The sequence below is a fragment of the Thermobia domestica genome, chromosome 11 (assembly GCF_964235325.1).
Source record: "Thermobia domestica chromosome 11, izTheDome1.hap1.1, whole genome shotgun sequence".
Classification (NCBI taxonomy): domain Eukaryota; kingdom Metazoa; phylum Arthropoda; class Insecta; order Zygentoma; family Lepismatidae; genus Thermobia; species Thermobia domestica.
The window spans coordinates 118,965,404-119,253,761 of record NC_137464.1 but is presented as its reverse complement, the minus strand read 5'-3'; the positions used below and the strand labels follow the sequence as shown (position 1 = coordinate 119,253,761).

The 288,358-nt window shown below is 36.1% G+C and overlaps 2 protein-coding genes across 5 annotated transcripts; one reads left to right on the top strand and one right to left on the bottom strand.

The window, feature by feature from the left end:
* Positions 1-103,720: 103,720 nt before the first annotated feature.
* flfl (serine/threonine-protein phosphatase 4 regulatory subunit 3 flfl) lies at positions 103,721-210,240 on the bottom strand. 4 transcript variants are annotated; one of them, XM_081731072.1, is made up of 17 exons: positions 209,599-210,240; positions 198,298-198,499; positions 191,345-191,400; positions 189,876-189,974; positions 184,649-184,792; positions 179,323-179,527; positions 173,113-173,206; positions 172,436-172,616; positions 168,510-168,659; positions 164,191-164,352; positions 163,222-163,414; positions 161,657-161,857; positions 147,009-147,178; positions 131,934-132,085; positions 129,252-129,436; positions 118,370-118,530; positions 103,721-105,071 (listed from the first exon to the last, which is right to left on the bottom strand). In XM_081731072.1, exons 2-17 carry the CDS (start codon positions 198,437-198,439, stop codon positions 104,976-104,978), a joined length of 2,391 nt encoding a protein of 796 aa, XP_081587198.1. In that variant the 5' UTR covers positions 198,440-198,499; positions 209,599-210,240; the 3' UTR covers positions 103,721-104,975. The 4 variants fall into 4 exon arrangements, with proteins under 4 accessions (XP_081587198.1, XP_081587199.1, XP_081587200.1 ...); XM_081731073.1 differs by having other exon boundaries at positions 209,697-210,240; XM_081731074.1 differs by having other exon boundaries at positions 209,993-210,240.
* A 15,296-nt stretch (positions 210,241-225,536) lies between these two features.
* Positions 225,537-238,702, top strand: LOC145665251 (protein GVQW3-like). Its single transcript, XM_081732543.1, has 2 exons — positions 225,537-225,875; positions 238,682-238,702. Exons 1-2 carry the CDS (start codon positions 225,537-225,539, stop codon positions 238,700-238,702), a joined length of 360 nt encoding a protein of 119 aa, XP_081588669.1.
* Positions 238,703-288,358: the final 49,656 nt, after the last annotated feature.

Genomic DNA, 288,358 nt, shown 5'->3' with positions numbered 1-288,358 from the left:
TTATCACTATATTATTATTATGTTGTGAATATAGCTAGTTTTGGAACCAAGATGTCTAATTGCATATTCCTTATATGTTCTTTCAGTAATGGTCTATTAAAACTGGAATTCGCTGCAATTCCTTTGCTGTATTATCCTAAATGTGCTCAATAGTGTCAAATAGTTTCCTTTTAAATGCAATTCAGAGTAGTGAAACGTAACCTAAATGGTATGCTATAGATGTATAGCTAAAGCTATTATACATAAAATCAGCATGCCATAAAACATAATTAATTAAAAGACTTAACAGGCATGACAGTTGTATGCCAAAAGGAAACATCACGTACTCTACTAGGGTATGTGATTTGATGTTATAGAATTTTAAATAAAACATGAGCACATTAACTTTTTGAAAAGGTACTGCAGACTAAAGGTTAAGGTATACAGATGTAAATTACTTTGGGAATGAACTTCGGCGTAAGAGTTCCCAAATCTCAGTTTGGCACATCACCTTGCTTTGCATGTGAAGATCCATTGTCTCGCTGGTCGATGAACTGATGTGAATCCATCGAAATCTGATTCTCCAATCCCCTTTCCCTTTCTCTGGTTAATAGTTTTGTTCTTGGTTCATCTTCCGGGTCTCACCTTCGGTCTCTTCCAATTTCAAATATGGAAACTGGTACTTGGTGTATCACCTCCCACAATTATGACGAAGATAGACGTCATCTCGGGTGAACTCAGTTGAATCTCAGTTACATGCGTCGTCTTGAAACCACACTTGATGCCATCGCACCCTATGGAATCTTAATGTTGCTAAAGGCGGAATGAAACTCCTGACAGTGATCAAAAATACAGAAGATTTTTTTTTCAATCTCCTCCATCAGTAATTCCATCGTATTTCTCACAAGCTAACACATGGGGAAGCAAAATACAGGCAAAGGGGTGCAATAACAGGAGAGAATAAGGAAAAGCTGTAAAAGACAAGAGTAGCGGAAGTAGGCTAAGAAGAAAGTCTGCATAATGTACCTGAGTTTATTGTGCAGAGAAAATCACAAAAAAAAAAAAAAGTTACAGAAAGCGGTCAGAGAGCTTGAGACTACATCAATAATGTGTTTATAAAAATAATAAATGAATAAAATTAACCATGATCCATTGAATTGACATCAACGAGGATCGAACCCATAGATCCTTCGAACACAATCCCCAACAGCAGGGAACAGAAAAGAAGTCACATGGAATTAGATCCGATAATTAGGAGCAATGGTGTTCGATGACGATGTTGTCTTTGAGCAAGAAGTCGAACACATTCCTTAAGCGTGACACAGAGCATTATCATAATGCAATTGCCGCAATCCAAATGCCCATTTGTTTGGCCGTTTACGTTGAACGGAAATACTTATTCGTCGTAACACAGCTGCGTAGGTTTCGTTTTTGAAAGTGGGGGCCGAGGTGGCTCAGTGGTAGAGGTTCACCTCTGGTGCATGGAGTCCTTGGTTCAATCCCAGCTCACGCCAAGTGAAGTTTGTGGTGGACAAACACCGTGTGCGTGGGTTTCCTCGGGGTTCTCCCGTTTCCTCCCATTTTCTTCATTCCACAATTTCATCCATTTTTCATCATCACTGTCTCCTTTAGCCTAGCCGGCATAAGCGTGGGACGTAAAACTCAAAGATTTCATTTCATTTTTTCCTTTTTGAAAGTTTGGCCCCAAAGGAAAGTTCGCCCCCGTACAAATTTCCAAAGTACGATCTCGAACATGTCAACAAAATACGACACAGTAGCACTTTAAGCAGGATTGGCCTTGTCTGGCCTTTTTGGATCTTGGGGACCCATGTAATTTTAATGAGATGATATTTGTTCTGTTTTCTGTATTTATAAACCTATGATTCATTCTGTGGCGATACTGCCCAGAATTTTCGGATCATTGGCAGCTGTTTTCTTCAATTTCCTGCTGATGGTGCCACGAGCGTCCTTCTGGAACTATATAAGAATCCTCGGGAGGAATTTCGCAAATACATGCCTAGGTCTTCATGTATATTTTGATAAAATTTGGAGCCGATTGAAATATTTAACGCCCCCTAGATTCACGGACAGTCAGCCAACGATCGAATCTCTCGGACCGAAAGCGCGTACGCTAACCGTAGTCACAGAGTTCCACACTGATTCGAATCCCATCAAACTGTCAGTACATATCTCATATAGACTCAATGATGAAACGAGGCACTAAAAAATAATTCTACTGTGGATAATTATGTTAATTGAAATTTCGTATTCATATATTAGATATGCTAATGTGAACATGATGCCTAACATTTTTCTCTCTTGACATCATCACTGCTAACCTGTAAATAAAGGTCTATAGAAGAAACATACTTATTTTATTCTACTTGATAAGGAGCTTACCAAAGCTGGTTAAGCAGCGCACGTGACCCACTCGGATCAAGACAGATTCTTCCGCCAGTTGAAGGAATAACATTCCTTAAATATGTAGGGTCACACAGTGACATCATGGAAACATAGACTGGAAATAAAATAAAATAAATAATAATTGGCATGCAGTTTAAAGTAATGTATTACTGTTTTAAAAGCTCCGAATAATACAGTGTGCCCGAATTATAATTGACAGTTTTTAAATAGTTATTACACATGTCAAGAAACGAGCCTTTTGGGTAACTAAACTTTGCGAAAGTAGTAGTAAGTTTGTAAATTTGTGTATTTGATACTGGCGGTGCTAGTGTAGCTTAATTAAAAAGATTTTCATTCAAGGAAAAGTACAATGTGCGTATAGTATGAAGTGTTATGCAAATACAATGGAAATTTCGCTATGTGTTTTATAAAGATCGTTTGTTATGTACCATATTATACTGCAGTACGTTGGCTTAGATGAGAAAAAGTTCTAACTCGATTTTTTGAACGCCAAACATTTTTTTTTTTCAAACAGAAGAGTCGTCCTCTGGATGAGTTACTCAACAAACAATAAGTAGTTATGAAAGCATCTTATACAGACTTAACTAAACATATGAATGACTTTAATTTAACATTACTAGGAGAAGACCAGCTTCTGCCTGATTTATGCTCTCACATTAAGTCCCTTTGACAGAAAACGTTTTGTGTCAATCCCAATTTAAAAGAAAAAGTTTCACGCATTTTAATACATATCAAACATTCAGTCAGCTAACTAGACTTCATTTCCGGTAGATTTTGCAATTGAAGCTTTGGCTGCGTAAAAAATAAATTTTGAGTCTCGTTTTTTTTATTTATTTATTTATTTATTTTGATACAACTACAAACGACATTAAGATTTTTCAAACTCTTTTTAATGCCGGCATAGAAGCCCTTGCTCCAGAATTCAATTGGAAATGATTGATTTGCAGTGTAGCGATATTTAAAGAAAAATATATAAATTTATCATTGCTGAAATTTTCCAACAGTCTCTCACTCAGCGCCGTAACTTACATCTTTTTCTGGAGGAGCATACATTAATACGTATTAAGGCCCCCTAAAAAAGTTGTTTATCTAATTCTTGGGCCCCTTCTCTCCATCCTTCTCTTACTCTTTATGGGCGCTTCGGAGTCTGTGGGCCTTCTCGCACGATACGGTCTGCGGGGCCGTTAGTTACGCTCCTGGGCCCGTTCTATACATGACAAATTAATTAAGGGGACAATATTGACAAATCTCAAAGCCATACGAGTAAATATTATTTCTAGGGCCCCTAATAGATATTTTTTAACTGAAATGGGTCCGCGGTACTCATTTTTGTTTTATTGGCCTTTTGTGTGCTGTTTTGTTATGTAATGTAGTGAACCTGTTTAATGCTTCATTTATAATTTCATGTTCGTATCGTATATGAAGTGAGAAATTTTTTTCTTAAAATGCCCCCTTCCCCTCGAACGGCTGGGAGCTTCCCTGAGAAGGCAATTGCCTCCTGCCCCGCAGAAGTTACGGCCCTGTTCCCAGTTACACAGGTTGATCAGTTGCACAAATTTGCTCGAAGCATTCTTTCTACTTTTGGAACTGCTTATTTGTGTCCAAAAAAATCTCCAAAATGAAATATACAAAAGGGAAAAATATTTACAGATCCAAGTTAACTGATGAGCATTTGAAGTCACTGATGATAATGTCCACTAGTAAATTTGATACATAAATGGGCAATTGCCAACGGAAAGTTATATAAATCTAATTAATCATAATTGTAATGTTTAATTTCATTACGTAAATTACCTATGAATGTTATTTATTGTAAATTTAAGGATACATTTCATACCTTTAATTACAGTTACAATCAGGGGCGGATCAAGGGCCGGGAAAGCCCGGGCAACTGCCCAGGGCGCCACAGTCAGAGGGCCGCCAAAACGAGCCTCAAAAAGTAAATTTTAAAATGTGTTTTCCACTAACTGTTTCGGTTTGTATTCTTGTAAAGTAGTGTCAATTACATAATCTTTTTCCATTCCACAATGGAAGAAGAGAGTTTTGTAGAACTAGGGGGGCTGTATCGACAAATGAAGACATGACATTAGAAGAAAGAGTGGAGGGGCAGTTGGTATTGTTTATAGCGGACCATGTTCTTTATAAACTTTTCCCAGGCAATGAATGTTACTGGATTTTACATGTGTTACTCTTAAAGTGGTAGTAGAGGGGAAACAGTATATACATCACTTTTGATTTCTTAGAAAGGACATTGCCACGCCAAACTGTCTGTCTTTGTTTCAAGTAGTGTCTAGGAGATGTTATTGTTTCCCTGTGTAAGTTCTTGCTAAATCATTCAAGCAATCTGTGTAAATTATTCTAGATTTTAAGATACTGTTTTTATGGAAGAAAAAGATATCAACGTTTCCCCATAATGTTCCCTAAATTGACTTTGATATTGTTTACTTATTTATCAAACTTACGAATGTTAGAGGATTTCTAATACCGGTACTTGATAAAACCTTATATTAAACTTTGGTCTTTTAAGAGTGTTCAATTTTTGTACAAATTCAACAGATACGTTTTTGAGTGCTACAGACTTCAACTACTAGGACCTACATAAAAAGGTTGTTTATATTGATGTGCATAAAACACGTTCAACATGTGTGAAATGTATTTATTGCTATTTCACATTAATCGTTACATAGTCGGATATATGGTAGAATGACTCCGAATGTTATTGATATACGTGTAACGAAACAATGTATGATCTGTCAGGAAAGTAAATGTACACCTATTTTTCGAGTCTGGCATTCCTGCGCTCCATCCGTGGAGAGTATGAGAATTAAATCAATCAAATGTTTACTGAGGGGCAAAAAGAAAAGCTTAATCTGAATAAGACATTTCAGAGGGGCACAAGCTGTGAATACGAATAGTGCATTGCGTAAATAAAGAACGACACCGAAAGAGAAAGCCAAAAACAGCTGTTAAACTTACAAAAAAAGAGTAAAAATTGTCGAAGTGGGAACATCAAACACAAATACAACAAATACGCCGACAACTAAACGATCACCATGCCATGATCTTGGTGTAGTGGTTAAGGTGCTGGCTTACAAATGCAAAGGACGCAAGTTCGAATCCTCGGCAAGGACATTTTAAAAATTTTTGTTAATAATACATACAACTCATGAGAGATGGTAAAAGAGGTCGTATTTAGTTTTTCGTAGCAATTATTATTGGTAATGTTTAGTACTGATAACACTTTTTGTCTTTGCGTATTGCTTTTATTCTTTTCTTCATTTCCAAAGAGAAGAATATCCGAACAAATGCCACCAAAATTCCTCATATTTTGAATGTAAACGCCATTTGCAATTAGTGAAGAATAAAAATTGAACGTTCCGATGTAGCTGCAAAAAGTAAAAAGAAAAACATGGAAGTCGACCATACTCATGGTTATTAAAAATACAATTTCTACATGCCTTACACCTCCCGACCACGTTTCTACGTTAGCAAGTAAGAGGTTTGTGTTTAGGTTAGGTTGGTCAATACGTTTTGCAAAGGGGCCCGGTTTAGCTCTGACGCACCACAGGTGCGAGAAGGGAGAAAAACACTTTTTCTCTCTCCCTCTGTGTGTCTACTTATCTATCTATTTGTATATATATATAACGCTATTTGTGAATGCCATAACCACCCTAATTTTCAGCGGATTGAGACGAAACTTGGCACAAACATTAATTGTTGAAATATCTTGATGAGTTCGTTAACCAGAATAATCAGATGAAAATGTTCAAAATGGTGGCCCTTCAAACTCTTAAAAAGTTCCAAGGGAACCAAATTTCGCCCATAAATAGGTATTCAGAAAGTTTGAATAAATTTTCCTCTTTTACTGAAATATTTGTGTGCAGAAACTTATTGAAATATTGGACCCGATTAATAGCCTAAAGAAGGTTCACGCCCTTTCGCTACGGTCAGGTTTTTTTTTTTTTTTTTTGCAGGAGGGGGTTATCTTCCTATTGGAACAAGATGATTGTTACTGATGATATGAAATTACACATTGAAAGTGAAGTAACTTGTGTAACGTGTTATTTGAAAGAATAATATAATAAATGTGCATTCCTCTAACACAGAGAACTCATGTATTTCGAGTTCGGGAGCCTGAATGGCGAGGAGTGTTATTTGATTTGCTTTTTAGTAACACATTGCATTGCAAATAAAGGTAGGCAACATTAGTGGTAAATAAAATAATAATAATAATAATAATAATAATAATAATAATAATAATAATAATAATAATAATAATAATAACAACAATAACAATAATAATAATAATAATAGGTGTTGTTTGTGGCAAGGTAATATCTTAATCAATTCTTCTTCAAACGTAATGATTGTAACGCCATATCTCCCTTACAAACAAAATATTAGCAATTTATATCGAGAGAACGAGAAACTGTAGAGCGATGGGACCAACGTTGGACAGTATGCACTCATAGTACTTAGAAAAGTAAGCGATTTCAATGCAAAAGGAACGAAGAGTCATTGTCATGGGTAGTCATGGGGCCACGGCAGAGCCCTCTTTAGGAAAAGTGTCAATAACTTATATCGAGAGGTGATACTGGGATGGGACCAACTTTGGACACCGTGGACCCATAAAGCGCATCGAAAAAATAGGGGGGGGGCGCCAGCCAGCCTTACTTATTTCCACATAATAATATAAAATTATATTGTCGAAATACACACACGAGTTAGCTACTAATATTTCATATTATTATTATTATTATTATTATTATTATTATCATCGACAGCGTCTTTTCATTACGTGTTTGACATGAAGCCAAAGAGAAGATCCATCATTAATGGATAAAAAATCAAGCCGAGATTAATTCGAACTCGCATGGACGGCGCGAAAAGCAAGTGCTTTGTCCACTTTTTTTTTAACTGACTCACTGAACGTGTTTCAGTAACTTACTTATTGCTAATTTTACTTGCTTTTTCTAATAACTTATAACGACAGAGACACGAACACAGAAACATCGAGAACAGTTAAAAAATCATACATGCTCTCCATCGAGAATCGAACCCGGAACTCCATACACCAAAGGCGCACGTGCTAGCGACTAGACCAGCGGGAAGGGCACCACTTTCTCCCTGTGTCGTTAGGGATTACGACCACTGTCTTGCCAGCTATCACTTCTGTGGGTTGTATACTATGATCACATGTTTCTTCTCTGCTGCAAGAGTAAAACCTACATTATATGTAATACATGAGGTATTTAGACCTACATGCTCTTCATATAATGTAATAAAAGGGTCATGCTGGGAATAAGAAAAAGAACATTCCTTGGACAAAACGGAAACTATTGGCATCAGAAATATTTATCTACGAGGCATGCGCAGTAGTATATTTCAGAATAGTTACTGTTTTGTTCAGTAAACGAAGAAAGGGGTATAAAAAAGCACATATGTCGCGTCAACGAGATCGACCAGATTTGACAGGGGCGGAAGCAGATGTATAGTAATACAACAACTTCGCTCAGTTGATACGAGCCGAGCCGGTTGATATCACTACCCGAGTTGATCTTCTGCTTGAGCTCAAGAATTCGACCGTGCAGGTCTCAGCCTTAATTTTAAGAACTACAGTATAATTTTAAGTATTACAAGAAAAATACCTTTGACTCGACTCGGACTGAACTCGAGTCGAGTCGAATTTAGGCTCGACTCCTGCTCATCCCTATTCGTATTTGTATTTTGTTTCCACTTCAACAATTTCTACTCTTTTTTTTTCGTTTACCTATTGTTTCTGGATTTCTCTGTCGGTGTCTTCCTTTATTAACACCATGCACTATTCTTATTCCCAGCTTGTGACCCGCTTCAATGTCTTATTCAGTTTAGGCTTTTCTCCTTACATTGACTTGACATGTGATTGATTTAATTCTCACTTTCCGCGCACGACCGATGAAAATGTTTTATTATTATTATTATTATTATTATTATTATTATTATTATTATTATTATTATTATTATTATTATTATTATTATTATTATTATTATTATTATACTATTGAACTTGCACGGCGAAATTACTGTATAATACGATATCATTTCAGTAATTTTATTCCATTGTATGTTATTTAATTTATTAATGGGCACTAAATTGTCTCCAGATCAACGAATAAATTAACTACGGCATGCACTTTGGTGGAAATATCATTACATGAACATGTTTGGAACGAACCAATAATCTTATTGCAATGATATTTCCACCAAAGTGCATGCCGTAGTTAATTTATTCGTTGATCTGGAGACAATTTAGTGCCCATTAATAAACTAAATAGCATACAATGGAGCAGTGCTTAAAGTGAGCCGGTATGAGCCGGTTATGCATCCGAAAGTTAGAAAATCTGCCGGTATGGCATACCGGTAAAAATAACGTATTTAAATTGTAATTTGCATGTAGAAACAAAAAAGATTTTACACATAGTACGATGTTAGCATTGAGTCAACAAATATGTTTGTAGTATGAAAGATTTCGTTGCTGCTGCTTTGAAAAGTTAATAATAGTTCCCTATCACCCTATTCAATGGCAGAATTTGTGTTCTTGATTTTTTTAACATTTGTGAGAGCGATTCCATTCCCCCTCAAACAATTCTAACTTCCGTACTGCCCGCCTAAAATGTTTAACTTGGATCCGTCTCTGGTATTGACAGGACTTTTTTAAATTCAAAATTATTCTTTTCATTTTGTCTGGAGTTCTATGTTTACAACTACAAGGTATATAAGAAAATTAGTGTTGAAGACGAGACGAGACGAGACCAGACCAGAATAAGTTTTTGAAAATGGAAATGAAATTGGAAAGAATCATTAAATATTTGATACTAGAGACGAGACGAGATTGCCTACAAGGCCTTGAAAACGAGACGAAAAATCATATGAACATATATGTCTTTTCTTGTTTTAATCCGCTTAACGGACGCGTTGGAGCACTATGTTATTGTAAATACGATATTTAAGTAAAAGTACCATCCGTGTTCTTCCACATTTAGATCGCCGATATGGTCAAGCAAAATTTTTACGAAAGCTTACCGCCTCTGCTTCTTTCCTCACTTCGTAATCACTATTGCTCAACAATCAGTTTAGATGCAGAAGTCTAAAGGCTATTTCTTCAATAGAAAGCCTAAGCCTTGCAAACCGTTTACCTTTTACACTTTTATATTTTGATATTCAAAAGTTTTTAAGTTCATTCAGTTTAGAGAAGTGAAATTCAGTTCCTTGCCGGGACTAGAGCCTTTTTATTTCGAGTGTGCTCCTTCTGGAGCTGCTGTCAATGGTATGTGCTTTCCCGTACCTCCCTCGAAAGAGGAAAGACAACCGAGACCCTTCATTTGTTGGATGCGGACAGAATTGCTACATTTAATTATTTCACGGGCTTCGCTGTGCACCGACTGGTTAACCATTCTAGGTAATCTGCGACCTTCACTCGCCAAGAACACACGACTGAATGACAAATTGGCGACACAGTCGAAGAAATTCACTTCTTTTCCCAAACCAAAGGGAAGTTTTCCTCTATAAGAGGGATGGCGGGGATAAGATCAAAGTATGTTTCACAAATTTTCCTCTGTGTAGCACGAATCGTGTAGCTATGAGCGCATTCCCCTTCGTTCCATCTAAATCCGCAGAGTACGAACGGCCTGCCAGGTAGGACCAGTTGCCTCTAGAAAGATCGGTTTCTTGGGCATGAGCGTACAGTAAAAGAAAGTATACGAGTAATGACAGTGCATTTTGGGGTCCCTTCGTTCCGTAATGGTTTCCGTAAACGCAACTCAAATTTTGTGTGTGACAGTATTTTGCGAGAATTGGCAGAGCTTTATAATTACTTGTTTCATTATTTGCGTTACGATGCAAAGGCTCTTACAGACTGAGCCTCCTTCATTTGCTAATCGCCTCTTTCAACGTTCTTCATTGCTAGCACATCTCCCATTTACTCTGGTGAGTACTGTTACAACCTATCCAAAGCATAGGTGTAACTGGAAGGAAACTGGGCTCCCTAGCAAGTACTCATTATTCCAAAGAGGAAGAGCTATTATTATTATTATTAATGCACAGGTGTTAAGAAGGGTTAGTGGTAGCCCAAGCCAGCAAACTAGTATATACGCCATTGATGATAGTGGAAAGTGAAACATTTACATATTAGTTCTCTCTCTCTCTCTCTCTCTCTCTCTCTCTCTCTCTCTCTCTCTATATATATATATATATATATATATATATATATATATATATATATATATATATATATATATATATATATATATATATATTAGAATTAGTTGTTTGTTGTCAATTCTTGCTACAAAGGAAATGTGTACCGGTATTTTCGTGTTATTTTGACTCGGGAAAAAAATAGATGATCTTCACTGAAGTGGCTAATTTTTTTTTCGCATAATTTACGCATCTTGTTTCAAAACAACTTTTTTCGTCTAAAAAAGTGCGAAAATTACGCGAGTAAATATGGTATATATATATATGGTCAGTGGCGGATCCAGGTTAGATCAAGGGAGGGGCTAAACCATAATTTGCCGTTTTATCCAGTGTAAAGTTAAATTGAAGCTCATTTTATCCAGTGTAAACCTGAGCGTCAAGGGGGGGGGGGGTATAGCCCCTTAGCATCCTCTTGGATCCGTCCTTGTATATGGTCATATTTGTTCCATACCGCCACCTCATCTGATGTCACTTTAAGCACTGCAATGGAGTAAAATTACAGAAATGATATCGTATTATACAGTAATTTCGCCGTGCAAGTTCAATAGTATAATAATAATAATAATAATAATAATAATAATAATAATAATAATAATAATAATAATAATAATAATAATAATAATAATAATAATAATAAAACATTTTCATCGGTCGTGCGCGGAAAGTGAGAATTAAATCAATCACATGTCAAGTCAATGTAAGAAGAAAAGCCTAAACTGAATAAGACATTGAAGCGGGTCACAAGCTGGGAATAAGAATAGTGCACGGTGTAAATAAAGGACGACACCGAAAGAGAAATCCAGAAACAGCAGGTAAAAGGAGAAAAAAGAGTAGACATTGTTGAAGTGGAAACATAAAATACAAACACGAATAGGGATGAGCACAAGTCGAGCCAAAATTCAATTCAACTCGAGTACAATTTGAGTCGAGTCAAAGGTAATTTTCTTGAATTGAGTTCCGAGCCAAGTCGCTGTTTTCGAGGTCTAGTTTCGAGTTGAGTTGAGTTTGATAATGGCTCTCTCACTCGTTCAGCTCGTTTTAACTCGTTTTGAAATATTGGCCTTATCAGACTGGAAAGCAAAAGCCATGAGAAATGTAGGCAGTAATGTGGAATACTTTTAGTGTTGCTCACGACAGAGGTGCGTCTCATCTCGTAATTTTAGTGCATCTCGTGGGGCAATTTTAGTGTATCTCGTCTCGTCTAGATGACGAGAAGACAAGAGTTTATTATTATTATTATTATTATTACGAGACAGCCTCAAATGTCGTAATCACCAATATAATTATATACTGTAGTTCTTAAAATCAAGGCTGAGATCTGCACGGCCGAATTCTTGAGCCCAAGCAGAAGACCAACTCGGGTAGTGATATCAACCGGCTCGGCTCGTATCAACTGAGCGAACAGCTCGAGTCGGCTCGGTTGGGATGAGCCGATGACCCGAGCCGGCTTAGTTGGAACAAGCCATCGACTATGCTCAATTGAGCCGATGGCTCGAGCTTTCTCGGTTGGGATGGGTCACCTACTCGGCTCATGTGAACCGGTTCGAGCCAGCTAAGTTGAAACTAGTTCATCAGCACGTTTCGACTCAGCTCAACTAAGCCGATGGCCCAAATCGGCTCGGTGTGGTGAGCTGTTGGCTCGGCTCACTTCTCGATTCGGTTCGATATTGAATGAGCTGTAAGCCGAGCCGCTCGAGCCGTTGAGAAGCCCAAACCCGGTCCCAGCTGTTTTGAATATGTTTGGATGAAGCCTATAACTTTTAACAATTTTTTGCTCGAGCCCGAATACTTGCCCCTTCGGAACTCAAACCCAGAACGTGACCGATGTCCTTGCCTCCTTAAGACTTCCAGACGACCGAGATCGACAGTCAATTAGCTTTTACTATTCAGATACAAACCGTATATCTTTTAAAGATTATACATGGAGTTGATATAATAATAATAATAATAATAATAATAATAATAATAATAATAATAATAATAATAATAATAATAATAATAATAATAATAATAATAATAATAATAGTTTTAAACTTGCCCTGAAATTTGGCAAAACTTACTTAAAAGTAGAGATTTCGGGGAAAGGGTTCCGTACCTTCAAGACACACCTCTGCAACTACCAACATTTTAAACTAGAACCTTTTATTGAAGTTTCATGTAGAAAGTATGTTTTGAGGAAAATAACTGTAATAAATATAACTGAATATCACGCGACAGTAAGGCATATAATAAACTAATTTTTAGAATATGCAGAGGTAAATATAAAAGCTTTGCTACAAAAATACCTACACAGAGCATAATTCAATGAGCTCTGAAATACAATGTAACGAAATAGCCTATGAGATTCAGTCTACAGAGCAATTGTTACTTAAAGAATGGACATACACTATTTCGAGAATCGAGACAAGACGGGAAATGTTTACGATACTTTTCGTCTCGTCTCGATTCTCATCTCCAAAGAGAGACGAAAATTTTGATTTAGCCCTGACCCGTCTCGAATGTAAAATGTTAATTCTCATGTTATTTTATTTGTTTTAGAAACGAGATGACAAACTCCTCTTCTCGTGAGCAACATTAAACCAAACCGAAATATTCTTTCCAAATGTCACGTTTCTCCTTGTAACGGTATGACCTGAGCGATAATTTAGCTTCTAGATTTTAATCTTCTACGAGATAATAATAATAATAATTATTACTATTATTATTCCTGAAGATTTGATAGTTGAAGTATTGAAACATCCGAGTATTCAAACATCTGAATATAATAAAACGTATGTTATCGCTGATCAATCGCCATCAAAAATTCTAAAGTAAGAAAAAAAAATTGCAACGTGCATTCGCAGAAGCACCTTGACCACTGAACCACGATCGCTACGCGGTAAACGATCCGTCTTTAGTCTGGTTACGTTAGGTTTCTTTGTCTCCGCTTGCAAATTTGTATGTTATATTTTTCGATTCAAAATGTCTTATTTCTTTTATGAAGTCGGCAAAGTTTATATTAATAACTTGAGTTTTTCTTAAACCACTGGTTCACAAGTTCGTTCTTTCTCCACACGAAACTACAAATATGACAGATTGAATTCTCATACTCCCCATTTCTTTCAAAGCAGTCGCCATTACCTGGTCAAAGACTTATTTCCGCCACGATTCATATTAACCAAAATAAATTCATTTTTCGGAAGCGGAACTTTCACTTTCCGGATTTCGCAAAATTATGGAATTCAGTTATACTCCGGAATTCAGAAGAATTTCGGAACTCGGAAAGAATCCGGAATTTAGAAAATTCCGGAATTGTGAAAAACTCCGACTTTCCGAAAAAATCCGGATTTTCCGAATTCCGGAATGTTAACGAAATCAGAAATTTCTAAATTCCGGATTTTTCCGAATTCCGAAATTATTACAAAATTGGAATTTTCCGAATTCCGGAATTTGTCCGGCTTTACTTTCGGGAGTCCGAAAACTAATAATTCCGGAACGGGCTATCCCTAGTTTATACATAACCTTTCAGAACACTAAGCTAGTAGCTGTCTACAAACAAACAAGTAATGCAAAGCATGTTGTATACTGCAATACGTCATGTATTAAAATCCGACACCATGACCCTTTTATTACATTATATGAAGAGCATGTAGGTCTAAATACCTCATGTATTACATATAATGTAGGTTTTACTCTTCCACCAAAGAAGAAACATGTGATCATAGTATACAACCCACAGAAGTGATAGCTGGCAATACAGTGGTCGTAATCCCTAACGACAAAGGAAGTGAGCGTTGCCATCGCCGCTGGTCTAGAGGCTAGCACGTGAGCCTTGGGTGTATGGAGTCTCGGGTTCGATTCTCGGCGGGAGAGCATCTATCATTTTTAACTGTTCTCGATGTTTCAGTGTTCGTGTCCCTGTCGTTATAAGTTATTAGAAAAAGCAAGTTAAACGAGTGAAGCAAGTAAAATTAGCAATAAGTAAGTTACTGAAACGCGTTCGGTGAGTCAGTTAAAAAATAGTGGACAAAGCACTGGCTTTTCGCGCCGTTCATGCGAGTTCGAATCAATCTCGGCTTGATATTTTATCCATTTGAGAGAAAGTATTGTTTCTTTTCGCTACAGGATGGATTTTCTCTTTGGTTTCATGTCAAACATGCTCACGTAATGAAAAGACGCTGTAGATAATAATAATAATAATAATAATAATAATAATAATAATAATAATAATAATAATAATAATAATAATAATATGAAATATTAGTAGCTAACTCGTGTGTGTATTTCGACAATATAATTTTATATTATTATGTGGAAATAAGTAAGGCTGGCTGGCGCCCGCCTCCCTAATTTTTTCGATGCGCCTTATGGGTCCACGGTGTCCAACGTTGGTCCCATCCCAGTATCACCTCCTGTTTTCTCGATATAAGCTATCGACATTTTGCCTAAAGAGGGCTCTGCCGTGGCCCCATGAGTACCCATGACAATGACTCTTCGTTCATTTTGCATTGAAATCGCTTATTTTTCTGAGTACTATGGGTGCATACTGTCCAACGTTGCTCCCATCGCTCTACAGTTTCCCGTTCTCTCGATATAAATTGCTAATATTTTGTTTGTAAGGGAGATATGGCGTTACAATCATTACGTTTGAAGAAGAACTGAGGAAGATATTGCCTTGCCACAAACAACACTTATTATTATTATTATTATTATTATTATTATTATTATTATTATTATTATTATTATTATTATTATTATTATTATTATTATTGTTGTTGTTTTACTTACCACTAATGTTGCCTACCTTTATTTGCAATGCAATGTGTTACTAAAAGCAAATCAAATAACACTCCTCGCCATTCAGGCTCCCGAACTCGAAATACATGAAATACATGAGTTCTCTGTGTTAGAGGAATGCACATTTATTATATTATTCTTTCAAATAACACGTTACACAAGTTACTTCACTTTCAATGTGTAATTTCATATCATCAGTAACAATCATCTTGTTCCAATAGGAAGATAACCCCCTCCTGCAAAAAAAAAAAAAAAAAACCTGACCGTAGCGAAAGGGCGTGAACCTTCTTTAGGCTATTAATCGGGTCCAATATTTCAATAAGTTTCTGCACACAAATATTTCAGTAAAAGAGGAAAATTTATTCAAACTTTCTGAATACCTATTTATGGGCGAAATTTGGTTCCCTTGGAACTTTTTAAGAGTTTGAAGGGCCACCATTTTGAACATTTTCATCTGATTATTCTGGTTAACGAACTCATCAAGATATTTCAACAATTAATGTTTGTGCCAAGTTTCGTCTCAATCCGCTGAAAATTAGGGTGGTTATGGCATTCACAAATAGCGTTATATATATACACAAATAGATAGATAAATAGACACACAGAGGGAGAGAGAAAAAGTGTTTTTCTCCCTTCTCGCACCTGTGGTGCGTCAGAGCTAAACCGGGCCCCTTTGCAAAACGTATTGACGAGCCTAACCTAAACACAAGCCTCTTACTTGCTAACGTAGAAACGTGGTCGGGAGGTGTAAGGCATGTAGAAATTGTATTTTTAATAACCATGAGTATGGTCGACTTCCATGTTTTTCCTTTTACTTTTTGCAGCTACTTCGGAACGTTCAATTTTTATTCTCTACTAATTGCAAATGGCGTTTACATTCAAAATATGAGGAATTTTGGTGGCATTTGTTCGGATATTCTTCTCTTTCGAAATGAAGACAAGAACAAAAGCAATACGCAAAGACAAAAAGTGTTATCAGTACTAAACATTACCAATAATAATTGCTACGAAAAACTAAATACGACCTCTTTTACCATCTCTCATGAGTTGTATGTATTATTAACAAAAATTTTTAAAAATGTCCTTGCCGAGGATTCGAACTTGCGTCCTTTGCATTTGTAAGCCAGCACCTTAACCACTACACCAAGATCATGGCATGGTGATCGTTTAGTTGTCGGCGTATTTGTTGTGTTTGTGTTTGATGTTCCCACTTCGACAATTTTTACTCTTTTTTTGTAAGTTTAACAGCTGTTTTTGGCTTTCTCTTTCGGTGTCGTCCTTTATTTACACAATGCACTATTCGTATTCACAGCTTGTGCCCCTCTGCAATGTCTTATTCAGATTAAGCTTTTCTTTTTGCCCCTCAGTAAACATTTGATTGATTTAATTCTCATACTCTCCACGGATGGAGCGCAGGAATGCCAGACTCGAAAAATAGGTGTACATTTACTTTCCTGACAGATCATACAATATAGCAGTAATCATGCCACCTTAGTAGTATTCAATAAATGCTGTTCGATATTGTTTTTGCTTATAAGAGGGCTGTCAGAAAGTATCAGACGTTTTGTCCTATCGCGGCAGTGGGCGCGGCTCGAGTCGCTATCTTTGTGTCAGAATGTTGCCACACTCAGTACGCATCCAGCTGTGGTAACATGAGGACTGTGGCGCTCTTACAGTGAGGTCTATGACGAGTTACAATGTGTGCTGCCATAAAAAATCCCGCCTTTTGTGATGTGCGTTCTGTGATTAAGTTTTTGTTAGCAATACACCAAAAGCCAATTAAAATCCATCACCAACTATGTGAAGTGTATGGACATGGAATAATGAGTGAGGCAATGGTGAATGATTTTAAAATTGGCTGTTCCAAAGCTGGCTCTTGGATGGTTTTGAATGGGAGGTGTTTGATCATCCATCATGGTGCCGAGCGACTACCATCTCTTCCCAGCAATAAAGACATGGCACTCTACACAACGTTTTGATATTGATACCGAACTGCATGCCGGTGTAAGCAAGTGGTTGAAATCGCAGGCGGTAAATTTCTACTGCGACGGTATTGAAAAACCTGTGCCACGGTATGATAAGTGCCTTAATTTGCATGGCGATTATGTAATGCATATAATATAAATGGATTTGTTTATTCTGTTACTTTCTTTATTTCAAAATGTCTGTTACTTTCTGAACAGTCCTCGTACGGATCGGTACATAAATAATAATAATAATAATAATAATAATAATAATAATAATAATAATAATAATAATAATGATAATAATAATAATAATAATACAATGTAATTTATACTATATCTAGAAAATATGTTTTAAGTACTAAATATGCCTGTAATTTTTTTCTTTTTGAAAAATAGATTTAAAATATTAAATTCACTGTAATAAAATGTGAAATATAAACTAGGACTAAGGGGGGCGCCAAAAAGTTAACTTGCTCCGGGTGAAAATTTTGCCTTGGTGCGCCCCTGGTTAAAATGTTGAATTTCATTATGTATGCCAGTTAATGTGTTTCTTAAATGGTCGAATAAAATATCTGACTATTATTTTGTCTGATTTACTTAGAAATTTTACAATTTAATTAAAATAAATTGTGGCGGGCCGGATTTATGGTGCTTGCAGGCTGGTGTTGGCCCGTCGGCTGTAGTTTGGAGATCCCTGGTCTAGTGCTTTAGCTATATGAGATTGATTCTAAGTTGGACAAAAAACATTAAGAAATATAATAATAATAATAATAATAATAATAATAATAATAATAATAATAATAATAATAATAATAATAATAATAATAATAATAATAATAATAATAATACGAGAGGAAATTACTTCGTTGAATGAGTTCTATTTTATTCCTACTTTGATTTTTTATAGTTTGTTTATAACACTGAAGACTAGAACTATTCAAAGGCAGAATAGATCAGTCTTACTTGTTCCTCCTTGTGACAGTAGAAAGCAGGTAATTGGACAGTTTACTGCTGATAAAAATTGGTTATGTTCCTAGGAGAACTATATTTTTCTTAATATCTACAAAATGATTCTGCAATATACGTGGACTTTGGTGCAAGAAACACACATTTTCATTTTAAAGAGACGTTTTCAGGAGCAACATAAACGCCATTGAAATAATCTTTCCATTCCGGTATGTTCTAGCTCGGAAGTCCTTATTGTAGAGGTAGGGATCCAAAGGGACGAGAGAGGAATACGTGAAGGTCGTGAAGGGGTAATATTTCGCTGTTATGTTCGTTGATAAGTCAACAATGAAGAAATGATTTAACCGACAATGGAAATGGATAAGTTTCGTTTTGGCTCGTTTGTTATTCTTTGCAGAGTTATATACTATGTAAGTTTTACACCAGGGGTGCAAATAACCAACAAAATTTTACTCGCCCAAGAAAAAAGCTACTAGCCCACATCTCACAATAGAAATCATTTACTTACTTTCGGTATGGTATTAAATACTCGCCCGCACCGGGCGAGTGCTTATTTGTACACTTATTTGCACCTGCTTTACTCACTTACTGTATATAATAGTAAAAGAGAAGTGGTAACGATGAGAAAGTTTATTACAATTCGGAAGTCATTTCTAAGGTCTTCATGTGGAATAGTTTTAAAGATCGTTTTAAATATTTTACTTCTTTTATATACAGAAGGCGTTAGGACTTTAGACCAGAGAACAGTCTTAAAGAAGTTAGTTTCATTTCACATTGTAAAACCACTATAAACTTCCAAACTATGGTGAATCCAGTATTGAGAGCGGAAGAAGTACCACTTCTCATTCCAGTTTAAGTTAAGGACATGGGAGAGGGATAATGGGAGAGAAGAAACCTATTTTTGTGATGCTAAATTTATATCATTAACTTGTCTTAAGCTCTGAGTCACTCTGCATTACTAATTAGCAAAACATTAAATGAAATATAGGTATTTAGTTTAATATTCGAAGGATCTTATAGGAAATGGATGGCAAATGCAAGTAAAAATTGGTGGAAGAAGATGGGAAAACCCTTTGAACCTATCTTTCTTCGGCTTTTGCTAATCAGACCTTATAGCTCACTTGGCCTCTGATCGACCAAGAGACACTGCACAACAAAAGCGGCAATCTACCACTGAGCCACCATACACTCTCAATAAAAAAAAGTAATAAAATAAAATAAATTCGAGAAGACTGCTGAAACGTTAAATGCACGTAGCTACTACGTAGTTTATTTGTATGAGGTAAATTAGCTGCCTTCGTGAATTTCTTAATAGCTAAAAACTTTTTTTTATTATATATATTTTTTTATTTTGTGACATCATAACTACCTGAATAATCTCAATGAAAGGAACACATTCAAATATACTGATCACTTGGTTTCATACTATTAATTTGTGCCAAAAATAGGATAATCTGATACGCTAACTTGAAGTCATACAAAAGTAAGTAGTTTATATACATCGTTGATACACTGCATGTTGGCAACGTTGCACTTTTTTTTTTTTCGTTCTTCGGACTATGCACCGGGAAATGTATTAGTCATCTGTTATTTCCCGCCATTTTCCTACACAAATAAGCTGCCGGAGTTTAGACATTTTATTCTTCTCTTACCCCTGCAAATCCCTTGCATCTAACGTACCTGTGAAGTAGTGCGGCAAATGGTATTCTTCATGCAGGTGAACTATAATGTTATGATAATGTTAATCTATTAGGTCAATGTGTGTAAAATGCTAGGCTGTGACGTAATTTTGCTAACTTCTTGGGATGATGTGATACACAGTCTGGTTTCCATCACCATACATTTTGTGTGAGTAAAACCACTCGCTTTATTGTTAGAAGGTACCAGTTCGCCAGGGTGTTCATGGTGGCAATAACCACTTTCCGTCGCGAGAGCCACATTACATGAACATACGGAATCGGATTGCACGGATGAAACCGTTGATATGGGAAAACAACGTTCAGTACGATGCTAACGGTGCAGCGAACATGCAATAAGGATCGCAGATGGGTTAGAAACATGTAATATGATCGTGTGCCCTTGTTCGTCTTATTTCAAACCTTGGGCCGTGTTTATATCTGGTGGAAGCTCATAATTAGCAGTGTCTTTGCCCAACCTTGAAATTGCGGAGGCTCTGTGATGCTGTAGGCCATAATATCCTGGTTTCCATTGAGTCCCGTGCTGATGCTTATCAATCGCCTGACTATCGGTGATTATGTCGCTATTTTACGAGATCATGTGTATCCTATGCTTCAGAAGTTCTTATTACCAGTTACATCAAGTTTTAAAAATTGTTGATCCACGATGGCTTAGTGATAGAGCGTTCACCTCTGGTGCATGGAGTCCCTGGTTCTATCCCAGCTCGCGCCAAGTGAACTTTGTGGTGGACAAATACCGTGAGCATGAGTTTCCTCGGGGTTCTCCCGTTTCTTCCCACTTTCTTCATTCCACCATTTCATTCATTTCTCACTATCACCGTCTCCTTTAGCCTACCCAGCATAACCATGGGACGTAAAAACTCAAGATTTCATTTTATCCCTTTTGGTGAGGTAAAGCGATACCCAATGTTTTCTCCATATTACTTGCAAAATATATGTAAACATATACATTTGACCAGTTATTATAACAGCTTACTCTAAGATCAATTCAAAGTGTACAAAAATTCCAGAATATAACAGCATCACTCAACCCCCATTTACAGTATTGTCTTGCACACTCTTGACCAATGATAAAGAGCAAATGCTGAAAGCATTAGCTACCTGTCATAAGTTTTAAAGAAACAGAAAACACTTTTTTATATAATAAAATGTTTAGTGCTTATCCATCGCTCTTTATTTCAGTGCTGAGTATTGAAATAGAGGAAAGTTCTCATGGCAATTTGTTTCTTTTATGTTTCTATAGGCATCAGTAGCATCATTTCAGATTTTGTTTCTGGAGGTGCAACATCCTCCACCGAAATAATAATTTCATGTTTTATTTATTACGTAATTAGTATTCATTGACTAAAAACATGTATTTCTCAAAACTCGAAAATGACGTTCCTGATAGACTGTGCACAACGCATTCACCACTGTATGCAAAAACCGCACGCCAAAAAAGACAAGAGTTAATGGAGTTCTCCCATTAGATGTGAGTTGTGAATCTGGAAACACTAATCATAACTAAGCTATTAATATATAACATGTTTACACGCATATAAATTTTCATCAAATAGTCTAGGTCAATATATGAAAATTTTCATTCTTCCTTGGGCCTATTGTTTTATAAGATTAAATTCAAATCTCGTCGTAGATACGTAGGCTTCACATGCATTATTATTTATTAAAAAGTATTACCTATTGAAAATCCCGGATGCGTATTTTTTTCCTCCAAGAATCCAAATTCTGGATACTTTATCGTAAATTTTGCAAATGAATTGATCAAAATATATGAATAAAAAACAAAGAAATGAGAGAAATTACTATGAACTTACCTTATGTACATATTTTGGGGATAACATTATATTCTTAACATAAAAAGTCGGGTTTGCATGGTAATAGATTTTTAAATTATTACAACAAATAAAATTCAAAATTTTGTAATTTAAACGAATTTCTATTGTTTCTTTCTACTGTTGACATAATGCTCTGAGCAGCCAGTATTTTTTATATTTTTTATTTTTAATTATTTATTTTAGTTTAACGTCCAATGATTACTCACCGAGGCTAAGGGAGACGGTGATAATGAGATGGATAATGAAAATGTTGGAATAAAGGAAGTGGAAGGAAACGATAGAACCCAGAGAAGGCCCACGCACACGCACACGCACACGAGGGAACCCCATGCACCAGAGGTAAACGCTCTACAGTGTTGCCACAGTCCTAGCTCTGGAATGGGCTGAAAAATAGTACCAAATTGGAACAAAAAGGGCTGAATTCATTATTTTATACCAGTGTAATACATGAGTCTATAACACGAAACTAAAAGAGGTAAAGTTCTAGAACATTCCCTTTCCCCCCCTCTCTTTCAAGAGTACAAATCAAGAAACTACTCTTTTTAAAAATTACTTTTCAAAGACATTCAAAAAGGAGGGTCCCGAGAAACCGTGGAAGTGAATGAAACTTTTCTCACATGTAGGAAATATAATAGGTGCCGCAAATTAAAAGGGAAAACGCAGTGGCGGATCTACATAGGTAGAAGGTAAAAACGTGGGCCAGGCAGAACCCAGGCTTTGATAAGTAGTTATATCATGAGTTTACTATAAACTTTCAAAAAAATATATGTAATAGCTTAAATTATTTTTGTCTCCTAAAAAGTGGGGGGCTAAGCCCCCGGCACCAGGCTAGATCCGCCACTGAGAAAACGGTTATCAGCTTCGGTATGTATTGTAAGAAAATCAAACGCGCCTTTATTTCAAAGTGAAATAAAACAAAACGGCTTTCTGGCCATATATGAAATATATATATATATATATATATATATATATATATATATATATATATAAAACGAGGAACAAATCAATCATCTCCGAGTTCATGTGTAAACAGTACGTTAATATAAGATAATAAAATATAATTATCTACCTTATTCTCGCTTATTTCATGACCGAAGGAAGATAATAGACTGTAAGGAGAATATAAGGTAAGTAAACTGACATTTGTAGAAAATGTAAAACCGGTCCAGGGTCCTAGAACCTTCTCTGAAAGACATCACAACACATTATTAATAATTTTAAGTCACCATATGGTATGAGTAACGTGAGATGTAGGAAAAGTTTTACTGACGCTTTTGAAAATGTGACAAGTATATGTTAAATGGTGCTGAATTGAGTAGAATTGTACCAACTTTTTCACAAAAAGGGCTGAAAATGCCAGCGTGGTACCAACGGGCCGATTAATGACAAAAAGGGCTGAATTTGGTACAATTGTACCAAGTGTGGCAACACTGACATCTCTTTTCTTTGCATTATGTGTGTTTATTTATTCTTCAATTTCTTTTCAGATTTATTGTCCAATTCCAGAGATAACACAAGTACCTACAGTGTGGAAGAATGTGTTCTGGCAAGTACATAGGCTTATAAACAACCAAACCGGGAAAACCATGAAAGCTGTGCAACGGGACTTTGTAGCACCCGCCAAAGCGAAAGATACTGCTTTGGATTAGAGAGGACAGGCCGACCATCAACACGACAAGAAACATGTGCAGCAGTGGCGGATTCTGTGGTAAGATCTCCCCCTTTTAAAAAATCATTGCCAAAAGATCCTGTGAACTTGGAGTCCTAAAAACAACTATCCTGATACACATGAAAAAGATCTTGAATTAAAATCTTTTAGGCCATCATTCCTAAATGAGTTGAGTGACGAGATGAGAATATGCGACGAAGACATGAAGCTTGCTAAAAATTCACTCAACGTGTTTGTGACAATTCCTCTCACAGGGGGGCAAAGATTTCTTCTCAGACGAAAGTGCAATTTATTGACCTTGTCGGAATAGGAAAGTGCTTTTTTAGAGTAAGTAAAACGCGTATTATTGTGAAGAGTTGGAGAACAACCCACCACATGTTATGATATGGGCTGCAAGGCACCTCATAAGATAGTGTATTTTTGACGGTACAGTCAATCAACATTCTTATCTCCAAATGTTGCTGGGTTTGTTTAATCCAGGGTTCCAAAGACTGATTATTGTTGCTGATAGTTGGCTCCAACGGGATGGAAATACAGTCCACTATGCTCTCCTTGTCCAGGAATTCTTGAATGGGGTGTTACTCCAGAGGTGGGTAGGGAGAGGATCATTGAACATGCCAGCACCGATTGAGTGGCCTCCCAGAAGCCCAGACCTGAGGTTGTGCGACAATTCCCTATGGGGAGTAGTTAAGCATCATGTCTCGAAACAGAGATACCAGACAACTAAATTTTAAAGTAAGCTCTTATAGACATTCAAGGAAATCATACAGTCCATGCTGTAGAAAATTTCACACAGAAAATTGCTCCACCTCATATTGTGGCGGGACAATGATGGTGCCCATACTGATGTTCTGGATCACTAAACAAGCTACAGAGTGGCCAAGATAAAAGGGGCCCCATGCGATACTGAACTTAAAATTTGCAGGTTTCTTAGTGTTATTTCTTAGCTTTAGTGCGACGCTCGAGCGGGAGTCGAGTGGCTATTAGTGATGATAATAATTTACTATTTTGTAATCTGTATTTACAATAAACGAGTTATAAGATATGGGGCCTCTTTTATCTTGGCCACCCTGTAGAACACGAGGGGTGATAAGACTTTTGGAACTTACTGTATATTAGTACAGAACATGGGGCTTTCTTCGGTATTAAAATTGATAATGGCGTACGGAGAATTTTATTCAAGCATTCAATCCCATACACTTTCAGAAGTATGATTTTTGTATATAAACGTATCTTCATAGTAAGTGTTTATTTGTCCATAATATCTTGCTCAATCGGAGTTAAAACCCCCTTGAGTAAGGTAGTTCGTAGCTTAACTCCGAAAAAGTGCAGATAAAATTATGAAATTGTACAGTTAAAGAATATATCTCTCTATGTACAAATACAAATTTTCATATAAATAACGAAATTCTTGTTGTTTTTTTCAGGCCTCTAAAGTGATCATGTTTGTCCAATCAGTGAATTTAATGAATATCGAGATCACAGCTATCTTCAAGTTTTTTGTTCCACTAAGAAAACTCACCAAAGCAAATTCGGAAGGAAGTCAGTGGAACATTATGGGATTCTTCTCCGACATGTGAAGAACTATCTGGCACCGTTAGTCTTGGCAATTTCTCAACAGATGATGCTCCATGTGCAGAAAGACCAAAAACAGTGACTGCTTCCAAAATTGTGGATGAAATTTATGTCATTATTCTGGAAAATCACAGAATCTCAGCAATACATGTGGCAGAGATTGTGGGCATTTCTCGGAACGCATCGGTAGCATAATTCACAAGGTCCTTAGGCATGAGAAAACTCTCGACAAAATGGGTTACCAAAAATCTGTCAGCAGATCAAAAGCGTGAAAGAGCGAGGGCATCAAGGGAAGTCATCTCTCATTTTGACTGTAATATTGACGAATTTCTTTAACTATGGACGAAAAATTAGAGTACCACTACGATCCTGAAACGAAACAGCAGTCAATGGAGTGGTAGCACTCAGGTTCCCCTCGTTCCACGAAATTCAAGAGACAGAAGTCAGCTAGGAAAACATTTGCAACAGTCTTCTGGAATAAGAATGGAGTCGTACTCATAGACTACCTGCCCAATGTTCAGACATTTAATGCAGAGTATTATTCTGCATTAGTCACAAAACTAAAAGACAATGAAAGTGCAATGCTACGGAAAATTAAAAAGAAAAGAATTTCTGTTCATTTAGGGCAATGCACCTGACCATCGAATACTCAAACACAACTGACATGCATGATCTAGGATTTCAATGTCTATATCATCCTCCTTATTATCCAGATCTAACTCCGTCAGACTATTGCTTATTCCCCGAAATCAAACAACACTTGAAAGGGCTCAATTTTGGATGTGATAGGACATTATTCATGAGCGCTATGGAACAGCGCAATGGAACAGTGGTGCGAGAAACAATCTTTAGAATTTTTTAACTAGTCTGTAAAAAATGAAACATCGTGCAAAGGAAGTGTATTGAACTTCGGGAGGAGTATGTAAAATAACTGTAGAATTTCATTATTCCACATGCGCTCGTTCTCTGTTTGGCCTCGAAATTCGTATTAATTGGGAAGCTACCTTGGCCTGATAATGTTAGAAAAATGAAGTTCGAAAGAAATGCAGTGATCATGCGTTACTTGTTGAAATATGAGGCATGTGTCCGGCCAGGAGCTCTTGTAACACCAAGTCATACTGAAGTGTTTTATTTCAGTACTAGCTGAAATACCCATTCTTCGCATGAGGGTTGTATTTGGAAGTCAATGCCTGTGAGAGTATCATCATTCACCTCTCAGCGACAGCGAAAACTATGGATTTTACACTAATATCGGTCATTTTGGATTATTTTTATGTCTCGCTCCCCCCCCCCCGCACCGGTGACCCCCGGCCAGCAGCCAAATGGGGTAAATTTGGAAGTTAATGCGATCAGAGTTTCACTATTGATCTCCGCGACCGCGAGAACTATGAATTCGACACTAATATCGGTCATTTTCTACTACTTTTACATGTCCCGGTAAACGCCCCCCGAGGCCCCCAGGTTCGAAATTTAAAAAAAAAACGGTCTGAGGCCTGGGTCAAGGTACCCGTGACTCAAATTTGGTAACTCTCAGTTCAGTCGTCTAGTCCTCAGGCTGCACAAAGGCAAACAAACTCTTTATTTTATTTACATTAGATTAGATACAGAGGTAATGCGAATTGCAAGGTGGACAATAAGGAAGTTATTATTTACAGTGTTTTCAGTTACAAGGTATTAAAGTACTGATGAATTTAGCTAACAGACAGAGTACTGAACTAACCCTGACGCTACAGTCTATGAAGAACTCTGGCAAGCCAAATAACGTACGTTCACGGGATGATGCGTAATCAGCGTATTGGCTTCCAGACACTTTACTTCTGCCTTTTTGGGACGGAGGTTGCTGCCTCTTAATTCAGAAAGCTACCAGACGGCCTGATAATGCTTGGTCAACACTGGAAAATTAGCTCTTCTACCGGGAATAAAACCAGAGACTACACACATCGAAGCAGCCGTAGCCAGCCCAAATATGTAGGGGGCGGTAGAAGTTAGGGGGCTGATGGAATCATATTATATTTCGTCACCATATTATAGTACACTGAACCGCAAAAGTATCTCCCCCCCTAAGTGCTCTAATTCCATTACTTGGGGTCCAGGACATTTTCAGTTGTGGGAACGTCTAGACAGATGCAACCCAACTTAACACGAAACATTTTCTCCACACTGACAGCAGTTGGTAGCGCTGAATCAGCTGTTAATGCAGGTAAAATTGTAAAGTAGATGACTAACGAAACATTTCTCCATTCTAAGATGAATCTCCATGGTTCGGATCGTGTTTTCCAAAAAACACCATATATTAATCTCTATATTGCTGTGTATGTATTGTATTATTTCTTTATATACTGTATGTTTAGAGAAATAAAAATACTGACCAAGCGTGAATCAGGAAATGCTTGAAAGTAGCTGAAATATCAAATCTAGAACTGCTGGAAATAAGTTTGTAAATAATTGCCTCCATTCAGAGACCTTCTCCAATTCTCCTCATTCCAACATCTTTTTTCCTTTCTGGAGGGGAGAAGATCTTGCTTGTCACACTGAGTATGTATTGAAATTGAAATTGAAACATTTGAAAAAGTTTTAACCTGGTCGGGATTCGAACCCAGGTCCGCCGAATAGAAGTTCAACACGCTAACCACTTACTTCTAGTTTTTATTGTTCATGTGCTTGTCTTTACACAAATAGTGTACAAGAAACGGACTTACTCCAGGTGTAATACAATACAATAGTTATTACATACAAGAAAAGGAATAACGAAATGTACAACAATAATCACTAAAATTAAAATAAAAATGAAATGTTAAACCCGCATCAAGAGTAGTTACTCTTTTTTACGAGAAGAAAGGAGCTTACTGCAACACCATTTCTAAAAACCAACTAAAATACTGCCTGTCCAACTCAGGGGAAAGAGCTTTCGGCGAGTACGTTTTAAGAACTCCAAGTAGGTGCGAGCATCCAGCAAAGGTACATAGCGATGGATATAGACGATTGTACACGCCATTAGAAAAAGTACAGCTTGGTGTTTAGGTTTTGGAAGTAATGAAAATCCTGAAACAATAAATGTGATACTGTGAACTGGTGTGGAGGTCGTCAACAAATGCGTCCTAAGAAGGACGTGAGGCAGTTCTAGATTGCTGGAGCACCCACACAGTGATCTACCGATGGGTCAGTGTATCCTCGTTGGTGCACTGTGAACACAGTGGGTCAGGAACACGATTCAGCTCAAATAAACGAGCGCGCACAGGGACCAACTGATGAATCACTTGAAACCATTCAACCTGTATATATGAAGGTAATACCGGGGCGGAGATATTATCCCATACCTGGGACCACATAGTCTGAGGGTATCGGTGAGGAATTCAGAGTATAATCTGATCGCAAGTCAATGAGAGAAGGAAATTATACAAGGAACGCGAAGTATGTCCCGTAGGGCATAGAACTACACCGGGGTATGTCCAGTAACGTATTAATGAAGTAATCTACTCCGGGCAATACTCAGCAAAATTAATAAACGCGGGGCTCACAGAGAATTCATAACTTGGCCAGAAACATCGTATCTATTGGTGTGTAAAGGATTCATTAGTAGCAACGGCAGTATAGAAATCGAGCATAACCCAAGTTTGACATTTCAATATTTCTGGGATTGACGAGACCAAATCCTCCCTGCGAACGGGGAAGATATAGTCCTGTACATGGAATGCGAAAATAGAAGCCACGCCAAATATTCCATAAGAATAAAGAATCAAACCGTTTAGCAAACAATTCCGGTAAGGAGAAAAGCCAGCTCGGTACCACAGTTTGGGTGCAATGTAAATATTGATGAAGTGAATACGATGGATTAAATGAAGGCGACGGAATCACTGGGAAAACAAAAGCTGGCGAATCTGTAGTAAAACGGGGACCAAATTTCTTCAAAAAGGAAGTAGGTTGTGACGTAAACGGGATACGTAGAATCTTGAACGATGTGACATGAGGTATACACGGCACCCCAGGCTCGTTAACAGGTAAATGAAAACCATTGAATTGTAATAGTTTAGTTTTCTGTACATTATACTGTAACACGGAGCAAAGTGCGAAACACTGTAATACTGTAAAAATCCGCGCCATAAGCACAGGATCCACCCCGGTGATTGTGACGTCATTCACATTCCCAAATATATTTCACTCAAGAAACGAGAGGATCCAGGGGGTGCAGGGTTGCCAACGTTGTGAGTAAAGAATCTAATGCGAGTGCAAAAAGTGACATTGACAAACTACACCCTTGAAGCAATTCCCGTTTCGGTAGAATAAGAGGGGACAGATGTCCGTTAATCTGGATGCTGAAATTGGCCGTGATATATAAATTATTAATGACCGTGCGGAGGGCTATAGAAAACCGCCAGGTTTCAAGTACCTGAAAAACAACAGTGATCTAAACTATCATATGCTTTTTCTAAATCTACAGCTAATGTAGGCCTACCCGCGGGCACCTGCCGAAAATGAAAATAAGCAAATATATCGCGCAAAGAGCGAAATGTATATGAAAGGTTATGCGTAGCATGGAGTGCCGCCTGATAGGGACTTATGTAGCTACGGATGATTGGTCGAAGTCTGGCTCTAAGCACTTTGGTGAACAACGTAAGATCTACGTGCAATAAAGAAATAGGTCTATAGTCCTGAACATAATGCGCTGCGTGGGATTTCGGAATGAGGACTAAGATGGTTGTATTACAACCCACTGCTTCGCCTCGTATTAAAGCGTTGAATAAGGTTGTAAGATAGGGACTCAGATGCGACCAATACTGTTTATAAAACTGTATATTTAATCCATCTTCTCCGGGGGCACTGCGGCCATTTGTCCGCCTGAGGACCGCGAAAATTTTACCGCAGTAATAGGATTGATAAATGTCTGACACTCGTCATTCTTGAGCTGGTGAACAAACGTGGACAAACTCAGGGGCATGTGTGTAGTCTGTGGGACGCGCATGTGCAAAGTCTGTATAGTAGCACGTGAACTCTTGTAAAATCTGCGTACAATTAGTAGTGGTAGTGCCATCTCTGAGAATAAGAGAGTGAATGGCGGTGGAACGCCGTTGTCGCAAAATCAAATCAACATGATAAATAGTTACAGTCTCCACCAGAAAATGATGATAAAAGTCTTCATGATATATATATAAATGATGATATATATATTGTGTGTGTGTGTGTGTGTCTTCTAGGCTAGTAATTAGCACTACAGACAAGTGATCAAACCAAAATAAACTACACTTTCCTTCTCAAATTAGTGTTTCCGATTTTTCCTGTTGGCGTACAGTTCATGTGACTCACGCACATGATGACTCAGTGCTACGATAAAATAATGAACCATTCAAATAAGTCGACTTTGCCTCAAAATGTTTTCATTCAATCCACATCTTGTTTCGTATTAAGCAACAAAATGTCTGTGCTTTCCTCAGCCACTATCGCTTCTTCACGCTACAAAGTATTTTATAAACATTCACTTCAATCGCCAGCTTTACCCTGAACATAGTTACCTCATAGTACCTAATACGTGAAACAAAGTTATCTTCTCATTCTTCTTCTTCTTCTACTTCTTCTTCTTCTTCTTCTTCTTCTTCTTATTATTATTATTATTATTATTATTATTATTATTATTATTATTATTATTATTATTATTATTATTATTATTATTATTATTAAAGAAGGTCTCAGCCTGTCCGTAACACTTTCATGTAAATTTATATTCACGGTGTTAATTCTCGTTCCCCATGTTATTTAATCTACATTGTTGATTTACTGGCGCTCGTGGTGCAAGGATACCAAGTTCAATTCCCGGTGGGCTCATGTGAGTGAAATCCTCTGTCTTGTATATAACTTTGGTGTTGAAAAAAGACGTTAAAATTCTAAACCAGCTCTAGTCAAATACATCTATTGTGTATACGGTGTATGCTGTCAGCGTGAAAGACTCTCAGTTCGAATCCCGGTACGGTCAGGTGCCCCATGTCTCGTATCACCTCAGTGTTACAAATGATTCTAAACATCACACAATTTATACTCAAATACACCTCAAGTAAATCAATTATATGATTGGAGCTGGCTCTCGACATTGGAGTCCTGTGTTATATATTGGTTTATTAAGCCCATATCTGCAACAGCCTCGATGGAAAAGAAATCATACTAACTTCAAACTAATTACACTAGTTAACAAATTTAAACTTTTTGTTTGTTACATGAGAAAAATCACCTGATCTTAAAGGAACTTTTTGCGCTGAATTCGAATATGCACTCGGTTTCTCTCCATCACATACAGTGTTCCCGTAACAGAGGGATTTTCGGGAAATTCCCTCAAAAATTTCCCTTTTTCAGATATTTTATTCCCCTAGCTCCTGTCCCCTTACATATAGTAACATAGAAATTATACCTGAGTATACCTTGATTTATATTTAATAAACCCTAAAAGTTTCGTAAAAATCGCTTTGTTCTTTCTAGAGAAATAAATATATTTGTATGTATACTGTGTGCACTGTTTATTGCACCTGATAGTAATGCTTTCAGATCTCCTGAGTTGGGGTAAAAACGATTTGCTTTATTACTACACAGACATAAAAATGAATATTTACAATAGTCAACAACACACTTGTATTGCTCTCTGTAAATGCTTCCAACGTATATTTTTTTAAAACGTGCAGTATATGTATATCTTAATACATATATATACAATTCTCCAAGTTTTTTCGTTTTGTTCACGAAATGGTTATCAATATTTGTTATCAAATGTAACAGAATGCAAAAGAAAGAAAGAATGGAATACAGACTCATTGTTGACAACAATGAACTAATGCAGTCTGAATTTTCCACTACGGTATCGTTTCCCCCCTCCCCCCGCGCATTTCTTTCTTTCTTGTGTTCTTGACACCTGGTGAGGGAGTTTTGTACATTTTTATATTGACGTGTGGTTTAACACTACTTCACTTTCAAAGTTGTCTTTGCTGCTAAGAGTGCTTTCATGTTTGATCTTAACGGCATTATACCCAACTAAGACCAGAAGTTTAGTTTGTGATCAGTACAATGGCGTCAAGAGGACGGCGTTCCTGTGTTAACTCACCAAATAGTTTTTGTTATGTGTGTGGCCAGTTTGTAGTTAAAGGACAGTGTAGATCCATTACGCCATCGGTGAAACTAGCATATTATATATATTTCAGATGTCGTGTGGGAGATCAGGACAAAACTTGGGCACCCAACATAATTTGTGCGTCGTGCTACGTCACTTTACTTGCATGGGCCAAAGGGAAACGGAGGTTCATGAAATTTGCTGTACCAATGGTGTGGAGAGAACCCACCAACCATCTGGATGATTGTTATTTTTGTCTCACAGTAGTTAAGGAACATTCTAAAAAAAGCAAACATACAATAAGTTATCCCAACGTTAAATCCGCAATTAGACCTATTCCGCACGGGGATGAACTTCCACTTCCCGAGCCCCCTACCAACTGGGAAGAGATATGGCCAAAAGACTCTGATGATGATCATGACCTTGATGAACCATCGACATCAACATGTACATCCAAGGATCCAACGTTCATCCCTGACTGTGTTCGCGAGCCACATTTCATCCGGCAATGTGAACTTAATGACCTAGTCCGTGATTTGCACCTGACAAAACAAGAGGCGGAACTTCTGGGATCAAGGCTCCAGCAGTGGAACTTTTGGATGCAGAAACGAACATATCAGTGTACAGGAAAAGGCATGTTCAATTTTCAAGCTATTTCTCAATGCAAGATAATGTGTGCGTATGTACGGATATAAATGGGTTGATGGCGGAGCTAGGAATTCCTTACGTTCCAGAAGAATGGAGGCTATTTATCAATGCGTCAAAGGTCAGCCTTTAAGCTGTCCTTTTACATAATGGAAATAAAAAGCCTTCTATACCACTTGCGCACTCAGTGAAGATTAAGGAATCCTATGACACCATGTCAACTTTGCTAAATCTTATAAATTACAAGGACCATTGTTGGCAAATATGTTGTGATCTCAAGGTAGTTGGTATTTTATTAGGACTGCAGTGCGGTTACACGAAGTACCAATGTTTTTTATGTTTATGGGATAGCCGAGCTGATGACAAACATTATGAAGTGAAGGAATGGGAACCTAGAGTGAATTACGTACCTGGAGAATGCAACGTCAAATACGGTCCTTTGGTAGATCCTAATAAGATATTACTACCGCCACTTCATATCAAGTTAGGACTTATGATAAACTTTGTCAAAACCATGGACACATCTGGTGAAGGTTTCAAGTATTTGCGAGATAAGTTCCCTAACCTGAGTGATGCTAAGATTTCAGCGGGAGTGTTTATTGGTCCCCAAATTAGGAAATTAATGCTTGATGATAGCTTTGACAGCAAGTTAAACAGTGCTGAGCTAGCTGCCTGGACAGCATTTAAGTGTGTTGTGCGCAACTTTCTGGGCAATAACAAAGCTGAGAGTTACACAGAAATCGTACAGGACATGATACAGAAATACAAAGAGTTGGGTTGTAGGATGTCTTTAAAAATCCACTTTTTGCACTCCCACCTCAGCTTCTTTCCTGCTGGCCTAGGTACTCTCAGCGACGAACAAGGGGAAAGATTCCACCAAGATATAATGGCAATGGAGAAAAGGTACCAGGGACGATGGGATCCTTCAATGATGGGGGACTATTGTTGGGGTCTTGTTAGAGAATGCAACATTTCTTACAAAAGAAGGAAGTAGTGTACGTTTTTGTAACCCAATGGAAGTTGCATATTTTGTGATAGTTTTGATTGTCTTTTCATGACCTTTTGGTAAATTTGTATTATTGTTTATTGTAAATTGTCACACTTGTAAATTATATTGTATTATATTTTATATATGTGTTTGTGGTAATAAAGCAAAACGTTTTACCTCAACTTAAGAGATCTGAAAGCATTACTATAAGGTGCAATAAACAGTACACACAGTATACATACAAACATATTTATTTCTCTAGAAATAATAAAGCGATTATTACGAAACTTGGAGGGTTTGTTAAATATGAATCAAAGTATACTTAGGTATAATTTCTATGTTAGTATATGCAAGGGGAAAAGATCTTGGGGTGTAAAATAAACGAAAAGGGAAATTTTTGAGGGATTTTCCCGAAAATCCCTCTGTTACGGGAAAATCGTACGTGATGGAGAAAAACCAAGTGCATATTCGAATTCAGCGCAAAAAGTTCCTTTAAGAACAGGTATTTTCTTTTATGTAACAAAACCTTTGTTAACTAGTGTTATATTTCTAAAACACAGCAGTTCTTCAATAAGTATCTTTAAAGCATAATTACAAGACGCTGAACTCAAAATACAAACATCTGCATCGCTTTCCTCCATGCAAACAATATAGTTATGTACAGCTCTCCAATTCAACATGCACGAATTAGTTGTTTAGTTCATAGTAAAATCACATTCTAACTGTAAGTAGACTGGTATATATTATCATTGTTTAATCTCACAATCATGAAGGTCCATACAGAATATAATTTAATCACAGTACCCCAACCATTTATCCTCACATATAATATACAATATAAGAAGCACCTATTATATGGTGGGACGTCAAATTATCCGAAAACACAAAATATGCGAGTGATTTCTAAGTTTTGACCCACGATGTGTATAATGAATATCGAGATATCGATATGATATCGTTAATATTATTTAAGAGTACGACTCTAAAGCAAGGGAATATTATTCCAATGAGATCACCTGGGTCGTCATGATCTGAAAAGGCCAGACAAATCGATCCTAGGTGAAAAGACTACTAAATGTGTTTTCTGCGGGATTGTAAATCACGAATTTGTTCCATGTGCTAATAACTGATAATAAAAAGTCCTACATAACTTGTTACATCGGTCTCGCAACCTCATTCTCCGTGACAAGTTGATATTAACATTATGACAATGTTTCGTGTGATACTTCATGAATGATATCTGACTTCTTGGCCAAAACCAACATTCCCATCGTACATCCCACCTACTCGTCGGGTCTAGCTCCGTATTACTTTTTCTGTTCCCTACACTGAAATCCACTTTAAAAGGGAAACAATTTGACATTTGTCACGACATCCAATATAACACAACATAACACACATCCAATATAACAATATAACTCAAGAACGTCCTAGATAGGTGTGTCAGGACTTCTTGCATTCATAAATAATATCTCTGAAATCGGTGTCTAAATATAGCAAAAAAGTAGTTTCAATATTAACAAAGATGAAAAGATGGGTTAGTTAGTTGTTCCTATTATTATTATTTCTTTTTCGTTTTAGTTTAACGTCTAATGATTATACTCCAAGGAAAACGGTAACGATAATAAAGGACGGTAATGATGGAATGGAGAAAGTAAGAAGACACTGGATAATCCCAAGAAAACTCAAGCACACAGTGCTTGTCCATCACCAAGCCTATTTGGCGTTTACTGGAATCGAATCAGAAACCCAAAGACCAGAGGTGAGTGATCTAAACATGATTTTTACATTATCAGCCGGGGAATTAAACAAATAGCCCATGTATTGGCTATGTTGTGAAGCTGGTCCGTAAGAGGACTGATTAGGAGTGAATTTTTCCGTTTTGTGTCTTTGTGCATTACTCAGTTTATGACAGACAGGATCTAGTATTAACGTAGGGTTCGAACAACGACAAGAGTTTGGATACGGTTCAGTTGGTGGGTGCACAGACTATTATGCAACTTCAACCCTCACAGCACAGGCTGTTCTTCACAAATCTCGTCTTCAAAAGTGCTACATTAGAGAATCATGACACCGACCACGCTGGTAACTATTCATGCATTATGCAAAAGAAACTTCAATGTTTGTTTCTATTTCGGAGCCAGCTACCTGTTTCCATTAGTGTGGTGTAACAGATATATACAGATGGTGATCAGAAAAATGGAAACACCTGAACGATATTGCAACTTACCATATTAATATGGTGTCGAGCCACCTTTCGCCTTCAGAACAGCCTTGATGCGACGTGGGATGGAGGCATAGAGGTCGTGAATGGTAGCAAGTGGAATTTTACACCATTCCTCGTGCAGGGCATCGGCCAGCTCTGCGAGAGAGGATGGAGGTGAAAATCGTCGCCGGAGTCGTGTTTCCAAGACGGACCACAGATGTTCAATTATGTTGAGATCTGGGGATTGGGTGGGCCAGGGGAGGTGTTGAACTTCATCCCGATTTTCCTCAAACCACGCTGCAACAACGCCAGCTGTGTGAATAGGTGCATTATCATCCTGAAGATTGCGTCATTGTCCGGGAACAACATCCGGACCATAGGATGCAAGTGGTCTCCTAAAATTGCGACATAATCGTTGGCAGTGATTCATCCGCTAAGTGTGACCACAGGACCCAATGAAAACCATGATATGGCGGCCCACAGCATCACCGAGCCGCCGCCATGTTTCACAGTTGGGCGGAGACACTGCAGATCATAAGCTTCTTTGGGCGTTCTCCGCACATAAACACGGCCCGTGGTTGGGAATAGGGTGAAGGATGACTCATCCGATCATATCACACGTTTCCAGTCCTCAACGGTCCAAGTTGCATGGTCGCGGCACCATTTGCGGCGTGCGAAAGCGTTATGGTCCCTGATGAGCGGTTTGGCCCGTGCAACACGACCCCGTAAGTTCATGTCATGTAATTTGCGGCGGACTGTGATTGTCGAAACAGGGTGGGGGAGGTGCTGATTGAGTTCCTCCGTCACTTGCTCCGCAGTGGCACGACGGTTCTGCGTGACAATGCGCTTTAATACCCGACGTGACCTGTCACTCATGATTTTCTTCCGCCCACTGTTCCGCTTCCCCGATGTGGTTTTCCCGTGTGTTGTGTAGGCCGTCATCACCTTCGACACTGTCCCACGCGACACACCTAACACAGTAGCCACTGCCGTCACACTCACTCCACATAACCGCGCACCAACAATTTGCCCTCTTTGAAAATCTGAGAGGTCTCCCATTTTACACTATCTCCGTCTGCTGCAGCCACTGGACACTGCTGTTCCACTGCGTCTGACGTAGTATGGAGACCTACCTAACACACCACCACCAGCGGTCCGACGCTGCGGGCGCCACGACACCACTGCCAACCCATACATCTGACGTGTTGCCAACTACAGGTGTTTCCATTTTTCTGATCACCATCTTTATATATATACATATATAGCGTAGCGTAGGAATGGGTAAAAGTTGTTTTTATAAAAATCGGAAACCGGTTTCTAGAAAAACCTACATTTCAGTTTTCTCTAAAACCGATTCGGTTTTCACCAAAGACATAAAACTATTTCTGTGGGAACGGAATCGGTTTCCAGAGAACAACGGAACACTGTTCTGGTCGGAAATAGAACCACTTTTGGACAAACAAATCGATTTCGATGAAAAAACTGAACCGGTTTTGAAAAAATCGAAACAGGATTCGGTACAAAAACCGAACCGGTTTTTAAGAAATAAGAAACTGGTTTCGGCAAAAAACAGTTTTTTGAAAATTTTTAAAACCCAGTTTCAGTTTTCCTAAAAACCGAAAACCGGTTTCTGTGCCCACTACTAGATTAGCGTCTCTTTCTTTAGCTGGTTTTAGCATCTAGGCTATATGAGACGTGGATTCCGAAACGAGCTTCTGCAGGAAATCGAAGCCGGGTTTCCTGTGCCGTGGAGATGCATACATTAGCCTCTGCATCTTTCTGAAGCCTCTCTTCCGAACTTACGGTTAAAAAATATATAAACTACGAATGAGAGAGGATGAATTTTTAGAGAGATTAATTTTGGAAATTTATGGGAAACAAATGAAAAGATTTTGTCAATTAGAGCGCAGCATAAAATTAAAGCTTTGCTTAGCCCAATGTATCCCAGCTTCGTATTTTAAATTCAATATCTTTTATTTATTTCTTTACTTATTTTCCTTATTAATAATTATACTTAGGTATATGTTATTCTATTAGAGTTAATTAACTATCTCTATGATGATGATGCACTTTATATGATGATGCACTTTCTGTCACCTTAGCATTTCCAGTTAATCAAGAAGATAGCACATGTGCCTTTGGTGCACATTGTCCTAGATTGGGTTTCCTATGGGAGAGGATAAAAATCTGAATCCATTGCTGTGGTTTGGATTCCACCTTAAATTGTAAGTCCACGTCTTATATAGTCTCATTTCTAAAAGAGATGCTATTTTTAAAAATTTGTATCACCTTGTATCATGCATTGAATATTAAATAAACCTTTAATAATTAAAATATAATTTATATGTCTATGTATGTGTAAGTCTGTCATCAGATTTTCACATTGAAATAGGTCATCTAGAGCCTTCAAATTTTAAACACAGATAAATCTTCACCATACTTAAACGCGTACGAATCCTTTTTTTCTTTTCTTTCTTTTTTTCTTTTTTTTTACATTAATTTTTGGCTCGAGAGGGTTGCGTAGGGGGAGTAAAAATGTATACGAAAATATATGCAGATTTCTTGGTTTCTAAGAACATACCGACTTGTGAAACCGTATTACATTTTGGATGTGCAGGCTTTTATAACAGGGTATGCAGGCTTAAAATGAACAAATGTTAGGATAAATATCAGAGCATTTCTTACAAAATTAAACTGTTTTAACTTTATGACAAGGGTTCTAGCTGCCTATCTTTATTTTATTGTTATTGTGTATATTCAGTGTATTTTTATGTTATAATCTTTTACTCAAAGAACCAGTCTTTTACATTAAAATATGACAATAAGTGAAAGAGATTTTTGCATGTCAAGGTCAAATTTTAAGTAAGGTTGTTTCATTATTTTAAATGGTAGTTAAATTAGACTTTAATTTGCATAGTTCTTTTAATTGTATATTTTGAGACTGGCAGCTTTCTTTTATTTTTTGTTTTATATATCAGTGTGAACCTTATAATTTTAATATATTAATCTTCTGACAAAGGCTTTAACCTGCTCTAATAGTCATTTTACGTTATATAATTTCTGGTCTGTTTAAAATGATTATATAATGATTTTAACATAGTGCTGTATTTTTGCTTATGAGCTGTTCATAGCACTTAAAATAAAGTTATTATTATTATTATTATTATTACTATTACTATTATTATTATTATTATTATTATTATTATTATTATTATTATTATTATTATTATTATTTATTAAAGATAAAATAAACTAGAATAGAAATTTCTTACAGTCTCGTTAGAACTCATTAAATATGTTGTTTATTGGTAGTACACGTACAGCTACCGGTACCATGCGTTCCATTTTGACTAAGATAGTCCCGGTTGGAGTCTCTTGTTCCCGTATCCTGCAGGTCTTCACTTTGTCTCGGCTTCAAGCCGTGATAATGTTTTCACCTTTTTTGTGTGTCCTATCCTCATTATATACATATTACTCTAAAATATGATTTTGAATATTACAAACTTTTCTACTAACAGCTGCATATTACGCTTGAATATTGATAGTGAGTGCCACGCTACTGCATACAGTTCATATTGGATCGAACATGCATGAAATCATTATTCACCGCTCAACCGCGGGGGGAGAAAGTCCATCGGATCTGGACCTCCAAACTTTGTAACTCAACATACATTTGTACAATTTCTCATTAAAACCATACTTGTTTAAAGGAAAACGATTTATGTAGCATGAAAATTTGATCTTACACTTCATCTGTACTTTTTCTTATAAAAACGATCTAGTTCTATATTTTTTCTGAAAATATAGATGGAAGTATTTTATAATTATTTATCGTCCCTTCGGGTGCAGAATAAAAGAATACCTGTTCAATATTACATAGACATAATGGTTTGTAGTTTTAGGCCCTTCCCCGAACGATTGGACGAATTCCAACAAAAGTTTCTAGGTACGCGCATCTGTTAGTCATACAACCAACAGGAACGAAATGAGATAATTGAAATACAGTGAAATCTTTCAGTTTTACATCCCAGGATTATGCCCTGTAGTCTAAAGGAGACGGTGATGATGAGAAATGAATGAAAAATGATGGAATGAAGGAAGTGGGAGAAAATGAGAGAACCTCGTTAACCCCTCCCCCCCCCACACACACACGGTATTTATTCATCAGAAAATGAGATAAATAATAGCTGTTATGTTGGTTAAGTACTTTCTACCGATGGAGAGAGTGAGTGTAAAGTTCCCAGCAAAGTGTGCCGGTTAAAAAAAATAACTCCCATAAAACAAAGTGTCACAGTTTTGAACAGCAAAAAATATGTTAATATATAAATTTTCATAAGTTGTTGTTTATTGAAGTTGAGCGTCCTATTTCAGTATCGAAACTATATGACACGTGAACCTACAGTTGAAGGTGGAATCCGAATCACTATAATGCGTTCAATGTTTTATATTGCCCTCCCACTGGGAATTGAACCCGGGACTACGTTCACCAAAGGCGCACGCAAAATTCTTAAATGTACAAAAGTTAATAAAAATATAAATAAAAGCACTTATATGTAAACAAGGCGTATAGATAAATGAACATGATTTGCCACGTGTGAATATTATGTAACATTTTACCAGGATTGGATATTGAATGAAAACGGTTGAAAGCAAATGACTTCAAAAATTGTTAAATCAATCATTGAATCTTACCTTTCAAACAGATGTTTGTTTCCTCTTTCGTAAGGCGTTACTGTAGAAGATATAATGATGATAGAACATTGTTAATCAATTTTAGATCAGTAACCAAGAGCTACTTGCAAGAATGAATTTAAGCTTCATTATTTCAGAACAAAACGAAAATAAAATTAAAGCTTTAATATTAGAGAAATTCTGAAAAACTTTAGATTGAATGGAAGGATGGAGAGCTCATAAGAAACTCATTTGAATTACAAATAATTTAGGAAGAGGAAAGAAATTACAGGAAAGGGTGGTTGGAAGTTGGGTTGGATAAAGATGTTGTCTTAACAAAATATAATATTTTGTTAGAAGAAATTCCTTCACAGCGCTCTTTTTGCGTAGTTTGGGGAAAAAATGGCAGTATGTTACCAACTTGATAAATAATTGTGAACTACGTGGAATAAGATAAGCGTTGTATAGAAGCGGTTTATACAAGGGTGTATCCAAAAGTTCCAGGACTGAATCTGTAAAATTAAAGTTTCTTACCTTTGAAGTTAAATTTCTTCACCACCTTCAAAGTATTCCCCTTTTGCATTAATGCAGCGGTCCCAGCGTTTCTGCCATGCTTGGAAGCATTTCTTGAAGTCCTTTTTTGGAATAGTATCAAGAACCCGCTGCTATTCTTCTTAAATTTCTGGAATGGTGTCGAATCTTCGCCCCTTCATCCGAAGCTTCAGCTTTGGGAGAAGAAAAAAATCACAGAGGGCCAGGTCAGGTGAGTATGAGGATGCAGAAGCACTGTCATGTTATTCTTAGCCCAAAACTGCGCCACTTTAACAGACCAGTGTGCAGGTGCATTGTCGAGGTTACCGTTATGCCATTTCTATGGCCTTTTGCATTTTCACACAACTTTCTTACGAAGTCAGAAGTCTGCATTGACCGACTGCAGTTCAGTTTCTGGGTCGTAAGCATAAACGATGCTCTCATCGCCTGTAATGACGTTTAACCCATGCCACACATAATTTGATGCACGCCCTTTGTTCTTCAATTTCCACCATGCCGCCGAGACAAGCAAAAACCCAGACGGCTAATGCAAAACACACACGAAAACATGTACAACATTCAAACGTTTTCATTTCACTTCAAACCACGCTACTCGGCACACTGGCTCACAAGATACTACCGCAACACATCCTAGCGGGAAACTCGTGAACTGCAAGCAGTATGCATGTTATGAGCACTGTTCTAGAACTTTTGGGTACAGCCTTGTATATCAACGATAAAGTAGAAGCGAGGAAAGACGGGACAGGCGCTTCGTTAACAGTACGTTGTTTATCTATTACAGAAAAGAAGCAATAATGGGAATGGCTAACGAAGCTTTTGGAAAATAGGACAGACAGATCAAATGTTGTATGGGATATTGTATAGCCAGCCACAGAAGTAATTATAGAGTACCAGGAAAAGTATCTCCTCCCTAATTGCTTCAATTTCATTACTTGGGGTCCAGCTAATTCGCAGTTGTGTGAACGACAGGATAGATGCAACCAAACTTACATGTACCTTCTCTCGGCACTGACAGCAGTTGGTAGCACTGAGTAAGGTGTTTATGTAGGTAAAAACCTAAAGTAGGTGACTAAAGAAACAGCTCTCCATTCTAAGATGAATCTCTATAATTCGGATCGCGTTGTCCAATGAACACCACATATTATATTGTTGTGTACATAATGTATTATTTCGTTATATACTGTATGTTCAGAGAAATAAAAATACTGACCATGCATGAATCAGAAAAAGCTTGAAAGTAGACGAAAATATCAAAAAATGGAACAACTGCTGGGAATAAATTTGTAAATGATTGCCTGCATTGACATACCTTCTCCAATTCTCCTCATTCCAACATCTTTTCCTTTCTGAAGAGGAGATCTTAGTTGTCACACTGACTATTAATTAAAATTGATATTGAAACATTTGAAAAAGTTTGAACTGGCCGAGATTTTAACCCGGGTCCACCGAATAAAAGTTAAATGTGCTAAGCACTTACCTACCGCGTCACTTCATTTTCTAATTAAACTATTACCTAGTTAAAATCATTGCATGGAACACTATACATGCTCGTATAAGGAGATGTTCTTTATGTGAGTGTCACAATGACTTACTCGAGGTTTCCTTCTTTAACTCAAAAACAAGTCATATAGACCTTCGTCAATGAATAAAATAACACGAAACTTTCTTCAAGTTGAGGCTACCTCATCGTTTTTAACGATCGTCCCGATTTACATTACTACTATTCTTGCTTACCTTAACTTCTAATTTCCAAAGAAGAAAAGACGGCAGATATCATGTTCGCATTCTTTGAATTGTATCAACACGTGTAGAAATAGAAAGTTCCTTTTTTTATCTTCCGTAACTACTAGTTTCTTACCTTTCTATGAGCAATTACTGCAGAGTGATAAAACATAAAACTCGTATGACAGAAACTGGCGTTCGAATCACGTCATGGCAATTATTTTTTATTGGAAGGTATTGTTTACGTAATTGGTATTGTAAATCTGTTATTCGATTATTATTATTATTATTATTATTATTATTATTATTATTATTATTATTATTATTATTATTATTATTATTATTATTATTATTATTATTATTATTATTATTATTATTATTGAAAAGACGGGACCTGGCTACATATTTTATATTTTATGAAATTCTCATTGAATTTCAAGTGAATTTGTTGATATGAAACATCAGAAATGGTGAATTGCTATAAACATTAATATTTCTAGCAGTAGTAGGAGTAGAAGAAGTACTCGTAGTAGAAACTTATAAGCAATTGCTGGAAAACGTTTGTGTTTGATCATTCGTATGGTTGACCTATATTAACGATATGCCTTATGTATTCATCAAGTGTTCGCTAAATACGTCACATTCCCACACAGTACCAATCAAGATTGATACGGCTAACGTGATCTTTCGTAGTTCATTTTTCTATCGCGATTGCGCTGAAGAAAGTGTCTCAATACTAAGACTGAGAGAAATTGAATGTTTTCCATGTTATCTTACATTGGAAATATCAATATTACAAACGATAAAAATTTCCTTTCATTATCCAACAGGAATCGAACCCGCAAGCACCGTGTTATGAAACCAACGCTTATCCCACTACTCTAAGATATCGCTAAGGGAGAAAAAATTAGTGTGAATCGTCTTCAGCAAATTACAAACTTTTACGATTATAATATTTGTAAACTCCTGTTTCGATCATAATAAAATAGAAAGTATTATGTGGAAACAATCAGGGGTAAAAGTGGATCTGAAAAGAGTGTCACGCTGTCAGCCGTACCTATCTTCGCCTATTGTATTTTGCTAGAAGGTAGGTGTACACCAAAGATATTTTCTGGAAGTGGGGTGACGGATGTCCCCTCGTTCACCCTTACTTTTATCCCTGAAAACAATAGCCAAAAGCATTCAAATCTAAACTGTCAAAGAAAATTTGTTGAAAATTGGTGATAAAAGTAGTATTAGTGGATGCTGTATCAGCATTTAGATATGAAAAAGTTTAAAGCCTTCTTGAGCATCGAGGCTAAATTGTTATGTGAGACTACAGTTTAAATATATCTCTTTGGGTATTTTTTTTATAATTAAATTCTTTCACGAGCCATTAAAATGCATTGCAGATTGTCGAGCTCAACATCTTATCCAGTCTACTCAATATTGGAAAAATAAAAATCTCTAATCGTTGGTTCGCGGAGACGTGATGTGTGGCCCGCGCACTCAAATGTACTTTTTGTATATATTTTCTGTTGTTACGTTATTTTGTATGGAAGTTATCTATGAAAGACTTCTATCTTAGGAAATTTGGAAATTTGGAGGCTACTCTTCAGGGCCTCGTACCCAGGCATTGAGTAACTTCATACAGCTATATTCAATATTTGTAATATATATTACGTTATGTCTTTTGGGATTCATTCTTTTTTAAAATAGGCCATTAAACTTCGAATGCTAAAATGAAGTCCTGTTGTTATTTATGCACTTATAGCCATGCATTCTATAAAAGAAATTATAAATGACATGTTGCCATGGCCATACCTCTCATATATATATATATATATATATATATATATATATATATATATATATATATATATATATATATATATATATATATACAGGGTGGGCCATTTTAATTAATCCACGGAAATATCTGAAAAATGATAAAACATGGAAGAAATGTTTCAAGTACACGTTATATATTGCTAAGGGGGAAACCCAATTCCGCCAAAAGTACCCCTCCCCGCCCCCTCTAAATGGGGGTAATGGGGGGTAACTGAAATGTCAAATGGGAACATGGGTCGAGTAATACCTCGTTCGAAAGGTCTTGGAAAACTGAGTAACGCTGTACCTAAAGATGTTCCATATTTTGCACCGGTTTCAAAATGGCCGCCATAATATGGTTCGGAAACTAAAGTACCCGTAGTGTGAAAACCATGGAAGGTAAATGAATGGAACAAAATTGAAATACGTAAATATCATAGGGCATATCGAACGGTGTGGTCTCTGTGATCCCAGTGGCCTCCCTAAAGGGGTCTTGGGGGCTAACTTCAAAATTTCAAATAGTAACATGAGTCGAGTAGTACCTCGTTCGATAAATCTTGCAAAATCTAACATATTGCAGGAGAAAACGATTGATGTGAAATGGCAGTGTTCTCAAAAGGCCGCCAAAACATAGTATCCGTGTCAGAGAAAAGGTTTAGTACCCGTAGTATGAAAGCGATTGGAGATAAATCAACAAAAGAAAAACTGGAGTAGCTAACTGACGTAAGGCACATCGAGAGGTGTTGTCGGGGTGACTCCAAGGGCCAACTGAAAGGTATCCGGGGCCAACTTGAAAATTTCAAATAGCAGCTTGAAGCGAGTAACATCACGTTACATAGAAAAATTAATATCAAACAGCTTCTGTAAGAAAATTTTCGACATGAAACACCGTTTTCAAAATGATCGCAAAGACATGGTGACTGTGTCTAAGAAAACGTCTAGTGCCCATAGTATGAATACGGTTAGACATAAATGAAAATAACGAAAATTAAATAGGAAAACCACGGAGGCGTTCCAAGGCTCGAGAATAATACAACAGAGATAAAAATATTAGAGTAAAATTGCCATAATATATAGAGAGAAATCCAAGTCCTGCAAAATAATCTCTCCCTGCGCTCTGTATGTGAGTGAGGTGGAAAGTAAAGTGAAAGTTCAAACGAGGACTCTACTTTAATTCGTAAATTAAGGCTAACCTTACAAATAGGTATGGTGTGGTTGAAACATTTGTTTGTAAGGATGACGCTGTGGTGACTAAAAAAAAGAGAAACTTTTATGCAATGCGTGCTGGTTATTCAGAAAGCATTTCGGGGATGTACGTACACACCGTTTCGTCCCTCAAGCTCACAATATGACATGAATGCTAATAGTTAATCAAAATGTAACTGTGGCCATCCGCGTTAACTTAGTGCACCAATTCTCTATGCATGAAGTTTGCCTTCCAAACAGCATTGGGTAGGTCAAGCGTACGCCCGAACCGTTGTCCGGTCGGACATTGAAATTTTGAAGTTAGCCCACAAGACCCCTTCAGGGAGGCCACTGGGATCACAGGGATTACATCATTCGATATGCCCTATGATATTTACGTATTTCAATTTTGTTCCATTCATTTACCTTCCATGGTTTTCATACTACGGGTACTGGAGTTTCCGAACCATATCATGGCGGCCATTTTGAAACTGGTGCACAATATAAAATATCTTTTGGTACAGCGTTACTTAGTTTTCCAAGACCTTTCGAACGAGGTATTATTCGACCCATGTTCCCATTTGACATTTCAAAGTTACCCCCGTTACCCCCATTTAGGGGGGGCAGGGAGGGGTACTTTTGGCGGAATTGGTTTTCCCCCTTAGGAATATATAACGTGTATTTCAAAAAATTCTTCTATGTTTTATCATTTTTCAGATATTTCCGTGGATTAATTAAAATGGCCCACCCTATATATATATATATATATATATATATATATATATATATATATATATATATATATATATATATATATATATATATATATATGTATATATATATATATATATATAGTATAACCTCGTTAACACGAACTCGCTTAAGACGAACACTCGGTTAGGACGAACAAAATTTCGGTCCCGGCATCGCTGTACGTTATCTTATAGGAAGTTTTATCGGTTAACACGAATTTCGGTTAGCACGAATTACGAAATAATTTTTAGTCCCTTGAGTCAGTAAAGGTTTTCATTTAACACGAACTTTCAATCCTTTGTTTTTTTACATCATTTTTTTTTTTATTTCAGATTTTACTCCAGATCAGTTTTTGTCATACAGTATTTATACAGACGAAAATTGCCTTGTAAATAAAACAAAAAACAGAAACAGTTATCTTTCCTCTCTTATGTGGTGCTGATTCTGTCCTCCGTGAAGCGCTGAACATGCAGGAGCTTGGTAGACGAGCTACTGGAGGCAGCTCGAGACAAAACATCTTCTCTCCCCTGTAACTCCAAACTGGTGACAGCAGTCGTAAATACCTTTCCGTTACTAGCGGTACCCAACTTCCTAGCGGAGTTATCAATTTTATAACATGACCTGGATTTTCTGCGTGGAAGCTTTTTTCTTTTAATCTTCGAAGATAGGATAATAAGCTTACTGTAGTGTTTTCACTTTTCAAAGGACGGTACCGAGACCGAAGCTAGTCTCGATCTCGATCTGAACTCGAATTTGAGACCGAGCCGTGCTTTTCGAAATCGATACGAGACCGAAACTCTCAACCTCGTCTCGATACAATTCTGTGGATGGTATCAAGACGGAGAAGAGTCTTGGTCTCGTCTCGAATTTGGAGCCGAGACGAGACCGAGACTACTCAGTCTCGTCTCGATACCATCTCTAGTGTTTTCTATGACATACATAATATACTCTAGTGGCATGTATAGTCTGTATACTGTAGTGCGTATGTATGGAGAAAATGTATTTGAATAATAAAATTTGGGTCCCCGGTTAACACGAATTTTTTTAACACGAACTCCTGATTTTTCAGTCCCTTTGAATTCGTGTTAACGAGGGTTTACTGTATATATCTGTTACATAGAATTAGTACTACTTCTGTGATAGTATGTGAAAATAATAATAATAATAATAATAATAATAATAATAATAATAATAATTATTATTATTATTATTATTATTATTATTATTATTATTATTATTATTATTATTATTATTATTATTATTATTATTATTATTATTATTATTATTGACTCAACGGGCCCAAGCGGACATTCCCGCCTTCCTGCCCTGGCCAGTCCGCTCCTGGCAGCGAGAACTTCATTTTGGCCGCACTGCTTCGATTCATGGCGAAGAATCAGGATGCATGAACTACCGCCAGTCATGTGCATGCGGTTATTATTATATTATTTTTTCCAGACGAATTCCTTCTAAAGTGAGCTCCGGGGTCAAGAGTAACCCTGCCTCTACAACGTGAAGTGAAAAATCTGGAAATGAGTGTGTATAATTGTATGAATTTCGATTGCGAGTATCGCCGATCATTAGAAAGTGAATATGGGAGAACTATGACAAAGTAAATAGTTGCACACAATTTTATTATAAAATTAAGTGGGAAACCCATTTTATCTTATCCCAAGCGTTTGTCGTCGAATATACATGGTTACAGGAGCATTCTGTTGACCAAATTATACAACGATATTGTATATCTGATATCTGTGAATTACTTCCATTTTTAATTGTAGCTATTTTGGGCAACGGTGCTTAAAAGTGCACAATCTGTTGTGAAGAAGAAGAAGAAAATATGTAGAATATATGTTGAGATATATAGATATTTATATAATGATAGTTACAGTTTCGTGTTGCTATGACGACAGAAAGTTTTTCATGGAGATTTGAGAATAAAAGTAAGTTGTGCTGTATATAATATTAATGAGTGATAATAGATGGTTCTTGCAAAAAAATATATATAAACTAAATGTGCTAATGGTGGTGTGTTATTTATTTTAATCTTCAAACTGGGTAGTATAAAATATAACGAAAATCTCGTTATATAATAAATGGTGTTTTCTGCCCAGGAGATACCTTGAGATTGGTTGAAGCAAAGTAAGCAATCTCATAAATAACCGTCAACACGGAGCATACTTTATTAAGATGTAAAAGGAAAATTTATCGTAACCTTAAAATGGATATACACAGAGTTGAAAGTATTAATGATGAAGTTGGTGATGTTGAAACACCAGGATTGGATACATCAACGAATGTGGCTGGCCTTATAAAACACCTAGGTCAGCAAATGAATACTAAATTTGAGCAATTGACATAGCAAACACAGCAAATGGATACTAAATTCGAACAAAACTTAGAACAAATTACACAGCAAATGAATACTAAATTTGAGCAATTGACACAGCAAACACAGCAAATGGATACTAAATTCGAACAAAAGTTAGTACAAATTACACAGTCTATGACACAGCAAATGGATAATAAATTAAATGCTGACGTCTTTTTCATCAAATACTCTTGAATGGTCTTGAACAAGACTCTTGTTCAAGTTTTCTTGGATCGTCTACAAGCAGTATTACAGCAAGATTGTCAGTATTATTTCTTCTTGGCAAGGATTTGCCTTTGAAGTTCTTTTTACTGTTAGAAGCATAATAGTTGTTCAGAGTCGATCAATATTAAAATTGATTCTTACGTCTGAAATCAACCTTCATAAGCGGTATTAAATATTGGCGTGTGCTATGTAGTTACGCCCAGCCGGATAACGACGGGTTAGATATACATAATTTTAGTTTAAATGTCTTAACACGCGTTACAGTAACTAAAGGAAATTTTTACCATTTGCAATATTGATATTTCCAATCTGAGATAACATGGACAATATCGACAATATTCAGTGCACTTGCAATAGAAAAGTGAAATACAAAAGATGACATCAGCCATATCATCCTTGATTCGTACTGTCTGGGAATGAAACGTATTTAGCGAACAATTGATGAATATGTAAGACATATCGTTAGTATAGGTCAACCATATGAATGATCAAACACAAACGTTTCCCATCAATTGCTTATAAGTTTCTACTACGAGTACTTCTTCTACTGCTACTCCTGTCAGAAATACTAATGTTTAAAGCAATTCACCATTTCTGATACGTTTCATACCAACAAATTGACTTGAAATTCAATCAAACACTTCATAAGTCTCGACTTTCCAATAATAATAATAATAATAATAATAATAATAATAATAATAATAATAATAATAACGGAATAATAGAATTACAATACTAATTACGTAAATAATATATTGCAATAAAGTTAATTGCCAGGACAGGATTCGAACCCGGGTGTCTACCATACGAGTTTTATTCTTTACCACTCTCCTAACAATTCCTCACACAAAGATACGGAAGTAAACTAGAAGTTGCAAAAGATTAAAATAGAACGTTCTACTTCTACATGTGTTGATACAATTCAAAGAATGCGGACATAATGTCTCCTGTCTTTTCTTCTTTGGAAATTAGAAGTTACGGTGAGCAAGAATAGTAGTAATGTAAATCGGGACGATCGTTAAAAACGATGAGGTAGCCTCAACTTGAAGAAAGTTTTGTGTTATTTTATTCATTGACGAAGGCCTATATGACTTGTTTTTGAGTTAAAGGAGGAAATCTTGAGTAAGTCATTGTGACACCAGGCACGTAGCAAGGATTTCGTAATAGGGGGGTCCGTGACGAAATACTGTGGTTATCACACCAGGGGCTCGATCATTCTATACTATTTTACTGGCAACATATATTGGTGTGTTTAGCCAAGATTTCGTCATGGGGGAGGCATGACATGAAATACTTTGGTTACACACCAGTGGCTCAATCAATTTAAATATTTTACTGCCAACATACCCATATTGATTTGTTAGGACAATAAACTGGGGATGTTAGTAAGTATTTTAACAACAAACTATGAAGATATCTCGAGTAAAAGAATATGAAAAAATATTGAAAATATGTAGTCTTCAAAGGTCATTCGAACTCGGGATAGCAACGAGATCTCTTTCGGCAGTCGAGATCTAATAAAATGCATTAGTGTTGCAGCGAAATTGAAAATTTATTTAAGGAGTGTAACTAGAATCTATGTTTCCAGGCTCATATTATTAGTGATTGTGGGCATTTCTTAAGTTCTTCTGAGAGTCTATCTGATCGAATCGGTTTATCAATCATTTGTAGTCCATAGTATTAGCATGGAGCTAGATGGAACTTGGAATGCTCCGTTACAATAATATCCATTTTTAACTTGACCCCTCTCTCGTTTCCTTCACACAAAGCTCTTCAAATGATAGAATAATCAAACGCTTGCTGTAGCTTTATATTTTAAACGCTAATTATTCTTTTTCTCATTTGTTTTTGTTTTATCTTTCCTGAATATTTTCTATTTCTGGTTCCGAAGGGGGGGGGGTCCGGACCCCCCGGACCCACCCCTTGGCTACGTGCCTGGTGACACTCACATAAGGAATGTCTCAGTGACGCGATAGGTAAGTGATTAGCGCATTTAACTTCTATTCGGTGGACCCGGGATCAAATCTCGGCCAGTTCAAACTTTTTCAAATGTTTCAATATCAATTTCAATATATAGTCAGTGTGACAAGTAAGATCTTCTATTCTTCAGAAAGAAAAAAGATTTTGGAATGAGGAGAATTGGAGAAGGTATGTCAATGCAGGCAATCATTTACAAACTTATTTCCATTAGTTTTTCTAAATTTGATATTTTCGTCTACTTTCAAGCATTTTCTGATTCATGCCTGGTCAGTATTTTTATTTCTCTGAACATACAGTATATAACGAAATAATACACTATATACACAGCTATATTGAGAATAACATTGACAACAAGCTGTGAACCATAGATATTTTGGTTCAGGATGAAGGAGTGTTTCGTGGGTCATCTACTCACAATTTTCCTTGCACGAAGACCTGACTCAGTGCTACCAAGTGCTATTAGTGCTGAGAAAAGTTATGTGTAAGTTGGGTTGCATCTGTCTAGGCGTTCGCACAACTGCAAAGTATCTGGACCTCAAGTAATGGAATTAGAACACTTAGTGGGGGGGGGGAGATACGGACTGCTAACATCAAGAAATGTATCGTTAGACGTTCGAAAACGATTTATTAAGACCCTGATATGCAGCGTGGTGCTTTACGGATCAGAGATGTGGACATTGAGTAAAGCTGAAAGTACCAAGCTGGAAGCATTTGAAATGTGGTGTTGGCGCAGAATGCTGTGTATATCATGGACCGAAAGGAAAAGGATCGAAGACGCACTAAAAGAAGCTAATGGACGACAGATCATGAAGATAATAGGAAAAAGAAGAAACAGCATGCTTGGCCATCTTATTCGGCACTCTGATTGGATCGCCGTTCTGCTAGAAGGAAAGGTAGAAGGAAAACTAGGAAGAGGAAAACCAAGGATAGTATATCTAGATACAGTTATAAAGAAGGGGCCTTATCAAAATATAAAACAGCTCTCCCAAGGGAGAGAAAATTTTTAGAACTTCCACGTTGCCCACCAACCTGCGGTTGAGGTGAAAAAGAAAAAAAAAATACACTCTTTCTTGTTGTCCACAGTACATATCCGTATCAATCGTTCTGCCCAGCGGCAGCAGATCGCGATGCACTTTGCTCTTTCAATTTTATTAAACACAGTGTCATTTTTCTGGGCGTCAGTACGGGCTTTGCCACAAATTTTGGAGCTTCTCGTTACTTCGATCAGGATCTCTTTTGCATATTGTTGTCGTAGGTTATTCACTTTTCATCACCTCTGACCAACCACTTCAGAAATTACTAAGATTAGCAGATCTACTGCACTGCCATCACGCAACAAAAGATTTCACAGCAATTACTGATCTATTGTTGTCAAAGCTTCAGTTACAATTTGCTCCAAACTATAGAGGTGTACGTCCCGATCCCGAACAATGTGTGTGAAACATGTATATTTGTATATTTATTAAGGACGTAAACTGTTTCATTAAGTTTCACACAAACGCTTAATGTGAATATTCAACATTCTCGTGGTTTTGCAGTTTTTTTTACTCTGTTGTAATTCTGAATCTGATAATATGGAACCAAGAATGTACAATATTTAGTACTATAGAAAAGCATTATGTAACAACCCTCAGTGAGTAATAGAATTAGTATGAGTTAAGTTAAAACCATCGCAATAGTGAGAATCGTATCGTGTTCGTACCGAGAATTGTACCCTTCCCACGATGAGAAACATACGCCGAAGAAATGACGAGGAACACATCACGAGCAATTTAGGAAGTATTTTTCATGAGTAAATACTTGAAAAGGTTGAAGTGTTTTCTTTCTGGATCTGTAAGTGATAATAGCACTCACACATATCGAAATATATATATAGAAAATAAATAGTTCTGGTAACGCTTTAAGAAGTAATATATTTTTATATTACATACGAAAATTTTACCGCACCCAGGTGCCAAAAACCGCCTTAAGATCAAAATCTCCGATCCATAAAACAATAATTTCACATCATTTGCGTTGTACTTAAGGTCGCAGGGATTAAAGGAAGGGGTCATAATGATTATTAATCTTCGGAGATTAAAGAACTATAAGAAGCCACAGATATAGTAAATTGTTTTCGAACTAAGAATTAGTAGGTTAACCACCCCGACGTTAACCACTCACCCATGAATACTACTACTTGATGAAACATGTTCTTTTCGCATATCTCCAGAGCCCCAATATTTTCGAGTCATAAAAAATGAAAGTATACTCTTATTTCTATTAGGAATAGTTATTTATGATAAATACTCAGAATATAGCAGTGTGTCGTAAAACCAAGTTTAAATTGCGTGGTAGGCAAGCAAGCTGAGCGTCCGAAGTATTACAAGGTTTCACAACAATGGCGACACCAGCTTTAATTTCTTAAGAGCGCAAAAGCGAACAGGCATTTTTTGCAGAGGGATATTTTTGCTCACCAAAAATGATTGTTTTATAATATTTGGCTTACATTATAACACAACGCGTATTACGTTGTTGTTTTCTTATTAAATAATTATAAATTAAACTTATGTCAAGTAAAATTTACAACAAACAAATAAGGAAACGTCTGCACATGAAATATTTTTCAATGCAACTTTTGATAGCTTAAGCATAAAGTGAATGATTTTTTTGCGTCTGCTAAAAGTAACACATCGTATGCAGTACTCTGTTTTGAGATTTCGAAGCTAAAATGAAAATTGTTAATGAGATGACATTTGATTATCTAGTTGTGCAGCACAAGACAACTAGATATCTACAGCACCTTACATGTGCCTAAGAAAATAATCAAAGAATAAAAGTGCCTTTCTTAATCAAGCATGAGTTTTCCTCTTATGGTATGATCTGTCAGGAAAGTAAATGTACACCTATTTTTCGAGTCTGGCATTCCTGCGCTCCATCCGTGGAGAGTATGAGAATTAAATCAATCAAATGTTTACTGAGGGGCAAAAAGAAAAGCTTAATCTGAATAAGACATTGCAGAGGGACACAAGCTGTGAATACGAATAGTGCATTGTGTAAATAAAGGACGACACCGAAAGAGAAAGCCAGAAACAGCTGTTAAACTTACAAAAAAAGAGTAAAAATTGTCGAAGTGGGAACATAAAACACAAATACAACAAATACGCCGACAACTAAACGGTCACCATGCCATGATCTTGGTATAGTGGTTAAGGTGCTGGCTTACAAATGCAAAGGATGCAAGTTCGAATCCTCGGTAAGGACATTTTTAAAAATTTTTGTTAATAATACATACAACTCATGAGAGATGGTAAAAGAGGTCGTATTTAGTTTTTCGTAGCAATTATTATTGGTAATGTTTAGTACTGATAATGCTTTTTGTCTTTGCGTATTGCTTTTGTTCTTGTTTTCATTTCGAAACAGAAGAATATCCGAACAAATGAACATATTTTGAATGTAAACGCCATTTGCAATTAGTAAAGAATAAAAATTGAACGTTCCGAAGTAGCTGCAAAAAGTAAAAGGAAAAACATGGAAGTCGACCATACTCATGGTTACTAAAAATACAATTTCTACATGCCTTACACCTCCCGACCACGTTTCTACGTTAGCAAGTAAGAGGCTTGTGTTTAGGTTAGGCTCGTCAATACGTTTTGCAAAGGCGCCCGGTTTAGCTCTGACGCACCACAGGTGCGAAAAGGGAGAAAAACACTTTTTCTCTCTCCCTCTGTGTGTCTATTTATCTATCTATTTGTATATATATAACGCTATTTGTGAATGCCATAACCACCCTAATTTTCAGCGGATTGAGACGAAACTTGGCACAAACATTAATTGTTGAAATATCTTGATGAGTTCGTTAACCAGAATAATCAGATGAAAATGTTCAAAATGGTGGCCCTTCAAACTCTTAAAAAGTTCCAAGGGAACCAAATTTCGCCCATAAATAGGTATTCAGAAAGTTTGAATAAATTTTCCTCTTTTACTGAAATATTTGTGTGCAGAAATTTATTGAAATATTGGACCCGATTAATCGCCTAAAGAAGGTTCACGCCCTTTCGCTACGGTCAGTTTTTTTTTTTTTTTTTTGCAGGAGGGGGTTATCTTCCTATTGGAACAAGATGATTGTTACTGATGATATGAAATTACACATTGAAAGTGAAGTAACTTGTGTAACGTGTTATTTGAAAGAATAATATAATAAATGTGCATTCCTCTAACACAGAGAACTGTAAATCATGTATTTCGAGTTCGGGAGCCTGAATGGCGAGGAGTGTTATTTGATTTGCTTTTTAGTAACACATTGCATTGCAAATAAAGGTAGGCAACATTAGTGGTAAGTAAAACAACAATAATAATAATAATAATAATAATAATAGGTGTTGTTTGTGGCAAGACAATATCTTCCTCAGTTCTTCTTCAAACGTAATGATTGTAACGCCATATCTCCCTTACAAACAAAATATTAGCAATTTATATCGAGAGAACGGGAAACTGTAGAGCGATGGGACCAACGTTGGACAGTATGCACTCATAGTACTCAGAAAAGTAAGCGATTTCAATGCAAAATGAACGAAGAGTCATTGTCATGGGTACTCATGGGGCCACGGCAGAGCCCTCTTTAGGCAAAATGTCGATAGCTTATATCGAGAAAACAGGAGGTGATACTGGGATGGGACTAACGTTGGGCACCGTGGACCCATAAGGCGCATCGAAAAAATTAGGGAGGCGGGCGCCAGCCAGCCTTACTTATTTCCACATAATAATATAAAATTATATTGTCGAAATACACACACGAGTTAGCTATTAATATTTCATATTATTATTATTATTATGTTATTATTATTATTATTATTATTATTATTATTATTATTATTATTATTATTATTATTATTATTATTATTATCTACAGCGTCTTTTCATTACGTGAGCATGTTTGACATGAAACCAAAGAGAAAATCCATCCTGTAGCGAAAAGAAACAATACTTTCTCTCAAATGGATAAAATATCAAGCCGAGATTGATTCGAACTCGCATGGACGGCGCGTAAAGCCAGTGCTTTGTCCACTATTTTTTTAACTGACTCACCGAACGCGTTTCAGTAACTTACTTATTGCTAATTTTACTTGCTTCACTCGTTTAACTTGCTTTTTCTAATAACTTATAACGACAGGGACACGAACACAGAAACATCGAGAACAGTTAAAAATGATAGATGCTCTCCCGCCGATAATCGAACCCGAGACTCCATACACCCAAGGCTCACGTGCTAGCCTCTAGCCCAGCGGCGATGGCAACGCTTACTTCCTGTGTCGTTAGGGATTACGACCACTGTATTGCCAGCTATCACTTCTGTGGGTTGTATACTATGATCACATGTTTCTTCTTTGCTGGAAGAGTAAAACCTACATTATATGTAATACATGAGGTATTTAGACCTACATGCTCTTCATATAATGTAATAAAAGGATCATGGTGTCGGATTTTAATACATGACGTATTGCAGTATACAACATGCTTTGCATTACTTGTTTGTTTGTAGACAGCTACTAGCTTAGTGTTCTGAAAGGTTGTGTATAAACTAGGGATAGCCCGTTCCGGAATTATTAGTTTTCGGACTCCCGAAAGTAAAGCCGGACAAATTCCGGAATTCGGAAAATTCCAATTTTGTAATAATTTCGGAATTCGGAAAAATCCGGAATTTAGAAATTTCTGATTTCGTTAACATTCCGGAATTCGGAAAATCCGGATTTTTTCGAAAGTCGGAGTTTTTCTCAATTCCAGAATTTTCTAAATTCCGGATTCTTTCCGAGTTCCGAAATTCTTCTGAATTCCGGAGTATAACTGAATTCCATAATTTTGCGAAATCCGGAAAGTGAAAGTTCCGCTTCCGAAAAATGAATTTATTTTGGTTAATATGAATCGTGGCGGAAATAAGTCTTTGACCAGGTAATGGCGACTGCTTTGAAAGAAATGGGGAGTATGAGAATTCAATCTGTTATATTTGTAGTTTCGTGTGGAGAAAGAACGAACTTGTGAACCAGTGGTTTAAGAAAAACTCAAATTATTAATATAAACTTTGCCGACTTCATAAAAGAAATACGAAAGACATTTTGAATCGAAAAATATAACATACAAGTTTGCAAGCGGAGATTATTGGTTCGTTCCAAACATGTTCATGTAATGATATTTCCACCAAAGTGCATGCCGAAGTTTATTTATTCGTTGATCTGGAGACAATTTAGTGCCCATTAATAAATTAAATAACATACAATGGAATAAAATTACTGAAATGATATCGTATTATACAGTAATTTCGCCGTGCAAGTTCAATAGTATAATAATAATAATAATAATAATAATAATAATAATAATAATAATAATAATAATAATAATAATAATAAAACATTTTCATCGGTCGTGCGCGGAAAGTGAGAATTAAATCAATCACATGTCAAGTCAATGTAAGGAGAAAAGCCTAAACTGAATAAGACATTGAAGCGGGTCACAAGCTGGGAATAAGAATAGTGCATGGTGTTAATAAAGGACGACACCGACAGAGAAATCCAGAAACAATAGGTAAACGAAGAAAAAAAAGAGTAGAAATTGTTGAAGTGGAAACAAAATACAAATACGAATAGGGATGAGCAGGAATCGAGCCAAAATTCGACTCGACTCGAGTTCAATCCGAGTCGAGTCAAAGGTATTTTTCTTGTAGTACTTAAAATTATACTGTAGTTCTTAAAATTAAGGCTGAGACCTGCACGGTCGAATTCTTGAGCCCAAGCAGAAGACCAACTCGGGTAGTGATATCAACCGGCTCGGCTCGTATCAACTGAGCGAAGTTGTTGTATTACTATACATCTGCTTCCGCCCCTGTCAAATCTGGTCGATCTCGTTGACGCGACATATTTGCTTTTTTATACCCCTTTCTTCGTTTACTGAACAAAACAGTAACTATTCTGAAATATACTACTGCGCATGCCTCGTAGATAAATATTTCTGATGCCAATAGTTTCCGTTTTGTCCAAGGAATGTTCTTTTTCTTATTCCCAGCATGACCCTTTTATTACATTATATGAAGGGCATGTAGGTCTAAATACCTCATGTATTACATATAATGTAGATTTTACTCTTGCAGCAGAGAAGAAACATGTGATCATAGTATACAACCCACAGAAGTGATAGCTGGCAAGACAGTGGTCGTAATCCCTAACGACACAGGGAGAGAGTGGTGCCCTTCCCGCTGGTCTAGTCGCTAGCACGTGCGCCTTTGGTGTATGGAGTTCCGGGTTCGATTCCCGGCGGGAGAGCATCTATGATTTTTAACTGTTCTCGATGTTTCTGTGTTCGTGTCTCTATCTTTATAAGTTATTAGAAAAAGCAAGTTAAACGAGTGAAGCAAGTAAAATTAGCAATAAGTAAGTTACTGAAACACGTTCAGTGAGTCAGTTAAAAAAAAAAAGTGGACAAAGCACTGGCTTTTCGCGCCGTCCATGCGAGTTCGAATTAATCTCGGCTTGATTTTTTATCCATTTGAGAGAAAATATTGCTTCTTTACGCTAGTCCACTCTTTTCGTATTTTTCGCTGTCGTTCACAGTTAAAGTAACTGACTATTATTCTTTCTACGAATGATGGATCTTCTCTTTGGCTTCATGTCAAACACGCACACGTAATGAAAAGACGCTGTCGATAATAATAATAATAATAATATGAAATATTAGTAGCTAACTCGTGTGTGTATTTCGACAATATAATTTTATATTATTATGTGGAAATAAGTAAGGCTGGCTGGCGCCCCCCCCCCCTATTTTTTTCGATGCGCTTTATGGGTCCACGGTGTCCAAAGTTGGTTCCATCCCAGTATCACCTCTCGATATAAGTTATTGACACTTTGCCTAAAGAGGGCTCTGCCGTGGCCCCATGAGTACCCATGACAATGACTCTTCGTTCATTTTGCATTGAAATCGCTTACTTTTCTGAGTACTATGAGTGCATACTGTCCAACGTTGCTCCCATCGCTCTACAGTTTCTCGTTCTCTCGATATAAATTGCTAATATTTTGTTTGTAAGGGAGATATGGCGTTACAATCATTACGTTTGAAGAAGAATTGATTAAGATATTACCTTGCCACAAACAACACCTATTATTATTATTATTATTATTATTATTATTATTATTATTTTACTTACCACTAATGGTGCCTACCTTTATTTGCAATGCAATGTGTTACTAAAAAGCAAATCAAATAACACGTTACACAAGTTACTTCACTTTCAATGTGTAATTTCATATCATCACTAACAATCATCTTGTTCCGATAGGAAAATAACCCCCTCCTGCACAAAAAAAAAAAAACCTGAGCGTAGCGAAAGGGCGTGAACCTTCTTTAGGCGATTAATCGGGTCCAATATTTCAATAAATTTCTGCACACAAATATTTCAGTAAAAGAGGAAAATTTATTCAAACTTTCTGAATACCTATTTATGGGCGAAATTTGGTTCCCTTGGAACTTTTTAAGAGTTTGAAGGGCTACCATTTTGAACATTTTCATCTGATTATTCTGGTTAACGAACTCATCAAGATATTTCAACAATTAATGTTTGTGCCAAGTTTCGTCTCAATCCGCTGAAAATTAGGGTGGTTATGGCATTCACAAATAGCGTTATATATATACAAATAGATAGATAAGTAGACACACAGAGGGAGAGAGAAAAAGTGTTTTGCTCCCTTCTTGCACCTGTGGTTCGTCAGAGCTAAACCGGGCGCCTTTGCAAAACGTATTGATCACCCTAACCTAAACACAAACCTCCTACTTGCTAACGTAGAAACGTGGTCGGGAGGTGTAAGGCATGTAGAAATTGTATTTTTAGTAACCATGAGTATGGTCCACTTCCATGTTTTGCTTTTTACTTTTTGCAGCTACATCGGAACGTTCAATTTTTATTCTTCACTAATTGCAAATGGCGTTTACATTCAAAATATGAGGAATTTTGGTGGACTTTGTTCGGATATTCTTCTCTTTGGAAATGAAGAAAAGAATAAAAGCAATACGCAAAGACAAAAGTATTATCAGTACTAAACATTACCAATAATAATTGCTACGAAAAACTAAATACGACCTCTTTTACCATCTCTCATGAGTTGTATGTATTATTAACAAAAATTTTTAAAATGTCCTCGCTTAAGATTCGAACTTGCGTCCTTTGCATTTGTAAGCCAGCACCTTAACCACTACACCAAGATCATGGCATGGTGACCGTTTAGTTGTCGGCGTATTTGTTGTATTTGTGTTTTATGTTCCCACTTCGACAATTTTTACTCTTTTTTTGTAAGTTTAACAGCTGTTTCTGGCTTTCTCTTTCGGTGTCGTCCTTTATTTACACAATGCACTATTCGTATTCACAGCTTGTGCCCCTCTGCAATGTCTTATTCAAATTAAGCTTTTCTTTTTGCCCCTCAGTAAACATTTGATTGATTTAATTCTCATACTCTCCACGGATGGAGCGCAGGAATGCCAGACTCGAAAAATAGGTGTACATTTACTTTCCTGACAGATCATACACCTTGTCTCATAAAGGTTGGCCGCACTCTTTATTGCTATTTTGAAGCAAAAATTTTCGGTATCTTCGGGTATCTTCGGGAAACCGTAAACCAAGTTCGAACCTCCAAGCCAACCTCTGCAATCGGGAAAAAATTTGCAGATGTGTTTTTCTTCTTAAAATTAAATTAGATAAGACTTGTAACGAAGTGTGGGAAAAAAGCAACATTGATTGAAATACTTAATGATACAATATTTCGAAACTTTGTACTAATGTCAGCACAAGCTTGTTTGTCATTTAGCTCTCCATACGTATTAGATACATAAAGGAACCTTTCCATATGTAAAAGAATGCTCAAAGTTAAGACATAAAAGATAATTATCCCCTGAGTACTAAAATAAAAGTCAAAGTAGAACAAAAACAGAATTTGCAGTGGATATGAATGTCATAATTATCTTGAGAGCGGTTATACATCGCTAGAAGCATGTTTCGAAAAGTGCTTGTGTTAGCGAAGTAGTAAGCTGTTGGATTTCAAATCGTAAGGTTGTGAGTTCGATTCCCATCTGGACCAATGCTTTCTTATGAAATTCTATTTTCATCTGGACCAATGCTTTCTTATGAAATTCTATTTTCCGCAATGCATGAAACTTATATAAAATAATTACGTTCAAATATAGCATAATCACTGCAGAACATAGTAATTATTATTTACAAAATATAACATCTGAGATGGGTGTTCACAATACGTCGGTATTATATATGAGAATGTTAAATACAAGTTAAGAAAATCGTTTAATACCAATAAATAAATTATGTAGTGTATTTATTTGCTACTCTTTCTCATACAGATGTTAATTCTCAATATTCTCATTACGGCATGTCATTTACATTTGTGAAATACATTATATTCCTACGGATATAGAAAGTGTATAAGCAGAGTATCCAAAGTCGGATCCTGCTTGCAGACACACAACTTATTCCGATCCCCTTAACGACACGAGAAGAAACACAAATTCTCTTTAGAACAGAATGTCGTTTCATAGATTTTCATTCGAATACGTTGATATGCTTTTATATATTCATCTCTCTCTCTCTTTTTCTCTCTCTCTCTCTCTTTCGCTTTGTGTATGTGTGTGTTGCGGAATATCCCAAGTTGAATACAACATTTACAACGTATATGAACATAATTGTCATCGAACACCGGAAACTGAAAGTCGTGTCTTCATATTGTGTTTGTGTGTTAATGTTAGCTCACTGGTAGAGTACGGGCTTGCCAATGATGAGGTCTTGAGTTCAAAGCCTGCAGCGAATTATTTTTTTTGTTAGTAGAATTGCACAAAAATCGGATACAAGAAGTGGTTTGCGTCTAGAAATATTTTCAGAAACGTTTAGGTAGCCCTCTAAAGGGCTGTTTTCGGGACATCAATATTGTGTCCAAGACCCTTGCATGGAATCTATTAAATGGGTGACAAATCTATCTCCTTCCCCTACCTGCAGCCATGCCTTGGAAACATGATGCCACAGGTCATCCCAAATTCTTGGTGGATCTGCCTCAAGCCAACTGTCCCTTATAGTACGCTTCACTTCTGCCTACATATTTTCCATGGGATTGAGGTGTGCTCCACGAGGTGGTCAGTCAGTTAAATCAATTTCAGGCTGCCCCACGAGCCATTCCTGAACCACATGGGAAGTATGTATTGGCGACTGGTCTTGCTGGAACTGAATTACACCATCAGGCTGAAATGCTCGTACAGATGGCACCATGATATTACCCGTAATGTCTAAGTACTGAGCACTGTCCAGATGTCCTTCAATTATGTGAAGCTGTCCTGCTTCGCGACTGGAAATCCAACCCCAACATGAAATATATACATGGGCACTGGGATTGCAAGCAGCCACATATCCAGGTTCATATCGGATGCCTCTCGAACGATACACAAAACAGCTTCCTTCATTTGATGTTTTGAATATGGATTCATCTGATAAAACTACGTTTTCCAAGTTGCTACCCACATTCGCATGTGCAAACGCGAGACGGTAAACTTTGTGCTCGTCTGAGAGTTTTTCCTTCACGGCAGCAACACGGCCACGTAACCCAGCATGACGAAGCTTTCGCAGAGCTGTATGCTTACTACCAGGAAGGTGAGAAGCTTCCCTTTGCTGTCTAGACGTTCTTAGTGGGTCTAACCGGGCTTCGTTTACTAATCTCGCATTTTCACCTTCGGTAGACACATGAGGACGAACAAGAAAACATAAATTACCAGTAGCACCATATTTCCGAATCCATCGCCTTCCTGTAGAGGCCGGGGCACCTACTCGTCTGCTAGCTGCAATTACAGAAAAGCCTTCCAACTCCCATAAAGTAATTACTGTTGTACGTCTATCCATAGTTACCAACGCTCTGAGCTGTGAGCAGGAAGCAATATCTAAAAGCTAGTACCTGACATGTGATTGGTTACTTGCACGACACGTCCATTGTGTGGAACGACTTGGTCAACGACTTGCAAAAGAAATGTTAAAATGGTGCGTCGTAATAATAATGTTAAAAACAGTTTTCAGAAAGGAATATTAATATATATACGAAAAGCTGTTTCAAGAATGAATTGTTATACTAACTTTACACTATAAAAACGTATGCCACATTCCAAACAGATTGAGCGATATGATGATAGCTGTTTTGAGACGAACACTTTCGAAGTCCAACTTCGGGTATCTTCGAAAAACAGTAAACTAAAGCTGCTCTTTCGAACCTCCAAACAAATCTTAGCTATCGGGAAAAATTGTACAGATATGTTTTTCCTTCTGTTAAACATAATAAGACATGCTGAAATGGTATTAAGTGTAGAAAAAAAGTAACATTGATTGAAATACTTAATGATACATTTCGAAACTATGTATTCACACTCTCGTTTCGTCACTGTGATTTCCATACGGAAAAGTGCACTTACGTATGAGCTCAGTTATATTTCATTAGAAGCAGCTTCCGAAGAGCGGTCATGTTAGCTCAGTGGTACACCCCCGTGCGTTCAAATCATGAGTTTGAGTTCGATACCCGTTCAGGTGACGTTCTTTTATGATATTCTATTTTCCTCACTGCATGAAAATTATGTAAAATAATTACATTAAAATTCATCAGTTGTATATATATATTCATATAATCATTTCATGACATAAGTAAATATTATCTTTAAAATATAACATCTGAGGTATTGACAGAACGTCGGTATGTTATATTGAATATTTAATACAAATTAAGAAAATCGTGTAATAGCAATAAATAAGTTATGTACTGTATTTATTTGCAGCCATTTTTATACTCAGGTAACTTCTCAATATTCGCATTACAGCATGTGATTTAGGTAGAGCATATCCAAAATCGCATCGTGGTTCAAGACAAAAAACTAGCTAGCCCCAAACTGTCATGTAAGAAATTCATGAATCGCAAAGGTAACGTGAATAGATTGAGAGCGGTAATGCCTTAATCGCTTTCTCTTATCTGTATTTATACATATAAAACAGTATGTATTTATGTGTATGTATGTATATTCCAACATAACTCGTATATGCCTAGAGCAAGGTTTCTCAACCTGAGGGTCGCGGCCCCTAGTGAGTCGCGAGAGGGTTTAATGGGGGTCACGAAGGTAAGCGGAAGAGATAAATATAGTTAGAATCTAGTACTGGAAATTATTTTTAAATATCATTTTGAATTTTGTTCTGATAGACATACTTTTATTTTTATACATACTGTAAACAACAACAAAAAATAAGTCTACTAAACATTTTCAAAAGGTGCAGAGTTGTTTAAAAATGAATTTAAGTGAAAGAGGTATGATATGAAGCTAATGAGAAATGTATATTGAAATAGCAGAAAAATACACATGCAACAAAATCTTCATATTGAAATACAATTAAAATTGAAACCTACTCAGATAAACATGGTGTATTTCACCAGTGCAGCAATGCCCGGTTAATTCTTAATGATGAACATTATCAAACCATTTTCAAGTGATAAGCGATTTCTTGTCTTTGTTTTAATGTTTACCATGAAAAAAACTACTTTCACACAGGTACGATAAAGCAAATGGAATTATTACTTTTAAGCACCAGATACCAGACCAGGATATACTTCTCTCCTCATCAGGCAGAACTTGTCCAAGTCTTCGTTATAGAAAACCAGTTGCAAGGATTTGTTGCACGATAATTCTATAAGTTGGTCATGAAGTTGTGGGCTTAGATCAGATACGTTAATGGCCACTTCAATGAAGGAGTTTAACATCCATCTTGAACCAGCACCTTTATCGTAGCGAATATAGATACAGTAAAACCTGTCTTCAACGGACCCTTTATTAAACGGAAAACTGTCTTAAACGGAAATATTTCACGGTCCCATGAATTTTGGAGAACAAAACGTGTAAAAAGTCGCTTCATTAAGCGGAAACTGTGTTACGCGGACAACGGAAAGAAAAATAAACATTTAACGGAAAATTCTGAGTTCCGGACTACAGCGTTTAAAAGATGTTTAGACATTTTGTGAGATATATACATTACACTGTCTGCGACAAAATGTTCCTTCTTTTGTTAAATATGTCTGGAAAGTGTTGGCCTTCCCCAACCACTACTCATATTCAACCTCACAAATTGTCCTTAATCCCCGCAACTTAATTAAGAATCATATGGAATGTTGGATAGAAGAAAACGAGATAGAGGAAGAGGAAGAATACGATACCGAGTTTGGAGAAGAGTGTAGAATAAATACATATCAAGATGCTCTCAGAACTTTAAAGGAACTGCAAAAATTTGCATTACGGAAAAATGATTCTGATTCACTTAGTATAATTTCACAGTTAAAGTGTATGCGGAAAGTCAAGCATCAATGTACACAGAAAACCCTGTTTGGCTATTAGAAAAATAAAGAAAACGTGTGCATAGCAAATTTTGTATTCATTTTGTATTTTTTAAATTTTTTGTGCATTTATTCGTAGAAGAAAGAAGTACTGTAATCGGACAATGTACGTACAGCAATATAAATGGGCATACTCAGAAAATATAAGCATGTATTTAAATAAAGAAAGAAAGAAAGGAAAGGTCTACCTCCACTAAGAGGAAACCTGACTTTAACGGAAATTTTTGCAAGTCCCGCTCGATTCCGCTAAAGACAGGTTTCACTGTATTACTGTAACTGTATCCACTATCAGTGCCTGCCGCGGAGGCGAAGCGCAGGGCGCCGAAAAAAGGGGGCACAAAATTCGGAGGAAATGTGTTACTTATGTTAGGAAAATGCATGTGCACATGTATAAAATAGAAGGAAAAACGTAATAAAAGTGCTCAATATCAAGGTAAAGCAGAGATTCCTTTTGAAAATTTTGCGCTTCTTGCCAACCGTGGTGGCGATTCGTAGCTAGTGTGTCAACCTCACTCATATGTACGGGGACATCGTCGTATACTCTCGCCCCGGCCCTGATTTTCTATGGCACGGCACTGTTCACTATAAACAAGAAATGGATCCTACTATTATAGAAATAGGTATGTTTAAAATCCCACACAAGTTTATTATAAAACAAATTATAACAGGGTCGCTGGCAAGAGAATGTGATAAAAGGGGAACGTGATAGGAATTAGGTTGAGAACCTCTGGCGTAGAGTAATTTTAACCATATTTCTTATAGTCTGAAAAAGAGTGCTCTCGGGTTAGCTATGGTGAATGGGAGAGGGATACATATACAAGATTGCTAGAAAATGATCGATATTAGTGTCGAATTCCTAATTTTCGGGGTCGCATAGATAAATAGTGTGTCTTTCGATTTCGCTTAACTCGGATTAAGCTCTCATTAGTAGGGATGGGCACAAGCGACTTTTCTTTGAAGCTCGACTCGACTCGAAACAGACATCTTTGAGATCTACTTTAGGACTCGGCGCGAGAAATTTCCTCCAACTCGACTCTGATTAGGGTCGAATCGAGCAAAAACGAGCCAAATCCTGTGTAGACCTACCTAGACAATACATAGACAATATAATAATTCTATTATCAATGATACTACTACCACTACAACTTATTTTATTATTATTATTATAACAAGAGCATGTATAAACATGAACTATAGATGGTTAGTATCGGAATACTAAAAACTAGTTGACTGTCGACGTTGATAGTCATGAAGTCTACAAGGCAAAAGCATCGTTCAGTGCCCTAAGCTGTAAGCGTCGGTGGACTACAGATGGTCAACTATGGATCTCTCGCCTAAAATTGGTGGCCCCGCAGCGACGATCCGCGATGGCCTAGTTCCATTTTGAAAATTTTACCACCAGCTGCAGAGACGCGACGAAACGCCAACGAACCACAAAATCACTCTCCCAAAATATGTTACATTACCGATTTGTGATTTGTTTATATTTAGGTGAGTCAAAAAAAACAAACACTAAAACAAATACCCCGGGATGGGCGCGAACTGTCAACGTTACGAATACTAGGCACGTGTTATTCTGACTTCCATACGGAAACGATGATAAAAAGCTTGCTTGTTGAAGTATAAATCATTAAAATCTTAATTTAGCCTATTAGACAAACCCCTATATCTCGAATTGTATGAGATGGTACCGTGAACCGTTTCAGATTTATTGCTTTCTGTTGGGGTACTATCTATATGCAATATTTGAGCATAATCGCCGACGTATACCTTCGGTGCCTCTTCTCTTTAGTACAATTTTAACCAGAGATGGTGTGAGTCAATGAAAATTTGATCCACGACCCACTATTACTCACCAGCCAAATGACCCATTACCCACTCTGATCCACCACCAACTATGGACCACTCTGAACAATTGTGACCAACTCCGACCCACCAAAACCCATCGTCACCTACTTTCACCCATGATCCAGGGTGAAATTTGAAAGTCTCACATCAAGATAAAGTAGACCAATGTAAAAAAGGAAAACTAATTTTCTATATAATTAAACACAAACTAAATATAACTTTCTTACGAGGCTGTGTATAATCTTTATTATAAATTAACTAGAAATGTTACAGTTTCGGAAGTATATCACTTCCTTATTCAGACTTGTAATGTAAGAACAAATGATGTAATGCTATTTATGATTTCAGTTGGAGTTGTACGAGTCTGAAGAAGGAAGTGATATACTTCCGAAACTGTAACATTTCTTGTTAATTTATGATAAAGATTATAGACAGCCTTGTAAGAAAGTTGTATTTAGTTTGTGTTTAAGATGGACACAAGGCCTTTTTATCATAATATCCGTATATAATTAAGCATGCAGTATTAATTATGCATTAAAATGCCCATGTAATTAAGCTTGGAATAGAAATTTTATGGCCATTTTCTCACAACTTTATGGCTTAATTGCCTTATGCTCTGAACGCTCCATATATTAAACGCAAGCTTCAGCAATTATTATATTAGAAGGCAGTGGGTATAAAATGCGAAGAACTGTAGTTTTCATTTCTTAATATGTTTCTCAACTAATATCCATCGTTTTCGATTATTTTTACAAATCACTACCAATTTCCAATATATAAAAAATGCACCCACACACACATCGCTCATAAAAGAAAATTTTTAAAAATGCCAAGACATGTTCTGTTTATTTTTAATAAAGAGTTATATACTCAATTTCAGCTCTAAGTTGAGCGGCTTCTGAGATACTCAATTCTTCGCAAAAAGAATTCCCATATTCTCACCTAAGGATATGTATTATAATGAAAGTGATACGCGTATGATAACTTCCCAGTTGGGATTGGGACCTGATTATATACCAAATGTTATTTCATTTCACTTTGCAATTTGACTATGATGATCACGCAGACATAGTTACTTTCAATTTTTATATAATAATTCATATATTACAGGTGATTCAAAAATACTTTTCCAGCAGTTAGCTCCTCTAAAAGCTCACAGGCTGTATTTCAAAATCCAATTCATATTCCTATTGTCACTCTTACAATTGCAAATATCAAAATCCAAAAGTGACTGAACTTTTTTCATTAGAAACGAATGAAAAAGAATAAAATTGGAAGTCTTGAAAGTAAAACGTAAACAAGCTCACCAGTGTTCAGAAGATGCTGTCTACAATGCACTGAACAGAATGGGTCGGTGGGTCAGTGTGAGTCACAGTGAGTGGTGTTTCGCTGTAGGTCACGTCCTTTTGCCCCACGATCCACTGCCCACTCACAAATCTTGATCCATTTCACCCACTTACCAACCGACCCATTGACCCACTCCATCGGTGATTTTAACATGTCTTATTTTATTTAAAAGACGAAACATCCACACAATTTTTTCCTCGATTGCGAATGTTGGCTTGATATAATATAGTTGAAATGGTCATTTTTTCTTACGGTGAAAAATTGATATGATTAAAAAGCCCATCTTGAAGTGGGTACAGACCACCTTCCGAAGTTATTAGAAACGCATTCTTAACCCTGAAAACCATGAATTCGACAAATATGTCAGTAATTTTTTAGATTCTATTTTTAGCTCTCCCAGGTCATCATCCTGTGAAGATGGGGATGAATTTGGATGTAAACTCCATTGGGAACATCACTATCCATCTCAACGACCGAGAAAATTATGGATAAAACACTAAGATCAGTCGTTTTACATTATTTTTACATGTCACACCTCCCAACTTCCATAACTTCATACTACCACAATATTTTCTCCTTAGATTGAAATATGTCCCCCAAGTTTGGTAAAGGTTGCCCCAGACATTCCAGAGTTACGCTGGAATATACCTTTATACAGAAACATTAAAATACTTAGAGCTGTGCGAGCAATGCCTTCGATGCTGCCCCTGTAAATTCAAAATCCAGCTGACATGTTCGTTCAGAAGTATTGCTATTTATCTCAGTGATAACAGAGCTATGGACCTTACACTAATATCGGTCATTTTGAATCATTTTATATGTTACTCCCTTCGACTCCCCTTATTAGATGTCCTAGAGGATCTTACTCCTACTGGAAATTGAACTTGAATTTAAAGGTCATCAGAACTGCTCCCAATGAACTTGGGGCCCTCAAGAGAAATGGATTCGACAATAACATTGGTCATTTTCAATTACTTCTACATGTCAAAATTTCACACACCCCTTAAAGATACTAATGGGGGCTTAACTTACATGGTACCTGAAGTGCCACTCTTTATCTAAGCGACCTCCGAAATTATGGATTCGACACTAATGTCGGACTTTTTTATAATTGTGATGTCAGCCCCTTTCATTCCTTCTAGGAGAGCAAACGGATACTGCCACCGCTAGAACTAAATTTGGTCTTAAATGGCATTAAAATTTCTACCAATTAATTTAGCGACCAGTGTTGCATTTAGAAGTTTGGCGTCCATACGCACTTTTGCTCTCGGCGCCCCTAATAATTACATATTTTTCCGCCCCTTCATCCCTAACTTAAAAATAAAACTTAATTTGAATATGCTTAATTAGTGAATTTATAAGTTAAATACCACTCACTAGATGCTACAGCTACAACCACGTAACAAAAAATAACAAATGTGAAACATGTTCTGAATCATTTTTAGATTTCTTACGCTATCATTAAACATATTAGAATAGTAAAAGTGGATTGTTCATGAAATAGTGTATTTGCTCTTGATTTTTTAACTTTTTCATACGAAAAAAAATTAAAATATTATTCAATTTTCAAACTTTGCACTCTGCAAATATGTTGTACTCTAGGCAGGGGCCTAGTTGGACTAATGGGAAATGCGGTACTGTTAGCGGCGCTGAAAACTTACGACTCGATTCTAATATCGGTTGATTTCGGTACTTTTATGTCGCTACGTAACCACCCTGGGTGCTAATGGGAGCTTAATTGGACTTGAATTGAAAGTAAAACTATTTACTTAAGCGACCACGAAACTATAGATTCGATACTAATATCGATCCTTTTCTAGCATTTTTGATATGTCTCCCGACAGTACTCTTTTCCAGACTGTAAGAAATATGGTTAGAATTGCTCTAGACATATCAGAATGACGTTGAAACACACAGATACATCCACCTTTATACATATAAATACAGAATGAGCGAGCGAGAGGAAGAGAGAGAGCGACCAAGGTATCACCACTTCCACATTCCAAAACCATACATCAGGTATTGAGTTGAAAATCTATATAAAGACTTTCTGCTGTGGCATGCTTCATAAGGACAGTTTCAGTCTGCTCACGTAACCTTTGGGGTTCATGAATTTCTTCCGAGCGTTCCGACTTTGGATTCTCTGTTTATACCCTCTCTTTATGCCTCGGATAATTTTTCAAGAACTTAAATGACATGCTGTAATATGAATGTTGAGAAGTAACCTCTATATGATCAATAGCTGAAAATAAATACACTACATAATTATTTATTTATTGCTATTAAACGATTTTCTCAACTTGTATTTAACATTCTCATATATAATACCGACATACGGTGAACACCTATCTCAGATGTTATATTTTAAACATAATAATTACTATGTTCTTCAATGATTATGTTATATATAAAACTATATATAACATAATCTACTATATATAACATAAAACTATATATAATATAAAACTATATATAAAACTACATGAGCTGACATAAATTATTGAGCACTTCCTGTAGGGCTAGAATGATTAAATTTGGCATGATTGTAGCTTTCCGGAACTCACCGACAGAAAAATTGCCAAAAGTGAATAGTTTTAAATTTTAGGGGATCTAAAGAGGGGATGAATAATTTTCCCATGTTATTTAAATGAGCCTTTTTTGGACCTATAATCTCATGTGTTAGGGACTTAGAATTGGAATAAAAAGTTGAAATTCGGCATACTTGTACGTTTTCGTTAGGACTATCTAGGTAAATCAGTTAAAATAAAAAAATCCAACTTTACAGTGGTTTTATAGAGAACTGAAAAATCTTTCCCATGTTATTTATATGGGACACTTTTACAGCCCCAAATTATTGAGCACTTCCTGTAGGGCTACAATGATTAAATTTGACATGATTATAGGTTTTCGGGACAAACTCACAGGTAGAGGGTCTAAAGAGGGGATGAAGAATTTCCTCATGTTATTTAAATGGGCCTTTTTCTGGACTTATAATCTCATTTTTAAGTACTTAGAATTGGAATGAAAACTTGAAATTCGGTATGCTTGTACGTTTTCGTTAGCGTTACTTGAGTGAATAATCAGAAATAAAAATTTTCAACCATAGAGTGGTTTTATGGGGAACTGAAAAATCTTTTTCATGTTATTTATATGGGACGTCTTCTACACCCCAAAATGTTTAGGTACTTCCGGCAGGATTAGAATCATGAAATATGACGATTGTAGCCTTCTAGGACTAACCAACAGGAAAATGGCCAAAAGTGAATATTTTTAATTTTTTAGGGGTCTAAAGGGGAATGAAGAAATTCCCATGCTATTTAAATGGGCATTTTCTTGGGACACAAAATCTTATCTTTTAGATAGTTGAAATAGGAAAAGAAACGATAGAATTATGGGTTCAAGAGGCGCGAGGCCATAGGCCGATCAAAGACAGTGTGTGAGGGCGAAGCCCCCGGATGGGCAATTTCAGGAAATATGAAGAGTAAGTTCACGAAATTCACTGTTGATGCAAAGGCCGATAGATAAGAACGCAAGCCCGTAGGCCGAGCAAACTTAGGAGTCTGGTGGCGGAGCCCCCAGCTAGCCAAAGGCTAGTGTATATATATATATATATATATATATATATATATATATATATATATATATATATATATATATATATATATATATATATATATATATACATATACAACTGATGTATTTTAATGTAATTATTTTATATAATTTTTCATGCATTGCGGAAAATAGAATTTCATTTAAAAAAAAAGCACTGATCCAGATGGGAATCAAACTCACAACCTTGCGATTTGAAACATGCTTCTAGCGATGTATAACGGTCTCAAATAGTTATGACATTCATATCCACTGCAAGCGCTGTTTTTGTTCTACTTTGACTTGTATTTTAATACTCAGATGATAATTATGTTCTATGTCTTAACTTCCTTTACGTATCTAATGCATATGGAGAGCTAAATGACAAACAAGCATGTGCCGACATTAATACAAGGTTTCGAAATATTGTATCATTAAGTATTGAAATCAATGTTACTTTTTTCTACACTTGGTAACAAGTTTTATTATATTTAAAAGAAGAAAAACACACGTGCAAAATTCTTCCCGATTGCAGAGATTGGCTTGGAGGTTCGAACCTGGTTTACTTGTTTCCGAAGATGCCCGAAGTTGGACTTGCGAAGTTTGGAAGATACCCGAAACTTTTTGCCTCAAAATAGCAATAAAGAGCGCGGCCAGTCTTTATGAGACAAGGTGTACGTTGGAGAAAACGTATCTACTACTTTCGACAGCTCAGGAGGTTTGCTTTCTTTTTTTTCTATCGCTAGAACAGCCAAATGTGTTAAAATGATATTCAGCATACTATTGCGAGCAAGTGTCTTAATTTGCCTGAAAAGAAAACGTTCATTCATATGCAGTGCTGGAGACTGGGATTGTCAGAGAAATGCTTGTCAGTTTGTGTACTTCACGAAATGCCAATCTATATTTTGTCTAGCGGGTGAGATCCAATAAATGGACCACTTTGGTATCATCTTCATCGCATCGTTTTAAAGTTTTAGATAATATTTGCATTTCAGCTTTCGATGATTTGAGGTCACATGAATATAATTTAGCGAATGGATGAGCTACATCATAATTCAGAAAAGTGTCTGATTGTGGCAAAAATGCGCACACAGTAAGATCAGAATACACATTTCCTTTTTCACCAAAGGTTGTAATTTAAAGACACCACCATGTAAAAGTAGTCTTCATTATAGCACATACCAAAAATTTCACGAAAAGATTTCTTCGTTACAGAGATACAACGAGATAACGCCTCAAACAATGCAAAAATGAGCTGCTTACTTCATGACATCAAAACTCAGAGTTTTGACGTGACATCATCTCTCGGTATCCATCTCTGAGCAGTATTGAAAGCTTCAGGGAATCTTTTCATATTGTAATTTCTTACTGTAAAGTACAAATAAGTTTAGGACTTAAAAGCATCCCAAGATACGTAAACAATTTTTAATAGCCCCTATCAGTACCAAGACCTCAAGGATCTCTCCAGCGTTTGTGGACATATTTCGTCATAACTACTGACTACCAAGTTGTCTAAATCAGCATTTTATCCTAGCTTGCGAGCTTCTTCGTGGCTAAGCGGTTAGCGTACGCGTCTTTGGCGTGGGAGACCCGGGTTCGATTCCCGGCGGGAGCTCATGTTGTTCGGATTCCACGTTAATCAGTATGCCTTGTCTCATATAGCCTCGCTCCTGAAAGGGACGTTAAACTCAAAATCAACTTTTCTGGATAGTGGTTTCTGACCTCTTGATGTCGATAATGCAATTATCTTTATTCTTGTCTTGTTGTCCTTTGCTATAACCTATTCCTACAATGTTATTTATATTACACTTGAATATAACATATTCTTGCACTCTGTATTTCATATGTGAAATAAGTTTGTTAAGATCTACCATCACTCAAAATTTGGTCAAGATCTGTTAAATTCCTTTGTGATTGAGTTTCCTTTATTCTTTTATCTTGAAATATTAGCAGGACGAAAATAGAACTAAATGACAGAATTAGTTCTCTTCCTGTATAAATTATGTTATTTTTCAGTAAAAATAATTTCAATTAATGTAAGACATCGTAAGATTTTTATTCTAAATTTGTATGAAGAATTTGCGCATAAATACATTTTTTGTTCACAGACGTATAATTTTAAAACAACATTTAAAATCACACACGATAGAAGAATGTATCAAAATATTAGAGAAAATTTGAAGAAACGTATGACACACACACACAAGAAAAATTTTGTGATATGTACTGCAAGTGTCAAGTCAGGAATTTAATTTATAATTATTGATTTTTGTTCTTGTTAAAACTTATTATCAGGTTCTTCAGCATCTGTATCATCATCATCATCATCATCATCGTCGTCGTCGTCGTCATCATCATCATCATCATCATCATCGTCGTCGTCGTCGTCATCATCATCATCATCAAATTGGTGTTGATCTTGGGCTGGCTCGTCTTCGTTATCACTAGTGTCATCATTATCATCGTCATCATCATTATAGTTAACATTGCTGTTGGCTGCATGGATGTTATTCGATGTATTAAAACGCTGGCTTCCTTGTATTTTACTTCGCTTAGTTGGCGGTTTCTGGCATCTTGATACCGATAATGCAAGTCGTGGATTGTTTTCTTTTTCGTTTGACCTTTCACGCTTGACACCTTTTCCCTGAGATGTACTTGGAGCACCATCAAGAAATCTTTGTTCAATTCCTGTCGGACTAAAACCACCATGTTCTGCACATGCAGCAGACAAGGATGGAAATTTTGAGTCTGTATCTTCAGGCTGTTCGTTGTTAGAATTGGGAAGTAAAGATAATCCTTCTTCAGTATCTGCTAATACAACAGCCAACTTCTTTCCTTCGATGAGAAGACCATTAAATCCCACAGCAATCAATGCGTGTGGTTTGTGCAAAAATGTTACATCGGCCTTTCCTAATGATTTTCCCTCATCATCGTGGTGAATAGTGACTGATGACACTGGACCCAGTAATCCACATATTAAATTAAGTTGTTCTGATGTTACGCTCGAAGTGAAATTCGACATCACAACTTTCGTTGGGCAATCTTCCCCATGTGCCATTTTGTTTGCAAAACTTAATACTTCATCAAGAGATACTCCCGAAATGCTATTGCCGTTATTATAACCATAATTATCAAGGAATGCAGGATAGGTTCCATTATCACCATCTTCTCTTTCACTTTCACTTTCAGTTTCATCGTGAACATCAGAATAATCATCACCATCATCACCATGGAATGCAGGTTGTTTGAGCTTTAGTAAATTTAGTGAAGGTGGATTTGTGTCACGTTTATCCTCGCGTGTTCTAGCGACTCCATTATTCAGCAATACTTTATTATTGGCACCTCGTCCTATATGCACACTTTCTGAAGGGAAAGGAGCAGCAGATACGTTCTGGTAGTCGATGTTCAAACTCTGGTGGGCAATTTTCAAGAGCCTCTGGCGAATGGTAGAAGCCTCGTCACCGTTAGAGCTATGAGCACTCCCTTGAATTCTCTGTAAACCATTTGGAAATTCCTTATCTCTTTCGTTATGTTGTGCTTGATCTTTTGAGGCATTCATTGGTCTAGTTTTATGTTTTACTTCACCGCGACCTGATCCTTTTCCTCTGGATAAACCTCTACCTGCGCGGTGTCCTCCAAAACCACGACGCTCCATATTTTTTCTTTTCTTCCTAGCTGGATTTCAAGAGACGTACGTAACAACGGTAGTTGAATGAATGTTATAACAGCTGCAATTCACCACAGCTTCCAATCGACCTATTTTAATTAAATGAAACGATAGTCACGAATTGTAAGTCGTTTCTAGGATAATTTCAACAGAAACTAACAATTGTTATCTATATTGATACTACTTTTTTTTATTGTCAAATGAAAATGAGTGAAATTCGTAAAATTAATGCAAATACGCCCATCAATAATCTTATTAATTAATTATTATTTTGTTCTTTAATTATGCGTACTTAGGGGTGGACTGGCTCTTGGATAACCAAGAAAATGCCCGGTACGCTTTCTCCTTTATGTGGCCCCTTAATCTATTCAATAGCCAAGATAAAGTTAATATTTTTTTGTGAAATATTTACATTTCTGGAATAATGCACAAACTAGTTGTGAATCTTTGATTTGGAAATGATTTGTCAAGCCGCGGATAACATTAGCCATCCTGAAGTTGAAGCGAAATTACCGATACTGTCCGTCTTCTATAATCAAACATCAAACTAAAACAGTACTTTTGTTTGAACTAGATTTACTTCAAAATTACACACACACACACACACATAAAAATGTATGTCTTATAGCTAAAATCATACTTGGTTATAATCAAAGTATGAGATATCTATAGCTAAAGACATCTATAAACGACGATATATTCTTCAAGTAATTGGCATGACGCCTCTCAGGATTTCTACCACTGCCCTTTCCTTGGAGTCAGTTCATCCTCTGCGTATTGCTGTCTTTCTTCGAGTTTTCTATATAGTCTGATCTTCATCAACTGTTACAGTCTTAGTGCTTCATGGTACAGTAGACCTACTTTTAACAGACATTTCTCCATAACCGACAACATAATATGGACATTTCATGTCTCAGCAAAAAATAATGTATTATTACATGACAGAAGCTTCTTTTCTACAAACACTCTTAGATACGAATACTCGTACAGTCAGGTGTTCTTTTCGTCCTAATGTTGCAGTAGCCTCTTCAAAACAGGAATTATTCTTGGTTCATATGTATTTAGCACAGGAAATATGTAATGCAATTTGAAAATAAATATGAAAAAAAAAATGTTTTTGTCATAAGTTAATGACCTAGTGAATCACCACACAGAACAATAAATGCTGAACTAGAATTTTTTCGTTTCTCTGTCTACGCCTTATGATGAGCTACTTCTAAAATGCAGTCCATATGCAAATTAAGTGCTTTTACAAGACGACGCCATGTAATTGAGAAAAAAAGTATCAAGCATGCAGTATATTTTGCAGTATACGTCCGTATAAATGGGTCTCTCAGTCATACTTAAATGTTTTTTTTTTTTTTTATAGAGGAGAATTTCGGGTTAAGTTTCAAAGTTGGTCGTCCGTTTCTACCAAAGTTTGCAAATTTACCGGGAAGGAATGGATAATTTGCTGGTTTGTGTGCTTGCTAATATGTAAGGAGAGCGAAAGTTGTTTACTTTTCTTTATAAACAGTTATAAACATGAATCATTTGGCAAACGGAGGGAACTGTTTCGCGCAAGGTTACCGCATGGTTGGATTACGGGAAAGTTAACGAGTATTTGTATTCTGAACATGGCTGCAAGTGTACACTGACGCTCCAGTTGGTATCCTTACGCAGAGACAAGAAATTAAACTCTATTAATTTTTTAAAAAATAGGTCTGAACTTCCCAAACCCTAAGCTAGTCCGATCCTCCACTACCTTACTTAGCCTTACCTTACTGTACTCTATTACATCCCTTTTAAGCGGTCCTACAAATTGATGATTTTAAAAATTTCTTAGCTGTTATTATGCTTTTTGTCGAAAACCAGGCAGCTGACCAACTTCGGAATAAATGCCAGGATTTCTCCTGAAGTCTCGGTAAATCCATATCAAATCAACCAATGGTGATTGCAGACAAAATTTGTTACTTTTTAATTTTTGTACACAGAGTTCTACTTTATATAGAGTTAAAACGAAGCATTCATTCATTTCTTTAAATGTTCATTTTCCTTTAGAGCGGCAATTTTGTAAAGGCATGTAAGCCTATTTTGTACTTTACGTAGGTTTGTAGTAAACGCTATATTTTATTTTCTAAATATTGTATAGGTTTTGTAGTAGGCTTACTACTTTCTTTTAAAAAAATAATACCTTGGAGTCTCTTCTTTTCTTGTTATGGGTTTTCGAAAATGGATTATGTCCAACAGGGCCGTAACTTGTGGGGCCCAAGGGGCAATTGACCCCCCAGGGAAGCTTTCCGCTGTTCGTGTGGGCCCCATTTTAAGACAAAATTTTCTTACTCCATATACGATACAAACATGAAATTATAAATGAAGCATCAAACAGGTTCACTACATTAGGCTACATAAACTAACAGCACACAATAGGTCAATAAAACACATATGAGTCGTGAGCCCACTTCAGAAAAAAAATGTCTACTATTAGGGGCCCTAGAAATACTCGTAATATTTATTCGTATGGCTTTGAGATTTGTCAATGTTGTCCTTTAATTAATTTGTCACGTATGGAACGGGCCCAGGGGCGTAACTAACGGCCCCGCAGACCTTGCCGTGCGGGAAGACCCACAGGCTCCAGGACACATAAAGGGTAAGAGAGATGGAAAGAAGGGGCCTAAAAATTAGAAAAACAACTTTTCTAGGGCCCTAATACCGTATTCATGCTTGCTTCCCGAAAAAATCCAAGTTACGGCGCTGGTGTCCAACTTGAATATCTTAAAAGGAAAACACTTGAAAATTTTAATTTTCACAAAACAATCATTATTCACTTACAAAGATAAGTGGTTCAAATTTGATCACTAACACTTCACTTGTTTCTCATTGCGATTTTGTTTTATGTGGCGAAATTCGGTTTATTAGCAACGAAAGTGATACTTCGCTCTACAGCTAAACTATTTATGGTAGGTATTAAAACATGTAACTCAGTTTCATTGTGACGTATTTCACTAGGACAAACTAATAGTTAATCACGCTTTGAAGAAAATAATTATAAAAATATAAACGTTATTTTGTCTTACGTAGTTTTTGAGCTTACGCAATTCATATAGAAGTTGAGGCCACTTAATTACTAGAATGTCCTATTTAGTGTACTGTTTAAGCAAAATACAAAAGATTACAAACAAACATCTTTAAAGTAGCTGCAGCCAACTGTCCACAACCAACTGCTTTTGCATTGAGCCTAACTAGGTACAACTGTGAGCAAAATAAATGACGCGTCTCTTTATTTTGAAGTTTTTTGAAAATATCTCCGTTTTCTTTATATGTTCGAAATTTCGGAAGGTTTCCTCAGCAGGAAGCGTTAATAACAAACCCGTTTTTAATATTTGTGTTAGGTATTAGCTTAAAATAAATAAATTAGAAGCAAAAAACATTAAATCGACCGAAATTACGAGAATTACCAACTCTGCTAAAGTGGGAAATTTTCAAGAACGCGAGGGAATTCTGCAGTTCAACACGAAGCAGCGACATCTATGTCATTGAGAGAAATGTGGATTAAATCTACAAACGAAAATTTTAACGAAACATTTCTAATATGTCTTATTACATGCATTATCTGCGAACTCCAAATATATGAATCTATACTAAGTATCAAAGTATAGATAGAGCAAAAAGTGGAAATTACCGATGGAAAAGGACGAATTGGCAGCACGATCGTAATGAAAAATCGTCTTTACCGTAGAACAGGTTTAGTTGACGTAAGAAAGCAAATAGCTCAGTTAGTTAAAACATCAAATCTGTATGTTGGAGTTAGATGGTTCGAATCCCATAGAAGTGCAATTGTCATTTTTTACTATGGTTATTTTTTTTTATGTGGGAAAGAATCAAATTGTAACATATGTGTAAAACTCATGACGATACCAAAAAAAGAAAAAGTGTCGTTGTCGCACTTGCATTAGTGTCCCTAATTTTTGTTTGCAAACAATTACGTAATTATTTCCCCTGTGCTCACTGGTGCATAACGAATATTTTCCAGTAAATGTTAATTCTAATTTGGAGAATTTTATAAAGTTTCACAATGTTTATTACTAGATAGTCTTCTATCTACTTTTTTGGACACTTTGATAACAGATTTCCCTATTAAATGTTTAATTTTCCTTATATATATTTAATTACGGAAAAGTTTTACAATGTATTTGTTTTAAATTGAAATTGTTTTGAATTTACCACATGAGGTAAGTAGCCCGAACGAGGAGAACTGAAGTAGCTGATATTCTACGTAAAAGCAACCAATTATAGATTGATGATGCTTCTTACCTTTAGCACATAATTTTTACGTTAGAGAGTCAGACAGAATAGTCCTGGTTTTTCCACTCATCTTAAAGCTCTACATGTAATGATTCGTGTCACATAATTTTGGCTCTCCAAAGACATTCATATTTAATAATAATAATAATAATAATAATAATAATAATAATAATAATAATAATTATTATTATTATTATTATTATTATTATTATTATTATTATTATTATTATTATTATTATTATTCCTGAATATGGCACCCTTACATAATGTAGTAACCTTAGACATCTTAAAGTGCTTTCTTTAGAATAATTTCAGCAACCACGTAACAAAATTTAAAATGTAGGAGGGGCACGACGTTTTATTTTGCCCCTCTATTTACAGCACCCTCCCAAAAGAAAGTATTTAATTTCTGACAAGCAGGGCAGACAAAATGAATAAGAAATATATTTAGAGAATCCTTTCCTCCGTGAGTGGAATATCACGTAGCATTTTTTATTCTACCGAAGATGACTCTAGACGGTTATGGTTAGGTAACAAAAGAAATACGTAATATATTTATAGCGCCCCTTGGCTGTAATATTACCGCTTCTTTATTTGTTCGAGAGCGCCCTACACAACCAAGGGTGACAAAAAGAATATTAAAAGTGTCTAAAGATTACAAAACACTTTATATTTTGTCAAAACCATGGCAGTGTATACACAGCATTGCTTTCGCTAACAAGTGTTTCACCCTTGAGTCGCTTATAAAATTAGCCAGAATAAACTTTTGCCGATCGTTGCTCTAGAGGGATTTGTCCAGGATGGATTGGTGTCGGGCTAATAACGATGAGTATCTTTATTTACATCACCGTTAAAGAAATAGCAAACTTTCTGAAAGGAACTTTAGGAAACATCAGATCCTCCTTATACTTAGCCAGAGCCCATTCTGAAATAATACATCTGGTGTTCTGGGTAAAGTTCTGTGGGACTATTAGAAAAATATATATTCCAGTTTCCACGCTGATGGTAGAATTTCTGAAACAGTTATTGAATTATGTTCGAAGCATTGGCGTAAATAGCGCCCCCACAACCCTGTGGCGTGGGGACCGCACAAGCTGCAAAGTCAAAAAATATATAGAAAGTACGCAGGGGCGGACCAGGCCAAATTTTCACCTGGGCAAAGTGACTTTTTGGCTCCCTCCCCCTAGTACTAGCCTATATTTTACATTTTATCCTAGTGTTTTTAATAGTTTAAACCCACTTTTCAAAAAGACAAAGGAAAACTTCACAAAGAATATGGCCTGCTATAAACAATACGAACACCGCCCCCTTCCCCAGTTTAGTCTAGTGGCTAGCACGCCTGCCTTCTGTGGTCCCGGGTCCAATTCCCGGTGGGTTACTGTTGAACGATAAACGTGGTTCGGATTTCACTATAATCAGTATCCACATCTCCTTTGGCTATTAAGACATAACCGTGGAACGCTAAACTCAAGCAAACAAACAATACTTATTCCCCCTCCACTCTTTATTCTACATGCCATCTCTCCATTTGTCGATACAGTCCCCTTAGTGCTATGAAACTCTCTTCTTCAATGGTGAAATGGAAAAAGATTATGTAATTGCCGCTACTTTACAAGAATATAAACCAAAAAAGTCAGTAGGAAACACATTATAAAATTTACTTTTTGAGGCTCGTTTTGGCGCCCCTCTGACTCTGGCGACTGCCCGGGTTGCCCGGCCTTTGGTCCGCCCCTGAAAGTATAGACGCATAACTAAGGGCTGCGGACGTGAGGTTAACCTTCATGTTATGCCACTGGTTTGACGTGTTTGAAATGTTCAGTAACTAATCGGTTAGTGAAATAATTTCGACGGTTACTGATATTTAAAGCTTAGCTAAGACAAAGTTACCTAACCAAATACATTTGATATCGCGATGTCACAATTTGATTTTTCCTCACATAAAAAAAGAGAAAAACAATAGTAATAAAAACCCTTACTCGTATTAGGCTCGAACTAACAACCTAATTCGTACAGACTAGTTGCTCTGACCAACTGAGTTTCGATTTCTTACGCGAAAGAAGTCTGTTATATTACGAGGCATGCTTTTCATTATGATGGTGCTGTTAATTTATTCTTTCGATAGGTAATTTCCACTGTTTGCTTTATCTATATAAATAATGTATAGATTCATATATTAAGAGTCTTTGGGTAATGTGTATAATAATTTCGCGACAAATATACTTGCTTAAATGTATTGTATGCTATGATTTGCCCTGGTTGTCTGTTCATGTGGTGGTTGGAAAACACACGTCAAAACTGTTCGAAGTAATACGAACATGGCTTAAGAACAGAGACTGAACTGAGTTATCACTCGGTTGACCTTGAGGGCAAATCACCAAAGGGTAGCTATAAACAAAAGTTCAGCATGCATTTCTGTGGAGCTCTGTTCAATATCACGGTTCTCTGGCAAACACGTTTGTTCTTAGGAGTATATTTTACAAACCTAACCTTTCGATAGAGAGCAATGGCAGAGAACCAAACGGAAGGAATTCTTGCTCTTGTTAAGGTGGGGTACCACCATGTGCAATAAAAATGTCGCGTCTCCTTCAAGTGATACTTTATCGAAAATAACTTATTTTCCTTTATATATTCGAAGTTTCTGACGGTTTCAAAATGAGAAAACATTACTGACAAACAAGGACGCATTTAGGGGTGGGTTCAGGGGGTCCGGACCCCCTCTGAAATCCGAACTTTTCTGTAAATTTAACCTAATTTTGGGGGTTATTTTTTAAAATTTTATTATAATTTATCCTAATATTGAAGTCGGAACCCCAGATAGCTTTGGACCCCTCCCTAAATACGTGCATACGTGCCTGCTGACAAATATATTTTCAATATTTTCGTTAAATAATAAAGTAAAAAAACTAAATTAGGAGCAAATAGCTTCAACACGGTCTAACTTTTGTCCACTGCCAATATTGTTAGAAGGGATATTAATAGCAAAAACTCCTAGTCAATGCTGAACCTTGGAACTTCATCCCGAACACAAGCATATTTTCGAAACACACTAAGGCCTAGCCAGAAGGCATTGTAAGCGAGTTACGTTTGGCAACATCGCATGGAAACAAATGAATGCTGATTTGCATTCTAACCCGTTACTACTACTATTACTACTACTACTACTACTTTTACTACTAACTTTTGCTATGGATCTGTATAGTACAAGGGCAAACTTATTTTAATGAAAATTTTAAAAAATAATCGTTAAATCACTTTTTGAATGTTATTTTTAATCTTTTTTAACGAAAGAAGTGTTATAAACTTTTCTAAAAATAGCTCTCCTTAGGCAGGGTTTGAACCCGCACCGAAACTAACCTTCCTTACTAGAATGCTGCGCTAGCTCACTCAGCTACGAGAGCCGACAGCATTTGGCGTTTACTTTGTGCTATATTTACGTCATGACTCGTGATGTCACCAACAGGATCACGATATAGATGTCATTATTTTTCCTACATTGCAGAGTCCCCCGAGATTTGATCATTGTCTACTTGGACTGGAATTGTTTGGAACAAACACTTTAATATGAAGCCAAAAATTCCTTTAAAATAGACGAAAACTTCGAAAGTTTTAAGAATTTTAATAGTTTTCCCTTTTTCCATTAGGGGGTCATAGCCTGTACACCGAAGAGCCCCCCTTAACCACTCGGACTGAAATTCTCATTTGGAACCAAAATTTTAATATGAAGTAAAAAATTCAACTTTTACATCAATTTGAACTGACTGGGTTCTGGTTAACCACACTATTATGTTTAGTTTAGTTAAGTGGCAATTTGTGACAGCTTCACATCCTCAAAAGAATCCTTCACTTCACCGCCCCCCCCCCCAGGAGTCCGTGCTGGATCAGCCACTAGAATCAATAGACACTTTTCCTATTCTTTTTGTCACCCTTGGTTGTGTAGGAGCTCCTTCGAACAAATAAAGAAGCGGTAATATTACAATCAAGGGGCGCTATGTATTAGGTATCTCTTTAATTACCTACCCCTAAACGCACAGGGCCATCTTCGGTAGAATAAAAAATGTTACGTGATATTCCAATCATGAAGGGAGAGGATGCTATAAATATATTTCTTATTCATTTTGTCTGCCCTGCTTATCAGAAATTACGTAACGTTGTCCCTGTTTGTCAGTAACGTTGTCCTTGTCTGTTAGGAGGGTACTGAAATGAGAGGCTCAAAAAAACGTCGTGCCGCTTCCCACATGGTTGCTCAAGTTATTACTAAAGAAAGCACTTTAAATTAAGATGTCTCAGGTTACTACATTAGGTAACGATGGCATATTCATTATTATTATTATTATTATTATTATTATTATTATTATTATTATTATTATTATTATATGAATGCCTTTGGAGCACCGAAATCGTGTAAGACGAACCATTGTATGTAGAGGTTTAAGATGGGTGATCATAGGAAAGGAAAAACCAGGATTTTTCTCCATCTGACTCTCTAACGTAAAGACTATGTGCTAAAGGTAAGAAGCATCATCATTCTACAATAGGTTGCTTTTACGTAGAATATCAGCTACTTCAGTTCTCCTCCTTCGGGCTACTTACCTCATGTGGTAAATTCAAAACAATTTCAATTTAAAACAAATACATTGTAAAACTTTTCCGTAATTAAATATATATAAGGAAAATTAAACATTTAATAGGGAAATCTGTTATCAAAATGTCCAAACAAGTAGATAGAAGACTATTTAATTATAAACATTATGAAACTTTATAAAATTCTCCAAATTAGAATTAACGTTTACTGGAAAACATTCGTTATACACCAGCGAGCATATTGTGAGCAGTGAGCACAGGAAAAATAATTACGCAACTGTTTGCAAACAAAAATTAGGGACACTAATGCAAGTGCGACAACGACACTTTTTTTCTTTTTTGGTATTGTCATGAGTTTTACACATATGTTACAATTTGATTCTTTCCCACATAAAAAAATAAATAAAATAACCATAGTAACAAAAATGACAATTGCACTTCTATGGGGGTTCGAATCAGCTACCTGAGGTTTACAGGCTTGTTACTTTAACTAACTGAGCTATATGTTTTCTTGCATTAACTAAACCTGTTCTACGGTAAAGATGATTTTTCATTACGATCGTGCTACCAATTCGTCCTTTTCCATAGGTAGTTTCAACTATTTGCTCCATCTATACGTTAATACTTGGCATAGATTCATATATTTGGAGTTTGCAGATAATGCACGTAATAAGACATATTAGAAATGTTTCGTTAAAAGTTTCGTTTGTAGATTTAATCCACATTTCTCTCAATGATATAGATGTCGTTGCTTCGTGTTGAACTGCAGAATTCCCTCGCGTTCTTGAAAATTTCCCACTTTAGCAGAGTTGGTAATTCTCGTAATTTCGGTCGATTTAATGTTTTTTGCTTCTAATTTATTTATTTTAAGCTAATACCTAACACAAATATTAAAAACGGGTTTGTTATTAACGTTTCCTGCTGGGGAAACCTTCCGAAATTTCGAACATATAAAGAAAACGGAAATATTTTCAAAAAACTTCAAAATAAAGAGACGCGTCATTTATTTTGCTCATAGTAGTATATTCGCAAAGTGTCCCCTCGAGATTCGTGTAAAATTGATTCAATTGCAAAGTTCTGCGCGGCCCAATGTGTATTATACTAATTTTAGCGGCCCATATGGGTAATTTGTATATTTATGGGCCCTCATATAACCGAAATGCAATTATACACTACTCTAACGCTCGGACACAAAATTGTTTTTTTTTTTTTTTTTTTTTTTTTTTAGATTGACTGGACACGAATATGGGCATATGTAAAACAAATTGGATTAAGTACTGCTTCTCTCGCGGCAATAGTAGAGCGAATACGGCAATAGTGACTGAAATTCAGTCACCACCTAGAACACATTGCAACAGTCTGACGCAATTTACGTACCTGAATACTGTAGTCGGGTTGAAATTAGCAAGCCTCTGATTATTACTATCAACAACGCTTTAACACAAAAATAGTGTCGAGAACATGCAAAGTGAATGCCGATGGTTGGAAATAAATGATATAGTCCGATGATACCTCTTTCACCTTGTTTCCTACGACAGGTTGTGTTTACGTATGGTGCCGGCCCAGTGATAACTGTTTACAGCCAAATCTTAGTATCCTGCGGACCCCGTGATTAATAATGCTTAAAGGCACCTTAGTGCCAGTGATTATGTAGACATTTAGGTGACCGTGTGCACAATTTGGTCCAGATGTCCTTTCCAGCCAGTGACATATTCTTAAAGATGACAATGCTCCAATTCACACAACTATGTCTGTTAAGGAGTGGTTTAATGAATATCGGCATAAACAAAACACCTTCCCAGACCCGACGAATTCTCAGGTCTCAACATTTTGAACACCTATGGTTAGTTCTGGAGCTCTAACTCCAGGACGGATATCCTGCTCCATTCTTGCTATCTGAACAGTTCTACATTGTGTGAGGAATGATATAACATTCCTATAGAAATCATTTATGATTTAGTACATACCTCCATTCCTCGACGAATCATAGCTGTTCTGCAAGCTAACATTGGTCCACACTATATTAATCAGGCATTTTACTCATTACTTTGATAACCATCTGCATAACCTCGGTGCGAAAGACACTTAGACCAAAGTCAACCAACCAACCAGATAGGAATTGGATGGGGAATCGAACCCAGTTACAACACTTATCCTTCTAATATACCACGCATTACTCAACTTACGGCACCCATTTACCATTCGCTAATAAGAAGTGCAATATATCCACATAAATAGCATCTAAAACAATACTCACTTTCCTTGTTTAACTTAGAAATAAATTAGAGTCATTGGGGGTGAACTGGGTTATGCTAAGGTTACGAAGATGTGACAACATCGTAATGACATGAAAGAAGGAACCAGGTACTGTCAGCGCTGCAGTCATTCAAGAAGTACCTACTGCACGAGTGAATCACGAAAACAACGCGCTAGAGATGTGTCAGAAGGCACGTATTTGTTTCAAGGTAACTAAAACACACACAGATTTTTCGTTCTTATAAATTTTAAGCATGAGAACTTAAGCTGTATATCATGTTAACCACGCATCTTTGGATTGCACCTTATCGTACCGTAAGGTTTCATTGTGCATATGAAAAACATATTGATGTGGATCCTGTATAGGATAGTAAGAAAGTGGTAACGACACAAAAAAGCGTAAAATGGGGTGTAGTGGGTACGTTCAACAGTGATGTGCAATTTATCATTAGTATATAACACGATTTATAGAGTGTTGAATTGGACTGGATTTATTTACGCCTTTAATCTAAGGCTCAGGCAGGGATAGGGGAGGAGTAAGGATGTGAGAACGTGACGCTGATTGCTTGCTGGAATGCTGTGGACATGTACCTTTCCCCCTTTGTTACATTCAAAGGTTTACCATCAGATTCGCACTATGACTGATTCCGATTACGTTAATGAGGCTACATTATTAATTGGCTGACACTTCGCTCAACTAAAGCCACAGGGATCTTGCATACTTGTCATGAATGGCCCTCCAGCTCATTTGAAGTCATTGGAAGTGCTTAAATACTGCATTCAACAAGAAATGTCACATGACTCACGCATTGCAGTCTTTGGACAAGGTTTTCTTCCGACCTCTGACTGTATTCTTTAAACACGTATGCAACCAGTGGCTTTTCTCACATCCAGATAGTTATTAGCTAAAGTTCAGTTTGGTCACCTACTAAATGAAGCATGGGGAAAGGCTGCGACAGCTGCTTACGACGTTGGAGGCTTTACAACAACTGCCATATTTCCACTAAACAGACTGGCTATATCCGATGATAAACTTGTTACAATTCAGTCAACGGATGCGCCTGATCAAGAAGCGGTAAGTGCTGTTCAGGAGCTCGACATACAAGAATCACCACCAACAGAAGCACGAGATTTTATCTTCACCTCGCAAGGGGCCGTCAGTGAAGAGGAGGAAGAGAGCAAGGCAAGTATCTAAGATTTTGACGTCTCCAGACCATATTGCAAAACTGAAAGGGACTTCAGTCTGAACGTCCACACAATAGCATTATGAAATTGAGTACGAAAAATTAGAGGAAGTCTCTTCACTATGAATCCTCGCGTACAGAAAATACTTTTATAGAAGACACAGGGTTCTGCGGAAAATCTTTCACCAGTGCGACGTCTAAGAAATTTCTCGATTGAATGCACTGCCATAAATGTGGTGTTTGGTATCATGAATATTATGTTGGTGCTTCTAATAAGTTGCAGTTTGTGTGTGGCAAATGACTGTTGTTTTATTCCGTACTAACCCCTTGTCTCAACAAACAATACTTTAAGGTTTGTTTTGCTTCCACTTTAGCGATGCAAAACGCTACGCTACCCAAAAATACATGGCTTCGTTTCAAGCTCAACTTGAAGGGACGTCATCACCTTATATTTTGGAACGCAAAGAGCGGAAAAGTAACGTCATACCATCTGCACATACAATAAAAGTATCATTTTGAAGCAAACCAACATGTTGTAGAGGGTAATTGATTGTGTGTGTGCGTGACACAGCGTTTGTGCCAAAAGGGTTAACAAAGTAGTTTTCTTTCACCTCTGGTCCCTGACTTGAGATACTATCCCAGTATATGCCTGACCTGTTTTGAGGGAAGTTAAAGAAATCTTCAGTCTCTGAATCGACTAATAGGGGAATTCATTCCTATTCAATTTTATATAGAATTACCCACCCCTTTTGATACTCTACAGAATTGTCTACTTTCTTCTTTCCAGAAATCGAAATATACATGAGTGCCAAATGCAAAGTGTTCCACGAAACGTGGATGGGGTTTCGACAAAGGAATTCCATATTTCATTCCAAATACGTTACGATTTTAAATGTACGCACAAATTTAACAAGACCCAATTTTGCCAAATAAAACTCAATTTTACCAATTAAAACTCATTTTTTAAACTGGGTTTCCACAACCCTGATAATCTTACATAAAGCAATCCCGTATGCTGTGTTCCAGATGGCATCCTTCAGCGTGTCGATGTACGTCGCACAGTGGGGCGAAAACGCAAAAAGCTGGCCAAAAGTACAAAAAAACGAAAGTTAGTAATATAGGAATTTTTTTTTTATGTAGTTGGCTAGAGTGATGTTAGAAGGGCTCAAATCCATAAATAGAATAGGGTTTTTACTTTACTCCGACTACCTGAGCCATTCTTAAATAGACCCTTCAGCAGGTCAAATGCGTAGAGAACAATAGAAGAATTGTGACGCGTCCGTTTAAACGGTTGTAACTTTCGAACGCGTTCATAGTTTTTAAATCTGTAAAGTTTTCCTATATCGTACTGGTAAGTAGAATAAGTGTATGAGGTGAAAAATTAATAATAATGATGTAATAATTTATAATTTGAATAGCAAGTCAGGCAAAATTTTCACATTGTTTATATTGAATAGCAAGTCAGGCAAAATTTTCACATTGTTTATATATTTTATTAACTTCAAGCGTTGAAAACATTATGTGCACCCTCGTGCACCACGTTCATATTTTGTAGAATGGTAGTCTGAAAATTAATTAATGCTGTCGACAAAAACGTAAATTAGCTGCCAAAACGTGCCAATTACGAAGCGTGTTGATGTTAATTATTGTTCATTTAACCCTCCAGTAGTCGCGCCGCGGTCAAAAGCACCGCAGGGAAATTATTTTCGATCGTGTGTCCATTCTGTTCGTCCAACAGACTTCTCCGTCTAGCTAATCTTCCCCCTCACCTTCCCGAACTTTCCTGCTCAATCACTCCGTTATCCGTTGTTTAGTTTAACAACTAGTGATTGTTTAGTGATTATGCGGTCCTTTCCACCGCGCGCGACTAACCGTGTAATGTTTTTTCTCAGTGTTTCGCTCTGCACGTGACCTTTGCTTTGGAGATGTTTTAAGCTTTATAAACATAAATATTATTTTAATGGACGGAAGAGAGGTCGACAGAGTTAACAAACTGATACCAAGTATGGAAAAAGAGAAAATTAGAAATGAACAGCTTAGAATACGGAGGGAAATGTTAGGAATAGACTATTTGGATAAATTAGCCGAGACGATCTCGTGGAAGCTTTGCCTGAGGAAGATCATAACAAATATATATATATATATATATATATATATATATATATATATGAGTGAACACGAAAGCTGAAGTGAGGAGTCTGCGAGCGAATCTGAAGATCTTACATCCAGAAATGACCAGCGATTCCCCGAATGTAGTCAGAGCAGGAGAGAACGAAATAAGCGACGACGAAGTGTAGAACAGTGTAAATTTGAAGATAACCTAAAATAATTCAATGTACTGCTGTATAGGTGAACTTTCAAAACAACCGTAAAATAATTCAATGTAAATTTGATTTGATTTCAATTTAGCGCCCTTTTCAGCATCAAGGTTATGTAAGACGTGGACCTACTGCTTAACGAAGGATCCAAACCACATGAGGTCCCAGCGGGAATCGAAGCCGGAAATCCCACGCCAAAGGCGTGTATTTTAACCGCTTAGCTACGAGTGAGCTTGAATTCAATATAAAATGCGCTGTGAAGCTTTGTTTTAGTGTTATGTTTATATAGTGTATTTTTAACTAATTTACTATTGCATTTCTAATTTTAGACGAACCAGAATGAACAAAAACAAAAGATCGTCATCAGATTTAGAATTTTCAATAAAACCAGTGCGTAGCTATTGTAACTATCTGTCTAAAGAAAATTGTAACGAAAAAAAACGTTTTATTCCAAATGAGAAATAAAAAAGGGCATGTCTAATTGTAGGTTTCTCTAATAGCTATTAGCGTAAAACTTATTATAATAATAAAAATGTTATTCCGTCTTAATCAGAAAATATACAAAATTACGTTTCTAATACAAGAAAAATATTTAAAACGATATTTGCAACACATTACGTTCGTGCGGTCTTTTTGACCGCGCGCGACTACTCGCGTTACTTTTTCAGCGCGACTTCTCGAGGGTTAATGTTATAGTGAAAAGCCGTTGCAGTTATCATAACCGAATCAAATACCAATAATTTGTGTCATTTAAGTAATAATACATTTCTAATTAACAAGAACGTTAAGTAACAAGTAATTGTTCATCAAAATATGTGAAAAAAAGGTGAATGTTGTTAAAGATACATTGTGAAAATTACGAAGTATGTTGACATTCTTCTTATTCCGCCATTTTTTTTTCCACCTTTAGTTGCAGAATCGTAATCAGCAACCTCGATAATCCCTTTATCGCCACTTTTGAGAACATTTCTACGACTTTTTCGACTTTTGCAAATTTTATTCCGCCATTTTGTTTTTTTCAACGTTAGTTGCAGAATCGTAATCAGCAAACTCAATAACCACTTAATACTAAATTTCATTCAATTTGAATATAGTTATCATATTTTGGCCAGCATTTTGCGTTTTCGCCCCACTGTGCGTCGGGTAGGCTTAGAAGATCCCATTTTTCATGCGATCACACGTGTTCAAATTGAGGGATTTTGAAGGCTTATTTAATGTCTCCGCAATGTTAGATCTCTCTTTTTTCGGAACATACTGCGAAGTAGTCATGGACTGAATAGACGTATGGGCCGTAGCACCAATTTAAGATACCAAAGTATCTGAGGATCATAACCACATCGACGCAACTTAGGTTTGAAGAAAGTGCTTAACATGTTACTCTATCGCTCTGAATTTACTATCAGGGGGTTACCCTAATAATTTGACGAAGTACAGACCAATAATACCAAACACAGAAACATCACACAACACAATAACCTTTGGACTGTGCAGAAGTCTTCATGTAACTGGCGAGATTTTCTTGGGCACACTACCGGCAGTTTTATATACAGAAGGCTGTTTCAGTCTTATGGTAGTGAAGTACAGACTCGTGCCCTAAGGCGTAAAACCCCGTTTCCACCAGCGATCATGTTCGATGTGAGCCCCCCGTTGGTGAACGATTACACGACATCGTAGTTTCCACTGAAGGAGAGCTCTATTGAGCACTGCCAGATCCAATTTCGCCCACTTCTCCTTGCACACTTTCCAAAGGCCACCAAGTGTGGTCGGACGACTCTTATTGATGTTCCGTTTGAGAAGGCCGAAAGCACAGAAGTCAATAGGGGATGCATCTGGTGACTTGACGGGGATGTCTCGAAGTGGGATAGCCTTTACACCTGTATCCTGTTCCATACGTGTCATGTAGGCCACCGTTCGTTTGGCAGTATGGCTGCTGGCCTTGTCCTGGTGGATGAACACACTGTCAGTCTCATTGCCATACGAAGCCGGGGCATGTTGGCGATAGATGGGTTCCAATACATGCTCGATATAATACACTGCATTCACCTTGACATTTGATGACACCCGGTGTATCGGAAGCTTTCCTTTTGTACAGAAACCCGTCACTACCATAAATCCCTTTGGGAAACTCTCCTTGCAGGAGCGAACCCATTTTGCATGATCGGTTCCATCACTGCGGCGGTAGTAAATTGCATGCATCTGCTGGGATCCTGTCAAATAGACCCATGCTTCATCTGAGGTGATTTGCCACCTGCCAGGTAACCTTCATACAGTCATTTCCATGCCACCCGCCGATCTGCGATGTGCGTTGGGTTCAGAACATGGACCTGCCGCTTGTGTGCACTTCTGAGTCCCAAATTGTCGCGTATGATTCGGTGTACAGTTGCAGTTGACCGTCCAACACGCCGCGCTATGTCACGTTGGGTGGTGGATTCTCCTGGGTCACAAACCGGCGGACCTTGGCAATGACGTCTTGACTGCGTTGTGGAGCCGGTTGCTTCTTTTGCCCCTTTTAACGACGCATGGCAATGGCTTGCTCTGGGTTTGCATTGCGATGGAAGGCTGCACTAATTCCCTTATCAGACACTGTGAAACCTTTCTTCTTGCACTGTGTTCTTATTCGGCTCTAGCTGTAGCCTATATCAGAGAGCTACGATGTAGCCCTCCCAAAAAGGGTCGATTTTCGGCGGCATTCTGCTTACACACGTCTCTCCTCTGCACGGTTTGTACACAAGTGTCTGGCTACTTCGTACTGCGAGCGTCACGTTGCTGACGCGAAACTAGCGCCTCTGGCGGCGATTGCAAATTGCTACCATAAGGATGAAGCATCACCATGCAGAAAAAAATGCTTCTCTGTCACAAGGGGGGAAAAGTTCATACGGAGAGATAAAGAAAAAAAGAAAGTATGATGTTCCCCCCTTTTTTGTCGGTTATAATTTTTTCATTTTCTCGGGGTTCTCCCGTTTCTTCCCACTTTCAAAAAAAGAGGAAATACAACTTCTTTGTTTTCTTTCCTATTGAAAATAAGTATTTCTTTAAAAAAATAATTTTCAAACCCTTCCCACCTCCACCTCCGCTTCCCAAAAGATGACTTAAGACATCATGTATCACAACTGTCACTAAGCGTAAACAATGCTTTCTCCAGCACAGGAAGGTGGAACGGCAAATCCATATCCAATATTCGATGACACGAACTACCTGTCAACTGCGGGTCTATAGCATGTTTCCCTGCAGATTGTCAAGGACTCCTCATAACAGACTAACGAACTCGTTTAGTCTTCTCCAAAAGTCTAAACCGTACACTGTTCACCTGTGGTGCTTTGATAATGAATCCCATCCCACAAAAATTATTGACTCACAGCGAAATGACATTTCGTGCAGAACGCGTCAATTAAGGTAAATATGAAAGTGTTACCGAAAAGCACACTGTATAGCAATCACAGATCCTTAACTTTTGAAAAGTGCCTCTATTACAAAACCACGGTGTTCTCCCGATAATTGGCGGGTGCGTGTGTAAAGTGTGTCAAGTCAAAAAACTAGTGTTTTAGAGAAATCGCATTTGAAAGTTCAGACATAAATCCAAATTCCGGTTTTGAGAAAATGATTAGCTGTTGTAGCTCTTCATGTTAGTAAGACTGTTTTTTGGACTAAAGTCTGAAATCCAAAACCGGATTTTTGGATTTATATCTGAACTTTCACACGCGATTTCTCTAAAACACTAACTTTTGACTTAACACACTTTACACACCCATCCGCCACTTGTTCCATGTTGCCTGAAATGCCTTCGTCAGAGATGTATCCTTACTAATAACATTAACCTTACTATTAAGTTGCTTATTTTTCACTTAGTTTTGCCAGTATCTGCAATGAAAAAGTCAAGATTTCCTTGCAATGCTCTGTATATCATTGTATTTATATGCACCTCTACGTAGGTATTTATCTAGAAACCTTGCAAAGTGTTGCTATATATCAACTGAAAGAAGAAAATTTTATCAGAATACACAGTTATCAGAATTATCTTACACAGTTACGTTTATCTATAACAATGGAAAATATTGAACAAACTGTGTAAAACTAAACGAAAATTATCCTACGATAATGTATTTTACGGCAAATCTAGAAAAGACTTCTCAGGTCTGGGCTGAACTAAGCAAACATGACCAATTTGCCCTCTATTCTCGTCGTGCACATCTTCGTGCTCATGCATTTGGAGTGCTGAAAGGCATAAATACTCATTCAAAAATTGCAACAGATGTAAAGTTCAGGTAAAAATCCATAAAAACCAATTTAAAGGCGCATTTCGTGAGATACTGTTTGTTCTTGTGAAGCATAAACATAGGAAAAATATGAGAACGCCAAGGGAAAGTCGGTAAAACTGCAACATTGAATGAGTGGCAATCCAATGCTTAAATCGCTGGGGTTGTTGGTGTGCATTGAAATACATTTTGGTAGACAAGTTGGCTAGAATTCGTAAAGTGGAGTGCATACTACATAGATGAGTTGGTAGTAATCTAGACCAGTGGTTCTCAAACTTTCCGATACCGTGGAACCCCTATTCATTCGGAAAGTAATCTGAGGAGCCCTTTGCAATGCTATCTGAAATTTCACATGGTATTAAAAATATACTAATTAGAATTACCATTGACAAGAAAAAGATCAAGAAAAGTAATACAATAAATAATAAATTCTAAAGATACATGATAGTCTCCTAGTGAACGAAATTTCAATTGAAAATACAGTAACTTTCAAGGCTGGAAATCTATGTCCTTTTCTAAAGGAAATCCACTTGATAAACAATGTTCTCAAATATGGGGTCACTAATGTGAGGAATGAAATTCTTTGTGTTTTTCCATAATTGCACTGAAATCCGGAATAAGTTTTGTTACCATCAATCTTACAGTTAGATCCGATTCCACATTAAGGCGATTTCACTTTAAGGTTTTAATAGTGCAAAGAGCAGAAAGGTCTGCTCACATAAGTAAGTGGTAGAGAAAGGCATCAAATGTTGCAATGTCTTTTTAGACAACTTTTCATACCCACAGCGTGCACACAACCAAAAGCTACGAAGTTCATTTTCTTTGGAAACGTTTTTCCATGACGTATCGCAACATTGTTCCAATAGCTGTTCTTGTTCTGTTTTAGAGAGATTCATACCTTGTATGTCATGGATTTCTACATTACCAGGTTGTGGGACAGGGAAATATTGAAAACTTGCAGCTAATGCTTTCAAGTGTCCTACAAGTGTTTTGTGCATTTCAGCAGAGAGTTTTTAATCTGAAGAATCAATGAAATCCTTGAGCACTGGAAATGATGAATAGTTATTGTTTTGTACTCGTACTGTCCACAGCTGCAGTTTCTTAATCTTAAAAGTACTTCTTGCGTTTTATTACATCACATTTCAAATTTTAGGCGTCGCGGAACCCCTGGGTAGGTTCCGCGGACCCCACTTTGAGAACCACTGACCTAGACTAAACGGTGCATCGTGATGGTTATGTCTAATATATCGATTTCATCATTAAGAGTTTCAAAAGTGACTAACTAACTAACTCTATGGCCTATGGAACCCGGAGGTTCAATGCCGCGTTCACAAAAACTCTCCACTGACTTCTATCCTTAGCTAACTGCATCCAGTTTCTACTTTGTATTCCAATCTCTGCGAGATCCATCTTAATATTGTCCTCCCATCTGCGCCTAGGTCTTCCTAATGGTCGTTTTCCGATTGGTCTTCCAGTCAAGACTTTGAAAGCGTTTCTACTTTCTTCCATTCTAGCTACATGACCCGCCCACCTAAGCCTTCTAGACTTGACGACTCTAACAATGTTGGGTAAACCGTATAAATTATGTAGTTCCTCGTTACGAAGTTTCCGCCATTCCCGTTTCTCTTGGGTCCGAATATTCGTCTCAGGATCTTGTTCTCAAATACTTTCAGTCTATGTTCTTCCCTCAGATACTTTCAAATACTTTCAGTAAGTGACCATGTTTCGCATCCATACAAAACAACAGGCATGATTATCGTTTTGTATATTTTAAGCTTCAAATTCCTCGACAGAATTCGCGACGACAAGAGATTTTGAACCGAATAGTAACACGAATTCCCTGCTTTTAGTCGACATTTAATTTCTTCGTGGATATGATTTTCCTCTGTTAATATTGATCCTAGATATTTGAAAGCATCCACTTTATCAAAAGTATTATTTAATATTTTAACGCATCTATAATTTGCTGTATTACGGTTCCGACGCACTTCCATGTATTTAGTTTTTTCTGCATTTACTTCTAAACCCAAGTCACTGCAAGCGTTTATTAAGATATCTGCATTCCTCTCTATTGTTCTCCTATCATCCCCTATTAAATTTACATCATCAGCATATGCCATAACCTGGTGAATACCGTTCAACTCTAGGCCCTAGTTGCTATCTTTGATTTTCCTTATAGCGTATTCCAGAACAAAGTTAAATAATAATGGCGACAACGCATCTCTTTGGTTCAGGCCATTTTCGACGTGAAAGCTCGTGGACAAAAATCTTCCTACCCGGACTTTACTTTGGGATTCATTTAAACATATCTTAATTAATCTAATTAGCTTTCTCGGTATTCCAAGTTCTGTAAGAACGTTGTATAAATTTTCTCTCCTAACCGAGTCGTACGCCTTTCTAAAATCAATAAATAGTTGATGTACCGGGGTATTGTATTCCCACTTTTTTTCGAGTATTTGGCGAATGGTAAATATTTGGTCGATAGTTGATCGATTTCGTCTAAATTCGCACTGATAATCTCCAATAATTTCATCTGCGTATGGCGTCAGTCTTGCTAATAGAATATTTGAAAGGATTTTATAGGATGTTGACAGAAGAGAAATGCCTCGATAATTATTAGTCAGTTTTGTCGCCTTTCTTGTGAATTGGAACAGTGATTGATTCTTTCCACTCTCGTGGCAATTCTTCCTTGTTCCAGATAAGGAGGATGAGTTTGTGTATCTTGTTCCACAATTTTTCGCCTCCAGCTAAAATTAACTCAGCCGGAATTTCATCTACAACCGGAGATTTGTGTTTCTTTAATTTCTTTATAGCGGTTTCTACTTCTATTCGGTTGGGTTCTGGAATATACGGTTCTGCGGTGTGTATCTCCTTTTCTCCACGTACACTAGTTTTTGGTTGAGTGTTAAGCAAGTCGTCAAAGAAATCTTTCCATCTATTTAAGATGCTATCCGTGCCAGTGAGAACTGTACCGTCAGATTTCTTTAATATATAAGCACGAGGTTGATAGCCTTTCTTAAATTCGTTGATTCCCTTATACATGATATTTTTATTTTTACTATTATCTTCAAGTTCAATAATTTTAGCTTTCAGAAAATCGCGTTTCTTTGTTCTAAAAGTTTTTGAAGTTTCCCGCCTGATATCTGCGAAATTTTGTGTAGTTATTTCATTCGGATTTTGTAGCCAGCGTAATTTTGCCTGTTTTCTCTTCTCTGGTAGTTTTATGCATTCCTGGTCGAACCATGGTTTGTTCCTACGTATTTCCGCGTGTCCCAATTTTTCTTTTGCTGAAATTTTAATGCTATCTCTAATTTCAATCCAGGTATCCTCAACACTAGTGCATTGCGAATCTTCTAAAGCCGAGAATCTATTCGAAACTTCAATCTGGTATTTCTCTCTTACCTGGCTCTCTTCTAATTTCTTTAAATTGAATCTTTCCGTTTTCGGACAATGAATATTACCTTTATTCAACGATAACCTCTCTCGTATTTGGTCTAGGAATTAATTCGTGCGGTTGGTACGCACACATTGAAACGGTAATACAAACACAAAATACATAAATACCTTAAGAAAAATATTGTCCATCGCTAGCCACCACTTTCGCCCATCTGTCAGGCAATGTACGGATTCCGTGGCGAAAGAAGTCCTCATCCTTGGAAGCGATCCAGTCAGAGACCCATGTTTCGATATCTTCTGAAGAAGTAAACCGCTGTCCAATCAAATCGTTGTTCATGCAATCGAACAAGTAGTAGTCCGAAGGAGCAACGTCTGGTGAATACGGCGGGTGGGGTAAAACTTCCCATCCGACATTTTCTAAATAGGTTTTGACCGGTTTTGCGACATGTGGGCGAGCGTTATCATGTTGAACAATAAGTTTATCATGTCTGTTCTCCCATTCTGGTCGTGTTCTGGCCAGAGCTTGCTTCAAACGCATTAATTGTCGTCGATAACGTTCTCCATTCATAGTTTCACCCGGTTGCAGCAGCTCATAGTACACCACACCTTTCATATCCCACCATATGCACAGCATAACCTTTGCACAGTGAATATCTCGTTTTGGTTGTGATGGACCTGGTTCACCTGGTTTCACCCAGGCCTTTTTTCGTTTAGGGTTCTCGTAATGGATCCACTTCTCATCACCCGTAATAATTCGATGCAGAAACCCCTTTCTGCTCTGTCGTTGAAGCAGCAATTCGCAAATGGTTTTTCGTCTTTCAACGTCTCTGTCTTTCAATTCATGTGGAACCCAATGTGACATCTTTTGAATCATTCGCATGGCTTTCAAGCGTTTGGAGACTGTTGTTTGATCAACGCCTAATGCTGCTGCAAGTTGTTCCTGCGTTTGACACGAATCCTGCTCGAGCAATGCTGTCAATTCTTCGTCTTGAAATTTTTTTGGCTGTCCAGCTCGCTCTTGGTCTGCCAAGCCGAAATCACCACTTCTAAACCGTGCAAACCACTTCTGACACGTTCGCTCAGCTAGAGCATGGTCACCATACACTTCCACCAAAATACGATGACTTTCAGTCGCACTTTTCTGCATGTTAAAGTAATGCAGCAGGACACCCCGCCAAAACACTTTATCAGGCACAAATTGCGCCATGTTCACTTAACTACAAACTGGTGTTGTTGACGCTTTAATCCACTGCCCTATACTACGAACGATACGCGATGACAGGGGTTTGCAACACATGTGTGGATACACGGAACTGTGGGACGCTTCGTTCGTTGCGCCATCTCTTGTCCACCCGCACGAATTAATTCCTAGACCAAATATTATCGCTGCTACCAGGTAGTGGTCAGTGTCACAATCAGCCCCTCTAAACGACCGAACATCAATTATGCTAGATTGCCTTCTTCTATCTACTAAAACATGATCAATTTGATTGTGTTTTCCCATCTGGTGATGTCCACGTGTATTTATGAATGTCGCGATGTGGGAATTTTGTACTCTTCACGACTAGGTTTTTGGATGTTGCAAAGTTCACGAGTCTAACACCGTTGTCATTACTTTCTTTATGCAGACTTTCGTTCCCTATAATCGGTTTGAAAATATCCTCTCGTCCTACCTTCGCGTTGAAATCCCCTAATAGAATTTTCATATGGTATCGCGGGAGTTGGTCAAATATCCGTTCCACTTCTTTGTAAAAACTGTCTTTTATATCGTCATCCTTATCTTCAGTTGGGGCATGTACATTTAAAACAATAATATCACACCACCGTCCCTTAAGAGTAATAAAAGAAAGTCTGTCAGTAACAAATTCAACCCGTTTAATTGGTGGTAATATACGTTTATGAACGAAAAACCCTGTTCTTAACTGGTGATTTTTATTTCCTTCCCCGTAAAAGAACGTAAAATTTCCGGAATTTGCAGATCCATTCCCATCCCACCTAACTTCCTGAACTCTTTACTACGTCCATCCTATATTTCTCTAACTCACTCGTAACGGATTTTAACGCGCCTGCCCTATAAAGACTCCTAATATTCCATGTTCCAAATCTCATGTCCATTTTCTTTTGCTGAGGTCGTGCCAAGTTATCAGTCCTTGTCCGAGGCTTTTGTGAATATTTCCTTTCAAAAGTGACAGGAAACTAATATTAACGTTTTATCACGTATAATGAGAAACAGATTGAAATCGTTGGATTTGACTTCGTACAGGGCTCTCATGTCATTTCTCCCAGCTATACAACATAGAAAAACTGTAGAATGAGCCAAAGGCAACGAAGATTGAACTGCTGATCAATACCATAAAGTATAGGACGACACTAGGATTCCCCCCTCTTTTCCCAATGTCCCAGTTTCTTTAACAAAAATTACATAAATTAACTCATAACTTGCGAAGTACTTGCATTTTTGGCATCCAGTACTGAAACAATCACCCTGGTTTATTCAGCGATGAGAAAAAAATCAACATTTATGGAAAAATTCAAGTGTGCCAGAATGTATTGCATGTCCGTAAGCACTTAGTTCTGCATGTACTGTTAAAACCTCGTAGTACCTAATAAGTGTTGTTAATGAGTGTATATAATGTTTTGCTAATGCTCAAACGTAAATCCATCTTGAAGATGAAAATACCTTCGGGAAGAGGTATATTCAACGTAGGAAAGTTAGTTTTTCAGGACGACTTTGATCCTGCCACCGACAAAATCATAAAGACGAATAAGCAAAAGTTATATTACATAAATTCCTCGGCCTGGTAATTCCTCATGTTGAAATCCAATCGCCGATTTTGAAATGTTTTGAAAAGCATGGTTCGTAAAAAAGAAAAGTACAACAAAAATAGAACTTATTGATGAAGTAACTAATGTTTGGCAACACTTAGTTCCTTATGGTTTCTGCATAACTTAGTCAAGCCCATGTAAAAGCACTGCGCTTAATGAATGAAGTCGCGTGGCCACCCAATCAAGAACTACTACTGAATATACAACGTACCTCAACTTCATTTTATTTAACAGTGCGTGACACCTTGCGTAAACTATCTTCCAGTTGTTGATATATTTAACTTCTGAAATTTGATTTGTATACTGAATAGAATTTTCTTATATATATATTAAATCATTGCACTTACTTCGACATTTCACGCGTGTAAAATTGCCAAGTATTAATTTTTCGTTCACTGCATATTTCATTTTCTTTCATAAATATGGTATAATGCCGGCCAAAAAGTCAGACATCCGAAGCTGGATGTGCAAAGAATTGAACTTCGGTTTGCTACTTCGGACGTACGCTTTACTACTGTGTTTTCTGCTACAAAATGAGTTTCTGTGCTGTATTATTTGTTCTTCAAGCCTGAACTAACAATTGGCAATTATTTTGTAGTAGCAATCCCCTATTTAGAGGATATTTTGAATGACGGAAAACGAGCAGTACGTATAAAGCAACATATATCAAGAACTTCTGTTTCTTTGAATTGTTCAACAGATTAAATCCTATGTGGAAACGAATACTTTATAGAAATCATGTAATTTAAACTTAGACTAGGACATCAGTGTTACTACTCTGATGTCATCACTTCAGTACAATCATGGCTTATTTTTATATTTTTCTATAATTTATACATGCACAAATTACAAAGTAAAATTAAAAACAGAAAACTTCTGTTAATACGCACGTAAGCCATATATCCTACAATTAAAAAATGCCGAAATACATGAAACTTCATTTATTCTGGAATATAACTTGGTTACAATGTACAATTAAAAATTCCCTCTTGATGAATCTACAAAACATGTATAATCTCTATTGTTTTTATACTTTCTTTTTCTTTTCTTTTTTTTTTTTAGCAATGGCAATAAATTGTTAGAAGATATGATGGCGACCAACGAGAGGTACGAATAACTAATTTAACTCGGATCTTGCAGCTCATATTGAGGGATCCAAGCTAAATTTGAGCCCCAAGTTACTTTTCCCTCTCATAATACTTACAGGGAGTTAAGGAAGTGTTATATACTATACATGATTTTAACAGAAAGGACACTTAAGAGAATGGCTAAAAACGGATACCGAAACAATTGCTGGAATTTATAATAGAGGACATGGCATACAAAAAGTAATTTTAGGTTGCTTATAAGACCCAATATTGCCTCACTTAAGAACAGCAAAGTTAAGACACGAGACCTTTCCGTAACTCCCTATAAAATGATGATGATGATGTGGATGATGATGATAGACTATGACAGCTAATGTTCTGTGTTTATCGCACAGATGTTTGTTAAATCAGCCCACAAAGAATAGACAGGCCAAACAAGAAGCAAGGGAAATTTATAATACACACATACACAGAGCACAATAACAAGGGGCAACATGTATTTCAATACACAATATCAGAAAGAATAGGTTATGCAAATATATCGAATAAAAGGCAATGAGGACATATTGTGTGATTCAGATTAACTCAAAGAAAATCATATATCTATACTTTATTGTATCTGCGTTTTTCCCAAAAAGGAAAGCTATTTTTGTGCAAACTGATGAGCAAGAACAGAATATCTGCTCAGCTTTGGTCAACAGCTTGTACCTGGGAGAGAACAGGGTATACAAAACTTGGCCCTCAATGTACTTAGATTAAAAACCATATAGTTCTGTTTTCAAAGAGTTCCATATCATTTTATGCCCTCATATCGTACTTTGTTTAAAATGAAAGTTTATGAACACAAGTTCTTTGCTATTTTCCTTTTTCTTTAAAAAAATGTTGTATCACAAAGAAAGAAAACTTAAAATCTCTTCTTCAAGACAGTCCACTCTGTTTTGCCCATCAGACTCCATCTGTTACACTTTCTGAACTCAACAATACTGAAACAGTAGCATAGCCAGAGGACAAGCCCTCTACCTAGCAGGACAGAAATACACAACATTAATTTAGGAACAAGTCAAAATATCCAATGGATATCTTTCCTTTTCTTCTATACATTTTTTTTTTTTTTTTAACAAAATGTTCAAGACAGCAAAAATTTCTATAACTCTACAGTACAAACCCATCGCCCTAATTACTGAGTTTACTATACAAACCTAAGTCAGGTTCCATAGGGATAACTCCCTTCTCTTACTTCTTGTCACAGTCCAACCCCTTTTTACTTTTCACAGCCCTGGCTGTAAAAGGTCTTTCTCTCCTGCTGACAACAAATTGTAGTCATACTACTAGAGCTCTGACACATTTTTTTTTTCAGTCGTTCACTAGTTTAATTTGCGAAGTCACTATGCTCCCTGATAAATCCTCCACTTCTTATTAAATAAACTGCCTATCAAGTATAGGCATTCATATATCCTACCAGTCTTCAAGGCCGATAACGCGCCCGTAAAGTTCTCCATGAAGGAAGAAACAATCACACAATAAAGGCCTTTTGATATAATATATATATATATATCTATATTTATATATTTATATTTTGTAACCGTGTCCCACATCACAACTCGAAACTACATACTTCTATTATCCGCTCTCATGTACACGCGCACACACACACAAACATACATCACACACACTCGTCCGTTTAATAATCCAATTTATTATATCTGTTCTTCTTTGCCGTCAATTGTTTGAAAAAATACACGAATTTCCACACAATAGGTATTACCAAACCTGGTAACAGATGCTCTTGTAACATGAGGAAGGACTCATGAACTACATTCGCTATGTGTTCAACTCTTCAACCCATACATACAATACTACTACTATCTTTTTTATTATTATTTTTTTTATCTTCCTGCCTGCAGGACCTTTGTTCAGCACATCCACCACCAGAAATATTTCGTTTTCTCTTTAACAACTGGCTTGTAAAAAGCGAGTGATGAAAGATGCTGTAGAACACATGATGCAGTCCAACTTCTTAGCAGACCCAGAAGACAATTCCTGTCATGTGGAAAAACTCTAATACCTCTTTCGATCAGCATAATGTACTTCCTTTCACTCACTTCCTCAACTGTTGGTGAAAATGATGAGTGATATGTGAACACCAGCGTGTGGCAGTGCTGTATTGGCAGCCTGGACTTTGGTTGACTTTTATCTCCAGACTACTGCGGAGAAAAAAAAATGGTCAGCTGGAGAGTTAACAACGCAATATTAATTTCTCCTACAACCCAATATCTTCTGCTTTGAAGCAGTTTCTTCCTCACTGTTTTCACTTATTTAATCCAGACCACCTTGCGCTTGATGTTTTTCTTTTCACTTTTAAAATAATGGTTGTTCCAAATCACACTGGCACAAAGTAGAACTTGTCACGAAAAATTACATCCTGCCATCACAAAATCACTTAATTTCAACACATACACTCATAACATTCACACAACATACACACCCAAACGTGCACCAATGACTATGTTTTCACATTATGCATCAGAAGAATTTCCACTATCCTTGGGCCTGACTGATGAGATAAAAAAATGATCATACATGCAAACTTGTTCAGGGACTATGTTAGTCTTGCTCTTTTAGGAGTTGGAGCGAGAACTTCTCCATCTTCTTCCTCTTCCTCTTCGTCTGAATCGCCTTCATAGTCCACAAGAGCCTTAAAAGAAAAAAGAAAAAATGTAAAGATTTTTTCCTACGGATCTTTTATACTACTTTACCACACTACGCAATGTGACACTTCTACAGTGCGACATCCATCAACCTAAAACATCTAATAATTTCAGTGATACTTCGAACGTAATTGTACGATTATTGTACTGTTCTTAGCCACTAAACCCTGTTTGTTACCCTACCTAACGAAATCCTGCAAAAACTAGTGTAGTCCAAATTATGTCCCACTTTATGATTCACTGTAATAATGATGTAAGATCAATTGCAACACTATTATACTATTGCCAAGACTAACCATCAGGTATTCAATGTCCTAATGTCACAGGAGAGAATACACCTGATACTACTATATTGTTTGTAGGATGTCAAGGAAATATCTCCAACATCAGCGTGAAGAATCCCAATTAAAAAAGATTTAAAAGAACAAGATACAATATTATGTAATCGCATGTGTGCCATGTGGATGGATTCGTCGATTGCCTTAAATGGGCCCCAAGAACAGAAAATTCGATTTTACGATTAGTTAAAAATTACAATCAAAACCCTCAATCAACATATGGTGATTTGCGACTATGATCATCTTGGCCTGTGCATTCTCCATGATACGATGAATGGCCAAAGGTACGTGCACTTCACACACGGCGGGACTACAGCACTTCGCACTATCGCAGTCATGGCATCACAATACTTTTCCTAGTGACTAGTGTTAAGTGACCAAAGCCCAGACTTTGACCCACTGAACTTAAAATATTTTAAGGAGAGGCATAATTAAGAAAGTGTATGTGAGAAGACCGCGTGATGTCGAAACGTGGGACTTATTTTGGCGGAACATACTACGCAGAATATCCAACTCCGTCTGAAAAATATGTTGCAATGGTCATTCTCGCACAACATTTGAAATGCGCACAGTATTCTAAAATTGTAAAGTCCACGGCATACTTTACAAATGAAATAAATAATTTAACATCATTAGTGATGGGATAATACTGTAACAAAAATGGGACACTAACTATGGGTCACAGAAGTAAGACAACGTAATAATTACAAAAACACATTTAAGTTATAAAATCTGTCTAAGTGGCTATTGATGTAGAAGTAGTGAGAACATGCGTTAGTGATGTTAAGCTTGCTATAAGTATTAAGGTCGATTCAAAAAATTAAGTTTCTGGGACGGATTTCTGACAGCAGCAAAAAATCTCCTTTTGTGCCTGGTCTCAAAAAATAAATAAATAAACAATAAAAAATAAATAAATAATAAAAAAGTAATATAGCGTGAGGCATCTAAAAGTACCATCTAAAATACCGAAAAAACGAGAAGTTAGTGATACATGGTTTGCAGTAAACAACAATATCAAATGGGGCTCGTCAAACGGAAGCATAATGTGGTAGGAAAAATATCACCAAATGGGGCATCAGGAACGAAGTGAACTTTGTGGTACTTTTAGATGCTTTACACGCTGTGTATATGTATATATACGAGGTGGTATCAAAAAGTTTCGAGACTAGTTCTGTAACACCCGAACACACGACAGCGGAAGGCTGCACACAGGCACAGGAAGCACCGACCTTCATAAGTAAGTTACCAAGACACAAAGTCCTGTGTACCTAGGGAATTGTGTAGCTGGTGCTATTCTGATCACGTGTGTTACCACATCTGCGAATTCGTCATGGACAGCAAGTTAGAACGTCGAGCGAACGTGACATTCTGTATGAAACTGGGAAAATCCGTTACCGAGATGCTTAACATGATTTCGCAAGTGTACAACGATGCTGCAATGAGTCGTTCGAGATGTTTTGAGCGGCACGGACACTTCAAGAGCCGAATAACATTACTGGAAGAAAAAATGGGATCAGAAAAAACACCCGAAAATGTTGAAACCAATCGGCAAATTGTGCATGAGGATCGTCGGAGAACAATCCACAACATTGCTGCCATTGTCGGTGTGTGAAACAGTAAAGGCAATCCTCACGTATAATTTGAACATGCACAGTATTGCTAAGTTCATCCCCAGGCTGCTGACCCAGAAGCAGAAGGAATACAAAAGTTTGAATAGAAAAGAATACGAACACACACAGGGTAGATGAGAAGATTACGAGATATTCTATAACTATGGATCCCAAAGAGCAATGCACTAAAAGATAAAGGAATGATCATAAAGTCGTGAGCATGAAATATTTCAGGGCTTTGAAATATTTCAAAATGAAACATTTGTTAGCGAATATTGTAGATCCAAGTTACAGGGGCAAGAATTTGACCACCGAAGAACAAACGGACGCTCTAGAATATCTGAGACAGATTTCAAGGCTTTATTCAGATGTTGATGAGGTAGAAGTTCTGGCCTAATTTGCACATTGTCTCCTCTAACTTGGTGGAATGGTCCCTTCTTGTGAGCTCACAAAATTTCCAAGCAAAGTCCTTGGCCTTCCTGTCACATCTGCACCTTGTAAAGGGATCTTTATCACATAGGGGAATATCCATACGAAGAAATACAACCGTTTAACAAATGAACGTGTTGCTAAACTGACTTTTGTAAAGAATAACCTTAAGTACACATCAATATTTAAAAAGACATCTGTTGGAGATGAAAAGCCATCTTCCCTTTCTACGAGGAGTCGACCGAGTCCGAGTAGTAACCAAAATGAGCCTACAGCAAGAACAAGTAGATATTTAGTGAAGAAAAGGAAGAAGCAGCTTCAAGGACGAATGGACCCAACGTGTGAAGAAGAAACATTTTTACACCTACAGAATCTGATGATGGTGACACTGATGTTAATGTGCCATATCCAGACTGGTGAAGCTGATATCACTGAGAACAGTGACAGTGTTCATTCTGATGTTTCTGACGCAGAAACATATTACCAAGTCAATTAAACATGGGAACTATCGAGTCTGTCGTATACTCGTACAACGAAAGTCTTACATACATACATCCTGTTTGGTAACTTAGCCTACTTTAATAATAATAAAAAAGGAGACTGTATTCGCTGTTAATAGCTGCGATTTTTATTTCCACAATACAAGTGACATATCTGTATTAAACAACCACAAAAACGAAAAAAATATTTTTCTGAAATTTCAATGAAATATTTCAGATGAAAAATTTAAACTAAATATTTCAATTTCAAAAATTTCATGAAATTATCCATCCTAAATGTTCATGATCGCGTCGAAGTCTGGCAAGAACTCCGTCAGCGTGTTATGGATAACCCGTCCTTTATGTCGAGGATCATTACCAGTGAAGGAATTTAGGTACGATCCTGAGACAAAGCAACAGTCTTCACAGCGGAACAGCCCATCATCTCCACGATCGAAAATAGCGAGGCAGGTCCGCAGCTCAACGAAGTGCATGTTCATCATTTTTTCTTTCTTTCTTTCGACATTCATGGCATTGTCCATCACGAATTCGTACCCAGGGGTCAGACTGTCAATAGCAAGTTCTACTGCCAGCTTTTAAGGCGTATGAGGGAATACATTCGGCGAAAGGGACCAGATCTGCAGCGCGCGAAAAAACTCACTGCTCCACGACGACAATGCATCCTGTTATCGTGCTCTTCTCACACGTGAGTTTTTACCAGAAGCAAGATGATTGCACTTGCGCACCCACCCTACTCGTCAGACGTGGTTCCTGCAGACTTCGCCATCTTTTCGAAGATTAAGATTCATCCAGCTCAAAGATTGCTGTTTGAACACCATTGCGAAGATCCAACGCGAATTGCAGAAGATACTTGGCACATTTCTGAAAAAAAGACATCCACAGTGGAAGAAACGCTGGCAGCTGTACAAGGTGACTATTTTGAAGGTGTAAGTGTAAACGTAGATAAGTAAAGTACTTCCTTGTGAAAAATCTCGAGAAATTTTTTGATACCATCTCGTATATACAAGGTATTTTCATGACCTGGAGATAAACTCAAGAGTGGTGACAGACGATGACAAAGAACGCAATTTGAGAATAGGAACAAGAACAAGTATCCGGAAGTGGGTCGTTTCGGAGATAGACGCTACAGAAAATTTGTCGAACGTAACAAAAATTGCCATAACTCGAGAACGAGATGTCGAATTAAGATCTAGTCAAAGACAACATGCATTATTCGCACCTGCGATTGCATTTTTGTTAAAATGGATTGGAAATAGGAACGGCGCAAGGATAATTCCAAAAGAAAAGTAGGATGATATGTACATCTGAAACAAGAAATGTAGATTAGGTACTACGACTCAGACATGCGACAGTCAAACATGCGGTTAGAATTACAAGGTATAAATGTTTACGAGAGCAGTAGTGCAGCATGTCAATATGTACAAACATCTCGCAGAAGAACAAAGATGATTTTGGAAACATCCTGGTTTCATACAGGAAGATGTACGTGACAAGGGAAAAAGAAAAAACTAGTCGACAAAGAAAGCTAGTTGTGTAATCCAGTGGACATCGTAAACGAATGAGAAAATATCTTCAAGAGACAGCACAGAACGTAGCTACGCACCAGCTAAACACAACGACGAGTAAACTCTTACCATGTAAACCAGTTAATACAATGGTATGATACGTAATGTACTTATAGCTTCACAGATATTCAAAATGACGTCCCGTGACGTTGATACAAGTATAACAGAGTCGTCGGAAGCTTTGTAGCACACGCTTAAATATTTCTGTCATCATTGGCAGTGAGGGTCCGTACAAGGAGTTTCTCTTCACTCTCTATGGGAGTTTCACACACTATGCTTTTGAGGTAACCCCACACGAAAAAATCAGATAGCGTGAGATCCAGTGAACAAGCTGGCCAGAAACTGGACTCCCTCGACCGATCCACCTATTTGGGGAAGTCTGATCGAGATACGCACGAGAAACAGAAGCAAAGTGGGCTGGCACTCATCATGTTGAAACCACATTTGCTGACGAACACCATCTGCTAATAATTCTGGAAGCCTATGCTGCAAAAACACAGCGTACACTGATGCAGATAAAACAGGTCCCTATAGACCAACGTTGCCTGCCCACGTTTACTGCAAATGTCTATTGATGGCTTTTGACAATTATGGCGTAAGGGTTTTCGCCGGCCCACATGTGATATTCCGACTATTAAATAAATCTGTCTCTAGTAAAACAGGCCTCATCGGTGAACACTATCGAGGCACGAAACTGACGATTGGCCGCACAGCGCTGAGTCCTGTTATTTCGTTATCCCTATAGGTCGTGAAGATGTCGCAAATGTCCCGTATCCCGCAAACAGAACAGGAGCGCAAACATGGCGCGCCTGGAATGCTTCGGATAACTCTTTTGTGAATATCACGATATAACCTAGCCTCTTCATAACAGTTTCCATTAGCCATTTCGTAAGTAAACACCATATCTGAAAGCTCGACAACCACGAACTTCATTGCACTGCTAAAGCACTTAATGTAACACAAACGAGAACACGGAGTAACTTCACTACATTTGACCATCAGCACTAATCAGACAATTGCAAACAAGCCTTCGCAACGGCATGAAACGGAACACATCACACAGTCAAGTGATAGCTGTATAGTAAGCTAGTGATTCCTATGAACTGCTCTACTGTAGCAGTGAGGGTTTTCCTATCATTAGTTTCGACTGGTACTCCGTCTACTTGCTGTTTCCTGGCACTCCGTGTGTTTGTCATGTTTCAAATAGAAAACGTGTTCACGGCTATGGAACGAAGCTGTTGTACACATCTTTGGCTTGGAACCTTATTGAGATGAGATGAAACTCTACATCTACAAAACGAGAAGAGAAAACCTTACTTTTGGTCTCATATAGAAAACTGTAACTTCTTCATGTGTATTTTCCTTGACCGGACTATGTTCCAACATTTTCTTTTCAGTTATTGTGTATTACCATCACTTTTCGGCAGGTCATACTCGGACATAAAACATTTTGGGACGCAGATTCGTTCTTTCATGACTGCCCATCATCTCTATCAATGTTTCCCACAGTCGCAGTTCCCATCCTACTCGTAGCTCATGCTTTTGCAAACACACGTTTTCTTCTCATTTGGTTCAGATACTGGACATCTTTCTACCCGAAACAACTTTATTGCGTACAACTAACGATTTCTCGTTCCACTTTATTTCAAATGTACGAATTATCTACTCTCCTTTTGTGGTTACTCTTGTGCTGCTATTGCTTCTAATTTATTCCTACAATAACGCAATCCAAGGTGTAAATAATAAATATTGCCTTTAACTGGATCTTAATCCGACATTTCGTTTTCGAGTTATGGCTCTTTTGTTCCACTGTGACACATTTTGTTCCTATTCTCAAATTATTCTATTTTCATTGTCTAATTATTCTTTTTATAAGTAGAAACCGCTGTAAAGAAATTCAAGAAACACAAATCCCCAGATGTAGACGTCATTCGGCTGACTTAATTTTAGCTGGAGGCGAGAAATTGTGGAATAAGATACACAAACTCATTCTCCTTATCTGGAACAAGGAAAAATTGCCACAAGAGTGGAAAGAATCAATCGTTCCAATTCACAAGAAAGGCGACAAAAGTGAATGTAATAATTATCGAGGCATTTCTCTTCTGTCAACATCCTATAAGATTCTTTCAAATATTCTATTAGCAAGATTGGCCCCATACGCAGATGAAATTATTGGAGATTATCAGTGCGGATTTAGACAAAATCAATCAACTGTCGACCAAATATTTACTATTCGCCATATACTCGAAAAGGAGTGGGAATACAATACCCCGGTACATCAACTATTTATTGATTTTAGAAAAGCTTACGACTCAGTTAGGAGAGAAACATTATACAACGTTCTTACAGAACTTGGAATACCGAGAAAGCTAATTAGATTAATTAAGATATGTTTAAATGAATCCCAAAGTAAAGTACGGGTAGGAAAATCTTTGTGCACGAGCTTTCACGTCGAAAATGGCCTGAAACAAGGAGATGCGTTGTCGCCATTATTATTCAATTTTGTTCTGGAATACGCTATAGGGAAAATTAAAAGATAGCAACCAGGGCCTAGAGTTGAACGGTATTCACCAGGTTATGGCATATGCTGATGATGTAAATTTAATAGGGGATGACAGAAGAACAATAGAAAGAAATGCAGAGGCCATATTAAACGCTTGCAGTGACTTGGGTTTAGAAGTAAATGCAGAGAAAACTAAATAGATGGAAATGCGTCGGGGCCGTAATACGGCAAATTATGGATGTGTTAAAATATCAAACGGTACTTTAGATAAAGTGGGTGCTTTCAAATATCTAGGATCAATATTAATAGACGAAAACCATATTCATGAAGAAATTAAATGTCGACTAAAAGCAGGGAATTTGTTATTATTATTCAGTCCAAAATCTCTTGTCGTCGCGAATTTTGTCGAGGAATTTGAAGCTTAAAATATATAAAACGATAATCTGTATGGTTGCGAAATATGGTCGCTTACTTTGAGAAGAACATAGACTGAAAGTATTTGATAACAAGATCCTGAGACGAATATTCGGACCCAAGAGGAACGGGAATGGGGAATGGCGAAAATTTCATAACGAGGAACAACATAATTTATACGATTCACCAAACATTGTTAGGGTCATCAAGTCTAGAAGGCTCAGGTGGGCAGGTCATGTAGAAATGAAAGAAAGTGGAAATGCTTTCAGTCACTGGGAGACCAATCGGAAAACGACCATTAGGAAAACCTAATGGAAATGCTTTCACTGGGAGACCAATCGGAAAACGGCCATTAGGAAAACCTCGGCGCAGATGGGAGGACAATATTAAGATGGATCTCGAAGAGATAGGACTACAAAGTAGAAACTGGATCCAATTGACTAAGGATAGAAATCAGTGGAGCTTTTGTGAACGCGGCATTGAACCTCCGGGATCCATAAGCCATAGAGTTAGTTAGTTTAATTGTTCTTCATAAAATTTTGAGAGCCGAAGGAAATAAACTTCTTATATTTACACCAAATGTCATTATTTGTAAGGCAACAATCATTCTAACGATATAATGAAGTAAATATGCAACAAGGCTCGAGTTCATGTCAGAACACTATTTCAGAGCAGCCTGTCTTAACCTTTGAATTCCAGCCCGACTGATGATAGCATCAAGTGTTATCACACCAATCACGGTAGTAAAAGAGCACACTTCGTATTAAATCACATTGAAACGGAAAAGCCATTATTCGTTTATGTTATCAATTGCCGCATTGACTCCCAATAGGAATAAAAGGAAGCCTTCCAGAAACTACAAGAAAACTTAGTGAAAGAATTATCAGACGTAAATTGTTTGACGTGGGCTTTAAATTATGCGTCCCTTCTCGGAGCAGAAACTATTACAGAAAAAGCCTCAAGTATTGTTTTGCATTTCAACATTGATATTAAAACTAAACAACACAACTGGAATTCAGTAATGCTTTCCCGTAAAAAGATGACATTTACGCAGCCCTTCCATTACATTCGACAGGAAACAAGATACATGCTTCTCGTTGTTGTCATTCCAACTGTAAGAAATGCACAAAAAGTTATGTTACGAGCATCAATTGCAGCCGAAGTGCGCGCTACACTTTTATGTCCGAGAATAGAATCATTAGTAGGTCAGCTTGAATCTTCCAGAATTCATGGAAATCTATAACTGTCCATATTTTCAACAAAAACGAGCTCCCTGCCATGGTAGTAAACCAATAGTCATGGCTTCCTTTGTGACTATCTACTGTAAACCAAACACGATAGGCCGTCACAGATTGAACATACACACTCAAAAATACTTCCTTAATTGCAGGATATATTACAGGAAGACAAATGTGGTATAAGAAAATAATTAACGACCAAAAAATCGATTTTTTTTTCTCCAAAAATCACGCCTTCAAATAAACAAAGGAAACTTTTTTGCATCTCTACAAAAATTAAATATCCCGCTATGCATGAGAAAGCAAGCTTAGAATCTCCTGAGCTAGTAAAAGCACTTTCAGAACAGGAAACCTTTTGTCTCACATCATTGCATGCATGTCAACCATCAGCTATAAAGTCCCTACAAAATTATTGTAAACCCACAATTAAGAGTCGTTTTTTTGTCCTACTACAATAGAGGAACGAAGTAGAGAAATATGACTGTTCCGAGTGCTTTTATAGTCTGGGAATCGAATACTTTGAAAAGATCATTATCTCACCAATGTGTGCAATTAAAAAGTAGTACACGTACAAACAGCAGCAGTTAGAATAAATCATTTCAAAGGAGAGACGAGAACACAGATGAACTATTCTCATGGGATAGAGCAGAACATACGTAGCACTTAAATATCCAGCATAATAATCTTAATGAATTAACATGAACTTATGGAACTAAATAACTGAAAAACAGATATATTAAAAAAAAAAAAGTTTTTCGGAAACGAGAGCACGTCGTGATTTAAATATATCAGAATTATTTAACTAAATATCCCAGGACTATTGTTGTTTCGAATGGAACGATATACACAACAATGAGTTTCACGGGCAGAAGAAGTTATTTGAAATATTTTCTTATAAATTCTGAAATAATTTAATAGAGTAAGGGAAAAGGAGAGTAGCTCAAGTGAACGGTATTTGTTCACCATATTAGGCACTAAATAAAGCTTCGACCGTCTACCACTGTTAGTCGAGTCAAATTAGACAAAAAGGCTAAACCCGGAAAAAATCAGACGTGAAATTTTGTACATACCTTTGGGAAGGTGTATATAACACCATACTAAAAATCCGGAAATATCCGGTGACGGATTCGGCCGACAAAGTGTGGTTTTACAACGTAATGACTGATTCTCAATTTAATAGCTATAATTCACTTTGTATTTCCACTATTGGTGTTATTTTTACTTCATTCGAATAACAAAGGACTTTTCTTACAGATCACGTATTACACTTACAAGTTTACTTCATATGTGGGAAGTAACGGAGAGATTTCTTTTCAAAAATCCCCAAAAATTTTCCTTCTTCCAAATAGTTTTCTTATATATTAGTCCAGAAAAGATCATAACAAGCTAAAATTTTGCACATACCTTAGAGAGCATGTATATAACCACATACTAAAAGTCCTGAAGTATCTGACGACGGGTTTGGACGCCATATTGGAAAATGGCCGCCGAATTGTGTCTTTTTAAAGGTAATAACTGTTTCTGACTTTGATAGCTATAACTCACGTAGTATTTGCATTATTGATGTTATTTTCACTTCATTCGAATAACAAAGGGCTACGCTTACAGACCACGTATTACACTTACTAGTTTACTCGACACGCAGGAAGTAACGGAGGAGTTTCTTTTTAAATGAAATGAAATTTTTGAGTTTTACGTCCCATGGTTATGCCGGTTAGGCTAAAGGAGACTGTGATGATGAGTAATGAATGAAATGGTGACGGGAAAACCCCGAGAAAACCCACGCACACGGTGTTTGTCCACCACAAAGTTCACTTGGCGGGAGCAGGGTTTGAACCCGAGACCCCTAGCACCAGAGGTGAACGCTCTACCACTGAGCCACCGCGGCCCGGTTTCTTTTTAAAAATCGCCAAAATTTCCCTTCTGAACATTAGTTTTCTTATATATTAACCCAGAAAAAAAATCATAACAAGGTGAAATTTTGCACATACCTTTGGGAATGTGTGTATAACAACATACTAAAGGTCCTGAAATATTCAGTAACGGAACTTTTCTTCTTCAGATTCCTTTTGCTTAATCAGTTAACAATCTCGTCCTCTGAGACTAGCAATTAACACCATAATACATACAATATAACATCCAAGTTTCATTCAAATCATAGTGACAGAATCGGAATGACAATAAAACTTCGTTAAGTACTTACTACACCTTGACTACTCATAGAGCGAATAAGGCATTCTATCAAGCTACATTCGACAACTGTTATGTTTACTTCTTCAACGCTACCTGTCACATCTCTAGAGAAGTTCTTTGTGAATCTGAAGAGCAAATCTCGATTTATTGGAATACTTTCTAATCATCTCACGGCTGCTAGCACCAGTGTTCTTCAAGCCTCTGGAGATGCACATACCCAGATTTTCGTACAACAATAGAATTCTCTCTCAAACAGCCACATCCAGTATCAATTATTGGGGAAGATATTGATCTGCTTGTACTTTGGCCTCATTAGCAAGTAACCAAGAAAGTTCTGTCGCTTTTTCACCCAACACCTAACATCGATATGTCACCTAAGACGTACCTGAAAGATCAAAAATAGTCCCCATCAGCATTGACGATCTTCTGCCAACGTTATGGAAGACTATGGATCCCATCGCTTGGATAGAACTTGGTGAGTCGTGAGGCAAAGTGCATTTTGCACCTCTACTTGGGATTTGAACTGGGGAACTCTAAGGTGATTGTCCAAGGAATGGAACAAGTGATAAGTGGACATTGTGATGTCCAGGGAGTAAGGCGGATGCAATATGTTTCCCATCTAAGGCGTAGAATGGTGTCCCGCGTCATCCTAGCCACGTGGGACTTAGCGTCGTCCTGTAACAGGAGGACCCCTTTGTAATTCAGAATAGCTAGCTCCAGAGTTTTGAGTTTTTTCTTGAACACGGCTCAACTGCTGACAGTATACAGCTGCATTGATACTCTGACCAGCTGGTAGTAGTTCCCGATGCACGATGCCGCGAGCAGTCCACCAAACACACAGGAGGACCTTCTTCTGATGCAGTGTTGGCTTCGGATGTTTTGGAATCAGTTCATGGGATGCTAACTGATGATGACGGCGCCGTGGAGCTTCGTATAGGACCCGCTTCTCATCACATGTCAACACCTGTCCAGAAATAGCTCCTTCTTCAGACGAGACAGCAAATAAACACAGGTGACTGCCCACGTTGCCTTCTGGCCAGAGTCAAAACATGTGGGACCCATAGACTCAACTTGTAGTGCATCCCAAGTTGATGGTTGTGCCGAATGGTTTCTCCACTCACACTGAATTGTAGTCCCAGTTCCTCACATATCTGGCCACTGTTTGCATCAATTGCTGCCTGTAGATCATTTTGTACATGTGTTGGTATTCCGGCACGTGGTGCGTCTTCGAGTGTTTCGTCACCGTCCTCAAAACTTGTTAAATCACCTCTGCACTGTTCGGGTAATCACGACACACTCATTAAAGGCCTAGCGTATCTTCCGCCCAGGTGCAGCGACATTAGACCTCAGTTTCAACTTGAACATCATACACGCCTTATGACGCTCTGTAGAGGTCTCATGTTCACTCTGTTCTTATGCAAGTTCACGGTGTAACTGAACTTCCACAATCACGTAGTACGTTGGATATACATACAACAACAACTGACCTTCGCCTTATCTCCATTCGCATTCAACTCACGGTGTGAGGGCCAATTGAACACAGACCTCCACAAACAGTGACAGAACTTCCTTGGTTACTTTTATATTTCCTCACTTGCTAATGAGGCCAAAGTACAAGCAGATCAATATCTTCCCCAATAATTGATACTGGATGTGGCTGTTTGAGAGAGAGTTCTATTGTTGTACGAAAATCTGGGTATGTGCATCTCCAGAGGCTTGAAGAACACTGGTGCCAGCAGCCGTGAAATGATTAGAAAGTATTCCAATAAATCTAGATTTGCTCTTCAGATTCACAAAGAACTTCTCTGGAGATGTAGTAACTAGCGTTAAAGAAGTAAACATAACAGTTGGTGAATGTAGCTCGACAGAATGCCTTATTCGCTCTATGCGTAGTCAAGGAGTAGTACTTAACGAAGTTTTATTTGTTATTCCGATTCTATCACTATGATTTGAATGAAACTTGGATGTTATATTGTGTGTATTATGGTGTTAATTGCTAGTCTCAGAGGACGAAATTGTTAACTAATTAAGAAAAAGGAATCTGAAGAAGAAAAGTTTAGGGATTTAAAAAAAAAAAAAATCCTCCGTAACTTCCCTCATGTGTGTAGTAGACTGGTAAGTGTCTGTAACCGTAGTCCTTTGTTATTCGAATGAACAAAAATTAACACCAATAGTGCAAATACAATGTGAGTTATAGCTATTAAAGTGAGAACCTGTTATTACCTTTAAAAAACACTATTTCCAATATAGCGACCAAACCCGTCACCGGATATTTCCGGACTTTTAGTATGTTGTCATATACACCTACCCAAAGGTATGTATAAAATTTCAGCTTATGATTTTTTTCGGGTTAATGTATATATTCACTGGACTATGTATAGTTTGAGATATTTCTTCTGTTTAATGGAATTGACTTTTAGCAGTTTAACTTTTATCGATATAGCAGATTGCTGTCCACTGTAATCAATGAAAATAATAATAAAAATTAATCTTACCTTTTTAAATAACCCTGTTGATTTAACTTCACCGGTTGTTTGATTTGGAGGAGAACCAACAGAAGCATTATTTGTAAGATTATTATTAAGGATTCCTGCCTTTGTAGTACTATTGAGCATCTTTGGACTGTTGCTTTCAGTTTTCTTATCTATGATTTTACCTGAAACAATATTACAAAATAAATATTTGATCTGAAACTAGTCCATCCACAAAATTAGCAATCGCAAGTGCTTGTACATATTCGGTCATAAATAAAAACAATATTGATCATTTTAATTGAACGTAATAACTGTATTATTTTATAGAGAGCAAGATTTTAAAAAAAATAGTCATACACATAAATAATACACAATTTATTCCAAATGTATTCATAATTTCCAACACTTGTCATTATATTATAACACCTAAAATAATGTATGCTATTTCTTATCAGTAGGTTTCGAAATCAATAGTTCTACAGTATTGATTGATTGCTGCTATAATGCATTTGAAAAGAAATAAATAATTACTTTTTTTTAATGAAAATTCAGACAAAACTACAATATGAATCTTCTAATTCGTATGTATTTGTAGACTTGTTTTTAGCTCCTATGTGGGTTTTCTGTAAACGTGATCTCTCGAAGTTTAACCAACTCCTCATTTATTATATCCAGGTCTATGAATCAGTTTCAGCAATTTTCAATAAATTTATTCAACAAAGAGTTTTTTGAGAATTTTTACATTCCAAAGATAACTGAAGTAGTTTATATAAACAAAGACACATAGGAGAAAACGTATGTTTCGAGTAAACGCAAAAAGAAAGTGGTAATACTGCATTGCTGTCAACAAAATAGTGGTTACTGAGTTGGCAACAGACTACATCCTTTGCAAAATGTAATTTCCCGATAACACTGTATTGCACTTGTATAGTAATGAGTAATACATACAAATGTGCAGTAATTTTTTTTTTTTTTTTTTTTTTTTACGCAAAAGACTTTTGTAGTACAAAACGGATAATTGAAGGTCATATTAAAGCTTCAGAAACTACCTTTATTTCTCAAAATTTATTGAAACTAAACTTACGGAAATGCTGAAATCGTATGTTCGATAAAATGAATATCGTCCTGCTGTAAAAACCGATCCAGACTTTTAACTCATTGACCTTTACCTGATTCACTTCGGGTTCTTACGTTGCAAAAATTTCCAATTTCCTGAATAGGTTGCCTACAACTGTCATACTGTTGAAAATAAATTTTAGAACACTGCAACACATCATTATGTAATGATTTGATGACAGCATATGTCATTAAAGTAAAGGGAACATTCGTTTTTGAGTTGTTTTTTTTTTAAGGCTCCCAATCACGTAAAAGCTCTGTATTCATAACAACTTCAAAAGGTGATGGGTTTTCTTTATACAACACCATTATAATTAGATAACACTCTGGATTACCAATTACTCCCTTCTGTAAAATTTTCTTTCTTATCAAACAAAGGTTTCGGTCACACTAGGAGAAACTATGCCTTCTGACCGGAAAAAGTTTAAGCACATCCTTTTTATAAACTCCTGCAAACTAAAGAGTAAGCTGTCATCAGAAAATTTCTATTCTGACAACCTGTGGGATCAGAAAGCAAAACAACTGTGGAAATATCAGGTAACTTCTAAAGTTGTTTTTGCAGAAAGTACTATAACAAACAAATAACAGAATTTGGATTTCTTTAAACCATCACATTTAGTAAACGTGTAGTAGTAACTCGAGTCGCCATACATGTATATTAATGCAATAAGGCTACAACATCCATTTATAAAATTGGTTATTCACATGTAGTTTGGGGATGGGGTAGTTTTTGAAGTAGCCAAATTCTAATTTGAGTACTTCACAGTTATGACCTTTACTTTTGGTAATATAATCGTTATGAATTCCCTTTTTTGTGCTGCCTTTCTCTCATGTAGGTCTTGCAAGGGTCATGAGTATCAGTTTTTAATTTATTTTTGCATTATTCACAAAAATCACAAACATCTGTTTTTTGGTTTTCGTATACAGTGCTGGAAATTGGTATAAAGGCAGAGGGACATTTGAAAATAGCAGGAGGTAAGAATGCCGAGGATGGATGTAAGTGATATATTTACAAAGTAATATTGTATACTGTACAAAATCAAAAGGCATATCGTTTGCTAATACGTCACTGGCACACGTAATTTACACAAAAAGAGAAATGAGACGATTGTCGGGTGGAAATTGGTATAAAGGCACCCATGGTTACTTGTCGATTGGCACCCTGTACACGTTCAGCACTACCCCTGATACGCCTTTGAGAATCAGCTGACACAGTGCGATAAGAGATGCGCGGGTGTGAACGTCTGTGAGCTTTGTGTGGGCCATGCCTCGTTTAAAATTGTTGTCGAGTGAGGAACAAGCATGTGTCTGTGCGTACAAGGACATGGGCCTGTCAAATCGGCAAATTGCAAAACGGTTAAATCGTTCAAGTTGTGTAGTTGATAATTACGTTCGGTTGGGTGCACAATATGGAAAAAAAGGGAAGTATGGTAGAACGAGAAAACTCTCGGAGTCCACGAAACGATTAATTGTGCGCAAGGCAAGGGCCGGAAATATGTCGTCTTCCCAAATTGTTGCTGCTTGCAAGTTACCTGTCACATCCAGAAGAGTGCGTCAAATTTTGAATCAAGATCCACATCTTACATTCAAGAAACGGAAGTGTAAACCACCCTTAAGTGCGACGCACAAGCAGGCGCGACTCCAGTTTGCGCAAATACATATGTCGTGGACATCCGAATGGAATCACGTTGTGTTTAATGATGAGAAGAAGTTCAATTTAGATGGTCCGGATGGTTTTCAATACTATTGGCATGACCTTAGGGAAAAAGAGCAAGTGCAAATGAGCAGAAATTTTGGTGGAGGAAGTGTTATGATTTGGGCAGCGTTTTGTGTTAAAGGTACAACCAACATTGCATGGCTCAACACCAAGATGAATTCATCGACGTACACTGAGATGTTAGAAATAGAATTGCTGCGGATGTATGAGGAGCTGGACGATCAAAACCTGATTTTCCAGCAGAACAACGCTGCTATCCACAGGGAAGCAGCAACTAACTCTACAGTGGTTTCAAGACAAAGGCATTTATGTCGTGGAGTGGCCAGCGAGAAGCCCTGATCTTAACCCGATAGAAAACCTATGGGGTATCCTTGCCCGCAATGTTTATCGCAATGGACGGCAATTTGGGTCCATTGCTGAGTTGAAAAACGCGATACGAGAAGAGTGGTCAGCGATTCCACAGCAACAACTAACAGATCTCATAAAAACAATGCCGAAGCGCATATTCCAACTCATTCAGAAGAAGGGAGGGACAATCAAGTACTGAACACTCATTTTCCATTCTGCACTTTAAATTATACTTTCATTTCTGTCAAAGACAGTGGGTGCCTTTATACTAATTTCCACCCGAAAATCGTCTAATTTATCATTTTGTGTATACTACATGTGCCAGTGACGTATTAGCAAACGACATGCCTTAGATTTTGTACAGTATACAATGTTACTTTGTAAATAGATCACCTTTATCCATCCTCGGCATTCTTGCCTTCTTCTATTTTCAAATGTCTTTCTGTCTTTATACCAATTTCCAGCACTGTATTAAGTTCATATTTTGTCTTGAAGTATTCATAGTAGGTTTTGAAAGACAATTTTAAGTTCTTGTCAGTTTTTTCTTTGTAGTACTCCTTAAACATAGAATGCAAGGTTTTAATATTCAACATGCAGTTATTAAAAATACTATAGGTTACTTCTGACTTTACAATAGTCACTTCCTTCATGTGGGACAGACAAATTATTCGCCCATTAGAATCAGTACATTTTCCGAAATATTTCTAGGTCTGTTTACATGAGATCCACGTTTCTCTTCAAGACTGATTCAAAAACAGACTACTCTGAACAAAAATACGCGATCGTTTCACTGAAATCTAAAACTAACTGAGCAGAAATTTTCTACAGACAAACTTTTAAGAGACCAATATGAATGCTGTATATTCAAACATTTTCTCTTCGCTTTTTAGGGTGAACAATTGTTTTGTTTGGATCTTCCACTTTTTCCATGCATCGTGCCACTCAGGCATCTCGGAGGCTTTTTGATTGACCGTATAAAATGTGTCAAATGCTCTAATTTGGATTTAAAATTATAACTTTATGAAGCATTTATTATGACAGCATTCAGCATTAATAGCATGTGTTTTCGCAGCAACAGTCTTACCTTTACATTACGTATAATCACGATCTAGAACACGGTTTGCCTCTGACTTCTTCATGACGTTTGTTTTTCTGTTTTGGCATTATTTTCCTAGTTCTCTTCTTTCTCACGAAGTGAATACGTCCATCACTACTATTATTACTACTTTCAGAACTATCACTCATTTTCAAGTAAATATATCACACACCCAACCTAAATAAAGAGCAAGCACTCGTAACTATTGTACTGTAGTACGAATACCAGCTGTGTGTCAGAGATGAAACAACAGATAACTTGGTATAATTCATAAGGTAACTGAATCAAAGAACAACCTCCACTCCCAGGTGTGGATTGGTCTCAATATGCGCCACCCTAAGTGCCTGTTGTCTGCTTTGGTGTGTTTTGTGCGCACTGCTCACCCAAAATTAAAGTATTGACATGTCGCTGGGCGAGTAGCTAGTGACTAAGTTTTGGTATGGTTCTCAGCGAGTTCGACCACACTGAAGAATAACGTAGTGCAAAGTCAACTGCTTCAATTTGCAGGTCAGGTTCAAGAAACACATTTCGTTATAACAGATCTCTGCATACGGCACTGTCGTCTTCAAACAGGTGTACTACCCTCATTTTTTGCGATATTGACATGAAACTGACACCACTGAACTTTTAGACATAGGCAGGCATCGGAGCATCTAATTGCATTGAAAATAGCTACTTTGTGACCACATGAACCACAAAAGGAGACTTCGTAGACTAAATAAAGCAAAAAAGGAGACTTTGAAGACCAACCCGCCTCTGATAAGGAACTTCACAAATCAACTTTCAGTCATAAGTTAGAAAATGTAACATTTTTTATAGTGATTTACCCCTACCAAGATGCCGGTTAAGACCAGAAATGAAAAATATTTATCTATTTTCCAATCTTCCCAAATGATTAAAGACCTTTTTAATTTTCGAACATACATAAAGTAAGCTGAGGGACAACTCAGCTGTAAAGTCTTCAACAGAACAAAGCTTTTATTTCTGGTCCTGGATGGGTATTGGCGTTTTTTAAAGATACAATTACATCATTCTGATTTGACATCTCGGTGTTTTTTTAAAGATACAATTACATCATTATGATTTGACATCTCAGGAACATTATATATAATGTATGTAACAGAACATACAAAATATGCCAACAAAAGGACTGTTTTAGAATCTTCCTATTTGTTAGAACTCCATTGAGGTAATATAAGAACTCACATACATCGAATAGATCCGCCATTTTAAGGGTGGCAAAAAGCTAATTGTTTCGTATAAGCCCCCTTACTAATCTTTTAGGATACACTGTTTAATTGTTTAAAAACCTGCGAAAATTATAAATTTAAAACATTCAACGGCATTTGTAACAAAATATTCTGAAAGCAAAGTGATTTCCCCAATTCTGTTACACTATAATAGTCAACAATATCATGTTGATGTCGTCGTTATTTCGTAACATTGAGGTAATATATGCATGCACAGTCACGAAAGAAAGTATTCTTCAGTTGACACAATTTCTTATCATAATAACTCAACAACAAATTAACCTATTAGAGTACCAACTTTGGTAAGTTATCAAGTTATAACCATTTTAAGGATAGCAACAAAAAGATTCAAATTAATTCATTTATTCTCAAGTTACTGGCAAAAGAAAATTTGTCAACTGTCAAATACTTTCTTTCCCGTACAAGTCAGGGACAAAAATCGAGCACTCCCCATATAACTTATACGAGGAGTGCCCAACGTTTTTGTCCCTGACTGTACTTATATTTGACACTCGTGTATCATTGTAATCACGGAGACTCAATAGATGTACTTCATTTGTTTATTCATGAAGACCGGAGATATGGGTTTTATTTGCTCGTATGCATCAGTTAATTGAAATTTACGAAATGCATAACCTTAGAGAGGAAATTCTCGAATCGAAGGCTACAATGAGACCATGTTCGAATTTACACTGCGACATAGCGAAAGGCATATCTAGTTCTTATATTACCTCAATTTACAACCAATTTAATTAGGATTCCCACTTATTTTGCAAGTACAAATTCTCTTACTTTTCCAGATCATGATTTACAAAATTTCCGGTTCTACATATAACGTAAAAAGGCATCTATATATTCCTCTTGCTACGGGCTAACTGCACGAACATTTATATAGTCGTTAAACCGTAACATTATTTTTAATGTCGGAATGTTAAACCAGGGCTATAGCGAAATAAAGGTTTAGAAACTGAATCTGAGAAGTATAAATCCATACTTAAAATTCTTTTACTTTTCCAGGTTTTTAAAGGTTTCTATGATCGAATTCTATGACTTTTGAGTTAGATGAATTCCATCACTTTCCCGGTTTACCAGGTCGATGGGAACCCTGTTAAATAAATAAAATAAAATAAAATAAAAAAGGTGGTAACCTGTTGCAAATTCCCTTGTAGTTAACAAAAAAGGAGATAAACACAGAAAGGTCTCCCTGGCAACCTCCCTCTAGGGAGACAAAAATCCCTCCAACCTCCCACACGAACACACACACACTGACTATATTTATTATCTTGTATTTGTCATTTTCTATTCATCATCATGTATTATTTTCTTTTATTTAATTACTGACATTTTCTAGTACATTGGCCACAATCCAAACAATATGACTAAGTATGTATTAAAAAAGAGAGAGAGAGAGACTTAGTAGACCAATGTTTCAAAAATAGAGACTGACAGAGACTTTGGCCAAAAAAAGATACTTTTAGATGAAAAAGAGACTCGCTCCGATGCCTGCATAGGAGACAAGAATACGCAATCTCTGTAATAATAATAATAATAATAATAATAATAATAATAATAATAATAATAATAATAATAATAATAATAAAGCACATAATGTGTCCTTTTACGTAGGTCACCTCAATTATGATCACTTACTACTATCCTATACTTTCAAGCATGCAATGTTTGTTTACACGAACGTTACTTTGTCATTAAAACAATCTAATATTTTCAGCAATCCCCACCGGTCTACCGGCTGGCTCATGTGTCTGGTACCCGTGATCCCGCGTTCGTTGCTGATGGGAGACCAAAAAAAAAAAAAAAAAAAAATTAATGTCACAATCATTCACTTTCATTAACCATCCGTCTCCTTTAGCCTAAAAGGCATAAATGTGGGATGTTAAACTAAAAATTTTTATTTCATTGTCAATCTAATACTTTTATGAAATAAGACGTATCTACCCTTCTTTGGTGCAAAAACGCAATTTTGGTAGGATATGAATCTGAAAACCAATTTACGGCGACTGTACGGAATTCATTTTGAGGATTGTGCTCTTTGGCTACGTGGCTAATGCAAGTACTTTGTGTGTGCTTTTGTGTAAACCTATCTCTTGGCTCGACTCCCGTTGGGAATGCTTGCCTGAAATAGAAGCTTGAGATCCACTTTAATTAGAAGGTATCTTCTAACAGAGCTTTGTGCTGAAAAGGGATGCTAAATTTTAAATAATAAGCGCTTGTAGAGCTCATAGTGGTCTGGTCTCCTGTAAATACTTGAAAAGTGAAAAGAAGCACACGAAAGTGACCAAAATCTCATCATGCCCCTTTTTTCCTTTGTCAATTTCTCCATCACCTCTCTCTTTGTTGTTTTGTTTCATTTTTCCTTCTTTACTTCTTCTTTTTGAGCTTCCTCCTTTCTTAGGTTTTCTAAGTATGCTCTGTAGTTACAGTAAGCAGACTCAGCAGATGTAAGAAGCTTCTGAGTAAGTTGAACCAGTTCTGGCCTATTTCCGAATTTCTTCATCCCAGACATTATATTTAACTTAGCATTGAGAGTTTTCAAAGTCATGAAATATTCAAATTCATCACCTACTCCTAAGAAGAACATACAAGAAGCATAACACAAGATGAACATGATGAACCACACAAACACACACGGAGCGTTAACTATTACGAGAGAAAACTAAAAGACTATTATGATAGACGAAAGAATAGACACAGAACGGTTCTCAACCGCACCTTGAGAGCTCAAGCATCCACCAACCATCCACTGTGCTTCAGGAAGAATAAAGCTGACTGTTTCACATGTGGCAGCTTTCAGAAGAGTAATGAGTAACAAGTTTCTGCCTTTTTCCATTTATTTTTATATTTTTCTTAGAAAACTGCCAATGCAAAGCATAAATCACACGAAAAAGTCACTTTACCTCCCAAAAAAGTAACTTCTAGTGACAAATTTGAAAAAAAGTACTTTTAGTGACCAACTTGAAAGAAAAAGTAACTTTTAGTTTAAAAAAAAAAAGTGACTCGCTATGAGCCCTGCGCTTGGGGAAGACGGGAACATTTTCCACGAAGTAATACTACAATTTTTGGGTACGAGAAAGCAATAGAAAAATATACATATAAGGATGACTTAACAGAAAATAGTGAAAGCATTATCACAAATATTGTAACCTCTTTTGATGGAGTTTTATCACACGAGGAATGTAATATGTAAAAAGATAAAAAGAAATCCCATTGCTGGCAATACTTTTATTTTTTTTTTTTTTAAAAAAAGTTTTTAAATCAAATTTTATATTTTCGAATTGTTATACTTATACTGTTCTTTCTTTTCTCTTTTTTCACATACATATACACGTATGAATTTCTCTCTTCATTTATTATTCCCACTATCATGTATCTCATCCAATATGGCACCAACCTGGACGCTACATATGTAGCTACTTATCTGTTCTTTAGTTTTGTGTTCTCCTTTCTTCCTACTTCTTTCCTTAAAAAGAAACAGCGAAAACACTTATAGTGCACCTTTCTCAAATGTCGGTTGATACTGTATTTATCACTTTCTGGTACTTGCTGCTTTCGAATATACGTAGTAGTTCCTTATATAATATCTGAAAAGTCAGTTCCCAATTTTAAATGTTAATAACCCCTCCATTTGTTAGCTGACTTGACTAAAATTGAAGCAGTACACAACATATTCCTTGAAGTTTTATTTCACATCCTTTTAAATTTCCTCGCTGTCGCTTCATTATTCTTAAACGATCTGGTACGTATGCAACTGCCGACTGCAAAATGTTGTGCGAAACGTTATTGACTTCCTTCTCCCATTTGTCTATGTATTGTAGTTTTCCGGTACCTCTACCTTTGCCCATTCTCGAAGGCAAAAGTTTTAAGAAGTCTGATGGTGACTGTAGGTAGGTTATTTGTGTGAACCATGTCTGGCAACCTATCGACTGAGGAAAACAACTACGCAAACACTTGTGAATATCATTTGAAAAATGCGAGTGCACCATCCTGCATAACCGGAAAGTTGTGGAAAGTTCCATTAAGAAATTACTGGCAATTGACGATTTTACATTTATAGATATTTTTCGGCATTCACTGTGGTTTAAAAAATCATGAGATGCAGCACTACACAATTACCTTTGATCCTACGCTAACTATACCATTGATCTAGCTCGACACCTTTCTTACCACGTTATGCTGCATGGAACATTCGTTGTAGTCTTAAAGAATTTCTCCCTTCTTCTTTTATAGAATCTTTATTAAATCATTCCTTTTAAATATATATATATATATATATATATATATTTCACCTGTAAACAAGTGATTATTCCCAATGCATTCTTTTTTTTACTCCAAAAGGAAGGGAGGAATAAGTATTTATTTTCCCTTCTTCCTCCTTTTCAACAGACTCAAAATGAGCTACAGGCGATCGAAAATATAGGGTTTTTTCTCTTTCTTTGCTTATTATACTGTTTGTCATATCTGAAGCTCTAGAGTATTAATTACTCATACCACTCCCATCTAATTTCCACATCTTTGGTATATCAGATTAAATTAGAAAACGACAAAATCTACTTCTTGACCATCAACAGGGTCTCTCGTTATTCTGACACTGACAGAGAAGATGAACCCACCAATATTCGCAAATATCAACATATTGATAACCATATCAATATGAGAGAAATGTACTGTGCAGTCTTGCTAAATCTGATACGTCTTCTTCGTTTAAAAACACTTGTGAATATCATTTGAAAAATGCGAGTGCACCATCCTGCATAACCGGAAAGTTGTGGAAAGTTCCATTAAGAAATTACTGGCAATTGACGATTTTACATTTATAGATATTTTTCGGCATTCACTGTGGTTTAAAAAATCATGAGATGCAGCACTACACAATTACCTTTGATCCTACGCTAACTATACCATTGATCTAGCTCTACACCTTTCTTACCACGTTATGCTGCATGGAACATTCGTTGTAGTCTTAAAGAATTTCTCCCTTCTTCTTTTATAGAAAATTCACCTCTAATTCTACTATTACTTGAAATTAACATGTTTCGCCAGCTTAACACATCCCCAAAGTATTAACACTGCGACATAAGATTTCAATAAAAGTAAAATTAGTGGAGACCCAATATATAATTAATTTTTACTGTTTAGCTCAGCGAAAAAACGAGAAGTGTAGGACCCCCACAAGAGAATGACAAAATGAAATAATGTATTTACCATATATATATATATATATACAGTGAAACGTTAATCGTTCCCATAATGATGAAAGCATTACACATGCGAAGAGAAGGGAGTAGGTAAAAAAAAAAAAAAAAAAAATACGGACTTCCCTCGTGGATTTTTGTTAAAATGTTGAAAGATAACACATACCAATAGAATCGAGGTCAGAATCGAGCTTCTTTCCAAGGAGATCATTAGTTGCAGGCACTACAGCTTCACCATCTTCGAAGTCGTCTTCTTCACTAAACCAAATTTCTTCTTCTTCCTCCAACTGTCTCTGGTCCCGACGATATCGACTATTCCTCAATATAGAAGGAACGCTGGAACATATTGAACTGTTGTATATTAAATATGCAAATATCAGCACGAAAAACTCCGGAAATACAATACATACACGTCAAATTGTAAAACAAAGAACCTACATGGCGAACAAGCAAGGAACACAATCAGACACAAAGAAGAACCAGATATTGTTACATAAGAGACACGATAAATAGTACCTACAGACAACCATTATTATTTCTGTCACTTTCCGCTACTTTACAATGCGTTTTCTTTCTGTTCAGTTGACTAGGTCTAGTCCATGCTAACCACTGTGATAACTTTGTTTTTTTAATTATTTTCTTAGACATTCCATATCAATATCGCAATATACTTTTTAATCAATATCAATCTTTTCAAACTGAAACAGATCAAAGCCACATATGTCTACAAATGTGAACTTTCCAATTTTCTTCAAAAATGATCTCTGTCACTTTTTTATTATTCTCAAAAAGTTGGAGAGCTCCTTCGTGGCTAAGCGGTTAGCGTACGCGCCTTTGGTGTGGGAGACCCGGCTTCGATTCCCGGAGCTCACGTGGTTCGGATTCCACAATAATCAGTAGCTCTCGTCTCATATAGCCTCGCTGCTGAAAAGGGACGTTAAACTCAAAATCAACTCAACTCAAAAAGTTGGAAAGGGACTATTTCATTCCATTTACTTATTTTAACTAGTTCATTTATTTAATTAACAATTACCTTACGCATTTCTTGTGTCAATTTTTAATTTTGAAGAATCACCTCTTACTTACTTCCTCTCTTTAGTCATTTCATATTTACTATACTACTCACGTAACGGAATAAGACATACTAGAAAAACATATTTAGTGGAACACCTTCGCATCTTATGTTAAGACTAGCGCGCAATCAGACCAGAAATGTTGAATCCTAAATCACCTATCCACAAATCAGTATCAACAGTTGATCTTATTCTGTAGACAAATTAAATACTTAGTCAAAATGTGCAACTTCCGTATGTTGTAAATGCTATGAAAAGTATTTACTTAAAATGAGACAGGAACAAATACTTATTAGATAAACCTGAACTTTGAGATTTTTCTGTCAGCACAAATAGTGATACTGTACCATACGATAAAAATTCAGTTCACTGCGAGTATCTCAGATCAACTAGAATATGACTACGCAAACAAGAACTTAGAGAAATGTTATCACCAGTGGGATATAACACAAACGGACAGCGCTCCACAATGCTTTACAAGCTAACCCATAAGAATCGATAGATACAACAAAGTGCCCATTCATATTATATATATAATTAAATGATTAAGGGACACAAGAAACACAAATTCCATTTCAAGGGTTAAAAAGCTGGTATGACACAGAATTCGCGATTTATAAGGGTCTATCTAGGACCATTATAAAAATCTTACATCAATCGTGTGAGCAATAACAGGACTATACTATACAATTATTGGATGTACTCTTTAACACGCTAAGCTTGGAAGAGTAATACTATTACTGTAGGTTCAGTAGAATTCTCGATTTCACTGTATAAAAATTATCTGCTAAGAACTATAAAAGGTACCAAAAAAAGTAAATATACGCCACCACATTGTGGCGATTTAAATGATGCCGGGCATAAAGTATTATACAACAGAAATAAGACCCAATGCGAATAATGTGCAAGTAATCACTCACGCTTAAGAAAAATAAAATCTTGCAAGATGATTAATACTGTGAACCATGACTCAGTTTTTTGCATCCCCAGCATTAGTTTTAACTCATATATTTTATGAACACATAAATCTTTGTAACAAATGACGATGAATGTATCTATAAAGATACATATATATCTTGTTAGTACTTTAAAAAAAATGCTCATACACCTTTATCTGAATAGTCCTATACATTCAACTACAACTGAAGCAATACAATCTTGTTTATTCACAATTTTAATTGGATATTTGTAAATTGATGCAGAGAGACCGGAAAAAGAAACTTATTTGAATCTACAAGCAACTATTCATGTACTACATTACCTAACTGTAATCGACAGGCGTAATTCGGTGTTTATTTTGCATTCATACGGTCCTGGATAAAGCATGCCTGTTTGTGATCAGTTTAGAAGACCGTTATATACTGTATATCAAGAAAAGATAAAACAACCGAAACCTGTTGAAGTCGATATTGCTTGATCTATATGGTCACAAAACACTTCCGTCAGTATAATTTAATATATTTCCTTAAGTTTAATTTTCATCAAATCTCAGGATCTTGAATTTTTCATATTTATGATACATATTCCAATGAGAATAGTGATTCTAATGTACTAATGTTTCACTGTAACTTTTCTAAACGAACCTCTTATTTTATTTCAATCAAGCACTTTACATAGATTATATATAATTATGACTGTATTGTTACCGAAATGAAAACATCACAAAAAATTCGTTAAAATAAGCCAACCTGTATTTGAAAACGTACATGTCACTTTACATCGTTTGGAAAAATTAGATACAAAAGTATAAGTTTAATATGTATAAGCACATTTACCTATCTAATGCTGATCGTTCCCTGTCTTTTAACTTGTCTTGATGCTGATCGTACCTTGACTTCAATGCTTTAAATGTTTGTACATATTCTACTTCATCCAGAACTTTACTGAAGTTTTCAACTACATGCGTACATAGGGATTTAATATCCTCCTGCAAAAGAAAGAAAACATTGAAATGGTTGAATATATTCGACAGATATGGTTTACGTTCTACGTTTCAAATACTCACATGGTTTTAGATGTCCAAAGTTGCATCGTCACAGAAATAGAAATCGCAAAGACATATATCTTATTTTGTACTATTGCCAGCAGAATAACATATTTGACAACCTTTTATTATTATTATTATTATTATTATTATTATTATTATTATTATTATTATTATTATTATTATTATTAAATCAATAACATCAAAACGAATGCCTAGAAATTAACCTATCTTCAGAAATAAATAACGCATAGAGAATTAACATATCTTTGTATCAAAGAAAACATACTCAAATTGGGTCTGTTCTACTGGGAAATGTACTGAGCTAGATTGTCACAACTTGTCTTCCTAAATTCCACGTTTATGTGGTTCACTGTTTATTTGTATCCGGCTTTGAACGCGGAAGAGAACTGAACGAAGAAAGAATAAAATAAATAAACCATTATATACGATAGTAGTATGAACAGATTTTTAAACTTAGTATATACTTTGCATTGTGCTATCATAGGATTATGATTCTTTTCATACAGTATTAACTTGCAAAACTGTTTATTTTTCTATCTTCTTCATTTCAAGTGTTTGCTCCGTTCTTCCATCTGTGTTTTACATAAAACAAAACGTCGAATGAACAGACAGTGCTTATAACGAACATTCTGCCTTTCAATGATACAGGTGGAATAAAGAATCTTGTTATGCAGAACGAATAAGGAACCTTGTCTAGATTGATATTTGAGTTCAGGGCGTGTGTGTGTGTGATTGTTTGCACACGTCTCTTGTTTCAGACAATACATTTGTTTGGTCGAGTGTTTGTGTATGTTGCAGAGCTGTTTAAAAAAAAAAAAAAAAAAAAAGTCGCTTCGTAATCTCAGTATAAGTAACAGTGGTCATTTGAATATTTGAGTAAATATAGTAGTAAAGTAAGAAGATTGATATCGAGGTTTTTTTAAGTATGCGTCTGAAGTAAAAAAAAAAAAAAAAAAAAAAAACTTACTTTTGTAGAACTGAGATCGAGGCATCTTCTTTAAGTGTATCAACTGTTTCACGCATATTATGTAAGGGAGTGAAAACAACAACTGAACAGAGTGGATCAAAATTGTCTCACCTAGAAACCATACGAATACACCTAAAAGAGTCACAAACCTAGACGATTTGTACAAAGGTCTTTCCACTGTACAATTTTCAATTTCTATGATAAAAGCGAATTTCCCCATAGTGAAATATATATACTGTATATGTAATATCTTACAGTGGTTCCATTTCCGTCACACGAAGATTGTTAAAAAAAAAAAAAAAAAAAAAAGTTATGTTTACGTTACAGAAAAACTCACGATGGAATGTTTCTCATGGAACTTGAAGACATCGTGGCGGCTAGGCTGCGTTTTCTGCGTAATAGACTGAAATAGTGAAGTCGTCATTTCCTCTCCGTTACCATGGTGATCGACATGTTTTCTTCTATACAAACGCGTGAAGCGAATGGCGTATTTTAAAGTCTAGTACAAACAAGGACAATGGTTATAAATTTATTTACAATTATAGAATGTTTTAACGACTAATAACGTTGGTGGGAAAGGGTACAGATTTAGAATATGGAAATGCATTTAGGAAACTACGAATAAAATCAGGAAAATTCATAGAGAAAAAGTAATATCTAAGGAACTTATTTCTAAAAGCGCCACAGCTCTAAGTGATACAATAGAAAAATCTTTGAGTTTTACGTCTTACGGATATGCAGGTTAGGCTAAAGGAGACGGTGATGATGAGTGATGAATGAAATGGTGGAATGAAGAAAGTGGGAGGAAACGGGAGAACCCCGAGGAAACCCACGCACGGTTTGTCCACCATAAAGTTCACTTGGCTGGGACTGGGATCGAACCTGGGACCCCAAACACAAGAGGTGAACGCTCTACCACCGCGGTCTCAGTTATAAAATAGAAATCAAATAATTAATGTAAACGTCAGTATCATATAATCCACCTTAACAGGCCTGCCCAGGAATTGGCTCCCGGAGCCGAAGCGTGAGCGACAACGAGTGGAGATAAGAACAGGTGAGCACAGGTGTTGGTAGCTCCGCCCCTTCCACTGCATCCGATAAGTGTTGCCAACCACACATGATGGTAAAAAACCTACGGCCAAGCCTGGTCACAAATTCGCACGATGTTGAAGCATTGAGCAGTCGCAAGCGTGAAATGTTCAGGTGTGCTCTCCCCCTCCCCATTTCGAAAGCAGTGACGCGAAAACACTGCAGGAAATAAAATTGGTACGTTTTTTGATTCAGGAAGACGCATGATAGAGGTTACAGTTAGCGTTGAAGTAACTAACAAATGAAAAAGAAAGAAAGAAACTAATATTAAACATGTCAGCTTACAGACGTAAAAACGACTGCAAAAATCGAAAACGAATTGTTTCAGGCCTTTTTTAGCTTGCTTACACAATTCGTGACATTGTATTACATTAGCACTCGGTCTGTAACTTGTCACTCGCTTCATGTTTGCTAAGTTGTGAACGCCTTTCGTTGCTAGATTGATAGCAGAACAACGGGAGGTTGAAAATAATAATAATAATAATAATAATAATAATAATAATAATAATAATAATAATAATAATAATAATAATAATAATGCGTATTATTATTATTATTATTATTAGTAGTAGTAGTAGTAGTAGTATTCGGACCAAAGGCGGATGTAAATGGGGATTGGAGGAAATTCATAACGAGGAATTGCATAGTTTATACCGCTCACTTAACATTGTTAGGGTCATTAAGTGTAGAAGGCTCAGGTGGCCATTCCGTGTAGCCAGAATGGAAGAAATTAGAAACGCTTTCATAATTTTAACTGAAAACCCAATTGGAAGAAGACCACTAGGAAGACCTAGACGTAGATGGGAAGACAATATTAAGATGGATCTTGCAGAAATAAGAGTACAGAGTAGAAACTGGATCCAGTTGGCTAAGGACAGAAGTTAGTGGAAATATGTTGTAAACGCCGCATTGAACCTTCGGGTTCCATAGGCCATAGAGTTAGTTAGATATTATTATCTAAAAGAAATGTTCAAATGTTGTTAAGAGACAATTACACAGAAGAACTGAGTTCCGACCAAACACTAATTTGCCGGAAGGAAATTCCAGTGCAGTCCAGCCCACTTTAAGCGTTATCCGTGCAATCCACGTTTCATGTTCAAGACATTGGGAATAATTGTTCGTATCATTCAGTTGGAACGTTCCCTTCCAAGTTTACGCTGTTACAGTAGGCCTACAACATCGTGACTTTCAAAACCAGTCAGTAACTATCGAAGAAAGACAAGCGTGTAGCTTCAGTCGTTGATATGATTTAACATTCTTTTTCACTTTTAACAAGCTACCGGCAAGCAACCAGCCAGGGACAATATATTTTTCCTTATTAAAAAGACACCTTTTGTTAAAAAAAAAAAAAAACTAATGGTACCCACTAATGGTCACTCTTAAAAATGGAAAATCTCTTTGGCTCTCTTAATATTTTGTTTGATTCTTTGCGATCAAAGTAACATTAAAAGTGGAAAAAATGAAATGAAATCTTTGGGTTTTACGTCCCACGGTTATACCGGTTAGGCTAAAGGAGACGGTGATGATGAGTAATGAATGAAATGATAGAACGAAGAAAGTGGGAGGAAATGGGAGAACCCCGAGAAAACCCACGCACACGGTGTTTGTCCACCGCAAAGTTCACTTGGCGGGGGCTGGGATCGAACCCGGGACCCCAAGCACCAGATGTGAACGTTCTACCACTGAGCCACCGCGGCCCCACTTTAAAAGTGGAGTAAGAAATACTATTCTTCCTATTGATAGTGGCTTCTAATCTCCACAACCAACCCCTTGCTAAGCCTATTCGTACACACATACATGCATAAGCTAATTTTCTGGAGATAATACTTAGATAATTACAAACAAGTGCTACAGTATTTTTTTTTTTCGTATCAACAGATTATCTGTTTTCCTAAAAAGCGAAACAACATACCCACACTCGGATTAATTGAGTTGATTTTAGTTTAGCGTCCCTTTCAGCAGCGAGGCTATATGAGACGTGGACCTACTGATTAACGTGGAATCCGAACCACATGAGCTCCCGCCGGGAATCGAACCCGGGTCTCCCACGCCAAAGGCGCGTAACACTCGGATTAAGAACTTGATTATATATATATATATATATATATATTGAAAACTGGTTTTCCATTGGGCAAACTGGCAAATTTTTATAAATGTAAGCGATGGTTTGGTTCCACCACATCCTTCTTTAACAAAAGGAAAGAAAAAAGAAGAAAAGGAACGTACATAGTTTATCATTTGATTGCTGTTACCAGTTTGTGTTGTCTATAGTTAACGGTTACCACATTGTAAAAAACACTATACACTAAATGGCAATCAGTTACTATACATACTTTTTTTTTTTTTATTTGGTAAGCTAGTGATTACCGCCAAGGTTGACAACACTTCCGCTCCTCTAAGGACAAAACCCGAAGATTCACGAAGCACGAACAAGGGTATTTGCTCGTAGAATGCTCGTGAGCGTTCACGAGGAGAGTTTCCACTATCTGCTCGCCGTGGCCAGGGCTGCACCTTAAGAAGAATTATGCACAATATAAACTCCCTAACGTGCAGATTGACAACTGTCGGGACAAGAAAAACTGTAAACATATTTGATTTTTAAAAAGAAAATATCTTTTAGAACAATGTTATTTCTATTGGGACATTTACTTTTCTTATATCCACTCTTGATAATGGAAGTGCACGATATTATTGTCTACAATATTACAAAAGAAAGGGGGGAAAAGCAAGCCTTCGGAAGTTTTCAATCCGAACCATCAGTGGATATAGGTAAGATCTTTTCTTATATTCCCTATCAACATTTTTTTAAAGCATCTAGAAACAGTACAATAAGAAAACATCCAATTATGAAAGGTTCAGCATATATTCTAAACAACTGTTAAACATTAATCTTGTTCACGTATGCAGTGTTGTGATACTTGTATTAACGAATCAAGAATTTTCCAGAATTATTTAAGGTTAATATCTGATTATGAACAAGATGCGTATATTTGTTTTTTCTTTTTCCATATCTCAGTTTTTTAGTTTCATTGATTAGAAATATTTAAAAAGAAACATAAATGCTTCATTCACTCTGTTTGCAATTCCGAAATATTTCATCACTGTTTTCGCTTTGCATTTAGGTCCTTTAGGTATTTAGACTACTTGTTGTTTAGAAAATAAAATGGCGATCACCATGGCAACGAAAAGGATATGACGTCACACTACTTCAGTCTATATGCCCAACACTAGAATATCAGGGAATGCTCGGCTCATACAATACAGTACGTTTGGCAGGATTCGTCTAGAAATAGAGGACTCAAATACCCACAAGAGAAAAAGGCAGACTCATTATTTGCCATACCGGGACTGTTAAAACACGTTTTATCCCATAAGTAAATGGGTATTTAGATCAAAGGTAACTGGTGACTATAACCAAGAAATGAACTCAGATTCGTTTCACGACTTGTTTATCAATAAGTTTTTGAATTATTTCAAGAGAGAAGTACAATTAATTTACATAATGTTCCGTATCATTCTATTTGCGCAAAATTAAATTCCAAATAATCTGACTACAAACCAAGGTATTATACATTGGTTAGAACTGAACGACATTACCACCAATCTGAACGAAAACTGAGCTTTTACAAAGTGCGTTACCTTATAAAACTGGCCGAAAATACACAAATTTCATTAACTTGCCGACGAAAAAGGTCATGAAATCATTAGACTTCCTCCATTCTGTCAGTATAATGTGATTGAGCTGATACGGACTTAAGTGAAACGAGACGTTGCGAATAAAAACACCACTTTTAACATTACGAACGTCGAAAAAAGACTAGTTCATGAAGAGCTAAATGCAGGACATATGCAGACTAGGACGCTTACGTGTCGGTGAAAAAAAAAAGAAGAAGAAGAAAAATAAAAACTGCAACACGACGAGAGAAATAGGGCAAGAGGAAACTTTAGAACAGATAGATTAATTTACAGGACGAAAGTGATACTGATACTAACAGTAATATCGAGGAAGACAAGGAAGAGTATGAACTAACTAACTAACTAACTAATAGTATGAATTAACTCTATGACTTATGGAACCCGGAACTATGACTCTACTGCGTTCACAAAACCTCTCCACTGACTTCGGTCCTTAGCCAACCTGGATAAAGTTTCTACTTTGTATTCCTATTTCTGCAAGATCCATCTTAATATTGTCCTCCTATCGACCCTTCCTAATGCTCATTTTCCGATTGAGGAAGAGTGTGAGGAGTCATTAAATTTGACCCTGAACTAGAGAAATTTGGCTTTGTCTCTGGGTTAGGAGAAAGTAATTTCAAAGGTATGCTCTTACTATATATATCATTATAGGGTTATAAATTTGTACGATCCAAATTATTTTCTATATCTTTGTCTCTCGCGTTAATGTGTCACGTTATGCTTGTATACGAAAGGAAACGAAGTCCAGCAACAGCGCATTTGCACGCCATTGGATTTACAGGATTCCTACTGATCTGGAGAAATGTATTTCCCTGACCTTTGGTAGGAAATTTCCTGACTTTCAAGACAGGTGTCGGGTGACGCTGAGATATAAATAAGAAATAAATAACGGCGAATATTTATGTGAGAACATTTATTCTATAGAGACAAATAATAATGAATTGCTCATACGTACATTCCACTTAACACCCATAAAAATCTGAGCAACGTTTCATACTGTGATCATTAATGGTTGGCTAAGCTGAAATTGGTATACAATTAATGTTAGAAAAAATATATTTTATAAAATTTCCCTGATTTCCAGTCTTTTCCCCTGAGTTTCCCTGACCTGCACCGTTTTCCCTGACCTCCCTGACTTCCCTAACCAGTAGGAACCCTGCTTTAGTCAGACTTCAGAGGTTTGAGATGAATGTACGCACTCGCAATGTCAAGATAGCATAATAGTACTTTTATTTAAGACATATTTGAACACATTTTATATCTACATTTATATCTATTATAACACTAATGATACGTGTTATTATCAGTATCAGTATAAAATAATGATACTACATTATTTTAGGACCAAACCTATTCTAGAATAACGATGCATTATACAGGGTGGCCCAAAAGTAGGTGTCAGTACCGTACTGATCAGCTCATTACATTTTATACCATTTCTTATTGTTATCCATCAGGTAGATTTAATTTCATTATCATTTATCCTTAATGTGTTTTTACTTATATCTTAAGCTCGAAAGAGTCGAAGCAAATAAACCCATAAACTAGAATGTTATACTAGATCAATGCAGGGGTATATACCTACTTTTGGGCCACCCTGTATAATAAATTTCCTAACAAAGTAAGAATGATAGCACACAACTGGCTTGTGATGATATATAAGATTCACGAAAGTGCATTGGCTTACATGTACTATAATGCTTCTAAGTTTCCATGAAAAAAAAAAAAAAAAATCGCTGGATGAAAGTGATGAAGGGAAAAGGACATTTTCAAAATAAATAACTCTGAGTTTTCTGAAACTTAAAAGTAACTTTTGGATTAATAACCACACACTATTTTCTTGTGGAATTTAGGTTTTATTTACTTAGACTCCCTGCCCCATAAAATTCAACTAATGGTCGGAGAATATTGGTGTTATGTTGAAACCGAATTTTTGCTCTCTTATTACCACTTTCACTTTGTGCAAAACAATACAATAGACTCTATACGATCTCCACAAAGTGCGAACACATTCTTCCTGAATTTAATGATATACCAAGAGTTAAAATATGCACGACTGGACTGAAATCGAATCTAGGTCTCCAGTTTAACCTGACGATGCGCTAGTCAGTACGCTTAATGATATACCAAGTGTTAAAATATGCACGACTGGACTGAAATCGAATCTAGGTCTCCAGTTTAACCTGACGATGCGCTAGTCAGTACGCTTAATGATATACCAAGTGTTAAAATATGCACGACTGGACTAAAATCGAATCTAGGTCTCCAGTTTAACCTGACGATGCGCTAGTCAGTACGCTTAATGATATACCAAGAGTTAAAATATGCACGACTGGACTGAAATCGAATCTAGTTCTCCAGTTTAACCTGGCGATGCGCTAGTCAGTACGCTTCCTAAGTCCACTTCCTGAGCAACAGTTGTTTAAGAAATGGACTGGGTGAAGTAGTGGGTCTGAAAAAAATATTTTTTAAAAAAAGTGGGAAAATGAGGAAGATAAAAAAAATGTTTCGTAGTAAATACACTTCACTTTAGAACTAAACTATCTAGTTCAGTTTTTGACGTGAAGTGTATATCTACTTCGAATCATTTTTTTTTCTTCTTCTTTCTTTATCCTTTTCACCTTCCCACATGCTTTTACCTCTATATCCATTTTCAGACATAAGTAAGCAGATGATGAGGGCCGTTTCTTCGCGAGTAATACTTGATTTTTGAGATTTTTGCGGTGCGTATGACATTTTCTATTTTATTTTTTGTTTACGAATGTCATTCACTCGTACAGCAATAAAACTCGGGTGAGTTAACTGGTTTAGCAAATGAATTGCTTTCTACAGTTATGCTAGAAAACACTGTAATCCCTATTTAAATACTGATAAATCATATTAAAATTTGTCTTTATTGTTCTAACATTTTGAATTGCATTCGTTTAGACGTAAACCCAAGTCATCTGAAAGATAAGGAAATATGCTACTTTTCTATCATCCACCATTCTAAAAAATTGAATCAAAATTACGATCATAAGGATTTTTCGTTACTACTGAGGTTAAGATGTATATGTTCAACATTTTCGAAGTGCACGTTTGGTTTTCACAATATACTAATTTTTCTATAATATACTGAGTCTGGTATCGTCACACTATATATACACAAGTAGAATATGTAGTCGGTGTGACTTGGCTACATTAAGCACACAACTCTTGGGCAGTGATTACGATAGGGATGAAAATAACCCCTCGCCCGGGTCGAGTGGTTCATCCGTTCGGATAACTACTTAATATCATACCGTTTACATCCCTTGATTTTATTTATATATATACGTATATAACTGAGAACAGCACAGCAAATGACCATCAACTCTGATAAAATTCCAGCAGTAAACGAGTAATTCGTTACATGAAATTTGTTAATATACGCCTAAGGATTGGCAAGTGAAACAGTGCTTACACGAGGTTAATAAATTCACACATACACAAACTTTATCCTCCCTTTTGTAAAGTTCTGTGAATCATTAAATATTCTTAATACATCAACGAGCATTAGTTATTGGAAGTAATTTTTTCTTGTATTACATACTTTAGTGCTCTGGACCTACTTATTGCACTGTATCTTTCAATTAAGTTACAAAATATAATAATAACAGTAATAAAGGGTGTTACCTATATGTGACACTGGGTATTTATTTTGAAAAAATATTATAATAATAGTAAGATAGGAGTGTCACCTGTAGACGACACTGGGCATTGTAAAAACAATTTCGAACGATATACATTTCGAAAGATATATATTTTGTATTTGGTACACTGTAGCAATGGACATTTCTTATTTGCAATACACCAATGTGTAAGTTCATAGTATTTTATGTACACATTAGAAAATCAAATCTCATTAGTGCTTACACAGGCGCTCCTAGTTTTTATACATGATACACAAACCAGTGCATTACTTGCACATTTATCTTGTACGTTTATGACAATTACCGTATCGTCGATGCTCAGAGCTCTTCCGTTTATATTTATTTCTGTCCAAGTTAGTCTTAAGTTCCTGGAAAACGCGTACTTCCATTGGACTTCCACACGCACTTCACGTACTGAAGGTTGTGGGTACATGTTACAATATGTTTGAACCACGCATCTTCGAAATTCACAGTAGGTATAAATACATTTTCTCCCTCAGTTTCCTTCATAAGCAGCCATGTATTTTGACATGTGGCATCAATCTCGAATGCAAGAAGTGGGTACCAGCATTTCTTAAGCGAACTGATATTCCCAATGAAGCAACATTTTTGTCGAACCGGTTGACATCTAGTACAAATGAGTTATACTTCAGTACAATGGAGGACAGTCCACTCTTTTTTTTTTTTTTCTTTCTTTTCTTTCCACTGATAGTGCCAATCTCTTTTCAGAAATTTTCAGTTTTCTTAAGGATATTTCTACGAACTATTTTCTTTTATTGTTCCTGTATCTCCAATGTTTTCTCACCAAGTAGTGACTGTATGACGCAAGTGATTCTGGTAAACAGTTTGCCCTTTTCAAAATTACAGATAGAGCTATCTCGATTTCACTGTACTGAGACAGTTGTGAATATTTAATACCTTGGTATGGTTCGAAAGAAATCAAATGACCAAAATAAATAGCCATTAACCACGTCTTATAATAGAATCGCAACTGTTTTCCACGGATATGCTCCGTGATGTCCATAATAAGGCACAACTAAAAACCTATGAATTTATAATCGTACAATGCCCAGGGTCACTTGTACGTGACATTCAAATTAGAAATACAGCGTGAGCACAGAAACAGTACCTGATTTTAAAGTGCCATATAATTAACATTTAATTGAATATTTACATGAAATTTTGTAGAGCTCAGTAAACTCAAAGTATTTTCCCATCTATCTTTCTAGTTCTGACCAGGGCAGCTAGAGGGCAGTAACATCGAAAATGGCGTTCACCCCACAGCAACGAAGCTGGTGCGTTTTACGATTTGCAAAAACAAGCAGTTTTGTGAGAGTGCAGCGTGATTTCAAACAACAATTTAATGCTGATCCACCAACACACAAATCCATTGTGAAGTGGTATAGAACGTTTATTGAGACGGGGTGCATTTGTGATCAAAGAAAAGGACATTCAGGGCGACGTCCAGTCTCCGAGGAAACTGTGGAGCGCGTACGAGCAGCCTTCGTACACAGTCCGCAGAAGTTTACATGTAAAGCTAGCAGAGAGTTGCAGATGTCACAAACAACAGTAAGCAAGATACGCAAGCGTTTGCGGTGTTACCCGTACCGACTGCAGTTGGTTCAGAAGTTATACCCACAAGACAAGGTAAAGCGCAGTGAGTTCTGTGAGACTATGCAAAATTTCATGGAGGACGACGAAAACTTTCTGACGAAGATCATTTTCAGCGATGAGGCAACATTTCACTTAAGTGGAAAGGTGAATAGACACAATGTAAGGATATGGGGAACCCAGAATCCTCATGCAACTGTAAATGTGGAACGTGACTCACCGAAAATCAATGTTTTTTGTGCAGTATCAGAGCGTCGGGTGCATGGTCCGTTCTTATTTCAGGAACAAACAATTACAGGTGAAAGTTACTTAGCATTGCTATGTAACTGGTTGATTCCGCAACTTAGTAATGCAGAGATAGACGACTCCGTTCTACAAGATGGAGCGCCGCCACACTGGCATCGTGCTGTACGCAGGTTTCTAAACGAGAACCTCCCAAACCGATGGATAGGGCGCTCTGGAGTCAATGATCAAGTTCTTTGCAAGTGGCCTCCAAGATCCCCTGACCCCACTGTTTGTGACTTCTTTCTGTGGGGATTTGTGAAGGACAAAGTGTATGCACCTCCACTACCCGGAACTCTGAACGATCTCCAAGAACGCATCAGTGATGCTGTCAACTCCATCACACCGGATATGCTTCACAACGTGTGGTTCGAGCTAGATTACCGCCTCGATATTTCCCGCGTTACAGGTGGCGCGCACATCGAGTGTTTGTGATTTCAATTATTGCTACAAAAACTTTTTGAGTTTATGTATCACTGTTCAAAATTTTAGCAAAATATTCCTTCGCATATTAAATTTACACTAATTTGGAACCTGGGACTGTTTCTGTGCTCACCCTGTAGTTTTTGAATCCAATATTGTAACTAATGAACAAAAATTGGATTGTAATTCATTGTGTTTCTATATTATATATACAAAATAAAGGGTATGTACATAGTTTTCACACACCATTCTAGCCTCTTACGTGCACGTAAGTGCAAACTTCTGCATCATAATCAGGTGAAGGGGGGTGCAGACTAAAATTCCCGGCGTCTACTAAACTTCCAAAATGAAATTTCGTGATCTTTTATTTACCAAACCATAAAATTTCGTAACATTCTCAAAAGGAAATTTGGGTGCGAATTAGGCCGAGTTTTAATGCATGTGATAGAAGCGTACTTTGCTAGCGATTTGGTAGCGTCTAAAGCCGACCACAGACATTTTTGGTGGTGAATTTTGATGTTTTATAGAACAAAATTTTCCAGTCTGTACTTATATTTGCTTATATTTGTACAGGAAAAAAAAAAACACTAAATTTCTTGACTTTCATGACGGTTTTCTGATTTTGTGACTTTTTTCGTGACATTCGTGACTTTCGTGACCGATAGACATCCTGATAATGCAATATAGGCGGAAACTATACTTCACCGACACTACCTGAGGGTTCTAGTTCAATACAGTAGCACCGAGTACTAACCTATGTAGGTTTTATCATTACACAGAAAAAGTTTCCACGTCACCTAGTCAAGTATTATACACACAACGAGTTACCTGTAGACCGGTAAAATGGTGTTACTTGTAGGTGACCAGGGGGTTGTCAATATAAAGTATAAATGAGAGTCGTGTAGTGTGATTTTAGACAAGTTATTTTCCACCATGTAATACATACTTTACTTTTCAAATTAATTGGGACAATGAGTTGGTATGTGATTACCAGTGATGTCCCGAACCGTCTCAAACCGGTTACATCTTCTTAGAGGTAGTGTGACTGATCGACCGTGACTATAATTTACTCGTTTTGACCTGTTTTAGTATAGTGGTAGTTTAGTTGTGAGCCTTTCAGTGTGGTAGCTGGTGGTCATAATGTTGCGTTCCGTGTAACACGTGTTAGTTTTGCTTGTTCAAAGATAGATATTATTCCGAGGAAGCGTTCGAAAATAAACGCTCTTAATAAACACATTTCTATGAATGTGAGAGAGAGAATCACGGCAGTTGGTGTGGGCAAATCAAGTGTTTCAAGAATTTTAAGAACGTTTCAAGATTCTGGATCATCGTCCCCAAAAAGAAAAAGAAAATGTGGGCGCAAAAAACGGAAAACTCCACCAAGAACTGATAAAATTCTAACAAGAAATAGCAAAATAAATCCAAGAAGGACAAGCACAGACCTTCGAAGGGATTTATTGGATTATTGTATTGAAGTGAGTACCTCAACTGTACGGAAAAGGCTTCTGGAAGTTGGCCGTAAGGCAACAAAACCGAGGGAAAAAAAAAATTCTAACTTAGACAATGATGAAAAACGTTTAGCATGGGCCAAAAAATACAGATCATGAAGACTGTTAACGACTGGCAGTGTTGAAACACATTTACTTGTACAGGAATACAAATCAAGTGTAGTTAGACGAAGTGGTGGTGAATCTCTGCGACCAGATCATATCTAACAGACTGTAAAACACCCTTCTAAACGGATGTTTTGGGATTTTTTCGCAACAAACGGCACTGGAAGCTTAGTTCCTCTTAAAGGCATGATGAATTCTGTCAAATACATAGAAATATTACGGAGTAGGATTGTTCCATTCATGGAAACATTTCAACATGACTTGGTCCCTTGTCACAACTCTAAATTGGTCCAGACTTTTATGCGGGAAAATAAAATAAAAGTGCTTGATTGGCCTCGTAATTCACCAGACCTAAATCCCATTGAGAACTATGCCATATTATCAAGAATCGTTTAGCTAAGATGAATTGCACAACAACAGAATGCATGATAAACAATGTTATACAAGTGTGGTTCCACGATGATGAAGTCAAGAACATGTGCGCTACATAGTGGAGTCAATGCCAAGACGGGTTGAGGAGGTCATTTCTGCTAAAGGAGGACATACTTAGTATTAATATAGAGATTTATCTGTGTACTTAAGGTATGTAATGATTAAAAGCTAAGGTTGTAGAGAAAATATATATATATTTTTTTTTAATTTATTTGTCCCAATTAATTCGAACACTTCAGTATATATGATAGAATTTCCCTGAAAGTTATTTCATAGTCACTGTAGGATTCACACCGTAAAAAATTGATTTATGTATGTGATTCATTTATATGAAAGAACACTTGTTGAAAAGTTGTTTTGTTCTATTCATCGTCGCTGAAACAAATCTTACGGCACTAGGTCTGAATCAATTATGTTGCTACAGAATGTTTCCAGTCTAATATTCGTCCCATCTGTATGGAGTCTAGGAGTATTAGAACTTCATAACCATCATACTGAGGTACTGCTAAGAATAAAGAATCGGTACAGATAATCTTTGAAATCATTATATTTCCGGCCAGATCTTTATTCGGGAAGCAATGAAAGTGTCAATTCCTTACGAGAGATAACGCTTATTGACAGTTTTGAATTTACTGTCATTTCCTTACTTAATTAAACTGACCATTGTCTTTAAACTAGCAATTTCAAGGTGATAAATTAGAAACTACACTACCTATAAATAACACAAACTCATCACGTAGTTGCGGAGAGAATTATGCATTTCCTGGCTTTAATTATGAAATCATTATCGGGACTATGTACACAAAAGACGAGTATGGTGTTCCTCAAGGGTATTATACATAAATCCTATACGCTTCCGTAGTTGCATGTACTGAATTTTCTCACGAACTTTTCTCACGATATATATACAACTAAAGGAATTTTCCCTTATCATGTATGTTCTTTGGGAATTTTCCCTTATCATGTATCTTCTTTAAAGCAGATTCTATAAAGGACATAATAAAGATATTTTCTTCTTAGACAGAGAGAGAGAGAGAGAGAGTAAAGGCATTACTTACCAATTTTATGAACTCGAACATCTCTAAAATAGCCGAATCTAGAAGATTATATCTTCCATTATTTCTGACAAATGCATCTATCACTGGTGCAAAGAGATTACCCTTAATGATGTACCTATTATAAAATTCATCTTTCAAGGCAATAATTTTCCTCATAAACCTCAACGCACCTGAAAAAATAAGTATGTTTTGAAAATAGTTCCTGATTATTTACATAAGTTATGTTCCACTAACATGCTAAATATGATTGTTATACAATAATTCTTTATCACTTACTCAACTGAACAAGCAGTTTTTCTTGCACAATATACATCAGTTTACGAAGATATTGAATACGATCTATTAAGGATATACTCTTACAAAACAACCAAAGAAGTTCTTGCCATTGTAGAGCAGTGATAAACAAAGTGCAATACAGTGGACAATACTACCTTTAGGTTTCGAAGTAATCTCCATCAGCAACCAACAATAAAACTCAGCGGTCGACAGAGTTTTCCCAAGTGGGCGCAGCCCGAAAAAACCCACCGGGTTTTTTCGGGTTGGACCCACCTAAAAAATAAAACTTTAACACCCACCTGGGTTTTTGAGCTCTTTGTTAGTATATTATCGGTACAACTAAGGTGATCACATTGAAAGTGACTTTTATCAGATTTTGGACTTCCCTTGGGCGTATTTGATGCTTTCATGTTAGAGTATACAACAACATTCAATGTTAGACCTATATAAAGTTCTGAATGCACTGAATGAATAAAAAAGCTTACCTTAGTTTGAGATAATTATAGAACAAATTAATGTATGGATTGTGTTTATAGCCTATTTGACGTAAAATATGCAATTTTATATTTTAGAAAACACTTTAAGTGAACAGTGTGCTTCGCGACGCCATGGGACGTCATCCCTCGTACATCTGACGAGTTTAAGGCCATAGGTGCCTGTACTACCAGTAAATATGTAAATACATTAGTAAATACTAATAGTATTATTTCACACATTAAATGGTAACACAAGTATTCTTCAGTAAAATTTGGTTTTCCAACATCAGTTTAGTTCAGTCATTAGTTGCTACTCTTCAAATAAGCATTCTGGAGAATCAACATCAGCATTAGCGTAAAAATTCTTGTCACATTTAAGAAGCTTAATACTCGGAGTTCCGAAGACTATGTAACCCTACTATTTCAGGTGCTGAATTTAAACCTCCGTACTAGTGGAAGTGTCGATGTACAGTAAAGAAAGTTGCATTTTCTGGAAAACCCCGTCATGAAAATAGTGCTCGGGAAATTACCGCAATTGAACGCACAAAGCAATGGAAGTAAATACTTCAACAATAAAACGATTTATTTTAAGCTAGAAGATATTTAATTTCATTTGAGACATTTACCTTATAAAATAGGAATTATCTCTGTTAATTGTTTTAAATTCATTTTCGGGAAAGAGCCGTCTTCCTAGTGCTAGGAAAATTCCCGTAATTGAACCCGCAAAGTATCGAAAGTTAACTTCAACACACTGGAAAATATTTGCCATATAAGATATTTTGAAACATTTATTTTATAATTCATGAATTATATCTTTGTTTTAAATTAATATATTTGGTATTTATACTGTATTTGGCGAATGTTACTGAGGCTCCTGGAACGATTCGATCTACATTTTGTTCGTTTGTCTGCCTGTACCACACACATATTACAGGGTACAACTTTCGGTCTTTTAAGTTTAAATTTTTAGGATACAAGCACGAGACACACTAAATTTCCTGCATAGATTTTAGCGACATACCAACGTAAAATTTCAAAATGGCGGTTTTTTTTTTTTTAATAGCAAGTATCCACGCTATAAAGAGCAATTTTCGGCCTTTTTTTAAAAAAAAATTCAGAGTAAAGCACGAGATACTCTAAATTAGCTGTATATGTATTTTGGCGGCGATCCAACGTAAAATTTCAAAATGGTGGCCATTTTTCAATTAGCATGTCAATTTTCGGACTTTTAAGTTGGAATTTTGAGGGTAGAAGCAAGAGACATTCTAAATTTGCTGTACAGATTTTCTCGGCGATTCAATATAAAATTTTAAAATGGCGCTCATTTTTTTCAGAACAGTAGTGAACAGAAAATTGTTGCAAGTTGCGACAATGACAATCTTGAAATATAAACCACATTTTAACACTTATACCCCAGACATTGAAATATTTCGAAAAAACCCAATAAAACCCGAAAAAACTCATATGGGCCCAGGTGGATTGGATTTTTTTTTAAAAAAAATACAATGTCTCCCAATCAAGTTGCTGAAGGGTCTTCCGGGTCCTGTGGCTTGGTACTGTCGTGCAGGAACAGTACACCCTTGCAATTCGCCAATGCCGGCTAGTTTTACCGCAATGCACGGTGTACTCTACGCAACTGCTGAGAGTAGAGGTCAGCAGTAATGATCTAATCAGGTGGAAGGAGCTCGTACTGCACCATGCTGACAATTCCACCATAGAGAGAACATAATCTTTCGTGCGTGCAGAGGTGGTCTTGAGATGTGAGAAACAATCACATGACGATAACCAATGTCTAATACGCTTTGGGGTGTCATAGAGGACACACCCTTCGTGGATAAGCGATCAAAGATGGGTATGTTCAGGTGCTGAGTGAGCAAGGACAAACAGGTTGTCACTCGTTGTTCCTTGTTGGCTGCCGACAATTTGTGGGGTACCCACTTGCTTGTGTGATTCCCTATCCCATGCAGGTGCAGTCTTTGACTGTTTAAGCGGAAACATGGAATCTTTCTGCAAGTTCATTACACGTTAAACCACTGTTCTCCTTGATGGCTGCTTTCAGGGTCTCGTCATGCAACACATGTCTCGCTCACTGCAAGGTTCATGCGAAAAGCTCACATCTCCCGAACGGAATTTCTGGAACCAATGTCTGGCGGTACGTTCGTTTATGGCATTCTCTCCAAATGCTTGGCAAATACGGCCAATTGATGCGGTAGCTGACAGGCCGATTTTAAAGTCATACAAGTAACATACACCAACAAGCTTCTTTGATACTTTCACTTTTCTTTGATACCGGAGGAGTTCTGACTGCTGTCTGCATTACTGAAGGTCGATGATCAGCCTAGCTCCCGATCGCTTGGTAGGCACGTGCAACTCATTTCCTTTCTGTGACCGCCATGATTAATGGGACGTCCAAAGCAGGAAGAACTTTTTTTTTTTTTTGTTCACCTTATACCATTGTGCTGCTTCTTTTCTAATTGATAATGACATTAAAGGTGTCAATAATAATATTCAAACTTTTATTTCAAGTGGATGTTGAAATTTAATTCTGATTCTTTTATTCAAATGTTAAAGATTTTGTATCACACGAGATCTTTGTCTTTCAATAAATAATGATTTTCTGGTGACTTCCACTGTATCAATGTTGTATTTTGTATATTTTAGGTGTTTTGAAAGACCTGACGATGGAGTGGAAAACCCGTATGGAAATCTCAGATGCTGTTTACAAGCAATAATACGTTAGTAAATAATTATTACGAGAGTAGTCAATTACCGAACAGTCCCTTTTTCTTATCTGTCCTGACAATGCTGACAGGAGTTTAAAAAAAAAAAAAAAAAATCGAACGAATACGTTAACAGAATAAAAAGCAAAGTGAGTACATTTACTGTTTATTTACAGAGTTATTAGTGACATTATAACTCGTATAGACAATAGTTTTGAGAACAAAACAAATCATAATTTTACGACGAAACATATTGGCATCATTATCATAGTTAGCTTGTAAAATTGAATTATTCTTAGCTGTTAACTTTTCTCCTATGTTTTAGACTTAATTGATACATTAGCTAATTACACAGAGATCAGCCAGAACATTATGACCATCTACCCACTATCGATATAAACCCATCCAGATGATAGCAGCGGCACCTGACGTGAAATGCCTGACACACGTAAGGTGCATGTAGTATCAGTGAGCGTGCTGGCCATGTGTAGAATGGGGAAGGCGCGCGATCTATCTGGGTTAGACCGAGAGTAGATTGTAATAGCCCGGAAGCCCGGCACGCGCATTTCGGAAACTGCACGATTTGTTGGGTGTTCGAGGAGTGCTCTCGTAAGTGTCTTCAACGTGAGGCGAAACCAAGGTGAAACGAGATGTGTAACAAGAATATAGATTGGCTATTTGTAGGAACTGAAGAAACTGTATGAACTAGCTGTCTGATTTTTTTTTTTTTTTTTTTTTTTAATATCTTATTAACAAAATTGAAACTAACGATATTTCTCACACGGTTATAATACATGTAAGATAAAAATAAGTAGTACACTAGTATATGAACACATTAAATTCATACATTAGCTAATTGTATATCAAAACATTTTTTCAAGAATTATTCTGTATTAAAATAAAGTAAAATAAATCAACATATATTGTAGCCTTTTCATGCAAGTTTTAATAGATAAGTCAAAACTTACGATGGAACATTTAACACTATACAGCATTGTCTTAATAAGTGACAAGATACTTTGCCTATGAGAGAATTGGATTGATTTGAGTTTAATGTTCCTTTTCTAAACTGAGACTATATGAGACGCGACACAGTTTAAATTAGGATCCGAAACTTAGTTGGGTTTCTATGTGAGACACGTATCCTCACCGAAGAAAGAAAGAAAGAGGAAAAAAAAAACGGAATAACGCTCAAGGATTAGGAATAACATTTACGTAGGGTAATGAAATGACAACACTAAAAGAATGCGAACAAAGCAAATTAGTTCATACTCAAAACACAGGAAAAGCTAGAAAGTCTTACAACCAGATATTCTTCTTATTTAATCTCTTTCATCAAAGGCGTAAGACGAAAGTGGAACTATCTATAAAACAGTGCAAGCTAATATAATTTACTATGTTGCTTTCCCTAATGTCTCTCTTTCTATATACATACATATATATACAGGGTGACTTGTAATTCGATGCATTCCTTGCAAGTACTTTACAACATTTTCACCTATATGAACCGGGGGACGCAAATTAATAGTTTCTGAGTAATTTGCACATGTGTGGTTTCTTTGATATTTGAGAGGTGCGTAAGAAAGTTTTACCCTGACTCACTTCTACATACTGTAGAGCGCTGAAATTTTGCATGTGTAATCCTTCATGCCTATATAAATCATTTGGTAATGTACAGCTCGTAACTCTACGCCATTGCTGTGTTATAGGTCCGAACGTGAAGTACGGTGCGGTCCAAAATCCATTACTGCACCTCAAAAAAGCATCATCACAGAATTACTTGCCCTAAGAATGACTGCAAGTTTGGAAGAGGTGGAATGAAGATGGTGTGCGGTCAAGAGAAAACGCGAACTATGACGGATTTCATACCCAGGATCATGCATCTGTCTGGCCCACATTCGAACATTCAACGGGTGTGTTGTTTTCCAAGTGGCGGACACATTTTGTCTGCATGCCACACTCTGGGGTTTCACAGAATCCCGCAACGCACGCAGCAGTGTGGCATATTATATCCTGGTAATTGTGGTACCCTTTGCCTGGAAAGCAAGTAGTAATATCCCAAATAAACGTGATCATCACTTTGGTCGCTCAGAGTTGAACACGGACTAATGTTTTCATTAGTGATCATTAAGGGGAGAAAAGAACACTTTTAAATATTGTTAAGAGGAAGAGAAACTGGTTGGGACATTGCCTACGAAGAGATTGTATCATGAGGGACGTCATAGAGGGTATGCTGGCGGGAAAGAGAGGGAGAGAGCGAAGGAGACTACAATTAATGGATGATATAAAAACAGAAAGATCATACGTGAAGACGAAGAGGTTAGCGGAGGACCGTGGAGCATGGAAGCTTCTCTCCTGCTGCAAGTGACCTGCCAGTAAGGGCAGAATACCTATGATGATGATGAGTGATCTTGTATTAGTATAAATCTTAGCCGCTAGAGTTGGTAAAGCGTGTAGCGCCAATGGTGGCGAGTTTGGAAATTATTGCGATCGTGATTTTGAAGTTCCATTATAGGCGTCAGTTGCTAACTAGTATACAATCGATCAAGAAAAACATTCTAAAGTTCCTATAATTGTTATATAATTATTGGATGCCTACAGGTTCTAGTCGAAATTATTGTAAAATATCTGGTGAGTTAAGAATTACTATATTTATTATATCGTAGAGATTAATGTTTATTATATATGAAAATTGAAATATAAGACGAGCTTAAATTTTCGGTCAAATGCTTATAGGATTGAATGTATTGTATCATTGTTGAGCCATTTATAGGGCTAATATAAATATATGTATTCAATTTTGTTTACAGATTGATTTCAGTCAATTCAATTATTGTTAAATTGTTATTATCAAGTTTGGATATTTTTATAAAGGATATTTTTGGAAGTCAGATTTTCCTTTATCCCAGATTGCCTTTATTTTGTTGCTAAACTTTTGTGTATTTAATAAATTACCATTATTATTAGGTGGGTTCAACTATCCGCATTTCAATTAACTGAATTTAAATGTGGAGAATGTTATGCATTCCTGACCGGTAACAGTGGAGTTATTCTTATTAAGGGGCAGATTCATGTTACATCACCTATATATATTATATATATATAGGGCCCCAGGAGGGACAGGCAATACTTTAGGAAATGGTAGTATGGGTGATTATAAACAAAAAGTTGATATGGACATGGGTCCTACTCTCAACGGTTTGAGAGTTACAGGTTGTGAACCATTTTTAATTCATGTTGCTTACTGCTTACCCTGTATTTATTCTACAGAGGTATGACATAGCGAATTTGAAAGGTAATGGAATGGTTTTTCCAAAGGTATGCAACATGTAGCAGTGTTATCTTTGGAAGGGAAGTTATTGAGGGGAATTTGGGAAAGTTAAGAATTAAAGAAATTGGATGGCAACACTGATTCTCAAATATCCCTGAGTAACTTATCTTCTAAAGACAACACTGCCACATATTGCATACCGTTGGAAAGGCCATTCCATCACCTTTCAAATCCGCTATGTCATACCTCTGTAGAATAAATACAGGGTACGCAATAAGCAACATAAAGTAAAAATGGTTCACAACCTGTAGATCTCAAACCGTTAAGATTAGGACCCATGTTCATATGAACTTTTTTGCTTACAATCATCCATACTACCATTTCTCAAAGTACTGCCCCGACACCCTATATATATATACTCCCTGAACGCTAGTAACAGGAACATTAGTATGATGTTTATTCGTATCAAATACTTCGAAGTTGTTGAAAATGACTATCACTGGCAGCAATATATCGAGTGCAACACTGTCAGAAAGATTGACAAATACCAAATATGGTCTCAACAGGATGGGAAGATTTGCTTTATTTTCAGTTTAACGTCCCTTTCAGCAGCGAGGCTGTATGGGACGGGACCTGCTTATTAACATGGAATAAGAACCATATGAGCTCCCGCCGGGAATCAAACCCGGGTCTCTCACGCCGAAGGCGAGTACGCTAACCACTTAACTATGAAGGAGCTCTAGGATAGGAAGAACAGGTAGTTTCAATCACATCTCATGTCACGTAGTGTCATGGCATTGTAGCATTACATACTATTCTAGAATTCCTTGACTACTCACGGGATAAATCTAACAGTGGTAAATTAAGATCTGTGTGGATATTCTTCGTGACCTACCCACCTACAAAATATTTAATCCAGGGATGTTGCACTTTCGATGGTAATTTTGTGGTGCACCATCTTGTAGAAAATTATCTTCCTCTGGGTAGAGATAGTAAGTAGTAGATACAATCCTTTCTTGCAATATGGTGATGTGCTTTTCACCTACTGCTCTTCCTTCAAAAAATGGTTTTACAAGTTCTCTGATAGACATATGTATCATACCGTAAACTCACGAAAATTAACTGCTCATTCTTACATTTGTTTCTTTACATTGTCTTCTGTTCTGAAGAATCATACGCCACAAATTATAATAGATAGTTTATTCGGTTATAGTGGTTGGGTCTGCATTGGAAATTTATATGAGATTGTCAAGAGAAAAATCAGAAAAAGTCTAATCTAAATTCCTGTAGGAATTATCGAGACAGTTGAGAAAAAGTTTATTGTAACTTCATGTTATGGTTTTATAATTTATTACCATCATAGGTTACATAAAATATTTCAAGTTTCCGCCACGGAATTTATCATTGTACAATACGGGGCATGTTCGTTAGTTCAGTACGCAGTCTCGCGAAGTTCGTTGTACGGATTTCGGGAATCTTGAGAAGTCTCCATATGCCAGTATCTTCCTGCTGCACAATATGGTATTCTTTCAGTACAGCTTTCAGTACATCATCCATTACTATCAAATTGTCCTCCATCGTCTTTGCACCTCACACATGTTCTCAGTTTTACGATCATATTTTAAAAGCCACTAACACTGGACTACTTATTTTAACATTTCGTGTGCATTAATTGCCTGCGGCCAGCAACAGAACTAAGAACAGAATGACTATATGCCCTCACACATCCAAAATCCAGCATGCGTCTATACTTCTGCACACTTTGCTCGATACTACCTTCCAGCACCACAGCACTCGTCCCCATATGGCCACGTCAACCTAAGATGCTCTATTCGGTACTTCATAACCTCTCGGAATTCTTGAAATAATCATCATTTTAACATCAGGATGGATAGATGAATTAATTTTGCGTCCCTTTCAGCAGCGACACTATATGAGAAGTGGATTTATAGTTAACGTGAAATATGAATCACGAGCTCCCGTCAGGAATCGAACGTGCATCTCCTGCGCCAAAGACGCATACGCTAACCACATAACCACGACAGAGACTTTTACATCAAAAGGCCTACAATAGATACAGTTACGATTCTTACATACTGACCTACTTCTCGGACGTTTGAAACAATACTATGTTTATCACTACTTCAGCCTTTACTCTGGCTTTAATTCAATATAGACTTACAACAAACCAGAACAGAAACAATTAATAAAGTCCATAAACAGCAAATGTTTCGTCAAATTTAACAAGTGCTTCTTCAACCATACAATCAGCTTAATTTCCTCCTTATCGCATGAAGCGTTTTAGCAAGTATGTTCCTAGTATACTTTTTCAGTGATGTGGCTGTTTTCACTATTATCTGGGGAGTAATTCATTTTCGATTTCCGAATCAGAATTCCTTAGTATGAGTCGTTTTTGTCATCACGTTCTATTGCTTACCTGTTACGCAGCGGCGAAGTAAAATAAAAATAAATCTCTGTAGAATTATAGAGAAAGGGAACAGCAATATAAAAGGAAAGAGTGAATTTCGCTTGTCAAATTCTATTTTCCTCAACTTCTTCGAAACTTTCTTATCTATTCTGAAGGACAATTTTAGACAGTTTAATTATTCGAATACAAACTTTCTCAATTAATGTGTCATAAACTAATTTAATTACACAACTACTGGATCTCTTCTACGCTAGATGTGGTTCCATGTAGCGTAGTCACTAACGCGAAGATCCTGGGCTTGATTCCCGGTGGGGACATTCGGTCGAAAAGGTGTAACAGCTCTCTTAGGTCAACCATCCTGAGTGAGAGCTTTCTGGGCTTTCCTCATTCACAACAGGAAATGCCAGGATGATACCTAACATTCAGGTCCCAGATAGTGTGCTCGCTGAGGGACGTCATACCTCATACTGACAGCCTGACGGTCACAGACGACGGCAAAATATTTCTATGCTAACTACTTGTTCAGGTAGTTTATTTATTTAACTTTCTTTTCTTCCAGTTTCTTTCATTTCTGGTATGCTCTTCTTTCCAACAACCGAAAATTTCCCGTGACCCTGTGAATTATGTCGATTAAAAAAAAAAAAAAAAAAAAGTATGTACTAAAATCCATTAATTGTTTTTATTGATAACTCTACAATGGCAAATGTAATATACAAGATAAATAATTACATTAGTTTAACCCATATTAAAACTCATATTCCCACTCTGCAGTCCAGCCTCTTAGCTAACTTTATTGTCTTAGGCATTTACTGAGATAATCCTGAGCATAGGCGTATCTACGGAGTGTGCCCAGGCACACACTAATGGGCTGCTTTATCAAAGAGAATTAAAGACAGATATTTTAATAAGATTTTTTTTAAAGGGTAAAATTATTAAAAGTACAGATTATTCGCAATATTGAACTGGCTGAGTATACTCCCGAATTCCACCACACTTCCTCAATATTGGTTTAAAACTTATCGACTAGTTTACTTTGTTGTAACGTGGTTGTATTTGTTTTCTCGTATTCTATTACAAACTCATATCTCGGAATGATTAAAGGAGTCATTATTTAATGAAAATTGCCGCTTGTTGAATGTAATATTTCGTTCGTGTAAACTTACCGTACTTTTTTCTTAAATAGTAAGTTTATGCTTTAAAAGAAAATAGACCGTTTTGTCGTGAAACTCAACAGAAAAGAAGGTTATCCCTATCGAAAGCAGACAATTGAAAGTTCAAATGCCTTTGGTAATGCCAGTTCCGACGTCTGACGCTGAACAAACACAAGGTAAACCTGTTGACATTTTAGTACGGTATATGCTTGTGACCCTGTGAATACATTACCACATAACAGAACAGAATTTGATGTAAGGGTGAAATTTGTACAGTACGAACCGAACTTAGCCGTTTTCCCTAGAAGTCGATAGGTAGGAAAGAAATGGCTTTTCAATGTAGCTGGTTTCAAAGTTACAAATGGTTGGAATATAGTATAACTGTTAATTCTGCATTTTGTTTTTACTGCAGAGTTTTTGCTTCAAACAATGCATGTGTGAGAGAACAAATTGATCAAGCATTTATTACATGAGGTTTTAGAAACAGTGGCAGCTTTAGCGGGTAGGCACTTGAAAAATATATGAACGGTAAAAGATATAATAAAGAGTAAATAATGGTAGATAATTATTTAACAAATAGCATCAACCACTACTGTAAAAATAATTTCCTTCTGTCCTTAAACAATCAAATGTATATATGTATCCATAAGCAAGGGAGAGGGCCTACCCAAAATTAAAACCCTAAAGCAGGCCCTATTTAGAAACTGGCAGAAAGCAAACAAATGCTTTCGATTTAGAAACTGGCAGAAAGAAAACAAATGCTTTCGATTTAGAAACTGGCAGAAAGCAAACAAATGCTTTTGAAGTCATGAAAAATCTAAAGGACACCAGTAAAGTTCTTCAACACACTACAATAAAAATTAACAAAATGACGCCCAATTAGATGAGTGTAAGAAGGCTTTTATTTCCAAGCAAGAACAAACAAAACTGCAAAATGGACAAATCATGGAAAGGCCATGCAAAAAAAGGCTGCCCATTGAAAGGTCATACTGAGAATAAAGAAGCATACGACAGGGGGTTATTTCTAGATGTACTTGATTTAATTTCCAAAAACGACGTTTTGAAGGAACACGTAACTAATGGGCCAAAAATTGCAGTTACTTAAGCCCACAAATTCAGAATGATATAATCCGCATTTTGATAATTGTACTTGTAAGGAAGTTGAAAATGCCATTACTTGGTGTAAAAGTGTGCATTATCGCTGGTAAAACGAGTAATTGTAGTCATCATGAACAGATGTAGTTTTTCAAGTTTTTGATACCAATAACAGGAAACAAACGTTTTCATGGTTTGTACATCACCTGTTAAGCATTTATTTGTTATTCGTAAGTTATCTTCTGTAGATGCACAAACAATTCTTAATGCGTTAGCACTAGTAGGGTCAAAGTTCGGGATTGATTGGTAAAATGTTCTTTCAGTTTGCTTCGATAGAGCGTCAATAATGTCTGGGACACTACCTTGGATGCAAATGAAGTGTAAAGAAAACAGCAGTTCTATAATGTACGTTCACTGCTATGCTCATTTTTTCAATCTTGGACTTAAGGACTCATGTACCTCGCAACCTGAAACTAGATTAGTTTCACATTTTTCCGGAACAATTCAATTCATTTACTCTTTCACTGAAGGTAATTTGTCAAGTCATGCAGTTTTTGACAAAGTGTATGCCAGGAAATAGGTCTAAGTTTGAGAACACTGAAGTTTTTGTCAACAACGAGATGGCCGTGCCGTGCAGAAGCTGCCTCTGCAATAAAAAGGAACTATAAATACTCTGCATTTATTTTGGCTTCGGAAGAAATCACTCAAAACAGTCATCAGGGTGATGTGAGAGCTAATGGAAATGAACTATAACAAGTCAGATCGTTTGAGTTCGTCTTTTGTCTCACAATGCTACATCCATTCCTACACATGATCGTGAAGGTTAGCAAGTTACTCCTAAGTCCAAATGTAAATCTACTTTCGGCTGTCTGTATCCAGTGTCAGATCACTTTGCAGTGCTGTGCAATCCATGACAAACTCATCTCCATTCATGAAATTTTACAACGAAGCTATTAAGATCTGTGATAGTGTGGAGATTTCAATTCCTCCAATGAAGAGGCGCAAAACTGCAGAGTCTTGACGAATCAGTCAGCTCGCAGTATTTGTGCAAAACAAAAGAATAGGAGACGAGCATTTCTTATTATCCTCATTTAAACTCAGTTGTTTGTGGTACTGCTGAGAGATTTTGTCAAGAAACTATTGGCACATGCGAAATCTGGTAGACTTGAATGTAAAGGATGAAGAAATAACCCTCTTAGCTAGAACGTTCAAACTGTCAAGACTACGAGTTGGCAGCAGAAGTAAGACTTCTGAAAGGAAAATCGTCAGTACCTAAGGGAAGTTTATCTGTTACGCTACAGGAGTGGTTTCAGTGGTTGGAGAAAGAAGATATTTACTGCATTCTACTCTGTAATACATCGGTTCTCTTCTATATCTGTCACAAGCTGCACGTGTGAGAGAGCTTTCTCCAGATTACTCAAAAGTAAATTAAGAGCAACTTAGAAGCAGGATAGATTAGAGTCCCTGCTGTTGTTGTTTGTGGAACAGGAAAGAGCTTCGTCTATTGACGTAGATGAAGTTATTGATGAATTTGAGAACATTGTGCCTTTTGACATATGTCTCTTGTTATAGAATATGTGCATTTTGATGTAGTTGTTTGCAACATTTATAAACATTTTGTGTCTGTGTAATTTCTATGTAATTTGATTTTTTCTACTACATAACTATATCCGAAATTTTCAACAGTCATTTAGTGAATTTATATTCCTTTAAAACATTAGTGCAGTTAAAAAACCAAGTACATAGATGCAAAGCTACATAGATACGAAAAGGCACAGGACGTAATTTGTTTCCTTTGTGCACACCCAAATATAAAGTTCTAGCTACGCCTATGATCCTGAGCCAATATTATTTTTTTCCTCACGTTCTCTATCGCTAGTCTTTAATACCCTTTTCCAGTACATTAAGTAATGATTAAGCTGTAAAGGCGAGTTGCAATATTCAACTTTATCTTAAAATATGAAACTTTACACGCTAAAAAGTATTTCTATTGTAATCAAAACTCATCCATAAATAGTAAACAAATTTTCGACGAAAACGATATTATTTCTACAAATCATAAGACACTAATATCCGGTATTACAGTCGGCGTTACAAGGCCATGCGAAGCCTAAATTAACCCTATCATCAAATATTCTTAGTAACCTTTTTGTTTGACCTTATTTTACACGTAATTTGGTGACTGTCCTCTAAGTTAGCATATTGATATTACACTAGTGATATATTTTAAAACAAATACCGGTTTCTACTTTCAGGGTTCGCATTGAGTACACTAAATGAAAATTAATTTATCGTAATAGATATTTGTAATTGTGTTTATTTAATTTTTTTAATAAAAGAGTAAGTGTTGGTTCATTTTTATATTTAGTTGTAATACTTGAATTTGACCACAATTATTTAAAACAAGCAATAACTTTGGCAATTTTCAAAATGTGTCAAATATGATTCCGAAAGCATTTTGTCTCAATATTTAATTTAGGAGGTCTTGTGAAAATTAAAAACAACATAAATATAGTTACGTGGAAGTTACGGTGTATTTCAAGGAACAAATATTAAAAATATTTCTATTTTCCTTATGCGAGAACAAGACGAGCTTGAGGAAAGTTTAGCTATTCCTCTCTCAATGTCTGTTCAAGCTATAAGTAAGTAAGTAAGTAAGTAAGTAAGTAAAAAAAAAAAAAAAACGAAATTATTGCTTTACTCAAGAACTGCGTGCAACTACTATCTGCACATCTTTGGGAACTCTTGATACCATTTTCGTCTCCCTTAGTCTACAAGGCGTAATCGCAGACATTAAACTGAAGGATTTCATTTCTTGATACCTTTTGTATGTAACCTGTGATGATGATAAATTACAAATACATAACAAGAAGTTACAGCAACGATTTCCCAACTTTTTCGGTAACTCCGATAGGAATTTATTTTACTTTCTCTGACAATTTCCAATGGAGACATAAGCAGGTTATCACCGAGTAAACTATCCATAATTTGTAGCTAATAATCTTCTGAACAAGAGACTATATACAAAAACAAAGTAAATATAACGGCACCACATAGAATTGGGTTGCAAGAAAATGAGTCCTGCATATTTTTGAAACTACAAATAACTATCCAATTCTTTAAATAAAAAAAAAATTAAAAAGTAAATGCAGTTGCTGTACGCTTATCAAATAAAACTTCAACGAGAATAACAAATTACGTGACGAGATCTGAATTAAACAAGATACTTACAAAGTACAAGGAATGTGTGTTTGGACTTCATGAGAACTAGAATCCGCCTCAGGAGATCCTTGTGAAGAATGTAATTTTTAACATGATACGTATGATGTTCCACGCAAAACGACAGAAGTTCAAGAATGAGACCAAGTAGTTGTACCGTTTGATAATCCTCTTTGGCAGGATGATCTTCCGCTGTGTTGGCCAGAAGTGGTGCTAGAAGAAAATCCAAAGTTTGAGTACTTATTACAAATAATACACAGTGGGTTAGAAGTAATTCTTAATTTTTCTAAATATGCTATATCTGGTAGGTATGTAGGGGTTATAAAAAAACTCATGTGTTTATAATATGTTTGTGTTCATTTCATTGTTTCCGAGTCCATTCCATTCCACAGATCAGAATGACGGACCTATTTCACACTAAGGAAGAGTTAAATAATGCTGCAAAATATGAAGTCTGACAGTCTATTACCCAGACGCAGCAGAGGTGGAGATGTATATAATAAAGTACGTCCAAAAATCACAAAGTACTGTTACAGAAGTTAATGACTACCGACAATGTAGTGAACAGCAACAATGCTGTTGACTTCGAATGAGTCTCTACCCGTACTGCTGTGTGTTATTCTCCAAAACTGGTCCATTAACAACAATGGAAGATTCATTATCCAATAGTTGCTTGCAAGTGATTGGTGTTTTGAATTTTGCAAAATGATGTCATATTAATGCATTTTAGAAGCAACAACGGGATGTGTTTCATAAAGAGGATTTGCTACTCACGTTATTACTCAAAAGAGTTTTCTAGGGCAATGTATAAGCCCGACGGCCAGGGAGAGCTTGTACACATTATAAACCTAAACCTGACAATCTTCTATCAATTTCCTTGGATGAGCCAGAAAGAAATGTACTAAAGTAAACATACTAAGTTGTATCTTGAGGAAGGCTAATGACAAGATGTAAACTATAAATTTAAAAAATGTTAATTAGTATATTTTAAAAATTACATATTTTGAACCTCTTTTTGCCCATCTTGTAGTACTATATTTTATAAATGCACATATGTATATAGCACATATGCCTTTATGTATATAGCACATATGCCTTTATGTATATAGCATGTATACATTTAAAAAATTCAAATGAATATTTTCTACATCAAAGCAATATTAAATCATACAGAATTCTATGTTTACACTATGTAATTTAAAGGCCTATTTGGAAACAGCACTTAAGTTAAATGTGTTCATATTTTTAAGTAAATAAATATGTCCAAATAAGAAAAATAGCTTAGAATAGTTATACGTGTGCACGACGAAAATTAGAGACTGGCATACAATGGAAAGCGTACCCTGCCAGTCCTTACAAAATGACATACATTATTTTATCAGCTCAGATGCACGGCTTGACGCATTTGTGTATCTTATCACCATTTTTATATTTCCTTTTAGTCATACTCTTGTAGTTACACTTTGTCGCGACTTCAAGTATTATGAACGCCTGATGAAGTGTCCGAATCTACGAAACAATATCAAAATATCCATTTACCTGGTAAGTGAAACAATGATTCTCTTTTGAGTACTCACCTATAAGAACATGCATACTATGTTTGTAGAAAAAATTTAAAAAATCTGTCTTTTCTGACTTGTTCACTGAGGCCAACATGTTCTCAGGATCTAACAATATCCTTAAAATGCCCATGAGCTGCACTGCACCCCCAAGTTCTGGGTCATTATCACAGATCATCTGCTCCAAAACAATATTAATTAACATTTGGTCCTGAAAAAAAAATGGCAAGGTAATCCAATTAAAATATAATCGAGAACATACAATCTACTACAGTAAACAGGTTAAGTAGTATTTGATATAAATCGTACAAATACAACTGAAGACAAACATTTTATTATCCATATTGATTATTTCCATACAATACAGTATTTGTATAACATAATGGTTACTTCTGGTTTCTTGAAAAAAAAAAAAAAAAAAAATGCGACCCTATTTAAAAGGATTTAAAAGGCAGAAATAAATGCCATTCCTAATTAATCATGACTAAAAACGAAGAAAGAAAAAGCCACATAAAATGAATACTGTACGTGCAGAACACTCATTGAATAAGTTGGCGACTGGGGAAAATTAAGTATTACTCTACCTCAATCATTACATCCTTGAGACTTCTCCAGAAGACACTACCGCAGAACCTCGAGGAAATGCTTGTCTTTGGTTGTTTAACAATCAACTCATATGAACAAAATTTTCATTTCTCTGCTCCAGAATCCTAGGACACCACACACATCATCTGGAAGAATGACCTCAATTCACCAATACAACGTTTCCCACCGTAAACATGCTAGTTATCCCGGAAGACTGACTGCAACGTTTGCAACCCAATTTGGTATGATTTTCTTCAACACTGGCTGTAAGTGGGTTAGTGATAATCTCTTAAATCCAGAATTCATTGTTATATCAGGTAACATACGTCACTCCTAAAACTCGAATCAGATACCACATTGTATTACCATGAGATATTCAAATAACACTATCGAAATACTTACTTCATCAGTATTTGTAGCTTGCTGCAACGTATAATCTCGTACCATGGACGGAGAGAACTCCACTATATACGTAAGAATGTCTATGGATGCTGTTTTGGTCTGTGGATCATCCATTGCAAGGGTTATCTCCAACGCTGGGAGAATACCAAGAGTGGAGAGTGTCTGAAAAAATTACAACACATTTAACTCAGTATACGGCACAAAAAACCTCAGAGAGTTGCATAATCAGCAGAAATTAAAACACATTCAATATAATATTTTGTAATGCATGTTAGGATATATGATTAAAAATAAATACTGATCAACTATTAATGTGATTATAATGCCTTCCGATTTAAAGAAAAAATGTTACTTCAAAGAAGTGCTATTTATTAACTAGAAACAGCACTTGAAACTGATTGAGACTGACTATTTATGTGTGACACTATGCACATATAAAACGACAATGTCGCACTGCAGAGATGACTATGAAGAGAAACCTGACGGAGTTAGCAATCGCTCCGTAACGCCACATGACAGCCGGTTATATAGGGTGGCGCACGAAAACAGGAAAATTTTAATTGACGTAAAATACACTAATCAACACAGGAAAGAATACATTTAATGATTGATCTAAGTTGCATGGAGAGAGTATGCCATCGACAATAACATTAGCTATGGCACTTACATGTCACTTTCTTTCTTAAAGACGACATTGGAAAGATGTGCCCTATCGGTATACAGATTATGATACGAGTATGTTCTGGAAATTCGCTGGAATGCTCAGTGTATTACATCTTGAGGAACGCCATGAGTCCTTTTAAACCCTCAGTAACGATGTTTGTAGAACGTGTACTACACTCTTTGCTTTCGAGATGTCCCCATAGATTCGCCACAGAGAGAAATTGCACACACTGAGTTCAGGGGATCTCAGAGGCCATAGAATGTCACTATTTTCATCAAATGCTTCCACAGCGAACAGACGTCCCGCAAAACTTCAATGTTTCATTATTACTAAATGGTAAAGTCTTCTCAATGTTGTCTTATAAATCCCAAACAAATTATGCTCATCCAGTGTTGCTAATTCTAGATTCAAAATTTCCCGTTTCCCTGCGCCACCCTACGTGGTAGTGAAGTGCATGAAGATCTTGCGAATTTTATTATTGTCACATTTTTCTTTAAAAAGCTCTTCTTTCTATATTATTTCTTACAATTCCATCTTTTTCTTCATATTCGTAATTCTATTGGAATTTTTCTTTACCGATTTTTACTTTCATTTATTTTTTACACACATGAATTCGTATCTTCATTTATAATGTTATTACGAATGATCTTCCCGAATAAAAACCTAAACAAACCTCGCTTAACATCACTCAGACACGTCCTTCGTAAACGGTTAGCGTACGCGCCTTAGGCGCGGGAGACCCGGATTCAATTCCCGGCGGGAGCTTATGTGGTTCGGATTCCACGTTAATCAGTACGCCCATGTCTCATATAGCCTCGCTGCTGAACGGGACGTTAAACTCAAAATCAACTCAACTCACTCAAGACACGTAAAAGTGCTATCAATGGAAACAGAAACTCAAAATTCTCAGCAGCTGATTAAACTGTCGTGTAGTTATTGTTTTTGCCGCTAAACGATAGGAAAGAAAATGACTGCCAATAACAACAGGAAGATGTGTGGGTTACATTTTCACGTGATTTTAGGAGGTGGTTTGATGAAGATGCACCCAAAGGCCACATTATCCGTAACTGGTATTCTGAATTTAAAGCAAATGGATGCATTTGAAAGCGAAAATAAATCGGCTGCCCACCGATAAGCGAGACAACTGCGGAACATTTCAATAGAGATTCCTATGAAGTCCACAGGAATCCACCACCGCAGCCAGCAGAGAATTAAGATGTTTTGCTTCCAACTCTGCGGAAGATTTTACGCAAACGTTTGCACTTCCACCCTTACTGTTTTTAATTTTTGCAGGTCCTGAAACCGGATAACGAAGACAAGAGACTATCTTCTGCCAGGACATGCAAATCGAAAGGGAAACTGATAATTTTACAGGAATTATTCGTGCTCAGTAATGAAGCCATCTGCCACCCATCAGGCAAAGTGCACAAACACAGTGTCAGGATCTGGAGTCGGGGACTACCCCAAGGTGAATGTTTATTGTGCTATCAGGCATAAAAAAGTGTGTGGCCCTTTCATCTTCATACCACCATATGTTACGGCCATGGCTTTTTCCATAACTTGAATAGGATAATCCCGGCTTCATTTATTGACATGATGGAGCATCACCCCGTTTTCACTCGATGTCAGACGTGAACTGAATAAGCGACTACCAAATAGATGGATTAGGTGTGCTAGTAGAGGACAATAGGTAAAGTTTGCGTTGATCTGCACATTCCGCTAACCTTATGCCCTGCGACTTCTTTTCCAGGGGTTTCATCGAACAACACGTATATTATCTACTTTTACCAACTACCATTCAGGCTCTTCATGTTTACCATTGCATTAGTGAATCGCCCTATGTTACAAAGTGCATGGCAAGAAATGTACAACAGGTTAGTGTGCCGCATGATAAGAGAACTTACCCTCCATTCCAAAAGAAACCGAACGTTTTTAAAAAACAAAAAAGCAATGTACATTTTGGAACAAATCATTTTTATTAATCAATGTATTCCCCTTCTGCATCGATACACATATTTGCACGCTCCAACAAGTTGTCAAACGACTTCTCCATGTCCTTTATTGGAATGGTCTTTAGGACGGCGGTCATCGCCTTCTCAATGGCATCAATCGATGCGTGCCACTTTCCTTTCATCGCCAAATGCAGTTTCGGGAACAGATAGAAATCGCATGGAGCGAGATCTGGTGAATAGAGCGGATGATGCAACCGAATAATGTGATTTTTGACCAAAAATTCAGTTACAAGTCGCGAACGATGTGATGTGCATTATCGTCCAAAAGAGTCCAACTGCCGATTTCGCAATATTCGGGCCGAATACGACGAATTCTTGCCAGCAAACGCTTCATGACGCCCAAGTAAAACTCTCCAGTGACTGTCTGGCCGGGCTGAACAAATTCTTTGTGGATAATTCCTTTTGAATCGTAAAAACAAATCAGCATCAGCTTAACTTTTGACTACACCAAGGGACTTTTTTTGGGTGTTCCTTCATCCGGCGCTCTCCATTCAGCACTTTGCCGCTTTGTTTCGGGCTCATATTCAAAATACCACGTCTCGTCACCAGTTACAATCGATTTCAAGAAGTTTCGATCCTGCCGAGCACTTTTAACGATGTCTTTGCAATGCGCAATTCGATCAACTTTTTGGTCTTCGGTGAGTTTGTGTGGTACAAACCGCGAATTAACCTTCTTAAGGCCCAAAACTTCGGTCAAAATGCGGTATGCGGTTGTTTGAGGAATGCCTAATTCCATTTCAATAACTTTCACCGACGATGTTTTGTTATGTTTGATGAATTCACGCACTTTTTCGATGTTTTCTTCCGATAATCCGGTTCTGGGACGGCCTGATCTTTCGTCATCATCCAGCGTCTCTCTACCCGATTTGAATCGCCTGAACCACTCGTAAACTTGCGTACGGGATAGACACTCATCACCATATGCATTTTGTAGCATTTGGTGCGTTTCACTAAAAGTTTTACCCAGTTTAACACAAAACTCAATTGCAGCTCGTTGTTTGAAACTCATTTTCCGACCGATGTACACAACACACTGACAGTTGAAACGCAATAACTTTGTTGCCGTGCATTCAAATGTCATGACATTTATACCAGTTGTCAATGAGGGACTACGCCATCTACCGGTGAAATATTACAACAGATGGCACTAGTGGTACTATTTGTTTTCAAAAGTTCGGTTTCTTTTGGAATGGAGGGTGTATATTGAGCATAATACGTTATATGACCAGAACCAAACGAAACGCTGAGTTTCCGTTTTCATTGATACCATTTCCACTTGCCTGGGTGTTGTTAGGTGAGATTTGCTTCTGGTTTGTAATCGAGATAATAACACTGTATTGGTTTCCCTCTTTCTCCACTACCATTACCGAACTACCCGCCTCATTAATTTTATCTTTTTCACTGAGAACATACACTATTTACAACCTTACAACATCTAATGGTTATATACCATGATTGCACCCATCTGGACGCTTCACAGCTTATCCTACATTGATTGTGTGTTTTCCAACTATTTCCTGCTATCAGAAATTAAATGTAATTTGTAAAAAAATTGAACATTATCTCCGAAAAATTATCATTACTTGGATTGTTACCTTCAACAATCACTAGTACGCAATATTAAAAATATATATGTAAAATACCTTATAAAAAGATTCTTTTCCTTGAGGTTGAAGATTTTGTGAAAAATTGCAAAATTCTTTGAGAAAAAGTACTAGGTCCCTACGTTTATCGTCGTCCGTTGCTTCATCCGTGAGTTGTGCAAATAACTCGTTCAAGAATTTTTCATCATCCTGCAAAAATGTCGAAAAACATTAGATTACTGAATATATACCTATACATAAAATATGGCACAATTATACTAACATGTTCATGCAATTTTGATCAGGAATATACGAGATTAAAATAAATTGTAACCTGTTATATTAAATTTTATAACTCGTTCTTTTATTAAATTTTAATCAGGAACTTCTGGAATAAACCAAGATAATGGAAATTATTAATAATAATTTCACTTACGATCTCCTCTAAATGAAAGATCACCTACAACAATTTTATGAACACTAATTATCAAACCTACAAAGAATACAACAATCACAAGCGAACATCACAAAATTAAAATAAAGCTCCTAAGAGAGTACATTATATTTTCAACACTATAATTTATATGTCTTACACTGAAACTTTTTATTATAATCATGTTCTACGTTTTTATAGGTGCTGGTCGCAAGAGAGCTGTTCGTAAAACATTTCTTAACACACGTGAATCACCATATTTGAAGCAACCTGCTTTCTAGTTCCCTCATAGATCTTGGTGGGCTACCATTTTCTAGGCAATCTTGTTAGTAATGAAGTACTTTTGCGTAGACTTGGGTTAAAACTGGAATCAATAAGTATCTAATAAAACTTACTGAAGCTCAATATACAGTAGCTCCCGAGTATCTGGCCTAATGTGGCGGAAGGGCATGCCGGATAAGCCAGAGCTCTATGAACCCATTTCCAATGAACATTAAGCACACCCCAGGAACAATTTACGAATAGAGTATTGTACGTACTGTACAGTTATAATCAGGAACAGCGGCAAGCGTACTGTATTGAGGTCCGTTACACACTGACGAAACAATGAACAAGGAGCAGAACGCTGCTCTTTTCCGGTCACAATTTATATTTTGCACACACACGTAGGAGGATCATAGCAGACGTCCGCTTCCAATGCCTAGGTAATGTTGCCAATGAAACGCCTTGCCTTCTTCATTTAATTACGATAAAAGAAAACTACGCTGGATAGTCGCGAGCCGGATACTTGGGAGTCTACTGTAGTTTTATCAAGACTCTCTGCAGCCAGTCATGTTACTATAATTTCAATCCATTGTTATTTTTATTTTCCATGCAACTAACGGATCTGTAGACTGTCTATGAATCCACATCAAGAATTACCACGTCAATTTAAATTAAACAAGTGAGTTTCGTTTGACAATGTGGAAACTATTCAAATTCAATACTGAAACTGGAAGCAGTACATCTATAACTCCTGATTACAAAAGCCGTTATTCGTCGGACGCTGAAGCCATACTCACTAACTCTGTTACTGTTGTTCGTGAAACCGGATGAGGTTTATGTCCATCACTTCCGGCTGCAATACTCGAATCAAGTCAATACTTGCGGTACTAAATCCATATCAGAAAAGTGCTTGTCGCTATCTATTCCCTTTTTCACTATAGCGATCAATGTTGAAATCCGAAAGTTGTTATTTCCATTACTTAGATAGAGTAGATACAACACTAGATAAAAATAGATAAAACTCATTCTTCAGACGCTGGTTCATGTTAAAAAGCCACTTCTTGCTATTTCTTACCATTTTTTCTCTACAGAGATCAATTATTGAAACCGAAACTTGTAGTAAATTTCTATTATCACATTTGATTTTAGTAGAGAGATGTGAATGGAGATAGTATGTATTCTTCAGATGCTGAATCGATTACGAAAAACCCGTTGTCGTTATCTATTAGCGTATTTGCTCTGTAGCAATTCACGTTGAGACTGGGAATGGTTAATTTCTGCCCTTCAGTTCTGAATACATATTTAACGGATTGAGATTAAACCTATTCTTTGCACGCTGAGTCGATACCAAATAAAGGATAGGAGGCAATGCACTATACTTTCTCACTTCAATTCATTAAACAGATCATTCCCAAAAGTAAATTACTCCGTGTAGATTCCTTTTCATAAAAAAATATTTATATGTTAGGGCTGTTAATGAATTATTTTGTATATAAAATATCAACAAAACTGCAGGAGTCGTATTTACAAATATATATATATATATATATATATATATATATTTGCGAATATTCTTATGGAAGTGGTTTACGTAATACTATAGGAATATTAATGAAATATGAACAAAATCTCCTGAGTTGCTTTTGAGAAAATCGTCCGAAAAGAGCCCACTCCCAAAAATAAACTACCCCTTGTAATTAAGAACGATTGGGTTATGCCATAATTGTCTGGTTATTAATGAAATGTTTGTGAAATACGAACAAAATCGCCTGAGTTGTTTTTGTGAAAATCGTCCGCAAGAAATCCATCCCCAAGAATAAACTATCCCCTCGTAGATTTCTTCAAGAAAATAAGTTTGCCATATTGTCAGGTTATTAATGGAATACTTATTTATGAAATATAACAAAATCTCCTGAGTCGTTTTTGAGAAAATCGTCTGAAAAATTCATTCCCACGAGTGAACTATCCCTTCTCGATTCACTACTTTTATTTTTAAAGGTAGAGAGAAAGCATAAATAACTACCCTAGAGAATCACATGAAAACCTTAAATCTACGGAGTTGAAAATCTGGCTCAGATACGTTGAATAGTACGGCCTTTCGGCGCATACATCAGGTCGAACGGACAATGTCAAAAAATCACTTTCTCGGTATCTATGAGACATGAAACGTGTAAATCCGTTGAAATCTTGTCTCTTCTTTCGTCGTTCGTAAGTAAAAACTGCTTTTCAACAGGTATCTCTTACTGTTTTTGCTCTGATACCTGTCAACAGACTGAAGGACATAGCCGTTCTGTAAGACTTCCGATACTTATGAATAGCATTGTTAGGAAGCCTTTAACGAAAATATTCCGAAACTAACTTCTAAAATCAACTTAAATTATAGGACATTGAAATAATTATCTTTAATATTTAATCTCTTTTATCTTCGTGAAGAAACACAATACCTAAATTTTAAAAAAAAAAAAAATGCTTATGGATGCAATGAGATGCTTATGAAAGCTCGTAATTTCACGATCTTTGGGACTAAATCTATCGTCAAGCAAAAGAAACAAAAATTCGTAAGACTACAGAGATATTGCCTTTCGTTTAGCTTCTTCTGCGCGATAATTGCAAACTTTCATTCGTCTGTTAGAAAATTGTTTGTATTTCTCTGCAAGTGTAACTCCTTCACAAATTTGGAGCATTCTGACAGGAACATTGTCAGTCAAAAGGGTTTAATTTATTACACACTGAATCCGTTTTGCTAAACTTTAAGATCCTGTCGAGTCATCTACTACAAATATAACATATTTATAGCAAAGACTAAATGTAAGTGTATGGGCACTTCGAGGTGTCACGCAATGTTTATCCATCGTGCATCATCATTTGTTCCAGTTTATCAATTTTGACCAGCTTGTTTGCAGTTCAAAGGAGGACCGAAGTGAAAAAATTTACACATAAACAACCGTTCAATGTTGCCCATCAACTACTATCTTGTTCGCTAACTGAAAAGTAGCTCAAGATTAACTTCGTCAATGATGTATGTTATAAATCGAAGATTTGAGCATCATATAATTTTTAAGTTACTCAAACGACACTTAGTATTAAAAAAACAAATAATAATCAGAGCTTTTTTTTTTTTTTTTTTTTTTTTTAATAAAAATGCCTTATTTTGACATACTGCTCCCAACTTCAGTCATTAAACTTCAAGCTGTTCGTTATTAATATTTATCTGTGCTTTCTACCTACAAACATACTCATAATACATATGTATCACTACACAATAGATGTTTCAATGGAAGGGACGTACCTGTATTAACGATACTATTTCCACTTTGTTAAAGAAAATAAAACTTGAAAGTGTTGAAAGCATATTATCTTCAAACACAGAAGGTGTCGGCAGTACTACATCTTGAATATACTGTACCCGGTATGTTTGATGAATTTTTGATAGAAGCTCTGCATTTGTTATGGGTATTACCTCCCTAAACCTAAAGAATGAAAAAATAAATACATAAAATACTAACATTTAAAAATATAAACCAACATGTCAATTAATAGAATAAAATCTAATGAAATATATATATATATATATATATATATATTTACCTATTAAAAATGAGCTTAATTTTCGGACAATGAACAGCAATCCTATTGGAATTGTAAAATAACTGAAAAACTTCAGTGTTATCATTTGTCCTTTTCATACTTTGTTCCCTAACCTAAAGTATTCGTCGAAGATTCCTGCAAGAACCTTAACTTAATCCATATAATGTTCGATATATGTATGATAAATTAGATGATACAGAATAATCTAAAGCTTAAAAGATAAAAACACATCTGTGGCGTAAATAATTGTTCTCAGGAAAAAAATCTAAAAAAATAATGACTAATGTATAGATAATACATACAAAATATAGAATACGGAACAAAACACAGGTAAAAAAAGAAAAATCCACGAATTGTATCATATTAAATAACACCTACCTGGCCATTTGTTTCAGGTACTGTCTATGTCGTTTTGGTGCGGGCGAGGAGGGATCGTATTCGAGGCAGCCAACAACATCAAATATAGTATCCTCTGAAACAATGAAGTGAAATTTAACAACAGGAAGTAAAAGACGAGATTTCTCTCTTCTGAATTTTAAAAAGACGAATATGACATAAGGGGCATACAACACAAAAGAAATTAAGTGACAAATAACAAACTGAGGAGACATTAATAAACCTAAATCATGTAAGAAGCTAATTTCACTTTCATCTGAGCGAGTTGTGCAAGAATGTCAGTAGTGAATCGGTATGAACGAAAGCCACACTGAAATTTACTTAAGTGCGAGTTTCACTGGAAATACTACACTACTCGCTTGTTGCCCACGCGCTCAAAGAGCTTACAAACGCAACTCGTGACAGGAATGAGTCTGTAGCTTCTGCAGTCGTTACGGATATCTGCTTAAAGATTCGAAGAACCAGACACACACGTCATCAAGACAGGAAAATCTTTTCAATTTAAATACGATTAAACAGCTGCAATAACGTGAGTTGTGTATTACGAGAAACATTGTGTAACAAATTATAAAATATAGATCAAGCCCTGGCGCGGTATTGGATGGCTCGTGGAGTGCTCTGAATGGACATTACAATTCTCGGTATTAGATCTACGAAAATTTAGCGGATTCCGCACGACACAAGTACGAAAAGTGATTAAACTTGTCAGAATAGTGTGCTGATTCAGAGATAGGAGAAAAGTGTCAGCCCAAAATATTGGCTATCTCTGTAGGGTTAAGCCTTGAGAGCCCCACCTACTTTTAGAGTAGGCACATTAGTAATAGTACTTTTTCCATTGATTGAGCGAACCCGACGCCAAACAGAAGTCAAAGGTGTCCGAGTACTCAGGGACAATATGTAGTCTTTCCAGCGTTGGCAATTCGGTCATTTAATAAAGTAACATGCACGCAAATGCGAAACTGTTAAAGAAATTCTCAGCAGTGGGGCCTGTTAAAAGAAGTACTCTGGCAGGGAGATGAGCAAGGATAGCCTAGCTGTCGTAGACCATCGCTTTCGTGTCCGCGAGTAGAATCACGCACAGAATTTATTACATTTTGTTCAAACAGATTTACACAATCAGCATCCTCGAGGGAATACTACGAGGATGAAAGTCACTCAACTTCCGAAATGTCGGTCAATCAGCACGCTTCAAACTGAAGTGTTTAATATGATTCACACTGGCAACAGGCAAATCTATAATCAATATCGGGAAATGATTACTGTCACAGGATCTGGGTGCACTTTCCAAGTTAACAAACCAGCGAATGTGACACTGCACAGAGAAAGTATGTGAAGGATGGAACGCATTAAGAATTTGTAGATTGCTGCACATTCTCTGAAGATATTCCCGAATAAATTAATGCAGTTATTTATATTGCGACATATTATATAATATAAATTTCTCCCCACGAAAAACATATAGTTTACTCGTTAACTGTCCCAATATAACTCGTTACGTAAAGGAATTTGGGCGTTTTAATCTCTGTATTAATAAATTCGGGAAGATAACAATACATTTACAGCCAACTCTGAAGAAAGAAAGAAAAAAAGTGAAACATAATGTTTTAGTATCTAAGCTCTTCAGACCTTTTCTTTTCGTATATGTTCTCATATTTACCTATATGATGCGCCAACTCCGAAGAAAGAAAGAAGAAAAGAAAGTGAAACATAATGTTTTAGTATCTAAGCTCTTCAGACCTTTTCTTTTCGTAAATGTTCTCATATTTATCTATACGATGCATTTTTTTAACAGCAGAAAGACGACTTTTTAGCCAGTAAACATAAATATTCTTCTGTTACTTCACATTCTCAGTGAGTTGTGTTAGTCTACAATCTACACACCACAGAATGTGTGGATTATCAATATTTCCAATTCTTCACTTTCCGTTATTTTTCAGTTCCCATTGCTTCTAAAGCAATGTTAAGTTTACCCATAAATAAAAGCCTCTTTTTCTTGAAGGTCACGATCTAAGGGTGACAATATTCAAGAGAAAAACAAGTCAATCATCTTGAACCACCTTACTGATAATGGAAAGTGGCTGACTCTCTGCGACAGTGGTAAACGTGTACGTGGTCCTGATGTCCTTTTCACAAGTTGTACTGCTAATAAAGAAAAGTTGGTTTGGTTTGTAATTTTACCATATTATTAATTATCGAAGTTTATTTAACACTAGAACGCCTAATATCTTTGACGCCCTAGTCCGCCCGCGAGGTCATTTTGACACCGCTTACTTTCGTATAAGGAAACAAAATTTAAAATACAGGGTGAGTCAAAAGTCCTTGGACACCTGCATAAGTTTGAAAATCGACGGGAAAAGTAAAAAGTGATGATGGGAACAGAGGTTTGATGAGAGGCCGCAACTTTTGGAGTGTATGTCATTCATGGCCGCCATCTTCAAATCCGCTATTTTGGATTCAAGTCATTCTTTTTAAATGGGATGGGGGGTGTATGACACATCAAATAACACTAGCTTGAGCTCAAGAATTTAGTGGTGTATATATATATATATATATATATATATATATATATATATTGTACAGTTTAAATGTTACTAATGTTCAAGATCGAAATCATCCTTATATCAGGGGAACGCAGCTACCGAACAATAGCAGCTGACTACAACAGACGGCACCCAGACAGAGAACCGGTATCGCACAGCACGGTGGCTCACGTGATCATCAAATTCCGGGTTCAAGATAGGGCACGTAGTAGGCAACCAAAGACTGCCACCAATGAGGAAACTGCAACAGCGGTTGTTGCGTCGTTTGGGAAAAGTCATAAACAAAGTACCCGTCGTGTGTCCCTAGCATGTGCAATAAGCCAATTCTCCGTTGTCCGAATATTGCACGCCCATCAGTAGCATTCTTACAAGCTGCACATGCAACATAAACTGAACGAGGATGACCCTGATCGCCGGTTGGAGTTCTACATGTGGGCTACTGAACAACACGAACTGGATCCTGCGTTTGCCAAGGGCATACTGTTCAGCGACGAGGCGTATTTCACTTTGAACGGGGAGGTTAATCGACATAATTGTCGATACTGGTGTGACGCAAATCCGAACTGGGTTGACCCGAGCCGAGAACATAGTCCAGCGAAGGTGATGGTGTGGTGTGGCATATGGGACACCTGCATCATTGGGCCATTTTTCATTTACAACACCTTAACTGCACCACAGTATCTGATGCTGCTGCAGGACCTTGTATTTCCTGCCACAATGAACGCTGACGGCATTTTCCCATCTTATTTTCAGCACGATGGAGCCCCTCCACACTATGGACTTGGTGTCCGTGAATGGTTGAATGAACATGAACAACTGCCAGGGAAGTGGATTGGTCGCTGTGGTCCCGTGGAGTGGCCGCCCAGATTCCCTTACTTAACGCCCCTTGAATTTTATCTATGGGGACATCTTAAGCAGATAATGTATGCTGAGACAATCCGTGATTTGACACACCTGGAGGAACGCATCCAACAAGTCTGTGACCAAATTTCAGGAGGCATTCTCCTTCATGTGCAGTCAGAGTGGTTGCGGCGACTACAGTTGTGCATTGCACGGGATGGACAACAAGTAGAACATGTGTTGTATCATTCAGTATCCAGGTAATTTCCCACCTTTGAACATTAATAACTTCTAAACTGTACAAGATAGAAAAAAAAAAAAAAAAAAACAAACAAAAAAAAATTACACCACTAAATTCCTGAGCTCAAGCTAGTGTTATTTGATGAGTGATACACATCCCATTAATTAAAAAAAAAAAGAATTCAAAATAGCGGATTTCAAGATGGCGGCCATGAATGACATACACTCCAAAAGTTGCGGCCCCTCATCAAACCTCTGTCCCCATCATCACTTTTTACTTTTCCCGTCGATTTTCAAACTTATGCAGGTGCCCAAGGACTTTTGACTCACCCTGTATTATATTGAATGGTGTTCGAATACACTCTCCTAATAAATATATTTAAAAAAACAAAAATTGATATCTCCTATTTAAAAAAACAAAAATTGATATTCAATATATATGTTGTAATAAATAAAAACAGGAAAATACTAATAGATGGAATCACTGTTTCTTCAGTATTTTATAGTAACATCTTAGTGAACAAACTAGTTTTACATATCTTTCAATATACTTTGTTACAGAGAAACGTAAATGAAAAAAAAAATGACACAAGAAAAGTTCTGCAACTTCGACTGCTCACTTTTCGTCGCAATTGATGCAAGTATAGCGAACCTGAGAAGCACAGTTCCCACACACCAGTTTCAAGCTGGTAAAGCACCTTTTGGTCGTCACATTTCCCTTGCGTTTTTTGATATGTCATTTCATCCGTTTCTTAGTATCCTCTGACGCCGAATTTGCCGCAACCACTGCAACATTCTTGGAGATAGTTAGGGCTCCATGCTTCCTCGTCTGTGCATAAGTTTATCCCAGTTCTTCAACCAAAGGCTGGATAAACTTTGTTCGGAATACTTTCTTCCCTAGTCTCCCTATGGACAATCCAAGCATTGATGTCTGAAAAGTCGATAACATTATAGAAGCTCTGAACAGGCCATCGTCGAGACAATGCCTTGACCAAATACTTCTGGACATCTGGTCAATACTATCAACTCCGTATTTAGTAATGTTGTAGAAAGAAACACTTTCTGGAGTTTTCTTGTTATTGCCGCTAATTTGGACGCCACCAAGATGAAGAGAACAGAGAAGCAGAATGTTCTTTCTTTTCTTGCAATGGTAAACTGTAAGAGTTATTCCCTCGTGATTGTAAATTTTCGAATCATACGTTGAGACGTTCTAATGGCATCACGCATTTCTCTTCTCAAATTATTCAAGGTACAAACAATACTTATTTTCTTCTCCCGGAATTCCTTTGCAAGTTTGAATGAGGTGAAAAAGTTGTCGCAGGTAACATTACGTCTTGTGTTGAAGATAGATTCTATTAATTTCATAACACCATAATCTGCAAGCAAATGATTTTATGGTCTCTGTTCATCCTTACCTAAGTATGGAGATGCGTTTACCATATACTTTGAATTCACATCCATAAGGTTCCAAAATTTCTGGCCGTATTTGGCTGGCTTTGACGCCATTGGCACAACAAAGAGACTGACGTACTTACAAAGGATTGGTCACGTGTTACAACAAAAGTCCAAAGCGATTAACACAAACACAACTTCAAACAACTTTTGTAGTGGAAACTAGCTCACAACATTAAATATGATCACAGAATACAAAGCGAAAGGTCAACGTTTCTTAATTTAAGATAGTGTCAATTTGACACTTTCGGGCGTTTTTAGCAAATCTGATCATACTTTCGTTAATACACAAATTAATTGGACACACACTCTTTCCCGTGTTCATATTAATATTTTGGAAAAAGTCAAAAAGTTTCGAACATCTAGTCTAAGCAATAAATACTTTATTCGTGGTTTTACGACGAGAAGTGTCAAAATGACACCTTACGGGCGTTCTAGTGTTAAAAACAGAATTCACGTTTCACTGTCTCTTTTCGATTTCATACAGTAATCTTTTAGAAGGCTTTTTGGCTCTCAGTACAGAATTCCTTTTAATTATTCTAATAAGATTTAAATTAAGTATTTTTTTTCTATACTGAAAGACAAAACCATGTTGTACTGAATTTGTTGTATATGCATGCTACATGTTGTAAATGTATATAACGTTTTAACTCGTATCCTCGGGCACATACACACCAAGAAAGTCCAATATCAGCATTAAAATGAAATGAAGAAACCTGTGGCACTTTTTTTCTTAACTAAATAATATAGTAACTAACACTACCATATTTCATTTAAATAATCACGCTAAAGTATATGTGCTTGAATTTCGATATGTGTGTGCCATAAGATTGTTTCTTACCCAACTTCTTATCATTTACGTAATTAAGAATTGAGAAATATTTGAATTCTGCGTATTCTGCGCACTCGGAAGCACCAAGGATGAGAACAGTAGTACCTCTCGAAACGATATAACCGGGATAAACACACTGACACTTTAAGGTTACTCATCCTTCTTTTTAGTAGCAACATTAAAATTTGGATTGAACTGATAGTTATTCTTCTTAATCATACATACACATAATAATGAAAGTCTTTATTACAATTCTGCTTCGAAAGGAAGTAATAATCATTAACTTACCTGCAAACATGACTTCAAAAAGGCCATTCTTGTTTAACAAGAAAATATTCTTAAAAATATCGTATAAATGATGTAAGCCTTCAATATTTTCTAGGTCTTCGCACATATGAAACAAATTCAAAAGCTTCTTTATGTAGCATTCACTCTCTATTGCAGCTGCCAACTTTTCTTTTCTTGCTGGTGAGGTCAAACAACTGCTCATAAGCTGAAAATTATTATTAAAAAATTAATCTTCCTCAACCATATTATCTATATATAATTAACTAAAGTTCTTCAATATTTCGACTGAAAACTTTACTTTGCTAACGAAGATTAAAACCATAATAAGTTTTACACACATACTATAAAAATAATATATGTACGATCTCTAGTAAATGAGCAGTGGTTAAATATTCAGTGTGTCTTATTTTCTGCTTATTTCTACTTTATATGTTGCAATGAAACCCAAAGTAAAGTCCAGGTAGGAAAATTTTTGTCCACAAGCTTTCACGTCGAGAATGGCCTGAAACAAGGAGATGCGTTGTCGCAATTATTATTCAACTTTGTCCTGGAATACGCTATAAGGAAAATCAAACATAGTAACCAGGGCCTAGAGTTGAACGGTGTTCACCAGGTTATAGCGTATGCTGATGATTTTAATTTAATAGGGGATGACAGAAGAACAACAGAAAGAAATGCAGAGGTCTTATTAAATGTTTGCAGGGACACGGGTTTAGAAGTAAAAGTAGAGAAAACTAAATACATGGAAGTTCGTCGAGATCGTAATACGGCAAATTATGGATGTGTTAAAATATCAAACGGTACTTTAGATAAAGTGGATACTTTCAAATATCTACGATCAATATTAATAGACGAAAACCATATTCATGAAGAAATTAAATGTCGACTAAAAGCAGGGAATTCGTGTTATTATTCAGTTCAAAATCTCTTTGTTAGGGTATCGGAGAAAGTATGGATTATGAACAATCTGACAAGGTGTTAGGAAGTTGTACTAACAAAAGAAAGGCGTTCCTATGAATATAAATAATGTGCAATTGAGTCGTAGAAAAAGAGCCTTAAGTGGCTGTAGTTGTTTATGTGTTGTAATGGAGCCATAAGTGGCTGAAGAGTTTGATAATTAGGTTGGTGAGCCAAAAGTGGCTGTTTATAATTTAAATATATGAGCCAAGTGTGGCAAGTGATATTTTAGTTACATCCAAGTGTGGCTGGTTGTAGTTGTAAGGCAATAAAGGTTGATAGTGAATAGAAAGAGTTATCTACATTCTTAAGTTGACTTGGGTACATGTGAAATCTAGTTGAAGTAATATTTAACTCACTTAAAAATATACCCTAACACTCTTGTCGTCGCGAATTCTGTCGAGGAATTTGAAGCTTAAAATATATAAGTGGTAATCATGCCTGTTATTCTGTATGCCTGAGAAACATGGTCGCTTACCCTGAAGGAAGAACATTGACTTAAAAGTATTTGAGAACAAGATCATGAGACAAATATTTGAATCCAAGAGGAACGGGAAGGGAAATGGCGGAAGCTTCATAACGAGGAACTACATAATTTATACGGTTTACCAAACATTATTAGGGTCATCAAGTCTAGGGGGTACAGGTGAACAGGTCATGTCAGTTCAAGATGGAAGAAAGTAGGAACGCTTTCAAAGTCTTAACTGGAAGACCAATCGGAAAACGACCATTCGGAAGACCTAGGCACATGGGAAGACAATTAAGATGGATCTCGCGAAAATAGGAATACAAGGTAGAAACTGGATCCAGTTGCCTAAGGATAGAAGTCAGTGGAAAGCTTTTGTGAACGTGGCATTGAACCTCCGGGTTCCATAGGCCACAGAGTTAGTTATGTTACAATTACTCCATAACGGCATATTTTCCGGAAATTCTCCATTTGCAACAATTACTCATGCAAGTGACAGGACGTTAGCAACTACAGATTTTGAAATTCTATTCAATGACACGACGATGCAACATTTGTCTGCTTGTCATACGGTAGTTCAACAAGTTTCTAACTAAACATCTTTACATCCGTCCGTCACAAATAAAAAAATTGGCATGTTCGATCTTGAGATAGATGACGATATGGTATATATCAGGATGCCTAAAAAGTACTGAGCCTTTGGAGGTCAAACTGACAATACATTTATTATGATTTACAAATAACACCACATAAGCAACATTTTTTTTTTTTTTTCATGATCTATCATTTTTCCGTGACAACATAATCCTGCCGCAATTTTTTTTAAGTGACTCATGGTCTTTAAGGTCTCTTTTGAAACTAACTTAGCATCATTCAGGGAGGTCTAAAAAAGACCGAAACAAATTATATAGTCTGACGATGCCACGTTCGGGCTACGCGGTGGATGTATTAAAATCTCTCAGTAAAAGATGTATGCGGTCTGGCGCCGTCAGTGTGATGTACGACATCATTTCTATTGACCAGTTCCGGTCGTTTCTTTTCCATTTGCGCTTATTATCAATAGTACAGGTCCGAGTCCATTGTTCTGCCCAACGGCAGCAGCTCGTAGCGCATGACGCCTTTCCAATCCCACTAAATGAACAGCATAGTCTTCCTGAGTGTCAGTGTGGGCTTAGCCACAGACTGTGGAGCTTCTCGCTTCAGCCATGATCATCTTCGCACATTGTTATCGTAGATTATCCACTTTTCGTTACCTGTGATCAACTGCTTCAAAAATATCTCGAGTTCGTTATGTTCGAGCTTCGTAACGAACTTCTTTTTATACAGGGTGTCCAATATACAGTAAAAACTGTGAACTTGGCCATCTGCTTATGTTGGCCTGGTTCGTCTTGAACCTGCATTTTCCCATAAGATATTCGTTACTTATTACTCTGTAAGTTGGACACCTATCTATCTTGTAAGTTGGCCGCATTGAAGCAACGTTTACCCTATAATGATGATAATAAATTTACCTGCGTATCTTGGCCACGCAAAATATCGTCTTGTTATTTTCATTAACTTTTTCGTATTCAGATTTGAGAGGCAGATGTTCTGTATTTGTGACTAGAGACAAGAAGCATGGATTCCCACGATTTGTTCTTGGAGGTCAATGGCCAGGACACTACCCTGATAACGGGGTGGTAAAGGAAGATGTGAGTAAGAAAAAGCACGTACAGGAATTCAGGAATGGTTGTACGTATTTGTTTACCCCTTCTGTTTTGGTATAACCATTAGCTATATCGGCTCCTGTCGGAGCTTTAGTAATTCCGGAAAATTCTCAAGGTTAAATCTAACCAAGTCAATTGTCAACTACTGTCACCTGACGGCTTGTCGAAAGGTATTGGAGGTTTTGAGATATGAATTTCCTTACTATCCTTCTCAAAACATCTTTTGCTCCGAGGGAAACACTTACAGCTCATTAAGAAAAGGTAGTTAACTACAAAATTAGAATGTGCACATGTACCAAAAAGAATAAAAGAAATACGTTTAGAATGAACCACCATGAATAAATTTGTATAATAAATGATTTGCTATTTTTTCGAAAGATATCTAAAGAAAATATTTGTCACTGTCGAAAAAACAAAAAGTAATATACACTGCATATAAATTGTTCAATTTATAATTTTGCTTTTCTTACTTTCAATCTGAACAACTCAGTGTGCTACAATATCAATTTCAATAAACTGCGTACTGTGTTAATGTGTTTTCAATACGAATAATTCAGTGTATCAGACTAGAACATATATTAAACATACTGTGGTATTTTTTTTTTTTCCTAGTACTGTATATTGTTATGATTACTCAATATACATTATTTAAAAGTAGCTGTTGTGCCATTGCTTATTAAAATTTTGCAATCAAGTATTACTAGAAATCCTATTCTAAAAATACAACAATCACACTTATTTTCTGTAAGTTGGCCACTTTTTAATGGAACCTACGGCGGCCAATATAGGCAGGTTTCACTTTACAATGCAACCCGGAATTTGGGATAGTAGAATTTTTGAACCTGAAGCGATACACACATAATGGTTATACCAAAATGAAGCTTTGTTCATGCATATATTTTTAAACTAGGAAGCAACGATTGAAGTACACTAGGAACCACACAGTGTTGCCAGATGTAACTGAAGGTTTTTTTGGGGGGTGGGGGGACATGTAAATTGACTCGTAACTCATACATATGGATGTTCTGTCGTTAACTTTCAGTTTGTTTAGTTGGAGTAGCTTGTAAACTTTGGAGCAGAAGAAAGAATTTTTCATTTCCAACGATAACTAATTGGATAAGGCCTCTGTAAGGGGGAACAAGGGAAATCGTGGTTTTCATAAATTAACACGCTGAATTCGCAGCCCTGCTGATTTTCAGTGCATCAAAAGGTGTGTTAAGGATCTGTCTACATTATGGAATTCCTGAAAACAACGAAAAAGAAACTTTGAAATTATCATGATAAAACGTTTACTTACAAGCACCCGGCAACACTGCTATTCATTTCTATGGTTCTACTTAAAGCAAGAGGTATACAAGAACAATTCTCGAACTATATAAGACCTGGAAACGAACATTCTCAGTGCCATTGAGAATATTAACACTTCTACTCTTCTTAAAGTTGCTGCCAACATGGTGAAACATGTGAACAAGTGTTTGAATCAAAACAGGGGGCACTTCCAGCGTCGCTGTAGAGCTGGCAACTCGTTTCGTGATAGTAAGTTTTCCAGATCCTTACGTGAACTCAGGCCCGGACCAGAAGGGCGGAAACATTTTGATTTTTTTTTTCGAAAAAACTCCAGGTTTTCCCTGATTTTCCCGTTTCTGGTGTATAATACGTACAAGCAAGTGGTACTGTTGGAAAGGATGCGCTATTCTGAAAAACACGAGGTATGAACCATGATCCTACGATACATAGTAAGGAACCAGTAGCTGTTCAACATGAAGTTTAAAATTTACCTTAAAAGTGTAAATCTTTAAAGGGTAAAAGTGTAAATCTTTAAAGGGTTAAGGAAGTGAAAAATGCAGTCTAACTGGCCATTTCATTCAGAAGTTGAGAAAAGAAATGTGTACAGTTACACCACCTATGGAGAGAACTATACATGAATGATGGAATAATTGATGAATGAATGAGTAGGAGAATCCTATGTTCGCTGAAAAAACTCATGGACATGTCCGCCTCCATTAACCTCATTTTAAGTAACTGCTGTTGAACGGATACACACATTGTAATAGTTTGACAATAATTTCATTATTACGTATGTATTTTCAATTGCTGCTGCAGAATAAAGCTAGTGAATGTGCATGTAACTGTCGCACATGAAATGTAATTAACTCATGATTAAATCAAATATTAACATTATCAGATTAACACATACCTCACTAATTTCTTCCAATCGACTGATTTCGCATGGTGGAAATTCGATAGGTGGGGTCACATCGGACATATCATCAAAGCGTTCATCTTCGGATTCTTCAACGATATCCTGGGTGATATCCACTGATGGGTCTTTTCCTTGTACCTATAACAGGTTTCTATCAATACTTCTTTCATATTAATTATACATATCAAAATAAATGCAGACCCTTAGGTTCTTCTGCCTTAATAGCAATTTAATAATGATTAATAATATTCTGGAAGTTTCCTAATATGTCATACGTGCACATAAGTAACAGTTTAAATATCTTGAATGTATGAACATATCTTCGCGTCGTACCTTGAATGAATACCTTCTTATCCAAGGTATCGTAAATTTACCTCTAGTAAAATTTGAACGAAGTGGAGCAAACAAACTTCTTAAACAGCCATGTCTTCTAAAATCAATTTTCCCTGACTTTTCACATGTTTCCTAAACACTTTCCTGCTGTTTTACCAAATCATAGAGCAACAAAAATTATATCAATATACATTAATTCAACCTCAACTTAAGTAGGGTCACACTACAACCCGTAATAATCAAAGGCATCTATCATGAATTTAGCGCATTACTCTTTCTTTCTTCTGAGTAGTAACATTTTTTAAAAATTTCCTTCGAAGAAATAAATTTTTTTCGTTCCACACGAAAAAATCATGAAAACTGTATTAACATCACAAATGTATACTTCGATGTCACTTTTTAACTAATTAACTAATATTTTTGAACTATTACAATTTACTCCAAAAATGAATGAATTAAAATAATAATAGGGATTAACCATTCAACTCCGAAAATAAAATATGCTTGTTATTTTATTTTTGGCATCTGTCTATGTGTATGTTATTCTAGTTCTTAACATGAAATCATAAATCATCAAACTGTGTGCAATAAAACAAAAATATGATATATATTAATATAGCTGTAAAAAATTAAATAAGTAAAACTTTACTGTATATATTTGTGTGTGGGAGTCGGAATGGAGGGTCACTATTGTTATCTATGTTTCCTTTCCAGGGACCTTTACGCGATGATTACGGGAATAATGAAAGACAGCAGAAAAAAACCTTCTAGAGCTCAAGTTTGAGACAATCAAAACTTTATTAAGAATAATACCTTATATACTTGAATTTAAAATGTAAATTTCTGTAGTAGTAACTATAATTGATGATAAATCTTATCAAAAGGGAATTTTCTGATATTAGCACACTGCTCAAGAAATTGCCTTCATATCGTCTTTGTTTCAGTAAGTATATATAATTCTTGTTTGTCACCAGGCAAACCGGCACAAAAAAATGGACATGTTTATTAATCTGCTACCGCTACACTATAGGCTTATATATATATATATATATAACTAACTAACTCTATGGCCTATGGAACCCGGAGGTTCAGTGCCGCGTTCACAAAAGCTCTCCACTGACTTCTATCCTTAGCTAATTGGATCCAGTTTCTACTTTGTATTCCAATCTCTGCGAGATCCATCTTAATATTATCCTCCCATCTGCGCCTAGGTCTTCCTAATGGTCGTTTTCCTATGGGTCTACCAGTCAAGACTTTGAAAGCGTCTCTACTTTCTTCCATTCTAGCTACATGACCTGCCCACCTAAGCCTCCTAGACTTGACGACCCTAACAATGTTGGGTAAACCGTATAAACTATGTAGTTCCTCGTTATGAAGCTTCCGCCATTCCCCATTCTCGTTCCTCTTGGGTCCGAATATTCTTCTCAGGATCCTGTTCTCAAATACTTTCAGTCTATGTTCTTCCCTCAGAGTAAGCGACCATGTTTCGCAACCATACAGAACAACAGGCATGATTATCGTTTTATATATTTTAAGCTTCAAATTCCTCGACAGAATTCGCGACGACAAGAGATTTTGAACCGAATAGTAACACGAATTCCCTGCTTTTAGTCGACATTTAATTTCTTCGTGAATATGATTTTCGTCTGTTAATATTGATCCTAAATATTTGAAAGTATCCACTTTATCAAAAGTATTATTTAATATTTTAACGCCTCCACAATTTGCCGTATTACGGTCCCGACGCACTTCCATGTATTTAGTTTTCTCTGCATTTACTTCTAAACCCATGTCCCTGCAAGCGTTTAATAATATCTCTGCATTTATTTCTACTGTTCTCCTATCATCCCCTATTAAATTTACATCATCAGCATATGCCATAACCTGGTGAATGCCGTTCAACTCTAGGCCCTGGTTGCTATCTTTGATTTTCCTTATGGCGTATTCCAGCACAAAGTTAAATAATAATGGCGACAACGCATCTCCTTGTTTCAGGCCATTTTCGACGTGGAAGCTCGTGGACAAAAATTTTCCTACCCGGACTTTACTTTGGGATTCACTTAAACATATCTTAATTAATCTAATTAGCTTTCTCGGTATTCCAAGCTCTGTAAGAACGTTGTATAATGTTTCTCTCCTAACCGAGTCGTAAGCCTTTCTAAAATCAATAAATAGTTGATGTACCGGGGTATTGTATTCCCACTTCTTTTCGAGTATTTGGCGAATGGTAAATATTTGGTCGATAGTTGATCGATTTCGTCTAAATCCGCACTGATAATCTCCAATAATTTCATCTGCGTATGGGGTCAATCTTGCTAACAGAATATTTGAAAGGATTTTATAGGATGTTGACAGAAGAGAAATGCCTCGATAATTATTACAGTCAGTTTTGTCGCCTTTCTTGTGAATTGGAACAATGATTGACTCTTTCCACTCTTGTGGCAATTCTTCCTTGTTCCAGATAAGGAGAATGAGTTTGTGTATCTTGTTCCACAATTTTTCGCCTCCAGCTAAAATTAACTCAGCCGGAATTTCATCTACACCCGGAGATTTGTGTTTCTTTAATTTCTTTATAGCGGCTTCCACTTCTATTCGATTGGGTTCTGGAATATACGGTTCTGCGGTGTGTATCTCCTTTTCTCCACACACATTAGTTTTTGGCTGCGTGTTCAGCAAATCGTCAAAGAAATCTTTCCATCTATTTAAGAGGCTATCCGTATCAGTGAGAACTGTTCCGTCCGATTTCTTTAATATATAAGCACGAGGTTGATAGCCTTTCTTAAATTCGCTGATCCCCTTATACATGTCCCGAATATTTTTATTTTTACTATTATCTTCAAGTTCCTTAATTTTAGCTTTCAAAAAATCCCGTTTCTTTGTTCTAAAAGTTTTGGAAGTTTCCCGTCTGATATCTGCGAAATTTTGTGTAGTTATTTCATTCGAATTTTGTAGCCACCGTAATTTTGCCTGTTTTCTCTTCTCTACTAGTTTAATGCATTCTTGGTCGAACCATGGTTTGTTCCTACGTATTTCCGCGTGTCCCAGTTTTTCTATTGCTGAACTTTTAATGCTATCTCTAATTTCAATCCACGTATCCTCAACACTAGTGCACTCCGAGTCTTCTAAAACCGCGAATCTATTCGAAACTTCAATCTGGTATTCCTCTCTTACCTGGCTCTCTTCTAATTTCTTTAAATTAAATCTCTCCGTTTTCGAACATTGAGTATTACCTTTATTCAACGATAATCTCTCCCGTATTATCGCTGCTACCAGGTAGTGATCAGTGTCACAATCAGCCCCTCTAAACGACCGGACGTCAATTATGCTAGATTGTCTTCTTCTATCTACTAAAACGTGATCAATTTGATTATGTGTTTTTCCGTCTGGTGATGTCCAAGTGTATTTATGAACGTCGCGATGTGGGAATTTTGTACTCTTCACGATTAGGTTTTTGGATGTTGCAAAGTTCACGAGTCTAACACCGTTGTCATTACTTTCCTTATGCAAACTTTCGTTCCCTATAATCGGTTTGAAAATATCCTCTCGTCCTACCTTCGCATTGAAATCCCCTAATAGAATCTTCATATGGTATCGCGGGAGTTGGTCAAATATCCGTTCCACTTCTTCGTAAAAACTATCTTTTATATCGTCACCCTTATCTTCAGTTGGAGCATGTACATTTAAAACAATAATATCACACCACCGTCCCTTAAGAGTAATAAAAGAAAGTCTGTCAGTAACAAATTCAACCCGTTTAATTGCTGGTAATATTCGTTTGTGAACGAAAAACCCTGTTCCTAACTGGTGATTTTTATTTCCTTCCCCGTAAAAGAACGTAAAATTTCCGGAATTCTCAGATCCATTTCCTTCCCACCTAACTTCCTGAACTCCTACTAAGTCCATCCTGTATTTCTCTAACTCCCTCGTTACAGATTTTAACGCGCCTGCCCTATAAAGACTTCTAATATTCCATGTTCCAAATCTCATGTCCATTTTCTTTTGCTGATGTCGTGCCAAGTTATCAGTCCTTGTCCGAGGCTTTTGTGAATGTTTCTGAACAAGTACCTTTTTTTACAGGATGAGGGTGTTAGCCTTACCCAAACCCCCAAGCTGGAGGACCACTCCTAGTCGTCTGTCCGCGACTGCTTATTCAGTATATTCGCAGCTAACCTCTATATCTAGAGGCCTTCTCCTCGATCCGCAACCTGAGGACGCGCCATGCCGTGGTGACAGGAACCCACGTTATATATATATATATATATATATATATATATATATATATATATATATATATATATATATATAATCATAAACATATACTCATACAAGTACTATACAGTCGTATCAGTAGATGTGTTATATAAACGAACTACATAAGACTTCATATTACAGCTGTGTTTCCATTGTTGCTGTTCATAACACGTACACTGCTAGCTGTGCGGGTTCGGTTCAAACATACTTGAAATTTTTTCTTCTAAATCTTTCAAACAGTTTCACAGAAGTAAACAATAGTAATAAAATATGATCAACCCGCAAACCGGATATATATTAGTAATATGTTATCTTTACAACGGGATTTCGACATCCTCCGAAGGTATTCGAGTAGTTCTAACTTTAGGACCAGCTTTCTCAGTGGAATATAGATACTGAGGAAGTTCATGACAAGTTCAGAGAAACGATCGTCGGTTCTAAAATTATACTTCGCCAAATTTGAGAAATCTAATTTTTGTTGACAACAATTTCAAATACAATCGTCAATTTCTTGAGAAACTCCGACCGACGGAAAATGCATAGTAAGAATGAAACTCGCACTCGTCATACGAGTTAACATAACGCAAGTTTTTATCTACGCAGAATTCGATTTATAGTTAAAGAACATCTTTCTTACCTGACAAATTTTCTCCCAGATTTCATCACAACCAGCTTTCTCTTGAAAACTAAGCGCCAAATCAAAATTGTCTCCTTCCGACCAAACTATCAAAGTGTCCTACAAAAACAAGAACATATTTTTCTGTAAGAATAAATTTCTATTGTTTTTATTTTTTTTATCGAACAAAAGATAATCCTCCTAAGGAAAATAAGCTAGTTCTCTAGCTGTGGCAAACATCAATGTAAACGTCCGAATAATGGCCCAAATTTAGATGCTCACAACACAAACTAAAATTTCACTCTTCTTAGTTTATGCTGAAATTCGTGTATATTTGCAATTACTGTTTAACTATAGTACTTATCTATATAACTTGCGTTAATGCAATGAAGATAGTGCAATGAAGATAACATCTACGGTGAAAAATATATAAAGCACAAACTTCAGCTTTTTCAATTCATGAAGATTGGCCAAGAAGGCACATATTCAGTTATTTTATTTTCAACCTGCTACTTTCCAAGTGTCTCGTTCTTTTTATTAATTTCTACACAAAATTGTATTTTATTTATTTTTTAATATTTAAATTACTGTTGTTTTGTTTGTTGAAATTTAGCGCCCCTTTTCAGCACCACGGCAATATGGGACGTGGATCTACTACTTGTGGTCGAATCCGAACCCCTGTAATGTTTGTTACTGACTTTAAGGCTTCAAATGTAGTTATGTTTTTCTCATAGATTAATTTTCAAGACTTCTAGTTTCTTAAAGTCCTTGAATAAAGAAATGGGATATTTCTCTGAAAATATTTAATTAGATCCATTAAGTTTCTAAGGCACTGTTACGATGCTACGGAATGCAAGATTTATTGTGCTGAAAATTACGATACATTCTACGTAACATGGTTAATACGTAGAATAATTTAGAACTGACGACGCAGTCCTCAACTCGATAACATCAAATCGTGCCATGTACCATGAACGCGAAAAGCCTTTCTTGTGTGTAAAATAAAATAATTATATTTTTTTTTTAAATGTCTATTTAACAAATGGGTACTTGAAAGTCACATTTCGATATTTACGTATGGAAGGAAACAAGTCATCAAAAATTGTTTTAGCAGTTAAATGTTTACAATGAAGTAATCTTTAACATATAGAAGGAACATTTTCTCATCTGTATTGAATGACTTCCCGGCCAAACCAGAAAAATAAAATGGTTATATTAAAAAGAAAATTCTAGTTATTTAAAATATCACAGCGTAAGACTGAAGATCTAAATTTACATTTTATATAGATGTTTGAAGTAAAAAATATACGATACTGAAGCAATAGGGTAGGCTCTTCTATAAACAAGGATCTACTTTTCAGTTGGTCAAGGTTAAATTTTAAGAATAATTTGTAAAGAAAATAAATGTCATACGTATTGTGATGCTAATTACTCGTAATGCTAATTATAAAATAATTTGGTCTGAAAAATCTACACAGTTAATTTCTTACCTGTTGCTTCTGATAAGCTGTGTCGGGTTGGATTTTTGACTCCAGCAAAAGAGACCCTAAAAAAACAGAAATGATACTTAAGAGTGGGAGTAAAATAATGAAATCTGCGTACAGTAGACTATCTATTTGTTTACTGTGACTATTTGTTTACTACGAGTTTAAGATCCTGCTTAACCACAATTTTACACGAAAATAACAGCTATTATACTTCCATTTATACTGAAGTGAATCCTTTCATCTATTCGAGATTAAATAGTTTAGAAGAAATCTTTGCAAAACGATGTTTTCAAATTGCATATATTCCAAAAAACGTATCAAAAGCTCTCCTATTAAGTGCGACGATTTACTACAACAGTAAAAGCAGACTTTTGAGGGATGGTTTTGCTTCAATACGTAACAGCAATCAGAGCTTAGATACTGAAGTTGATACAACCGTGACAGGAAAAAGGAAATTTCAGAAATTTTGCAATTGAACTAGTTTTATGACGAATAATTTACAATAGATTGCCTGACCTACAGAATCAACTGCATAGCCTATATATTAGCCAAATTAATAGTAATAGGAACAATTACGCATTGTTATCTTACTATAAAGTACATTAGTAATATACAACAACAATTAATTTGTATTATGCCTTAATATTTAACATGATAATATTTATTTCGATAGCTCTTACTCTCTTCATAGATCACATTTAGAAAAACAGAGCATCTAGTAGAATGAATTTTAATATACTGCAGTATTAGAAAAGGGAAAAGTGTGACCGATGGAAACAGTGAGTCTCGTCATCTTAATATTACGGAATAATACTTTCTTATGTTAACAAAATGTACCATATACTTTCTTTACTACACTAATGATATTTTGTTGGAACAACGCCTTTAAATGCTATCGAAGTTCTAGTTTCAATTAACGCAATTACCTACATAAATATTTTCCAAAGACTGCATACAACTTTAACAGTGACTTCACAATTAAACTCATTATCCGCAGAAAAACTATTGAGAATAAATATTACATATACAGTACGAGGTCATTCCACGTCAATTCAACCAAAATTTGGGGAAATTTAACCCACCTCAAATTTGGATGAAATTTGGTAGTGCTATAAAACTTTTTATGCTGATTACAATTGTGTAAATTTTATTGCAATAGCATCAGTGGTTCAGAAGTTATTGCATTTCAAAAAGTCGCCTCACGATATTTCCCCGTTTTGAAAGAACACTAAAACAATCATATTTCGGTTTCCGTTAATGCCAGAAACATGATTCTTTTTTTATTCAGATTGTCTTTAAGTTGTTTACCATTAAAAGCATGAAAACTTTCCTAAGAGCTGATAGAAAGTTCATAAAAGCATTTGGAAGGTAACATTTTGAGAAAAAACTAGAACGCCATTTTGTAAACTTCAAAAATTTATTTCTCAAAATCCCCATCATGGATTTCAATGAATTTGCTTTTGTTTGAAGGCTTATTACATCTAGTTTCACATATACAAAAATTGTGATGGACCATCCAAGCACTGAGGAGATATCCCAGTCAGTGTAGCCAACTGATTGCGAAATGAACATTTTTCAATAACTTCCATACGATTTAACATATCCACCCCAACATTGGTATAAGTACTCTTCGGTATCCTAGAAACACGTCTGTGAGCATTACCACTCCTCCCAAGCAACCCATTGTCAGGGTTGCCTGTCAGCGTTAGATGTATCTGTGCCACATTTTGCAGTAACCTTATTACATCTATTTTCACTATACAAAAATTGTGATGGGCCATCCAAGTATTGAGGAAATATCCCAGTCAGTGTTGTCAACTGATTGAGAAAAACTTTCCAATAACTTCCATACCCCCTCCCAAAAAAATGTTGGTAATAGTACTCTTCGGTATCCTGCAAATACGTCTGTAAGCATTACCACTCCTCGCAAGCAACCCAGTTATCAGGGTTGCCTCTCACAGCGTTAGACGTATCTGTGCTACATTTTGCAGTAACCTTATTACATGTATTTTCACTATACAGAAATTGTGATGGGCCATCCAAGCACGGAGGAGAAATAGAGAGTTTCGAAAATCTATAGGTAAGGGAAAAAATACAATAATCTGAACACTAAATGGGCATTAGCATTTTTAAATATTAATCAGAATAAGTACCAAAGAAGCAAATATAATAAAGCTTGATAGTATTATAGGTCTACATGTTATGGCACATAAAATAAATATTCGGTTTTGCTGTAATTAGATATTAATATCAGGTGCTTTTTGTAAACGTTTCCCCACATTGAAGCAACTACTTTTAGAGACTTTGGGGATAACTGGTATGTTCTTCCAGTAGCAGTTGTTATATCCACTTTACATAAGATGTGAGTAAACAAAACACAAAAGGAATCATTTTCAGCCCAATAAAATTAGGGACCATGGGGAAGTAGGAAATTTACTGATGCATCACCAATCACTAACTAAAATCTTTTTTTTTTTTTTTTTTTCAAAGCAATGCATTGCACATGAATAGTTTCTGCTCTCAGAAATCTTTGTTGAAGTGTGGCACCAGCAACAGCCATTTCTTCTTTATACACAAAGAAAAACATGGTGCTAATGATGTTTTCTCCACAGAAATGAAACATAAGGGCACATGTATTTATTGGATTAGACAATGGTCTCTGAAGGCTTGCTTTTGTCACAACCCGGTTAAAATCCCCACCAATTCCATCGCATGGGGACTTTCCAACGCTGGTAGCAAAAAAAGACCATTTTGCCACCATGCCATGGAAATCACTTGCGTGGATGTAAAGATTTAAGAAAGAAGCTTTGCAGTTTTTATATTGGGCTCCACACCCATCAGTGAAATATTCTACTTTTGTTACGCGAGGAAAATTTTTTTTTTAAATCATTACCAGTTTCTGTGTTTGAAAGACTGTTGGTACGTCATGTTCCATATTATCTGAAAGAATGCAGTAACTTCTGTGTTGAATAGTCATAATTAGTTGGGGAATCACATTGAGATACAGTAGTTCCCTTAATTCTAACAATAACTATACTACATTAGAACAGCAGTATAAGACATTACTTGTTATAGATAAACTAGCTGATATGCCCTCCGTTATGCGGGATAAGCAATATTTGGAAGATCTTCAAATACATTCACTAACTCTGACTTTCGGAAAGATTTAAAGCGTTGAACCATGTAGCATTTTTTTCGTGTCATGGACATTTTCAAAGAGAGAGAGAAAAAAAACGAATTTCGCTATTGTTTGGAAATGATAGCAGAGTGAATATACAAAATTGGTACGGTAGATCAGTAATTAGGGGCATTTGGTCCACACGATTCCGTATATTTGTAATGTCGCACGTAATAATGCAAAGTGTGGGCACAGATACGTCTAACGCTGTGAGAGGCAACCCTGATAACTGGGTTGCTTGCGAGGAGTGGTAATGCTTACAGACGTATTTGCAGGATACCGAAAAGTACTATTACCAACATTTTTTTGGGAGGGGGTATGGAAGTTATTGGAAAGTTTTTCTCAATCAGTTGACAACACTGACTGGGATATTTCCTCAATACTTGGATGGCCCATCACAATTTTTGTATAGTGAAAATAGATGTAATAAGGTTACTGCAAAATGTGGCACAGATACATCTAACGCTGACAGGCAACCCTGACAATGGGTTGCTTGGGAGGAGTGGTAATGCTCACAGACGTGTTTCTAGGATACCGAAGAGTACTTATACCAATTTTGGGGTGGATATGTTAAATCGTATGGAAGTTATTGGAAAATGTTCATTTCACAATCAGTTGGCTACAGTGACTGGGATATCTCCTCAGTGCTTGGATGGCCCATCACAATTTTTGTATATGTGAAACTAGATGTAATAAGCCTTCAAACAAAAGCAAATTCATTGAAATCCATGATGGGGATTTTGAGAAATAAAGGTTTGAAGTTTACAAAATGGCTTTCTATACATTGTTCGGCGTAAACTCTAAACTGCGATAAACAAAGCCACATGAAACTAAATCATGCTGATTTGCTGTCGTCCTACCGGCGCTTGTACTCTTCCGCAAAATAGTTCATGTGATTGCATTATTACTTTTACTATGAAGCTTTATATAAAACTGCTATATTATTATAAATGACAAACATATAATACGGGTTATCCAAAATTACTGCAATCGAGTGTGGTTAATGAAATAATAGAAATAAACACTAAGCATGCGCAGTAATTATGGCGCCAACTCAACTGTGGACGGGTGTTCTGCTTTTAAAGTCTGAAAGATGGCTGTAATGAATCCCGGTTCCGCGAGTGTTGTGGTGAAACACCAACAAGGCAAACCTCACTAAGCAACAATTGTTTATGAGCAAAATTCAAATACTTTTTTTTTTTTTTTTTAAATCTTTCGAGTTTCTTTTCTTTCTTTTCTGCTGCTGCTGTAAGTATCTGGACAACACGAGACAGTATTGTCAAAATGCACGTGTATAATTTGCTCCTCCCCGTGGGGAGTGGGAGTGATACATCACTAGCTAATCGTATTTGTGACAAGCGGAAGGATACAAATATTTTGTTTATCGGAATTTAGAGCTTACGCTGAACAATGTTTAGTTCTTTCTTTCTTAAAATGTTACCTTTCAAATGACTATAAATTTTCTATCAGCTCTAAGGAAAGTTTTCATGCTTTTAATGGTAAACAACTTAAAGACAATCTGAATAAAGAAAGAATATGTTTCTGGCATTAATAGAAACCGAAATATGATTGTTTTAGTGTTCTTTCAAAACGGGGAAATATCGTGTGGCGACTGTTAAAAGTGGATTTTCTTCTCATTTTTGAAATGCAATAACTACTGAACCACTAATGCTATTGCAATAAAATTTACACATTTGTAATCAGCATAAAAAGTTTTATAACACTACCAAATTTTATCTAAATCTGAGATAGTGGGTTAAAAGCCTTTGTTGAACTGACGTGGAATGGCCCTACAGTAATTAGGAAATGAGACTCATTTTTGCTGCATTATTAGTTTTGGCATAGAAGTTTTTCATAGTGATGAATCTTGAAGTGTCTCGTCTTGGTAATACATGCAGAAATTTCCAGCTAGGACGTCAAAAGTGTGGCACGTGATGTGGCTAATTACAAATTAGTGTTATGATACCTCGTCACAACTTAAATAATGAAATAAAATATAAATATCAAGTTCGCTTATGAAAACTCCAATATCTGATACATTGAAAAGGGTTTATGGGGACAATTGTCTTTCTCATTGCCTTGCCGTGTATTAAAATGGAATAAGAAGTTCAACGCTGGAAGGGTATCTGTGGAAGATGACGTTCTGATCCAAGATCTGTCAAAATAAGTGAAATGATTGAGAACATTTGAAATGATTAATAAAGTTCTGTATATCATTTTAATTAACTGAAATGCAAGTCTAACATATCAGACCTCGTGGGTATGAATAAGGAAACTGTTCACCAAATAATACGCAGGATTTTAAAAAACGGAAGCTGTGTGTACGTTTCCTGTCTCAATCTTAACAGAGGACAAGAACCTGAAAAGATTGCATCACTCCCAGAAACTGACGGCCGCTTCTGAAAGTGAGCAAAAATTTCTTCCAGAATATCACTGCAGAGAAGGAAACATGGGTTTTCCTTTTTTTTTTTTTTTTTTTTTTAAATACAGCAAAGAAACACCAGCAATTTGTATCCAGCGACCAAACCATCACTGTAGCCTTTTATGTGAAATTTCTGAAACATCTACTGTAACGAATCACACATGTGAGTCTGAATTATCGGAGTGGCCGGAAGATGCTGCATGGCTCAAAGGAGTGTGTGTAACCACATCTTACTCTCCAGAACTGTCACTCCGTGATTACTTTCTTTTCCCCAAATTAAAATTACCATTGAAAGGTATTTTTGATGACGTTTTCACCATCCAGATAACAGTAACAAGAAGACCTTGAACACCTTTGTCGTCCAAAGCTGAGTGAAGACAAAAAGAAGATTCCTATTTCAATAAACCAAAATATGTTGATTCCACTTTTTAATCATTTATTTTTAACAGACCCAGTCTAGTTTCTTAATTGCTACATCGAGTATGTTCATTAATTACCATACACTGTATATATTCGTTAATTAGGGCAAAGCTGACATTAATAAAAGAATTCTACTGATTCAGAATGCTGTGTTCCTTGAAGAAATAGCTCATTCAACCATACATACGGACAGATACAGGATACTTCATTATACTGAAAATCAAATACTTCATTATACTGAAAACCAAACTGACCGTATTTGGTAAATCTTTGTTTCATTTTACCCTACTGAAACTAATGGGTATTCGTATCAAATACAGATGACGTTACCTTTGAAATAACCGTCACATTAAATTAACTGACAAGAAAATATCGAATTTTTAAGGGAAAACTATTTTCTTTATCTCTTAGCCAATATCAGGGTTATGAAAGTGGGAGTACTATGGGAGGGCGGTCACCTACTATTTGCGAACTCCAAACTACACCACAACTTGAAATCAATGAAGCTGGCGGATACACAAGATCACCTATCACAGAACAGTCACTCCACCACAGTACGTCGCTTCCAGATCTGGCTGGATTACAGAACAATCGATCCCGTCTTGACATATTTTCTGAAAAACTACTGACAAATTTAACATACGATAGTTTACTATGCTGCAAACCAGCTTATCACACATTTTCTTCTTCCAAACTACCGGAGAAAAGAGTGAAAGAAAAAAGAAACTACAACGGATTACATCTGCAATTTACCCACTAACATACACAATACTGGCAATACCGTATGGTGTATCGGTAACTAGAATACAATAAACTTTATTTTAATCGATGGTATCATACACCTTCAATTTTCCTATTTTATGTATTTCTGAAAAGAAAACAAGTTACGACATCATCCTCAGTTCAGAACTGTCAACCATAACTTCTAAAACTTACCATCTGACTCAGCTCTAACTAGAAGAGAAATTCCTTTCAGTCTGTCAACATAGGATGATGATACGTGGCCAGTTCCTCGATCGTCCCACTGTCTGTCAGCATTCAGGGCGTATAACTTGACACGTCTTCTTGTGTCCGTCATGGCCAAAGTCAATTGTTACTTGGCACACGCTTCTTCCCTTACATCCCTGAGCAATTTTTCCTGTAGGGAAAGAAATATATAATTATTATTAATGCTTTAGCACGTCGTGTAAAAAATTCAACTGATTCCTCTATTTTTCCATGTACTTTTATGTTATTTATAATACTTTTCAACAAAGGCAAATGTACTTCAAACATTTATTCGGTCATAATACTAACGATAAAACAATGTTGTCAGGTACACAACCATACATTTATGCAGTTTTCTTTTGCTTTAAGAACAGTAATGAACGTCATTTCTTTCGTACAAATTATAGGAATAGAAATTCTAAGTACGGATCTTAAATATTTCCTCTCTAATTATATGTAAATGGTTTTCATATTAATGGAAAATGGTTGTTGGTCTAAAATAAAAATGTATTGAAAACATCAAGCAAATTTAAATAAATCTAGCAACCGCAGGCGAACACAATACTGTTACAAGGAAAAAAAAAAACTTTTCCATATTAAATGGTTCTCGTGATTCACTTGTCTGCGTAAATAACAGAATTACAATAGAAAGCATAGAAGTGAAATGCATGAAATTCACCTGTTTGATTTTTTTCTTCTGATAGACAATCTAGTCATTTACGGGAGCCTCCTGGTCAGAAGGTATAATACTATCGTCATTTTATTCTCGAAATATTCAAATGTCTCTTCGTGTTCGAATGCGTGCTTTCTGTGCATATGGTTCTGGGCTCAATTCCCAGTGGAGGTATTTGACTAGAATACCTAACTAATCGTTCCGATCCCCTATCTAACTAACCCTTCTCCTATGGCTTGGGTGCTGAAAACGGACGCTAAATTTCAATCACCCAATCGAAATATTGAATACTCAGATACGACAGTGCAATGAATAATACGTGTGTTCCACGTGTTAATTTTCACATAGATGTATTTTTAAAAAGGAGCAGACAGGACACTATTTTTTAAATGTAATATGTTTAAAAAATGCAATCATTATCTTATTTTTCAGACTGGTTAGCATAACGGTTGCCACAAAATATTGAAAACAATTTTCCTGGCATTCACTTAAAAAATAAATAAATAAATAAATTTAAAAAAATACAAAATTTACTTCAAGAAGTTTAAGAAATAAATCAAGAAATCATGGGATGAGCCCTTTTCGCCCACTTTCAAGATGTCAAGCCAAGTGTAAAACGCCTTTGCAAAAGTAAAGTAACAAGAAAAAGGGTACTATTGTAGAAATGTAAAATCTTTTGGTAAACCTAACGTTAGAGAAATTATTCATCATTTCTGGAATAATCAATTCTTTACTAAACAGTTTATGTACCATAACGGAATTTGGCTACTGATAATGCTTGAATTTTGTAAGCTCTCTCTACTATACACATACATAATTAAGCTTACTTCTTAACTTTACCTGTCAAAAGTGATTTACTGCTACCTATTCCACGGTATATCAGAATATTACTTTATAAAAAATAGTTACGGGAATTAAAATTGGTCATTACGGAAATTAAGATCATGGGATGAAGTCAACTCCCAACAAGTTCGTGCAAACTGAGACACCAAGCGAATCCCTTCACCGGTTCGGTAATCATCTATTTAAGAGTTTACAAATGAACTATTAAGTTGTCATCATTACGGAGTGAAAAAAAAAAATCACTACCCCGCATCTTTTCGAGTTCCTGAAGTGTAATTCACGTAGAAACGGATTTTTTTTTTTTTTTTTCATCACAGAGAAATTTACAAATCGCTCTAAATAAATATTAAGTAATATAATGATACTTTACAGAGTTATATTAGGTTTCAAGGTAACTAACAAAACACCAACTTAAGTTATTTATTGTACTTTAAAGTGAAACCTCACGGCAGTAGTACGTACTTCGCATCTACTGAAAAGACGCAGCAGAGTTACCACTAATGTTCTAACACAGACGTTACTTTTAAATGTACGCTGGGTACATTTTCAGGAAATCAAAAAGAAAAAACTCAATTGTGCTGTTATAGCAAATTCCATTGAAATTAAATTTCAAACTTCACACGTCCCGCGGTTAAGCCCTTTAGATAACAACAGACAGATTATTAATGAAAGTGAATGATTATGAAATAATCGGCGGAATAAGGATGTGAAAGGAAACGGAAGAACCGCGAGATAACACACGGACACAATGTCATTCACCAAAAGCTCGCGTGGCTGGAGATAGACACAGGGAACCCCCACACCAAAGGAGAGTCCTAGCAAATTCTGTTACAATACCATCTATGTAGCTGATGGGGCGGAATACACCTTATTGTTTTGTTTATGTTGATATCTATTCTAAACGTAGACACGATATAGCTACATTCGTATGACAGATCACAATATGTTTGATTGTATTGATTGTTTCTGAAAGCTAATATACGGCGGAAAATGTTGTGAATCTGATTTCCAATAGGCAGGAAATAACAGAAAACATTTACCAAGAATCAGCAGTTCTCTATAGAAGAAAGTGTAACACAAAAAGTGGTCATCAGGCTAAATTTAGTGGACCGAACTTAGTTCAAGTAACATCTATGATAAATCCATTTTAAAGATAAGAGCAAAGAAAGTTGTTACAAGTATTATTTCTAATGTTATTCTCCTATTTTGCCACAAAACTCCCTTAAAATGATAAAAGTTATCATATTGCTTGTAAATACTCGTATATAGTAAATTTTAAAAATATTTAGCGTAGTGAGTTTTTATTTATTTATTTCTTAATCAATAACCATAACTTAAAAATGTTCTGAAGTCTTCGTCGAAGCTAACTGTATCGAAAGAAAATCTGAACTGCTTATGTGGATTACGTACCTTCATGTTAACCTTAAACTACATTTTAGCGTGGATCTGAAGAAGCAAACTTAAGTCTTATAGTTTTCTTTCTACATTTGTAGGCTTTGAGAATATATGAGTAAAGACAAATAGTTGAACATATGGACCTTCTTGAATATTGGAAATAGGTGTTAGCAAGTTCATAAAATTATTTTTTTCTCAGTATAATACCTTTCGAACTCTACAGATTTAGGACACAACACAGGATAAAACGTTGCTTCGAATACTAAGGAATGTGATTCAGAGAAGCAGATCGGATTTTTCTTCTGATACAATTAGCAGTGACAAAGATCTTACTACAATATTAAACTGAAATTATTGCTTAAGGAATAAAGAGAAATGCACTAAGGTAAATAAATTTCTTTTACTATTATTATACACAAAAGTCCGTGCTATTTTTCAATTACATTTCGAGTTCCCTCATGACCCGTTAGGTTTTCAACTTTAGTCACACAAGAAACCAAGTTTCAATGGCCAATGGGAATTAACGTGTTGTGCGCGTCTCTCATTGGGCTCTATACTTACATCCTACATCAGTTCAATGCTTGAAAACAAAATTAAACTGCGTAAGAGTGAATAAGCATACTATGTAACGCGATTTTGTACCTGGATTATAAGTAAACTACGATGCACACAAACAAAAATACTTAGAACAGAGCTAGAATAATCTGAAGTCATTATTATTATTATTATTATGTAACAGTAGATCTCATTTATACGCTCTTGGATGGGTTAAAAAATTATAATGAATTCGTTATAAACTTCGAAATTCCCAATTTAACTTGAACCTCACATATATGTAATACAATTGACTCACGAGTACTATTATATCGCTTCAGACTATTCTATGCGTGCCTATGGTTTTGCTTCACAGGAAAATTTCATTACTTCCACATTGTTCAAGGAACGTGCGGCATCGAACACCCAAACAAAACATTTGAAGTAATTTCAATTGATAAATAGTTTTAGCATGGCAGTGGAAAAAACATGAAAAAAATGTTCACGTATTCAGTCGTATGTGAAGCAAGAGTGAAATGTTACAATCGAACAACGTTATTGTTTCAATTGTACTTTTTATATACTAGTGACCATAATTAAGACCGTAACACGTAGACCTGTTATTTATAAAAAAAAAAAAAAAAAAAAAATGCACCGAGACTAAGGGATGATGATGATGGAATGAAAGAAGTAGGAGGAAACGGAAACGGCAGAACCCCGATAAAAACCACATTCTGTCCACCAAAAAGCCCACTTGGCGGGAACCAGGGACTCCTCACACGCTTTAACACTGACCCTTCCGTGCCCCCATATGTCTAATTAAAATCGGTTGGGGCAAAAGAATAATTATGATTTAATAGAGGCGTCAGCAGCGGAGCCATTCGATCCCTCACGAAATCGGTTTTCAGAACCAGCGCTTAGGTTGCAAGAAAATATTTGAGCCCTGGTCTTAAATTAGCAAAATAAATTGTGCGACTGTACTGTAAATCACCCGACGGCTCCTAAATTAGTCTCTCTTGTTTCTCCACAATTATTTTCGTTACGCGCTCTTTGACAGCGGTATTCAAAGTTTCGGTATTTTGGTGAAGCTGTGCTCACCCAGTTCTTCTGAACATGCTATGCTGTTCATTAATTTATCACGATATGCGATATTATCAACCTTCAGCATTCTCCTCCAGTTTAATTTGCCATAGATCTTTACTTAAGACTAAACTAGTTCCTGACAATTTTCGGCCTTATGATTAACACTGAACCATTATATCAAAAAACTATCGTTGCTGAATACTTTTGGAGAATGGCAATGCCCCCTCTGGTCAAATCAGATGTGTTCAAGTAGATCGACAGAACTATATTTAGTAATTACTGTAACATTATACCTAAGCCAGTACGACACAGTTTCTTCTAAGCTTTCCACAAACATAAGGGAACATATGACTACTCTTCGTCTTGCTGACGTCACTGAATTCGCAAACAACGCAGAACTGTAAAATATGATGGACGAGCATAATTTGAAGTACAAGCAAGCTGGTTTGGAAATAACGGACGAGCATAATTTGAAATACAAGCAAACTGGTTTGGAAATAACACAGAATAAACGAAAAGGGTTTTCAACAACTTCGTAAGGAAGTCAAGAATACAAATTCATGGATAGTTGAATTAAAGAGAAAAAACAAAACATGATTGAACACGACAGGCACATATTCTATAATATCTGAACAGTCACCTGAAATGTGACTAGAATCCGATAATTAATTTCAATGTCTGGCTGGCACCCTGATTACACTGAAGTAGTTGTGAGTGAGGTGCCTTCTATATTCTTTGCGTTTATTGTAAAAAGTACTCCATTACGTAAAAAATATACCGCTAACAACCGTATATAATGTACAAAGGCATAAAGTATCATGTTTGTGAATTTAAGTTACTCATTTTTTCTGAATATTGAGCTATTACGTTGCGTTTCGCTAGTATAATACACTTTGCGTGAATCTTATATTGTACGAATTTCAGGAGTGAAATTTCGTGTTACCAACTGAACTATGGTAAGGTTAAATTCTTGATAATGTAAATTCCTTCTATTCGAATCACAAGTCTTCCTGCCCTTACGATGTTTTATAAGACCTTTATTTCTCCGATCATTGAATATTGTTCACCTGTATGGAATATGACAGTAACTATTAATCTATGACGCATTGATTTGGTCTCGAAATTCTTTACCGCCATAGATTTAGAATTCCTGAATTACGTGACCAGTCGAGATAAGAAATAATGTCTTTAATGAATTTATGTACTCCAAACAAACAACGCCGAGTTGCAGATCTACTTTACTTATATAAGATTATCAATGGTAAAATCGATTTTGAATTTTTACTCTATCACAGATTAACTTTCAAATTCCTTCCTGGCGAACCTGTTTTCTTAATTTGCTAACTTACGGGACACCTAGGTTATCAACTGTAAAACGCTCCTTGTTTTACAGAGTATTTCATGATTACAATACGTTGTTAACATGATATATTTTTACACCTAAACAAAACTTTAGAACGCAGCTAAAGAGAACGTTACAAATTTAGAGGCGAACCTCTTGTGTTTGTATTTATTTAATTTTATTCATTTATTTGTTTTGTTTATTATTACGTTGTTCAGTTTCTGTCTTAGTGTTGTATGAAACTCTGTGAATAAATAAATAAATCTTTTAAATTATATTTTTCCTCCTCCTCCTTGCTATTTTAACTAAGAGAAATGTTTCAACGAGTTACCGACGATATAAATCGAAGTTAAAAAAACGATGCTTGAGATAATTGTCTCATGCACTGTTTTCACCATTAATGCAAAACTCGTTTCGCCACATATATATCAATTAACATTACTTGCGAAATGACGCAACAACATGTAAGGTTACACAGAAATTAACTATTCTATCAGACCTTGTTTCTATTTTGTACTAAAACACAATAATACACTGAGCAAGGCTATGTGATAATATGTAATAAAACACACAATCACGTAACAGTTTCGACACAATAACTGTGTCTCAGAAGCCAGAGATTATAAAGACAGGAAACAAGGAGGATTCTCGATAAATAAAGAGTGGGATAAGATTGTGCTTAAAGAAAAAAAAAAAACGAAAAGGAAGAAGAAAGAGAACAAACTAAAAAGAAAAAGAAAAATAATTAAAGGCAGAATGCATCCAGAGAGAAAATGAAAGTAAACTTTTAACTGGACACGTGTGCAGCTAAAAAGTGAACATTAAAACCACACAAGTGTTACTCTTAATGAAGGGGTGGAGCCTAATTAAAAGTTGATCTCCGGAGAGTATATTAAGAGGTGACCAACTCCCAAGCAGCCAGAAGGAGTGGAAGTCTGATGAAGACACAGTTATTGTGTCGAAACTGTTACGTGATTGTGTATTTTGTTACATATTGATCACATAGCCTTGCTCAGAAATTAACTCTAGATGTAACACACACTACATCATATTTTCGGAACGACTACCTCCCCAACGACGTTGAATCGACTGCTACGTGTTTTCAGAATATCGTATTGTCTGATACTTATATAAACTTGCTATTACTCACAAAACCAAACATTGTATTTAGATCAACTTAATGTTTGTATAGTCGTTTACACCGACTTGGCTATGCATAAGGTTAATACCTGAACAAAAATTCACACGGCATTCATTTTGAATAGGTCTGCATGATCAATTTTCGAAAGAAATGTTTTAAAATATTACAATAACTTATCTCGGTGTATGGTAAATAAAACAGTAAAGTGACGAATTTTACTACTTTCAGCAAAACTTGCCTAGGCTGATCCTTCAAAAACTATAGGCCTATTTGGCAAGGTTCTAGAACACAGGTCCCCCTTCCCACTTAGCTGTAATAAAGACTGAAAACAACGTGCCCTGCAGGGCTCTAACCCGCCTTCACTCGCTAACGCTCGCTCGGCAATACTATTTGAATTAAATAATAAACTTTGGTACAGAAAAGAACCAACCTAGCTACTAACCTGTGTTCTAGAACCTTCCCGGCCTATTTGGATTGGATTGAGTTTAGCGCCTCGTTCAGCAGTGAAATTATATGAGACGTGGACCTACAGCTTAACGTGGGATCCGAACCACGATGATTGGCAAAAATCTTGGTTTTCATTGAAAAAAAAAAAAAACGTTTTTTTTGGTTTAAACTTTTTTTTTTTTTTTTTTTTTTTTATTTGCTCTATGTATTTAAATTACATATGATCAGAAGTAAGTTTGTTTCGTCTTGGTGTTATTATGCAACAACAGGGTTATGCTGGAAGGGGTCACATAAGCTTAAAGCGGAATTCAAACCGCTTGTCGGCTTACATCCCAGAGAAATTGTCATCCATTTGGACTCGAAACCGGGACTAATTGGCCACAAATATGATGAGTCTGCCGACTAACTCACGAAGCACTCCTGATAAAAATACGTTGTACTGATCTTTACATACTTGTTAACAAGGTGGTTTAAACCAGCTGGTTTAAAAAAAAAACGGTTTAAACCAAAAAAAAAAGAACGAACAATGCTTTAAATCATGTGAACTTCATAGTGACGTCTCCACATATGAAACCATCTGCGTTACGTTTATCTACTTTTCACCTTTTAATCAAGGGGCCCCGTGTTCAATTCTCGGACGAACCACAATCCATCTTTCAAGTGTAAACCAAGTAGCGATTCGAGGTGTCCCTTTAAGCGAATGTCTTCTCCGTGATAACCTTGGTATTTCATAAGGATGTTAAGGCTAAACATACGAAACGAAACCAAATTATATATTTCTACTTGCCTGAATGCCTGTTGTTTCACAAAGAAGCCAAGGTTGCTTAAATATATTGATAGACATTGGCAAAATTTATCAACTGCCTACGCAGCTTCCAACATCAGCTTGAATTTGACTCTGTTTTAATTTTATTGAATGATATCTACATACCCAATTTGTAATTTAATACCTGTTTTAGCGTAGTGATTATGATACATTGACCTTAAAATTTTATATACAAATACATTTAAAGTAATACCAGGATTTCCCCAATGGCTAAGGAGGGAGGATTAGTTTTACGTAATTGTATATTTTTACTTGTGTAACTGTTTATCTTTTTGTCCTTCTGAAATGACTCTTGACAATTATATTAACAACTAGGCCTATGTAAAGATCAGTACAACGTATTTTTATCAGGTGTCCTTCGTGAGTGTGTCGGCAATCGCATTTGTGACCAATTAGTCTCGATTTCGTGTCGAAATGGACAATTTTTCTTGGATGAAACCGAGAAGCGGTTTGAATTCCGCTTTAAGTTTATGTGATCTCTTCCAGCATAACCTTGCATAATAACACCAAGGCGAAACAAACTAATTTCTGTCCATATGTAATATAAATACATAGAGTAAATTATTTAAACCAAGAAAACTTTTCTTTTTTTTTTCAATAAGAACCATGGTTTTTGCCAACCCTGCCTGTTAATATAATTGTCAAGAGTCATTTCAGGACAAAAAGATAAAGTTGAACAAGTGAAACCATTATACAGAATTACATATAAATCGGGGAACTCCCGCCTTAGCCATTGGGAAAATCTTGTTAGTACTTTAAATGCAAAGTAAATCCCGTTATAACTTTGCATATAAAATTTTAAGGTCAACGTATTATAATCAGTAAGCTAAAACTGAGCTAACAAATTACAAATTTAATATGTAGATACCAATTCAAAAAAATGAAAGCGAAGTCCAATCCAAGCTATTGCTGGAAGCTACGTAGGCAGTCGATCAATTTTGCCAATGTCTTTCAATATATTCAAGTAACATTTGCCTCTCTATAAAACCTCTCTATAAAACAACAGGCATTCAGGCAAGCCGAAATATACAATTTGGTTTCGTTTCCTACGTTTAGGCTTAACATCCTTAAATAATACCAAGATCATCAAAGAGAATACTTTCGCCTAAAATGACATCAGAACTGCTACTTTGTTTACACTTTAAAGAAGGGTTGTGGATCGACCGAGAATTGAATATGGGACACTTTGATTAAAGGTGAAAAGGAGAGAAAACTGATGCAGATTGATTGATATATAGAAACGTCACCATGAAGTTCACACGATTTAAAGCATTTCTTTGTTCTTTTTTGGTTTAAACCAGTTTTTTTTTTTAACAGCTGCTTTAAACCAGTCAACTCTGCGAACCACTTCAGCCGTGAATCGAACTCGGGTCTGTCAAGACAAAGAAGCGTACGCTATTCACATAGCCACGAAGGAGCTATTGGAAAAGTTAAAATAAATAAGTAAATACGGAGAAATCAACAATATTTCCCCATAAAAACTATAAACGATGTGTTCAGCTACACTGTCAAAAGTAATTGGCGGACTAACTTCTTAACTCAAACCTTCTAGATCATATACTAGGAGAGAAAAAAGTTAAACGTAAAATCTGCGTTCGTTTTTCTCTAACAGTCCACCAACTTTATCTGCTTACTTATCTGGAAACTATGTAGATAAAGACAGGGCTTGAAAAATTCACTCGCCTCTCGCTAGTGGCGAGTACTTTTTTTAATCTGACGAGTGAAGTCACGCTAAATAGAGTACACTTATGTTCAAAATGATTGTCGCATATCTATAACTGTCTTCTTGTAAGAATATTATTTGATAATGATTTTGCAGGGTACTTTTAATACTGATACTAAGTGTATAATCGGGAAATGTATATTTCTGGTAAATTTCATAGGAAAAGAATTAGTTATAAATATGAAAATTAGAATCTGTAAAACAAAATGTTGTTAAATGGACACGAATGATTTATTTTCGTTTTACTGTTCTTATTTATTGATCTTTTGATATGAAATTTGCCACATAGATGTCTTTGCCGATTGTACACATACTAACATTATAAGAAATACTGGGCGATTTCGTCATCAAATTATACCCCTGCAACATATTCATAGACATGTGACAATAATTTTGAACATGAGTGTACATTTGGCGAGTATAAACACTGTGATTGCAAATGGTCTGGTTAGTACTCGCAAGCAAGATTTTTTAAGCCGTGGATATAAACATCAAAATTCCCTGCTAAATGGCAACACAGACACATTTCCAGTAAAATATTCCACGTGAACGGTGTCGCACTGAAATTACACACGCCTAATCTGGTGAAACTAAAAAAATATGCAAATAGTACGTTGTATATCCATAAGAAAAGATAAATATAAATAAGCAAAGATTCAGTATGCCATCCCATACCGTACTTTTCATATGATGAATTACAGCTTCAGCCAGAACTCAAAAAACATTGCGCAACTCTTGAATAGTATCTGCCCTTGTATAAAGTGACTACAAGAACTAACCTGATGGTCCAAAACTGTGACTACTAAACTTTCACCAAAAATACGCATACACAGATCTAAAATAAGTTCTACAATTTGTCTTAGTGAACTCAATTCTAAATATTCGTTTGTTAAGAATTTTAGTATTCAAGCCTGTAATAATCCTCAAGCCCACCAAAAATATATTAAAACCAGTCTTGTTTACATTTGTGAACTCTACTTTCTGGATTAGTTTATGTTTACTTTTCATCTCTTTCTCAAAATCCAATACTTATATAGGCCTAAAATATAATCTACTAAATATTTCATATACATTCATGGAACTCAACATCAGCAATCTGAATAACACAAATACAAAACTAAGCTTTCATATAGTCACACATCATCCACACATATACATGCATGCCTCTTAGAACAGTTATATCTACATTTGAGTAATTTTAATTACTACAGTATGAAAGCCAGATTATTTGCGAACTCCTTACATAAGTATTGTTCTGGCACTCCGTACTCAACAGCTTGGTAGGACTGCTCTTCGATACGCAGGCACACAATGCAAACAAAAATACACACAAATGTTTACCATGTTATTCGCACAATTGAATTCGCTGTTCACTACGCATTAATGGGAACACTTTTCGACTGTTCTTGATTCAATTTTAAGAGCAGTATCTTCATTAAACAAAATTAGCTGCCGTCATTCGTCAGTCATAGGCATCATTCGAACGGAAATACGAACGCTAGGTCATATTCCAGAATTATCTTCCAGTGATGAAAAAGAACTGTACCACATTATCATATATATATCATCTAAGATAATCACTGACTACATTCACTAGTCACTTATATACAATAACTTTGCACGTTTATTGTTTTTACCTAATGAACTGACGTACTCTCCCCTGTTTTAACAACATTATGCGCCATGTTGGATTCACAACAACGCTCTACGGGGTTCACAGAAGAAAAAGAACGGATTCCCGCGTAATATGAAGTCACCTAATGTAATGTAAGTCAGCTACAATAAAAATGAAATCTGGCTCAAATCAGGCTCAAGCTGCTTCAAATATGAAACTTATTGTGTATAACTATAATTTGTTACACTTGCTTAAAGATGTTTATGGAAAATAATGAATAGTTTCAGCTTTCTACGAAAATCTATGATCAATAGAAAACATTTGAGCATCACCGAGCGTAAACGGTGATGCTTAAAAGGTATGAAATGTCATGCACGTACATGAAAGTTCTTAATTAAAGTGAATTACTGTATAAATCAGACAATTCTATTTATTTATGTTTAACTAATAGACCTGAAGTAATATATGCGACGACAACTCATTACAGCATAATCCACATTTTATAGTTGATTTTTCAGTCTTTAGTTGTGGAACGGTCATAAGACTTTTTTTTTTTTTAATGTAGCTTTATCTTAAGAATGTGCATCTTCAATTCAAGATGTAGTTAAAATTAGGATATTAGATTGACACAAATGGTTAGGGGCACATCCGCGGAGGGATCTACCGTGTCTGGACCCCTCAAAACTTCTGAACTCTTTTGAATACTTGTGTTTGGTCTGTACCAGATGTGCACTTACGGAGGATCTATTCAATCCGACCCCGCAACCCGGACCCTATCCAACATAAGTAACCCGAAAGACATTTGCATACTTTCCTAATAAAATTATACTTGCTTTAACAGGTAAATGATTGATTTGGCCTAAATATTTTATTGTACACTACATCTGCATTCTTTCTTACACAAATAATTTAGTTACATCACTTTTTCTCCCTTTGAATATAATTTTAAGTACTTGCAAATTACTTATCGTTTTTTCGGATGTAGAATTACATCGGTTCAATACTACATAGACGTAGTGTCCTGTAGTATTGTAACCCCCTCCCAACTTACGACCTTCTCTAATAAAAATTTCTAGGTGCGCGCCTGCATGTGATTGATAGGTTATATTGTTGTTCATTGGCGTCTCTGGCATGTAAAATTTGGGGGGGACATCAAAGGAAATGATCTAACTGCTAGTGAGTATCTAAATAAATTAAATTAAAATAAAATATTGAATATTTCGTATTTCAAAATATTGGGGGGACGCGTCCCCCTCGTCCCCCCCCCCCCGTCAGAGACGCCCATGTTGTTGTTACTCTAGTGTTCACTATAAGGGATGTTGTCGAATGCTTGTTGTAAGATTTACGAGGTTAATAGGCAGGGTGCGAAATCGCGGGGGGACGGGGGAACTTCCCCCCACCAAAAAATGTTATACTTGCACTCCCCCCCCCCCCACCAAAATCTGTAGGTGGGGGAAGGACAGATGGAAAGCAAATGTTATAAATTAATATAAATGTGGTGTACGGGGTCACGAGTTCGATTCCTGGTGGGAGCGCCTCACAAAAATTTGAACGATTACGGTGGTTCGGATTCTACCTTAAACTGTAAGTCCACATCTCATAGCCTCGCTGCTGAAGAGAAATGTTAAACTTAAATCACCAAATCAATCGTATTATTGTGCTTGTGCTTTCATTTTAAAAGTTTAGCGTCCTACAAATATCCACCAAGGCTAAGGAAGGCGGTCATGATGAGATAGATGATAATGGTGGATTAAGAAACTGGAACGAAAGGGTAGGACTCCGAGAAAAAACCCATGCACAGTGTTTATATACCACAAGCAGAATTTGCCGCGAGTTAGGATCCCATGCACCTGAGGTGAACGCTCTACCACTGAGATAACGCGGCTTTCGTTGTGCCTTCAAGTACTTGTGTTGAAATCATATGTTAGTTATAATAATACATTCTTCCTAATAATAGGTCTACGATAAGATACATAGTATTATTTACACTCTTATAGGTGGTCGGATATCTGAACGACCAAACTAAAACACTAAATACAGTGAAGAAACGTGAATTTCACAAATAATAATAAAAGCTATACTCTGACTCTTCAGTTCATAAGACTCTATGACTGGTCAGGTGGAACGCTTTACCTTCGTATGTTTAATGCTTGGTTAGCACATCGGTTCTCACGCGTTATTATTTCTGACTTCTAGATCTCACACCACTATTTTCGTGAAACTAGTCCTCCTTATGATGGTAAACACAAGGGGACTGTGCTCCCATGGGAGTCTATCCCTGGACCATACGCACCGAATTGTATATTAAATGCAGTAGCGTATTATTATTATTATTATTATTATTATTATTATTATTATTATTATTATTATTATTATTATTATTATTATTATTATTATTATTATTATTATTATTACATTAATATTTTAACTTTTTGGAGCCCCACTTCATGTGTGAAGCACAATGAGAACCGCTGAACTTCTTCCCCCGACAAGGTAACCAGACGTCCCGTATTGGCCAGGACAGTCCCTTTTTCTCAACCGCTGTCCCGTTTTTTCTGATTCTCAGAAAACGACTAAATGTCCCGTTTTTAAGCAAAAGTGACCCAGGTGTCCCTTAATTATTATTCGAAATATAAATGGTCAATGTAAATTCTACACTCTTTCGTACCAACACTCATTGGGAAGGTTCAGCTGTGTCTGGAACTTTTGAATGTTCCAAGCGTGACTACTTCATCAGCCATCAACTTTCCATTCCGCAGTAGAAAAAATACAAGGTCAACCATTTACAGTTTTTGAGGTGATTTTTGTTTTATATGATTTAAAAAATATTTAGCTTCAAAATCTCAAGATTGCTTCATTTCAGTAGCTGCGCGGAAAACTCTTGAGAATTTGGATAGGGAGAGTTTTATTTCTGAAGGAGCTAAGATTCGCCAGTATGTTCACACTTTCTATCAAACTGCAGTTGAATGTTTAGATAAGTGAATAAAAGCCCTTGAAACTTTTGAAGCAATTTAGTTAGATTACGCTTAAAGGTGTACCATGTTGGCAGGATATACAAAAACAATAGACTTTATTCAGGAAAATAGTCCTTTCGTTCAGATTGATGCTACTGCTTTTTACGACAACTGCATGTATTTAAAAGAATACTTGACACCAGAATTATTGACTAAGTGGAACTCAAATAGAGTATCTCTTGACAAGTTCTGGGTAGAAGTATTTTCCCATTTTTGTTCTAACGTACCGTACTCAAATCTTCTAAAAAATGTGGAGTTCTTTCTCTGCTTACCCGGGACTAATGATCCAACGGAACGTGTATTCTCGCACATAAATGTTTTGTGGACAAGTGAGAAAACCCAACTGTCCATAGATGCATTGAAAGCTGTGCTGATCAGTAAGATTAATTTTGATCAGTATTGTATTAATTTCTACAAACTGTTGAATGCAAACAAAGAACTGTTAAAGAGGATCCAGTCATCCCCCCCCCAAAAAAAAACACTGAAAGCTACGCTAGATGATATAGTAAAGAATAACGGATGTTCAATAATGAGGTAAGTAGTTTATTAGTAGTTAAAAGTACTGTTGGATAGTACTTAAGTTAGAAACGATACTCTTATTTGTGTATTTTATAATTGAAAACACTAGTGAGTCCCAAAATCCAACCTGGATGTCAGATATTTACCCCCCATCGCCGATTCGTATGCGTCCCGTTTCTGCAAGTAAAAATTCTGGTCACCTTGTCCCCCGACCATTTTCAAATGATTTCGCACCCTGTTAATAGGTCTATTGTATTAACAATTAATGCTCAGAAAATTTGTCAAGGGTTTGTTTAGTTACCACTGAAGCTATAGGATGAGATTCTTGCTTTGTGGTCTAGGAGGAATAACACACTTATGAATCTGATCTAATGAACTGTCTAATTCGTCAATTGCTTCATTTTGTTTCCTTATAACTTCTCCAAAAGACATACCATTCATCTAAGAACATTAATAAAAATAAAAGAGCGTTCACCTCCGGTACTTGGGGTTCCGGGTTCGATCCCAGCTCGGGGACTTTGTGGTGGACAAACACCGTGCTCGTGGGTTTTCTCGGGGTTCTCCCACTTTCTTCATTTCCCTCATTTCTCATCATCACCGTCTCCTTTAGCCTAACTGGCATAAGCGTGAGACGTAAAACTTAAAGATTTCATTTCATTTACATTTTTTGTTTGAAAATGGTAAAATAGCCATAATTAGAGTACGAATTATCGAATCGAAGTCGAGTAAAAGGTAATGTCCAGTGGCGGCAGGTGGACGTTAAAAGTGGGGGGGGGGGGTAAGACATGATCTGAACAATTGTAGTATATCAATGTTAGATTTCCTGGTTTCTAACACTGTTTGATGAAAGGTTGTATAACTAATAGGATAATATTTTTTTTCACTTAAAATACCATATATCGTATTTCTATTTTATTAAGTAAATTCATAAGAGCAATACAGCTAGGTACTAGTCCTTTATACTCTTAAACAACGAAAGTGTAAGGAGAGATTCGAGTTCTTGCTCATGAACATCTTAAAATTCTGTTTGGAAGATTGTTTGATCAGATTATTTAATAAATTTGCAAAACAAATAAATAGAAGGGATAATATTAATCATAGTAATGGATAATGTCGCTTGTTTTACAGAAGTTATATTTAAACTGGGAATTAATGAACAACTTATACATTTAATTCCACACATGCCATTAAATGAATGTTTTTACTATTAGAAAATGAAATACAGTAAGTACTGCAAGCATATGCTATGATATTTAAAGAAATATGCAATTGCAATATTAATTTCTTTGAATTGCAATTAAAACGCAATTACTGTAGCTTTCTTAACTCCACGGGAAGAAAAATAACCAATGCGTACTCACGCAACGGAAAATATCATATGGCACCATTTTTTTTTCTATGAAACAGTAATATACATACAAAATCTTTACCAAAGTGTCCACATTCTGGAAAATAAGTGAAAGTCATGGAAAGGTCAGGGAAGTAAAAATGTATCAGGAGAAGTCAGGGGAATGACAGATTGGTCAGGGAAAGTCGGGGAAAAATCGATTGAGGTCCATTGTTCACTGAATTTATGAAATAGGGTTGATTTCTTTACTGTTACTGGATGCAAAATGTGGTGTTCTCAATGATGATATTGAGAGAGTCAGTGTTCTCTGATATAGTTGTTAAAACTAATTTTCCGCGAGAAACACATCTAACTGCATCCTGGCATATTTGTTCAAAAGGGTAGACGCTCTTCTAGAAGAATTGCATGGTGCCAAGAGGATATCTGGACAAGTGACTGAGAATGCGAAGAAATAGTATCTCTAGCCCACACTGAAAAATCAGATTGAAGAATATAAGGAACACTCGAATGAATGTATTCATAGCCAATAACAGAGATGGTATTGGACTTGATGATTTTTTTACTTGCCTTAGGAAATGGGAAGAACTTTGTTGACTTATGGTCAGTTATGAAATTGTGTTATATCTTCTTTCACGGAAACGCATTTTTTGATAGTGGTTTCACAATAAATAAAATTCTCATTGTTGAGAACTTACAAGAATTTCTGGTGGCTCAACGGATCATATATGATTCTGTGATAAGAATAGGTTGGTCATCAGGATTAATAATTACAAGATGTATGATACATTTCAGTGAGAAATTCAATGATACAATATCAGGTGTATTTGGAAAAGAAAAGAGAAATAAATGCTAGAGACGAGAAGAGGAGAGAGAAACGGAAGATTCAGCAACAACTAAAGGAGCTGGAGGAAAAAGACAAGAAAATTAAACTGAGAGGACAACAAGGATATTCAGATCAATGAGAAAAAACTATGCGAGAAAATATGAAAACAAATTTCTAAATGGGTTGCTTTTAACAAGTGCACCAGCAAAAGTATGCGTTATATAATGTGTGTTTATATATATATATATATATATATATATATATATATATAATCAGTAAAATCATACATGAACTGTTTATTACTATAGGCAATATTATAATGCTGTATAATTGGTATTATAATGTATAAGAATATTATAATGTGTATTTTTTTATATATCTTAAGTACTCTGTATACTGCACACTTTCTTTTGTAATTTTACATTTTGTGTAATATGTAGGCCTAATCAATATCGGCCTAATGCACATGTTTGTAAATTTACATTCTTTTGGAAAGAAAATTGAAAAAAGAAAGAAATAGAAGCGAAAGAGAACAATGCCAACTATGGGGAGTGTGGAGGCTGGGGTTTCTTTCTTTTTTCTATATTTTTAAGTTATTCAGGTGTCAGGGAAATCTGGAACTTTCATCATGGAAAGTCATGGAAAAGTCAGAGATTTTTTCTCCAAATTGTGTGGACACCCTGTTTACATTTCCAAAGGGAAATATATAAATTAGGGCGTCATTTCAAAAAAGTGGGGTCAACTGACCCCTCTTGTCCCCCTAATCGCTGCCCATAGCAATGTCCATTATTTTCAGTCGTAAGTTCTATTAATGCACAGGCGGATGTGGTGCAGTGGCGGCACTATCAAGAGTTGAATGGGGAAAATAAAGACTACACGTCTCCAAGCACAATATTTCAACGACCAAAAATCATGACACATTGTTCAAGTTAGATAGAGTTCGAGGGAAGGAGATAATACGCATATTTGATTGATCTACTTTGTCTCAGTACGGAATGAACTCTTGGAGGAAGAACTGAAACGAAAGGCACATCTCATGGTTATGCCTTTTACTGTAATGGAAACGAATGATTAAAGCAAATTTTTCTAAAAGAATTTGTGAAATGGGAGTGTGGGAGAAAATGAAAAAACTTGAGAAAAAACTCATTGACACGGTGTTGTGCACCATAAACTTTCATCGTCTGGGATTGATGCAGGGACCCTTGGACCAGAAGTAAGTACTCTATCACTGCCCCACTTCACGGGAAGATCTATGGTTCCGATAGATGTATCGGTCGATTAAATACTGTACTATGCATAATAAACCAATGTACAAAAGAGTAAGTTACTGACTCTCAAAATGAGAATTTCGTAAGTTTTCTACGTTCAGAAACTGTCAGTACGTTTTTCTAGGTCAGTTATTCTCAACTAGTGGGTCACGACTCTCCAGTAGTCACTGACAGATTGTCTGTGGATCTCCACCAAGGTGGATTTCAATACATTTTTATTATTGTAGTTATTATTTGTAAAAAAGACGGATCTTAATGCTTAAAAGACTAAGAACAGCTAACCGTTTTAGGTTAGCTATAAGAAAATGAAAATTTCATGAATTGTGTATAAAGACACCATGTACTTAGCTTCGATTTATAAGTCTTAAGCATTATTAGTCATATCACAGATAACGAAGTGATTCACGCAATTCTCTAATGGTGGAGGGACAGGCAAATAGAATTCTACGCTTGCGAAGTAAAGAAGCTCATAGCCTGGTGGCAAAAATATGTTGCAGTGGCAGGCCTACATCGAGAAATGTCACAGGTAACTTCAATTCATACCTGATAAGGTCCTGACATTAACTTGTGAGGATACTTACTGGACACTCCTCGTATTAGTGTGTTTCACATTACAATGTACAGCATATAAGAGGCGTTTTAAGATCCATGTAGTCAATAATAGTGAACTAATTTGTATTGACTGCTTCATCGAATCACATTAACTTTTGTTAACCTATAAGCATTCAGTAAAAATATTGTAAATTCGGGAGAAATTGATGTAGGAACTTCTGAATAATTCTTTCTTTTACATAAGGGTCTAATTGAACGCATCGCAAATTTATGAAGGCATAAAAATTAGGACGCCGCAGAGGAAACGCCGCTACGAAACATAACTTTGGTGATCTTGAAGAGTAAGGAGGATAAAGACAGTCAGAAACAAATGTAATAGAGAAGACAAAAATGTCGTATAATAGAAAGTTTAATATTACATGAGTTTAGGAACATGAGCACACCAAGGATAGATTTTACAACAAAATACGAGAACAGATTAATTAATAAAAATAGTGGATTGTTCGCATAATACAAGATATTCTTAAAAATTACACGTACAAAATCTGCGAACTCTCACTTAACACTTTAACCCTTTTAGTATTTCCACTTTTTGAGGTAAATTTTAGACTTTCACTCAAACAGCTACTACTTCCTTACTATTTATCATAGAATCATGGTTCATACCTAATTATTTTTCAGGATAGATCATACTTTTCAACGATACCACTCGCTTGTCTGTATTTTACACCAGAAATGGGAAAATCGAAAAAAAAAATCTTTTGAAAAAAATCGAAATTTTTGTGCCCCTCTGGCCCGGGTCTGGGTTCACGTAGGGATCTTATTTTTTTTTTTAAAAAAAAAAAACGTTGTTATGTATAAACATAATCCATGTGCAAAATTTCATACTCGTATCTTGAAAACTGAGGTCGGGATAATTTTTTGAAAGTCTGAAGATAACCCATTTTTTCATATATATGTATAAAACTTCATATAGATAGATAGATAGATAGATAGATAGATAGATAGATAGATAGATAGATAGATAGATAGATATAAAACTTGAAAAATGCATTGCGTCATTTCTACTTGACTAAGAGCCATGGTTCAAACGCCATTTTCTTCAGTATAACGAGCCCTTTCCAACGTCATCACTCACATGTCCATATCGTACACCTAAACCGGAAAATTAGGGAATAATTCTGAAGTTTTTTTTTTTGAAAATCCCACCAAAATACTTTGCCCCTCTGGCCCAGACCTGTGTTGACATAGGGATCTGAATTTTTTTTCTAAAAATTCATTGTTATGTACATAATATGTGTGCAAAATTTCAATCTTGTATCTTAAAAACAAAGGGCGGAAAAATTGTTGAAAGTCTGAATTTAGGCTCTCTGTATATATACATACATACACACACACACACACACACACACACACACACACACATATGTCATGGTTCAAACATTATTTCCTTCTATAACAAGCCCTTTTCAACAGTACCAATCACATGTCTGTATCATATATATGAACCGAAAAATTTGGGAGAAACCGGAATGTTTTCTGAAAAAATCACCCCCTCGGAACACTTATGCCCCTCAGGCCCGGTCCCAGTTTCACGTAGCGACCACAGAAAAAATTGAGAAATATCCAAAGGTACTCACAATCCATATACAAAGTTTCAATCTGTTATCGTGAAAACTAAAGGCGTGGAAAATTTTTGAAATTTGCCTTAAGAAAAAACAAAAAGGCACGCCCCTCCGCCCCCACTTGACGCCGCCAAGTTGGCCATCCGGTTCCAAAATGCATCTGGGGTGTTCTTTGGTCTATCCTTGACTTGCCAAAAACCGGCTTAAATACCTGTTATATAACCTAAATAAGCTATCAAAGGCGATACTACGCCATGGTAACAAAAGTTACCAAAAATCCTAAAAGGGTTAAGCCACATGTGCAGTGGTATCATTCAGTTGATTAGCCCGAATCAGTTGTTAAAATTTCTCATATTATTGGGACAGGTTGCTAAAATTGTTAGAATTATAATTAAAAAGAAAAAAATCTCTAATAGACCTACTGCTAGGGATTAGGAATTGGATTTCTGGACTTTCGGCATCTATGGCCATGGTAGCCCGTCACGTATGAGGGATGACGTCCCTCGGCGATCGTACTATCCGTTAGGGAAAGGAAGGAAGCAATCTGGGACCATTATGTTAGGTACCATTCCGGCATTTGCCTGGTGTGGATGAGAAAAACACAGGAAAACCTCACTCAGGTGGTTGGCCTGAAAAGTTGTTACGCTTTTATGACCGAGTGTCCCCAATGAGAATCAAACCCGGGACCGCTCACATCAAAGATGAGAGCGTTAGCGGCTACCTACGCGGAGCCACTCTAGTACTGTTGTTGAGAATCTTATATATATGTTTTTACTTTTTAAAATTTAGAGAGACAATGGAGGTTTCAACTATGGAATATAATTCTATCGACGAGCAGACGCAGTTCGTTTCTGTTACTTTCCTATTAGAAACGCAAATTTCGCATTACTCTGACGCAAACCGATACGAAATGAAGCCCCTGATGTTTTGTTCTGTTTCTCCTCTCGCAGAGCTATCGATGCTGTTTCAATGACCAGGCCAAATATACTACATTTTCGTTGGCAAGAAAATTCGAGAATCGAGAATTTTATGCACTCATTTCCAGAATAACATTCTAGTATACATCTAACTAGTCTCATTGGAATCAATAATCCTAATTATAAAAGAGAAACATGTTAGCCTGTGGGCAGGCCCGTATTTATATATTGTAGGGATGGCCTTTTTCGAAAAATCTGTTTTTCGATTTTCGGAAATTTCACTTTTCGTTTTTTCGTTTTTCGCTTTTTCGAAAAATGTTTCGTTTTTGTTTTTCGAAATTTTTTCGTTTTTCGTTTTTTCGAAAAAAATTTTCGTTTTTCGTTTTTCGAAAAAAATCGTTTTTTCGTTTTTCGTTTTTCGTTTTCGAAAAAGTATTTTTCGAAAAAATGTGGCCATCCCTAATATATTGTGCGCTCCTGTGCTCTAAATAATTTACCACCTCCACCCAAATATGTCACAAACAAGGAAACAAGCCGTGATTTTGCAAACATACCAGCTCTTGTTGAGTAGCAATTTAGTTGTTACAAAAGTTACAACGTAATTTTAAGTGGCCTAATTCTTTCAATGATGATTATGATGTGGTGCTCTGGCCGAAGGTTCCTGGACAAGGTGAACCCATGGTAATTTGCTATTGCCTTCCAAGAGATGATGATGGCGTACTAAGGAGGGACCTACAGCTTAACTTGGAATCCGAACTACTTGTGTCTCCATCGGGAATCGAACTCTGGACCCCCTGATTACTAGGCAACAGGCTTGACCTCTCATCCATTGGGACACATTCTCTCAATACTGGTATGCAATTTATTCATGTAGGTTTTAATTTACTGTTCGGAGAAAATATATTCTATTAATTCCTAATCAACCGTTATGTCATTTTTATATTTCATAATTTCACTTGAATTATGATTAAATTTCTTAAATATTTACTATCATTGTAATATTAAAAAAAGGGAATTAAAAAAAAACTAGGCAGTGGTTTCGACATTCTTTATTTTGAACTTGTTACATAGTAATAAGTTTATAGTAAGTTTAGTAAAAAGCATTTTATAAATCTTTATATGTAAAAATTATATTAGTTTACATAATGAGTGTGGATTCATACATTTTTAAGCTACTAGTACAAATAAGAAAAAACTCTTTCCAAAGTATTTGCAAATAAACTTTCTCCTTTGTATGCATTTTCCTTTCTCGTTTCAGGTTACTTGAATAATAAAAATACTTTCCAAAATATTTGTAAGAAAAATGTTTTTTTTTTCTCTATGCGTTATCTCATGTTAAATTACCCAAATAATATTTTTTTAAAAAACGTCCCCTAAAGTATTTGTAAAGAAACTTCTTTTCCTGTATGTGCTTTCTTGTGTTTTAGGTTACTCAAATAAAAAAGCTTTTCTCAAAGTATTTGCAAAGACCTGGGTCACACCTGAGTTGAGATATGGGAGGTGCAAAGTCCCCATAAGAATAACATGGGGGCATTTTTAAAATAATCGAAAACGACCAATATTAGAGTTGAATTCATAGTTTTTGGGGTTGATAAGATGAACAGAACAGTTTTAATCCAATTTAACTTCATGGTCATACTTCACTCCCCAGGGAGGGGGCGAAATTTTAAAAGAATCGAAAATGACATACATTAGTGTTGAATTCCTAGTTTTCAAGGTCGCTGGGTTTAACGGTATCAGTTTTCATGATGTTCAAGTTCATCCTCAATACTTGGGGTGCGGGTGGGAGGGGTGACTTTTAAAAATAATCAAATAGCTAACTAATTAGTAACTACTGTAATTAGAGCGAATTAAACACATTAACACATTTTCTCGCACTTGCGCGAGACTCTGTGGATTGCTAGTTTTAAATATTACTTTATTGTGAATCTTTAAAAAATCCAAAATTTTGCCGCCCCCTAAATTTTGGCGCCGTGTACTCGAGCACTTACCTAAATACGGACCTGCCTGTGGGCCCCCGAACGTTATACATCCTTGCTTAATGTTAGCAATGTTAGTTGCAGCAAAATAAGGAGCACAATGTGAATTCTTTATTACAAATGACCAGAGATAAAACTTTTTCGCAACAATTTTGATATTTTGTAATATTAATTATCACAATTTTCGTATTTATATCACATTTATTTTTTTAAACGTAGCACAAGTCCTTTTTTTTTAAAATATGGTACTTGTAAACAGTATATTTTTGGTAGTAAGGTGTATCTAATACAAAAATCAGGATATACCTTAATTAGGTGCACATTCTAGTTAATGTATTCACTGAAATACAGAAATTAAAGGAAAATTTTAAACACTTCCTCTAAGCTCATCCTTAGTTAAGGGATAACATGCAGCAAGACATTATCAATTCTTCTTTTAAGTTTGTTCTCCTGTCAGTAAAATCATATTATACTTGGATAAGAATCTCTCGGCACCAACACTCGAGACTGGCAACCATATTAAACGTAACGAGCTGACAGCAAATGACCTGCGATTAACTTTTAAACTGTTTAACAATGATAGAATGTCAACTTCCTTATCCTCACTGTTGAGAACTTCAATAAACGTACTTTTAAATTCACCGTAAGTAGCCCACAAATCATGAACATTTTTACCACAAAATACAGTCAACGGCTTAAACAACAGTTCAGTTTTATTGATGTCTACACCTTTATAAAGTGAAACAGTTTCTGGAGCAAATAACTCGCAGAGCTTTTCGTACTCTCCACACAGAATTGTTGTCACTTGCTTGCGTGTAATTTTGCAGCTTCATCAATACTTTTGACGCGCAGTTTCCAAGTTTACTTCAACTTCAGCCTGGTGAGAAGCACTACCCTTTTTAATTAACTCTGCAATAGCAGAGCCAAATTTTCCTGCTTGAGCTAAGTCTAATTTATTTTGCAAGTTTTCGTTTTCCCGACAATATGGTGAGCGTAAGGGCCCCGACTGACTTTACTGACGCACAAAGAGGCGTTGAAAATCCCAAAAAGTGATATCACACCATGCAAGCTTACGGATTTTATGATTTAATTTAGCGTCGTGCACGGTTTTGGTAAAAATGGAACGATTTTTAAGTTAAATAATATTGGAAATGCGCTTTTTAGTTATTATTAGCAATAATTAGGAAGAATTCCATTTTTCGCTTTTATTCGCATTTATCGCAAGTAATGTCGAATTTCGCAAAAATTCGCTATAACATAAACGTGATTTCTGGCTCTGAAACGAAAAGTTTGAGGTTTCCTGATACATATATGCGTTTCTTTAGCGTTTCGTACATATCGAATTTACGAAAAAATTTCGTCTCTACAAATGACGAATGTTTTAGCTGAGCGTGAAATGCAACTTAGCAGTGAGAAGAAATGTTAGGAACCAGAGATGAATAGAATTCGACAGATAATACCTTCGCCTCGCCAAAAGATATACTAGAGGGTAAAATGAGACAATATAGACAGATATTAGAAATATTAACTTCTCTTGATCATGTTGCGAGATTGAGAACATGAAAAGACAACAATCTCTAGTTGAAATCACGTACCGAAGATACTTCAGAAATAGAAAACATGTGCGGGTTTTATAGGAGGTCATTTGCAACGCCACGACAAATTTCTCAAATGGATACAGTGCCAGAGTTGTTGCGTTTGGTATCCTGAATACTGCGTAGGTACTACAAATAACTTGCAGTTGATGCATGGAAGATATGAAGTTACCAAGAGTTACAGTTTGTGTGTGAAAGATTTTGAGTTAACCAACAGTTACATATTTGATGTGGAAAATGTTATCACGTACGAATTGAGACAACACGAATTTGTGTCTACAATTAAATGCATCTAATATAACATAATTCAAATATTGTTCATTCATCCTGTGCATAGTTGATTAAATTGGGTATTACTAGTAAACTATGTAAAATATGTGAGAAAAGAGAGTTATTTTTCGAGCAACTGTACACACCCACTTCACTCCATGTATTATTATTATTATTATTATTATTATTATTATTATTATTTAACATATCATATATGTATGAGAATATAAAGGATGGACCATCCATTTATCTTGATACGCCCTTGTAACTTTTAAACTAAGAGACAAAAAACGCTGAAATGTTGTACCACGCAAATATTGGCAGGGAGACATTGTTTGACATACTCTGATAACATAAGGTTAACAATGTTGCCAACCCAACATATTTTTTTTCAAATGGCACTACGTGATTTTATAGCAAGTTTCAAATCTACATGTAAAACGAAAACATACAATACCAGACTTGTTATGCAGTGGTGCAAACCAAGGACGCTACAGTATCACAAACATCCAAATATTGGTGGTCTTTACAGTAGTAATAACGCAAATCAGACAAATGATGCAATGCACATTCAAAGTACTTTAGAGTCTAATACCATGATCATGATATGACGGATTTCGAATCAATACGAACAAAGTTAGAAGGGATTGAAAATTTGATTTTTTCCAAAAGTTTTATTTTGAGCAACTGCTGGGAAAGTATCTCATCCAAGTGCATATATGATTTTCAATAGATGTAAAAATCACAGCGCTGTTTACAGCAACTATATATTTCAAACCGTTCTAGAGATATGGTAAAAACTGTTAAAGTTCGCAACACTGTTTAAAATTACGTAATTCTGGGAATTTATTGTAATTACAATGTCAAAAAGTATTGATTTAATATTATAGAAGCAAAATAAATCAAAAATTGTTTTAAAAGTTCTCATAAATACGTTATTTTGAGCAATACACTAATTTACATTTTTTTTAAATATCTCCCGAATGGCTTGAGGTATTGAATTGCTGCAAACGACATTATGATATTTATGATCTATTGGAAATTATGTACGTAATTCGATGTGTTACTTATCTAACACTTTTTCGAAAAAGAAAAGTCTTTTGTAAAAAGAAAATTTCCAGTTCCTTATAACTTCGTTTTTACTTATTCCAGTACCTCATATGATGACCGTAGAATTCGACATTAAGATACTTCGGAGGTGCACTACCCTGTTCATGTCACTTGTAGAACCCTTCAAAATTTTGTTGTTTCCTATGTTTATGATACTGTATTCTAGTTAGTTTGCAATACTGCGAAACAAGTGTGGTATTGTACGTTTTGTTTTATATGTAGATTGGAAATACGTAATGACTTGACATAGTTTCATTTAAAACAAAATACACTTTTATATTAGGTTGACAACATTGTTAACCTTGTGATATCAAAAGCGTGCCAAAAAAAATGCCCCCCTGGTGATATTTGCATGGTACAAAATTTGAGCGTTTTTTTCTATTAGTTTAAAAGTTACAAAGGGTGTTCAAAAAGTTTTGCACAGTGGTCTCTAATTTTCTTATTTGTTGCAGGAGGAGAATGAATTTTTTTTTGTGAACATACTTGAAACATTTAGCTATAAGTTGGTACATAAAAGTATTTTCTTTTATTTACAGGTGAGCCATAATGAACCGTGAAATAGATGTCAGGTTGCGACAACGGTCGGTGATGGAGTTCCTCTTCAAGACCGGCGATGACTGTGCCACATCGATTCACAGGAAGTTGCTCCCTGTTTATGGGGAGGACACATTGGATCGCAGCAGTATCCAGCGGTGGTTGCAGAGGTTTAAAGAAGGCGATTTCTCTCTACTGGACAATCCACGATGCGGTAGACCATCGACGGTAGTGAGTGATGTGAATAAAGAGACCATTAATCAAATCATCCAAAATGACAAATGTGTGACGATGACGACACGACAGCTTGCTGAAATGACTGGTTTGTCATTGGGTAGTGTGGTATCAGCGGTACAGTCACTAGGGTACAGAGCCGTGCCGTGGAAAATCAGCGCCCGGGGCGAGAGTATACGACGGCGCCCCCATACATATATTCCATCTTTTTTCCTTTTTTCTCCCGAATTTTTCGCCCTCTTACTTCGGAGCCCGGGGCCGTTGCCCCGCTCGCCCCCCCCCCCCCCCCCGACGGCACGGTCCTGCTAGGGTACAGAAAAATCTGTGCACGTTGGGTGCCAAGATTATTGACAAGAGAAATGAAAAAGATGAGGAAGGATGTGTGCAAGGGTCTCATGAAGTCCTTTACTGAAGAGTGGAAACAGTGCTTTGACGGCGTCATTACTAGACTTCGGATTTTTGCATATTTGCGTGTTTTTTTCCTGATGTGATATTGATATGCTCTTTAAACAGAAATTCGTTTCAGCTGTTTTGGGATAAAATAGTAGAGTTTTATAGTGCATATATTTGCATATTTCGGATGTTAGTGCATGTTTATGTCGTTATTGCATATAAATGCATATTTAAAGAAACGACAAAATTGAGAATTTTTAATGTGCAATAACTTTAGTCATAAATGGAATTCCAAGTTTCTAATATAAGTAGACTCAAGACCTTGAAATGGTTCATTGTTATCGGCTTCGAATATCTTCTAAGGTCATGTAAAAGGAGAATAAGAAAGGGGTGAGTGATTCATCCTCCCGGCAATGATGCATGATTGTTACCTTTTTTTTAAATGTAAGATTGTGTCAAATCACCTACAACAAAATCTCCACGTCACCCATCTCGGAAGTTAAAGTTGCTACTGTTGTGTGCGTGTGGATTTGAAATTGTGTGGTCTTGTGGCAGGATAAAAATACCGAAGGAAAATCTTCTAGAATTTACTTCCTGAAACAGGGCCCATTCAGTTGTAGTGCGACATCTTCAAATTGAATTTTAACTAGCTCAGAATTTTGTCCAATTTTTGTCCATTTTTGTCCAATCTAGAACAAATTTTGTACGATTCAAATTAACAAAGGGGGAACATTTCAAAATCTGGGCCACTTTGATCACCTGTAGTGCGACATCTTCAAATCTGCAATTTAACTACCTCAGAATTTTGTTAATGTTTATCAACCCAAGATTTTTTTTTTTTTTTTTTTTGAAAATCCAAGTAAACGACGGAAGGCCATTAAAAAAATATGGAAACTTTGATGAACTGTAGTGCGAGATTTTCAAATTCGAAATTTAACTACCTCACAATTTTGTCCAATTTTCGTTCATTTTTGTCCACCCAAGAAAAAATTAAAAGTTTAAATAAACGAGTGAGGGCCATTTAAAAATTTGGCCATTTTGATGACCTTTGTGCGACATCTTCAAATCTGAAATTTAACTACCTCAGAATTTTGTCCAATTTTTGTCCATTTTTGTCCACCCAGAAAACATTTTGGAAAATTCAAGTAAAAGAGGGAGGGTCATTTCAAAATGTGGCCACTTCGATCACCTCTAGTGAGAGATCTTCAAATTTGAAATTTAACTAGCTCACAATTTTGTCCAATTTTCGTCTATTTTTGTTCACCCAAGAAAAATTTATGTACCATTCAAATAAACGAGGGAGAACTACTTCAAGATTTGGCCACTTAAATCACACATGTTCAAAATCTGAATTTTAAATAGCTCATAATATTGTCCGATTTTTGTACATTTTTGTACCACCAAGAAAAATTATGTACCATTGAAAGAAACGAGGGAGGGCCATTTGAAACTTTGGCCACATCGATCAGTGTGACATGCTCAAATTTTCATTTTAACAAGCTTAGTATTTTGTCCAATCCTTGTACCACAAACAAAACATTTTGTATCATCTAAATAAACGAGGAAAGTCGTTTCAAAGTTTTACTACTTCGATCACCTGTAGTGTGACATTTGCAAATTGGAATTTTAATTAGCTCAGGATTTTGTTGATTTTTGTACATTTTTGTACCACCAAGAAAAATTTTAAACGCTCAAATTAACAAAGGAGGGACATTTTAAAATTTTGGCCACTTAGTTCACCAGTAGTGTAACATCTTTAAATTCTAATTAGCTTAGAATTTTCACTTTTTTTGTAGAGTTTTGTACCATCAAGCTAGTTAAAATTCAAATTTGAAATGTCTTACTGCAGGTGAACGAAGTGGCCAAATTTTAAATGCCCGTCCCTAGTTTATTTGAATGCTCCGAATTTATTTCCTGGTGGTAGAACATGTTCAAATATTTAACAAAATTCTGAGCTAATTAAAATTCGAGTTTGAAGATGTCTCACTACAGGAGATCGAAGTGGCCAAATTTTTAAGTGAACCTCCCTCGTTCATTTGGATGGTATATATCTTTTTGTTGGTGGTTCAAGAATATAAAAAGTTGGACAAAATTCTAAGCTTGTTAAAATTCAAATTTGAAGATGTCGCACTACAGGTGACGGATGTGGCCAAAAATTTCAAATGGCCCTCTCTCGTTTATTTCAATTGTTAAAAAAAATCTTCGCGGTTCACCAATGTACAAAAAACCGGACAAAATTCTGAGCTAGTTAAAATTCGAATTTGGAGATGTCGCACGACAGGTGATCGAAGTGGCCCAAATTTTGAAATGGCCTTCCGTCGTTTATTTAAATGGTACACAATTTTTCTTGGATGGACAAAAATGGACAAAATTATGAGCTAGTTAAAATTTAAATTTGAAGGTGTAGCACTACAATTAATGGACCCTCTGAAACAATGGATTGAAGTCGAGAGACGTTAACAATTCAAGGAGAAAACATATTTTGCAAAGTGTATGCTAAACAAGTAATATTTTCAAACTAAGTGTGCTTGTTTTCAGAAGAGGACATTTCCATTTTGTTCGACAGCAAAAGCTGATACTTCAGCAGCGCCCTATTTTTTGGCCTTCTTATATAGCAGCTTTAAGTCTGGTAAGGAGTTCTACAAGTATAAAACAACTTTTTTTTTTTTTTTTTTTTTTTGCATACTCGACAGAGATCATCCCAAAGAAACCCTTTAAAAATGTATTTCGGGAAGAAATGAACAACCTTTTGAAAATAAGCTCTACAATTAATTAAAATATTTGCTTTACAAAATCTAAAACTTGTCGCAGCAGTTACTTTTTGAGATAAGTTTTCGAATTTTCCTTTAAGGAGTTTATGAGATTATTTAAATATAAGTAGGGTGCGCACGAGACAAGATTTGTGACTATCTCGTCTCGAAAATGTGCTGTAAAAGTCATGTCTCGACTCGAAATAAGTATATTTCTCTATTGGAAGAGCCGTGTCTCGACTCGAATTTGGCAGCAAAATCCTGTCTCGACTCGACTCGTGCGCATCCCTAAATATAAGCTTGTGTTGCTTCGATATGAACCTCAGTCTCTCGAAACGTAACTTTCCTACTAAGTCTTCTGTTATGTTTTCGATAACTTTACCTTGTTCCCATTCATGCTCCATGTCTCGCTCAAATCAGTTTATTCAGTTTAAAGTATCAATATTATACATTGTAAATTCTTACTGTTTTAAACGGACATGTTACGCTAGAAGAAAATATTCTAAGATTAACACATAATTGGATACAAAAAGTAATTTAAAGTGGATTTACTTTCTTTTAAACAAGAACATAAAGTTTTTAATACAGTGAAAATTGCCTTCAATTGCCTTCTAGGTCCCTTATTAAACGGAAATATTTCACGCTCCATGAATTTAAAGGTAAAAATAAATAAATAAATAAATTGTCTCGATTAGTCGGAATCTGTGTTGCGAACAACGGATGTTAAAATATACTTTTTAACGGAAATTTTCAAGTTCCGGAATGCAGAGTTTAGAAAATTTTTAGACATTCTGTGAGAGGTTAGGTATATAAACTACGTTGTCTGTAAAGGTCTTCGTTTACTGGTTACCCTACACATTTAATATAAGTCAACCGCCATATAAGGCCCTGGATACGGTGCAACTTTTTGAAGAAAGTGCAATTTATATAATAATTTCCAAACCAGTAACCATTTCTCTAGCTGATTTAGAGACATGGAACAAGGAGCATAATATACACAATAAATCAAAGGGAGCCAAAAGTAGAGGGAGGAGCGCTGGAAAGGGCATAGCATCTACTTTTTGTCTTGGCCTTGGAAAATGTATGTAGTCTTTTTTTGTTTGTTTACTGTAAGTTTTATGTGTATGAATTTGTTGCATAACTAAATACTGTAATTTAATATAGTATGTATAGCATTTTATCTTATCTCCCTATGTCCATTATTTATTTATTTATTTATTTATGCATAGATCTATCTCCGTTAACTTTAAAAACTTTAAGGGAAATTTTTACGAGCGCTAGTCATGCTTTACTATATGCTTATGCCTGAAATGTTTATTTACTTCTCTAAGTATATTTATTCATAAATACTTGGCGCAATCTATTTTTTATTTGCAAATATATATATATGGGGGGGGGGGGTAGATGTATTTGAATTACACATACTGAGCTGTTTGACCGGAGAAACCAAATGTATTCAAGAAGCCGTGTATACTTGCGGAGCTGAAAACATTCAAAGCGAACTTGCGTTTATCAATACTCATTTCAGTTCAATTTCAAAGATCATAACGGGATTAGAAGAGCGATTATTAGGACTTTGTAGTACATTTGAGCTGTTTGATTCAATAACAAAACAGGCTCCGCCAAGACCAATAGGACAAACATCTTTTCGAAAGGCACAGTCAATAGACGCAAAAAAACCTGGAATAAAATTCTTGTCTAATGCAAATAAGGTGTTCCTGGGAACAACGACGCGCGAATTACAGATTTATCGGCAAGTAACATTGCTTCTTTGAAATACTGTCTCTTAACGATTCGTGACACGGAAGGAACATTTTCGATATACAGTAATGTTCTGTCTAACAAATGCAGGCTTTTGCCAGAAAATGCCGAAAACTACATAATTGTCTAATGTAGCATGAATGCATCATGGATGTACACCAAGTATACGTAGTTCAAGTAATAAAACTTTTTTCTCTAAAGGTAATAAAATTTCTCATTTAAATTTAGCTTTTAATTGGTGCATATTTATCCTTTTTAGTGCATATTTGCATATTTTCAGTGCATATTTTCGTGATTTTTAGCGCATATTTGCATGCATATTTTGCCGTTTTTTAGTGCATATCGATCCGAAGTCTAGTCATTACCCAGGATGAAACATGGTTGTTTTTTCCTCTTTGGTCGTCTGAAGCCCACCTGCGCAGTAACACATTTGATAGTGAGAACGACCTTATTTCCTGTGTCAAGCGATGGTGTAAAAGTCAATCCCCAGAATTTTACCAAAGTGCTATTACATCATGGAAAGAACGTTGGACCAGATGCGTCACAGCTGATGGAGGCTGTATTAAGTAGGCTCAGTTTATAGTTAATTGTTCCAAGTATGCTCACAAAAAAATCCATTCTCCTCCTGCAACAAATAAAAAAAATAGAGACCACTGTGAAAAACTTTTTGAACACCCTTTGTACAAGGGAGTGTCAAGACGAAGGCTCACCCTATATAAGTTTATTTTGTGCTCGAAGTTTCGAAGTTCACGACGTTGCCATTAAGTTTCAAAATATATACATAAATTAGAATTCAAATTCCTTGAGGCCGACCTACGTCACTCTCAATGAGTCTATGTTGCATAACGTTTCACGCGATTATGCACCAGTTTCATTTTCATTCCTTCAGACATGTTTGATTTTCAGTCTTAATTACGTAAATGGCTTGTATATTTAGTTCCAAAGGAAGAACTGACGTGAATAAGTTATGGAATAGACTTTGTAACATTTTCCACACGCAGTGGCGGCGATTGAACATTAAAAGTTGGGGGTAACAGGGTTTGAGAAAAGGTTGTATAACTAATAGGATAAAAACTAGGACTAATAGGATAGGATTCTTTTTTAGTTAAAATGCCGTATATCGTATTTCATATTTTATTAAGTAAATTGACTAGAGCAACGTAAGTAGGTACTAGCCCTTTGTACTCTTAAACAACGAAAGTGTAAGAAGAGATTCGATTCCTTGCTCATGAATATTTTAAAATTCTGTCTGGAAAATTGTGTGATCAGATTATTTAACAACAAATTTGCAAAACAAATAACTAGAAATGATAACATTAATCATAGTAATGAATAATGATGCTTGTTTTGTAAAGTTATATTAAAACTTGGGATTAATGAACAACTTATATTTTTAATTCCACACATGCCATTAAATGTATGTTATTACTCATAGAAAATGAAAGATAGTGAATACTACAAGCATATGCTACGACATTTAAAGAAATATGCAATTGCAATATTAATTTCTTTGAATTGCAATTAAAACGCAATTCCTGTGGCTTTCTTTACTCCACGAGAAGAAAAATAACCAATACGTACTTACGCAATGGCAAATATTATATGGCATCATTTTTTCTATGAACCAGTAATACATACAAAAACTTTACATTTCCAAATGAACCTATATACTTTAAAGGATCACTTCAAAAACGTGGGACAACTCCCCTACCTTGCCTCCCCTAATCGCAGTCCCTGTTCACACACATATGCAGCATAGCATCACTTGATATCTATTTCAAAACGAGAAACTTCTTCCTATTTATCTCAATAGAGTTTTATTCTCAAAGCAATATTGGGTTACTTCTCTAGTTTTTATGTAGCAGACATACTCCTCCAAACTTTCTAATCCTTATTTAAATAAACAAGCGTTCTTCTGTGGCAGAGTGTAAAACATGCATTTGTAGTATATACAATTCATGTTTAATACTTGGTGGGAGCTTGAAATCTTAGGTAGAATTTAACAGTGTTTCTCATAGATAATGTTCCTTGTGGTCTCTAGGTTACACAAAACACTACAAAGAACCTCCTTCGTGGCTAAGCGGTTAGCGTAAACGCCTTTGGCATGGGAAACCCGGGTTCTATTCCCGGAGGGCGCTCATGTGGTTTGGATTCCACGTTAATCAGTAGGTCCCGTCTCATACAGCCTCGCTGCTGAAAGTGACGTTAAACTCAAAACCAACTCAACTCAACAAAACACAACAAATAATGATCAGGTAAATAAATGAGGTATGAAGAGGAAAAGTAGGATCATGTGATGTATTCCTAAGTGTACTATAGTAACACCCGCCCTTACGATAGATTATAAAAGTTAGGTTACGTGGTTATTCTTATATATGCTATTATGAAGCCTAAAATATTGGAAGTGGCTGACTCGTCATCGCCCAGACAATACTACTACAGGTAGAAAAGTGAAATTGGTCAGAATACTCTTTATCAGGGGAGCCAACTTCGGGGTTGCACTGATGCTCGAGCACTCCTTAGAATTTTTGGGAAGTACTCAGCACCAACACAAAAGTGACTAAAGAAAAATAAGTGAGAAAAAGAAGAGACAAGAAATAATGAAAAGGAAAGAGAAACAAAAGAAAAAAGATATTCTCTCACCGTATTCTTAAATAATAGTTGGATCCGATTTTTTCATAGAGGAGAGAGAAGGGGCATAAAGTTTGGGCAGAGATTTTATCAGAGATAAAAACATAACATTTCGAAATTGTGGCCTTGAGAATCAAAAGTTGCAAAATCCTTTTCACTGTAGTCTTTTTCTTTCAAAATGTCAAATTGATTCAGCTAATATTTTCACACTTCTTAAATCACAAATAGTCGGCGTTCAGAATGGGATAACAAGTACTTAGATCAAAGGTTAAAACCTCAGAACCCTAGAACCTACTTGGGTACCCCGCCGTGTTCTCACTCAATCATATATATTTTATGGTGGACAAACACAGTGCTCGTAGGTTTTCTCGGGGTTCTCTTGTTTCCTCCCACTTTCTTCATTCGGTCATTTCATTCATTTCTCATTATCACCGTCTCCTTTAGCCTAGCCGACATTATCGTGGGACGTAAAACTGAAAGATTTCATTTCTAGAGTATATATTGTCAAATGTTTTTAAAAAAAAACATGAAGAAACTCCATTTTTGTTTAAAAATATGTAAAATCGCCTTTTCAGGGGGAATTTTTTCAAAATTTTCTGGGGTAAGGCCCTCGGACACCCAGCTAAGTCGATGGTATTACATACTCCGAAATATAATATCACTCACACTGATTTTCAAATTCAGATTTTAGTTTGAATTAAGTTGTATTATTATGCAGTTACTAATGAAACATTTTCTTGTAAAATACGAACAAACTTATAAGGTGTTATTGGAAAACTTCGCCCGAAGAAAATTCATTCAAACTAACCCTTTGTGGATTTTATCATAAGAAATAACTTATGCTATATACTCTGTATTAGGGTTATTAATGAACTAATTGTTTATAAAATAACAAAATCGTATGTACTGTATTTGAGAAAATTGAAATAAAAAATAAAGAACACTCCAAGACTAAACTGTACCTTACGAATTTTTTTCACAGAAGTGATTTACGGAACATTATATAGAGTTATTAATTAAATATTTATTTATGAAATATGAACAAAATCACAAATCTCTACTCAAAATAGGAAGTAGTTCAAATTAGTCATTTCTGGTTTAAACACTTATTGCCATAGAGGAAAAATGGCGATAGTGGCAGGTGGGTTTCTGCAATCGATTCAGGGTTTCAGTAGAACATATTGCTAAAGCCCGCAACACTTTACCGAAACCAGAAGTAGTTGAAATTGACCACTACTTCCTATTTCAATACAGATTTTCATAGAGCAAAAATGATTAGAGATATCGAGATGCGGTTTAATGCAATTGATTCAGCGTTCCAGGAATAGGTTATATCTCATTAGTTAATCCTATATTCAACCCGGAAGTGGTTCAAATTAGCGATTTCCCGTTTCAACATTTATCACCATACATCAAAATGGTAATATAGCGACAGGCGGTTTTCTGAAATCAATTCAGGGTGTCAAAAATACATACAATCACAATCCGCAACATTACTAAACCAGAAGTGGTTGAAATTTACTACTACTTTCGGTTTAAACACTCATTCCAGAAGAGTAAAGACTACAAGACACACCGAGATGCAGTTTTACTATAATCGGTTCAGCTTCCCAAGAGTAGGATTCATCTTCTCCCTTAACCATCTACTCAATTCGGAATTGGAAATTAACGATTTTGGATTTGGTGAACAAATTATTTTTTCTAATGGGTTCAAAATTTCCAGAAATTTTACACAGCACAAGGAAGATATCTTTATAATATATTTGTTTGATTTAACATATTAACTAAAATGATTCTGGCTCCGTTATTTTAACACTTAAGAATTACCTGCCATCCAGTGGGAACTTCATAAGATTGCTTAAGATAATTTAAATGCGTCTATACTAATCAAGCTACCTAGGATTATGTTTTAGTTTCTTTTGTAGACTTAACTCCATTCTATCACGGTGCTAACTTTAAAGTATTTGGATGAGTGGAGCACATATATTTGTGGACACAAAATTTCCCTATTCTAATACAAGAAATACAAGTACTCAATGATCTTAATTCTAAAGTAGTAAATATAAAACAGTTTTCATTTTGAAAGCATAATATAGTAAAATATTCGAAGATTTCAACTTTTTCCAAACTTTCCGTTATTTTCCAAGCTCGGGGAAAAAACGTATAAAACTGTTTTTTTTTTTTTTTTTACCGAAAATTTCCAAGGCCTTCACAACATAGATTAATCAAATTAATTGAGCTGAGCGAAGCGAAGCTCTTATACTCGGGTTAGCCGTTTGGTTGTCCGCGAACTCCTCCTAGACCGTTTGGCCGATCTCAACCAAACTTAGCACGCTGATAGAGTATGTCATGCTGAGTGACAACATAGGTCGAAATCAAAAATCCGATGTACCATCGAGGAATAATCACCGAAAAACGCTTCCTCCTAGACCGTTTGGCCGATCTCAACCAAACTTAGCACGCTGATAGAGTATGTCGTGCTGAGTGACAACATAGGTCGAAATCAAAAATCCGATGTACCATCGAGGAATAATCACCGAAAAACGCTTCCTCCTAGATCGTTTGGCCGATCTCAACCAAACTTAGCACGCTGATAGAGTATGTCGTGCTGAGTGAATACTATCAAAGACAAATGTTTGAAAAAGTCAGAATAAACTGATTACGTACTTTAAGCTCGACTCGGGTTAGCCGTTTGGTTGTCCGCGAACTCCTCCTAGACCGTTTGGCCGATCTCAACCAAACTTAGCACGCTGATAGAGTATGTCGTGCTGAGTGACAACATAGGTCGAAATCAAAAATCCGATGTACCATCGAGGAATAATCACCGAAAAACGCTTCCTCCTAGACCGTTTGGCCGATCTCAAACAAACTTAGCACGCTAATAGAGTATGTCGTGCTGAGTGACAACATAGGTCGAAATCAAAAATCCGATGTACCATCGAGGAATAATCACCGAAAAACGCTTCCTTCTAGACCGTTTGGCCGATCTCAACCAAACTTAGCACGCTGATAGAGTATGTCGTGCTGAGTGACAACATAGGTCGAAATCAAAAATCCGATGTACCATCGAGGAATAATCACCGAAAAACGCTTCCTGATTACGTAGTTTAAGCTCGCTCAGCTCATTTCATTGCAATCGGGTATATCCATTGCATTCCTAGTATATAGTACATTAAATATGTACTTTTTCATAATATCTTACTCAAAGGTGAGTTTAAACCGCGAAATTCCAGTGTGCACACCGCTGACCTTTAGTACATAAAATAGTATGCACTTCAAGAAATGCAGTAAATTTGTTCTTTGGCACACTTTCAATCACTGCAAATGTTTTAATGCATTGTTCTTATAGAACGTTTTGTAGTGAAAATTTCATGATTTTACCAGGATTTTGTCACTAGAATCAGTAATATACAAATTTGCTGCTATCATAATTCCATAATATGTGTTGGATAACAGAGTTAATCCTTTTTAATAAGTAAAGCTCCTACCATTCCACTCAATATGCATTTGTATGACTGCCAATCCGTTTGTCCATCTTCACGCGCAAAACTTATCCAATTCTAATAAAACATAGTATGTGCCTTCCGTCAAGTTGTAAAAGTAACTCTACTGTTTGGAGTTGTAATCCATCTAGAAAAATGAATAAATGAAGTTGAAATCTATCACTGCATTGAAGGTTTGCGCACTTAGGTGCAGAACAATTTTTCAATATAAACCACGTAAAAATTGCCTCCTCCCTTCCCGGTATTTTAAAAAATAGTTTCACGATAATTGCCGTGAAAGTCATTCGGTTTTGATACATTTTAGTAATTATATATTTTCTTTTTTGACTTTGCCATAATCTCTTGTGTTTGGAGTTAAAATTAGTCAAGAATGACAGAGTGAATTTAGTTCTCTACTGTGCGATGGATTAACCTCCCATTTGATTTAAAACATCTGATCCACAACATTTTTCATTAAAAAAATTTTAGATATTGATATTGATATTAAATATTGATTTTTTGAGGCTTCACAATTATTCCCACTACTCACAAGGAAAGTTCGGGAGAAAGCGCTCTCCTGCAAAGAAAGTAAGTATGCCATTTGAAAGACCAACTCATGCTGATTACAGCAAGCTAATAAAATTCTTGTACGGTTGAGAACTTTTCGAGAGATTCAACGTTAAATGCAGGATTGCACCTCCTAGCGACCTACCGTTATTATGCAGCCTGATGGTTTGAACTTGCTACTGCTTGATCTCTGGGCTCCATTCAAAAGCAAATTATCCATTGCAAAATGGATAACGGATGGCAAAGGCGTAGTGGTTGAGAATATACAAAAAAAAAAAAAAAAAAAAAAAAAAGCACATGATTTGTACAACCATTTGATGTGTTTGGATTCCAACCAATCAAAGATTATGGCAGGAGACTTCTACATAGTATGACACTTCTTCATCTGGACGTTGTGATGTACAGCCACCAGCAAAAGTATGAAGTGCACTAATTCCATTACTTGGGGTCCAGGTCATTTGCAGTTCTGAGAACGCCTGCAAAGATGCAACCCAACTTACACGAAACTTTTCTCGACACTGACAGCAGTTAGTAGCCCTGACCCAGCTGTTATGCAGCTAAAATTGTAAAGTGGGTGACTAACGAAACAGTTCTCCATTCTGAGATGAATCTCTATGGTTCAGAGCGTATTGTCCAATGAACACCATATATTATTCTCAATATTGCTGTGTATGTAATGTATTATTTCGTTACATACTGTATGTTCAGAGAAATAATACTGACCATGCATGAATCAAAAAATGCTTAAAAGTAGATGAAAATATCAAATCTAGAACAACTGCTGGAAATAAATTCGTAAATCACTGTTTCCATTGACATACCTTCTCAAACTCTCCTCATTACAACATCTTTTTCTTTCTGGAGAGGAGAAGACCTTACTTGTCACACTGAGTATGCATTGGAATTAAAATACTTGAAAAAGTTTCAACCGGCCGGGATTTGAACCCGGGTCCGCCGAATAAAAATTCAATGTACTAACCAGTTAACTAGTTAAAATCGTTGCATGTAAGGCTATACACAAGATACTAATGCCCGAGACGTTGCTTATGTATCATAATGACTTACTCGAGATTTTCATCTTTAACTCAAAAACAAGTTATATAGACCCTCGTCAATGAGGAAAATATCAAAAACGTTCTTCACGTTGAGGCTATCTCATTGTTTTTAACGATGGTCCAGATTTACATTACTATTCTTGCTCAACTTAACTTGTAATTTCAAAAGAAGAAAATATGGCAGACATTATTTTGTCTTCCTTGGAATTGTATCAACACGTGTAGAAATAGAAAATTCTATTTTTAACTTCCATAACTACTCATTTATTTTCTTATCTTTGTAGGAGGAATTTGTAGAAGAGTAGTAAAGTGTGGAACTCCTAAGGCAGAGACCCGAGTTCGAATCCCGTTGTGGCAATTATTTTTTCTTTATAGAAGGTATTGTTTACGTAATTGATATTGTAATTCAGTTATTTCTGTATTATTATTATTATTATTATTATTATTATTATTATTATTATTATTATTATTATTATTATTATTATTATTATTATTATTATTATTATTATTATTATTATTATTAGAAAGTCGAGACTTCCCTCCATATTTTATACTATATGAAGTTTTTGATTGAATTTTAAGTCTCTTTGTTGGTATGGAATGTATATGGAACGTATCTAAAATGCTGAATTACTTAAAACATTAACATTTCTAGCAGTAGTAGTGGAAATTTATAAGCAACTGCTGAGAAACAATAACGTTTGTGTTTAATCAGTCGTATTTTTGACACCTACTAACGATATGCTTTACATGTTCATCAATTGTTAACTAAATACGTTACGCTCCCAAACAGTTAGAATCAAGGTTAATACCGCTGACGTCATTTTATAGTTGTGTTTCGAAGTTCACTTTTCTATTGCGAGTGCACTGAAGAAAGTCTCAAGACTACGACCGAGAGAAACTGAATATTTTTCATGTCATCTTACATTGGAAGTTTCAAAACTACAAGTGATAAAAATTACCTTTAATTATCCAATGGGAATCGAACCCAGGACCTGCGGGATGTGAACCCAACGCTTATCCCACTACTCTAAGACATCGCTGTTAATTAAGGAATTTAAAACTTGGCGTGAAGTGTCTTCAGGAAGTCTTACACTTTTACAATTCCAATGTTGTAAAACTCTTATTTACGTCATAAGAAAATACAAAGTATTATGTAGAAACAATAGTCAAGAGAATTCAAATCTAAATTTTCAAACTAAATTGTTGAAAATGAATGATAAAAGTAGTATTTGTGGATGTTATTGCAGCATTTAGATATGAGGAACTTGAACGCCCTACTTAAGCATCGAAGCTAAATGTTACGTGAAACTATAGTTTAAATATATCTCTTCGGAAATGAAATGAAATTAAACCTTTAAGTTTTAGTCTCATAGTTATGCTGGGTAGGCTAAGGGAGAGGGTTATATATATATATCTTCGAGTATTTCTTTATAATTATATTCTTTCACGAGCCATTAATGTACATTGCAGATTGTCGAATTCAACATTTTATCAGTCTACTCGATATTGGGACAATCAAAATCTCTAACCTTTGTCCCGCGAAGACGTGATGTGTAGCCCGCGCACTCAAACGCAGTTTTTATACATATTTTCTGTTTATTGCGTTATTTCGTATGAACGTTTTATTACGTAAACAACCTGAAACTCAAGTTATCCCATGCCAAGAGCGTCGGTGGACCAACGATGGGCAACTAGCGAGCTCTCGGCAAAAATTGGATGCCCTGCAGCTACGATCCTCTGTGGACCCACTCAGGCCCGTATCCAGGGGGGTCTAGGGCGGGCCGGGCCCCCCTAAATTTTTGCGGGCCCCCTCTAAAATTTTCACGGTAGGCTTGCAAATGAACTATAATATAGTGAACTATAATATGGGTGGATCGCCCCCCCTAACTTCAGCCGGGCACCCCTTACATTTTTGGGCTGGCTACCGGCCTGGCCCCAATTTCCGTTTCAAAAATTATACCACCAGCGGCAGAGGTGTGACGAAACGCCAATGAATCACAAATACTCACCCAAAATATTTAAATCGCCTACATGCGTGATTCCTTTACATCAAAGTTAGTCTTTAAAAAAACACTAAAAAAGTACTTCGGAGTGGGCGCGAACCACCGCACCAACCTCGTGATCAATAGGCGGGAGTTTTTCCGACTTAACCACTAGGGTGATGAAGGAGACTTACATGTAGGGGGATAAATCGCTGAGGTATTTTTAATTTAGCCAATCAGAGTGCTCCTTAATGTAAACAGCCTGAAACTCAAGCCATTGGCTTTTACAATCCAAGGAAATCTAAAATATATTTGATATAATTTTGTATATTAATAATTATGGAAAAAAGTTAAAACAAGGATATTTTCAAATTTGACACTTTTTCATATAAATTCCAACAGAGTAAAATTTTAAATTCATATTAGCAACTTTTTAAAAATTGATACAACTACTAAACCTCAGATTTTGATATTTAACTCTTACAATAAGGTTGACACGTTTTTAAGAAAGTCATTTCTGGAAGGACACGGCTTTCATTCTTTTAATTGTTGCCCGCAACATGATACGCAATTGCTCAAGTGGACCGATGGATTCGAAATAACAATATGCAATAGAAAGACTAACTAGAGTCTATCCACTAGAAATGCTCCAAAACATTGTTTAATCGGTTACCCGGTTTGGTACGGTTTAAGTTTCAAATCGAATGTGTCAGTTTATTTCAGAAACCAAACCATAATTGGGTCTCTTCGATTTGAAACAGACACTGTATTGAACTTTTTGAGAATATCCTTATATATCTTGAAACAAAGCCCGAACTATATGAAATGATCTCTTTTTAGATTAAGAAATTGTGAATCTGCTATTTTAATTTTGAAGGAAATTGCGATTCTCCATGTCTTTCTCTTACTAAATTACATGCAACATTTCCCAAGTGTAACACTCCGATTTTGATAAAATTTGGCAGATAGATACTACATATGAAGTAAACGAATATGTGTTTCTTTTTCTGCGGGAAAACGGTTTTAGGGGCAAAATCTCCCCACACAAAATTTTGAAAGTTGATGCACGAAAGGCAAGAAGAAGTGAACCAAAGTGAATGAAATTGTGCACAGATATTGTAAACGTAAAATAAGAGAATACGTGTTTCGTATTTTCCTGGGGAAAACTTCTGGGTGGAGCACGGACCCCTCCAACCCTTTGATCACGAAATATTAAAAGTGTTACTAACAGTATCTCAGAAGTGACTCAATGACATGAAGAATTGCAACGAAATTTTGTGTATGGATAAGACGCAAAAAATAAACGAATACGTTTTTTTTATTTTCTGCGGAAAAACGGTTTTAGGGGCAAAAGCCCCCACACAATATTTTGAAAGTTGACGTACGAAAGGCAAGAAGTGAACCAAAGGGAATGAAATTGTGCACAGATATTGTAGATGTAAAAAAGAGAATACGTGTTTCATATTTTTCTGGGGAAAACGGTTGGGTGGGGCACGGACCCCTTCAAACCTTTGATCACGAAATATCAAAATTGCTAATAACAGTATTTCAGAAGTGACTAAAGGACATGGAAAATTGCAACGAAACTGTGTTTAGAGACAATACACATGAAATAAGGGAACAAGTATTTTTTTGTTTGTTTGTTTGTTTGTTTATGCGGGAAAACTTGGAACAAAGGCCCCCTCCGAAAGAATAAATATTACCGTAGAAGCACAGGAAAAATTGGACCGAAGCGAATGAAATTGTGCATAGATATATTTTATATATAAAATAGAGAATGCGTGTTTCACAAGTGCCCCCATCCCAATTTCCTTCAAATTTGACACATCAACAGTAAGCACAAAAAGTACATCATATTTTGTACTATTTCGGGAGACGCCTTTAACCTTTACAATATTTTCCCGCATAAACAAAAACACGTGTCGATTTATTTTCTTTCTTTGTTAATGTGCCAAATTTCAAGCAAATCCGATGGCGACACTTTGGAAATACGAATTGCCTTATTTTGAATATACAATATCCACACACAATTGTATTCATGCGGTCCACTGCTTCCTGCGCTACTACTAAAATATTTCCTTCTTTTTTCGGAGGAACTCTTGGCTCCAACACTGTTTTTCCGCAGAAACTAAAAACACGTGTTCGCTATTTTTTGAGTATATTCCTTAAACAGAGTTTCGTTGCAATTCTCCACATCCTTTAGGAACTTCTGAAGAATACTTATTTGCTCTTTTGATATTTCGTAATTAACGGTTTGGAAAGATCTATGCCCCACCTAACCAGATTTTTTTTGGGGGGGGGAATACGAAACATATTCCCTCATTTTACATCTACAATATCTCTGTACAATTTCATTCACTTCCGTCCACTTCTTGCCTTTCGGGCGTCAACTTTCAAATATTGGGTGTTTTTTTTTTTTTTTGCCACTAAAACCGTTTTTCCGTAGAAAATAAAAAAAATGTTCGTTTATTTTTTGTAGGCCTATATTGTTTTTACACAATGTTTCGTTGTAATTCTTCATGTGCTGTGCTTTAGGCACTTCTGACATACTGTTAGTAGCACTTTTGATATTTTATCAAAATCTGAATGTTCCACTTGGAAAATGTTACATGTTAGTTTGAAAGAACACGTTAATGGTCAATAGAAAATAGAACCATTTTTCTGTTCGGTTTGGTTTCGCTTAGCCGTTTCAAAACCGGTTTGTATTACAAACCGAAACTACGGTTTACGATACTTCTAAACGTGCAGGTTTACCAGCCTTGACAGTACCGTGGATCCACGCATATATATATATATATATATATATATATATATATATATATATATATATATATATATATATATATATATTTGTGTGTGTGTGTGTGTCGGGTGTTTCAAAACAACACCAACAACGTTTAGGAGGTGATTCCGGACATCATGATATGAAGAAAAGTATATTCATATTCATATTCATATTCATATTTATTTGCCTGTTTATAGCTTACAAATGAGGACAATCCTCAATTAAGCATTACAGTTGTCAGATATGATTTACATTCTCTATATATTATCAGTAAGATAAGTTTCCACAGAGTAATAGCTTTTTTCCAACAATAATTCTAACAGAGTATTTCTGAATATCCGTTTTTCATTAATGTTCTTATACTTTGCTGGTAATTTGTTATATAATTTTATACAATTCATATACACAGTTTTGCTAAAATTTGCATAATTCTGTTGGATAGTATACATATTACAATTCTGCCTAGTATTGTATGAGTGAATCGTATTAGCTAAAGTAAATAAATCCTTGTGCTCGATTACATACATAATTGTGCGATATATATATAAACTAGGTAATGTCAATAATTTATACTTTTTAAAAATATTTTTACATGAGGATCGTTCAGGCATACTTAACATTATTCTAATAATTTTTTTCTGTATTCGGAATGTACTAGCACTTATTCTCGAATTCCCCCAAAATATAACACCATAGTTTATTATTGAAAAAACTTTGCTATAGTATAAGGACATGACAGCTTCCTTGCACAAACTACCTTGCAACCTACGGAATGCAAAGCAGAGTGAACTGAGTTTAGTATTAATGTATTCAACATGAGTATTCCATGTTAAATCTTCATTAACATATACTCCTAGAAATTTAATAGATGGTGTTTGACATAATTCTACAGTGCCTACAGTTATTGGTACAAGTTCATTTCTTTGGCCCGGGAATCGAAATTTGACAATGTTAGTTTTTCCTAAATTCATAGTTAATTTATTTATGTTTAACCAACTAATAATTTTTGTTAGCGTCTTTGTAGTGAGCCTTTCTGCTTCATTTACTGAGTCTCCACTGACAAGAACATTTATGTCATCAGCATACAATGTTGACTTCACACAGCCTAGACTATTAACCAAATCATTAATATATACAACAAACAAAAGAGGTCCCAATATTGATCCTTGTGGTACTCCTTTTGTTACTTTCATTAAAGAGGATTTAAACATTGTTCTTCTGCCATTTACCTCTTTACAGATGCCAACAGTTTGACTACGTTCAGATAAATACGACTTTATCCAATTGTTTGCCACACCTCTGATGCCATAAGAATACAATTTTTCTAGCAAAATACCATGGTCTATAGAATCGAACGCCTTAGATAAATCAACAAAAATACCAATTACATGCTTTCCTTTATTTATATCCATTGCTACATCAGAGATGAAATTAAAGATTGCAGTGTTGGTTGACTTCTGGCTTTGAAACCCGTGTTGACTTGTGGATATTATATTATTTAAAAGGAAAAAGTTATTTAGTCGTGCTTTCATTGCTAACTCAAATATTTTAGAAAAGCACGACAAAACTGAAATAGGACGATAATTATTTAACTCCAATTTACTTCCCTTTTTATACACAGGTGTAACTCTAGCTAACTTAAGCCGCGTAGGAAAAATTCCTGTCAAAAATGAATGATTTATTATATGACAGAGTTGATGTGCAATAAGAAGAGAACTTTCCTTTACAATCATGGATGGCACTTCATCCCAACCTGGAGAGCTGGAGCTTTTTAAGCTTTTTATTATTTGTAAGATTTCCTCTGGTGTAGCTGGTTTCAGGAAAAGCGACTTAGTTATTCCGCTCTGTAGCTTAGAGTTATTTTCTTGATGAGCTATTTTGATTGGGTTAAATGTTTCTAAAGTTAAGAAATATTTATTAAAATGATTTGCAATCTTATCTGGGTTACATACTACTTGAGAGTTTACTTTTATTGCATCAATTCCTGTTGTTTTTACCTTATTCATCTTACCATTAATTAATTTCCACATAGCTTTACTTTTGTTTCTCGCTGCTAAGATGTAATTTGTACTGTGTAAAAGTTTTGCTGTTCGTATGACTCTTTTGTATGTCTTCCTATAGTATTTTACATATTCAATAAATTGAGGTGTTACATCTTTACACGTTTTTAGTTTATCTGATAACTCAAGTAGTTTGAGTTTAGAAGTCCTAATTCCTATAGTGACCCATGGTTTCCCCAACCTAACCTTACTGTAGTTCTTTCTGGGAAACGCAATATTGAAGTGAAAGAGAAATGTATCTAGAAAAAAGTTAAATTTACCATCCGTATCACCAATTTCATATATTTTGTGCCAGGTTTCTTGTGCTAGCAAGTGTAGAAAGTAATTAATATTAGTTTTTGAGAAACATCTTTTTGTTATAACTTCTGATTGAGTAGGTACGAATATTTGAGATGTGTATATTTGCCCTATTATTGCATCATGGTCAGAAAAGCCTGGCTTAAAGATATTCAAAGAGGTAACTGACTCTGTGTATTGTTTACTTATTATTATTTGATCTAACGCAGTTTTCCCTCTAGTTGGTTCTCTGATAAGAGGCTGCAACCCAAACATATCTAATATATTTTGACATTTTGTTTTTTCTCTTGATTGAACCAGCCAGTCAATGTTAGTATCACCACAAATTATTACCGTACTATATTTCTTACACAGAGACTCAAGAGCAGTTTCAAGACTCCTAAAGAATACATTAATATTTCCTGCTGATGACCTATAAATGCAAATTATACACATGTTTTCAATTGAAATAGCAACTATTTCAAAATGCAATTCAACAACGAATTGACTTACATTTATTTCCTTAAAACGTAAATGGTCACCTACAAATATACATACCCCACCATGTTGCCTACTAGCGCGTGAATAGTTTGTAGCCAACTGATAGTTATTTAAGTGTACCATATTCATCTGATTAGCAGATAACCAATGTTCACTAAAGCAAATGACATGCATACCTTTAAGATCCTCTTCAACTAATACATCAAAAAAATCAAGTTTACTAGCTAAACCTTGCACGTTCTGGTAATATACATTTATTACATTGTAGTCACTGTTACCTCTATTGGCTAAGTGCTTGGAATTTTTATAGAGCAACCTGGGTGCACAAATGCTTCCTTTCGGAGTTATAGGCTGCCGAAAACATGAAAAAATGTATTTTAGAGGTCCATAGCTCCGAAACTAGGGATGCGCACGAGACGAGTCGAGACAAGATTTTCCTGACAAAATTCGAGTCGAGACACGGCTCTTCCAATAGAGAAATATCCATTTTTTCGAGTCGAGACAAATTTTACAGCACATTTTGGAGATGAGACAACCACAAATCTTGTCTCGTGTGCATCCGTATCCGAAGCCATGGGACCTACCGTATTCGGGTTAACACTTCACTTAGGAACTAATATGTGCCCTGTCCAAAAATCCATGTTTCAGAATCCTAAGGTACTCACGCAACAATTTTTATAGAGGTAGTTGATGAGTATTTCAAATTATATGCCCGTAGCCAAACTCCCTCTATAAAGTTTATTAAATGAGTACTTTAGGATTCTGAAATATGGATTTTTGGATAGGGCACATATTAGATCCTAAGTGGAGTCTTGACCCGACTACGGTAGGTCCCATAGTTTTGAAGCTATGGACCTTTAAAATACATTTTATTTATGTTTTCGGCAGCCTATAACTCCGAAAGGAAACATTTGTGCAACCAGGTTGGTCTATACTTTTCGTCTTATCTTGGTGTCAGGAATCACCTCCTAAACGTTGTCGGTGGTGTTTTGAAACACCCTGTATATATGTAATTTGCATGATAATTTGCCCCCAGCTATGATATTTTGTTCAGTTGGATTTGATCTATCCATTCATTTAAGCTTATGTCTTATGGTTGGAGAATATTATAGTTAAACAAAAATTAAAGTTTAAGAGTATCGTATACCTTTGTGCTATATCTCATTAGCCGACGTACACTAAGTAGATTAAAAAATGTCCACATTTTTATTAGGATAAGAACTTTTATGGATATTTGTTTAGTATTAAGTCATAACTCATCTTTTTTGTCAAAAATAATACACATTTTATTTTCTGTCATTCAATACTTTAAATTTCTAGAAAAGAAAACAAAAGTTTAAAAAAATCGCGGTGGATGTAAACGCGGTGTAACGTGTTACCATAATGTGCATGAGGTTATTTCCGGTTAAAATTGAAGTTTCTGACACTAGGCGTTGCTATGGGAACAACTGACGCAAAGCGTTGTACACCCAAACGGAAAAGACCTGCGGGTTTCGAAGTGATGATATTAAAAGTCTAAACCCTATGTACACCAAGAGATTACGCGTAACACTGCACACCAGGGAGCGTTAAAAAATGTCCAGCATATAAGTCATTATTGTCTGTCCCAGAAAATGTAATATTCTTCTCGATGTTATAGCTTCAGTTCTCTTAGTTTATAGATAGTACAAAATAAAGAAGAATATTACATTCTCTGGGACAGACAATAATGATTTATATGGTGGATATTTTCACCCTCTCTTGGTGTGTGGTATTACCCGTAATCCTTTGCTATATCTACGTAGGGTTAACTATACCGTATACTGACACCTTGCTAGTAACATTATAAAAAGACTGATTAACTTTGTGTATATATTCCATGATCACTTTGTTCTTAATAGGTGGCTTCATTATCGTACACAATCGATTTTAACATTTACACACACACACACACACACACACACACATATATATATATATATATATATATATATATATATATATATATATATATATATATATATATATATATATATATATATATATATATATATAGGTCTATATAATTTCTGATACAATCACGATAGAGCTATACGTTTGTTATCGGACAAGAACAAATCAAGTGGGTCCAAGTATCGTAATCGCTCAAGAGATCCTACGTGGACAGTCGATCGAAAAAGTTGTAAAATCTTTTCAGGCCAACCATCCTGAGTGAGTTTTCACTGAGTGTTCCTCATTCACATTAGGTAAATGATGGGATGGTACCTAACATAATTGTCGTAAGCCGATTCCTTCCTTCCTCTCCACTTCCCCGGGTAGTGTGATCGCCAAGGAACATCATCCCTCATATGTAATTGGGCTAACATGGCCAGAAATGCCCATGGAACAGAAATCTAATTCCTAATCCTAGTCCTAAGAACAAAATCAATTATTAGAGGAGTCTACCCAAATATTCAAATCTAAGTTGTTTCTTTTTAATTTAATTATAACCAGAAATCTAATAGTATACTATAAGCTCTTTAGCACAAGAAATTGCAAATTACTATGCCTGGCCGGATGGAATTAAGTATGATCATGTGCGGTCAACACACCAGTTGTCATAGCTGTTATTATCTACGTTAGATTTAAGCAATTTTCAACTGCTTCAACATCCAGGATCAACAACGAAAGAAAAATTCGTTGATATTTTGGGAATTTTGTTAGAAATATTTTATTTTCATTTTCCATTGTTTAAATAATTGATTTCCTAAATAACCTATCCAATTGCAGTTTTTTTTTTTTTTTTTTTTTTAGAAAATAGTGAAAATATTTCTGTTCGAACTCATATCCCTCGCCCTATTCATAGACGCTCTAAATTAAATCGTCGTCACTAACGTTGTTTCGAGCACAGTGCCGGCTAATGTTAGTGTTGCAGCGTTGCGCAACGACCAAAGTATTTTTTAAAAAAATATTATTATCAATAGTAGTAAAGAACAGAAAAAATACTTTTTAATACTTGCATATATACACTTTAAATAACATATTTTTTTACTTCTGTAACTGTCCGTTCCGTTAATCCGTTTTAAAAAGCGAAAAATAATCCGTCACAGAGTCTTTGATTTAGTGTTGCAGAGAGCATACAACGACCAGATTCCGTCAGCGCGGCAATTGGAGCAAATGTTAAGTCTCCTTTCCCCTATATCAGAAGTTAAAGGGACTGGTCGTTGCAGTGCTTCTGCAACACAGCACGGTTTCCAGTGAACGAGAAGGTTTTTCACGCTAAATAAATTTCTGAATTTTCTTTCACTAGCAATTAACAAATGGAATTTGTTTTTATGAATTCATTATTTTAAAATTATGGGACCATACTGAAGCAAATCAATATAATGACAATTAAAAAAAGTGATTGCAGAATTACAAAATAAGAAAGAAAATATCTAGTAGAGGAGAAAACAAATGGAAGTAGGACCCGCATTTACAAGTTAATTCTTAGCTTATATTGATAATGAAGGGTTCTTCTACAGTAATTTGTGAATCAAATATTAATAAGTCAGTACGTAGAATCGCTCCCCCCCTCTGTGGATAGTATTTTAGTATAAACATATTTCTTTTATAAAATAAGTATATTTTATACTCTTGATAATTTCCACATAAAACTGTATGATGGGGAACGCCACATTAAATTTGGGACAAATTAGCAATGCTCAGTGGCGTAGCCACGAGGGGGGTCCACCGGCTCCGGACCTCCCCAAAATTTTGAAACGACTAATATTTGTAAACTTTCTTAACGAACTATACTTGTTTAACAGAGAAACGATTGATGTAGGCTAAATATTTTATTTTACGTCTCATCATGTACTCTTCTTTTCTTATAAAAATAATCGTTCTATCATTTTTTCTAAAAATATAGATTACAGTAAGTAAGAATTACTTATCGTCTTTTCGGGTGCAGTATAAGACAGGTTCCATATGATGTAGACGTATTGGACCTCCCTCAAATACTTTGGACCCCTCCCAGTTAACATTTCTGGGTGTAGAACTGGCAGTGCTGTTTGTTTTGATGTTCTTTGGTTTTTTTGGCTTCTGTTACATGCTGATCCTTCATCTGGCGGGCTTAGAGGTTTCCTTTCCAGAACATATCACATTGGTAAGCATTGTTTCGCCTCATGTGGAAGTATATTGTGTTCATCGTGCACTGCGTAACAAGCAAGACGGATGATTTGGAATGTAGTTTTTTCTTTTACGCACATGTGTGTGTGTTGATGTATGAATATGTGACATTCGGAATTAATATACCAGTACCTATTTTGTATCAGCTGTTTTGGTTTTCAACTGAGGAAAAATTTGCAATTAAGGCTTAGACAAAATAAGCAAAGAGCAATTCAGGAGAGTGTTCGAAAAAAAAATCCAGTTTAAATTTACAGGATATCTTATGGCAGTAGTGTTGTTTGCACCAAATACATTTTCTCAATTTATTTTAAATTTTCCTGGATAAACTGTGAATAAAGTATGTTCAATGTACATTTTTTTATAACACTAATCTCTGCTACGAACTCTCTTCAGTCAACGCTGAAGAGGAATTCGGATTACTGTCAGGGACTGAGTTTGCTAGAATGAATCGTTCGCAATAGTCTAGAAAAAATATTTAGTGAATCTACAAAGCTTCTGAAATTAATATTAACTGTACCTATAGCGTCAGCAAAAAACGAAAAGTTTTTTTCCACATGAGAAAGAATTGACACTTTCAAGAAATTGAATGTCTCAAGAAAGGTTATCACCATTGGTTATGCTTTCCATCGAAAAAGACCTGACAATAAGAATACCAGAGTTCAACCAGCATGTATTAGACAGATTTGCTCCAATCAAAGAGAGGAAAATGAACTTACTAATTAATTAAGGTGATTAATCGGATAAAATGTTCTGCATTTTTTTATTTTTTAAAAACATAATTTTATTTAATTTAACATGTCACATAGCATTTGCATCTAAAGTTATGCTGATTAGTCAATGAGTCAACTTTATATCTTCTGCCTCTAATCGTTCGTTCTGCAACACCCAAAACCACAATCCACCGGCCGCCACTGTTCGAGCAACGGTATGTTGCAAGTCATGAATGATTGACTTCAGTGAGTTTCAGTGATTATCTTTCTATGAGTACACTGTAAAAAAAAATCGTTGTGTTATTTCAACGACATGCGTATGTGTTAACACAATTGTATTAAATTATAACACAAACAGGTGGTTTGAACAACTCACTCTCCATTTGGAGTTGTGTGTCAAATGCTGGTAGTTGAAATGACACACAGCCTGTATGTTAAATTAACACAAGTGTAGAATCTTCGGTGTTGTTTTCTGCGTGATCGCCAAATATGTTGGCCATCTAACTATAAAGGCTTATGTACTGAAGCTACAGTCAAACACAGTAGAAAGAAATACTTAAACACAGTGTTCGAAGTGGAAAAAAAGCAGAGGCGGTATGTTTTATCACGATTTTGACTCGTCATACCGGCTATCTGAATGTTAAAATGCAGTGAGGGTATGTTGCCTAAAAGATGGCATTTCTACTTACATAATGACTGGAAACCTTGGAGAGCTTCTCTGTAGTAACGAGGGGAGGGGGATATGGAGAGACTTTGATCCTCTACCAACAACTTTCTGGAAAAAAAAATCTCCTTGTATTTTAGATAATTATACACGAAAATACTCAAAAATCTAACGAGGATATTATTTTTTTTGCGGGAAAACTCCTGGTCCCCCCCCCCACTCGACTGTTGAATATTCCAAAAAACCTGAAGGTCAGACCCATAGCAGACAACCCTAAATCCGCCCATGCTCAAAACACGTCAACAAAGAAACAATTCAATATGGGACATTAAAATATAAACTATATAAACTTCTTTGAAGACACCTCACTTTAAAAACAAAAGGTAGGAAAAAGATAACAAAAATGTCAACTTAGAAATTATTTCTACGTAAAAAATAAAATATTTTTATGTTCAAAGCCATTCGTCAATTACTGTGTATACAAATTGATTTATTAAAGGTATTTAGCGTCTACTTTCCAGTATTGGTATGTTTTAATCATTGTAAACACAGAGGTGGTATGCCTTCATCACTGAAAAACCAGAGGCGGTATGGCATACCACCGCATACCGCCTTACTTAGACCACTGCTTAAACAAATCCAGGTGTTCACAAAATTTCAACGTGCAAATCGCGCGATGTGTTCTCAATTGTTTTACATAATGTTTCTGGAAAAATATGTCAACAGCAAGAAACAACATCGTATTACCGTGTCACTTCTACACTGCACTAGAGCTCACAAGTCAACATCGGGAACCATGTTTCAAAGATGGCGGAAAACCGGTTGAAACACGATTAAGAGGCAAACATACTATAAGGATATAGGTAAGAGTTTTCTATCATTCTTGAAGAAGTTGTTGGTGAAGGTTGTGTTTCGAACCATTAAGAAATACTTCACAACATGTGTGAAGTATTTCATAAAGCTTACGAAGACAGCTTTATGAAAATTTTCTAAACGAAGTGTTCTGTAGTTTACTATTCTTATTTTAAAAGTAGAATCTTTGATAATCGTAAGCATTTCAACACCGAAATAGGTGTCGTACTAACACAGAACTCGAGTCGAACTAACACCAAAAACGGTATTAATCTGATGGTCTGACCTTGAATTTTAACACAGGGAGTGTTGAATTAACACCAAAACGGTGTTACTTATGCGGCTTTAACCTTGAATTATGACACGGATTATGTGTTGAAATAACAAGAAAATGATGTTGGAATAACACAGGGACTGTGTTATATTAATACTTCACATGGTGTAATATTAACACAAAATAATTAACAAACTACACACTGTGTTACTTTCTTCGTGTTGGTGCAACACCACTACAAGTAATACTCAATACTTTTCCCCACACTACCGACCCTGACATGGTGTCGAATCAACACCGAAAATACTAACACAGATCTGAATTTAACACCGCTCAACATCGGTTGTGTGTTAAAAACGTAACACACCGCCAATTGCTCTCAGAAAATTTCATTCCGATATTTGCATGTTGTTGCTTATATTTTTCTACCACACTCCTTTTTTTTTTACTTATGCCAGTTCCAATCAAAACAAACATGTCGGAAGTGACTCTACGTGGCCGAGCGTAGTAGTGAGTTCGGTTTCCAGTAGTGATTATTTGCCTCGGATACAATAGCCAGTAGCAATTTGAATCACACTTTAAGCAGTCGATTCCATCCGGTGCTAAAAACAGGGCACAAACTCCAATCAACCAACTTTTCAACTTATTGTCCAAATTAATTATTTACGTAAATTAATTAACTGCAGTATGCAACACATGCGAAGAGTACTGAAGAAATTACAACTACTAGCAGCCTTTCAGTTTATGTGGATGGTATTGTAATATAAGTTATGTACTGACTAAGAAGATTGTTTTAAATCAGACAGATTATTAACCAACAAGAGGTCCGGACGAAGCAACAGAGTTCCATTATTATTGCCAATTCCCTCTTTTCCTTTTTTTCATGATAATAATTTGGAATCAATTCACCCTTTCTGCCTGAAAGAAAAAAAATCTGAGAAAGGGTATGATCGATCTGTAAAGGAGTTGGCGAGAGACGTTGCTCAATGTGTGAAATCTGTTTAGGGCAAAGTTTCCATCCCTACTTTGTCGTTAGAACGTGTGGTTCAGTTTCTACTTGCTTTGCATGGAAAGTATATAAGAAGTTTTTTAATGTTAGAAGAAAACGAAAGCTTCTGCTAGCTTCCAGAAAAACTGGATAAATTTAAACAAGGTTACACGAAGTCTTTTGATATATGTTCCTGAACCTTCCATGTGCTCATGTGAATTAAGAAAGAAAATACCTAGGAAGGAGTGAACATTTCTGCAAGATCAGAGAATAACACGAGTAGCCAGAACAGAGGAAGTTGACAACGAGGAGAATTTAAAACTAATCATACTCACTAAAAGTAAATCACGAGAGACGACCTGGCAATAGTCTTCTTACACATTGCAAACGAGTACTTATAATGAACTCCAGACATCATCTTCTGATGGCGATGAGTAAGGTGTTGATGATTACTTTGCAAAACAACAGAATATTAGAGAGAAAAGAAGCAAGCAGCAACGACATGTCCTTAGACTTCTCAGTATGCTGGCAGACCGATTTCGAACATCTGATCGTGCAACTGCTTTGATAGCAACAGCTACATTGCAATCTTTTGGAATAATTGATCCACAAAATGCTGGCCAGATGACAGACTGCCTAAAAGTCTGGCGGGAAAGGGAAAATATAGGACAAAAGGAAGTGCTAATGGCCAAAGGAAAGGATCTTAGAGGCTTGTACTTTGATGGTCTTAAAGATCAAACTCTATGCAGGAAAGAGACTGGAAGTCACTGATTTTCAGTAAAGAGATACGCTACTTGTAAAGATGGAGCTAATCACGTGTGGTTAACGAGAACTTCTTCAAGGTACATACCACAAAAGGAGCGGCAATTGGTTCATGAAGTGCGTAATCCAAAATAATTGCTATTTCGCACACCCGGAGAATATATTGCCTTCTATGGTTGACGATTAAAGACTTCACGTCAGAAAAGAGGCATAGAGAAAGATAGTCAACGTAATGGGAATAGCTAGGAATGAGAAGAGTAGATATTATGACAGTAGTATCAGTATGGAGACGAAACAAGGAAGACCAGCTAAAGAAGACAATGAGTCACTTGTAAAAAAAAATGTATGCTACCAAAGCTCAATTTCAATGCAAACGATTACACAGACCTTACTAATTGGGAATCAGTTGAAGTGAGGCATCCTCCAGCGTTGTCTTGTTTTCCAACAAAGAACTTGAAATCTACAATAATAACCGTGAACATCCAGTCATAAAAAGAGCTTTAAAATATTTCTGTCACTTACGAGTACAGAACGCTGCGTGAAACCTTTAACAGAAGCATCTGCAGCAGTTTGTGGCAGAGATGGTTTTATCAGACTCAAACTAAAAATACTGATTTGTAAACACAAAAGTAGAAACAAAGGCAAACTATGCTCTGCAAATAACCAAAGATCTAAATTTGAACATACGTGTATGAATGGTAGGGTGGGCATGGGAGGGACCTGACCGGCACCCACGTCCTCGTCGTGGGTCCTCGGTCGTTTCGCTGAAACAAGCAGAGAAGTGCAGAAAAAATATGTATTTTTTATTAAGTAGATTGTTATTTTGATCAAATTGACTAGTGTGTGATCCAAAATGCGCCTAAATCATGCAGAAAACAGTTCTTAAATTTTATATATTACTTAACTTAAGAAATGTAGGTTATACTTTTGTTCATTTACCGTAGAAACGCAAAAGAGTGATGTATACGGCGGGTTTGCATACTCTATAAAGACATTTTTTTTATTTTTTTATTTTGGCGATTCGCCATCTGAAGATATTCGATTTCAGCGACGAATTTTTTACAGTATTTTATCAACATCAATTGACAACTTTTTCGCACTATTGCGTTTTCGATATATAAAAAAGTGATTTTTCGCTCCGCCCTAGTGTCTATAATTCAACTAGTGATCAGTGTATATTGTCTTCCTTTTTATAACTACAAGACTTTTAAGTTCAGCAGTTTAATAGATGCGCAAAAGAATCCAAGCACAAGCACAAGTGAAATTGTGAAAATCATGAAACAGGATATGATGGTATTTACCGTAAATAGGATACAAAACGCACCTCAAATAATTCCGGTAAGTATATTTTCCTTCATTTTTAATAGTTAATCCCTTGTTTCAATTACCATTTTTATATTTTCCTAAATTCATATTTTCAATCATTAATAGATAAAACTTTAAGGTACGTGAACTTTTGGTAACGCCAACGCGGAGAAAGTGATCGCTTATTACATAACCTAAAATATTAGAAGTATAATAAAGAAAGAATTATACATTTACGTTTATTGGCATAGGAGTCATAAGGCAAAAACTAAATGCTGGGAAAAGTTTTAAGATGGCGTACTGCTTATTTAAAATGGCGGGAAACCAACAACTAAAGTTTTCTGACTGTTTTAGTGTAATATCAATACATATAACATATTCTAACAGGTTTAATCTTTAAAAAAAATTTTAAGATTGATCGATTTTTATCGTAATTGCACTGGGCTAGGGCTATTTATTCAAAAAGGCGGAAAACCCGCAACTGGATTTTTTTTTTTTTTTTTTTTTGCAGGATAACAACATCAGTAAAACATATTTCAATAGATTTCATCTTCTTTTTGAAACGTTTATCTCAAACACTAATTTCAATGGACATATAGGCTTACATACAGAAAGATAGTGCGAAAGTCTACTTTCAGAGTTCTTGCGCACCCCCTGCCGACGCCACTGTTTACGAACTATTTATTAAACTAACCGGACTTCCAAATTTATTGATACTTACCGGAAATTGAAATGAAAAGTCATCTCAAATCACTAAATAGTCTCTCTTTTTCTTCATGTTAAATGATTCATTCATATGTTTCAACAGAAATTGTGCGTAGTTCAATGACGTTTGAAGCTTCATTGTGTATCTCTGATATTGTATATAGTGACAATATATACATTGTTTAAAACTTATGAAATTCCTAACAACTTTTATTCGAGCACTTTTTTCATATTTCTACTCTGTTAAGTTGTATGAGGCAATGAAAAGATTATGTCCCCTAATACAGATCCCAATTTTTCACTTTATCCTAAAGTTATGCAAAAATGGTTACTCGGAGAAAAGTGATATTAATTTGTTACATTGCCTATAATATTAGAAGTATAATACAGAAAGAATGATCCTTCTACGTTAATTAGTTTAGGAATTGTATGGCATAAACTAAGTGCATGTGAGAAATCCAATATTGCAGACTATTTATTCAAAATGGCGGAAAACCTGCAACTGGATTTTTTGGGATTTTCTGGAGGTTAATGAGGAAGAGATCACGAACAAATTCCAGAAGGTCCCATCTTTTTATTCTAAATGTCTACCTCAAACCTTATTTTGACTCTACTAAAAACTAATTTTCTTCTGAAGAGATGTTGAGTATAAAGTATTTTTAAAACACAATAGAGGAGTCGGAAGACTCTTTTAAATGGGGGGGGGGCACGGTGGCTCAGTGGTAGAGCGTTCACCTCTGGTGCATGGGGTCCCGGGTTCAAACCCTGCTCCCGCCAAGTGAACTTTGTGGTGGACAAACACCGTGTGCGTGGGTTTTCTCGGGGTTCTCCCGTTTCCTCCCACTTTCTTCATTCCACCACTTCATTCATTTCTCATAATCACCGTCTCCTTTAGCCTAACCGGCATAACCGTGGGACGTAAAACTCAAAGATTTCATTTCATTTCATTTTCTTTTAAATGGGTCGCACATCCCCACAAAGTGATTTGAAGAAAATAAAATATAGGATTGTGATATTTATTAAAGTATGCATACAGAATGAAAACTCTGTACTTCGAAAAGTGTTAATTTGAATTATCAAAATCTGTTAAAGTAAGTAGCTATATTCTAAGTTGAGTAATATCTTGTAAAAATTGACATTCGTGTGTTAAATTTGTAATTTTTGTTGCAAATTTCAACATTATCCTCAGATAAGCATAATGAGAAGGGGATTTCTTCAGCTAAAATGGCGAGGAGAGGAAAGGTTTAATGTTTAAAAATATAATAATAATAATAATAATAATAATAATAATAATAATAATAATAATAATAATAATAATAATAATAATAATAATAATAATAATAATAATAATAATAATGTGTTCTTCACGAGACAAGATGAGATACAATTTTCGCGTCGACATACAAAATTAGACACAACTCTTCAAATAGAAACAGATATTATTTCGAGACGAGACTGTACTTTCAGCAGACTTTCTCAAGACAAGACAGCTCCAAATTTTGTCTCGTTAGCAACATTAATAATAAAGAAGAATAAATGGATTGATTAGTTACATATAACCAAAATGACAGCACGTATACTTTTAGTCTCTCCACACTACTCAAAGCTGAACCCCTGGTGAATCCCCTGCAATATTACAGACTTCTTAATACTATAAACGAAAAAACCGTACTGTGATACTCACCCTGGAATACGTTGAAGATGTAAAACCTTCCCTGTTAATCACATTCACCCACTTCGTTTTTAGGCTTTCTTTATCAGGTAACTTAAAAATGAATGTTTGGTTCGATGTTATAATTTCCCTTACAATAAGGTTCTATGCATTGATGAAGCATATTCAGTTAATAAAATATCATTCCTCACACAAATACATAAACACTATACTTTTAAATCTTCAACATATTATACCTAGGCAGTTACAATTGATACAGACAATATTACAGCACATATTACCACATGAAGGTAAAAGAAAGTCCATATTACAAAGATCGAAAATACAAACTGATTAATAACTAAAAGAGACCTTAGACAGAAATGGAATTATCTTTGGAAAGACATACAATAAATAACTTTACAACACATCCCACAGGGTGACAGTGAAGTTAAAATTTTTGGACCAGACTATTTGTGATGACCTCAGAGGTCTTTCAGAATCCAGCACTCTGGCTTTGTCTCTAGGTGGTGTTGGTATGGTTGACTTAATCGACAGATCACTGTTGAACTCGACACAGAATTTTCTTTTACTCCTTTTAATGATCTTCCCTTCAAGCAATATTATTTTGCGATGAATACCTGCCTTTTTCATCATAGGCATTTTCGTGTCTATGTTGATGGTTGGCTTTACCTCGACTATTCTTCCTTTACAGCTGCAACTCGTGTTTCTCCTCTCTCCGTTCGAGACCAATATGCTTCGTTTACAGTTTGCTACGTAGAATACGAGACATTATTGTATGTTGCTAAGTCGAATACACTAACGCTTTTCGGCCTCTCATTTCTCATCTTAAGTTCAGTTTATTTTGACCCACTCAGTATAACTAGAACCTTTCTATTTCAAGTGTGCCCCTTCTGGCGCTGCTGTCGATGTGTATTTTCCTGTACCTTCCTCGAAAGAGGAGGGAAAAGATGCTGTTTCCGAGATCCTTTAATGGTTGGATGCGGACAGGATTGCTACATTGAATTAGTTCGCGGGCTTCGCTGTGCACTGTCTTATTATCCATTCTAAGTAGTCTACGATCTTCACTCGTCAAGACCAAACGATTGAATGGCAAATTGGCAACAGAGCAGAGGTCATTCACCTCTTTCCCCAAAGCAAAGGGATGGTTTCAACCATAAGAGGGCGGTTGGGGTGAGGCAGAAGTATATTTCACATATTTTCCGAGTTCACACTTAAAATAGAAGGCTCTACTTAGTAATAATAAATTAGTGCATTAATTTACCTTTTGCCTGCTTCAATATAACATAACTGGTTGCAACTCATTTACTTCCTGTAAATTTTTATTAAATATATATTTAGGAGGTCAGAAAATTATCTTTGTAGGAAAGTCAGCATAGTTATTGTTACACCATCGGTGAAATCTCAAAATCTCTAGTATTCTTCAAATGGCCCCCACAGACTACAGAAAACTATTCTACAGATCAAAATAAAATAAAAATATTATTCAACGTATATTGAAATACCCTTTGAGGCCTATTTCAGGTACTGGGGCCATCCAAAAATGTCACAATATGACAACTTTGTAGATGCAATTTGAACCATTGAATGAATTAGTAGCATTGTATTACGAACCCATCAAGTAATTACATCTATTCTTAGATGGCAGATGAAGTCTGTAACTTTGATACTAACCACCTAGATGGTTGAATGGCAACTGAAGAGAAATTGCAAAAATCTCAAAAAATGTATGGAGTTATACGAAATGCTAGCCATTCTAAGTAGCCTACGATCTTCAGTCGTCAAGACCAAACGATTGAATGGCAAATTGGCAATACAGCCGAGGCCATTCACCTCTTTCCCCAAAGCAGAGGGATGGTTTCAACCATAAGAGGGCGGTTGGGGTGAGGCAGAAGTATATTTCACATATTTTCCGAGTTCACACTTAAAATAGAAAAGTGCATTAGAAAAAGCAATGCTTCTAGTATATATTTGTGTATTACTTTGCCCACTGTTGTTATTAACTATTCCTACAAACGTGAAAAAGTAATGGTAAATGGTTGAGCTCAATTACACTAATGGAAGGGTAATGGCACTTAGCAACCTCCATAATAGTAAATTAATATCAATTTTTGTACCTTGCAGAAGTCATATTTTTCACTCATATTTACTAATAATCATGTATATAGATAAAAAATAGACAAACGTTTGGTCACAAATGTAAATACTGGACGCTTATTAACTGAAGCAACTTTGTATTCTTCATCTGTCCATCACAAACAATTCTTAGAGTAACGAACCTTGCAATTATTACAGATTTTATAGCGGATATATTAGATGTAGGTAACTAAGTCGATGTAATTTATATCGACTTTGAAAAGGTCTTTGATAAAGTTAATCACAACATAGCCTATTACTAGAAAAGTTAAAGTTTTTTCACTTTTTCCCGCCTTTGATTAAATTCTTCTGGTCATGCCTATCTAATTGTAGACAATCCGTTCTTTTAATGCATACAAATCTAAAGATTATATTGCTTCCTCAGGGTTCAAACCTAGGACCATTGTTATTTCTCTTTAATGACTTATCTGACTGCATTCCTGATAATAAAAAATTACTATATGCGGATGATCTGAAGATATTTGCTAACATCAATTCTCTGAACGATAACATAAAACTGCAGCAAAGTCAAGATCATATTAGTAACTGGTGTTCTTCTAATATCAACTTGGAGTCAATGCAAGCAAGTGCAAAGTGTTGTCGTTCACTAGAAGCAAATCACCTCGTAACTTTGATTATGTAATTACGATCGTAATAACTATGTATAGTAAATAGACATGATCAGTTAAGGATCTAGGTGTTAATTTTAATTTATTTATTTATTCATTTATTTATTTTGCCGGTTTTGACTTACAATATGGAGAGTATCTCCTATAAGTTCTACAGTTGTCATATGTATATAAATGCAAATTGTAATTACAACTTATTACACCATTTGTAGTACAAAATTATAAACAAACATCACATGTTAAATTTGTTACATCATTACATCATATTCATACATCATTATCATTTGTAAATTCCTGAACTGAATAATAATGTTAAGTTAATGTTTGACAGTCACATTGTAAATACTTCTGTATAACAAGTGAAGCATTCAAGCTGTTAAGATTCGTAATTAGAACAGGAAAAGAATTTAAGAGCTGTTCAGCATTAGGAAAGTTGTATATACAATGTATATGTTCGTTCAAAGTTAGAGTATGCTTCTACTATTTGGAATCCGCCTCAATTAAAAAATCGTAAGCAATTAGAAAGAACACAGAGAAATTTTTGAAACTTCTAACCTACAAAGAAACGCACATTTATCCTACTTACAACAGCTATAAAACCACCCTTTGAGAACTTTCATCTTCCAACGCTAGAACAAAGACGTCTTACGATTGATTTATTATTCATTCAGAAAATAACTCAAAATATTTTGGGCTCCCCTGACTTAGTTTCATCATTGAATTTACATGTTCCCAGGGGTGTAGCTTGTGGGGTGTAACTATCCCCAGGGAAGCTCCCCGCTGTTCGAGGGGGGCCCATTTTAAGACAAAATTTTCTTAGTCCATATACGATACGAGCACGAAATTATAAATGGAGCATCAAACAGATTCACTACATTATATAAACAAAACAGCACACGAAAGGTAAATAAAACAAAAATGAGCCGTTGGCCCATTTCAGTAAAACATGTCTAATATTAGGGACCCTAGAAACAATATTTATTCGTATGGCTCAGAGATTCGTCAATATTGTTCCCTTCATTAATATGTCATGTATGGAATGTGCCCAGGGGCGTAACTAACGGCCCCGCAGACCTTGCCGTGCGGGGGGCATAAAGAGTAAGAGAAAGATGGAAAAAGATTGCCCAAGGATTGGAAAAACAATTTTTTCTAGGGGTCCTAAATATGCGTATTAATGCTTGCCCCCCAGAAAAAAATCTAAGCTACGGCTCTGCATGTTCCTTCATTAAAAACACGTAAAAATACTTTTCTCTATTACTGTAAAAAGTCAAAAACTAATATATTGATGAAATCACCAATCTGGAGAACAACAGCTTTGTATGATGAATGTATGTAAATAACAATGAATTGGATAGCTATATGTAATATGTCTCCTAAGAAATTTAGAGATGCCGTTATCAAGAGTTCCGAATATATGATTATGTAATCTTCAACACTGTAATTGCGTTATAGCTTGTTGTGTTGAAAATAAATAAAACATCTTATTCGATGTCCTTATCTTTCTAATCAATTACAGTTTTACAGTCAGCTTCAAAAGCTTCTGTATTGTGGTAACATATCTTTGGCATTTCGCACATAATATCTTAATAATAAAGTAGCTGGGAAATACATCTCAGACTGAGTGTCGTCATATTTTGTTCTGTTTTTTCATAAACATTAAACAGTTTGCCTTGTAATAATTACGAAATAATGAGCAGATACTACCATTATATCTGTAGAAATTGCAAAACTCTAGTTGAAAGTCCACTTATCTTACAGTTTTTGATTGTGGATTAATTCGGATGTAGCTGACATTTGCATGCGAGAACAATCCACAAACATATTTAACTAATATATATATATATATATATATATATATATATATATATATATATATATATATATATATATATATATATATATATATATATATATATATATATATATATATATATATATATATATATATATATATATATATATATATATATATATATATATATATATATTAAGTTTCAGATGTATTTAATTTTGATTTTGATTGATATGATATTTTTTTCTCATTAGTCAATATGATAAAGACAAATAAACGGAGGGCAAAGTGACAAAACTGGAGAAGCAGGTAAACTTTAAACTTAGAGATTGAACCAGACTCTGTCTTACAATAGAGTACTTTTTTCGCTGTTACTGTTGCAACCCTAAAGACCCATCAAAGATTTCTTTTAGGTGTTGGCACGTGGGGATTTGCACATTCCTAATTTTTTCGAAGATGTCATACTTTTGCAGTGAAATATGATTTTCTCAAAATGATTACTTATGTTATCTCTTAATAAAGTAAGAAAATTTTATCCTGAACACTTAAGTATTTTACTTCAACCCAGTGGCGTAGGCAGAATTTCATCAAAAGGCGAGTTCAAGGACTCAATCTCATATCCTTTCAGGACAATTGTAATATTAATCTTAATATTTTTTTGCTTTCTCATAAAGTATTGTTTGTAATTTGAAATCCTTATAACAGATATCATACATGCGGCAACATATGGTGAGGTTACAACCCAACCGTTCACCTGAGCTAGGCAGCATTTAATGAGACGTAATGTGTGTAACGTGTTGTGTGATCCATGTCAAGTTGCCAAATGGGTAATCGAAAAGAACAGCGAACCTATGTTAAATTTTGTTTTAAATTTGGAAAAGCGGCTACAGAGATGTACGAAATATTGTAAGTAATACTCGATGTATCAGTGAATCACATAACGACTTTTCAGTGGTTTGGACGTTCCAAGCTGGCAGAATGTCCGTGGGTGATGATTCCAATTCTGGTCGGACGTCTATGAAACGAAATGAGGAGAAAATTGACCAAGCCAGTGTACTTGTAAGATCAGTGTCTGTGAAATTCCTGGGGAGTTAAAATATTTATATCGGCTCAAGTCACCAAATCATGTACGAGAATCAAGGATTCCTATACGTACCTGCGAAATTGTGCCGAAGTCTCTCTCACAAGACCAGAAGGAAACTTGTGTCACAATCAGCAGATGACTGGAGGAAATAGCTGCCAATGGTCCGACATTCCTGGCCATTCTCATCACAGGGGATAAACGATGGGTTTACGGGTACAACTCTGAAATCAAGTTAATGTCATTCCAATGGATTCTTCAGATCCAAAAAAGGCAGACTTTTTTTTTCATTTTCGTGATCTTGCATCACGAATTTACTCTGCATGACCAAATCGTCAATAAGAACGTCTATACAGATGTATTACAAGAGTTATGCGATTCCGCTCATTGTGAATGGCTGGACAAGTAGGCATCTGAACAGTGACGTTTGCACCATGACAATACTCCGCGTCTCACTTTAGGAATGGCGTTTGAGTTCTTGATCAAAGTCAACATCCCCGACGAACATCATTCCTCAACTCACCTGATCTACTTCCGTGTGAGATTTGCCAGTTCACTACACCGAACTCTACCTAGAAAGGGAAACAATGTGACAGTTCAGGACATCTAAGGTAGCACGACAAGAAAACTCCGACGCATTCCAGAACAGGCGTTCCAGAATTGCTTCGAGCAATGTTGACAACGTCTGAATCAGATGTAAATGCAACAGGAAACTACATTAAAGAGGACAATAGGTGGAATGTCGTCCCCATCGTCGTTTCTGGCATGTAAAATTTGGAGGAACATCAAATGAAGTTATTTAAATGCTAGTACCTCAGCGGAATTTTAGATTATGTCACGTCAATTTTTTTTATTTATTTAGTAAACAGATGTCCGTAATAGACTGAACAAAATTAAATTATCTCCCAGCTATTCATAATATATTGAACAATAAAATTTAAAATAATTCAACACGAAAAAGCAAATTCACACATACAATGACGTAAGGAATATAAAATCATCTTGATGCACTTTAGATACCTATTTTTTAATGGTGATTGGATCAAAGATCGTCGTGCGACGATCACTACTTGCAATAAATCTGTCTGCTCACTCGTCTAGGCTGAAAAGGTCAGTAAATCACGATGTAACAGATGATAACACAATTCAATCTCTCTTGTGTCATTGTGCTTCTAGTCTTCGAATGGAGCTAAAGCTCCATTCAGCTTCACATGAAGAAACTGGCACCACAATCAAAAGACGCAATAAGTTTTCAACGTTTTTAAACATAGCCTGAACTTTTGGTTCCATTTCTCGTAGTACTTTGCAAGCATGACTGACACAAGACACACCAGTCTTCTGCTAAAACATTTTCATCTAAAGAGAAAATGACGCTACATCTATTTCTGGATAATTTTCAAGTATGTCAGCTTGTTCGACCACACCTGATATCAACGAATCTTCTAGTTGCCGAACGCGCAGGAAATCCGGCTGAGTAAATCTTGATTCTAGACCTTTCACAGCTGCATCAATGATGGCATAATTTTCTTTTCTAATGATGCATTGACATCTTCAGGAACCCAATCTTCTACCGGCCCTGTGTACTTCCTTGGTACTCTCTTCATTCTTACCAATGAAATGGGATTCAAATTATTTTTTTCTACTTTCTTGATTAGCTTCTTGCATTATTTTATCAAAACATTCTTCGTTGTGGAGGTTCTGAATATTTCCTGACACGATTTCAACACCTTTAATCAAGCCTGTTACGGTTTGTTTCCGACTATGGAATGACTTATTCAGAAGTTCCAGGATGACAATTATTTTCTGTCTAAATAATAGACCCAATAGCATTATGCCAGTTTCGAAATGGGTTAGAAGACCTGGAGATCTTGTAAGCTCTATTTCGGTTTCAGAAATATCCTGCAGAGTTTTTGGTATAACATCATACTTATCTAGAATTTCTCGAATCTAGAACCTCTGCATAACCATCTTATATAAATAGGACAAAGTGGTTAGATTCAAGTACAGCAATAAAATTTCCTCGTGCTATAACTGATTGAGAAAATAAGACACCTAACTTATGAACACATTGCATTGCATTCATGAGCTACCAAATATTACCCTGAAGGACTATTACTCGACTAATGAAGGAGGATAAAACTATTAGGCCTACATTGACATTGTGTTATAATCCAATGGTACTTAACCTTCTTCTAGTCACTTTCCCCTTTGAGACTATGATTGGAGCTTTGAACCTTCTTTCAAGAAATATGGACTTAAGTATAAGTTTTCGTATACTTTATTTTACAGCAACTTGATCGTATCATACATAATAAATTACTACTCTGCTATTTAATACTAATAATACTCAAGCAGCACTGTAACCTAGTCCAACCTGTGTATTATCTTCAATTCAATTTGTTACCTTTCATCTTATCTTCATGGACCCCCTGAGACACATCAAGAACTCTGTTATGATCGTTTCACAGCCTGAATATTATATTCCAAATAAATACAATAATTATTATTTATATGTTATTCTGTGGTTAGAAAATAAATTAAATTATAATAAAATATTGAATATTTCGTACTTCAAAATATTGGGGGGACGCGTCCCTCCCCGCCAGAGACGCCTGTGGTCGTTCCTATGATTTTTACACCAACAGTCCAAGAAATAAAAATTAATATACCTTGTATGATACCTTTTGCTTTTGAAAGGAACGTTAATTTGAATTTAATGCGATGTCTCTTTGAGAATGTATGTGTACTACAGTTTTATTTATTTTTTGAAATAATGTTTTTAGTTAGTGAGAGAAATGAAAAAGAAAAGGTAGCATTTTAATGGCATGTCTCTGCAGTCTCAGAATTGCTTATATAAAGTTTTACTGATCTCTTTTACAAAGTCAATAAACATTTAACATTTGCAAAGTTAAATATTCGTGCAATAAGTCAAAAGGTATGAACAAGAATTAATATTGCTTAAAATTATATTAAATAATTATCTTTCATTTGGAGAAGGAAATCCCGTCTCTATGTCTTGTTATCTGAATGATACTTGTATAAGATAAGATTATGTTTTACTCGCGACACGTTGCTTTAACTATAATATTATATACTACTAGTAAATTTCCCTAGGGAAAAATCGTTCTCTGATGTTTTAAAGCAAATCTTGATCATATACAAACACTGCACTTACTTCTCGTAACAAATTTGTGAAGTCTCCAATCACTCGGGAACTAAAGGTTTCCACTCATAGGCGACCCCCGATGCGCACGAGACAAGATTTGAGACTGTCTCGACTCGAAAATGTGCTGTAAAAGTGATGTCTCGACTCGAAAAATATATATTTTTCTATTGGAAGAGCTGTGTCTCGACTCGAATTTTGTCAGGAAAATTCTGTCTCGACTCGACTCGAACGCATCCCTAGGCGACCGCATAGTGCATGCATGGGTGCAGCTACACCAATATTAACTCCAATCTTCATTTTTCCTACAATTCATTCAGTTTTAAATTGGATCATGTTGCTCAATATTGAAAAGTCGATTTTGAAAGACCTCATTGAAACATTTAAGGCCACGGTTCCATTCAATAGAAGAATGTCGTTATAAAATCTCATCTACTAAGTAATAAACGCTTATACCTTGTTCCGAGAGATCATATGTTTACTACCTGTAACTGTAAGAATTTCTAAACACAAAGATAGTTAAACTAAAATTTACTGTTCCTGTATAACTGAAAAAAAAAACTTACAGTTATGTCTGGATATAACAAACGGTTCTGCAAACTCGACGTATTTTAACAATTGATTCTAGCAAACCGATGTGAACCGTCTGAATGGCACCACTGTAATGCACTGGAGGAAACATGAGAACCTCGAGAAAACTCAGGTACATAGTGTTGTCCATCACAAAGTCCACTTGTCGCGAGCTGGAATCGAAGCAGAGACCTTGCACACTCTTCGTTATACAATAACAGAGAATTAACAGTTCAATTTACATTTGATATTTAATTATATGTAGACTTAAGCTTCACTTATATATGGGAACATTTGACATTAGGCGTAAGCCGAATGTTAAGAACTGATAGAAATTACATTTAACCCATTTGAAATTAATTTGTCGTCTGTCAGAACTTACCTAAAAATCAATACTTTAAGATAATGTCTGTTAGAACAGTTCTTTTTCCTATTTGATCTTGGTCTCCATCCACACATTTTCATTTTATTTTCTAATTGTGAATAAAGTTTCAAATAGTTCCAGTGCATGATTAGAGAAAACATATTGTTCAAGTTCTTCGAAACATTCAACAGCTCTCATGGATGACTACTTTTCGTGTAACGATTTCAAAATTATTCTCTCTCTTTTCTTTTCTTTTTCTTTTTTTTTTCGTTCTTCCCCTTGAGATAAATCTTCATTTTTCGGCGTTGACTTTTTTTTTTTTGGTCAGACCTACTACTCCACCTCTCTGCACAGGTTATAATTCCTTCACATTCTCACTCACTCTATCTCGACAAGAAAAATAGGAGAAATAGCTGTCCACATTTCTCAGAAATGGGTGTTGAATATCCAAAATAGCGAAGTGAAAAAATGAAATCTTTGAGTTTTACGTCCCACTTTTATGCCGGCTAGGCTAAAGGAGACGATGATGATGAAGAATGAATGAAATTATAGAATGAAGAAAGTGGGAGGAAACGGGAGAACCCCGAGGAAACCCATGCACATGGTGTTTGTCCAACACGAAGTTCACTTGGCGCGAGCTGGGATCGAACCAGGGAGCCCATGCACCAGAGGTGAACGCTCAACCACTGAGCCACTATTAAACTTACAGAGAATGCTTTCGAAAAAATGTAAAAATAAATAAATAATAATACACTAGAATATTTTAGAACGTACACAAAAATTAATAAAAACACTCTTGGAGTTCCAGCAGGACCCCGCTTGATATCGGTGACGACACCAGAGGGAACAAGGGAGCGGCAGATTCCAAGATGCTAACACTGCCCCCCTTCCCCTTCCCAGCCGTGGTGTATTTAATGTAAATCAAGTATATAAAACTATTCTTTTAGGTACACAAAAGTAGCTGCCCTCAGAAAATGTTTTTGCCTTTCCCTTCACAACAAGTAAAGCTGACGTCGTCATTGCTTCATATATCTACTAAGTTCCAAATCTGGAATGTTAAGTTGTTGTTGTTGTTGTTGTTTTAACATGCTTAGAACACTGAAAATTGTTGAACAAAATAAGCCGAAATATAGTTTCAAACACCCAGAAAAACTAATTTGAGTAATGTACCGCAACAAACAATTCAGAAAGGGAAGAAAAATCATGGGATATTTCGAGAAGCTCAGATTAGTAAACAATGTTGACAATCTTAGTTTGACATGTTATGGGTTAATTCCATATTAATTACTCGAATATAAACACCCCTCAAGTATATGCGCTCCGTAAAAATTTGTCAGTTTTGAGAACCCGTTCAGTGTGCGAAAACAAGCACCTTCCTATAAAATGACTAGAGAAAATGAACGCAATTACCAAACCAACGACTCATCGTTGGCTACAATTTTTAAAAGTATTTTTTCGGATAAAGGTACTAGTAGTGTCTACAGTATATCCATCCTGAAAAGTATTATACTTCAAATATGCATACTAGATGAAAAACAAAATAAGCTATCAATTATATCTCATCATCATTATCATCATAGCTATTCTGTCATCATTGGCAGACCACTTGCTGCAACTGAGAAACTTCCATATACCACGGTATTCAGTTAACTCTTTATTTTCACGTAGGCTTTTTCTGTTTTAATACTGTTCATCAACTATAGTTTCATTCGCCCCTCCCTCATTTGCCTGCTACCATACCAGCTAGCACTTCATATTGCAAAAATTCTCATATCATTGTTATTGTTTACAATTTATTATGAAACCAAATTAAAGAGCATCTTCTCATATTTCCCGTTGTTTCTACCATTTGTCCAAAAAAGTATTATGCCAGCTTCTTCACTGATCTTTTCTGCTGATGTATCACCATAATTAATAGAGCAACCCACGTGCTTTATTTTTTTCCAAATTATGCTTTATTGTTAATTTCAATCATTGTTTTACATTAATCGTGTATAATGTATAATATTTACTATATATACATTGCGATATATAGTGAATATACTATATATTACTATACTATACATTATATTAGTATACATTACTATATATACTATATTTACTATATATATTCTAAATATCTCGATCTATTTATTAATATTTTATGCAACCAGTTTCTATCATATTTAATGAACTTTCCATTTAATGCACTGTAAAGAGATATACTTGAGTCGAGTCAGTTTTTGTATCACTTGTGTGTGCCTTAGAGGTAGATATATACAGAAAGGGAAAGTAAAAGATGCCACCAAAAAGTACAGAAAGTGCTCAAGTTCAAGATGTACACATAACAATATAGTGTGTAATTCTTGTGCACTTTTTGTACATTTCGAATCATCTTACATAACTGCACATTTGCACTTAGAAGAAACCTATTGATTATTCATTGTTGGCGGAAAGTTTTCTTCTTCTTTTCCATGTTTCTTTTCTCCACTTTAAAGAATTACACCGAAAAGTTTACAGAAATGAAAAGAAGCTTTTCATTGTTGCATTGTTATGTTCTCAAAGATTTTGCATCGTAAATATTGGTTTTAAGAAATATTAATACAGTATGCTAAACTAGCAGTTGAGCAGAATTTTCCAAGAACTATCTTAATAGAATTTTCCAAGAATTGTGCTATACAGGGTAGCCCATTTTAATCTTTCCACGGAAATATTTCGAAAACGGTTGGACACAAACGAACTGAACAAAAACTCAAATAGGAAATACCATGGGGAAATCGAATGGTGATGTCGCGGTGCCCTTAGGGCCGCTCTTTAAGGAGGTCCGGGGCCAAACTTTAAAATTTTAAATGGAAACATGGGGCGAGTAACACCTTGTTCGATAGATTTTTAAAAACTAAAAAGTGATGTGGCAAAAGATTTTTCATAACGGTCATCGTATTCAAAATGGCCACCAAGATATGCTACCTGTATCAGATAAACATCCAGTACCACTAATATGAAAACGGTTATACATAAATGAACCAAACATAACCTCAAATAAAATAGCTATGGGGCAAATCGAATGATGTTGTCGCGGTGTCCCCCAGAGCCGCCTTTCAAGGGAGCCCAGGCCCAACTTAGAAATTTTAAACGAAAACATGGGTCAAGTGATGGCTTGTTCGATAGATCTTCATACACTAAACAGCGTTGTGGCAAAAGATTGTTCATATGGGTCGCCGTTTCAAAATGGCCGCCAAGACATGATGCCTGTATCAGATAAAACGCCCAGTACCACTAATATGAAAACAGCTGGAGATAAATGAACAGGATAAAACTCGTATAGGAAATCACAGAGGGTATTTATCATTTCACGAGTCGAGAATAATCCAATGGAGAAAAAGATTATTAGAGTATAAGTGACATAATGCTAAAGAGGAAATCTAATTCTTAGAAAATTATGTTTCCGATCTCCCTCCGTAAGTGGGTGAAGCGGGGTAAAAGCTCAAATGAGAACCCCACTTTTACTTGCAATAGGTATGGTTTGTCTGAAACATTTGGGTGTACAAGTGACTGGTACTTAAATGAGCCAATATTGTGTAGACGACTTTTCAGCAATATCCTCTGTGATTTCCTATAGGAGTTTTATTATGTTCATCCGTTATTATCTTCAACCGTTTTCATATTAGTGGTACTGGACATTTTATCTGGTACAGACACCATGTCTTGGCGGTCATTTTGAAAACGGTGACCCATATGAACAATCTTTTGCTACAATGCTGTTTATTGTATGAAGATCTATCGAACGAGGTATCACTTGACCCATATTTTCGTTTAAAATTTCTAATTTGAGCCTGGACCCTTTTGAAAGGCGGCCCTGGGGGACACCGCGACAACATCATTCGATTTGCCCCATAGCTATTTTATTTAAGGTTATATTTGGTTCATTTATGTTCAACCGTTTTCATATTAGTGGTACTGGACGTTTATCTGATACAGGTAGCATATCTTGGCGGCCATTTTGAATACGGTGACAAATATGAAAAATATTTTGCCACATCGCTCTTTAGTTTATAAAGATCTATCGAGCGAGGAGTTACTCGCCCCATGTTTCCATTTAAAATTTTAAAGTTGGGCCCCGGGCCTCCTTAAAGAGCGGCCCTGGGGGCACCGCGACATCACTATTTGATTTGCCCCATGGTATTTCCTATTTGAACTTTTGTTCAGTTCATTTATGTTCAACCGTTTTCGAGATATTTCCGTGGAAAGATTAAAATGGGCCACCCTGTGTATTTTAAATTCTGCTTTATGCTTTATTTTCTAAAATTATGTTTTTAAAATTAGTTTCTTCCGGACCCTTAGACAACCACAACAATGTTCAAGGTACCAGCCATATGTGTAAATTGCTATTATGCTTTTTATGCTTTTGGGTTGCCCTAATAATTAATTTAGAATGTATGATTTCTTTGACTGAGGGGCACATATTAACATTTTATAACTAAATTACTATCTATTTATTTAAAAAAAGGAAGATATATTTGATAAATCAACTATTCATTGAATCTGCCCAATGAATTCTTTGATAAAATATACAAAGTTTTAAAACTTAAAATAACTTTATCACATTTATTTCTTATTATAGTATTTCAGTTCTGAAATAAACTTAGTCCGGATAATGAATGAATGTAAAAAACAAATATTATAAAATTTAATTTTTTTCAATGTAAAGGCTATTCTTATTTGGCTAAACAAGGCTTCTTAATGTCTAGTTTCAATTAACTTAATATGAGTCTTAAAACGGGTTCAATATTCAATTTATTCTTGTATATATCCTTGACATACATCAGAGAAGACAATCCACATTCAAAAGAAAAGCAAGAGAATATTTTCGCATAACTATACACAGGGCCGGCCTTTAGCCGATTGGACCGATTTCTCCCAATCGGGCCCCGCGCCTAAGGGGGCCCCGCGCTAGTGCCCTCTACTCTGCTGTCAAGTTTAATCTATTTTCCAGTGCCGTTTTAACAGCATATTAGGTTCCAGAGCAAACAAGTGTGTTGTGGTCTCTATTACTAAATTTTGCTCCCAATACACGTAATTAATACATGCCATTATGCTCGTGGAACCTCCAATGCTTGTGGGGCCCCCAGCCAAGAGCTATTATACCGTTAAGATGGCTCTGCTACTCTCAGTTGTTAAGTACATACAACAGCATATTACAATACAAATACATCCATAGACTCCACAAGGGAGGGTATGGCCTCTCCCTAACAAGGAAATGAATAGTTTGTATTAAGTTTCCAGGCATAAGCAAAACTTTTCTGAATTTATTGCTGCAGTAGTTTATTTTTATACAACTTCTGTTGTAGAAATAGATATTACGTCCAGGGAGTATTGTGCAAACCCCCAACACCCCACAAATTTCCTTATATGCACCCCTGTGCATAAAAATATTGTTTACTTTGAGTTTGTGCAAAAATGTATATCATTATACTGGGTGCACACCCTCTTTTATTTTGAACACCCCACTAAGTAAAAGTTCCTGGCGTTCTTACTGATTAAGTAATGTGATACTACCGCAAATACCGAGATGGTATAAAAAAAAATCAGCCTCAGTACGACTTCTTTGCATATCCTTTCTCTTATTTCAGCGGCGCAAATCTGTCTCCAACATTGAGGGAGACGGGTAAGACCGTTCCGCTTTTTTTTTTTTTTTTTTTTTAAGCGATGTTCAAAATATTTATGAAGTTGAAAAACAATGCTGTGCGTGATTAGGGAAGCAGAGTTGTCTTCAACATTGAGAGGCTGGCAGAGGCTTATTCTGGGGGGACATCAAATTCAAATTCATCTCACTTTCCTTTATGGCAGTCAGACACAAATTATCACATTTCTGCACAAAAAAAAAAAAAACATTTCAAATCGGATTATTGGGCAGGACAGTCCCCCCAGTTCCAAGATTGAGGGGGACATGTCCTCCTCATCCCCCCGGGATTTGCGCCAGTGCTTATTATAGCTATATTAAAAACATAAAACCAGAGGACAAACTTTGCCCTCTCCTGCGAAAAATCCCCTGATTTTATTTTTTTTTTAAATCAAGTCAGGAAAACCGAATGTATACTATTTTTTTTTAGTAGACCTAGTGCATAATGAATAGCTAGCTGCTTATGAAGGTTTGTCTTCTAGCTCGAATAATACAATGGAAAATATGTCATTCATCTTCAATCAGTTCCTTAAGGTTTGTGATCGTCTCATCACCATTTCATGCTGTCTGCGTTAGATAACGATTTCAAGCTGATTATACTTTTCATAAGTAGCTACCTACGGTATTCTCACTAGCGTACATTAGGTTTTAATGACTTGAATTCTTTTCAAAAAGATCTTCAAAGATTTGAAACATTACGTGACCCTCTCCCTATTTTAAAAGTCGAGAGAGAGACAAGATGGCCAACTTCAAGATGGTGACCATGATAAGCATACCCTCAAATGGATGTCTACTTCCTCCCGGTGTCAGTTAACGTGTTTTTGTTTCTCATCCCTTTACCCGTTTTACAAATAAAATGAAATTTTCAAATCTTCAAATGTCTTCTGACTCAAGAACAAGAACGCACTCGGTACCTCCTATCCGTGGACAATTTGAAACTATTAGAAAGTGATGTGGACGACTTTCTCTGTCGATTCGTCACTATGGGCGAGTGTTGGGTACACCATTACAGCTAGAAACAAAACAACAATCCAAACAATGGAAACACTCCTCCTGTCCTATCCCAAAAAAGGCAAAGGTGATCCCCTTCGCTAGCAAAGTGATGACCTCTGTTCTTTGGGATTCCCAAGGGATGATATGCATTGATTACCTGCAAACGAGTCATACCATCACAGAACAATACTATAGTGACCTTCGAAAAAACTTCGAGTGCAAATTCAAGAAAAAGAGCCGCAAATGCTCTCCAGAGGCGTTCTCTACTTTCATGACAATGCTTCCGGCCACACATCAGCAGTTGACATGGTTACTATTTATGAATGCGATTTTGAACTCGTTCCTTATCCACTCTATTCTCCAGAGCTGGCCCCTCAGACTTCCACTTGTTCCTTAATCTAAAATAGGCTCTTGCACGACGACGTTTTGCAAGCGATAATGACGTCATGACAGCCGTGGAGGAGTTTATGTGGTCACAACCTAAGGAACTTTTTTCTACTGGGATAAGAGCACTGCAGCGCAGTTGGAGAGAGTGTGTTGCTGTCCAATGGAATTATGTTGAAAAGTAAAGGTATTACCTAATCTGTAGTTCTTATAGTTTCCTCAAAACTCAAAACTTTTCAGTTACCCCTCATATATATATATAGTTGTAAACCTGGGGCCCCGCAAAATGTTCCCAATCGGGCCCCGCACTACCTAAGGCCGGCACTGACTATACAGAAGTCGTGCGTAGGCCTACTATTAGTGGTACGCGTAAGACACGTGTATCACAAGTTGAGAAACCATGTATTATGCTATTTATAAACGCTTTTCTCAGACCCCACAGGAGTTATGCAGAGTCGTTTTGACGTATGATTAGTTCCATACTAAAGGCCTGACTATTGCAGGAAACATATGTTAGCCGAACTCTTTAGTATGGCACTAATCACACGTCTGACCGACTCTGCATAAAACCCCACATATTTTGTGACCCTTAACTACTCGGTGAAACTGCAAATAGTTACTGCCATGAGGCCTGACAAACTACAATTGTTTCGTTAGCGAATATAGACTTCGTTGTTGTTGTTGTTGTTGTTTCTAATTCCACGTCTAAGCGATTATTGTTCTTTTTTTTTCGTATTACAGTGTAATGTATTGTATAAAGAGATGTGATTTCGTTCCCATTTGAAACAACTGGAGTAGAAAATTTATATAAGTAAAAGGCCTATATACAAGCAAAATGTCTATACCTAGGTATAAAGGCCTGTATAAATACAGTTTACCATTCGCGACGTTCAATAAAAAATACCAACGTTTATTTACTATCTCAGACCCAAAGCAAGTTATTGCGAAAAGCCACAGCACTCGTTTTTATTTCTATCAACACAATGGTAGTTCATGTCAAACTATAAGGGTAGACCTGAACCAGCGTCATCTATTGAGCAGTTTTAAAGGGCCTTTGACACATCCATAAGGTGTCTGGTACACAACAACCAATTTTGATGAAATTTGGTAGACTAATAGGACACCTTGCAAAACTAATGTAACTAGCAGGAATTTGTCGAATAGACTGTAGTTTCTGAGATGCAGTCGATTCATTAAAGATTACATTTGTCGTGATACCTCGAGAACGGCTTCACCGAGATCAAGCAAACTTTGCAAGCCGTAGTATATACATGATAGCTTTAAAACGAAATTAAAACGAATTGTCTGCACCTGCGCATATCTCGAAAACGTGAAGACTGCGATATATTTTTCTCTTGTTTAGTTTGAACTACATGACGAGTATAACATAATGCAAGAAAAAAAAACTAGACTCAAAGGTGAGCATTTTCAAGCAACTGAGATGAGAAGATGTTAGGGCTGGTCTGCCCCTGGATATCACTCTCTAGTTACGGCACTCTGTCTGGCTTCTTAGTCGTACATTTGCGTTACACCTGTGTAGGAGTCATATAGTTAACGTTAATAGTCGCCATATTCGGGTCGTAGTGATATCAAGTACTGTAAGTCATCAATGTTGCACAGCAGTAACACAATATTAAGAGAGCGTAAGGATAAACTATGAGGCCTATTATCGCGTCTATTGGAACACATTAGTGTGATGCAGGGGCAGGCATCTATGCTTCAAAGAAACTTGCAAAATCATAGGCCATAGGGTTACCTATATATAAATAGTGTGGCAATGAGACGAAACCTTTAGGATTGTCTCATCTCGTCGCGTGAAACAGTGTCATCACAAAAGGTATAGCCTGGTTTCAATTAGGGATGGGCAAAACCGTTGTTTTTATAAAAACCGGAAACCGGTTTCTAGAAAAACCGAAACTTGAAAAACCAACATTTCGGTTTTCTCCAAAAACCGTCCAGTTTTCACCTAAACGGTTGAATTTTTCACATAAACCGGTTCGGTTTGTCACCGAAACCGGTTTCATTTCCTCCAAAACCGGTTCGTTTTCCCACCGAAACCGGGTTCGTTTTCCCCAACACCAGTTCGGTTTTTTCACCGAAACCGGTTTCGGTTTTCCTAAACACCGAAAACCGGAAAACCAGTTTTTGTGGCTACCACTAGTTTCAATAGATAGCCACTATAGGCCTCATAGTTTGTCCTTACCTCTCTTAATACTGTGTTACTCTTGTGCAACATTGATGATTTACAGTACGGTGCTTGATATCACTAAGACCCAAATATGGCGACTATTAACGTTAACTATATGACTCCTACACAGGTGTAATGCAAATGTACGACTGAGAAGCCAGACAGTTTGCCTTAACTAAAGGGGGTATATGGGGGCAGACCACCCACAACATCTTCTCACCTCAGTTGCTTGAAAACGCTCACCTTTGAGTCTAGTTTTTTTCTTGCATTATGTTATACTCGTCATATAGTTCAAACTAAACAAGAGAAAAATATATCGCAGTCTTCACGTTTTCGAGATATGCGCAGGTGCAGACAATTCGTTTTAATTTCGGTTTAAAGCTATCATGCATCTACTATGGATTGCAAAGTTTGCTTGATCTCGGTGAAGCCGTTCTCGAGGTATCACGACAAATGTAATCTTTAATGAATGGACTGTATCTCAGAAACTATAGTTTTTTCGACAAATTTCTGCTAGTTACATTAGTTTTGCAAGGTGTCCTATTAGTCTACCAAGTTTCATCAAAATCGGTTGTTGGGCCCAGACACTTTATGGATGTGTCACAAGCCCTTTAGAGAAAAAAATATGATAGCTGTAGTCTGTGGGATTCCACCAGAGTAGTTTTAAAAGTTTTTTTTAAAAAGAATCGCTTATATTCGAGTAAATACGGTGTATTCATGAAGCTTCCATCGGTACAGCTGCACTAACGGATCTTTTTTTTTTTTTTTTTTAAAAAAAAGAAAAACTTCATTGACAAGATATGCATAGGTATAATTTGATTTGATTTCTGGTTTAGCGTCCGTTTGAGCACCGAGGCTACATGAGACGTGGACCTACAGCTTAACGCGGAATCCAAAACAAGTATTTATACCAGGGGCGCACATACGTGGTAGGTCAACTGAGCCCGGCCCCGCCCCAAACTTGCTAAGTCGATTAACTTGGTACACTTCATGTTTAAGAAAAAAATTACTGATGCAACCTAAATATTTGATTTTACACTTCATCTGTACTCTTTCTATTCTTTTAAAAATAAATTTAGTTTTATAATTTTCTCTAAGAATATAGGTGGAAGTAATTAACAATTACTTATCGTCTTTTCGGGTGCAAAATAACACAGATTCAATACTGAGCTCCTTCATGGCTAAACGGTTAGCGTACGTGCCTTTGGCGTGGGAGACCCGGATTGGATTCTCGGAGCTCATTCCGTTAATCAGTAGGTCTAGTCTCATATAGCCTCGCTGCTGAAAGTGACATTTAACTCAAATTCAAGTCAACTGAACAGATTCAATAATACACAGGTGTATTGGACTCCCGCCAAACCTTCGACCCCTCCCAACAAGAAATTCTGGGTGCACGCCTGATTTATATCCCATGTTAATTGAAGCTTTTAATCCAAACTAATTGTACCACTTCCTGCTTTCTGTCAAGGGAAATAAAATAATTTTCACATTTTGGAGTTTTTAAAACTTTGCTCATTTCTACAGTTATTTAATATGCAGTACTAGTCGTGCCACACAAATAGGGATGCACACGAGTCGTGGTATGTCTCGAATCTCGATTCGACTCGACTCGAATTCGAGTCGAGACACACTTTGTAGAATTCGAGACAAGTCGAAACGAACTTATTTCTCGACTCGATTTTTCGAACCAAGACAAGAGTCGAGTCGAGACTGCTCGTAAAGGTCTCGGCTCGACACGAATGTGTCGAAAATTTTTCTATAGTTTTTAAGAAAGTATTCACTCAGAAACAGCCTTGAAACCAATTCCAGTATTTATTATTTTAGAGAGGTGAGGTGATTTTAGTTTAGCGTTCCGTTCAGCAGCGAGGCTATATGAGACATGGACCTACTATTTAATGTAGAATCCGAACCATATGAGCTCCCGCCGGGAACCGAATCCGGGTCTCCCACGCCAAAGGCGCGTACCCTAACCGCTTAGCCACGAGGGAGCTCTTACTTTAGAAAGTGCAGAACTCATAAACTTAATACCGTAGTTAATCTTTCGAGATCAAGATTTAATTTTCAGCTCAATCCTGTTAATTAAAACTAATAATTAATGTTGTGATATTTGATTGTAATTGAAATATAATAATAATATTTGATTATCTAGTTTGTATAAAGCTATTATCCGTAGCCTATATCTAGTTTGTATAAAACTATTGCTATAAAGTGACCTTCATAAATTCTCTGAATGAGCAATTGACAGTCCATAGTAATGTAGCATAGTTATAATTATTGTGTTTTAGTTCCCATGAACGCAATAGGACTAACAACTTTTGGATTATTCGCTTTCCCAAACTATTTTGGGCTTTAATGTGTTGCAGCATATTACGAGTTAATATATATATTACGGATAATATATAATATATATTATACGGATAATATATAATATAACATTTGTTGTAGATCACATATTATGATACGAGACTATTTTACATAATATATTGCAATAAATGGACTGCTTGGATGCCAAGAACTAGTACAGATAGATACCTTAGGGAATTTACTTGAATTAGATGACCTGTGTGTACATGTGGTGCCAGCGAGCTCTCCAGCGACCTACCAAGGATTATTGCGTCCATACCAAGACGCATCGTTGATGTTATCCGTGCCAAAGGTGGACATACTGACAATTAGATAGGTAGTCATAATGTTCTGGCTGATTTGTGTGTATATTTTAACTTGTATATTTTGTCCCGACCCAAATTTCGAGACATCTCGTCTCGAATTCGAGTCGAGTCGAGACAGAAACATATTTTTGAGTCGAGACATTTTCTCGAGACGAGTCGAGACAGGCTTAAATGTCGACTCGACTCAACTCGTGCGCATCCTACACACAAATCTATACGCATCTTATTAGTGAAAGAAGTCTTAGCAATAAACAATTTTTGAAACTAGTAAATTATTTAGTACATTAACGGTAATTAATTTTCAATTACTCAGTAAAGTACTTGTCACAAATGCTTCATATGTTTATTCATAATAATATTCTTTACAAAGCTAGTAATTTAATTAAATATCCAGAAGAAAAAAACGGAAGTGTGCTTTCCACACTTGAAATGACATTATACCAGATTTATTTTAGTTCAAGGTTCAATGTGTTATCTTCTCTTTACGTGTATGATGTGTGTATATTCAGCACACAACCCATACACATAGCGTCACGTGTGGACACGTAAAATATTATCTTATCAATAAAGAAAAACATGTGTTTATTTATCTTCGATATTTACGTAATAAGGAAAAATTTATCTGAAACATCGTCGAATATTGTAGCTTTGTTGACTTTGTTCTTTTGCTCTGTTTCTTTTGAAAGAAAAACTCAACGGGTGATGATGGTTCAATAACGCTCGTCAGCTGATAACTTATTTTGTTTATTTAGTCTTACAGTGTATTTCCATGTTCCATTTGTGATGCCCGATGTTACTTGCTTTAAAAATATTTTTCGCAAGTACAACTATTATACAGTCATGTTCAAGAAATCTTAGTTCCAAGAAGCTCTGTACGCTCTATTTACTTCTATGTAAGATTTCGTCAAATTAAATATAATTGTGCTGCATTTATCATTTCTTTACAGCTGTTTCTCGCTGCATATACAGTGGAGTCCCGATTATCCGAGTTTCGATTAACCGAGCTTCTGTGTTATCCGAGCGTAATCCAAATAAACAAACGGAAATTTAAAAACTAATCCGATTACACCGATAAGCAATCTACAGCCTTTTGTTTCAGCAACAAAACAAACATAAAGCTGGCGTAAAAATAACGACTCCGTTCGACATTGCCACAATTAAGCTAGTGAGCTTTAATTATTGCGCGTCTTGAGTTTCAGTTTGAGAATTCAGTGTTCTAGTCGAACAGCAAGATGAGAAGGCACCAGCTGACTTTATGGTGTTGTTACATCTGTGCAATATAGCGGCCAAAAACGAGACAGCTTAATGAAGCAGAAGACTATGAAAGACATTTTTTTTATATATAAAAATATACGTATGCTAAACAATAGATACCTTATCTGTGTTGTGTTTTGTATTGTGTTTAACCTATATACGTGTTAACATCAAACGCATTTTATTTACTGTATTATGGCTAATTCCTTATGTATGTACGTATGTATAGTTATATGTACTATACTGCATGTCCAATAAAAATAATAACTACAATAATAATGAATAATCCAATAAGGAGAAACAACCAATAAAGAATATACAAAATTTTCTATGTGGCCATTCGTGTTAACCGAGTTTTTGCTTATCCAAGTTAGATCCGGTCCACATTAGCTCATATGATCGAACTCTACTGTACATGAGTATTTATTGTCTGCAGGTGCAATAGCGCAAGCTAAACAATCATTTAATAGAAAAAGAGGAGTGCAAACATTAAAAAATATGTCGTTGGACGTTATTAAGATATATTTAGACGATTTATTAAGACATTAACAGTATGGAACGTGGTGCTTTACGGATCAGAGACGTAGACATTGAGAAAAGCTGAAATATCCAAAATGGAAGCATTTGAAATGTGGTGTTGGGGCAGGATGTTGCGCGTATCATGGACAGAAAGGAAAAGGAATGAAGACACATTAAACAAGTTAATAAAGAACGACAGATCGTGAATATAATAGGAAGAAGAAGAAACAGCATGAGTGGCCATCTTATTCAGCACTCCGATTATATCACCGTGTTAGAGGGAAAGGCAGAAGGAAAACCAGGAAGAGGAAGACCAATAGGGATGCGCACGAGACAAGATTTGAGGCTGTCTCGTCTCGAAAACATGGTGCAAAAATGATGTCTCAACTCGAAAAATGTATGTTTCTTTATTGGAAGAGTTGTCTCGACTCGAATTTCGTCACGAAAATTCTGTCTCGTCTCACCTATTGCGCATCCCTAAAGACCAAGAATAGAATGAGAAAAGTTTTAAAATTTGCTTGTTGCCCAGCAACCTATGGTTGAGGTGAGAAAGAAGAAGGTGCAAATAGAAAACATTTAAAAAAGAAAATCGATGTTCTTTTTTTCCTCTTTTATAATATTAATGAGCTCCTGCTTAGGAAAATTGTTAACGCGTGCTATGTGTGCGTATTCCCTTTTTCTACTCCCGTTGAGAGCATTAAAATTTTCCGATGTTCGATTCAGCATCATGAGGCAATTTGGTAGTTGATTGATTTAAGAGGAATTGAACTCCGGCCAGAAAGTCAGATATATATAATGGTCCCTGAAAACTGTTGCACTGACCACACATCATCCAGTCGAACGGTTATGTGGCCGGTCATAACGAAAGAGAGTTTAGTTTAGTTCTTCTTTCTGTTATTCAATAGATAATCAATATTTCAAGATCAGTAAAGAAAACTGTAAAGAATGTGACATAGGCCGACAATGTATGTATCAATACTTATTTCCATAGAGCAAAAACCGTAAGAGATATTAAAAAGCGGTTTTTAGGCTTCCAAACTATCCTATGCATACGTGTCAGAAATCTTATAGAAGAGCTATGCCGGTATCAGTCTGTTGACAGTTATCAGAGCAGTAATGGCAAGGGCGCCGATTTCTCTGTAACTTTGAGGGGGAGGGGCTCAGATGTTGGTTTGTATATTCATAGAAAAATACATATAAAAATGCATATTCATAAGAATACATGGGGGCTCAGATGAGCTTTGGGGGGTCCCGGCCTCAAAGTATTGGCGCCCTTGAGTAATGGTAAGATATTTCGAAAAGCTGTTTTCTGCAATCAATACAGCGTTCCAAGAACAGGGTGCTTCTTATCCGATAACGCTCTTTTTAAATTGGGTGTGGTGAAAATTATTCATTTCCGGTTTCAACGTTTTACGCCGTAGAATGGAAAATGTAACAAATAGTGAGGAGCGGTTTCTTGCAATAGTTTCAGCGTCTCAAGAGTATGTGTCATTACCACCCGCAATACTCTACCAAAAGCTAAAAATAGTGAAATTTACTAGTAATTCAGGCTTCAATGCTTATTTCTATAGAGCAAAAACGGTAAGAGATATCGGAAAGCGTTTTTTTTTTTTTTTTTTTTTTTTTTTTTTTTTTACACAAATTCTATAGTCTACCCCAAGAACGACTTTTGTCTCGATGTTTATCTATCTGTTCAAGCCGAAAGTGGTGAAAATGTACGATTTCTGGTTACAGTACTGATCATATAATGGATAAAACGGGATTAAATATCGACAAGCAGTTTTTGATATTGATTCAGTACCAAAGAATGTTTCACCTCGTTTTATTTCTCTATTGCAACCAAAGTGATAGATATCAATTAGCACTTCCGGTTTCAAGTATTAATGTGGATAGAACAATAACAGTAAAAGATAGCAAGTAATGGCTTTAAAATATTGATTCAGGAGGAATTGCTTTTATATTTGAGCTTATTCCTCTATTGTAACGAACAGTTATGGAAATACTACTTGAAGTTTGAGTATTAAATTCGCATAGTCCACCGTTATTTCACACATTGAAACGAAACACGCTTGTTTTAAAGGAAAACTCTAATTACCTAAATTTCATATATCTCTAACCTTAATATATTCCGAGATATGAAGATTTTAATTTAGTGATTGTCGTCCCTATTTCTCCTCTTGCACGCCAAATGTTCTTCATTAGTGGTACCTTATGTCACAAGTCCCATGTATTGTCCAAATTTGAATTTTCTAGCTTAAGCGGTTTGATCTGGGCGTTGATCAGTCAGTCAGTCATTCAGGACTTCCTTTACATATCAGGATTCCTTGATCCAAGGATCAAAATAGAAGTCTGAGTAGATATTATCAATAGAATCCATTCCATCCAAAAATTCCTTTGATTGTCCTGTGGAACAATTCCTAGCAGTGTTTTACATGGCCTTCTTACAACATAACATGAATCTGATATCAGGTGATCTATTTAACAGACCAAACTTTTAGTAAAGCGCGGGTCACAATAGGCTGATTTATTCTGAATATTAACACTTTGTTGATCACTGTACATTTTGTTCTTTTGCGACAATATCAATTCAGTAGCGACAATCCGATAAAATACGTAGAATTGTCTATGCAATTATAAGTGTCAATTTCAAGTTCACATAAGGATGTGTCAGAAAGAATAAAGAATCATTTCTAAAGGCTATAAGTAGTTTTTAACAAATAAACATAAAATTGTAGGGCAAGTTTAAAATAAGTGTCTGAATATAAAGTTTTACCTACATGATTTTTACAAATACACAATAGACCCACTTTTGGATATATAACATTCACTACTCGATAGGCAAGTTCATCTTATACTTGAGCAAGTAAACCTGGCCTTACAGCAGTTACTGCTGTATGCGGTTTTGCAGCTCTTCTTCTGTTCTTGGAAAGGGGGTATAGCCCTAAACAGAGTTTTCTATTTAAATATAAAAACACAGACAGTGAAGTCGGGCGACCTCGGTGGTCTGTAGTTTAAAGCCAAATTGATAAACCCATTATGGTCGAACCGTCCTTGAAGAAGTTAGTTGTTAAGAAATGAATGCACTTCGCGATACCTTTCCAATAGTGCTCCTTTCTGTTGGAAAGTAAAATCAGCCCGATCTACCTGAAATCGCGAGGAAAAAAAAGAACGATCTTGCAGCATTTCGAGAAACGAAATTCACACAAAGTATCTGAAAAAAAAAAGTAGTACTATTATTATGTAGACCATGTCAAGGACTTTGGTTTCTATGGTATGACATTTTCTAAATTATTATTATTGAAACCGGAAGTGGTAGTAGACTCCTACCAGTTCCGGTTTTAGTTGAGATATTAGAGTGGAAACGGAATATATTCTTGGGACTCTTAATTGATTAGAGAAAACCGGTTTTCTTTGTATATTACCGTTTTTATACTATAGTGATCACCGTTAAAACTGGAAGGGGTTGATTTCTGCTACTTCCGGTTTTAATAGAGAGTGGAGATGAAATATAGTTTTTGAGACGTTTAATTGATTACAGAAAACCACTTTTTGGCTTCTGTTACCGTTTTCACTCTATAACAATCAAATATAAAACAAGAGTAATTTATTTCTACCATTTCTGGTTTTTAATATGGGGCTAAGAAAGAATATGGTACTTATTTTTAGAACATTAAATCGATTTAAGAAAAAGCACTCTCGCTAGTTTTTAAATAGTTTTGCTCTATGAGGATCAATATTGAAACCGGAAGTTGTAGTACATTTCTACTACCTCTGGTTTTAATAGAGTTAAGGATTAAATATCTTGATCGGTAACAGAAAACCGCTTTTCTCTACTACCGTTTTTGTTCTATAACAATCAACGTTAAAACCGGAAATTACTTTATACCACTTCCGGTTTTAATATTGGATCTCAAAACGAATTCTATTCCTAACTTTTGACCTCTATATGCTGACCAAATTAGGTGATAATTAACAATCTAGCTTTAGAGATTTTTTTGTCTCCCGGATGGACAGACATTTTATGTACATATATAAAGAGTTTTGATAAACCAAACTTCTTTTTTTAAAAAAAAGAAAAAAACGGACTGTAAACTTTTTATCGGCAAACTCTGCAAAACACATTCAGTCTTAAGGAATCTCTCTCACGTTTGGCTATTGAATGTGGCTTCTCTAATCCTTTGTTTATTCTCGGGGCACTCCCGTTTCCTTCGACATTATCATTCCACCAATTCTTCCATTTACATTCTCTTGCCTTATCATTTTCTCCCTTAGCCTAAAGGGCATAATCATGAGACGTTGAACTCAAAGAAAGATTTTAATCCCCATATTCCAACATTGCGGCGGTTCATTTCTCCACTGACAACTGAGATAAAACTAAGCATGAAGGAAACATCTCGTCGCCCACTTGCACACCTAGAATTATGGTAAATTGCAAAACTCCACGTCCTTGATTATCGCTTTCGCGAAGGACGTTTGTCCATCGAATAGAACATGGTCTGGATAATAGACGTCGCTGCCAATTACGCTAGACTGTTATTATATCATTAACTCTGTATTGGCACGACGAGTCGCCTTTTTAATTGCCTACATATAAAACTTTATCTGGTAATTTCAACATATTTATCGGAAACTCGGGGGGTTACCTGTGGATTTCTGTTCACATAAACAACCAAATTATTAACTGATTGTGCCAATGTCGAATGCTGCAAGCAGTAGGCAGTCCAGTGCAGTATTATCATCGAAAATCATGCTCCAAAGTTGTAACAGAATCACACTCCTTGTAGCGAACACAGAATGTTTTATGTTTCTGATCTCGTTAAGTTGATGCAACAAAAAGACATTCATAAAATTTACTCTACCGTTCTAAGCTAATTTGTTTAAAGATTCAGGCCTTTTGAAATTTGATTATTCTCTGTGATACACCTTATATACGATATATAGACACGAGGGACTTAACGATATATTTATTACTCAATCATTGTTAATTCACCATTGGTCCAACTCTTCTCTACAACCATATATCGTGAGAAATTTTCTTCCACATTACTCCGTTGTGTTTCTTAATTTCAATACACTAACTTCCATGAGAATGTTTCCTATGGTAGTTGAAAAATGTCTTTTTACATCGATCATATGTTACATCATCATTCCTCTTGGACTATATCCAGTCCATTGCCACTTCAATACATTTGTTTTCATGAAAGTGTCCGTCACTCCTATCATCTTTATAATCCATTGGATTATTTTTCTATCTTTGCGGTTGATTCGAAACATATGCCCACCATGTTTCGCTGTCTGACCCGCAGATGGTGAATATCTTATTTTATTGGTCTCCGATCTGCATGTAAAACAAACAGAATATATTCATTGAAAATTTTACGCTTTAAACACAATGATATTTTGTTTTTCAATGTGAAGTTGTTCCTTACAAATGCACTACAGCCTAGTTTAATATGCCTGTTAATTTTTTCTTTATCGTTACCATTCATGAATATGTATATACCGTCTTAGGCAGATATATGTATTCACTTTCTCTAATTTTAAATTCTTAGCTTCAACCGTTGACTACTTTGTGAAGTTACTGAAAATCACTGTCGTCTTTTCCATACTATTTTCAACCTGACTTCCAAGATATTCTACAGTATGTTTTGCCTTTCTCCCTATAAACGGAATTTTCAAAAACGCTGGGGCACTTGAACACTTACGTTATTTTTAATGAGTTTATACACGGGATCTCACTTCCTTAACTTGAGAGTCTTCTGCGATACTCTCTTTCTTACTCCCCTTTCCTCACTTCGGATAAGCATTTTAATAAAAATGACCTGATAAATTTCAAGCCAAGCTAAGTGCTAACTATGTTCAAAACTTCATTTCAAATAGTATTCCGTGATGGTGATGGTGAGACAAACAAAATCAGATTAAGTGTGGAGAATTAAATCATAGAAATTATCCCCTTAAAAGTGGAAGTTTCGAAAACGTATCCACTTATTGTTAATGAGGAGATTATATACCGAGTTTGATATCCGTAACTTAAGGAGCTTCTAAGATATTCTATTTTCACATACGTTTAGAGCTCAACATAGTCTCCCCTCTCGATTGACATATTTTAATCAAAATGACATGAAGATACAGTTCAAGATTGGCACAAGACATATTAAAATTTTCATTTCAAACTGTTAGCCACTTTTTCGTTATGGTATAACAAACAGGGCCATAATCAACATTTTTGATACCTTGAGCTATAAAAAATGCCGCCTCATCATTATTAATAAATATTGATGAAGAAACTTTGAGACAGTTTAGTGAGTGATCAATATCTAAAAAAGTGACTATATACAGGATGACTGGTAATTCGATGTATTCCTTGAAGGGGGATATTCTACAAGGAACATTTTCACCTATATGAACCGGGGGTCGCAAATCAATAGTTTCTGAGTAGTTTGCACATGTGTGATATCTTTCAAATTTACAGGCTAACGAGAGATGCGCGAGGAAGTTTTATCCTGACGCATTTCCACATACCGTAGAACGATGAAATTTTACATTTGAAATCCTGCATACCTATGTAGGTCACGTGGTAATGTACAACTCGTAACTCTGTACTGTTGCTGTGTTATAGGTCCGGACGTGAAGTAAGGGGTAGTGGTACAAAATGCATTACTGCACCTCAGAAGGCAGCGTGGCAATATTGCAGAACTACTTGCCCCTAGGAAATGATTGCATGGGTGGGAAGAGGTGTAATGAAGATGGTGTGCGGTGTAGAGAAAACGCGAACTATAACGTATTTCATACCCAGGGTCGTGCATTAGTCTGGTCAAGATTCGGGCAGTGAACGGGTGCGTTGTTTTCCAGAAGGCGGACACCTTTGTCAACATGGCACATGGGACTGTGTC

Coding starts and splice junctions, on each gene's coding strand:
- LOC145665251 (XM_081732543.1), top strand. CDS start 225,537: ATGAACCGTGAAATAGATGTCAGGTTGCGACAACGGTCGGTGATGGAG. Junction 225,876..238,681: donor TGGGTAGTGTGGTATCAGCG/GTACAGTCACTA, acceptor TTATCTTTGTAG/GAGGAATTTGTAGAAGAGTA.
- flfl (XM_081731072.1), bottom strand. CDS start 198,439: ATGACGGACACAAGAAGACGTGTCAAGTTATACGCCCTGAATGCTGAC. Junction 191,401..198,297: donor AGTTAGAGCTGAGTCAGATG/GTAAGTTTTAGA, acceptor CTGTTTTTTTAG/GGTCTCTTTTGCTGGAGTCA. Junction 164,353..168,509: donor GAAAAGAATCTTTTTATAAG/GTATTTTACATA, acceptor TAATTTTTTCAG/ACACTCTCCACTCTTGGTAT.